The sequence below is a fragment of the Falco biarmicus genome, chromosome 2 (genome assembly GCF_023638135.1).
Source record: "Falco biarmicus isolate bFalBia1 chromosome 2, bFalBia1.pri, whole genome shotgun sequence".
NCBI classification, from domain to species: domain Eukaryota; kingdom Metazoa; phylum Chordata; class Aves; order Falconiformes; family Falconidae; genus Falco; species Falco biarmicus.
Window position 1 is genome coordinate 19,995,643 of NC_079289.1, and position 203,398 is coordinate 20,199,040.

Genomic DNA, 203,398 nt, shown 5'->3' on the forward strand with positions numbered 1-203,398 from the left:
TGCCAAAGCGGGACGTGGAGCCTGGAGTGGAAGCCGTGACGAGGCCACCCCGAACATCGCCTACAAAGGCAAACTTTTATAGCTCTTTTCACTTCTGCTTGTATTTTCAGTCTGCAGAGAGAACACCACACGCACACTAATATACAGTTTTGTGTGTATTTTTTCCTCGAGCTTGCTGGTAGATGCGTTCGGAAGACTAGCAGTGATTTCTTTTCACAACAGCAATTAAAAAAGAAAATGTGCTGCGAAGGCAGGAAAAATCAGGAGTTTGCCAGTGGAAGAGAATAGATAAATGACAGGGCTCGGCTTAGGCCCTCACACAGGGACAGAGCTGACTCTGGGTATTTTCTCTCTCCTGTTGCGGGTGCCTGTACCCTGTTAGGGTTCTGCTGGTCACACATAAGCCAACCAACCAGCCCAAACCCACTTACAGCACGGACACACACAAAGCTGTGCTCACACCTGCTACAAAAAAAGTGTGACACAACAGCAGAAAGAAAACCATGCCGAGTGTAATCTCTCTTCCTAGGGCTACCTGCACTTTGTTATACCCCTTGAAACAGCTCCACGATACAAAATACAATGAGGCTAATCCATCTGGACCAGCGTGAAAAAAGAAAGAGCAAGTTTGATGAGGTCAGCATGTCCGTGACATTTTTATCACGGTGAGAAGTGATCCAAAATAGGAAACACACACAAGACACTGTAACTAAGGCTTTGTACTACACCCGCCTCTGACTTTCAGGATCCCTGGCTTTCAACCCCTCCCCCAGACACACACCCCCGTGCCCTCAAGAGTTACGTGCGTACCTCCATCAGAGTATGGACAACAGAACTAGGGCATAGGTGCTCTGGCTGGGAACGAGGGCTGTGTACGGGCTATGTGCACATTGGACATACAGTCCCTGCTTGAAAACAATTTGTCATAAGCATTTGCCTTGCTTAAGACCTCACTAGCATTCACAGATAGACTCTCACTTCACTGAGAAAGGTTAAAGTATTTGCCTTTTATTCAGAAGACTTGTTCTGTTTCCAGTGGTACTTCTCCATGTCCTTCAAACCAAAGAGCCCCTAGTTTTGTAACAGCACCAGTCTACCACAATAAAAGCAAACAAATCAAAACCAAAAAAGTTCCATGATGTGATATAGCATAAAGAAACAAATACAGCTAGTACATCAGAGAAATAAACATTTACATAAAGTTGTGTAAGTTGCTATAGAAGTGGCAGTATGCAATTAAAAGAGCAATAAGATTACCAGGTCTGCTAGATGTTTATAGCATGTCTACTCAGACTGTACCTATATTGTCATGCTGGCTTTAGGCATGACTTTGCACTTGGGACCTAGCTACCTCAGTCAGCCGTGCTACACATGGTAGGCTTTCACACAACTTCCCTACAGCCCACAGTGTGTATGCAAGTGTCCCAAGCCACCTGTCCAGACTCAAGCAGCGCTTGCAAAGCTGTAGAGATGTAGCCTATCGCCATCTCCTCCCTATGGATACGGTATTACAGGGTTCATCTGCATATGCCTGGTGAAGAAACAATATACAGTCAGTTGTGTACTATAACACCTTAAGTCACATGGAATCTTAGACTTTAGAAAAAATATTTTAATTGTCAGTTCACAAGTAAAAACTATCACTATTACAAAACATCTTGTAATACTAGAATATCTAGCTTGGAAAGAATTTTGTTTTTATCGCTGTTGCATGTAGTTTTCAGGAGCTGTTGTCAGCATGAAGGTATTAGTGGGTTTCCCACTTGTCATAGTCAGTTTGTAAGGGTACTCATAGGAAGATACCATTTCCTATTTAAACCTCATGCCATTTTCACATGTTTAGGCTGCCCTGATTTTTTCAGACATGTGCATACTTGACACCTGACACTACGTATCAGTCTCACCCAACTGAAATTGTTTTATATAACAAATTTCACTTGCAGCCTTTAAACAGAACATTCACTCCAAAAAGAGTGAACACCAGCATTTACACCACCTTAGCTACTTGAAAATCCTATAACTGTGTTCTGACAGCTATCAGATATTAACTCGTTCATTTCATTTTGTTTGGTTTCTTCCTTATTCTCATGGTTGGGATGATGTTTTGAATTTCCAGCTTTTTTAGACCTTCTGAGGAAAAATTTTGTCAGTAAGTAGCATAACTCAGCCACATTTAAAAGAATGCAAATGCTGGACACAGCAATCATGAAAATAGTAAACACCGTCTTTTCAGTAGGTCGAGAAACAAAGCAGTCTACTGTGTTGGGGCAGGGCCAAGCATTACACTTCATTAACCGAGGCATTCTGAACCCATCGTACATGAAATAAAACGCATACATGAAGACTGCTTCAAAGACCAGTCTGAAGAAGATGCTGCTAGTGTATGTCCACCACAAGGAGCCCTCAATACGAAACCTCTGTTTTCTGATTTCTTCAATGTCCTTGTATTCACATTTCTGGTCTCCCTTTCTGAACTGCCTTTTCTTCTCATGCCTCCTGTAAGCTACATGCATGGCCACCAGCAACGCAGGTGTGGAAACAAAGATCAGCTGCAGGGCCCAGAGTCTAATATGAGAGATGGGGAAAAAGTGATCGTAGCAAACATTCTTGCAACCAGGTTGCAGAGTGTTGCAGATGAAGTCATCCTGTTCATCTCCCCAGACTCTCTCTGCAGCCACAACCAGGATCATGATACGGAAGATGAACAGGACTGTGAGCCATATCTTCCCAATACTGGTGGAGTGTTTATTTACGCCTCCTAAAATGGTATGCAGAGCTCCCCAGTCCATTGTCTTGCTTTAATCCTCTGACCTAAGAGAAGACAAAGAAAACTAAGATTAATCACAACAGAAAACAAAGACCATCAGGCACACGGTATAAAATAAAGGCAGTATCACATAACTGCAACACATCCATTGGCTGTGGTTACATTTTGGCAACACAGTGGGCTTACCTACAAGCTGTCATAAATAATAATCTAATCACATATCAGGAGGTAATATTTTGTTACTTACACACATGGTATCACTTTCACTCGGCTCCTAGGTGCATTTGCCAACTGAAAACTATTAGCCACATTAAGTAGGAAAAGCAGATGGGGAAACTGATGAAAACAGCCTTAAATTAAAAGCTACAACTTCTAGTATTTTGATAACAGTAACAAAATTAGATGACATCAGCCAAAAGTAAGGTAGGTGTTATGTTAAAAATAAATAAATGAAGTGTTGGGACAGCTAGAATTCCTATATAAATTAAGCCAAGTTGGCCCATCCTTAGCTTTAGAGTGTAAATAACATTTTCATGAGAACATTCCAGCAACAGACAGACTTTGAAGAACCTTCCATGAGCAGGTCTGGATAACCTGCATTCACAATTTTAAAAAATGTGGCTGTAGGGATCTATATTGTCAGTTGAAGCAAATTCCAGAATAGCTTGAGGCAATGAAGGTGAAGCCTCTGTCATTCTCCATCTCCGAGTTGGATGTTTAAAATCAGTGCTTAAAGATTCATCCCAAAATTGCATTTCTCTCCACCAGCTACAGAGACGCTAGAGTAATTAGACAAAGACTCCCTCGTCAATGCCTGTCAGATGATTTCCCTCCCCCCTTCCCTGTAACACAGACTGCATTACTCCTAGAATAGGGGAGACATTTCAGAGGCTGGGAGTGCTGAAGTCAACACTTAAATAGTTCAGACATACCTGCAGCAGCTGAGACTTCAAGAGAAGCATACAGTTTCCAGTAGGTGAGTTTCAACGTACTACAACTGTAATGGATATACCACATACCTCCCCAGGAACACCACAGTTGCCTGGGTTTGCGCAGCTTCCACAAACAGCCTTTTACAGATGGCATTCAGAGGAATTTCAGCCCACCTCCCCCCACCCCTCTGCTTCAGATGGACTTACACAAAGTTAGTTTGCAAGCTATTCTGAATCCAAGAAGCCAGCATTTCTCATCCCTATCAGCCAGGACCCTCTAAAAGTGCTCACAGATCTTTGTTCTGAAATTCCTCATGAAGGTTTTTATTTCTCAACTTTGTCAAGTTGTTTGCATCTCAGAGATGATCTTTCTTCGGCATTTACAGCACAGGGCAGTAAAACCACATTTTCAAGGTTTCTAGGTAGAAGAGCAACCACCGGCGCAGAGGCCATCATATCCATCATGTGACAGAACTTTTATGATTTTCATAACTCTGAGCTAGGTCACATTGCACAAGGAAGAAAATGAAGACATTTCTTTGCAGTTGTCTTCTGTGTCACGCTCCCATTCTGAGTAATGTCAAAACCTTTCTGGTTTACAGCAGTTTATATATATAATCAGTAAGTCACAATAATACAGATCATTGAAGTACACAACTATTCAGAGAAAATGAGGACATTAATTATCTGAAATTCTTGTTTTAGTTATATGCAAAGTTGGGGGTTTGTTTTTTTGGGGTTTTTTGTCTTCTTTTTTTTTTTTGAGTTACTGGAGTGAAAGTGTAAGGTACCTTCACTGGTTCCATAAACTACATTTCCCTCAGATCATGCTGGTTGACTATGTGGGGTTATACATCAGGAAATAAAGCCAAGGAGAGGAGGGGGCAAGATTTTCTTTTGGATTAGAGAACCATTCCAGAGCCTCCTTCAGGGTGCAGACTTTGTGTGCTATATTACCTCTGTATCTGTCTGAAAACAGATAGACTCTTAATACCAGAGGTACTTACAAAACATACCAGCCAGATTTCCAAATATTTGTTTCCATCCCCTTCCACCCCCTACCCCCCTTCTGATTTTTCATCAATCAGACCAGCCTTTCTTTCAGGATTTGCTTTAGAGATCACTGTACGTTAAACAGAATAGTCACAACCTTATTAGTAACAGAGAACAGTAATAAAAACACCATTACACACACATTGCAATTACAGTACTTAAAGTGACACTACAACTAAGAATGAGTAGAAATACTTCTGCACATCTGAAAAAAATCAATCCTGTAGAAGACTGGCACCATGTAAACTGGTATTACAAAAAACATTCACACATCCTTTAATTCCACCAGACACCTTGCATTTCATTCCCTCAGTCATTGTTCCTTCTTCATGCCTGTCAGCCACCTCCTTACAGTGTGAAAGGCTGAGAAGTGGAACCCGTGTATCCCCTCCTCATAAGCCCTGTTTCTTAGCTTCACCTCCTGCTGTATACCAATACTGCCGCCTTCCTGTTACCACAACTTCACAAGCATTTGTTTCCACATGCAATCACTCCTTATCGCCCTGTGCAGAAGGGGATTCAAAATATGAATGCCTCAGGGTGTAGTTAAAGGGCACCTTGTCTTCAGTGGCATAGCTCAAGATGCTTCCCATCATTGTTTGCTCCTGAGGTCACACTGCAGTTCTCCATCTCCCTGCAACTTTGTGGGAGTGCATTATAAACCAGGTGGCTTGTTCAAGTTATTCCCAGTACTAATATATTTTGTTGTTTGGTTGGGTTTTTTTTCCTTTAAAACCAACCCAATTCAATCTGCTTTACAGCACAGACCCACAAGGCATCTGAGAAGTACAACTTCATTTAAAAAAAACAGGCTGCAAATTGCAAAGCACAGATAAGAACAAGTAGTCGGTGGGGAAGAGGGGCTGGCAAAGCTTTATTGCCAAGGACAATACATCATGAAACTACTCTTAATCTGATTTGCTCCATCTCCTTTGAGAGTATACTGTGCTTGCTAAGCCAAAACACAGTGCTTCAATTCTAGCAAAAGCATGTCTGTATGTGGATCAATGTAGAAGCCACCACACTTTGCAGAAGCAGCCTCTCACCCTGCATCTCCTAGCAACTTTTCCTGTCCTTTCCAGAAGTGCCTTTGTCTTCTGTACCTGCCCAAACCCTGCCCTCTTCCCCATTCCCACCTACCTTTCCAAATACTCCAACTATCTCTTCAGCTCTTCCTGCCACCATCCCATATTCTTCCTGCTGCTTGCCAAGGTAGTCATCAGCCTTTGCCCCTTCTGCCTGTACCCTCGTGGCCTCTCAGGCTCATTTTTATGCTGGTGGAAAGTCATATGACTTCTGGGATACTCCAGAGTGATACAGGCACTGATCAGATACCACTAAAGTCTCACAATCTTCTCACTGAAAGGTGGCACAATTAAGACTGTAGGATCATATTCAGGCAGCCTGAATTCCATCCAAATACTTTGGCACCAATGTTTCCTACTAGCTGGCTTTAAACAGCTCTCATGAATGCAATTTAGGAGCTCTAACGAAGGTAATTCAGGGACTGCTGAAGCGCCCACCTCTCTCCAATAAAACAGATGCAGCGACCCAAGCAGAATTTAAGTTTAGTATGGTCCTTCACACTATTAAGCTGTCAGTGCAGATAACTCCAGCTAAACATCAAGTTTGGGCTATCTGTACTCATGTGATGGCTCATTTACTCCTAACTTACTCAAAAGCTAGGATGTTGACCCATGATCATAGGTTATCTTTCTTCCAAATACTTACTCTTAAGACCTTTTTACTAGCAAGTAGAATATTAACTGTCTTGCTGACCAAAGGAGAAGAAAGCAGGAAAGCTACTTCCTTTTAATGGGTAGTAACTCTTGTTTTCATAGAGCCAGTCCAGATTCTATTTCTATGTGAGCAAATCCAGCTAAATGCCTACAGAAGTAACTTACCTGCTGTGCTCATCTCAGAAGTACTGCACAGTACAAGAATAAGTTAAAGACATCAAAGCTTATGTGAATATTTTGTGAAAAAAAGTAAAGTAGGAATGAGGATAGAGACTGGTTATAAAGGAAGAAGCTGGGAAAGACAGAAGATAACTGAAGTCAACAAGACTGAGAAACAGCATTTAGAACCCATTTTATCATGGCAGTGTATTATCTTAAAGCATTACATTAAAAAAAAAGTTGCAATTGGCATAGGTCTCTTATGCTACCAGCTGAACCTTCTTGTTGAATTTAAACAATCAGAGGATCTCGATAGTATACGGCTGTTACAGTAGGAGTTATAAACTATCATAAAAGATCACCATACTCCACTGAAAGGTGAGCTACAAGGAAAATTGTTCTATATGACCACACACACGTAGAGAGGCACATAAGCAGTTTTTTTGGTTTGGGCTTTTGTTTTGTTTGTTGTTTTGTTTTTTTCACTAGGCTAGGCAGCAGCAAGGGAAGAACAACAGCTTAACCGTTTCTGTAGTTCTCCAGCTTCTAGGCAGTTGTTTGAGCTCTGCGCTGCCATGGCTAGACAGCCTTCTACTTCAAAGCTAGCTCCCATAAGCCTACATTAAACTGCAATCACAGCACAGTGCATACACCCAGTGCAAATCCCTGCAATTCACACCACTGAGGACAATTATCATTAAGCTCCTGTGTTTACGAGTACAGATCATTAACAGACACTTTTTTCACTCAGTGAGAGACTGTTACACTGGGAAATCATTAGTCAATGGTTAAATCCACAGCTTCAGCAAACCACAACTAGAATACAGCGAAGGTAAAAACAACAGAAGTTCCTTTCACGTACACAGCATTGTGCTTGCTGCTATAGGATATTATCAAGCAAATAAAGTAGTCATTAACAAGTATAACAATATTTACTTATGCTATAGGAACATCTATAAGTCCCATTCAAGAAGAGGCACTGCCAATACAGCCCTCCCTTCAGGTCTTGATCTAAAGTTACACTGGGAACACTAGCTCATATAAGGGCTGATAACCAGCATCAAGGTGTCTTAGAGCTGTATATGTGCTTTCATATCCAGATTTGAAAAATACATATCTGGATTTCAGCAGCTTTCTATTGGCACACCTCATGCTGTCAACCTGGGGTCTAGTTTATGGCTAAGCAAAACAGCAAGTGCTTAATTGCTAGCATGTAGATTTTATTATTCCCATTGCCGAGTTAGTTTTAGTGCTGTACCACAAGAACAGCAGCATTGCCAAGACTGCACCAAGGAAGCTTCTAATAAATACAGGTTAATGCCTTCCAAAGACAGCATCCTTTTATTTCACCAAGAAAGGCTGGCATACAGGCTACAGCAATTACGTGCTAACTCTCTCAGACTTCCTAGCTAATTTATCAGTCTGCCCCATGCCTCAGTTTCCCAGACATTAAAGTGGGGATAACAAAATCTCACCATCTCACAGGGCTGTTCTGAAATGCTCCACTACAATTACAGGCTTCACAGACTCATACTTTGTTATCAGTGGACCAAGACAGACAAGTATCAGTTCAAAGTCAGAAGTACAGAGCTTGAATTCAGTTTTCTAGAATATTCCTGCTACCTGAAAAAGAATACAGCTCCCTACACTGGTGTATCTTTAATGCAGAGTTCAAACTGTAAGAAGATGCAGCTTTGAACTTAGACTTTGGCAACCAAAATCCTTTAATTTCACTATTACAGACAGCTTCCAGCTATTTTCATTTTACAGCAGTATATTAAGAACTTCAAGAAGCATGCAGCTGGAACACTCTGAAATATCAACAACTTCTTTCCTAAAAAGTTGAATAAAGATCAAAAGAGCAGTCTAACAATCACAAAAGCATGTGCAGTTCTCTCTAGTAGCTCTTAAACTTTGTTCTGAACACCTATCTCCAGATCAGAGTGGAAACTGGATAACAGAAAAGCTATGACAGAGAGATTACAGTATATCTGATTTGACACAAGAACAGGCAAAGACTAATGAGGAACAGGAAACCTCTGACAGTTGCAGATCTGAACACTGCAAGCATTGTACTTTTCTTCTACTCAAGTTCATGAAAACAGAGGGCATTCTTTACTCTAATTAAACCTGGTGTGAAACCCAGAGACAGCCCTTAACACAACAGATTGAGACCCAATATATATTTAGTTAAACGTTAAAAAAAAAGTGTTCTAGTTCAATTCAACAGCATTAAGGGTTCAGTTCCACCCACTATGACCCCCCTTATGACTGTCCCATATTCATGCCCCTACATGAGTTTTAAGTCATTTTCCAGGCATATTTGGAAATACCCATAGCTACTTCACTAGCCTGCAATTGTAACCAGAGGATTGCCATCCACCAGAACATCTCTGCACAAAATTCACTCCACTTATGGAGAACAGGAAATCAGAAGTGCCAGTCACACTTGAGGGCATAACAAGACCGCACAAGTCCTACTAGAATTTGGCCCCTCTCAGCCATTTTCCCCCCTATAAATCTTTCCTTCAAAGTGTGCTTTAGATTTCTCTCTTTGAAAGAAAGCCAGATTTGTGAGCCCTATGTTTTCACTGATGCAAGTGGCCTTCTTCCCATATTTTAAATAGTTTTATATATACTATGCCCTGCTCCCAGTCATGAAAATAGCAACCTTTGTTATAAAATTTTAATGTATTTCTTTTTTTCTTAACCTGTTAATTCCTACTTCCCCTCGCCTAGACCTAGGAAAACATCTACATCCCCTCTACAAATCTGCCCACTCCCACTTCAATGTAACATTTCCCACAGAACTGGCAAGTCACTATCTCTTTCAAACACACACAGAACTTGCACCTTTTTGGAAATGCTAATTAATTTATAAATGTTGATACATTTATAAACACTAAGATTTTATACTGCAGTGCAGCTTTTCCTTTAGTGTGTATTTTGTTATAATTTTTTTAAGTCAAAAGTAAAGACAAAAAACAATTTTTTCCTTTTTTACAAAAGTATCTATTACAGGAAGAAACATTTGTACGAGATAAGGAATAGAATTAGTTTTCAGCTTTCTTTTATCACCTAACAGGAGATGCGTTTCTATTTTTCCACATTCCTTGTTTTGACAGCACATTATCTCTTCTCATATATCATCACTTCAAGCTTTTCCTTAGACAAACTGGTGTGTAGCCAGGCGAGAGTCACAGTTCTCCTTTCAGATAACTCATCAGTCATCATTAAAAAACAAAAGCAGTGAGGAACAGAACAAGGTAAAACATCAAAAGAAAAAGCAAAGATTTGGCCCATGCTCTTGTTTCATGCAGTTTCTGGGACTACGGATTTCACTGGAGCTGTTCACGAGCAACACAAAGAATCCTCTTTACTCACAGGCACCAAATGAGCTTATGTAATGACTGTTATTAAGAACTCATACACACATCTCAAAGTCCTGCTAACTTTCCAGCTACTGAGATAGTCTGCTAAATCTTTTTCACTGTACAATTACTTTCTGCACAAAATAAATGAGGTTGCCCAAGTAATCTACCTGGGATGCAAACAGCAAAACAGTCAGGCCCAAGCTTCAGAAAGTTGAGAGAACTAGCCCTGTCAGGGCAGAATTAATACCTCCAGAGAAATATTTCAGTTTATGACTTTACTGTTCCGTTTTTAAGCTCTATGATGCATAAACCTTCTACCAACTATGAGACTGACAGTTCTGGGGACTGAAGTCTCCCAGAAACATGCAGTAGAGGTATAACCTCATGGTTCTGCAAACCTGTTAGAAATCCCACCTAGAAAATTACATCGCAACACAGTCAACACATGGAGGTACCACCTTCTTCCAGACTGAGGCTTGGCCCTCCATTGCCTTTTTTCCTCTAAGCTAAACCTAACACAAACACATGCGCATTCTTCTGCCTCCTGCTTTTCCACTGGGGCTCTTCCAGTTTAAGTATGTGGCAAGCAGGGTATCCAGGCTGAACAGTGGAGAACAAGAGATACTAGAAACCACATAAAACTTCTTTAAAAAGTGAAAGATTTTTAACAAAATCAAGGATGAAAATATATTTTATTCTGCTCTCGACTCAGTGCACACACGTACATCACAGTAATCCCAAACAGGATCTGGGCCCAAGCCCTCATACTATTTCACACAGGCCACAGCCACTAATCAAAGTCACAAAAAACTAGGTTAGAAGAGCATTCTTAAGACAAAAGGCCACTTCCTTCTTTCAACCCTTTGCTTGTTCTCTTAAGGGTATTTCCAAGCTACACAGTAAAAAGTAATGGAGCAAAAGAAAAGAAAAAGAAATTCTTCTACTGGGGGGAAAGAGAGATCCTCCCAACAGAAGAGACTGCAAGAGTAACATCCAATCTAGAAAAAACTCAATGATGGGAAAACCAGCCATGCCCAGCATGCCACAGAAAGTGTCAGATACCAGCTACTGCTGCTAGCTCAGCAAGCACTCCTGCCCATACTCCAGCACGTCCCTTGCTTTTATTTAAGGGCTTGAGTACTCATTCCTTGCGCGATCTTATCCAGCCCTGATACTCCGAAATACATTTATTTCTGACTCACACCTCTCATTTTCTATTCCCCCTGTAATTCTGAGGAATGTTTCCAGTGCGTGATCAGACACTCACAGGACCTGTCAGTTTTACTGATGCAAGCTGTTTACCGTCATGCAGCTCTCTTAACATCACTAGGCGTGTCACAAATTACCTGTAGTTTCAGAAGCCCTTATTTTGCTTGGTGTTTTAGCCAGTCAGGTACTTCACATAACGTGCTTACAAAGAGCTGCTAGTAGAAGGTGAATTAGAAAAAAAAAAGAAAAAAAAAAGAAGAAACTGTTAGATGTTAAACGCGTAGTTAAGACACAAGAGTATTCCCAACCAAAACCAGTCGCAGTGTTCAGGCACCCCCTTCACGCTGAAGCTCAGGAAGCAGAGCCGAGAGCTCCCAGATGGCGCGGGGCTGGCGCTGCGCCCCGCCACCGGCCCCGGCCCGCCTTCGCGGGCGGCCCCCGCTCCCTCCCCGCGGCGGGCAGCGCCGCCACGGTTCCCGGCTCCGCCGCGGTGGGCCCCGGCCCCGTAATGGAGTGCAACAAGTGTAGCGGTGGCTGCAGCTACAGCGGGGAACAGCGGGCTCGGCCTGCCCCGCCGCGCAGCGCCCCCCGCCCCTTCCGCCAGCGGGCCCTCTCCTCATGGAGGACGCGCGGGAACGGCCGCTCCCGCCACCTGAGGAGCTGCCGGTTCGCCTCCCCCACCGCGCCCCTCACCTGCCTCAGCAGCACCCGCAGCTGCAGGGGAGATCAGCCCCGCCGGGAGCTCTCGGGACTAGGCACCGCGAGTGGCGGGCTCAGCGCGGGTCCGGCGGTGCCTGAGGCGCGGCCAGCCCCAGCCTCGCCGCCCCGCAGCTTTAAGGTCCCTCCCCGTTCACCTGCAGCCGCTTTTAACCCGCCCCTCGCCCGCCTCTGCCCGCGCCCGGCTCCTCAGGCCGCCCGCGGGGGCGGTGGGAAACCCGGGGCGGGGCCGGACGCCCATTCCCGCTGCCGTGCCCTGGGGAGGGGGCTGTGTGGAGATCGGGGCTTTGAACGTGAGGGGGAAACAGCCAAAATAAAAGCTAAGCCTGGAAGAGTGGCCAGGAGGGCTTGGGTCCCTCCTGGGGGCGGTCGCCGCCCAGGGGCTGGTTTGTGGTTGTAGGGGGAGAGCGTGAGGGGAGGGGAAATCAAGATAACAGCACCTGCGTGGTTTTTTTTCAGAGCAAATGCGTATCTGCTTAAGATAACAAGGTTGTATTTCCGTCTTGTCAAATCCAGGTATTCAAAAGGGCCTTAGGACAGAAAAAACCCAGGCCTTTTCTCCTGGTAATCAATAAGGAATTACTGGCCAAATGAAGGAAGAGCCAGTAGTTTCTGATTGAAATGCTGCAGCAGTGCCCTGCAAACTCGCAGGCTTTCATGGACCTGCAAATATTTGTCAGCTGAAAGACCTATTTTGGAAAGTTTTCTGTTTCCAAGGAATACAGTTGCTGAGGAAACAAGTTACTTTGGGTTCAAAAATCCCTGCCCAAAACAGCATTCTCTGTTTTGCACACATGCACATCAACCTAAATAAATGTTTTCTGATTCTCTTAACCTGATTTCCAAAGAAAACTTACAACACAACTGCAACAACAACAGTACATTTGCTCAGGCTTTGGGTGAAAAATGTGTGTGTTTGCACTTGTTTAGAATATAAGGTCCCAAATGATAAACGATTTCTAGCTAAGGTCTTCTGCCCTTAAAGTCTCTACTTCCTAGAATAAAAATAATCCCATTAAAATATTTTGTAAAAGTCAATGGCTTAACTGATCTTTGTGCTCAGGAAGAAGAGGTAGAAACCTCTAGTATAGGCAACTCAATGTTACGCTTGAAAGATAAGAAGTTGCCATCAGCTGTGGCTTAAACATTAGCTTGTCTCTGTGGTGCTCATCTTTCCTCTGCCACTCCTTCTTACCCTTGCACTCAAATCCATGAAACTTGCCCATTAGGACTGGAAGAAAATTCATGTTGGAAGGGATTTCAGGAGGCCTGTAGTTCAACCTGCCGAACAAAGCAGGGCCAGCTCCTAACTCAGACCATTCGATAGTTATGCCCCATCCACTGGGGACCCAGCACTTGCTGCAGCTGTAGTCAGTTCATTGCAGCAACAGTAGGACCAGGCCCAAGGTATATGATGCTACACAGAGCTAGACAAGCAATAAATGCCTGAGGCCTGAGTCTTCCTGCATTTGCTGACTTCTGCAGGAGTTGTGTGTTCAGATGATGTTTAAGGTTCATGTATGAGAAAGGGAGGTGACTCCAGACCTGGCCACACGTCTACACTTTGCAAAAAGGGAAGCCCATCTCCTAGTGTAAGAAAAGCTTTAGAAGAGGCACCTGGAACACGTGTGTTACCTCTCCAGTCACCTTCCAGCTTGATTCAGTGACCTTGATAAAATAAAATGTGTCCCATCTCTGTCATTTCAATGTCAAAATACTTTAAACATTGGGTATATTTAGCTGCAGCAGAGGATTTTGAGTTTCATGCTGTTTTTTGAGGCTGTGTTTGCTGCCAAAAAGAGGTCATTTTGGCAGTAAGAAAAGTATTATGAAAAGCTAGTGGAGGCAAGACCCTATGGATCTCACTGTGAAATTACCTAAAAGAGATGAATCGTGGGCAGGGATACAGCATGGACCTCTCTGAGCTGCCTTGCATCAAGTCTTCACTGCACTACCTTCAGGAGAGTGTTATGGAGGCCAATACCTGGTGTTTATTCCAAGGCAGAAACACCCAGTTCTGGCAGCAAAGAAAGTAGTGATGTTCTTTGTTTCAGAAGACAATATCAAACTAGCCGTTCTTCAGCTGGAGTCATAGTGGGGAGCACCAGGTGAATGGGTGGTGGGGAGCAAGGGGTCACATCTCCTCTGCTGGGTAATTTTTTCCTCTCTTGTCTGTTGAGTGCTACTTCTCTGACTTGGTAACATCAGCATGCTCTTTGATTATAAGTAATGATGCAAGGGACACTAGATAGAAAGAATGAGACATGTTAGTGCTGGAAATTTAAGGAATAGAAGAAAGGGTTTCCTAGTTTTAATCACAGGGTTTTCTCTTTAATTACAGGGAAAAACCAGAATATGTTTAGTAACTGACTGCTTAATAATCAGAGCTAAATTGTACTTATTCCCTTACAGATGAGGAATGTTTTGTGTATTATTTAGCCAGCATATAAGAAATACTGTTTGATAAACCTGTGAAATAAATGCATGTAAACTGATTATTTTTGAAAGACAGCTCCTCCTCCTGTAATAGCTGCAGCTGTGCACAAGTATATTTTGTTTGTTGACATAATTTTAAAGCAAAAAGGGAGAAAAAGGAGACAGATAAACATAGAAACCATCTATCATTGGCATGTAAACAAAGGGGAAAATTAAAATTACAGGGGTCAGAAATTCTGTTAATAGGTGCTTTGCATGATAATGCAGATAAAAAATAAACATCTTTGTAAATACATCTTTTGGAAAATAAATATAGTTGTCACAACATAATATTGAGGACCAAGCGTAGCTTTAGATATGAAGCCCAGCGCTAGGATAAGGCCAGTCTCTTTAGTGGTGCATATCATCATCTATAAGGTCACAGGCAAGGCTGACTATCCTGGAAAAGCATTTAAATCACAAGCACCCTTTTTAAAATACTGATGTAGGTCAAGTTTTTCATCCTGATTAATCAAACCAGAGTCTGAGATGACTAGAACTTTTGTCTGACATTTTAACCTCATTTTTACACATTTCATTAGACCAAAGATTTTTACAAAACAAATCCAACCTCTCAGTCTTCTTATTAATCAGAAGGGATAAAAGAGGAGAAAAAAATCCACCAGGAAGTTTCTTTTCTGTTTTCCCATGGCAGACTGCTACTCAAACATTGTAGCGAAGACTGGAAGCAGGAGGGTTTTCTTCCTGAAAATTTCTGGTTCCTTTCCAAGCATTCACATCTCTAACTTCACTCTTTCTGCCTTCTGACTATTTAGCAGTTCAGAGGGGGAAAAAGAAAAGGAAGTCCAGTCGCTCCACGTGAAACTGTTGTGCAGGTGCGTCTCAAAGTGCACTCTCTCCTGTGGCACGTTTATTAGGGGAACATACACGGGGCACTGATACTATATATTAAATCTCAGATCAAGCCCCATCCTTGTGCTGCTCAGGAAGCTGCTTGTGTTCAGCTTTTATTTTCACTTTCATTTACTGGCCAGCATTCATTCCTACAGGGATTGTATCGGCCCTGACTTGCACACTCTCGGCAAGTCCTAGAATTTCATGAAGCCAGAAATTACAGCTGAAGAGTCACTTCCTTTTCAATATAATGACTTAAATGACAACGTGTACTATCATAAAGATTGCCCGTGTAATATTGCTATTTATTAACCATTACAGCTCCTCAAGCATTTGTACTGCTGTGACAAGCAGTACTTTTCCCCCCCTGCAAGGGCCTTACAGGTGCTCTTGCAGAACAATTAGGATTGCACTTCCTTTTAATAATAGGGCAAATGGCTTTCTCCCTTATCTTTTTGTCCTCAGGTTGTCATCATCAATTAGACCTTCCCTTTTTTATTTTCATTTAAGAGTATCCATGAAATATCCCAAAAGAAACATACAGGGTGCTTTCCTGTTAAGGTAACTTGGTGATTTCAGTGATGTTCCCTGCCTGTGAAGATAGAAGAAGGAACAGTAGGGAGCAAAAAAACCCCAACATCCCAATCCCAAATGATATGGAGAATCAACCAAAGGGGATGAAAATGGTTCCTAGCACTGCTAGTACATGACCAGCCTGACTCATGCCAATCCATATGATTTGCACTTTTTACCTCAAAATGGACATAGGCAGCTGGTTTAGTACATAGCCGTGCTCTTCCAGGACACCATTGGAATGTGGACCTCTCCTGCATGCTAGGTAGGGTAGACTAAACCATTGTCAGGCACCCATCAAAGCCTCTCAGTTAATTTCTTAATCTGACAGCTCCAGGTCTCTAGAATCTGCTTGATTTGAAAGACAGAGCTTTCTCCATCATTAGGCAGCCCAGTAATTTCTGCAACGCTATTGCTAATTTGGAAGCTGACAGTTTCTACCTCCCCACCCCTTTGGTTTATTACAAATATTTAATCAGGCCAGCTATGGTCTGCCGTGTCCTTTGCTCTGGGCAAAGGGGGACAAGAAAGGCAGTGATGCACAGTTGCTGTTGTGATGTTTCTTCTGGAGCAGGCAGCTGCAAGTCCCCTGCTCTGGTGGCACCTAGCCCAGGCTCCAGATGTACCCGTGGAGGCTTCCAGCTGATTTAATTGGTTTGTTGTTCCCTTGTTTGATGTAATAAATCCATTGTTCCACAGTTCAACTTAATTGAGTCATTGTTACCTGATTTAACCGACTGATAACTGCTTAACTTGATTTAATTAATTGCTGCCTGACTTGCTGAATAAGCGAGCTCCTGCTGCCAGCTGCTAGCATGGCTCATGGCTCCTAACCCCTGCAGTCTACCTCTGCCCCTTCCCCTATACCAGCCGGCTCTTCTCCTTAGACCTGGTCTCTGATCTCCTCTAGCTGTTTCCTCTGTTCCCTTCCTGCTTCTTCATACTGTTCTTGTAGCTATTCCCCAACCTAAGGAGCTTCTCTTGTTCATCCTCCTCTCCCCTCTCTGTTCTCCTCTGCTTTTCCCTGGCTTTAGCCCTGGGCTTGCCTCCAGCTTTCCTCCCGGAGTTCTCACCACTGTGTCCCCCAGTAACCCTCCCTGCTGATTCCTCTAAATCTGCTCCTGAGCTCCCCCAAAGGCTTTGCGTTTCACTTGCTCCATGTGTCCCAGAGTACCCTTCCTATAATGGGATTTTTTTATCCTATTCTGTCTAGCAATCCTACACAGGCAGCAGCACTTGTCTTTGATTTCACTACTTGCCTGTACCCAGTTTTCTGTTCCTTTAAAGTATCATCCAGAAGCCTCTCCCCTTGTTGTGTGTTACCTAGCGTCATCTAGACTCTTGGCTCTGCTTTCTTCTTTCCCTGCCCTGGATCCATTTACTTCCTTTGAGATTTCTGTGTCCCCTGTAAGGATATCTTCTCTGATTGCACCTTATCTCATACTCTAGCCTTTTGTTTGCACCTAAAATGTTCTGATGATGGTTCAGGTTTCTCAGTGACCCTGCACTTTCTGGCTCTCACTTCATTCTCTAATCTCCCCAGATCTCTTTCACTTATCCCTCTGTATTTCCCTGTCTTCATTCGGTAGAAACATGAGATATAGCTATATCTTGTCCTCTTTTCTATGCTGTTCTGCTCCACTGTCCATTTGATGTCAATGCTAGGAGTAGGCATCTTCTGCAAGCAGAGAATTACTGTTTTTCAAAGTAGGTGCGTCAAGTTGTAGGTCTGCATCTGTGCTAATGAACACCATGAGCCCAGGCTTCCCCTCAGCCACTTCAGTTCAGTGCATACAGGTGAAGTCAGCCCTACCTGTGCTGTCAGTCCAGTGTGCACAACGCCTTGTGTGAGCCTACATCCCTCCTGGCTTTGCATTGACCAGGCCTCATTGGCCACATCATCCTTTCTGGCCCACCTTCACTCTCAGTATTCACCCACATTGTCTGTCTTTTTGTTGTGCCTTGGAAGAAAGTGCAGCAAGGATTGCTTGTCTCTCCAGTGTAATCCCCATCACTCAGTGATCAACTGACAGCTGGGTTCTGTATTCCTGGGAACACATTCAGGGTGTGTTGCCCCTCCTTCCTCTGGATCTCTTTGTTTCATTGTATTCATAGGTCATTTTTGTTCAGACCCTTCTGGTTTTCATATGCAAGACTTCGCTGATTTCAAATACCTAAAAACCTTGGAAGACACTTTGGGAGAGCTGAGTATTTGGTGTTTGTTTTGTTGGTTTTTTTTAAATCGGCCACACAAGTTTCCTTTTCATCAAAACCTGTTTTTCCTTCAGCTAGAAATGAATTTCAGTTTGTTTCTTTTTCTTACAGGCTCCTGAACCTGAGCATGGTTCTTGAAGGAAGATCCAGCACGGTAGGCAGAGCAGGAAACACAGCTTCCGTATACTCTAGTTAATGCAACACAGTCATATTCCCATTCCTCTAACATCCTATCTCTTCCCTACATAAGGCACTCGCTTTGAATTCATCTTTGCAGGTCCTCCTATTGCTGGCTTCAGCTCACTTGCTTGATTTACAAAGGCCATCTGACTTTACAGATAATACAGATACTGGCAAAACCTCTTGCATTACTAGTAGATGAAGGTATGACACCCAGCCCTGTTCTCATGAAAACTGGTGCCAAACCTCTCATAAAATGTTACGAGAACAGGACTGGGCCACAGACTCTTAATTCCATTCTCCGTGATTGTAATTAAAATAACATTAAAATTAGCTCTAGAATTAGCGGGTGTCAGACTCTTCTTGACATCTTCCATCTTCTGCATTTGGTAAAGCATCTTTCTGATAATAGTTCCATTCACTGAGCTGATATATACAAAATATGAATGCTTGAGGCTTTTTATAGTGTAGAGTAGATGTTAAGAAAGAGAAATGGGGACTGCCCTTTAATGTACATTCTGCCTTTCCATTTGTGCTTGCAAAGCACCCCTGTGGCAAGAACAATAGCTGCATATATGGTTAACATAAAGAAAGTGTTTATGGCCTTTTACCTTTATTTGGTGTGAAGTATTTTGTTCTTCTCTAAAATGTTAATGACAGTCTAAAGTTGGTTCCTTTTCCAGACCCATACTGCACTTCAAAGACTTCAGAGACTTTCTTTTGGGGAAAACACTGATACCAAGCACCCTGCACTTCCTTCAGAAATTGCTAATGAAGCTAATGTGCAAGTCACCTTGCTGCAGGGTTATCGGAGGTTTTCATTGGTTGCATTGATGTAATTATCATGACGTCAATGTGCTCTATTAAAGTCATGGACAGAGATAAAAACCCCAAAAGTTTCACAAGATTATTTATGGAAATGGTTTTATCTCAAACTGAGAAACAAACAAAAAAATCAGATGTAACCATTTTGATGCACTTGCATGCAGGGAAGAGTTGTTGTCTGCTGCATGGTGACATGGTTCTTCCCTTTCACGTGGGTGGTATGTAGCTCAGAGAGGTCACCCTGTCACCTGGAATGGTTGTGCCACCTTCCACAGTGTGCAGGCACAACCTGGTGCATGGACTGGGTCATGGGGTGTTGCTTCCTTGCACAGTGCATTGTGAGATCTCATCACGATGCAGTTGTGAAAGGCAGTACTGGTTATGCACTGGGAGATAGCCGAGGTTTTTTTTTCCCCTGCATATGGAAATCTGAAGACTTTTCTTGCTTCCTCTCTCTTCATCTTTTTTCAAATCACAGAGCTGTGGTGAAGGACAAGATGTTTCTCTGAATTGCCCTGATGGGAATCAGGAGCACTGGGTGAGTGTGTGGTTTCACCCCATGTCTCCAGAGCTGTGGGATCTCCTCTTATGCTAAGCAGCAGCAGCAACAACAGTTTTCAGCAACATCCTTTTCTACTGCAGCATCCTTCTGGCTTTCCTTAGTAATGTCTATGCCAAATTATATTTCTAAACACAGGACACCTACTAACATGTCAACCCTTATACAGCAACCCAAAAAGGCCCAATCCTACACGCATTACCTTAGGTATTAACAAAAAAAACCCATTCCTCCCGTACATACCAACAATACCATCTGCAAATGTCACCCCAGTATGTTCAAGACCTGAAAATTTTCCAGTTAAATCATGTTGATAATTATCTTCTCTGACTCTGGGCAGGGGTGGTTGAATACCCCTAATCTGGAAAGTATTATTAGACTCTTCTGAAAGAAGGCCAACTTCTGAGGAGCAAGAAAGGCCCTACCGGGGGCACCTTGTAGAGGCAACATTTCAGGGGGTAGGCCAGGGTGTTCTGTGTAGGTCATAGAAAATTAAATTAGCTTGATCTCACATTCCTTACACACATACACACACCCCTCCCTCACCCTAACAGCAAAAGCCAAGAAGCCATATGCTATCTACATCTGGAAGAGCTGAGTGAACGCTGCTGGATATAGATAACAACAGGGTTTGAGCAAAGGAGTTTAACCATTTGCATCTGCTCCTATTTGTCAGACAGTAAGAGACATGAACCTGGGCAAGAATACATAAATACAGAGCTATATAAATACACCAACTGTCCATTTCCTTACTGGCTCAGTCAGGCAGAGTGAACATGTACAACCCTCTAATTCAGCTACTTCACTGTGTCAGCATCCAGGCATACCACAAAAAAACTGGTCTTCCTCTGAAGATTTGCCTTTTTTTTTTTTTCCCTACTCCAACATTATTTGCTGTTAAACGTTTACGGTGTTTTATGCAGCTGTGCAAAGAACAATAAACCATATTCTGCAGGACAGAGGCTCTGTTAAAGTAATGCTTAAATGCGAGCTGATAAAGGTCTGCAGAATTTATCCTTAGAGACACAATGTATGCGGGAGCTTACAAAATGCAAAGGAAGAGCCACAATGAATTAGATGCAAAGCTCCCAAATAACTTAGCTCTTTCAAATGCTTCACTGTCTTCCTTCCATGGCTTTGTATAGAAACTGCATAATTACATAGTGTGACTGCTTTCATTTATGTTTCATTTCTGGATGTTTCAGCCATGAAAGGCCATGCTTTCTATTGACAAAAAAGATTATTATGGTTAGAGTGTGTTTATGGGCCTCTGACTTTGCCCCACGAGTTGGTAACTGCAGCTTCCAGATGTACAGTTAGTCATAAGAAAATAGCTTCAAATATCATCAATTACATTGGCATTTTAACTTTGTAAATGATCATATCTAATGTTATTATACAGCTTCCTATTGGAAGTGTCACAACTAATGTCAATCTTCAGAGCTCCAGGTGGGCATTTTCCCTCATGACCCTGGGGCTATAAGGGTCTGGGTGTCTTTGTATGTCCACAAAATCATTCAAAGGGACAATCTGGACCCACAGGTATTCATCTACTTACATGTCTGCAGAATCAAACCCTACATCAGCAAATGGCATCAGTCTCAAGCCCATGCGATAGAAATGCACAAAGTCACCACTGTCCTCATATGCCAAATATTCCTTAACATCTTTGGCCAGAGTAGAAAAATGGCTTCCTACTGGTGCAGAACGGAAATCTCAGCAGTAATTCACATTTTTGCTCATGACTTAAAGGAAAAATTCCCCATTAAGTTGTTTCTCATTCCCAGACTTCTGCAATGAAAAAGGAGCTTCCCAGCTCCCCCTGGACAGCTGGGCCAAGCCTCCTATGTTGTCGCTATCTTAAGGAGTGTTGAGCTTCCAAAACATGGCAAGGGCTTTTGCCTTAGCAGCTATTAAAAAGAATAAAATTCACGTTCTGTTCCTCCCTTACCTCCCTTACACCTTACCAATGAAATGAGAAAGCAGGTAAGAGCCTTTCAAGAAAGTGTTGGTTTTGACCATGATGAGGTTGGTGTGACTGAGGCTCCAGGAGGTCTCATGGCTCTTACCCTCCCAAGTCCTCTCCCTGTCCTCCCACATGCCTTGCTGCTGCTCACTTGGGACGTGTAACTGCTCTTTACACCTTTTAGGTCAAGAACAAGAGTTTTCCCCTGTTCTCACAAGTATTTTGATTATCGAAGCAGCTCAACAAGCAGTGGCAAACGAGTAACGGGTTGCCATGAGTTACCCAAATAGATAGTGACTTTGAATTAGTGATTTACAACAATCACGTGCAAGATTTTGCTGTGTCAGCCACTGGATTTGAACAGGACCCATTCCCAGCATGTGCTCACAGAAGCATTTCAAAAGTGAAATGCTTTAACAAAACACTCCTTACACAAGCTGAGTAAACTGGACTCCGCAACGTAGATATAGGCTGAGCAGAAAGCTAGCAGTATTTTTCAGCTCAGGCACTGTTGTCCCCAGCCCCAACACTTGCGTAACTTTAGAAAGACTTAAGGTGTGCAGATGGAGTGACTACTGAAGGTCTTCACAGACCTTCCCTCTTCCTCTCAGGAAAGAATGACTAAGTTGGGCTGCCAGGCCCTGCAGGAAGAGAAAGGAGGAAGGGTTCTTCCCAGCTCTCATCCCTCTGTGGTGATCCTCAGTCCCCATCAATCAAAGCCACTGAGATAATCTCTCCTCTGATGCAGGATCCCCAGGTGGATGGACCAGGGTAGTTGACCCAGTCTTGTCAGAATCGTCCTGGTTAAAATCATAGTCTCTCTTTAACTTGGTCAGATACAATTCATACTTCATGGCCTTTATGAAATCCTGCCTGAAGAGGTAAGAAATATACCGCTCACACTGTAGGAGGTCATTACAGAAATTCCATGGGGTGTCCTCCATCCCCTGAAGCATGTGAGCTACTGTTCAGAGAGAGGATGCTGAGATCAGCCAGTGACCATTCGCATCTTTCTGGCCTGTCCACTGAGCCCATTAGTATTATCTAAGGGTTTTCATTCAGCCAACAATATTGAATTTCAGTGGCCCGTGAGTGCGGCTCATCTAACACCTGCTCAGTAGAACAGGATGGTCTCTGCTTAGTCAGTGTCTCCCATCAGACACTGCAGTCAGGATTACACCTGGGGACAGCACACACCATCAGAAACCACCCCAGGCTACAGCTGCTCCTAGCAGCTGGGCTAACATGCCAACATGCTGCCCCATCCCAGTGCCTAGCCAGCCCTCCCCTCTCTTCTCCACCCATGTGGCCAAGCAGATGTCAGCTGAGTGGGCAGAGGTTGGGCAATGCAGGACAGTCACACCCTCTGCTTTTCCTGGTTTGGCATGATGATGTTATTTTCTGGAGCAGCAGGAAGGTCTGTGGAGCACCCATGGCCTCCGAGGGATGCAATCTCAATTTTTTTCTGCTGCTTTGGGTGCACGTCTGTGTGGTAATTTACGGTGTGGGGATTACAGAGCTGACTCAGATTATGGGAAGCCTTGTTGTCTCATGACACTTAAAGATCCCCATTGAGTCTTTGCTAGACACGTTTATGTTACAGGAGAACATCTTTCTTTGTCATCCAGCAAACCGGTTTGCCACCCAAGGAAGGAGTCTTCCCATTTATCCCAACATTCAGCCCAGCGATGAATGGGCTCCTGTTTATATTGTCCTGCAAGTCATCCCCTTTGTAGTATGAACTGGCTAACATCTCTGCAATTCTGGCACTCAGCAGTCCATGCGGTTAGAGATAACAGGGCCTGGCTGCAGTCTCCAAACCTCCAGCCTCCCAGGTGTCCTCCCAGCACAGGGTCTTCCTGCCTTGCTGTGTAGAGTGAAGAAGTAAGGTTGCACTTTGGAAAGTGCCTTGTGCTCTTCTTTGCCTCTCCCCATGCAGCAGAACTGTTTTCTTCCCACCACATTCAGGTTCTCCCATGGCTGCAAGAGAGGAAAGATTTGCCTTTTAGCCATGAAACCAGATTTGTTTTTGTTGTAGATTTTTCTCCACCCAGCAGAGCCAGGACATTTGGTTTGGACTATTGAGTTCAGCTTCTCCATGCAAGATTTTCAGCCACTTGTCTTGTCTGGGATTGGAGGGATGGGTGAGAGGGGAGACCATCAGCTGAATGGGGACACCATAGTATCTCTGACAAAAGATATGAAGACAAAATCCATATGAAAGCCAAGGGAAATGCAAACACAAAGGTATGTTAGACTGTGCTCTGGTCATCTATGCAGTCCTCTGTCAGGAGGATAGAAAGTCTAGAAAACAGGGAAGGGCAGGTATTAGATGGGATTGGCAACCACAGCCAGCTTAACCAAAATGGACACTTAATAACGTGTAGAAGAAGTGACTCAGATTTGGATGCTGTCTTTTAATTTAAGATCGATGCATGTGTGGGTTACACGGCACATTTGCAGGAGCAGTACTTATAGGACATAGATGTTATCAGAGCAGGATAATTATTTATATCTGGTGTCAAACCAAAAGTCACATTACAGAAAGGTCTTAAATGCAAGTTTAACAGAACAATTCAAATTCAGAAATGAGAACGAAAGGGCTGATTGGTATGTAAAGGATGACTCACATCAAACTCAAGACTGCTTCATTTTTGTGTGAATTGCCTTAAATATAACAAAGAAAATGCTGTAATAGTAGTTGTTTTCAACTACGGCAGGCGAAGACTTCAGCTCTTGAGAAACAAGTCTTCTGCACAGAAAGAACAAGTAAATAATCCCCACCAGGAATTTTGGAGAGCAGGACCTGTCCACATTTACCCACCTCCCTGTTCTGGTGTTTCCTCCACCTCCCTGTAGTAGATACAGCTGCAGAAAGCAAGTTCTTTGATGGGCTGTTTCCCTGTGCCACCTAGGATATGAGAGTGAAGCCAGCGTGCCCAGGAAGCCTTTCAGCTCTCACTATAACTCTTAACTATAAACATTTCTGTTTAGCTTCCAGAATACCCTTTCCCTCAGGGGAACCTGCTGCTTGTTTCTCTTTTACCTCTGAATGTGAGTGCAGGCCTGTTATTACTGGCACTCCCTTCCCATGGATGCATATTTCTTGGTTTAAGAGACTCTAGTGGATTCTGAATTTTCAAAAGAGAAACCTGAGACTTTTTTGTTAAAGCCTCCTGTATTTTATGTGAGCAGAGGAGTTCTCTCTTCCAGTATGTTTGCCATCACCAGGGCCTTGAACATCAGGGACTCCTTTACCTGGTACTTCATATACAACTCTGCCCTTTCTTCAACCAAAAATAACTGCACCAATAAGAAAATAAAAGTCACTGCCTACCTGTAAACCAAAATTATTTAGTAACTAACAAAAGCAGAGAACAAGGCAGAGGTAAGTAACTGCTCTTTCCCTGCCTTTATGAGAGATGAGTCCTGTGCATGAAATCTGCATCTCGAATGCCAGCAGAAAGGAGAGATGTGAGGCACAGACATCCAGAGAGTTTTGGTTTGTGCAGGTGCTTCTGTGATGTTTCCCAGCATGGCCCATACCCTCCCAGGACCAGCCTTACTCAGCTGCCCGAGACCCAGCCTGCTGCAACCACTTGAGGGTCCCTCCTGGAGGCGAGACCCCGCATTCTCCTGGGATGCAGAGCCACGGCTTACGTAGGCAATTGCTAGGTCAGTGACAGGACTGCAGTTGCTTGTGTGACCTCTGGACCATGTAACAGGCTGAGAAGGGATAGAAAATATTTTCTCATCTTGCTGGCTTGCTGCCTGGAGTCTTCCTCTGTCAGTGTCCAAGAGCTACCCTTCTACTTCTGCTACTCCCTCAAGAAGCCTGTTCTGTTTTCCTTTTCTTCTGTTTTTTTAATAAATATTTATCCTGAAAACAGCCTTTCTGAAGCGGATACTATCCAAATAAAGCCCAAACTCTGAACTGTCAGAATTTTCCCCATCTCTGAGGGCTCTCAGGCCCTCTCTGCGCTAAGCACTTTGCCTGCAAATCCATCTCAGCAGCATATAGTAAAGCTCATGGAGGAGAGGGAATCAGACCGGCTTGTGTTTTGCATGCCTCCGTGGCTTTGTCGTGACACATATCGCCTCCCACCCATCGACCTCATTGTGAATGTACAGGTCTTCCAAATCCTTTGGGGAAATCTTGGGGATTCCCAAATACATCTGCTGGGCTTCCCTGCGCCATTTCCCAGCCCAACCCCAGAGAACAAGTGTTCCCCGGGCCTTTTCCTTAGGGGACCCTCTGACATGAGTTAAGAAGGAAAATTTTACATGAGCTACTGAAGTCTCACCTTGATTTGACCTCTTCCCCCTTTGCAAAGTCAGGGTAACACTTTCACCTCGGCACTAGCTGGCTGGGGGCTGGTGGTGCCACTGAGCAGGTACCTACATGTTTTCAGACTGCTCTGGAGTGCTCACAGTTCTCATTGACAGCTTTTGTCTTGCAGGTTGCAATCTGCCAAAGCAAAAAACCTAGTACAGAGAACCCTGATCCCTGCAGGCCTGGTAGAAAGTGTGCAGTAATTGAAAGAATAATAATACATGTCAAACATATACGTGCTGAGGAGGTAGCAAAGGAACTTAATGAAAAAACAAATCCCAACAAGCATGGGATACTAATTTTAAGAAGTAATTCACATATTACTTCTTGCTTAAGGGCAAAATTCATGCTGCCTAACATACTTTCCCAAGTTTGCAATGCATGGTCTTTGCAACATAATTAGTAGGTACTTTTTCACAGTTTCTATGTCCACAAAAATGTTTCTATAACCCATGCCACACCAGACATTCACAAGGCAACTGCATGAATTTCAGGAACACATTTTAGTGTTGTAAAGGAGATCCATTCCTGCTTTTCCTCCCTGAAGGGTCCAGGCTGCCATTACAACCACACTGAGCAAGGAGGAGGAGGTGATGTCCATTAACCCCTTCATTAAGTGTTGAGATGGCAGTCACAAGTCAGGGTGTGTCCAGAAGAGCCAGATGAACAACTTTTGCAGAGGGCAGAAATCCCATTTGAATCCCACAGGGCTGTGGACAGTACCAACAGTAACAACACTTGAGTTTTGATGCAGCTTTCCATTTCTGGAGCTCAGAGAAGCTCACGGTGATTAACCAGATGAATCTGCCATCAGGGAAGCAGAAATTTCCATTCCAGACCATGGAGGGGCCAATCTGAGTGTCCTAATGTCAAGCAGCCATCAGCACAGGACAAAGAGACAGGTCTGTGACACACAAACCCGTGTCTTCAGGCACCTTCTCCACAAGACCACTCAGGTTTTATCACTCTTTCTTTTTCTCCGCTCCTCAGTTATGAGAAAAATGCGATTAGAAATTCTGTCGCTGTGTGTCCCACCCTGAGCTGTGTGGCTGCAGGAAACCCCAGCGGGGTTTATCCCACCTAACCCCCCTGCTGACACGCAGAGATGGTGATAGATGGTGATGGTCTAATAAGCTGTTGGTTTTAGCAGCTTCTCCATAGCCTCCCACTAGGACATCAGGTGGACAGATGATGTCATCAGCCATCCCCAAAGAGTTTGGTAGAAGAACACAAGGTCACTGAGGTGCTCTGCCCAAATCTATGGCCACAGGAGTAGCCAAGGTCTTGTTTTCTCATACAAGGACTGAAGGGTCCTCAGGAAGGAGTGTTCCTTGGCCTAATGGGCTGCTTTGGCAGGTGGATGGTATTTGGGTTTGGTCATCTGCACGCAGGGGTATCTCGGTGTGTGGTAACAGCTCCGCTCAGTGACCTGTACCCAGATGTCAGCCATGCCCTGTGGATCATAGCCAAGGCAACATCCCATAAGAGGAAACTCTGGGAAAGAATTACTGGGTATTTACTGAAAAACAGTAAAAATGTAGAAATGTTATTCAGAACTGGACTTCTAACATCCCCAGCTCATCATAATCCAAGTTCTCTTGAGGACTTTGCCAACAACCTCTTTCAGCGTTAGCAGGAGCTAAACATGTGGGACAGGAAAGAAACAAATACATTAAAAATCAAATTACTGTGCAAACCAGAAGGCAAAGAATATATTGCATGAGATAAATCTTCACATATAGAACTGCCAATGCGCAAAAAAAGTGAAAACAATTCATTTTCTAACAAACATCACTGCGTATTTCAAATAACGTTGAGTTTCCATTTTCAGTTCTTTTCTCCTCCTTTCTTTCTTCCCCATTTTCCCCTTTAAATTTCATTTTGGTAAGTATTTCTCTCTGTTTCTCAGATAACTGTATCTGATTGCAAAGTCCTGAAGCATAACCGATGATGAAAGACTACCTGAGGGATACTGGAGCGCGTACGCCACAGGGGTGTGGACATAAACCCCTGAAATATGCCAGCAGTGTGACCAGAGTTGCTCTACCTGTAGGTTAAGTCAAGATAAGAACTTGCTTGCTGGCTGCACAGGGGATTAGATCAAACTGAATCCCTCACGGTTGTTAAAAAACCACCAGGACTGTTGGTTTGAGATGGGGATGAGCCTGCAGGCTGGTGGGCCAGGAGGGGGCTGAGGCCCACCCCCAACCTCCTCTGACACAAAACCTGACAGTGACCCTCTATCCCAGTGGTGCAGCCCCAGCCAGGAGAACGGGAGGAGAGGGCCAGCCCTACCAGCCCGGTGGGCTTTTCAGCTCCGGGCCAGCACCACCGCGGCAGGTCCTCCTGCACCCAACTCACGGGCAGCTCTGCTTTCTCTTGGCAGCCTTCAAAGTCACTCAAAGCACAAGGCCTCTGATGGGCACCGGGGTGGTGGGCAATGATGGGCAGTGGGTGCAGTGGGTGCAGCGGGTGCAGCGGCCGCCCCCCGGCACCAGCCTGCTCTTCGGTGGGGGTTACATAAAGGCAGCTGAACACGTCTGTTCAGGGCGCAGGCAATGAGGCATGGGATGAGCCGATGACTAATGGCCCCAGACTGGCCTAGTTAGCGCCAGGGTGGCTTCACTACGTGCCACCTTGGCAGGTCCCTGCAGCTCCAGTGAACAGGAGAGAAGGACTGCTGCTTGATGGAGCAGAGGGCAGGGAGATGAAAGCCTCCTCTTCCTCAGAGATGCTGCATGGGGGTCTCCCCTCCCCTTCATACATGGGGAGGGCTTAGGTTTTGCATAGAAAAGAAACAACCAGAAAATACCACTGCGGAATGAGAACTGGCATTTCTTGCACAGCACCTTAATACAGAACCGTCTCAAAATTATTTACAAATGCCAAGCGAAGCCCAAGGCACGGCCATGCAATGCTATTCATGGGTTTGCAGGATTTTACAAGTGCTGGCTGATGACAGGTGCCCTTTTTGAAAAGCCAGGGCTGCTTGGGTCGCCTGGAGTATGTGAAAAGCTCTTCAAACAACACAAGCAATCAGAAGATGTCAAATCAAAACCAGCTCCCGTAGTACATCCATAATCCTGTGGATTGTGGATAGAAGAAACAAAAAGTGATCTTAAAGCAGCCAGGTGCTCTAACAAAAAGAACTAACTAAAAATACCCAACTAATAACTAATAAGAAGTGTTCTTGACAATAAAAACTCACATGATTTCTGCACGAGGCTGCTGATTGTTTGATGCCCCTGAGCTGGCAGTACCAGAGTGGTGCTTGGTGTGTCCAGCACAGCCCCAGCAGGGTCCATCCTGCCCCACACACAGCTGGAGCATGGACAGACACCAGTGGAGAGCATCTCTCCGTGGATAGCTTGTGGGTTTGAGAGGCTCAGGCATTAAAGGGAACACCCAGTGAAATGCTATGACCATACTCATGTTGTTTTTAACACTTAAAAGCTATCAAATGCTTAATTCCTCAGTTCACTTCTACCTTTGGCTCTGTATCTCTGGCATTAATGCAGCTGTCAGCAAAATGACATAGTGTGTTTAAGATGTCTTCGCTATTAATCAGGACAGGAACTGTAGCTTTCTGCAGTAAATGCCCACACTGCAGACCTGTATTATCTCAGCTCTCCATCGGGTATTACAGTGTCATGAGACAATCGCTATTTTTCTTCAGACTTTCTGACCCATCTTTAATGATGAAATCCTTCACGGCGAGGCTGTTTGTTAGCCTGTGCAGTGAGGCGTCAGAAGGTGTCCACTGCCAGCGGTGACACAGAGGAGTGCAGGGCTCATCTGCCAGAAAAATGTGAAGGCAGCATTGCTCCAAGTGGGGCCATGTTTGTGGATATGCACAGCAAGGGATGATGTTTTTCCCCACAAGCGTGGGGCCAAGGCCTTGGCTGCAGCTTGCAGCTGGCAGGGAACACGCAGCTCCCACCTCACCTCGGGGAGGGAGCAGGAGCGGAGGGTGACCCACAGCCCAGCCAAGGCTTCCCTCCATGCCAGCCACAAGTGCCAGGCAGCAGATTTCAGGGGAAGAAGGACAAAACCACCTATCATCCACTGCCCACCCATTCCTGCTCTCCTCATCTGGACAGGGGTGAAAATACCAGCATGCAAGAGCAAGGGCAATAGGTGCAGGCAGGTCTACATGTGCTGGAGGTCGGCTGGGGTCACCACCGAGCCCAGTGTGGGTCACCCTGGCATGGCAGCAAATTGGTCTGAGAAGGACTGGGAGAAGACAAGTGTTATCTTCACTCCTCTAACACAGAAGCAAAGCATTGATTTGGTGTGATTTAATGTATGCTCAGATCTTTGAATGAATTATCTGGAGTGCTGGGTCCTGGTCTGGATACAGGGCTTGCAGATCTGGACAAAGTGAGAAGCATTCAAGTAGCACAAGAGTTAGGAGAAATACAGACCAAGGGATTCAAGAGGAAAAACCAGGGAACTTGGCTCGTTTAGCTGAAGAAAAGAGTACGAGGAATAAAGATGGAAACAATTCTCTAACACACAAAACCTCTTTGAGGAGATGATGATTTTTTATTATCTGTGGAGACAACGACATGAAGAAATCAGTTTTCCTTCTGCAACGAAGAGTGTTTTGACTGGCTACTAGGGAACATTTCCAAGATGAACAAGGTGTGGAGCGTGGGGAGAGGCTGGAAAATCCCTTTCCAGAGAGATTTTTCAAAAGTCCTTAGACAAAACTCCCCGTGATGTTTCCCTGTGCCGAGGGTGCCTGTGGGCAGGGGTCCTGCAGGGCTCCCTGGCAGCGAGGAGTGCCTCGGTGCAGAGCGGGGCCCCAGCAATCCTGCCAGCTCCCTCCCTGGTTTACATTTCATTGCCTGAAATGCGGCATTAAGTATTCTTGGCAAGAGTTGTAACTTGGCTTGAACAAGCACTTGATAAAATCCATAAAGCTAAACATGGATTACGGCTCTATAAGAAAGTGTTGAACACCAAGTATGCCCCACTTTCTATGATCTAAACCATGTTAATTCTCTAAATGCAATTAATAACGCATCTGGAGCCAACTATTTCCATCTACTTACAGACAATGTTAAATGAGATACTGTTTTACATTTGCTGAGCCAGACTGAGATAACCACCCCAGGAAACAGTCTAAATCTATAAAAAATAAAAAGGACAACATAGGTTGCTAAGGGATAATGATTCGCAAAACATAAATACATGCACAAGGGAAGTGATTAATTCAAGACATTCTTTACGTATCACCTCTATAACCTTTTCAGCTGTAGCCCACCGTGTACCTTTACCTCCCAGCATGCTCTCTTTATTTGTGTTACAACCAATCCTTTTAACCTGCAGGGCTTCTTCAAATGTACAGTTCTAACTTACCCAGCCTGCTGCCTGCTGCAGCCATCCTCGCTCTGCGGAATGACACCCATGAGCCTGTCACACACCCATTTGCACTTTGGGAGCAAAGAAAGGCTCAAAGAATGGTTCCATGTACCAGTGTCTGTTCAGCAGAGGTGGCTGAGCCACATCTCCATTTGCCATCATCCATGGAGGAGTCAGTGGTGCAGAGGCCAGCTCCTGCGAACGTGGCATCTACCTGTTCTTCAGTAACTCCTGCTGCTGCATGGCAACATTTTGCCCTTTGCCTTAGTTGAAAACATTGGAGGTAAGAGGCTGTAAATCCAAGCTGGCAAAACCAGTGTTTGCAGGGTAATGGAGGGTATTGTCACTAATTTAAATATGACTGCTTTTTATACTGTGTTACCTGCACTGACCAAGGAACAGCATTCAGATCTTCCACGGGAATACCTCTCCCAGACCCAAAATGCTAAATCTTTGCTCATGAAAATGACAAGCACAGGAACTCCAAAACTCCTTGGCTGCCATTAGCACTTGACCTCAAACAGCAGCCTAAAGGTTTGCCAGTTCTTGGGAAACTGCAATCACATTTTTAAAAAAATTTTTTTAAGACAGTGTTGTCATTTGAGTGTCTGCATGATTTATTGCTTTCCCCGTAAGATGCTGCATCCTCAAGCAGAAGCCTTTTGCAAGGAATGAGCATGACCAGCCCATGGCATCGCCAGCTCCCTGCCCAGCTGTTGAAGGTGACCTGCTCTTCCTTGCAGCCTTTAAACCGATGTGAATCCACTGACAGCTGCTTTCACCAAAGGCTTCTTTCAATACTAAGGAAGCATTGAGGTGACCCTCCACAAGACCAGGAAAGTGCAGTGAAACCTGCCAGTCAGTACCTCTGCACTCTGCCTGGTTTTGGAGAGCTCTTCTGATGCTTCAGTGGCCTTCTCCCACTGGTTGCACTGCCATGTCCTGCCCTGGAGCCATTCCCTCTTTCCGTTCCCTCATCTGTCACAGCCTCAGTGTTGACACTGGTCTCTCCTGACAAGCTCCCTGGTTATTTCAACACACCGGTGCTTATGCTGGGATGGACTGTGCAGTTTGGTCCTTCATCCCAGCACTCCTTCCACAGTCCCTGCACCTTCACAGCGTTGGTTCCCTTATGACTACTGTTACTGGCCTACATTCCTGTGTCTTGACTTTATTTCCCATTTCCTTCATGACTTCCCCTTTCTAAAAGGATGAGTATCCGCTCTTGATGATTTCTTCACTACTTTATGCAATGGTGATGTCTCACCAGCCCTGGCTCATTCATACCTTTCTAATGATTTTATGGTATTGCTTGCATAGCTTTACCACGTTTGCTTACACCTTTCTACGATGCCCATCACCACTCTTGTCTTGGATCAATTCCTTGAATATTTGTCTTGTTGTTTACAGTAAGCTTTTTATTTTTCTTACGGTGACCTGAAATGTTCCCCAAATACTCTTTTGGAAACCACCCTCTCAGAGCTAGCCTTTACTTACTGTGATCAAGTGTCACCCCACCTTTTTCTTGGTCTTCCTCTTGGTCTCTTTGTTAGACAAACTAATTGCTGGCTGCATGAGCTTTGGGTGTATGCTTATATTAAGAATTAGGCAATGTTGTATATTTTAATTGTTTGTAATTTGCATGTTTATAGGGATGAAGGGTTTCTGATTTGTACTATTATCTGCATCATCTCCAAGAGATGTGTATCTAACCTTCGCTAAAAGAACTCAAAGACCTTTGCAACCACTCTAAATAGCTTGTTTGGTTGCTTAATTTACACTTAGGAAGTTGGTTTTGAATTCAAGCTGTGGATCAAACTCTCTTTGATGCTTCTATTTTCATCTAGGATGAACTTCGTACAATCTTGTAAAAGCTTGAAAAATAAATTTTTAATCTATTTCATAAGCATTGAACCCAAGAGTGTAGGTAAGTATGTGAAGATGGTCTCCACGTCCACAAAAAGGAACAAAGCTCATGACCAAGCAGACAGTTAAAATAACAGCCAAAATCATGGGCTTTAGAAGGAGAAGATGTGGAAGTATGAGCAGCAGGTGATAAATATACTTAGTTTATTGCTGTCTTAGGGCAACAGGGGTTCAGTTCCCAGTCAGGCTTTTATAACTTGCCATGCTCAGGGCTGAGACCATGACTTAACTAACAGCTTCTGCTGAGGTGTCACCCTCAGATCAGGCCCCCGTGTAGCCCTTGCAGCAGTTCTCTCTGCCGTCTCCAACTTGCATCCTCTGGGAGAGCAGATGACCCAGACAGCTGCCAGCTTCCACTGAGAGCTGCACCAAGGGGAAAAACAGGAATGCAAAGGTACAGTTGAGCAGTGAGTGGGCAGCTGAAAAACTAAGGAGACTGTAAAGGACCCCCCAAACAGGCATCAATTAAAAAAAAAAAAAAGATGGGGTACATCTTTGTATACAGCAGGAACTGTATAAGGCCACTAATGCAAAAAAAAAAAAAGGCTGCTAGGGGAAAGCACACTGTATATGAACAAATGCTGGAAAGAAACAGCAGAAGTGGGCCAGGACCATTGCCCATCTTCCTGGGCCGGGAAGAGAGATGCTGACATGGACCTGAGGATGACCCACTGCAGCCTCCCTCCATCCCAGGCTGTGCTCGGGGTTTTATGCAGCCCCATGCTCTCTGCTGTGCTGCCTATTAGATTATTGCCAAAGGTGAAAACTGTCATAAAAGTCTCCCTAATAAATCTGTCCTAATTAAATCAGCTTGCAATTTAGTTGTGGAGACTGTACTTTCTCCACCCAGCTACTGTGGTTTTCTCAGGTATGCAAGCTGGGGACTTTAACCAAGGATGGAGCTTGTGCGACTGTAGCTGGTTCTATATCCAGACCAAGAAAAAGACTTGCAAAACTAGAAGCATGTTTTAAGTATTTTGTAATTTCCCCACAAAAGGAATACAGAAGCGGAACAGGTGTTGCAGATTTTCTAAAAATACTTTTCTCCAGGGGAAATCGTTAAGATGTACCACAGAAAACATGCCTGTGGTGGGGGTCTCTGCTGCTCAGGAAGGACATAAAGAGCGGAAACGGCAAACAACAGGGGCTGGGGCGTGGAGGAGCTGGCCTGGAAGCCTAAAAAAGGGACATAATGTCTCCCATTACAGGGACCATGCTCACCACCAAGGTCCTACTTCTACCACCCTGTGACTTGTAGGTCCAAATATAAAACCCCTGTGGTATAAAAAGGCCTTCTGCCAATAACTTTGTTCTAAGGCTCACAGAGCAGTTGATCACCAATGATCTCAGCAGGCACCGAGTCAACAGATAAATACTGAGTCAGCCATAAAACGGGGAGCAGCTTGGAGCATACGAGATTAAATCGGAGAAGCCAAACATCACTGTCAACAGGGAGGATTAGGAAAAGGCTGCGTTTGGCTCTCCACTGCCAGCAGCACACGGCGCTCTCCCAGGAGGAAGGTGAGTCAGAGGAGTTACTGCCAATGGGCAGCTGGGCTGTGCCTGGGGAACCGCAGTGTTCCGCTGGGGAATGGCTGCAACAGGCCCTTGAGACATCAGCCATGATCAAGCAGGGTCCAGGTGACCAGAGACTGGTGTTTGGAACCCATCTGCTGAGCAAAGTAACAGTAGTTGCCACAAACTCAATTTGCATCTCGAAGCTGGAGTGCGAGGTTGGTAGCAATTAATCCCCATGTGTAGCTTTGAAATGGAAGATGATCTCCTCAAGCAGCTGAGAAACATCAACAATAAAGAAAAGGCTCATCAAAAGAGACTAATATGGAAACAGAGGTGGATGGCAAATGGCAAATGGACAATTCAAAGGAAGGTGTAAAAATAAGGAAAAAGAATAAAGCTAACAAAGTGCAATATATAACCATATGGCTACATAAGCTTGGAAATCACACAAAGAATCATGTATTTAAACAGGGCTGGAAAATACAAGGTCCTGCCTCCCTCACAGAGACTTCTTGTGAAAAAGTACCCAAAAAGGAAGAGTTACGAGAAGCAACCACAGTAACACAGTTCCAGTACCACCACTGAAAATACTCTCACCGTTACCAAAAGTAGGAGACAGCTATGGACTTCATGCGAAGCAAACCAGCCTTCCTATGGCAGCTGAGCTTTATTCAGTTCTGGTCTTTGTGCTTTCCTACTATAAACAAGGTGATCATGTATAATTCCAGGAGTCTCTCAGCACTGCCTTAATTAGGCAGCTCCCAAATTACCTCTGTTGTTTGTGCCATATTACTCATAATTCATGACCATGGTCATATTCAAGCCCTTCTTGTAGGATCTAACATCCAGTGATGATCACCTCTGCCTTTTAATATAGGTTTCTGAGCCTTTGATATGACCAGCTGAAGAAGGTCCTACAACTACAGATATCTTGGCAAAAGAGCCACACGCTGCTGCTGAGTATTTGTCTCATGGGGCAAGTTCTCAAGCTTTCTTCACACTGAAGTAATGCCATCAGATGGTGGCAGCTGGCAGTAACCTGCATTAGGGAAAATGAGAAAAGCAGCTGCAGGGATCATGGAACAGAGAGCCTGGCCCAGCACAGCGCTAGGGCAGATGGACCTCGCTCAGCTTTTGCAGATAAATTATCTTGGAAGCAAAAAAAATAGTTTTACAGGTGAATAGGCCAAGCTTGTTAGCCTGGAAGACAGGTGAATGAGGAGGAACTGTTAACATCCATTTCTAGCTATGCAACAGGCTGTGGCCGGGCTTCCCATGAGCAGGGCTGACTGGCCTATTTAACCCTTACAACCAAAACTCCTTTGCTACAGAAACAGGGCAGCAAGCCAGGCAGGATACCGATCTGGCCTAAGACATGGAACAAAACCCAGGACTGTGGGCAAGGCTACCCACGCTGCCTATTTACTGACCTGCACTAGGACGGCCAGGAGCTGGGTGTCAGAGGGAAGTTCTCCTGTTGACATTCAAGAAACTCGGCAGGTTACAGGAGAGACGGCAGCTGAAAATCACACTTTCCTTTGCTCTGCATGTGCATGCAGACAGGACCGCCAACAGGGTGGATGTGGCAGTAATTACTTGAGGCTACAGTCAGTGACAACTGTCCGGGCAGTTGTCACAGCAGGTTTTATGGCAGTAAATGCAATGAGACGGTAGAGCAGCACTTTCCCGAGGTAGCACTCTACAGAGGAGTCCGGACTGTAATTTTTTTAAGAGGAGGTTTGAAACCAAAAGCTATATGCAGACACGGTAAGCACTGTCCACACAGTGTACTGGCCACAAACACGTGCCTCACTTTTACTGATGATTAAATATGACTGCATTAATCCCTATCTAATGGTTTTCCTTATAATAAACTATTCAGACACTAAGATTAGATTAAAACATAAGCTCAGTTTATTACTTAATGAAATGTATTTTTATTTGTCACAATGTAATACCTGCACCTTGTTACAAAATTTGTATTTTTCTCTGCTGTCATATCCTTAGCTTCAATAGCTTGTGTTTTGTAAATGACAGACTAGAGAAGTATGATGTTGTCTCTTTCAGCAATTGAAGCCACAGTCAGACTTTAAAAATAGATCAGACTTCTCTAATCACCCTTTACTATGCAATGATACAGACTTTGATAGGGGGCAGATGATGTTTGTAATTAACTTTTCTTCCTAAAAAAGGAAAACCAAAAGCAAATGCAAGAAAAGTTTCAGGTTTACAGAATGGCACAATGCGACTTCATTCTACTCCACAAGCTTTTATACGATACAGATCAGGCACGGGCACAGCCCATTTATTTCAATTGCCTGGTTATGCAATTCGCTATTCCCACTATTCCGTAAGTTTGAAATGGCACAATTACATCTTTCCATTACTGCATGGGTTTGAAATGTTGTTGCTGAGTAATACCAGAAAATCTGTTTTTGTGGTCCTAAGGTGCTCTGGAATGTGGAAAGCTCCGCACTTCTTGGTCTGCCGCCCTTGTGTTATAGCGGGTAATTCCAGTAATTTGTTTTTAACTGCACGGAAATACTTTCTATATTACTACTAAGAACTCAATAGACAGATTAACTATTAACTTTTTTAAGTAGAGCCTAAAAAGAAAATACAGGCTCCACAGCAACACATCTGGGAGTAAAGCTGACCGGTAGATTTGCTATACAAGTGCTGTTGCTGGTGCATGCAGGAGCAATGCGCACGTTGTGAACTTGTCAGTGCTGCATGGAAATTCCCAAGGTGTTACTGAGGCAGCTGCTGGAGTGAAGCACAAGGCAATGGTAAACCATTTCCACTGGTAGTGGCAGTTTTAATTTATACATAAGTTGTTATTGGGCAATAGAAGGGGGGAAAAAAGCTCCCACAAAAATAAAGATTTCTCTTTCAGAAGAACCAGTTGCATCAAGGCAGTTCCTGGGAACTCCTGGCTAAACGACCACCTCATTTCTTTAATAGTTTTAGAGTGACAGCGAGGATTTTTCAGCCTCATCACTTTCTCCCAGGGCTGCAAAAAATGCCTCCATTGTATTCCTTAGGAGTATTATCTGTTTAAGCAGACCAAGAACAAGCAACCATGGCTCCATATGGAAGGTATGTAATGTTATGATATTGGGCAAAATTAGTGCAAGACCTGATGTTAAAGTTTAAACACATCACAAATGCAAAGGAAGGTTTTCACAATGTTTTAAATTACAGAGGCTTTTTAATGGTTTTTTTTGGAAAACATCTCTGTTTGTTGTGCTGACACGGAGGTGTTGGACCCTTATGGAGGCCTTGGGCAGTACGTTAATACTGTAACAGTAGTCATCATCTAGGCTTAAGCTAAACAAATCAAACATCCATTTTAGGGCAAATTTCAGCTCTATTTTACAGAATCTTTTTAAAAAGTAAGTTCAGCTTCTGCACAAAGCTCTCCTATACCCACATGCAAGTATGGGCTCTTGACTCTTCCATGTGAGACTACATTTTACTCATAGATACAGGAAAACAAGTTTCTGGATGATTCCACATCTTATACATCCCTGATTCTCACAAACACAGGTCTGAAAACTAAGCGGCTTGAAGAAGTCTACAAAGCCCCACATTAAAATCTCCGTTTCACACTCAGGTTCCAAGAAGAAATCTCACGCACGCTAAGTGCCATTTGATTCCAACTGTCCCTCCATTTCAGTGTTTGGTGAAGGGCAATCCATCCTCACTGAAGGAACAAAAATTGTCAGAGACAGAAGGGGAAATGCTGAAGGATGTGGAACCCCATGGAGCATTACTCCGAATATACATTAAGAAAGTAAGTCACGGTGTTTTCTAGCAAACTAGAAAACAAAGCGGTTGGATGTATTTCAAAAGTCCAATTTTGTGGAAACAGTGCCTTACCAACAGCTCTCCTCAAAATTAACTCAGCTCCCACAGGAGCAGTGCAGGCTTTTCCTCACAGCCAGGAGGACACTGGACCAATTTTTGATGAGCTGTACACAAAAAAATGCTAGTCCAGCTGCATTTGTCCATGGCTTCGCTGGTAGCTGGCTTGCAGCTGGAGCCAGCTGAAACCATCCTCCAAGCGTTTCACAACCACCTATCAGTATGTGCAAACGGGAGCTTCAGAGCAAATTCAGGGGGGTCAAACGTTCAAGGTTGCCCTGTTTTGCCTCAAAAGGGCACTCAAGCACCTTTTTTCCCCAATTCTTACTAAACTACTGATACAATGGCATTCGCTATTTAAATTGCTAGTTACTTTTCTGACCTTGCGATTATAAAAGAAGCGAGAGGTCTGCGCAGCCATGGCTCTGTGCCCTATGGCATCACACGCAGCAGCGGAGGATGCAGATACCCACTCTTCCCAATGGATAGCTCTGTACGGACATAGTGGTGAGGAATCAACCTTTGCTAGTGGTTATGTTCCTAGCACGTGTTGTAAGTAGCATCTACGTCTTTGTGAATATTAAGATACGCAGCTAAATCTTGTCATTTGAATATTGCTTTTGTATGATTAAATGTACACATTCAAATGAATACACCAGATTTAAGTCCTGTCTCTCTGCTATTCTTTGTTATAAAAATTTGTATTTACCATTATTCATATACAAATATTAGCTTGCTTTGGATGGTCAAATGACTCTTCCAAATTGAAGTTGTACAACAAAAGAAAAAACTCAGACCAGAGAAGAAAGTTCTACCCGAAAAATGAACTGTAAGAAATACCAGTCAATGGATAACTCTCTCTAAGCAGTATGCGCTAAGCTGCAGCACCACTGATCTCTGAATAACGTTCTGAAGCCCCCTTCTCATGGAGGGCTCCCGTCTCTGCAAGGGTACCACAGTTACACGTGGTCAAAGACCTTTTGTAACTCCATACTATGGCAATACAATCCTGACACGGAACTATATAGGCACTGGAAGCATATCTCACCTTTCTTTTGAGAAACTGAGACTAATAATGGCATCACTTTGTCTCAAAATGATTTTTTCAGTTTTTGTAACAAGCACCAGAAGCACTATCCTGCTTCCGAAATGAAGCACAGATAATTTTTTGCCCAGAAGGTGGTATAGATAGGATAACACAACTTTTTAATACCAGTCCAATTAAATAATATGGCAATCATCAAATATATTTTAACTTTCTAACTATTATCACGACTGAACAGAAGAATAACTACAGAATAGGGAAAGCAAATTCACACGGTTGCTTTGCAAGCTGCAAACTACTTCCATTACACTCAGAGATTTAGGAAACAGATGCTGGACTTCCCTCAGTGAAGCAGTGAGTATTTCCCTGCATCTGCCCTTTCTTCCTTATCCTGCACCTAATAGGTGGCTTAATTTCCACTAGCGTTAAATCAAAGGCTTTGGTATGAACACATTGGACTCCGCTTCCAATAAGCAGCAGTAACTAATAGTAAAGTACACATAATAAGGAAAACAATAAATATCAAATTGGTAAAACAAAGAAAACCACAGTGCAACAAAGACAGATTTAGAAAATTCTATAGGTGCAACCTGATTAAAAATAATACAGGATTTTAAAACACACAGTTGTGTTAAAAAGAAAAAAGATCAATTATGCCAAAATATCTCATAGTTTACCATAAAACAGTTGCTTGAATATTCAAGCAACTATTGCTTCGTCTGCTTACAATCAAACAAAACAAATATTTGACCATATCTGCGGTATTTCTGCAACTCCGTATGACTGCTGGTGTTGATTTCAAAAGAGTCCTTGTAAAATACCAGGTACAGTCTATCACAAGAAGTCTATTGCACTTGAGGAAAAAACATAATGGGATAAAAGGATTATCAGAAATTTGAAGAAAATATTTAAACCAATTAATTCAACAGAATTGGGATTTGTATCTTACAAGCAGTTCAGCTCTGACAAGTTGCTGCCTGGAAGGGATTCTTCACTGTCCAATTAGCAAACCTATTAGCAGTTCTGTCTACATTGTCAGCTAGACATCCTGGAAGAAGTTAGTGATGGACTACTATGAGAAGCTGAGAACCAAGAGGGAGAAGTAAAGGAAAACAGTGAAAAGGGAGTGAGAGAGAGAGAGAGGAACCCTCCCCTCCTGGCAAACCCTGCTCCTGCCAGCAGCCCCGAGCAGTGGAGATGCTGCACCAGGTGAATGCAGCGTTTATCCATCACCAAGAGGGGTGGCCCCTGGGGACCAGCAACATGGGATTTTTGATGGCTCAGACTTTTCTGTAAGGAATTCTTAATATGCAAAAAGTTGTGACAATTTAATGATATTACAATAATCTGTCCAGGAAAACGCATGGAAAACCTGAATGCAGATTTATTTGCACCCATTCACACTATCCTAAAATTTCATTTATGATTTAGGTTAAAAAGTCCTCTCAATGGATGTGACAATTTGAACTAATCTATATACATTCTTTGGAGTTAATTAAGCCAGAGCAACATTTCTGATGACACAAAATAGAGCAAAATAAAACAAACTTGGAATCAGGCTAATGCAGGCCGGGAGGGAGCACAGGAGGTCTCTGGTGGAACCTCTTGCTCACAGGTCAGACCAGACCACTCAGGGCTTCATCTGGCCAGGACTCAAAAACCTCCAAGGACGGAGACTGCACCATCTCTGTGGACAACCTGGGCCTCTGCCTGACTAACCTCATGGGGGAAAACAGGTCTCCTTACATCCAGAATGAAACTCTTGTGTTTCAACTTATATCCATTGTCTCCATCTTCACACCCAGCCCCAATTTAGAGGGCACAGCTCTGTCTCCTCCATGACGTGCCCACAGGCACTGGGGGCAGCTGGTAGGTCCCCCTGAAGCTGTCTCTGCTCCAGGCTGGACAAGCCCAGCTTTACCAGCCTCTGCTCACCAGACCAGTGCTCCAGCCCCAAAATCTCGGGGGCCTCCCCTACCATTTGTCCAATGTCTTTTTTGTACTGGGAGCGCCAAGCTGGGCACAGGATTCAGGCACAGTCTAACAACTGATGAGTAAAGGGGGATTAATTGTACAGGGGGGTACAGGTAAAGGGTACACGTCCCTGGGATAAGGACAGCTCATCTCATTCCTTTAGCTACCTTTTCCTAATGCTTTCCAGTTTTTGTTGCATTTACCAACTACTAGTTCTGTGTGCTTCAAATCCTAAGCAAATGTCAGCTAAAATACAATTTTGTCAAACATTTCCCCCAACTTGTAACTGTGAAACTGGGTGGGAACTGATGCTTCAAGGCGAGTTTTGCTGTATGCCAGACCCTGCAGACGAGCTGCCCACTGCACAGAAGTGCTCTGGCACTCCCCAGAGTGCTTCTCCCCCCACAGAAAGCCATTCCCTCACGTCAGGGCCCCACATCTGCAGCAGCTGGTCCCTAACACATGGACTATATGAGAGTATACATCATTTCCTGTCTATTTACTCCCACTGACTTCCAGAAATTATTATACCAAGGCACTGGCTTCTAAAGACACATTATGTAGTGCTACCACTACACAGTATCACACTGCAGCACAGAAGTTAATATTTTCCTCATTAAAATACTTTATTCATAAGCAAACACTAAAGACAGAGGCAAATATATGATGACATGATCAAGGTTTAAAATATTTCATAATAAACAGAAGCAATGCAAGCTAATTAGTTATGACAGTGTCATATGCTCATAGAAAAACAGGTCTCATCTTGAAAGCAACTGGAACCTTCTATGGCCTTGTCTGAAATACAAAAACATACATAAAATGAGGAAATCAGCCCGATAATTAATTTACTATTACTTAAGCCATCAGGAGTGAGGACTGACCTCCCCAGCTTCAGATGTCTAAATGCAGGCTGAGTGAGTCGCTGTGGCAATAAAAAGCAATAGAAGAAACTTGCCAATTTTAAGTCTATATTGGGATAAAATAGATTGATCTTACAATTTCTCCTTTCTCTCCACTGATTATAAAGCAGCACAGGACAACCTCTGCATTATGCCACCCGTCCTATGTTTCACATTCAGAGATGTGTTCTTGGCCCACCACTTGCATCAAGTGATACAATTTACCTCAGGTCTCTTCTACCGTGACTTCAGCAGAAACAAGTGGTATTGGTATGTTCAGGCAGATATTTCTGCTGCTCAGCTCAAAATGGTAACTAATTAAGTTTCAGCAACCTGTTTGTATGCTGCATGCTCTGCAAAACACAAGAACATTAGCAAAGTGACAGCTTAAAATTTCTGCATCTGTGCTGTAACTTCAGTTACATGACCAGTTAGCACAAATTCAGAAATGAAGCTCAAGCAGGCTGCATGCAATGCACTGTTTCAAGTTACGCTTACTGCCTGCATAACAATAATGCCCCAAGGCTCCAGCTAAGATCAAAGTTCAACTATATTACAGGGTATGTACTTTCATAATAACACTTTGTCTGCTGTGGACCAACACATGCCACTGCAGCACTTCCAGGTGTACGCTGCATCCTTATCCATGGAGGAGATGTTGTCTCCTGTAGGAAGGGCGGCAGTAAAGTATAAATGCTACATGTAAGCCACTGTATCTTTCCCGCTCGGAAAGAGGCTTTTTGTATCACTTGCTCCTTAGGGGAGCAAAGCAGCAGATACCTGGAGTCCCTTCAGTTGCAGCTGTTACATTCACTACAGCTGAGCTCTAAAGCAGTCTCTGCTTCAGATAATGTACAAAATAGACACGGCAACAGAGAGATGAACTGGCTTCCCAGGATCACTCGGATGGTCACGGAATAGCTTGGGAGAAAGCCCAGACCGATCCACTACACCATACTGTGTCCCAAACTAGCTATGAAATCAAAATCTCTTATTTCTCATAAGCCAGTCTTAAAATGGGGCACATATTTACACAGCAGTGCCAAAGGCCAGCACCAAACATCTGACAAGCTGGGGCAAAGCCATGGGGTAATCAAGTGCATGGTTCCTAAAGACTAAGTAGCCCTTTGGTAAGTCTTAGAGAACCAGAAGCAGGGGATGAGGAGGGAATTCCGCTCTATTTACTCACACTTAAATCATCATACAGGTACAGAAGTGCCAAAGGGAGGGAAAGGAGTAATTCTTTCCCCTACGTTGTGGAACAAATGTAAGCTGAAGTGACCCTTACTGCCGTGAGGTCTCAGCTCACTAGCCAGCGAATCTACTCTTTGCTCAACACAACCTGCTCCTATCTACCGTCAGTGCTTTCCAAGCTAACCTTGCTGCTGCAGTGATTGGTGGGTGAGGGCTTATTTTCTCCATTGACAAACAGCTGATGTCTGCCCATTTCAGATCCCTGAATAAGCAAATATTGTTCAAGCGCTGAATTCCTAAGCAAGCTGAAAAATGCATTATTTAAAACATGATTGTGTTCCAGCACTGCACAATATTGCTAAAGCTACTTAAGGCTTACACATCTAATGCATATATATATAGTAATTTGATAAATTTTAACTCAACTTTTTAGTAACTGTTTCCAGTTATTCGTGAATTACGTCACGACAAATTTGGACCAAATGTTTCATTGGTCTCTACATCTGTGCATATCATTGTTTGCACATTCAGTCTCATGTTCTGCATGACCAAAAATTTCCATTTTTTATAAAGATTTGCTCTTCATATGGTCTCTCCTGTTAGACAAAGTGCACCTCAGTCAGATATCATTTGTTTTTTCAGTTTGGCAAGACCAGTGAGACAGTCATCTCTCCATTTTCTCCTGGCATCCAAGCCTTTAGGAACAACTGGAATTTTTTCAGACATTGCCTGGAACAGAAAATTTAAGATGATTAACTCTCATGTTCTGAGTAAAAAGGTTCTCACCAGCATTGTTTTCCTGCTTTCCCTGTGTCAGACCAAGAAACCATCCACACAAACAGTAACTTAGTCAATCATAAGCAACAGGCAACTTATTCTTTACATAGGTGACTGGAAGTGAGCTAACCTCATACGAGAAGAGTGCTTCTGCTTGGAGAAGGTTGGCCTGAACGTGGCAATGAAGGCACCCACAGAAACAAGAAAGCATCAGCCTCTTCTCTCAGTTTGCCCCACAGAGTCACTGCCTAGTTTCTTTGATAATGAGCTTTTATTAAGTAGGAAGAGGCAACCTGGCCATTTACATGGCTGAAAATGCGCTCTAAACCAAATTCCTGTACGTGTTTAAAGCTCTGACCTCTCTTCTCACTCCTAATAAATGTAATGAGGGATACCATGTTTATTAAAAACATTTTGTCTTAGCATGCCAGTTATAATCAAAATGACAGGGGAAGACACATAACAAACCAAGAATTACAATTATATATATTGTTTTGTTTATTGGAATACGGGGGAGAGAAAGTACAGTACTATTTGAGGACATGAAGGTAGAAGTTGGAACAAGTCAGCAAGCGAAGATGATATTTAAACAAAATGGGGGGAGGGAGAGTACTTCTGAGTGCATAATCAAAGTTGTCTTAGGAGTGCCACTTAAATGTATCACTGAAAGGAGAAGAGGTAGTAAGCTCTGGCCAGACAGTACATTGAAACAGCTTTTCTTTCAAAGAAAAAAAGGTGTTTTCAGAGTGCAGGCAGAGTTCACAAGGTCATCTTTGCCAAAATATCACCTGAGGTCTTAGGTTTAAAAGGCAAGTGTTGAGAAACTGGGTAAAACCTGGACCTGCTACCAATGACTGGCAAGCTGCAGTCACTCCATAAAAAAAACCAGGGAGAGGGACAGAGGAGTAAGATAAGAAACGTTTAATGTTTTACTCTTAGGAGGAGATTCTTGCAAGCCCATCTTTGGCATTGAAGACTGAAGATGATAAAGAGACACAGAACCAGATGCTGAAGTGGAATCCAGCTTTCTCTGAAGAAACCTGAACCGTTTCATATAAATTAAAAGCTTCTGATTGTGAATAACTCCACAATTATTATTTATTCTTATTATAAGTAGTCTATGTTATTTAAGAGTAAAAGAATCTCTTTCCTTTTTAGGATAGTTGATGTTGAAATTGTATTAACATAAATAGGAACAACAATGCTATCTTCCAGACAGACTGCCTCCGAATTCGGAATTAATCTCTGACAGATGATCAGGAATGATGCAACACATACATGTGTTCTTTAGTGAATCAGTAAAAAAGGCAGAGTAAAAAAAAAAAAAGTAAAAAAGTAAAAAAGTAAAAAAACTATGAAAAGGCAGAGTTAGGAAATTACAATACTTCAGTTAATTCCTACGGTCATACAAAATAGCCTACATAGGGAGTATAAACAAATTGTGGGCTTTGAAGTGTTAATAGACGAACTAGGTCACAATTCAGCATAGCACTTAAACACATCTTATTTTTAAAATATGCAAGTAACCTTACCAGACTGCTCACATGCTTAACTTAAACATGTATTTGCATGCATTACAGACTGGAGTTCTAGTTTGTAAAGTATACAAAGGGAGGAAAAGGGAGGAAAAGGGAGGAAAAGGGAGGAAAAGGGAGGAAAAGGGAGGAAAAGGGAGGAAAAGGGAGGAAAAGGGAGGAAAAGGGAGGAAAAGGGAGGAAAAGGGAGGAAAAGGGAGGAAAAGGGAGGAAAAGGGAGGAAAAGGGAGGAAAAGGGAGGAAAAGGGAGGAAAAGGGAGGAAAAGGGAGGAAAAGGGAGGAAAAGGGAGGAAAAGGGAGGAAAAGGGAGGAAAAGGGAGGAAAAGGGAGGAAAAGGGAGGAAAAGGGAGGAAAAGGGAGGAAAAGGGAGGAAAAGGGAGGAAAAGGGAGGAAAAGGGAGGAAAAGGGAGGAAAAGGGAGGAAAAGGGAGGAAAAGGGAGGAAAAGGGAGGAAAAGGGAGGAAAAGGGAGGAAAAGGGAGGAAAAGGGAGGAAAAGGGAGGAAAAGGGAGGAAAAGGGAGGAAAAGGGAGGAAAAGGGAGGAAAAGGGAGGAAAAGGGAGGAAAAGGGAGGAAAAGGGAGGAAAAGGGAGGAAAAGGGAGGAAAAGGGAGGAAAAGGGAGGAAAAGGGAGGAAAAGGGAGGAAAAGGGAGGAAAAGGGAGGAAAAGGGAGGAAAAGGGAGGAAAAGGGAGGAAAAGGGAGGAAAAGGGAGGAAAAGGGAGGAAAAGGGAGGAAAAAAGCTACAGGGTTTATGCAGGGAGGTGGAGTAGGAAGAAGACACAGGGAGAAAAGTCATGTAGGAAAGGAAGCTTGCAGCTGTGCAGCTGTAGAGGACACAAGACAGAAGTGGTAAGAAACTGTGTGGAGGATTTAATGTCAATAACCCATAGTTGTTAGCAGTTGACTCCTCTGTCTAGTAATAATGTTACTCAGCTGCTAGATCACTTTCCCCTGCTGTATGTCAAAGCGCTTTTAAAAGGGACTTACACGCCTTCTGTACTCATCTTTTAATGTGAAATACACATTCACACAAACCACACAGACTACAGATACCTCTAGCAGTAAACTGAAATGGTAAAAATGTTTAAAATAAAAGCTAATGTTCTTTGTTCTGAATGGCGCTGCATTTATCAACTCTATTTACCTGATTGATTTTCTGCACAATTTCACCTGAAAATTCTGGAACTGGTCCAAAGGTGTTCAGAACAAGTCTCATACCTTCACGGTATCTTTCGCAGTAATTTGATATACCTAAAAATAAGAGGGGAAAATTACATTTCAACAGAAATTCCTACTTAAGTTCAATAAGGCTGCCTGTGCTTAAGCACTGTCTTAAATCAGAATTACAAGAAGAAAGTAAGCGTGCTCTTATGCTTAAGACACCTAATTGTCATCAAGGAAAAATGGATTCTATCCACCACATTTCTGTTAGGGTTCATGGAAAAATTATTTAGGACATGCCTTCATTGCAACTAATGTTATATATCAGGAGGCAATGCTGTGAGGGGTGTAGTACACACAACCATGGATACACTTGTGCTTTGTTACTTGAGACCAGAAAGCATCCCCAGCCAGTGTCCGCAGAGAGAGTGCTCTCACCCCTCCTCTCCTCCTGTTCAGTATGTGTCATATCAGCTGAAGCATTCCTGTTATTGTTTTTTTTATTGACCTGGAGTGTATCAAGAGCAACGTGGTTCAGGGGGAAAGGGTCAAAGTCATGGAGATGCAGGTGGCCTCCAGTGAAGAAGAAAGGCTTAAGGAGGAACAGATGGATCTTGCACATCAACACCTTGTATTGCAACTGGGATTAGCAACAGGGATTTGGCTTCTGTGACCACAGGACCTTCTGTGACAGCTGAGCACTGCTAGGGGGAGATGGGATTCACCTGACGAAGTGGAGGGAAAGCATTTTTGCCAAAAATTCCATGAGAATTCCAAAGTTCCATGAGAAAAGCTTTACATTAAGGAACACTGGAAAAGTGAGACTACAACCTGTAGTTAAGTGAGGAAGGGGTATATAAGGATGGAAAGAAAAGAGTGCAGGGAAACAAGATAAATCTCAAGGAAGTATAAAAAAAGGCAGGAGTCCACCTCTAGTGTATGTGCACAGATGCATGCAGCCTGGGAAACCAGGGGAAATAAGAGCTCCTTGTGCAGTCACATTGCTACACCATCGCTGGAGCAACTTAGGTGTGGTAGAATGGCTCACACAACAGGAGCGCTGCAATGGACAGATACACGCTTCAGGAAAGACAAGGAGGAAATATAAGGAGGGGGTATGCTATCTCTACCAAGGACCAGCTCAGATGTATGGAGCTATTCTATGGGATGAGTGACTGACTGAGTGAGAGCCTGTGGGTCAGCATCAGTGGGCAGGCCAGTAAAGGACAGCATCCTCCAAGGGATCCAACAGTCCATCCTGATACTCAGGAAGACAAGTAAACGTTTCAAGATATTGGGCTGGATGAGCTCCAATGCAAAAAGGCAGCACACAGGAGGCAGAAGCAGGGACAGACTATGAAGGAGAAATTTAAAGACACTGCCTAGGCATGTAGGGATGGTGTCAGGAAAGCCAAAGCTCAGCTCCAGCTGAGACTTGCAAGACCGCCATGGGCAACACAAAGGACTTCTACTGTTACATTAGTAATAGAAGGCTGAACAAATAAAAAAAGCGTGGGCTTGTTGCTGAAATGGGTGGGTGATTTAGCGATAAGAGAATCAGGTAAAGTGGAGTTACTCATTGACTTCTTTGCTTCAGTCTTCATTGACAAGGTCTCCTATGCCTCTGTGCTTAGAGGCAGAGTTCAAGGAGGAGAAGAGCTATCAGCAGATGACAACCTAGTCAGTGACTATCTGCAAGAACTCAGCCCCACCTGAGACCATGGGATAAGAGAGACTGTATCCAAGGATAGAAGAAATGGCTCATGCCCTTGCAAGACTGCTATCAGATTTTAAAAATCATGCCATTCAATGCATCAATGTCATCACTTGAAATCCCCAGATGGATGAAAGCGAATATTGCACCCATCTTCAGAGAAGATCAAAAGAACAATCCGGGGTACTACAGGCCAATCAATCTCGCTTCTGTCCTTGAAAAAATCAAGAAGCAAGTCCTCTTGAAACAAATTCTTGGGCACAGGAATAAGAAGAAAGTGATTGTGACAGTCAGCATGTTGTCACCAATAGGTATACCACAGTGTAAATCATGTCTGACTGACCTTGTTGCCTTCTGTGATAAAATCATTTGATTAGTGCAAATATAAAAGTAGTAGGTACCACTTACCTCAACTTTAGAAGGGCATTTGACACTGTCCCATGAAATTCTTGTATCAAAGTTAGGACATTAGGGTCTACATGCCTGGACAACTAGATGGACAAAAAACTGGATTGGATCCTCAGAGCTCAGAGGTAGTGGTTAATGGGTTGTACTCTACCCGGAGACCAGTAAAAGTGGACTATTGCAGAAATCTATCCTGAGACCTGTACGGCTTAAGGGCATTTGCTCATAAAGTTTGTGAATGACACCAAATTGGGTGGGAATGGGAGGTGGACAGGGATGGATCGTTGATACATTGGAAGGCAGGGCTGCCCTTAGACAGGCTGGAGGAAGGAGTGAACATAAAAGCCTTAAAAAATTTAACAAGGACAAACGCAAGATCCTGCACCTCAGATGGAAGAGCTCCTTGCAACAAAACAGGCTTGTGAAACCCAAGAACTCCTGGTTGTGGTAGGCAGCAAGCCGAAGGTGAATGAACAGTGTACCCTGGCAGCAAAGAGGGACACCACCACCCTTGGCTGCATTAACAGCACAGCCAGTAGACTGAAGGAAGCGATCAACCCCCTTCACTCTGCTCTCATTAGTCTGCATCCAGACCACTGCATTCAGTCTGGGATTCCCCAATACAAGAAAGATATTGGCAAACTGGAGCAACTTCAGCAGAGGTCACCAAAATGTAGGGTCTGCAGCACTTGCCCTGTGAGGAGGAGCTGGGCTTGTTCAGCCTGAAAGCAGAGAGGGCTTTGGGGGGGCCCTAACAGCAGCTCTCCAGTCCCCATGGGGAAGTCAATGAGCAGATGGAGCCAGGCTCTTTACTGTTGTTTCATGGTAGGAGGAAAAGAGACAACAGGCGTGATTTTAAATAAGAGGTTCAGACTGGATACTCAAGCGCTGGCACAGGCTGCCCACAGAAGCTGCACAGCCTCCATCTCTGCAGGTTTTCAAGACCGGATGAAACCCTTGGTCTGACCTTAGAGCTGACCCTGCTGTGAACATCTTAAAACACATGTAGTCAGAGAACCTGAAAACCCGCTAACTGGTAATAATGGGTAAAGTGGCAGTCAAGTAGATCTTGGCTGAATTAGGGAAAAGTCCAACTTCCATCATCTCCAGTAAGAATCTCAAAAAAATTACTCTTGAGGCACTACAAAGGAACTGGAATGATAAATGCACCCAAAAGATAAATTGGTCATTTAGCCAGACATATACATCAAGTAGACTTTTTAGTGCTATTAACTACAACATAATTGAGAAATGGTACTCTTTCCCACTGTACATCAATCAAGAAGCCATAAGCTGCACCACAACAGTAAATGAGCAACGCTTGTCCGGCAGACAGTAACTTGACACATGTAATAATGTTATTATCCCAATGAACACCCTAGACCTGAGAAGGGAAGTTCTGGATATCTGCTAAAAGCTTGGACAACCTTCCTTTTGTGAGAACCATAAAGACTGAAGAATCTCCATCCTTAAGTCTCTTCTTACTAGTTAATTATCACAGCAAAGAGGAGAAAGATACAGAAGACAAAGACAAGCAGTTGTGGTCAACAACTCTTGAGAAGCATGAACCTGAACTGCTCATGGTCTTTCCAACCACGAAATGCAAGAAACGTAAGTGGGGTGGCCTGACTACCACACAAAAGAATGCCTCTCAGATCAAGAGTCATTAAGCAGCCTCTTTCTTGAGCAGCTTGTAGACAGTTCCCTGGAATGCAATACTGTGTGATATCAATACCATAGAAGTCACACCTGCCTAACCCTGAATGGTTGAGGTTGAAAGGTGGATGAATGAATGGAAACCTCTGACTACTGGCAACTATGAATCATGAACTATAACACTTACCCTGCTCAACATGCCTGAAATCGCTGAAGCATAGGTTTTCCAAAAGACCTCTGAGGTCAGGAAGAGTACAGAGAACACTTTTTCTGCACCAAAGACAGAAGGACTTTCAAAGAACAAATGCTCAAGGAAGTATTAAATTTCCTTTAAGAAATCAGGACCCTGATGGCATGATGGCCATCAGGCGAACAACAGAAAGGACAAAATGGGAGAACATGTCCATTGTATGAGAGCAGCACGGAGAGATTTGAGAATATTCAACTCTTAAAAAACAGACTAGAAGCATTCTCCAGTATCAGAAGGAAGGAGGCTCCAAGAAAAACAGAAGCCTTGTTAAGTAGCTTGAACCTAATATTTGGTGTCAAGAGTGTGCCAATCAGCATTTAGTCAGCCTGTTTCCTTGTGCTACCTACTCACGGAGCGTATCTGTTCCTAGAACACACTCTGGCACGTTCTGGCATCCAACACAAAAAGACAGGTCACAGCTGGTCATACAGGTATATTGGTGCTCTAATTATACAGAAATCTAGTATTTTGCTCAATTTTCTTGATTGACACACAGCCGAAACCTTCAAATTGCCTAGTGGGCTCCAAATCATCGCTGGCAGGAAGTGAGAATCAGGAAGAGCAGCATTAGTGTGGGATGTGCAACAGGCTGCGATATGATTCTATCTCTTCACTGAGGGAATAAGCAGAGCCCATCCGCCTCCGTAAACACTCTGGAGGGGACCACTGGTTATCAGGGTTCACTGACCATACCCTGTTATTAGCGTAAGTGCTTGCCTGTTGCATCTTAACAGCTGGGCTCAGACTTTGACACCTGAAGCTAACCAAGATCAACCTATAGGGGATATGCTATCCACATAAGCAATCTCAGTAACCTAAGACAATTCTGGATGGGATTCATCCACAAACCACAAGATGATGATTTTTACTTTACTCACATGAGTTTTTTTCTTCTAACAGTGAGGAGTCCGAGCAAAAAGTCTGCCTCCACATTATGCAACATCACAGAAAGTTCCCAGATGTAAAAGCAGAAATGACTGGGGTTGAAGAGTGCAGAACTACGTGAACTTGGGTACACTTTGCTAACTCACAGCTGCTGACAGCAGCTGTTGCCAGCTGGACGCTCACAAAATCAAAAATGTCAATTCAGTCAAATATGGCAATCCAAGCAAATCCACATGAGTAACTGGCATGAGAAGGAATGGCAAACAGGGCTGTGTCAGCTACCAGTCATTCTGGTGCTTTTCCAGCTGACACACATCTCTGACATCTAGACGAGTGTGGTGACACAAGTCAAGATGGACTCAAAACACTGTATCAGCATGGCTGGGTTCAGACAAAATGGCCAAAACAGCACTTTATTGTTTTTTACATATTGCTTATATACCTTAGATAGTACATGTGTCAGATGCTGATAGGCTTTGTCATCTTCTTGCTTGCTATTTGCTTTTGCTGTAGGTGCCCGTATGCTGCGGTTCAAGTTCTGGGTTTTCACATCCTGTTTACATGCTTGACATTTTTGTGGCTGTCTTAAAGGTACAAGGCTAAGTCTTTAAAGTCAACTAACTCATCTGCAGACCTGCTGCAGACCCCAACAGACGAGTGCCAAATAGTCTGGGTTTAGTACTTTTCCAAAAATCAAGGGGAACCTCTCAACCACCTGGTAAGCTTGTGTAATAGTACCATGAATCTGAGTAGTTTTGGTTCTGGTACAGTCAGGAGAAGGTAGAAGAGAAGACTGTGCACCAGAAATCTTTTTCACGAGCCTCAGTCTAAAGAGATAACATTAGTATCTTGGGAAAGCTAAATGCTTGGATGTGGCTGATCCATTTACCTGGTGAATGTGAACTCTTGAGCTGGAGATGGCCTTCAAAGCTCACTCAGAAGCTAGCCCTGGAAATCGAGCCCCTACTGGTAGCTCCGCTACAGCCTGAATGAATCAGAACAATTTCTAGGTGGGTGTAGCTCACCAATGCAACAGAGATGCACCAAATGTAGGCTGCGTAATACAATTCACTCACTGCACGCAGTGCATGAATGAAAAGAAGCCTTACGCAAAGCCAGCAAAATAGGGAAAGATAAACCAAAGACGAGTTATTGGTCTAGAAAAGAACAGCAGCATTAGTATAGTTGATCTCAGCATTGTGGCTGGAAAGGCAATATGCAGGCATATATGCTGCATACCAAGCTGCGGGTGGACACTGCAAAATCTTTTGAGTCTCAAGGGAATGAAATACACCAAAAGTTAGAATATACACATGGTCTCATTCAAAGATTTAAAAAATAATTTCAAAACCACTAACTCAAGACAGCACACCCAATGTGAAATGTCAGTGGAGACAAGTGCAATCTTTAACTTGGTTTCAGTAATCAAGATCAACCCTATGCTGCCAGCTTCAAGAAGGCACTTGAGCAATGGGAAACACTGCTAGAAAAATCACTTTGCTTTTCAACCGCAAACCCAAAATTGGCAAATATTTGACTGCAGGCCTTTAGATTTAGGAATCCTTTGGTTCAAAGGTCAGGGCTATTGCAAAGATGGATGAGAAGCGCGCCTGACTAGAGCCTAGGGACAAGATGGAAAACAAATACGACAGAATCCCTTTAACTTTAATCCTTGTTGATACTGCCCAGGGAGCAGCATAAGCAGGAAGAATTAGCATCTGTAAACAGTGTGAGACAGACAGGGAGCACCTGGGAGCTGGATAAACAGGAATAAGATGGCAAATGGGGCTGTTAAAAAAAAAAAAAAAAAAAAAAAATCAACATCTCTCCTTGCATCCAGTTGCTGTGCCCCACTATCTCCAGCTGGAGAAAACGAATGATGCAAGATGCATCTGGGGCAGAGAAAGAGGGGAATCAACTCACAGTCCAGGAATGACTATAGCTTCCTCTTGTCTATGTGGTTTGTTGGCCCCCTGTCTAAACCTCCACCTTCCTTGTACACTTACCTCTTTAATGTTGGAGGAAAGGGGCTGTGGGAGAAGGCAGATGTTGCAGCAGGCACTTGAGAACCATGAACACAGAACAGGAACACCTCCAGGGAAGGCAGAAGTTCCCTGAATCTTCCTTTCACCATGTGTTTACAACTATACGCTCTATCTTCCTTAAAACTCCCAAACCCACCAAGCATTTCTGACTTGTACAGTATAGTTACAGAAACATGTTATCACAAGCTAGACAAAGGCATTGATAACGGCTCTTCAGCTGCCCCTATGTATCTAGGAAATACAAGGCTCCTTATACCACCAACAAAGGAAGAATAAGGTGCTGCTTATTTAGCTTCAATGAAAGTCCAGGCAGTTTCCAAAATAGCTAACGAACAAGAATTTGTTCACATAACCACACTTCAGGTTTGCAGGTCCTTACCTGAAGGATTTGCACTGGTGTGGTGCAAACAAAGGTATGTGAAATGCCTGCAGCTGCACCATCAAGATGAACAGGGCACTGACAAGGAAAAGGAACTCTGGACAGGTAGTTAGTTTAGAAGCATACATAAAATGCTTCACTGCTCCGAGAAGACCTCTTCACAAATGAGGTTCATGAACATTAAGGTGATGGGAGTAGTAGGAAAAAAGAAAACATTACACTATAAAATGTAGTATGTTCATGCATTACAGTATGTAAGCATCTTCAAGTATCTTAGTTTTTTCTATGCTAAGCCTCATTTCTCCCTCTTCATTAGAAAGACAACAGGCATGAGGGCTGAAGGATGCAAGCAAGCAAACTTGGTAAACCAGTCTGGCAAGGACACTACACACAGGGCAAAACAAGAAAGGCACCAAGACATTTGTGAGAGAAAACGAGAGGAGCAAGCGTTACTGGCAAGGACACGGAACATGCCAAAGACAAGGTGCCTCAAGGTACTGAGTATTACTGTGATGACTTTGAAATTGATGAGCAGCATAATAAGATACTGTAATGACTAAAAAGAGTAGGCGAAATGGTCAAGCCACTGATGTAATAGCATCAACAATTTGAAAAGATTGGGGTGGGGTTGATTTTAACAGGTAAAAATCTAAGAAAAGGTTGCCCTTAGTAAGACTGAAGATGAGTGTGGATGAGAACAGAAAAGAAGTAGCATATTTCAGGAACATCGTGGAGGAATCTGTCATGGTTAGGTAATGCTCAGAGAACAAAAAGCCCCAACCACTTTGTTTTGCTGATAGAGAGATTACATTTCTAGACATTACAGCTCCAAGAAAAACTTTCTAAATGTAATCCTGTCTTCATCAAGGGTGTTTCTGAACACCGATGCATGTTCTTAGTTAGGGTGTGAGTTCACAGGACTCTTGCTACTCCACATTAATTCCCATATCAATTCACTTAGACTGTAGTTGCATGAATACTTTCAGCTATCCTAAGACACTGGTAGCACCAAAAAAAGCTTTACTCTGGCTGTCCCTGTGTTACCATATCAACAGCAATGCAGAAATATTTGTGCAGGACTGCTGTGAGCTGGATCAAGGAATTAAACTGAGTTAATATGAACCACTTCTTTTGTTAGATCAGTAATTCCCCATAAACATTCTTTCATCAGCGCAAAGAAGGATGCAGCAAGTTGTGTTCTTCAGGACACATCTATAATGACTTGTGCAATAAAGCATTAAGAATTCCTGTGCCAAGCCAGGAGGGTGGAGAGAACTACTTTACACCTCAGAGTCTACAGAAGAAAACTGGTGCACAGCAGCCAGTATGCTGAAAAATTCACACCTTTGCTTAATGTACACAAGCTTTTTCATATAGAAAAGCCCGGCAGCTGCATAGAGGCAAAAAGCAGTTTTGGAAGGACTATAAACTGCTGTCTTCAGCCTACTAGGAAATGAATTGAATGTGTGTAAACACGTATGAAATGACTGGTGGTTTCATAAAAAAGAGTTTTTTTATCATTATGTACCACTATGATATTTCATCTTGGTAGTACTCTCTTACAATACTCCTGAATTGAGATATTTTATTATCATAGAATGCTTTGGGTTGGAAGGGACCTTAAAGATCATCTAGTTCCAATCCCATTGCCATGGGCAGAGACATACCCTAAAACGTAACACATGAGTTGGAGAGAAATGGAGGCAATCTCTGCTTGCTGAGATTTTACTACCTTAACTTAGAGATTCTCACACCTTCTGCATACTAGCTTGTGGTACAAAAGCTCCTGAACTGGGTTAAAGCAGCAGCCATAGCAATGACAATAATCTCTGCTTTTGAACCAGCCAGCATGCCTGCTTACAGTAATTGTTAAAAACCATGCTTGGCTTTGTTTTGCCTAGCCAGACAAGAAAAATTTCCTTCCTTTTGAACTATGGTTTATGATTCTCCCCCTCTTTCCTTTTCATGCTTTGTGCTTTTCATATAGCACAACCAGTTTGCTCCCATCATCCAAAAGCATTTCATCTGGCAGGTGCTTCTAAGACGAGCAAGCATTCCCACTTCCAGTAAGAAAAAGACAATTTTGACTTTGAACAAAGACTCATTCCTAGCTTACCGGACATTTGCACTTGTACTGTAGGGACCATACATCAGCCCCAACTTCCACCCAACTCCTGTAGACACCCGTACAAATACCACAGTGAGTGACAAGTAGAATACGATCCTGGAATCGTGATTTTATAAATCCAGGAGAGAAAAATAAATAAATGAATAAATAAATAAATCCCTCAGCCTCCCCAGTCCAACTCTTCTGCTAATATTAGCAGTTTAGATTAGGATTAAACTTCAATTACAGCTCACTAAATAACCCACTAATAAAAGTAACTAATCTAAGACAGCCAGTTGTGAAATACATATGACGAATTTTTGCTGCAAACATGTAAAACACAGTGTATGATAGTCTAGCCTCTGGTTTTACAGATTATTTTTTGCAAGGGCTTAAAAGGAGCTGACAGTTCAAGAAATGAGATTCGGGAGATACAATCTTACTGAGGCTGGATCATCTTCAGTACATTCATAGATAGCCAGGTACATGTACAAGAGGGACATTGTTTCTGCTAACATAATCCCACGATAAGTAAACAGGTAAAATAACTAGTGAAGTCTATCGATGTTCCTTATAAAAGGCTTAACAGCATTTGTTGTAATGCTGCCATGTGAAATCATAAGATGACTCAAAAACCACAACTTACTGAAACCAAAATCAACATTAATTTTATTTACTGAAACTAACAATCAACATTACAATATTATGAAAATTAGATATGCTTCCCCCCCCCCAAAATGGTCTCCTTCCTGCCTGTTGCAATTCAATTCTCAAACTGCTGTTGCTGCTTCTGCTCCTTTTAGTGACTTGATGCTGTCATTTTATTTCATGCTCAAGGCTGTTGGCTCACTGCCATATATTCAAAATTCCTAATATTCATACATGGATTAACTGGCAATCTAAAGTGGCCTGGATAATAGCTTTTGATAGGACCATTTATGAACATGGAAGAAAGGATGTAAGAACTGCACTAACATGGGGGAAATCTGGCATTAGCACATAGGAAGTTCACAGCAGGATCTGATGCACACATCCCACAGGGAAAGAAATAACACTGATCTTTGATTGGATTGAATTCGAATTTGATCTAATTGGAATAATAATCTTTATTCAAAACCAAACAAAAATAGCATACCACCCTTACAAAAAAAAAAAAAAAAAAGAAAAAGACCGACTTCTCCATCTTTCAGGATCTCCCAGAAGTAACACTTCTCTCACAAGCTTCCTGCATCCCTACCGTCCTTCCACAATGATTAACAGAGAGTTTAAGACTGTGGGTAATTAAGATCTTATGGCTGTAAATAAAGGCAGCTGCTGTAAAGTTGGTGAAGCTGCTAGACAGGCTAACAAACAGGACAGAGGGGGGTTCTTATGTCTACCTCCCTTTCCTTCCACTGATAAAAAACAGTACAATGCATCAGAGAGGGTTGTCATGGAACCATCAAATCATTTAGTTTGGAAAGACCTTTAAGCCCATCAAGTCCAACCGTTAACCTAGCACTGCCAAGTCCACCACTCAACCATGTCCCTAAGCAGGATGTCTACATGTCTGTTAAATGCCTGCAGGGATGGTGATTCCACCACTTCCCTGGGCAGCCTGTTCCAACACTTGACAACCCTTTCAGTCAAGAATTTTTTCCTAATACCCAACCTAAACCTCCCCTGGTGCAACTTAAGGCCAGTTTCCTCTTGTCCTGTTGCTTGTTACTTGGGAGCAGAGACCAGCCCCCACCTTATCACAAACTCCTTTCAGGCAGCTGTAGAGAGTGATAAGGTCTCCCCTCAGCCTCCTTTTCTCCAGGCTCAATAACCGCAGTCCCCTCAGCTGCTCCTCATATGACCCTTCCCTGGACATGCTCCAGCCCCTCGACGTCCCTCCTGCAGCGAGGGGCCCAACACTGAACCCAGGGTTCGAGGTGCGGCCTCACCAGTGCCCAGTACAGGGGGCGGTCACTGCCCTTGCCCTGCTGGCCACACTGTTTCTGACACCAGCCAGGACGCTGCTGGCCCCTTGGCCACCTGGGCACACTGGGGGCTCATGCCCAGCCGGCTGTCAGCCAGCACCCCCAGGCCCTTTCCCACCGGGCAGTTCCCAGCCCCCTGCCCCAGCCTGTAGCGCTGCCTGGGGCTGGTGTGACCCACGGGCAGGGCCCGGCACTGAGCCTGGTTGAACCTCACACCACTGGCCTCGGCCCATCAGCCCAGCCTGCCCAGACCCCTCTGCAGAGCCTCCTGCCCTCCAGCAGACCAACACTCCCACCCAACCTGGTGTCATCTGCAAACTCACTGAGGGTGCACTTGATCCCCTCATCCAGATGGCTGATAAAAGATACTAAACAGGACTGGCCCCAGTACTGAGCCCTGGGGAACACCACTTGTGACCGGCCACCAGCTGGATGTAACTCTATTCAGCACAACTCTTCAGGCTCAGCCATCCAGCCAGCTTTTTACCCAGTGTAAAGTGCACCCGTCCAAGCCATGAGTAGCCAGTTTCTCCAGGAGAATGCTGTGGGAGACAGTGTCAAAGCCTTTACTAAGGTCCAGGCAGACAAATCCACAGCCTTTCCCTCATCCACTAAGTGGGTCACCTTGTCATAGAAGGAGATCAGGTTAGTCAAGGAAATCCTGGGCAATCCAGAGGAGGTTCATACTACTCCATATTATGTGAAGCAATACTGGGCAACCAAATTTTGGAACTGTGGACATAATATGGAACTGTGAACATAAGCCATCATGTGTGCCGACATCAGCAACTTTGATTAAACTGTCTCTGATGAAAGCGACAGCTTGAGTCAGCCTGCCAGCACAAAAACAGGAGCAGCTCTAGACTCAGAGACACGCATCTGCAAAATTAGGAGTGAAGCAATACTTTTCATGATCCAAGTTACTAAACAAGCCAACGAGGTGCTTTTGTGTAAGTGGCCCAATCCACAAGTAATTATGTTATTTTAGGGTTATTTTAAATTGAGAACATTATATAATGTTCAAATAGCTCTACAGGTATATTTTTGGTTTTGTATTTTGCAAGCCTACCACAAGACTACTCTTCCAGTTTATCAGTCGCTTGGATTATATTTCAAAATTTTTCTTCCTCTGATCTGGAATACTACAATTCCTAACAGAAGGTAACATTAAATCTAGAAGCTGGATAATTTCTGCCATGAATAAGCAACCTGCCAGCTGCACATATTACCTAAAACTGGTGTAAGATGGGAAATTTCAGAAATGTTTTTGTAACAATGACTACTTCTTGATGGGAGGAAGGAAGTTAAGCTGGATCATGACAGAACAAATACCAAGGAGTACTCCAGAAAGAGCATCAAACCCATCCCAGATGACTTACATAATTACATTCATCTCAAGCAAACATTGTTTTAGAATTAAGGAGTCTAAAACATGGATTAAAAAAAGAAAAAAAAAAGATTAACAAGTCGATTTGATCTCTAAAATAAATTAAACATCGTTTGGTATTACCAAGCATCTTGTTTCAGTTTTATGTTTTAGTAGAGGCAGTTCAGCAAGTTACTCTGACAGAAGACTCTGCATAGACGGTTCCTGCAGAGGATGCATGGCAGCTTGGCAGAGAGGTAAAGGCAGGACTGGACAATCCTGGGCTGCAAGACTCCATGTAGATTGCTCTGCTTAAGGCTAGTACTACATGCACCTGTTCTGTTCTATGTAAAGAATGCATATAGTTTATATTGACCAAGTCTAAAATTACTAGAGAGGACTGCAAACTGCATATAGTTTATATTGACCAAGTCTAAAATTACTAGAGAGGACTGCAAACTGCCAGATGTTAGTAGATGAGATGAGGGAAACTTTTAGGAAGGTGCCCCTATTTAGAGGATGGATGTTGTTTACCTAACAATGGGCAAAAGCAAACACTTTTTAACATGTCATTTACTGATATTACGACCAAACTCACAAGCTGAAAGACTCTGATGGAAGATCCACAATTCCACATTCATGTCAAAATTGTTTAGTCAGCCTTAAAAGACATAAGTTTCTGCCAAGTAACTAACCAACAAGTAGACATAAAATAACACTTCTAACTTTGCACTGATATTTTATGATCTTTGTTTCTTATTTCTATTTTATTATTGTATTAGTCATTGCAGCAGTGCCTGAAAGATCTAGTAACGGAGCAGGGGCCTACCATGTTAGGGACCATGCAAAACCAGAATAAAGATATTTCAGCCCGTAACATAAAGATCTAAAGAAGTATTCTGTCGATATTCACTTCTTGAAGTTTTCATGTTTTGTTAACGTACATTGCTCAAACCTTTGTAACTCTGATCCATAATTTCTAGTTCATTTTATGCAATTCACTTATTTAGCTGGGATTCATGTATACTATTCCAAAAACATCTAAAAATCTGTCTTAATTATGCAAGACAGATGTTGAACTGTTCCTTGACCGCTTTGTCAAGTCAACTTTATATGCACAGTATTTTGCAGATGGAAGCAATTTTACTACACTCAGGATCTAAGCCAGGTAAAGGCAAGACAGCTTCAGCCATATTTACACTGAGCCGTTGCTATGAATTTGGGGGCAGAGGGAGAAGGAGGAAAAAAAATAAAAGGGAGAAAAGGTGGCACTCATCTATAGAAAGCGAGTTTCTGTTGACACTGGATTATCAGATTAATTTTTTCAAAACTTTCTTTTCCTGACATTCAGAGAGTTCTGAACTATGGGTACAGCAATGTTTGCAAAGCATGGAGAAATCCTGGAAAAAAACAAAGTACACAGCTAGCATTTCAATGATTTGTCATTTTTCATCTTATCACTTACAACAGGATAGTCAATATCCATTTCCTTTCATCTGACCTCAAGTTTTAGATAAGTTTTCCTTTTATCATTACATTAATGAGAAAGACAAATCATAGTCGCAGCAATCTTAACCTGATTTGTTATAGAACATTTCCAGAATCTTGTGCAATGTAAGCCTTCCCTTCATATTCATATAATTTTAAACTACCTACCTTCTGCATTAAGATGCATGGTTTCCAGAGGTCCAATAAATGCGTATCGCATTCCCAATCCATCAGACATCACAAGGTCTAGATCAGTAGGAGATATTACCCCTTCCTAAGTAGGAAAAGTAAAACAGGAAGGAATATTTGCGAATCTTTGGGTTTAATGCAAAATTGCCTGCTTTTTGCCTATAATTACAAAATTACAGAGGCAATAAAAACTAAGGCTAGAAATAGCAGTTCGCTTGCAAACAGAAACACAACTGCTTGCCAAAAATGTCCATTATGCAAGCTTTACACTGAACCATTTGGAGTGAGTATAAGCACTCAGTCACATCTCAAAGATTATCGAACTTCATAATACAAATAAACTTTGATATATTTTGACAGTATCTTATTTTTAAATGTATAAATTAATACACTTTTTCACATAACATGTACTATTTGTACACACTCGTTTGCCTGACACTTATTACTTACAGTAATTTATGGATTAAAACTAAACTGAGATGTTTAGGTCAATGAATATACTTTTCTCTCAGAAACTGAGAAGCAGAGAACACGACACTTAATAGCACGTGACCAAGAAGAGTTTATATCAATTCCAAGTACTATACCAGCCCTTTTAAATACAGGAGTTTTGGCTAAATCTTACACCTCCCTTCATATTCTCTTAGTGCTGGATTTTTGGGCAGAGTCACAACTGGTAGAACAGGGGTGCAGCAGTGGGTACTACACCTGTGGCCACCTGCAAAAAAGGCTGGGACCAAACACGCAGGCAACGCAGCTGCCACTCCCTCCCACAAAACTCACTGAACATTCAACCTGTCCAGCCTCAACCTGCCCAGGTTCTCAAGTTCATTCCCAGCCTCACATCTCAGAGCTGGCAGGATATGGAGCATGCAAAATGAAGCATTTCTCCTGAAGCTGAGCACTGCTGTTCCACCCACATGGTAGCACTCACAAGAAAGCCAACGCCCCCATCAGGTCAGGGCAAGCACGCAAAGGCTTGCAAAAAATGAGTTACAGTTCATTACCTTAACAGATTTACTTGAGAAAAATAATATTCATTTTACAAGGTTGTTTTCCACCTACTAAGACCTGTTCTAACCACTTCCATCAGATAAAGCGTGGTTTCAAGAACTTGTCTTCTTTATTCCCAGAGACGTAAAAAACATTTACTTCTGGTTAGGAAGGTGCAAGAGATGCTGTACTGCTTCTGACTTGCCTTCTCACCCTACCTTGAGGTGCTCTCCCCACTCAGTGCCTCTTTCTCCATAAGCCCCTTTGAGCTGCAGAATGCAAGTATGTGTACTCATCTGCCTGGCCAAAGACATGTCTTTTTCTGTTAAATTTCCCTCTCGCACAGCCCTGTCTGAATGTTCCTTTATATCACACAGCGATGAGATACGAGTTACAGGCATACAGGACAGGTCTCCTGACCTGTTGTAGACATTGACATCTGAGCTAGACATCTAGACTCTCTTTATAAACGCTAGGGAGAAAAAGGAAATCAGCATCCTAAAGCAGGCACCCAGAATAGGAAAGATGAGTTGTGTCCTAAAAGGGCTTAATGCTCCTCACCAACTGAAAGACGAGTAAGGAGCTTGGATGCCAAAGTCCACATTTTAGAAATCCCATCTTAAGTCAGCTGAATCCCACCCCGTGGTGCTTCCTGTGTGCAACTACTACACAATCTACTGTTACTTTAAAAGAAAATTATAAGCCAAGGACCAACATAACTTCTACAGCGGGTCACAGACAACAAGTTTCTTCATCTCAGGTTTAAGTAGTGCCTTCTATAAGACTCAACCTCAAGTCTCAGTCTGTTAGTAGGCATTGCTCCTATCAAAAATAAGCCTGGCTGAGTCCCTGCTGCAGGTGGCTTTCGAACTCCATCTTGAAAATGAAGTAATTGTTAAGATCTACCCGCCATATATGGAACACAGAACTCTGGTAACAATTTAATTTGACAAAAAATGGCAGGGATAAGGAAGCATTATTTTCTTCAACTTAAAGGTAACGCATAGGCAAGGTAAAGTAACTCACCTAGAGGCAGACAAAGGTCTGCATAAAGATAGGACTAAACGAAAACCTCAGACAGCATTCAGATTACAGACCAGTGTCAGTTTAAGTAACACAGGCACCATACATTCTGTGGAAGTTTTTTTCCCTTGACGAGGCAACACAACCTCTCTGAACAACATCAAAGTCAATAAAAGTGCACTTCTGCTGGGCTTCAACCAAACAATGAGTTGTACTGGTAAAGCTGTGCTTGGTGAGTATTTTTTTTTTCTTTCTTCCTGGTTGACATGGATTTGTGAACAAAAGATTAACCACAAGTTCCAGACAAGCATTTGAGCCACAGCAGCAGTTAAAAACTGTAAAATATAACATTAAAAAGTTAACAGGCTCTTGAAACGCTTCAGAATCATTGCAAATTAATTTACAAATTAAAAACTATTTTTTTTTTTTTAATATCATAGTCCTTGGTACTGACATTTGAAGATCAGGTACCCTCAGAATCATGAGACGAATGCTTTGCTCTTGATCTTTTGACCGTAGTCGTAATTTTATGGTTATAGCTGCTAAAAGGCAAAAATTGCTGCTACCAGAAGGAAAACATGACATATCCCTCCAGTTGAGGGATATATTATTCTATACACAAGCTCAGTTTCTCCTTGTCACAAAGACCCTCTTAAAGAAAAGCCTTTAACTATTTCTCTTCAGAAATTAAAAACACATAAATAAGAAACAAGTTAGACCATCCTCCCCTAGGGAATAACCCTACTCCCACTTCTGTTAAGGAGCTATGTTGGTGTAATGATTCAGCAGGGTGGGTGCAAGGTCAGCAAGGTGTCTTCCACAAGGATAGGTGTTTATGCTAAGAAGTAAATGAGTTCCAACCCTGTTTCATTAAGCCTAGGTGTGAAACAGTCCTCCCAAGGAGATTTTCACCCTCTTCATCCTGGGTAACCCTTCACATAAGCCATCCTCTCAAGCACGTATCAGAGGGAAAAGGAAGTGTGTTGAAATTTACCAGAAGCCTTCACAGCTACAGAATTAAGATCTTAATTTAAAATAAATTTCACCAATATCCTCAGTGATACCAACGGCCAGTCAAACTTCAAGGCCTAGACTAGCTCAGAATCCTTCCCACTCCTTATTGACACCATTTATATATCAAAATCTCATCCTCCTGGAGATTTTAATTTCTTGTGATGCCACAGTACTGTCCTAATACTCCTTCAGTATTTTATTAGCACTTCTTACTGCGCAGGGACCCTTTTCTCTTTTCCAAAGACCTGTAGCAGTTCTGCAGTCTCCACCTTTAGGTTCTGACCCAACCTGCCTGGTTTTAATCAACAATCTTTACATCTGTGAGTCACACCCACATCGCAACTTCTGTCACTGACTTGGTTTGTAATCATATTAAATGTGACATGGCCAAAAAAACAATCTTACTTTTTCTCATCCTACCAACTCACCTCATTCTCCTACTCAGTTCCAGCTTGTCTATAGTGTTATTTTGGAGTCCACTCCCTTCCAGACCACCTACTTACTCTCCAAATTTGCCATTTCATCCTCTGTATGTCCCAAATCCAGTATTGGGTTTTTTGATTGCCACTAATACATGCATTCTCTCTCAGCAGCATTTGTTACACCCTTCTCTATCACTTCAATCAAGTCCCTTCCACTCACGCCCTGATGAGATCTTTTTCCAGTCCTGTCATTCTGAGCATATGACTTTTCTCCCAGATCCCTCTCTACCAACTCCATCTCTTTCCATTTCATCATGTTTGAGAAACTTGCTGTCCTACACACTTCACACCTCCTTAGCTTGCTGGCCCTTATCTTCCTTCTTCCATGACACCCTCACTCACCTCACCCTGTAAGAAACACATAGTATCAACACTGTTTTTCTCCTTGGCCCTTTAAACTTCCTTTTATGATAGCCCCCTTTTATGAGACACTGTAACTAGATGTTTAACCCTCTACCTTATCTTTGATCTTTTGGAAAGGTCTTCTGGATAATGCTATAATACAATTATTAATAATAAGGAATTTGGAATTTTAAAAGTCTTGCCAGCATTTAAAGACTGCCAAGCTAGTTAGCTGAGAAGGGAGAGGAAAATTAAGTAGGGATTGAAGCCAATGCACCTGATTACTGTAAGAAAAAAGTAAAATGGACACATACCAAACCATGATTGTTTATTTTCCAAAAGATTAACAAAAATAGCAGGGCTGCCCATTCTTCTTGTCTTTTACGATTACTATAACCTAAATTAAAACCCAGTCTTAAAGAAAAAAATATATTAAGACAGCATCAAAAGCTTATACAGTAAAAAACAGAGACTCATAAGACATTAATCATATGATCCATCAAGCAAAGTAGTTCTAACAGGTTCTTAAAAGCAGCTGAAATTCTGAAATTAGATCAGGGTTGAAAAACTGCCATGCTCTCCTCACTATCTCTACTGCTGTATTTCATGACCTCCTTGTAAATTCCAGGTGATGCTTAGAAAAATATTTCACCAAGGTAAGATTCCACTCAGTAATCCACAGTAAAAACAGAGTCCTAGATATTCAGAGTAAGGTTTGAGACTTCTGATCTAAAGTGTTCGTGAAACTGGCTGTTATTTTCTGGATGACCAGAGTGTTCCCACTATCTGCTTTTTCACAAAATAAATGTGGAGTATGGAGAGACAGAGATAACTAATGCAAAAAGCTCCTGCCACAAACACCTGCGTGCATTTGCATGACAACATCTTGTCAGGCAAGACTAACTCAGACCCAAAATGAAACATCTCATTGTAGCACTCTTGCCTCAAAGGGGAGCACTTGCTTGAATTCTTTCTAGGCACATAAATCAATCTATGGCCTTTTCTTCTAAGTTCTTGTAAAGTGGAACTACTGCATCCTTAAACCTACTTTCCTCATTATCCACACGGTGAAAGTTCTCAGCACCCAACTTCATGTCTCCAAACGAGTTTTCATCCTCCTACTTTCCTACAAATTGGGATCCTAACCTTCAGGCCTCCTAATTTTTCACCACCTTAAATCCCTACTTTCTGCTCTCACATCTGGCCCAGTCCTACATTCGCAGCATATTTTGTGTGTGTGTGCCCAGCTTCAAACTTCCAGCCTCCCTGTGTATGCTCCTGCGGACCCCAGCACCTTTAGCAAAGACAAACTGTATACCCAGTTACTCATTGCTACTTTCATCGCTTTGCCCTGAATTACACTTCTCTCTCTGCTCCAGCATCCATGCCCACATGCAATTTGAGCACCATATAGTCAGGGACTGAACCCAACCTGCTGGCAGTGCCTTACCTCAGATCCCTGGCTGCGTTAGCCTCCCCCCTACACTTGAACCCACATGACAAAAGTTGGTGAGCCCCACACATCATCCAGCAAGCAGCTGTATTTACCACATTGCTTTCTACACAACCCCATGTTCATGCTCTGCATTAAGAACTCTTCTCCCATCGTAGGATCCCTGCTCCATGCCCCACCCATCACACATGCCAACACAGTACTGCTAATGTAAAGAGACTGGCAGGCTGTCAGTTGCTGAGCTACATTTGGGAACTAAAACATATCCCGCAAGCTGCTCAGTCCATCTGCAATGAAAGTTTTCCAGATAAATGTTGTCAGTGTAGCTGTACCTGCATGTCTGCGCTGCCACCAATGACTTTTTTAACAGTACATCAATGCTTCTATGAGAGAAGCTTCCACCAGTTTCTTGAATGGAGTAAGCTCAACAGACCCAAACGAAACCCCAAAAGAGACTGTCCATGCAAAGGTGTCTGAACTTGGGCTTTGATAAAAGTATACATGCACAAATGTACATGTGTAAGATTATTCTTTTGCCATTACTATAAATATTTCTGTGTCAAGGATGCAGATGAGAACTTTCAAGCCTGCATCTCAGCAAAGTCCTCAAAAAAGCAGATAGTTGTTTACATAAAGGGGCTTCAAAACACTTGGGAGATTGCTGTTATGCTTCTCTCCTGGCTCACACATAGCATTTATATCTGAAATGTTTATGTCCTTGTTATGTGGCAAAGAACTGACACAGTGCAGTGCAAATACAAGAGTCCTCCAGCAACAGCACAGATTTTTCTCAGGCACTCTCCATGTTAAAATTAAATAAAACTTATAACAGAAATAGGAGCACCGATCAGTTCATGATGCTAACTGTAGGCATACAAAGATTCTTGTTCAGACCTTTACAACCACTAATAAAACAAGTAAGCTTGAAACTATCTTTTACGGTTCTGTCTCAGTGTTCTTTTACAATAGTCAAAAGCAATATACGATGATTAGCATAAAAATAAAACTATTTATGAATACTGTGGTATAAGAACATCAGTGCTCTGCATCCAAGTTGACTTGGGTTGCCTCATGCAATATAAACAATTTATCTATCTAACCAAAATGACTACACTATTAATCCTTTTGTGGACAAGAATGCTTTACTGATATGTCTCTCCTGCTAATATTCATAGTTTATCTTTCAGATAGATTATCTTACCAGAAGAAATCAATGCAAGTAAAACTTGATTTTTAGGAGCCTCTCAAAGACTGACATTTTCAACAGCAAGAACTGAAAAGTGACTTAATCAGAAGCAAAAATTATTTTTCCTCACTTTGAAAGTGGAAAACACCAAAAGAACATGACTTGCAATAAAAATGACAAAGTTGGCAGCACAACAGTAGAAACACAGAAACTGCCCAAGGCCAGCAGCTTTCACCTAACTGCAGTGATTCTCCTCTCATCAAAGGCAGTGTGTAGCCTGAAGTCACACAGCTGAAACTATACACCTTTGATAGCTGCTATTTGTCCAGGCTTTTGGAATGGAAATACAGCCATCAAAGTTGTTAGGGTTTAAATGTGGTTTTGCCCGAAATGCAATAAAATTATACAAAAACAGAACAACTTGAAAACTTTGATGATGCACAACAAAAGTAACTTTCGTTACCTGTCAGTGCTTCAAGCACTATTTTGTTACTATCCACGCACCAGCACCCAACACAAAAGCATCCATACAGGTTCATACTGAAAGGTCACCTCAGATCAATACCACTTTTTCCAACAGTAGCCCAGGAAGTGTTCTTACACTCTTTCCATAAAGAGTGTAAGAAAACCAAATAGAGAGTGATACTTTCTATGATATATACTGCCTCAGCTCCCAGCAGTCCAGTCTTTGAGACTGACAACTGGAGGTCGCTTGCTTCTGCAGTCTTCCTCTAGCATGAACATGTCTAAATGTTCCCTGAATCCATTCATATTTTTAGCATCATAGATTTCTATGGCAGCCACTTCTGTAGTTCAGTTCATGCTTTTCAGAGACACGAAAGAATCCTACTAGATTTTTGAGGCATTACTTCCCTGGATACCTGTGCTGACCAAGAGCACTGTACCAATATACCTACACGCACAGACTTACTGGTCCAGTTTCCCAATGACTCTTTGAACTAGTTTTAAAAAGAGCTAAGCTGTAAGTGCTGGTTTCCATTTCTGCAGTATTATACTAATTGTTGTGTAAAAAGGTGCCTAAATCAGTATTTCATCAACTTGATATTTGAGTTTTGGGGTTCTTGCATAAGTTCCATTTCTCCTTCATAGTCTGTCATTACTCATTTACTCTTTCCTCCTCCAAAAATCTTGTCCTTAGCATGATCTGTTCTATGACAAACCCCTTCCTTTCAAGGAAAGGTTACTGTGTGGGAACCTCCTGAAGAGTGAACATTGCAGTTCAGCTAGCTTTTTACCCATGGACTTACTCACCTTCCTTGTTCACATTTTTTAGTAGTTGTTTTTACATTTTTATTCTCAAAAATCTTTTTTTTCACCAGTGTTATTATGGTTTCAAAAATAATTTAGATTACTATCCTTTCTATCCTGTGTCTTTCAACATTACTACAGCTTTCTGAAGGGGTTTTTCTTATCATATACTTAAGACTTACTATTAACTTTTTTAATAATATAAACTTTTTTTTTTTAATTTAAAGAAATATCCAAAAGGAGGTCTGTTCCTTCCTAACAAGATTGTTTTACTTATTATTATTCACCACATCCTTCATATTGTTGTAGCTAACTGCAGGTAAGCAAAATCAGTTCAGCAACTATGTTTAGATACTGCTTTGGAAAAAGTTGCTTTGCTTATGTTAACAACACGTTAGTTGAATGATCTTTAACTATATTTGTGTGAATGGTTGTTTCAAACAGCTTGAAAAATCAAAATGTTTTCCATGAAAAAATTAAGTCCTGCTCAAGCCCAGCTGAATCTCTTCTCAACAGAATAGCAATAGACTCATAATTCAGCTCTTCCTGATGAAAGATCAGACCTTGCAGCACAGAAAAGGTAACTGTGGGAAAAGCTGAAGGGGCACAAACAAATGATTCTCAGCTAGAAGTCTGAATGGGCAGGAGGAGGAGAAATCTGTCTTTACCTACAAGTATCAAATAACTGTTGAAATTGTGAGTGCAATTCCTGAAAGGCCAAAGAGAAACCCATTTAAAATATTATTTTCATAACCACTGTACAGCAGGCCAGCAACATTCAGAAAATAACAGGAAATTATGAGACAACCTAGAAAAAAAGAAAAATCACTACTTTGGTTTCTGTGCTTTTAAGATTGTTCCTTAGATTGCCCTGAAAATGACAATATTCTGAAAAGAAAGCAGAATAAAGAATAGTTGTTACAACCATATCACTTTGGTTTTGTCTGTCTTTGCTATTTATAACTGGCATTGCTTCTTACTGTTAATTTACATGTTAGTACATATTTCACGTTCATAAGGGACAGTTTAACAAAGATGACACAAATTTAGGGGAAATTTAAATATACAATCTTGCTTGTCACATCTACAAAACTGGCAGTGTGTGTGTAGAAATCAGAAAAAAAAAAAAATACATACACCCACAAGCCTCCAGGCTTCACTTATCACTGCATACTGGAGCCGATTCAGAACAAATCCCTCAATTTCTCTGTTTAGTTTGACAGGAGACTGACCAATCTTCTTCATCAGGGCATATGTTGTTTCTGTAGTAGAAGGATCTGTTTCTGGATGAGGAACAATTTCAACCAACGGCACAAAGTAAGGTGGGTTTACCTCAAGAAGAAATGCAAAAGAATAATATCAACTATCAACAGGTTAACAAAACAAGTTAATATAAAGCATCCTCATAGCTTGCTACTAGCATGGATATTTTCCAGTGAACACAGTAAGCCTGATGATCTTCAGACCCTGAAAAACTTGAACAATCCAATAAAACCTGGTGCATTAATACAAATTTTAAAAAATATTTAATCTTGCATTAAATTTAACTCCGTTTAACCCCAACAAAGTCCATGGAGCTACACTAAAAACGACAGCACTCAAACAGTACTGGAAGATTTTATGCTCACTTGAGTAACTGATGTTTTCTCAATACTCAGACTGTTTGTTGTAAGATATTTGGTCACCACCTGTCTTTCTAAAAAACCCAAGGCAATTCCTTTTTGATATTCAGGAACTCTGTAATAAAATTATTGCTAAACACCACCTGTAAGATGCAACACTTAATAGATAAGCTGCTACTGGCCCAAGCCTGTAAATATAGGCTAAACACAGAAATCTTTAACAGATATCACATAAAACATACTGTGAAAAAGTTGCAGAACAGGTTACCTTCAAACACTGTACCTACCTAAAAAAAAAAAAAAAAATTTACCTCTCCCTGAGTCTTCCCAAATGTAATTTCACATCAAGTAAAGACCTTTGTGTCATGTATTTTTGAAGTAATAAATAAAAAATTCTAAAGAACACCATAGAAACAGCTAAAAGGTCTTCAGGTCATAGTATTGCAGGCAGTAACTTGGCATGCTCCTTCCAAAAGTAGCAGTCCTCCAGCCATATTCTTAAAGTGTTAAACTCAGCTCTCAGTCTAGTTTTCAGGCAACAGCAATTTATGATGTTAGCTCCTTCTATTAGAAACAACACTGACATTCAAAGAATGGTAATTACATACTGATTCTTTCACCATGCTCCCTTTTAGTCAACTGCCCTTAACTGTGCTCATGTAAATGCAAGCACAGGATTTAATCACATCAACGTGCAAACAGTCTTTCCTCTCTGCATGTTCTTTCTTTTCAGCACTTACACAGTTCCCTTTACCATACAGTCTGACCAACACATAACCTGACGCAGGTTACATCTGTTCTAACTGCTGATGTAACACACTTAATTCCCTTTAAAGTGCCTTGTGTTCTAACATAAGCTCTCTCACGTCAGTTTCTTTGGCAGTGCCACCACCAACGCTAAGAACAGCATGATGGACACTGTTGCAGGTGTGGTGCCAGGCAATTTAGCAAGACCCAAAACACTGCAAGCACCAAGACGTTCACTGAAGGCTTTTCTAACCCTTAAGTATATCACAGGTCCCAATGAGGAAGAGGGCAAGTTAATTGTTGAGAAAGACTGAAGCTATTATAAATTTATTCCAAGATCAGTGTTGACAGACATCTTACTGAAATATTCTATTTCATGAACTTGGCACAGTGAGTATATGGGTGTGTTCATGATGAGACTTAGGAAGACAATATTTTTTAGGAGTGAGAGAACAGATGTTGGTGAAAACTAGAAGTAGTAATAGCTGGATTAAATGGGGCATGGGATGGGGGGGATATTTCTAAAAATGAGAAGCCTTTCTTCAGAGAGCAGAAGAGTTTATCTTACCCTAAAAACATGAAAGCTAGGAAAAATTATGACAAAGTAAACGCAGAGAAATAATTAAGTTAAACAACAGCTGCCAACAAACATCAAATTAATTTTAATGGACTATTAATAAGATTGGAACAAAAATTAGAAGACAACTTCCAACAGGAGTAGTGGAGTTAAAAAAAACACAAACCAAACCACTAACAGATACAGCTTAATACATTTTTAAGGTGATTTGATTACATAGTTTCCTGTACAGCAAGGACTTCGCTCAATAGCACAGACCCTTCAAGCTCCATATTTCTAGCTGTGTGACGTAGCAGGCATATACAGTACATGAGAAATCAACTGCTCTGCAGAAGACCTGTACCAATACATTGCCTGAAACTGCTTGCAGAGAAAAGCTGTACCCACAAGTATTGTGTGCATGCCTATCATACATCTGTGCTATGGGATTTCATTCATTTTTTCTAATTACTGAACCTATTGCTGTTAAGCAAAGGGATGAGCTCCTTTCTGCCCTTTGGGCATTTCATTTCATTTCTCCTCAACACGCTCACCTGTGCCAGAGGCTTTACAACTCTAGCTTTTAATTTTTCTGGTATATCAAATTCCACAATTCTTGTTTTCACAGTATCTTCCAGAGCTGCTTGCTTCCTGCAGCCACCATTCCCAACGTCCTGCTGTCATGTTCAAGACGTTAGTAAGGACATGGTTAAACCAAAAACCACCAAGAGCCAGTAACTACTACAAAGCAAGCATGTTTCCTGATATAACAGATGCACAAAGGCCCCTGGAAAAGTACACTAGTGCACAGCTTCTCCAGTAGACTCCCCTTTGAGTGAATCTGAAATTACTAAGAAAACAGTCTGACTTGCCCTTCAAAGCCATTTCAGAACAATTAGATATTTTAAGGCACTCGAGTATTTACTTTGGAAAATACATATGTCCTTACAACAGCAACCTAGACAATGTTTACAGAGGGACGAGCTACCTTTTCTAGATCTGATAAAACCTGGTTTCAGAAGTGGCTCCTTTAAAGACTGCAGCTCAGACTAAACAAAACAAGTTAACTGGTATGTACCAACTCGGGAAAACAGTAAGAAAGAGTAACGTAAAATCAAAGACTGACAAGCAGTCAGAGAATAGGCAGAAGCCCAGGAATTGGTTAAAAAAAATAGATCATAGCTATAGTTACTTAATACAAAAGTCTAGAAGAGACATTATTTCTTCTCTTGCGCTACAGAAAGTTACAACCCTGGAAATACGAGATAAGAAACTACTGAATTTTAGACTGGAGAAAGACTAAATGTAGGCACAGATATGTAATTTGAAGTGTATCTTTTTTTCCTTTTAATTAAAAAAAAAAAAAGGGGGGGGTTGAAAACAAAGAAACCAATCCTTTTGTTCCTTTTGCTTCCACTCACCCAATGCACAGTGGTGATGGTGGAGGAGCATCAGGAAGGGACTGACCAAATGCTTCAACACTACAGCATTAGGCTACAGGCAGCTACAGAGACATTACAGTAAAGTAGTGCTGTATTTTTGTATTCACACTGCCACTCTTAAGTATGCCCAGGGAATTAACATTTACTTTACACTCCGAGGGATGCCCGGGAGAAAAAATATGTAGTCATCAAATTGCAGACAGCAGAGCAGTACCTTTCTCCAGATACTGCAAACCTTCGTAACAGTCCTCTTAACTCATCTGTCAAACACCAGACTAACATTAGGCTTACAAATTCATTAGCTGTTGAGGAGTAGAAAACGGAAGCAGTAAGAATCCCAGTGATCAAAACAAAATGCTCTGCCATGCTGAGGAGAGATGTGATAAACTGCTGTCTGGCAGCCCCACATAAACCTCTACAGAGGCTCACAAGTGCTTCTCAGCCTTTCGAGGTTCTGCTGCCACCTCTAGTCATGTCATTACTGCATCACTGCCCTGTCCCAGCTGGTCACAAAACATGCAAATTCAGCTCCAAGTACAATTTGTTCTACTTCATCCACCTGCTTTTCCTCTTTAGGCATACCTGCTTCTGCATCAGAGGTCTGATGAAACCAGAGACAAAAGCTCCCATCTTTCATCGACATTACCTGACAAGCACATGCAGCTCACTGTTTGGATCCTTAAGGTTATCCAACAGCAGCTGAAGGGACACTAGAAAAGACTAACAATGCCACAAGCAGAAAGTAGGGAATTTTACAGGTTTGTCTTCAAAACACAGAATTCCTCCATTTTGAGAGCCAGCAGTCTGAGTAACTCACAACAATATGAGCACAACAGCTTACACAGAACATACCTTGAGCCAACAGTATGAAACATGCATATATCCTCTCAATTTAGATGCTGCTGATCACAGAATGACCAGACTACAGCTTTTCAGAGAAGTCAGGCCCCTGCACACTAACAATGACACACAAGCACTCCAAATATCCTTCTGTATCTCTCAGCCTGCAGGGAAGAGTCTGGGATGCAGTTTAGTTAAAGACCTGTAATACTACTACTACTACAAAAACAAAACATGCCATCATACTTACAGGATGTGACACAATACACTGCTTAACATGTTTAAGGCCAGTGAACAATTTGCTGGGTAAGAGACAAGAGGTTGAGCTGCTCAAGATAACATTGTCACCAACAATAAGATCTAACTGACTGAAAATCTTCTTTTTCAGTTCCAGGCTCTCCGGAGTGCACTCCTGGAATATAAACAAAAACCAGTATTAGAAGTCTTCTAGTTCAATAGTATTTACCCATGTATTTCAGATTTCACTGATCCCACCTTGGCATCTAGGAACACAGCACAAGCCACCTATTTTTATCAGCCTACATATAATGCTAAGCCATATCACAAAAATACCTTCCCACATATAAAGGAACGGAAAACCCTAGAGTTTCTCTATATTAGAAGGTGGATCACCTTGTACCACAAGAGATTCCACGCAAAACAAATGGTTCTGCTTTGTCTAAAACACAGACTTCTACTCACGCAGAGATAACATAGTACGGAGGAATAAGACCTGGTCGCATTTTTTTGTTTGTTTTTTAAGAGACTCCCACATGACAGAAGTCCATATTCTCTCAGACAAGATGGAAATAAATAGGTGCATCTCAAAAGACAATAAATTTACAGTACTATGGCAGGAGATTCCAAGGTACAGTTCTGGAACCTGCACTGAAACAACTCTCAGTGACCCTCACACTTAAAAAGCTCAAACATCTCTATTCATTTCAACTCCAAGAAAGATTTCTGAAGTAGAATGCATACCATCAGAACTTCTCACAAAGCTATTGAGCATGTTCAGCTCTGCAGTATTGTGTGAAATTTCACATGTATGAGCCAAGAGCTACACTCTACAGTCATTAGAATTTCAAAGTTATCCCCAGGAGCTACCTGAAGGAAAGCATGGAGTCCACCAGTCTGGGAACAACAAGGACATGGTAGAGTAACTACAGTGGATCTCCCCACAATCAACAGGAAAGACTTCTATCTACGAGAAGAAAACAGGGGAACAAAGCCAGCTTGTTTTCTGGGTTTTTCTTGGAAAGGTTTAAAAAAATCCAAACAGGATATAAACTTGCAAAACTTCAGCTTTACAACACACAGAAAATACCCACTCTTTTCCAGCTCTAACCTATTCCCACCTGTCATGCTGAATTGCACATGAGGGTCGGGGAAAAGACTATATATTTAATATAACCCAAAATGTGCATTTAATACCTGCAGCTTCAGACAGACTCTGGCAGATATGCTCAGGGCCAGTAAATGGGTTAAAAGTAATTTGAAATCTTAAAAAATAAGCAAGTTGTGTGGAACAGTACTAGAAGTTCCACGATGCAGACGTGATAACCAGGGTCATTTAAGAACTCCAGATAGAGCCCAAAGTAATAAGACAGCCTTATCAAAACAAAATGATACTTTGCTTATAATTCCAGGATCCCTCCTTGTTGGTTAAGTTTAAATAGTTTCTTTTAGTAAAGCCAAAGTTGGAGAGAATTCTGCAGATACTGTTCAAGCTAATAAAAGAGTTGCTCTGAATAGGGTTGTGAACTTGAAACTCTAAGCCTCCTCTCACATCAGATGATAACCAAAAAGGCAAACTGAAATCTGCTGGAAACTCAAGCCTGCTACGGTTACATAAGGTTTCTGAATGAGCTATTTGCTTGAAGTTACTTGTATAGTGTCACAATTGTATTCAGGTTGTTGGACCACTGCAATAAAGTTTCTGTCCTCAAGCATGCAATTATTTTCTCAGAGACACCAATTCCCTGAAGAACAGGGGGAAAATTAAGCTCTAAACAATCCATTAAACAAGAACCTCGCTTGCTGTCAGTTATGGAGCCTGGAGAGGTCTGAAGCTATTCTGTTTACCCTGAGAAAGAGAAGATCAAACAGTGAGCAGATAAGGTAAGTTTTAAAGCTACCACAGTCTTTCTCAAAGAATCAGTGTAAAAAGGTTAGCATACACCTCTACGCATTTTAAGTGACACTGTATATTTCTGTGCCCTTTTTGTAGAGAGCATACTTCTTGTTTGCAGTGAACAATACGCCTTTATTCCAAGGCCTGAGCACCTGAACAAGGTTGCTACTAATCTGACTTCCAATTTAAACTTTATAGACATCTTTTTTAATTGCCTGATCAGAACACAACAGTTAATTTTTCAAACCCACCCCCTGGAAGAGTTGCATTGAATTAAAGGCTTAAAGGTAACAGACATTACACTATCCAAATACACGTTCCGAGAACACACAGCAGTATTTGACCAGCCTATGAACTCTTAAAGAACTACACAAAAATAAACACATACTAGACTCTCTTATTAGCAGACAACACCAATACAAGGCAAGGTTTAGCTACCCCAATTAAAAAGTTACACTTAAATGACACAACCCTCAAATGCTAGTACATGGAAAGCTACAGAGTTTTACCTGTTTAAATGCAGCGTCTCTTAGTTTTCGTACAGGCCTCTCCCACCATGCTACCCACCATCTGTGCTCGCACGTGTGTCCACATTCATCTAAGCGCACAACTTCATTTACCTGTATTTAAATGCTGGCATCTACCCAGGTTCTTCCTATCCTTTCTCAGATATGCCAAGCTAGCAACTCACCTGTACACCACCTTCTAGGAAAACACTTCCCAAAACACTATCTTGCAAAATACCTTCTCCTTACACTAGCAATGGGAATCGCTGTGAAAACCATGGGCTGGTTAGCACTGGGAGGCAAAAGAAACAAAGCATGGCCTGAAGAAAAGCACTGCAACACAGTGGTATGGCCCTAAAATACATGGCATTGTCCTATATACGGCAGTATAAGATGAAAGCCAGAGATTTAAACTGGCATGCAGAAGCTCAAAGATCAGCAAGCATTCAGCAACAATCTAGCTGCTTTCTGTAAGGTCATCTAGAGATGGCGTCACAAGGAGCAGCATCAAGCCCTCTCAATAGCAAGTATGGAGCCTGGCAGTAGTCACCAAGCATAAGGAACTGTTGAACAAAGAAGTTTGAAAGCCACAGCTGCACAGTGATGAGTTCCTACCTCCTGACTAGATTCTGGCTGCTGCATATTAAAAACATAATCAAGAAAACATTTCTTGCCTGGAAATCTTCATATGAACGTTTATGATAATGTAAATTCCTGCAATTGAAGACAGATTAATCTTGAGCTCTTCTAGAGCCCCCTTCATTCCAGGGCTGTATCTCACGTCATAGGATTCTTTCAAGGTGATTTTGGTCTGAACAGGCCAAATTTCTCTCCCTTGTAGTCCAGGGCCATGATCCCACTTTTTGTCTGTCACCTCCTGTCAGGATCCTCAACTCCACCATCTCATAGTTCCTGTAGCCAAGGCTTCACCCCCAACCTTCAAATTTCCCATCAGCTCTTCCTTGTTTGTAAATATGAGGTCCAGCACTGCATGTCCCCTCTTCTGCTCCTCAATCACCTGTGTCGGGAAGTTACCATGAATGCATGCCAGAACCCTCCTGAATTGTTTGCACTTTCCTGTGCTGTCCCTCCAGTAGATACTGATGTGGCTGAAGCTCCAACCATGAAGACAAGAGCCTGCGAATGTGAGGCTTCTTCCAGTTGTCTGAAGGCCTTTTCTTCTTGATCAGGTTAGCCTGTAGCAGACATCTACCACAATGCCTCCCACATTGATGGTCCTGTTAATCCTGACTCATAAGCTCTCAACTGGCTCCTCATTCAAACTGGAGCAGAGCTTTGTGCATGCTAGCTCACAGCATGTAATTAAATACTTATTCCTTTCCTACCTTCATCTTGCACCATCTAACCCCCAAAAGCTGTACTTCACTGCTATACTGCAGCTGCCACAGCAGAAGTGCCCTGTTGCCTTGCCCTGACCACAGTAGAAAATTATTTTGAAGACTTCTGTGACTTCCCTCTTCCCAGTAAATTTAAAATGGCTTCAAGCAGCAGGTAAACTGTTCAGAAGCCATAAGCACTTTGATTGCTACAAGGATGCTCTTCATCTTCTGCAGTTAAGTGAAGATTCTCCAAACATGCCACAAACCCTGGCTCTGTTTCTCTATTTATACACATATAATTTACAGCATTTTAAATAGTCTTAGCTTTTCAGTGCTGCAATTTAGCTGACAATTTTGAGGCACTTCTGCATAACAGATCCCAGAGCCAAGTAACAGTAATCCTCTCCTTTCATGGAATGAAGATGTAGCAGCAGCTTTCAGAGCACCAATCTCACAAGCTGGAGCCAGAATGCCAGCACTCTTGCAACAGGAACCACACTATGTCCAGCTTTTTCTGTGAATATAAAGATCTTCACAGGATTAAGAGACATGAGTTCTGAATCTCAGAAAAGCAGCTTTTCTGAAAGTTTTGGTGCCTAGTCCATTTAAACAAATACTTTCATTACCTTCCATAGTTATAATCCACTGGGTAAAGAACTTAACAGAAAAGACTTCAGGCATAACTGCTTTATTTTAATACTACCAAGTCACTTTGGAACATCCTATTTCCAAAACAAAGCCTGCCCAACATAATCCTACATAAAGGAGGGATTTGTGGATTTAAAACAGCATTCAGGTTATCTGTATAATGACAGACATTAAAAATACCTGAAAATGAGACTTGGAAGCTTAATTAAACAAAACAGATTTCAAAGCACTATTACTATAGCTGGTGACTGTACAGTCAAATACAACTATTTTATATAATTTTACTACATATAAATAATTATAATAATGAAAAGATTCTTGTAAAAACTTAGTTGACTTCAGAAAAAAAAAGTACAGATACTAAAATAATCTCTGCAAATTAAACCCTACTGTTTTACAACTGTTCCCCCCAATACTACTGGCAAAGTTGAGTTTACTGAAGTTATCAAAGCAAGATTGCATCTATTTGCTTCACTTGCGGATGCATAAGACTGCTATGTTTCTGTTTTATAGAATCCATATCCGAGTCAAATTATATTTTAAGTAGTGTTTAAAATGCTCACTATTATAATTAGTATTTCAGTGCTAATTATTAATATTATTTCTGTTTAGGCTTTTGTATTGACATGCTAGTTTATTATTCTGCAGGGTTTAGGTCTGTATTGCTGTTCTGGAAGACTGAAGATGCACCTTCTGTTAAGGAAACCAGAGCTTATTTCTTTTGTATTCTATGTCAGACACTAATGTACATTCTACTCGGTAAACAAGTCATGTACATGAACCTGGGGAACTATGCCACCTGCAAATAAAAAGAGTGACATTCTGACTGCAGAGTTTGGGAGGTCAGCTAGTGAAACAAGCACCGAAATAAAATGGTATTTTTAATATTTTTAAATCAGAACAGCTTATTACATCAGAGTATCAATTTTGCTTCTAATATTATTACTAACTATTATGATTTAGCTCAACTATCTACAATTTTTCATGTGTTACATCAGTTTGGTAGTTTCACAAAATTCAAAACTATTATGTTTCAAATGCAAATACTTGATTGCAAGTATTTTGGACTTTTCCATCCTGCTCCCTCCCAAAATGGCAAAGTCGTTTTAGATGCTTATTCTGAGACACTTTAAAGATGGATAGTATGTAAAAATACCAGGATGTTAATTAAGACAAGGGGTCAAATAAAAACACATCATTTCAAACTGTAAAGGTGGTGGGGGAAAACACATTTACTTAAGCCTTCTTTTAGAAAGATTTATTACCCTCATATGAGGGTAAAGGCAGGGACAGCAGCTGGGAGGAGACACACATTCTTGCTCAGTGCTGTATGGGTTTGGGATACAGCACAGAAACATGAGACATGTACATACAGCTGTTATTGAAGGAGTCCCCAGGTTACTGCACACCTTTCAGCATGGCATCAGCGTTTTGATCAGTTAAAATGAGTAAGATCAGAGAAAAAAACCATCACAAAAAGAACAACAGAAACAACTGACAGCATAGATTCTGATCACCAACATGATTATGTCAATTGTTGGACTTTGCAGTGTTAATGGTTGGACTCAACCTTAAAGACTACCTTTTCCAACCTAAACCATTCTATGATTAGTTAGTGCATGACTAGAACTCAAGCCCTCAGCAGCCAGGGTGATGACAGGGGAAGCAGGGGGGTGAGGAGCACCTGGCTGTGCAGCACTGCAGGGAGGTGCAGTTAAGTGGTCCTTTGACCCTGAAACAGGTGATGCAGGAACCCAAACCATACCGGATACACACAAGGCAACAGAACCTCATCAGGTTGTTTGCCCCTTTTCTCCCTGCAGGTATTTATTCCACATACCTGGTATACAAGCCTTCTCCAAGACTGTTTCAAGCACATGTCCAAATACTAGATCATTAACCAATATATGTTTGGCAACAAAAGACTCCTCAGATGTAAAACTCCAGTTAGCCCAGAACAAGCCACACAATCTTGGCAACTAAGATTTTATTTTGAACTTGAACAAGAACTTCTATCCTGTAAGCCAAGGGTAAGAAAGCATGATAAAGAAAGCAGCTCCTTTAAATGAAAAGCAGAGTGGCAATTTGTTAATAACGACAGGGCCACATTAGCACCATTTGACTACACAATTATAAGAAATAGACATCAAATAGAAAGGCATGGGGGCTTCACATCCTGGGACTTCAGTTACAGACTTTCTACAGGGCAGGTAAGCACTAAAATAAAATGCTTAATGCAGGGGAGCAGAAGGAATCACATCCCATGAGGATTTTAAGAACAGGTTAACTTATTTTTGACAGACAGCTGTCCAGGTATGACTGATGCTGTCTTGTAGAAGGGGTTATACTAAGTAACTTCTGAAGCCCCTCGCAGCTTGATTTTGGATCACTCTGCAGTTGGTAGGGCAGAAAAGGTAAAGATTAATCTTATAATAAAGGTGGGGTCTTCTCATACACTGTTCTGCTGAGGAGCAGAAGATGGGGTGGGGCAGGACACACACACACACACCCCCCCAAGTTTAACTCTGATTCATAGGGTTTAAACTTCTTTACATTTCCATTCAAAATACAGTTATAGAAGCATCTTAGAGTAAATCTGAAAGTGCCTGGCTTTTAGAACAGTGTTAAGTTCACATTCAGCAAAGCTTTAATAGAATTCAAAGCCATCAACTAAAGGACAGTAGATGAGTAAGCTTATTACAGTACAGTTGTAAAAGTATCAGTTAAAACACCAGTACTTTCAGGTTAATCTAATAAAAAAAAAATAATTTGGGGGGCTATAACTCACTTCAAATCTAAAGTGATAACTTAGTTTCTTAAACTTATGAGCTCATACCAGCATGCAATCTAATGCTTCTTAAATCACTGCCTCTTGAGTGACATGCAAGATTGTCTACCACACAACCCCATACAAGTAAATAACACTTTGGTGAGGTGAAATCCAGCATTTTGATGGAAAATATGACAATCTCCTGTAATGGGGACCAAACCCATATTCAAATCTGTAATGGTAGACAACACCAGTTGTTATATGCACAGGATAGATGAGGAACGAATGGTAGAAAGTTTGGAAGGCCAGAAGTCTATTCAGCAGCACCACAGCAGTGACACTGGCAAGCTGTCTACCCAAACATTGTCTTCCAGTTCAACTCAAACACTGACTTGATACAGCAAGTCGTTGAGATCAGATTGTTTCAAACTCTAAAATCAGAAAAACAAGTTCTCAAAACCTCTATGTAGACGGCAAGTCAGGTCACATGCTTAAAACAAGCTCCCTCAGAAGCCAAAACATAACTTCTGGTACCTCAGATCGGCATTTAAGATAAGTAGGGTAAAACCAGGCCTAAGGTTATATTTACCTAGCTAAGAGCAAACAGAGCCATGTTTGCCTTCCAGTGCTCAAAGCTGACCAGTGACCAGTCCAGAAGATGCCACGTTACTGCAATGCTTGCACACTCTGCCTTCTAGCAGCTTTGTATTTACAGAAGTACATTATTAATGCACTTCCAAACTGGGCGGATGGTCTTCTGTCTTACGAGGTCAGGACAGCTGCAGACATCTTCACCCATTGCTGTCTGCAGGTATTCCCTCAACCCCAGAAGTAAAAGGGTTCTTGAAAGCCATCAGGAAAGTAAAACAAAAGCTAGAAGTACAAACCAGTACCAGACAATCAAAGACAAATTCTGATGATAAGGAGACATGAGACACCTGTTGTCAAGGCTCCCAAGTCAATGCTGGTTTCCAGTTCTGACATATCACCACACTTTTTGAAAGCTGTTTTTTAGCTGCTTAACACTTTTTCTAAGTATGTCTAACTGGGAGAAATAAAAGAGCCAGTGAGATCTAAAAGAGACCATGAAAGACCTGTTAGTGTTATCACCAGTTCAAAAGAGTCTGCAAGTGTAATGTTGGGGGTAGGGGTGCGCATATGTACACTCTCTGTTTTTAAAGGAGGAAAAAATAAATTGAAGTGATACTATTTTAAGGCTTTTATGCAGAATTCCTTTAGAAGCAAAAAGGATAAATACCTCAAGACCATAAGTTACAAGCTACAAGCTTAATCTCATTCCCTTGCCAGTCTGTTTTGTCCCATGCCACAGCACGACTGACAGGTTCAGAGATCACCCCTCAGCCACCCTCCGTGTCCAACTTCAACCAGCCCAGCCAGGCCTCGCAATTCACCAGCACACACTGCAGTTCAAGTGTCAAGAGTAAGATCCTTGCAACAGTTAGTCATCTTATCCTCCTCTGAGAGCTAGTAAACTTTATTATTCTGTTAGTAAATTGTTTCAAAGCAAAGCATTTAAAAAAGTATGTTTACATTTTACTAGCATTGTGGTAAGAAATCATGTAAGTGCTGCACTGATTTCTATTCAGCTTATATTATTTAGGAACTAGACATACATCCACTCAAATCTGGTTTTAATAGTGAAAGGAGTACTAATAAATACAGTATCCAACAGTCACATAAGGACAGAAGACCAAAGTCATCATATATTTATGCAGGAAAGTTAAGAGCACAATATTAAGAAATGCTTACTTCACCCATGATAGCCCCATGCCAGGGATATTATAGTACAAATGTATCCATTAATTTGTCTCCATGGGGTTTTCAGCTAATGGAAAAGTTATTTCAGAATTAAAGCTTTCAGTGATGCAAGAAGCTTGCAGTACACATCCAACTAAACGCCATAGATTATGCTTACTCTTAAGTGGCATACAAAAGCTCTGAGATGGGAAACTGGGTGAATACTCTGTTTTAGAGCAAAAAACCAGACTGATTTCCTTCTGAATCAATACAGGTTACTTCATAAAAATGTTCAGGAGAGGAAATATATAAAATAATACACATCAAGGCATACCTTGTTTTTAAAGATTCATGACATTACTGCTATGAATTTTCTTCTTACTCAGTCCTAATTATTTCTTGCATCTTTTTCACTTTTACATCTTCATTAATGTCATTTAAGAATTTTCACTTTTTACTATTTCATTCCATTTGTTTTAAGTTATGTTCTATGAAAACAACATAGAAGGCAAATGTCTGCAGAACTCATTTAAGGAGTGCAAACATCAAGGAAATTTTTAAAGCTTTAAGTGGACTTACTCCACAAAGGCCAAATTTGAGAAGTTGTCAAGATTTAACCAACTGAAATTTCTGGTAAAGAAATGCAGTTCTCATGGAAGTTTTCTAACGAGTTAATCAGTAGGTTATATCATTAAGCAAGAAAATAGAATCCTCTGTATTCAACTAACATCAATGCAACCGATGTTTTATTTTCTAAGTAACTAGAAGTCATAACTTAGGAGTGCAAGTGTTCTAATTAGTTCATTTTGTCCTTGAAGGTTCAAAGCTGCACTAGGCAATGTTTCTGAAGTTTAATATGGTTCAGCTAGAAAGCAGTCCGTTCATTGCTGAAATAAGGCTATAAGCCTAGAACTAAGACTCTTTCATATCCATTCCACCACTCTTCCAAGAGCAAATTAAGGACGAGTTTGATTTGCCCACTTACACTGTGTATTTGTTAGCACTTTGTATCAAACCAAAATTTGATGCTATGGTTTGAAAATGATGAGCTGATAAAAATACCACCAACAGTGTTTTACAAGTATGAGTTGATGCCCATGGGCATACTGCAGCTACTTAGTTTATTTTTATTTATTTATACACTAAACTACTACATGTTAAGAGACATCAAAAGGGCTAAGGGAACATAAAATAGTACCAGAAGGTTTGAGTTACCCCAGGTAGATTGTTGCTCTTCAGAGACTATCAACACAACACTGCTGTCTTCAATTACCTGAAGGAAACACACAGTCTTCTCAGAGGTCCATGCTGGTAGGATGAGAGGCAAGAGACTAAAGTTGCAAGAAGGGAAATTCCAATTAGATATTGGGAAAGAAGATGCACAATGAGGATAATCAAACATTGTAACAAGCTAACCAAAGAGACCAGAAGTGCTTATCCTTAGAGATATTCAAAACTCAACCGCACAGATCCTGAGCAAGCTGATGTAAGTTGCTTCTACAGTGGATTGGACCAGATGACTCCCACAGGTTCCTTCCAACTCAAAATTACACTGATTCTGCAACATATGCCCAACACCTATTTCTGATGGGGTGGGGGATGCACACAAGGAGGATGCAGCCCTTGATTTAATTTGAAGTAGCATGCAGGACCTTGCTGAAAAGCCTCTCTAACAGAAACAATAGCATACTGAAATCCAGCATCTCTCTCTGAGCAACAAAAGCCAAGAACTTCACCACAGCTGCGCTCAGCTTCAAGAGAATATAGTAAAATAAAAGTGAGGATGCTAGGGAGATGCAAAGTTGGCAGCAAGAAAGATCAGATCCTTACAGGTAATAACATACAGAGAAAGTAAAAACACTACATGGACATACCAGGTAGTAAGAAATGCTTGAAAAAGCAAAATAAACCAGGCAGAATGAAGAGTCTAGTAGAAACAAGAAAGAAACCTTCACAAAGTTCATGCTTTACCCAAATGAACACAGCCATGTAAGATTGTTAATTTGGCAAAAAAACCCACAAAGCAACAAAGACAACACCACCACTCCCCTCGCAATTTACAGGAGGAATAATAATAAAAAAAATTAATTTTCCCCTTCCTTTCTTCAAAAACGTATGAAGAAGAATGCATAGGACCAAGAGATGATCACAGTACAGAAGGATCATCTGGAAAACACACACATCAGTGATTTCTTTCAACTGTTCCATTTTTCCTTCTAATCCTTGCAAAAAACCAAAGCCTTAGGTCTTGGGGACTCCCAGGGTGTGTCTCACATTGGAAGCAGCTGAAGAAGTCATAGAACAGACAAAAGGGGAACCAGAACCAAGGTACTGGGACATGTTTTGATATGGCTGAATTACCCAACACAGTAACAATGACTTAGAACCACTGACTTGAAACAAAACTGAATGCACACTATTTTGGTACCAAAGAGCAGAAGAGTGGCAACCATAATGCAACTTCTAAGAGAACTTCAGGAAAGATCTCAACAATGAGTCTGTAAGCCTTATGTCTCTGTTAAGCAAGTTAAGAGAGAAGTGTAGCACCAAATGAGTATTACATAAATGGCAAAGAATCAAAGAAACTTTTCAGAGGGAAGTCCTGACACACAGGCCTAGTAGAAGTCTCTAAAGGAAGTAGCAAGCACAGGCATGGAAGTCATGTAGTGGTGCAGCTCCTGTGAATACCCAGAAGTCTTGCAACAAAAAGTAATAAAAGTTTTCAAGGAAGTTAACTGGTCACATGTGAGACAAAAAGGTCTTTTCATGGACAATAACTGGTAAAGAGATAGTAAGCAGAAGGTAGGAAGAACAGTCAGTTCTTACGGAACTTGCTGACTAGTGCTGTTTCACAGGTATCTGTGCCCACTGTTATATCCATTTATAAACAATGTGAAAGTTAGCTCATAAAATTAAGTCAGTCATCATCACTACAACCACAGATATTTGAAAGGACTTCACAGGACTGACTGACTAGACAATAGATTTGCAGATTAAACTCAACAGAGGTAGGTGATATAGGTGAAAACATTAATACAAACTGACAAGCTCTGAGCTCATTACTGATGAAGGAGTAAGATATTAAGGGAACAGTATATAGTTTCATGATCTGGAGAAAAGGAATTGAACACAAAATAGTATACCACTGCAAAAATCTATAATGCATTCACACCTTGACCCCTGTGTGAGGCTTTGCTCTGCCTCCTGTTCTCTCCCCCTCCACTTCACCAACTTGGGAGGAAGAAAAGGTCTAGAAATCTGTCCTCTTTTAGTTTAATTTGTTATTAGGGATGTGTTACAGCTAAGCAGACTGGGATTTACAGCCTGAAACAGTATAAATTGTAAACATGCACACATACATGGAGAGACAGTAAGTGGTACAACACTAGAATAATACTGGGGGATCACATAGACTAGAAGATACCAAGTCTAATGCAAACTCACTCATATTTTGCCCCAGAAACGGTCCCTGATTCACCTGTTCCCTGAACTATGGCCATACCAGTAAGCATGCTACGAGTTAAGCAGCCACAGACTATCCTCGGGCCAGTAACTCAGCTTCTTCCCCACACCAATTCTACTTAGCAGCACAGATTCCAGCCCTACACATCAACCCTGTTTTTAATACTCTTAACACTCTCTGAGGTAGCTGCTTTTAGCTACAGCGCTTCCTCACAGTCAGAACAGAAGTCACCTCTGGGTACAGCCATACTCCCTGCCCTTCCTACATACCTGGAGAGGAAGAAACATTTTATTCCCCAGCACTAAAATATGTGACATTCCCTAAGAGATAATCTTTCCCCAAGAATCTCCTGCCTACCTTTCCCTCACATCTGTCTTTAACAGGTACAGTCTTTGTTATACACGTAGTTCAGCAAATTCTCTCTCAGCTTAACTGCCAGCCTTTTCCAACATAAGCCAGAAGAAATTTCCAAGGATTCTTAAGTAGGAAACCTTGCAAAGAGGCATGATCTCCCATGTCAGGATACTAGGCTAGACAGAACTTTAACAAGCACAACTATCCTTATGGGGTCAGGATGTTGAACTCCACTGCCCACCTCAGCTCTGAATCATCCTTCTAAAGTGTTTGCTAGGAGTTGTCAAATCTTTGCTTACCTGAATGAAAGTAGCACCCTCTACTGCTGCCTTCAGGTCTGTACAGACACTAATGAGAGCCAACTGCTGCTCCACACTCAAAGTTCCTTTCAGGAATCCCGACTTCTCCATCTCTTTCATTTGTTTGCTGACAGAAACAATATAAATGCATTTAAATACTTTACAATTGTTAAGCCACCATTAATTTTTTTTAAAAGCACAGTACTAACAACACTACTTAACAAACAAAACTAATAGTTAAGAAGCTACTTGCCATCCAGAACATATATTTATACTAAAAAATACAAAGGTTCATTTCAGTCATTTCTCTTCGCTCCCTCATAAGATTTTCTTCTTTCTCTTCAAGCATGGACAGCTTTAAGATCTACTCCTAGATGCATGCTTGTCACTACCTCAAACTTGTTTTCACTGATGCAGGATCAGCATGAGTTTTCCCACTCATTTAATGGGAAGGGGGTCCCTTCAGTATACTTCATCTAGTTTTACAAACGGCCCTTTTCTTACGAAGCCTTGCTGTAAGAACACTGTTTAACTGTACAGGGGTTTGAAAGGGCCAGTTGAATCTGGTCAATCAACAAATGGTTACAGGACTGGTGCCACAGCCAGGGGTTCAGCTACTTGGACCATAGAACTTCTTTTGAGAAAGCTGGTCTACTGGGGGTTGATGGGGTCCAACAGACAGAAGTGATGCAATGGCTCCTATGACTGGGGCAGTGGAATGGAAGGATACAGGTTCTTTCAGAATGACAGGCAGGGGAGACCAGGAGGGGGTGTCACCCTTGATGTCAATGACCAGCTGGAGTGAAGGGAGCTCTGGCTGGGGATGGTTGAGGAGCCAAACAAGAGCTCATGGGTAAGGATTAAAGGAAGGGCAGGGACAGGTGACATTATAGTGGGGGCCTGCTACAGGCCATCCAACAAGGAATACCAAGCAGATGAAGCCCTTTATAGACCAATAGGAGCAGCCTCACTTTCACAAGCCCTGATCCTTGTGGGGGGCTTCAACCACCCCAGTATCTGTGGGAGGGACCACACATCACAGCATAAGCAGTCCACGAGGTTCCTGGAGTGCGTGGATAATGACTTCTTTCTCCAAGCAATAGAGGAGCCAACAAGGAGAGATGCTATGCTGGACCTTGTTCTCACCAACAAGGAGGGCCTGGTGGGGAACGTGAAGTTCAAGGGCAGCCTTAGTACAGTGACCACAAAACGGTGCAGTTCAAGATCCTTAGGGCAGTGAGGAGGATGCACAGCAAGCTCACTACCCTGGGCTTCAGGAGAGCACACTTCGGCCTCTTCAGGGATCTGCTTGGTGAAGTACCACGGGATAAAGCCCTGGAGGGAAGAGGGGCCCAAGAAAGCTGACTGATATTCAAGAATCACCTCCTCCAAGCTCAGGAGCGAGGCATCCCCACAAAGAGCAAGTCAGGCAAAAACACCAGGAGGCCTGCATGGATGAACTCAAACACAAAAAGGAACAGGTAGCCTGGGAGGAATACAGAGAAATTGTCTGAGCAGCCAGGGATCAGGTAAGGAAAGCTAAAGCCCTGATAGAATTAAATCTGGCCAGGAACATCAATGGCAAGAAGAAAAGCTTCTGTAGGTATGTTGGTGGTAAAAGGTAGACTAGGGAAAACGCAGCTCCTCTCCAGAAGGAAATGGGAGACCTGGTTATGGAGAAGGCTGAGGTACGCAATGACTTTTTTTGCCTCAGTCTTACAAGCAAGTACTCTAGCCACACTGCCCAAGTCACAGAAGGCAAAGGTAGGGACTGGGAGAATGAAGAACCACTTGCTATAGAAAATAAAGTTCAAGAACATCTAAGGAACCTGGAGGTGCACATGTCCATGGGACATGATGGGATGCATCCATGGATCCTGAGGGAACCAGCAGATGAAGTGGCTAAGCCACTATCCGTCATATTTGATAAGTCATGGCAGCTCAGTGAAGTTCCCACTGTCTGGAAAAGGGGAAACATAACCCCAATTTTTAAAAAACAGAAAAAAAAGGAAGACACAGGAAACTACAGACCACTCAGTCTCATCTCTGTGCCCAGATCCTCCTGGAAACTATGCAAAAGCACATGGAAAATAAGGGTGTGATTGCTGACAGCCAACATGGCTTCACTGACAGCAAACTGTGCCTGACAAATTTGGTGGCTTTCTACAAGAGGGTTATAGCATTGATGGATAAGGGAAGAGTAACTGACATCATCTACCTGGACTTGAGCAAAGCGTTTGACACTGCCCCACATGACAACCTTGTCTCTAATGTAGAAACACATGGATTTGACACATGGACCACTTGGTGGATAAGGAATTGGCTGAATGGTCACACTCAAAGAGTTACAGTTAATGGCTCAATGTCCAAGTGGAGACCAGTGGCAAGTGGCCTTCCTCAGGGGTTGGTACTGGGACCGTTTAATGTCTTTGTTGGCAACATGGCCAGTGGAATTGAGTGCACACTCAGCAGATGACACCAATCTGTGTGGTATAGTTCACATGCTGGAGGGAAGGGATGCCATCCAGAGAGACCTTGACAGGCTTGAGAGGTGGGCCTGTGCAAACCTCATGGAGTTCAACAAGGCCAAGTAGTAGGCCCTGCACATGGGTCAGGGCAATCCCAAGCACAAATACAGGCTGGGCAGAGAATGGATTGAGAGCAGTCCTGAGGAGAAAGACTTGGGGGTGTTGGTGGGTGAGAAACTCAACATGGCCCAGCAACATGTGCTTGCACAGAAAGCCAACCATATCCTGGGCTGCATCAACAGAAGCATGACCAGCAGGTCGAGGGAGGTTATTTTCCCCCTCTACTCTGCTCTTGTGAGACCCCACCTGGAGTACCATATTCAGCTCTGGAGTCCTCAGCACAGGGAGGACATGGACCTGTTGGAACAAGTCCAGAGGAAGGCCACAAAGATGATCAGAGGGCTGGAGCAGCTCTCCTGTGAAGACAAGCTGAGAGCTGGGGTTGCTCAGCCTGGAGAGGAGAAGGCTCTGGGGAGACCTTAGAGCAGCCTTCGAGTACCTAAAGGGGGCCTACAAGAAAGGTGGAGTGGGACTTTCTACAAGGGCATGTAGTGATAGGGCAAAGGGGAACAGCTTTAAACTGAAAGAAGGTACATTTAGATTAGACATTCTGAAGAAATTCTTTAGTGAGGGTGGCGAGGCACTGTTTCAGGTGCAGCTGTCTGATTTTTTTTAGGTATTCAAGAACGAATCTTGTTTTATAATAGAAGTACCTACTTTTCCCCCCCAAGAGAATACAGCTTAGATGAGACATTTAGACCACAGTATTCTGCAGCCAAAGATGAAAGTTTGCAGGGACTTAAAGACAATCCAGTTCCCACTGAAATATACAGAAGCAAGCCATATCTCAGCAGAGGTTCACCAAGCCCTCAAATCTTAAGCTTGAACTGGCTCACTAGATCTATCATTAACTTCCAAAGAATCAGAAATTTACTTCAGCATCCATATAGTTGTGTTGTGTCCAAGAATACAGCGAATATAAGCTCTGATAGTTTTATCCTGGCTTTATTAGTAAGTCATAAACATCTGTAGCTCTGTAAGTTACTCTGATGTCCTTTCTTCCACTCCGAGTAGTAGAAAAAAAAAGAACATTTGTTTCCCAGCAAACAAAACAGCTTCCTAACATACATCTCTCACACCCACCCAGAGCAGCAATACCTCATCCTGGGAGCAATCCCACTAAATATCAAGGTAAAGAGCACCCAGTGGCCACTTAGCAGTAGCCAAAAATGCTTACAGCAGTTCTGCTCCTGATTTCGCACAACAGTCAAAACAAACAAATACCTTCAGATCACCATAGACTTTGTATATTAAATCAAAGGATTTCCAATAACTTGGGAGCAAGTAAGATGTCAACAGAGGCTCTGTTTGAAGCTAGTAAAGGTGACAGTGTACCTTCCAGACCAATATGTACCCATATTCTGGACTTGGGAAGAACAAAATCAACAACAAATATCCACATGCATGTGCACACACAGTGCTAACTCCTACAAGCATTAACTTTCTCCTCTTAATAAGCTGCTTCAGCAACTAACTCCAGATAATAATTTATGTACTGCAAGTTCTAACACTTCCTCTTTATTTTTGTTTCTCCAGAGATGATCATGGACAGTGACTTTTTAACTCTCTTAAACAGAGCACACCTGGGTAAACAACGAGGCATTGCATTCCATTTACATTGGACAAGAGCTTTGAAAAGGTTCAACTAATTCTTGACTGGAAAACTACGCCAAGAGTCATATACACTTTTTAGACATTGCTCAGGTCTGTCCTGTTTGCTTCCTTGGAGTCCCTTACATTTGGTACTAAAATCAGTATTTCTCGCAATTTATGCAGTCCAAAACAGATGGGCAGTTCCATTAATAGCCTTCTACCTCTTTTCTCAAATATGCATTTAGGCTCAAAAACCTAGACCTTTCCTACCCAAACCTAGTCAAATTCCTTTTAGTAAGTTTCTTTTAAGAGTACTTCAAGGAGGAAAAATAATAATTTGTGCTCAGACACACCCCCATCCCCCCAGAAACAGTCACAGAAGTCAGCAGGAAACTCATCAAGTGTCTGGAGAAGTTCTCATTTGGTTTCTTAATGACACAGCAAATGGATGGCCGGAAAGCACAGGCTTCTACCTCTTGAGCAACCTGCATGGCAAGGGATAGAAGACAGGAAGCTTCAGCTCCATTTTCCAAGTTGCCAGGGTACACCACAGCTTGCTAGGCAGAAGTTCCATCCAAGACTTAGGGTGTCTAGCACACTAAAGGTGCCAGTGCTTCATCTGTAAAGAAACAGGTACACCCAAGCTAGAGTATCCAAACTTCTGGCTCCTTCACTCCTTGTGAGGCAAGATAAGGAACCAATAATTGATAAGGAGCCAATAATTCAAAAGGTCTTAACTATACGTTCATCAGAAGTTCATTTCCCAGGTATTCCTGCCCAAATCCACCATACTTTTGCTCATAGGCTGTATATTGCTTTTAAAAAACCAAAATTTAAGTTTGAAGAGACCGCAACTTACTTACTTTCTTCTTTGAAGAAGACAGTAAAGTTCTTGTTCATTTTCTGTGCAAATACTACATTTGTCTCATTCTCCCTGGTCCTCTGAAACACCAGTCTGACAGGTAACTCAGGGATTCAAAAAGGCTAGACTCACAGACTAAGAGATCTAGCTTCTGGTTTTCTTCCACAAGCTCTTACAGAAGTTTGTAGCAGCTATCTCCTGTTCTATACCTTACCTGCTCTGCCAGTGACGACCCTGCCATCATTTCTGCTACTATGTCATAAGCCATCACACACTACACTGTGCAGTGAACACCATCTCTTAATCAACCTGCAAAATCACCATCTTCAACCTTTGGAACTTAAGGCTGAACTGATCTTTTTCCTCCTAAACAAAAATCTTCCTGTTAACACCACCAATCTTCATGTTAGCCATTTATTTAAAATTAGTACGATTATTTAAAGCATGGAATAGGAAATACGTGCATTACTTCAATTTTGGCCTTCCTCTCCAGGAAATTTTCTCCTATGGCATCCTTCAATATATTTATAGACATTTTGGTTACTTTGTTCCACAAATTAATTTTAAGTCTTCCAAATGCTGAACTTTCTTCATATTCCCCTAGGGTATCAGATTACCGCAAAAGGGTGGGGAGAGAAAAGGAGCATCCCCTGATAGGTATAGATTGAGGCACAAACCAGACCAGTTTGTAGATACAGCAGTGCGCCACTGACCTGTGCTGGATGATGAAGGCAGCCTAGACTTCAGGGTGATCATCCCTGAGGACAACCACAGCCTGAGGTCATTGCAGTCGTGTCCACAGCACACACCACAGGACTTCGCTCTGTAGTTTTATTGTACACGTAGCTTGAAGAATTTGACTCAATACCTGTACAGTCCTTGAAGAATCAAGAAGTCACGTCCATGAGAAAAATACTACTTCCTTTTAGACCTCACACTTTGTCTACCTCCAGAGTTTTACTGTTGTACCTGACTGCCCATATCAACACTACTCCGGGAACTGAGACAGTATTTGCTTCAAGATAAGGCACCCAATCTATAGTACATACCTGATCACATAAACTGCCTGGAATGCTCTTGGTTACAACTCCTACTCTAAAATCCTTGACAGAAGGACCTTGCAAGTGATGCTATCACTTAACACATTTTTTTCACCTCAGTGCCTTACCTTTATCTACAGCTACTAATGGGCAGCCACAGTATTCAGCACAGGTTGTTGCAAGATGAAAGACCACTTAATCACAAACTTACTGCCCACACCACCAAGGAGAATGCAGGGAAGAGGACACAAATATTATTCTTCACAATTTCAGCTAACTATCATTGCCTAAAGACTAGGACCATTAACCAGTCATCTACCATCTAGTGCTGTCTAATAAATGAGAGGGTAGTTGGCATGTCAAAAAAAACCCAAACAAAAACCACAGAACAAACAAAACATCACCGGTGGCATATATCTAGCCTGAGACACAACAGATCAAGTAGGCAGCAAAGCATGCCTGACACTGGGACCAGCTCACTGTCCACACATGAAACAGCCAAATAGTAAGCTGCTAATACCAAGTTGCAATCTGTCAGCTGAATGAGTTAGTAACCACTTTCCCTCTTCCTGCTTTTCCCAGACTAAAGGTAAGCATACAACACACTACCATGGAAGAGTTATTACATATTAAGTCTCCTTGAAACAGCAGTACAAGCTGGAGCACAAAAGTTATGTATATTTCTGTCCAGACAAGAGAGATTCGGAGCTGTCAAATGCACTTCATCCATAGCAATGGTAGTATATTGAAGAGGGATAGTTGCACATCCGCCTTTGACACAGTTTTGAAGAGGCACAAAGCAAAGGACTACAGAGGAGCCAGGACATGGCGTAAGAGGACAGTGATGAAAAAAAAGCCAATCGAAGTTCTGAGATCTCCTAAAGTTATCCAACACAAACTGTTTTCCAGCCAGGGCACTCTCAGGACATCTATAGTGGCATTACATAAACTGAATGCTGCAACAAGAGGAAAGACTTAGTAACAGAAATAGGCAGTTACGGTCACAATGTTCTTCCCCCATGGTAAATGCAGAGTCGCCAACATTGCAGAGTCTGAGCAGGGTCTGCAACTCACCACAAGTCACTTCTTACCCTAAAGTATCAATTCCAATGCTGTCTCCAAATCTAGTGAGCTAAATAAGTTTAATTGTTAGGTTTGTCAAAATCCTTTTGGCATCAGAACTGGTAAGTTTATGACAGGAAACCTTCCTGCTAGGAAGAATTTTCTGTGGTTCCTAATGCAGTGGGTTTTTGCGTGCGTGTTTTAAGTTTAGGTTCAAGACGAAAAGGTTACCTAAAATAGAGACCGACCATTCACATCCCTGCTTCCAGCCACGCAGACCCAGGTTTCAGGCTGGTTCTCCCACAGACACACGGGCTGAGAGGGGCCCTGAGAAGTCTCTTGCACCTGCAGCAGAAACATTGCTAATACCAGATTTGGTTAGCCTTGGTTTTGTGCAGCTAAGCCTTGCAAGCCCTCAGGGATGGAGATTTCACCAGCTTTTTGGACAACCTGTTACTTCTGCATACCAGTCAAGTGTCAGCACATGACTGTTCTCAACTACTTTGTAATTAGGAAGATCAGTCTTATTTAAATCATAGATCCTAGCTGCCCAGGGGACTGACTGCCACACAGGAATGAGGTGAAAAGACAACATTTCCCTTTGGAGTTGTTTTCAACTACAGGATGGTGAGGCACAACCTTTGGAAAGAATCTATCCTTTCCAAAGCCTATTAACACATTCTCTAGTTAGTTCTGCAAATGAAGCAATTTTCTCTAGCTAGCTGACTGCACTTTTCGGGGCACAGGGTTGGGGGGTGGGGTGGGGGAGTGGCACACAGGCAGAAATAAAATGGAAAAGTAGAATCAAGCCTATGATTTAGCACAAGCTCGATACGCCAGTGTCAGGCACTCAACAGCAAAATAAACTTTGAAAAGGATCATCTAGTTAGAAGTTGTCCCCTCAAAGGGGATACCGTCTCTGTTCTGTATTGTATCAATACTGTAATGCAGCTTGGCTTAGGTCTTCCTTGATAGTTTTATGTAAGAGGAAGCCAGCTCGGGAAAGCTCCTAACCACATGGCTGTGGAATGTGCCATAAGCTAGGAAAGGAGAGTGAAGCCTGCATCCTCACGCCACAAAACCAACCCAGGAAGCTGGTATCCTTTTTATACATACAAAGCATAAGAGGGCATCACACAGCAAGAATTCATGTGCATCCAAATGTCTTTTCTAAACAATAGTCTTGTCCTGAAATGAGAAAGATGATGAACCTGAGTTATGGGGGATGTCTTCCAAAGCTCTGGCTATAAAAAAAACTCATAGACACAGATACAGTCTACTTCCTTGCCCTTATGACCTGCCGTACCTCAGACAATTCAAGTTTCACAACCCCATTCACAACAGTACAGAATGCTTGAAGTACTTCACTTGGCCAGGGGTTCGGCAGGGTGATTCTCCTTCTTTCTGTCTCCTGCACCTTGTTCATTTCTCATAGCAACTGTGCTCCTACACCACAAAAAAGCTGAGGTTGCTTAGTGCAATACTACACTTTAAGTATTATTTTAGTCATAAATATTATTGGACTTGATATCTAGTAAAGACGACAGGAAGTAGAATATTGTGATCTCAAGACCACTTGGCTCCAGCACTTTAAAGGTCTAACATCCTTGACCCATGCAGAAGAGCAACCTATAGTCAGATAAAGCTGACATACAAGTAATCCTCACTGAACAGCCTTACTTTTGAGTTTAGGTTCAGTACCATGCAACCTTAGCACTATATATTGAGTTCCCAGAAGGCAGACTTCTGTACAAGTCCATTCTGGAAGCGCAGAACTCACTGAGAATTTCATTTTAATTAATTAATTTTAAATTAAGGGGATAGGGTCCCTATTATTCAATAATGAGAGGGTCACAGTTGCTTCCCTCCCAACTAAATATTTCCATGTTTTGATAATAAGTGAGATGTAATGTATCTATGTAATAAAAGTAGCAATAGTAATTTTATGTGCCCATATCCCTAGATACAACTACCACTTCACAAAGTCGACTTCAACCTGTCCCAGAAAATTTTTCTACTAAGGCTAAAAGAAGGAAGGATGAGAAGACAGAAAAGAGTTTCTAGTATAAATCTACTGTTTAGCGCAGTTGAATATAATAAAGTAGTTCTAAAAATAATCTTGTCTTTCTAAAAATAATCTTGTCTTTGTATTTTATCAAACTACATCCTGAGATCTTCCACAATTTTTTTCCTGAAGTTAGCTATAGCCTTTACACATACAACTGTTTGGGTTTTATACATTTAAAACAGTTACCTGCTTCTGTGTCCTGGAGGAGATAGTTTTGTATTCAAGTAAATACTGTATTTAACCAGCATCTACTTCTAGAAAGAAATCACAGAATGCATGCACAAATATCCAAGTTCTAGTGTCCTCTTCAGAGATTCAACTAAACTTCTTCCTTTTGCAGTAGTCTTTCATTTACATACAAAAACTGTTCTATATAAAACATACACCAGTTACATGGGGGGTGGGGAATAAAGATTGTTTAATTACAGTGGAAATGCTGTATCAGCAGCATAATTATGTTTAGAACAGTAACGCAGTAACTATTTGAAAAAGTTCACATATTGCAAGAATCATAAATGTGTTTTTGCGGGGGGGGGCATGCGCTAAAACATTTATGCATCCTATGTTTTAGGATTACTTTCAGGAACTGGGTACTACTTGTTTTTCTAATTCTCATTATTTTAAAGTTTAGCAATCTTGCATTCAAATCAGAATCACATTGACTCAGAACAAAGCATACTGGATACAGAAAGTTACATTTTCCAAGGTGGGTTACTACAGCATGCATTCAGTAAGTCAAGTGTGGCATAAAGCTGTTCATTAGTTTGTTTCTTCACTGGAAGAAATGGTTGTTCCATTAGAACAGACACTGGTTAATAATGCCACTGGTACACCCAGTTCTTCAATCCAATGTGCAGTCATTTTGTGTGTCAGGGCACTGACTACCACGTGTCTGAGAACAGGCAGACAGGTAGTAAATCCATGGCACCATGTTAGGCCCTAGTAAACACACTCTCCTTTTCTTTCTCTATCTGGTCTACTGATACTGTAGCAACCCAATACATACTTCCACCTGTTTCAGTAGATCCAAATTCCACGCTTCAATGTTTTTTACCCATAACAAAATGCTTTGGATAAATTTACAGAGTACACTTCAGATTTTCCATAAAGATACATGAGGCTCTCGTGATTATTGTAGATCCATCCCAGATTCATTGCAGTCCTCTTGCAGGACTACCCACCCCTGCTACCCACCTACTGTTTTGTGAGAGTTGAATTAATGAAGCCTGAGATGTTTCAAATTTATATAAAGGGCTGTAAGTTACAAGTCAATGTACTAAACATCAATCACATTAAAAAATACTTAAGTATTATTTCTGCCAAAGTAGTATCATCTTCTTTTAGAAGGTAAATGTTGTTTACTACTCAAATCCCACTTATTTAGGAAAGGGAAACTACAAATAGTTCTCTGCACACTCCAGTTTCTCCTTAATATGTAAAGTACCTCCATACACTAAAAGTTCATAGATTGCAGCCTAAACTGGAACAAGTACTTTTCAATACTAAAACAAAATAACCCACAAAACCCCTAAGCCTAAAAACTTCCCTAAAAGTACTTGCTATTCAGAGGGGGAAAAAAAAGACAAATCCCAGCAAGTCCAGATAAGTACCCAGCAGTTGGCTTTGTCAGACAGCTCCAATAGGCACTCCCCTCCTGCTCTCTCCAGCAAGTCCTTGTTACCTACTCAGGCTCCAGCTCTTACACAAATATAGTACCAGTAACTCAAAGGATTACAACTCAACTGCAGGTTGTATGTTAAGAAATCAGCATGACAAAGTTCAAGTTTGACCATATTCTGGTAGATACAATCATTAAAATACTGGTTGAAGAAACCGCATACCTTGTATTTTCATAAAAACTATGTTGTCCTGAAACAAGGCTTTTTAACTAGGATGTTACAAGAGCCAAGATACACAAGTTAATTATAAGTTAAGAACACCTGCTTTGTTCTTGTTGATGTGAAAGGCAAAACCTGCTTTGAACTCCTGTGGGACAGCACCTGCAGGCACAGGACAGTACAGACGCATCCAAATAGCACTCTGCCCTACTTGACACAACATTTTATGCTTCAGTTTTCCAAGTTGAAAACTTTGGAAAGCTAAAGTCCTCATTTTGTTATTCAAAAACAAGAAGTTAGGGGTTGGTCCCATCTTCATTAATATAGACTGCAAAACTGTCCCCTCTGCAATAATCCAGAATCTCATCATGGCAATTCCGCAAAAACCAAAAGCGTCTGTCATCCAGGTGTAGCAACAGAGATCTTCAGTCTGACTAACACCCACCTGGAGGGAAAGGTTTGGGGAAGTGGGGGAAAAAAAGAAAAAAAAAAATTTCTCCCTCTTTCATTATCAAGCCTTTTTTAGCAAATCTCACTAGATACCACACACTGTTTAACTTCGGGACTGACCTACAAGGGGCTCCTGCAGTCACTCCTCCTTGCTGTACGCCTTGTTAAAGAAAGCAATCAGGGTGCAATGCACCCCAACCCTGTTCTAGGTGCAGCTTACTCCCCATAGGAGCCAACACGCAGCAGCTAACACATTTCACTCCAAGGTATCATGAAGGGAGGGCTGACACATTTAGGTCAATGCCAATCATGAAGCAACCTGAACTTTAGCATTAAATGCTGATACAGCAACATAATAAGGTTGTGCACAGAACCACTCTAAAAATGCACTCTCACAGGCATAGAAAAACAGTATTTCCAGGTCCAGCAAGAGGGTGAATTGGGCCAACCAGACACTGAACCTTCTATTGTAAGAACTAGGGGCCAAACAAAGCAACTGAGGAGCCAGGTTCAAAACAAACAAAAGGGAATAGCTCTTCACGAAGCTAGTAGTAAACCTGCAGAACACAAAGTCCTTTGGCAAGGACGCAAAAGCATTTACGCAGGTTCAAAGGAAGGTTAGAGAAATACTTGGAAGAAATCTAGAGTTACTGAATACATAAGCAGCTTCTAGGCACTGAAGGTTGGGGGCAGGGAGCAGACGGGTAGGACTTGAACTTGTAGCTCTGTCATGTACCAAAAGCATGGGGCTTTAGCCATAGTGTCACAAGGCAACAGAGAAAAGGGCTGGAGGATTGCTGGTCTGAACCAGTGTGATTGTTCTCATGTTCACACCCTCAAATCTGCTCTTTATAAAGATGCTTCCTAGCCTCTACTACAACTGATCAGTATTTGCATGTTTAGTGAAACTAGCAACCTATTCTTCTAGGACTCAAAAAATACTAAGAATTTAAAAATTCTAGTTATAAAATACTAATAAATGTACCAGGGTTCTTCAGCAACCCATTCTGAAAGAGTCTTTGTTGTCTTTCTATGCTAAAACTCTTATGTTCATGTATTTTAAACTCTGCCTACAGATAACCTAATCACGGTAAACAATGTTTCAAGAATTTGGATTTAAACTCAAGCTCTTAAATCATTGCTTAAGAATTAAAGTGCTCTTCAGAAAAGTCACTGAGCGATATGGGAAGCACAGTTCTTCTGATGTTAACAGGACCTGTACTTCAAAGTTAAAGCCTTCATCAAAGATTAAAATCTATGCTACCTCAAATGGTACAATATGACTGTTCATTCATGATTACAGAAATCCCACAGTTTCATTACAAACCCAGTCATTTCAAGTCAGGTGACCTACCGAATATTTTCCAGTGCACTTGTCAGCTGCTGATGTGAAACATCATAAAGTTTCACTTTGAAGCCTCCAGCAGCAAACACCATGGCCCAGCTGCAACCAATGAGTCCACTGAAAGGAAAAATACGAGCTAATTAATAAAAAAGCATTTATTTCAAGGAAGGAGGTCTGACAAGCATTGCAAGAAGAAAAGCAAAGCCTGGACTCTTCGATATTTGATTATGAGATTGTTTACATATTGATAAGAAACAAATCTCTCTAACAGAGAAATATCCTTTGCTAACTGTGTAACAGCTTCTCTGAGAGCTGGGAGAAAGAATGAGAAAGAAAAAAACCAAAAAACCACAGAGGACAGAAAAATTCAAAATACTACAAAAAAAGTAGCAGGAACAACTACTTTGGGGTGCTGGACTCACGTATAAACAGTTTTGTCAGCTAGTCTTAACCTGGAGCTGGTATATGAATTTATATTAAGGGTTTGGGGGGGGGTGTTTTGTTTCTTGGGGTTTTTTTAATTAAAAACTCATTCATTCAGTTCATAGTCTAAAGACAGACAGCAGTCCTTTGGTGCAGTTCAGGATCCTGCTTCAGGGACGATCAGAAAACCTAAGACTAAGCTACTGAAGTCATGGGTCCTCAGCAATTCAGGAAGTACCATAAGCACGTGAAAAGGAAAAAAAAAAAAAAGTCCCAGCAAATGTAGGTCTGATACTACTTTTCCACCTACCCACCTCTAGCACTACTTTTTATTTTTAGGCAAAGCATTTTACCATGCTGGAAGCATACAGGAACAGTCTTCCTACATCTTTTGGTGAAGTCACATTACTAAGAAATACATAGAGGAAACCTGTAGGAAGTGACAATTTTATCCCATCTCTCACAGCAATGCAGATTTTAATTAGATTTATAGCAGGCATCAGCCTCTTCAAATGGAAGCACTGAGGCACAGTGTCAGAAGCCTAAATAACCTAAGATTACAAAAAATAAATAAATTCCATTTAAGAGATAATAGCAGAACTCCATACCCATGACTGTTACTGTGGGAGTTTTGATAATTACATGTATTTCTTGGCATTTCCAAGATAATTGTATTTGCAGCATGAAACTTAAGCAACCTCTGGCAATCAGAAAATATAAGGCCACTGGGCATGAATAAAGGCTTAAAAGAGAAGTAAAAGTCAAAGATAAACCAATAGGGCAGATGAGAAAAGTAGGAAAACAGGAACATCTTCAGCCTTTGGTTTAAATATATATAAAAAAACCCAAAACCAGGAAGTTTCAGGAAACAGCAGAAATCAGTGGAAATAATTGGGACAAAAAAAACCCACTAAATGCAAAATTTCACCTTTTAAGTGGACAGTAAGCTCTCTCTCAAAACTTACCATTTAAAAGAAAAACCACGCACCACTGTAGTAAGCTCAGACCTCAGCAGTTCTCAGGCAAACTACAGAACCAATACACTTTGGGAAAAGGTAAGGTATGGGTCAAAGTTTGTTACCTACTATAGCCTCCTGGCTAACAAGTATTTCTAAAATAAGAGCATTTCTAAAATAAGAGCATTTGCATCACTTAAACAAGCACGTCTGAGCTACCAGTATCTTTATAAATTAGGATCATCTCTCCCAAACTGCACTTTTAAATGAAATTTCCTTAAATCAGTGTTTGAGCTCCCCCCCCCCCAAAAAAAAAGAGCTTCTTTTATTTTAATACAAGTTTTTAGGATTGTAGGGTTTGTTTTTCTTTTGAACTACAGAGTGCACAAAGTAAGTCAACAGTAGGTATCAGACCCGTGCTGTTAGTCCATCCTACGCAACAGCAACATAGAATCTGATGTTAGCATATTTGACCCCAACACAGTGCTTTTTGATGCTTTAAGTGCTGTCATTTTGGGCCCAACGATGAAGTATTACTGACCAGATCTGCTCACAGAACTTTTGCAGATGCTACCATAAACAGTTTTTCTGCCTTCAGTGCACCTGTGCCACAGCAGCCTCAGAGAGCGAGAGCCTGGCTCTCCTGACCCTTCACACACCTATGGGGAATGAAAGTTCTACCAGCACCACCACTAAGCGCCAGCTTCGTCACCATCACAAGATGGTGCCGAGACACATTCCAAGACCTCAAGCAGTCTTGCTAATAAAGTTTGTTGCAGCCCACACTTCCAGCACCAAGTTATAGTGGTACGTAGGGGGCTGTTACTCGCTGGCACATATTCTCCCCACAGAAGATTATTGTTCAAATAAAGAACTTCAGGAAGTTTAGGCCAAGAAAAGGATGAAACAACGCATTCCCACACAGGTCAGAAATGCCACTGTATCCTGTGATAAAAATGTATCACTGCAGGCATGCCCAAGAGAAACTTGGGACTTTCTTGACATAGCTGACAAACAGATTTTTAAAGCTGTGCTCAGATCTCTCCGGTCTTGCACTTACACAGAACGCTTGCAGTGGAAAACGGCAGCAGTCTTTCAGACCTACAGGGTGACTGACTTCGAGCAGAGTGGATGCTGGTTTGTCGCTTGCTTCATTTTTTGGGATTTTGTTTGTTTGCTTAAAGTAGCACAGAGCTGTCAGAGGCTGAAGCAAGGACACTCCTTCTAACGACCCAAACAGGTGCATCCCCCCGGCTCCTCAGCCCCCCGCAGTTGCCAGCCCTCCTTAGCGCTGCTCCCCTGCCCCTACCCCAACCCTGCTCTCCCTTGCACGGGCTACACAGGCCAGACCCCCGGGGAGCCCCTCGCTGCTATATGCGACGCCCGTAAGGGCAAGGCTGGCTGAGGGAGCGCCTCCCCCGCCGCGCTGAGTCGGCGAACGCGGCTCCCGCAGGCCAGGCCGCGCCCGAGCCCCTTCGCACGTCCCCGGGCACCCGTTCCCAGAGCTGGCCTGGCACCTCCTTCCCTGGGCGCCGCACCTACCCGCGGCAGAGGAGAGACTTTACCTGCCGATGATGGCAACCTGCGAGGATTCCATGCCTGCGGGGGCGAGAGAGGCGGGACAAGGAGCCGGCACGGTGCTGCTAGAGCCAGCGCTGCCTTAATACACCCCCGCCCCTCACCCTACGGCTCCCGCCATGTTACGGCCGCCCCCATTGGCTCCTGCTACGAGCGCTCCGATTGGCTCCGCGCCCCTCAGTGACCGCTACTTGAGCCGCCCGGCGGCCGTAGCTTCCCTGAGGCGGGAAGAGCCCGCCCCGAGGCGGCGCACGGCGGGGCGAGAGCGGCCCCGCTGCCAGCAGGCTGCCGGGCCGGGCCCCGCCCCGCCCCGCCCCGCACGGCCACGGGGGTAGGCAGGTCTCTGCGCCCCCGCTCACCTACCGGCAGCTCTCACCTGAGGCGAGTCCCGGCGCGCCCCTTCGCTTTCCGCAGGCCGGGAGAGCCCGGCCCAGACATCGCTCGCGGTATCAGCACAGCCCTCCCCACGAACTCGCAGCGCTGGCAACGCCGCCTGGGCGCCCTCCCCGCGGGCAAGCAGGCCCGGCATGGCCGCCCTCAGGCTGGGCCGAGCGGTGCCAGGGGAGGGGGTCACCTGCCGGATGAGGGGCCGACAGCGGCCTTTGCCGGGAAGGAGGCCTACCTGTTGTACCCACTTCAGGGTGGGACATGACAAAGGTTTGGGTGACGGCCACGACTTTACCCAGCCGTTAAAGTGGGCAGGCCCCTGCAGCCATGTAATACCAAAGGGCTCCAGGTACCCCCAGCTGAGCTCTGATGAACCTGAAACACACCTGTAGAATCTAGGCCTTGGGATTCACAGCTGCCTTTGGAGATGCAAAGGCTCGGGCACACTTTGGCCAAAAACAACTAGAATACATCAAACCCACTGCCCTCTTTTTTTGACAAGGGCACAAATGATTTCCAAAGTAAAGTTCAAATTTGAAACTTAATTTCATACTTTTTTCACATTAAGCAAGGCCTTATTATTCTTAAAAATACTTTCTTCTTGAATTCTGAGTTAAAAATATTTTTACTGTCCTTTATTTTTGTAGAAAAGTTTTCAAAACTGTGCAAAAATGTATTACAATGTCAACACAATTCTTTAAGCTGCTCTACAACATCTACTGTTCCTGTTGGCATGCTGCCAATTTTTTCTAATTCTGCGTAGTTGCTTTTCATTTGCATATTGCTCTATAATCATGCTGGATATTCCTGAAAGGAAACAAAAGTTAACAAAGTTAGTTATTATCAAAGATTATATTACTGTACTCTTTACAAAGCTGAGAAATACTTGCAAGTTTTTCTGTCTCTCTGGCTTTCTGAAAAAAAAAAAAAAAAAAAAAAGTTGAAGATAATACATTTGCTCCCAGAATCAATGTTTTATAGTTACCGATGAAGTTCAGTGAGCTTTTGTTATCGTTTCAACCTTTGTTTGGCTATCATTTCTTCTAGATTCCAATAAATAAATACAATGAAAGACCATATAATCACTTTGACGTCCATCCCCCTTACCAGCACTTTGCTAATTCCAGCCACATTTATCAAGGAAACAGAAATTTCAAAGTATAAATTCCGTAAGGCTTCATGAAAACTACTCAATGGATAGCAGGTGGAAAGCCAAACTAGTACCTCCCTGACTTCCTGACCTTAACACCACAAAGGTAACCTTAGACCTGCCAGTAGCTGGGAAATGTAGGTGGAGCAAAGTGGTCATAACTGGGCCAACAGGAAGACTTTAAAAAGTGGGAGAGAAGGATGCAGGACACAGTGCCAGTTCTGCTGCTCGTAGCTTCTGTAGGCTGGCATAGAAAGCATTGTTTTATGATTTTAGCAAGTACCAATTTTGCTCCTTTGAAGACTAATTCAAAATGGCACGACTTAGCACACATTACAAACACAAAGACCTTTGTCTAGCCAAAGTATAACTGAAGCAACTGATGTATACTTACTTTGTGTACTCAAGCTTTTACTTAAAAAAAAATATTACAATCCTAGAACATAAAATTAATGTCTCTTGAGCTTTGGAAACAGTTTTCGGAATAACTTCACAATCTCTCCCATTTGGAAGTACTTATCAGTTATTTTAATATCTTTTACCTCCTGAGATGTGTATTTGTACCTTAAGTTGTCTTAAGTAATAAGACTATTAGAGACAAAAGCCTTTACAGATAGACAAACGGATTCAGCAGAATTAAAAGTTCAGTTAAACTCTGCAGGAGGCATACTACAGAGGTTTGAGAGCTAATGATAGTTGTGATAATTAGAGCACCTTTAAGTTCTGCTGGTGAGCAAAGCAAGAGGCCAGTGGCAATGATATCTGAACTATATTATTATAATCCACATATTAGTCACAAAGCCGCATAGCTTTGGATCAGTTATTTGATTAGCGTGTGACAGTGGCAATATTCCACAATGTTTGTGTTGACCAGACACACTTATGAGTCCAAACTGAACAGATCACAAGTGGAGAGTGTAATTTGCAAGAAAAAAGGAAAAGATGCGGTGACGAAAGTTGAGGCGGACTGAAAAGAAACACTATGTCTGCGTGGCTAGGTTCAGACAAAATGGCCTTTATTGTTTATACAAACTATTTGTATATCTTAGACAGTGCAGGTGTTAGACCTTGATAGGGTTTTGTGTCCTTCTTCTTGCTTGCTATTTGCTGTTGCTGTAGGTGCCCGTATGCTGCGGTTCTAAGCTCTGATTCTTCACACCCTGTTTACATACCTGACAGTTTGTGGCTGTCTTAAAGGTACACGGCTAAGTCTTTGAAGTCAACTAACTTGTCTGCAGACCCGCTGCAGACCCCAACAAAAAGATAAAGAATTAAATTCTCAAAATTGTAAGTCAAGGGAAGAAAACATGATTTAAAAAAAAAAAAAAAAAAAAAAAAGCATAGTTTCATTTTTGCGTAATAGCATAAGAGTTTTTAGGCCCAGGACTTACAGCCTCCACAAACAAGGGACAGTGATTGCCCTTCCTCTTCTGCAGTTCACGTGGGATGAGCAGAAGGTACCCTAAGCCCAGAGACATCAAAAACCTGTAACAATGTGGTAAAAGATCCTCAGCTGCATTAGGGAATGAAAAGCAGGGCTTGTATTGGCAGCAGGAGAGGCCCAAGTGGAGCAAATATTCACTCACCAACATATATAATTTTTCTTCTAAGTCCAACAGCAGTGCGAGCAGACTCAACTTGTGTTGGGAGCTGGAAAGTTGATCCCTCCCTGCTTTTAGTCTCTTTCTATTGAGCATGCTCCTCCACTGCCCCAGTGAGGAGCTGTAGTCTGCTACTGGCTGTGGAGAGGGGCTGTGGAGAGGTGGTGAGTTTACTGAAGGGGAGGAGCAGGATGGTATAAAAGGCATGTCATGAACAAGGGGAAATAACTAGCATTAACTGTGAGCTGTTAGGAGGTGCAATATGAAGGTGATGTTAATTCCACCTTGCAGAAAATAAAGGAATTGTATGCTTCTAAAATAACAGTGTCTTAGCCTGAGCTTTTGGCATGGGATGGAAACAGAGGCATAGTTCACATTTGTCAAGTATTAGATTGGTTTAATGCATTACTTGCTTACCAGAGCAAACAATGTACATTTCTTTTGTAATGGGCTGTGGTACATTGCTACTATGATCCTAATGGTTCAGAAAACATAATACCTTAAAGTTATACCTTTAATAACTTTATTCCTATTCTGTAGAGTTCTAACTAATGGTTTGCATACTGTAACTATAACTAGTGATTATATTAAAATTATGCTACAACTAAAACTATCGTTTTAATTATTGCTAGTAGTTTGTGCAGTTAATTTAGGTGGGATTTCACAGTGCAAATGGTCTGATGCAAATACTACCAATACTGCTAAAGTGCTAATTTTTAAAGAAGGTATCTACAGGAATCAGAAATTAAATAGTAGTAAAATAGATATTACAAAAATATGATTTAGCAAAATTAGATGGAATTATATTCTTTAACAGTAAAAATACCTGTTAACAAGATAATTTTCCTGTTGCAAATGTCTTTTAACTCCCAACTACAAGATATATTATTTGTAACATATGTATTTTTCATAGTGATGTTCTATTCTTTTTGTTTGTTTACAAATTTTGTGTAAATTAATTTACTTCTTTACTAAATACAGACTATATAGTAAATTGATGTTCAGAGCGGAACTACACCAAATATTTTCCACCTTTAGAACTGTTTTAAAATAGCTCTTTTAAAAACTTTCAATATAACTCCATAAAATATTTTTACCTAATTACATCCTCATCAAGAACCTAACCCTGAAAAAAATCTGATCCTTGTACTTATCCCATCAAGAGTAGCTCTAGAAACTTTATTTTCTAACTTGAATTATCTTTAATGTAATTTATAGATGCTTATGCGCACCAACTCAGAGATCGCAAACATAAAACTGCCTTTTAAATCTCCTACAAGAGACAAAAGGCTTCTTTAACTTGCTGTTTCTATGTTGGGAAACATTAACTGGAAGAGCTTTATGTTAAAAAGTGCTATAGAGATGTGGTTTTAACAGCACAGAAATATATACAGCTAATATACAAAGATTCTAACACCCATACTGCTCATACACTTAATAGTAGAGGAAAGTAACATGCAGTTACTTTCTTTTTACAACATTTCATCTGTTGATAAGTGAGCCTGGAGTATCAAGGCTGTAACATAGACCAGTCAGCAAAATACTAAACAGCTGAAGTTTGAATTTTCAAGTGTAGGAAGAGCATGATTTGAGGCTTTAATTTTTTAATTGTCTTCAAAATAAATTTAGTTACCATTAAGTTCAATTGCCATTAAATTCTTAAATTTTCAACTAAAAAAAAAGTTTAGAAAGGTTAAGTATTAGGAAGGCTTTAATTTTAAATGCATTCCATATTTTCTTTCCCTTCAGTAATTTTTAGAGGTATGCTGATAAGATCTATTCATTCCCAGAGGAGTAGTTAAATGCAGATTCACTGTTTATGGCAGTTGAGCTAGCTGAAGGGTCTCTGCATGACAGCAGAAAATCTGTGCAGATTTTCTGGTCAGTCCAGAATTCAATGCTAAAAATTACTTTTTAAATATTATAATGGGAGAATTACTTTTTCAATTTAGACTGTTCTCTAAAAACACCAACTAGGGGTTGATCAGGCAAACGGTTAAACGGCCAGAGCAAGGGTAAGGTACACACTAACAGTGATTAAAACAGGCAGACAGTGGCCAGTAACCCCTGAACCCAAGTCAGTAGGTCCTGGAACAGTTTGTCTGAATCCTTGTTTGCAATGTTACCACTGCAAAAAGACAAATTTACCATGTACTGAAAGGCAAAGAAATTAGTACTGTTAAGTATAGCTTCATGGTCTCCTTAATCTGCCATAAATTTTCACTGAATTCAGTGGATCAGGTACTTCATGTCTTGAAAGGTAACTGAAGAAAAACCTGATCATAAACCAGTTTGCTTCAGCTGCACAAGCATCTAACTTGATGCCAGTCAGAGGACTGATTTAGGGCAGCAATCAGATGGGAAAAGACTGGAACAACTTCATTTAGTGACTGTGCTGACTTAATCAAATTTAAATGATCAGGATTTCACAGCATACAACATTTTTGGGGCTGTATGCTAAATTTTCTTCTTTTTCTTTTTCTTTTTTTTTTTTTTTTTCCACCTTCATGTTCCAGGTTGCCCTCTGGATTTAGCCAACACCAGTAAAGACATTTACGTCGTAAGGGTTTCTTCCTGTAGCATGATCTTGTTAGAACATGTCTTATAATCACAACCCATGAGTAGGGTCCCATGTTGCCACAAAGGATCCTGAGATCTGGGGGATTTGTGTTAAATCCTCATGCATTAAGCTCTATTTATACTTCATAGCCCCAGAAAAAAATAATTGTAGCTTGACACAGCTTTTAGAAATATAGAGTCTGTTGAGACTCTCATGTTGTTGTGAGAATATCAGAAGTAGCTGTCAGCTGGACTGACAGGCCTAAGGAGCCAGGCCAAGAAGTATTCCCAGACTCCTGACCAGCGTGCTCCTATGGACCAGACACTGAAGCTGTCTGTCTCTGGGGTTAAAATAGCCCATTACAGTGTTAGCTAGTTATCATGCTCCCAAACAGTTCTCAGTATGGTCAGGGACCATACAATAGCTGGTTTGCATGTATACTCCCAGTTTTGGAGGGTAAGACAGTTTGGTAATATGAACATGGTCAGATTCCAGTGGTGTCTCAGCATCATCACATTTACAAGATGGATGCATTGCCTCCTTATCATGATGCCTTCGACTGCCTTAGATAATTGGGCTGAAACATTAGAATATGTTGGGCACCAGTATACCCAGGTCCCTGATATGGACAAGCTGGGTAGCAGAGCTAGGGATCCTGCCACAGAACATGACTGCTGCTCGGATACATATGTATGTGTCTGGGGACCATCAGAAAAATCTCAAAGCCATAGGCTCAATTATATATGAGGAGTCATATGCAGAAAAAGGGGGCTAAAAATGGCTATATATTTCTTATGCTGAAGTTCATAATTTGTAACTCAAGTAATTCACCTGAAAGTTTTTCCCACCTTAAGTCTGTTATTCTGTGAAATACTTGTATTCCAGAAACATCAGGTATAAAGATTGGCATGTCCAAAGGTCCCAAGTCTAAAGTTTCTGTGTGAAAGTGGTTCGTGCATGGAACGTGAACAGGTTAATGCAAGAAGTGATAATGTCTTAATACTTCTTTGTGTTATCTTTGTTTCTCTTGTTGGGAGCCAGAGTAGAAAGACCTTTCACTCATATCCTCTGTGCCTTATCTCTTCAGAAAGGACTTTGAGGCTGAAAGAAGGTGAGCAGCAGAAAGCGCTGACATTACATAATGCTCACAAACCCGGACCATAAAAAGGGTGTTCTGACTGATTCTGCACTGTATGCAGGGGTAGGTTACAATTGGTCTCGTAAAATATTTTCTCTCTCAAAAATACTGTAGGCATGTTCAGAGATCCCTGCTCTATTCTGTTTCCCATTTAGGCATGGGAAGTTTTCCCGAGTGTAATGATTTGCTGTGGGAAAATCACCTGAGACTTGACCAGGTTTCCAAAATACCAGCTAAGAGAAAGCAGTAAAAAAAGTTACTAGGAATCATCTTTTTCTAAGACATTAGGGCCTTTAATATTTTATTTAGTTTCAGACACTATGGCAGATGGGAAGCTTTACTGACTTCTTTTATTGAGCCTTTCCTTTTTTCTCAGCAAACTGGAAGAAATGGTGTTGCTGAGCACCCCAAGAGTGAGTGGTGACTGTGATGAGGTCTCTGAGCGGAGACAGTGGCTGCTGCCTGATGGCATTGCCTGCTGGTGGAGCCCTGCCACGCTCCAGATGGCACCTGCCAGCAATGATCTGAAGCTGAAGAAACATGTTCAGAGATACTCTCAGGTATAGAACACATGCTTGGGCACAAGGGTTGACAGCTATGCGAGAAGCCATTTACTTTACCATAGTAGATTTGTTTATCTGTCACAATAGCAAATCTCTAGAATAAAGTACCAGCTTTCACCATAAAGTGAGAGCAGGTTGGCTTTACTCTTGGGAAGAGACACAAAGAAATTTAAACTAGGTATAAGGATGGGAGGTGTCCTGAGGTCCCTTCCAGCCTGAATTATTCTATGACCCAGTAATCCTAAATTTCCCATTATGGAGAAGTCTTTTCCCCCCATGCTGAACGCTGTTTAATGTTTCAGAAACACTAACTCATTTATCCTAATAATTTTCCCCTTTAAATTGGCAAATATTATCAGTATATCACAGACTTTTGTTTGCACACAGCAATGTCTGGCAGATAATAGATCTTGTTTCCATTTATGTTTTCCTTACCCCATGGACTAAAGGTAGGCAGCCTGCGGAGCAGTCTGAGTCGTCTGCTATCCTTCACAGTAGCTTTTGTGCCTCTTCCCAAAGGTGAAGAAAGCACAGTGGGAAACAAAATTTGTTTGTATGGCCATCACAAGGCAACTTTTATTTCTTGGCACACAGGCTGCCACCTTAGAAGCATGCGTAACGTAACTCAGGAAATCGAGTGTATGTTTAAATGTTTGCAGGATCAGTTCAGAGTAAGCCCCACAACAAGCAAAAAGTCAAATTCAGCTCGCATTTTAGCTTTAGCTTAGCAATCAACACAAATCCACCTGAAAAAATGTGTCTGGGAGAGTTCAGAGCAGTAGTGTCCCACCTAAAAGATGGTCATGGAAATATTTTGGATTTGTGGGGTGTTCCTCCCAGCAGTTAGGTATCTTAGAGGACAGAATTTTTTGCCGAAACGAGGGTTGGCTGGCTTTTTCCTAACCGAAGGCTAAGCATGCCCAAGCCGATCGTGGCGGCCAGCAGAAGCACAGCGATGGGATCAATTTTGGGAGCGGCACAGAGCCTTTGGCGTCCTCCTCCGCCATTTGCCGCAGGGACGGCCCCTCACAGCGCGGGGGGCACGGGCGTCGGCAGGCGCTTTGCGCATGCGCCAGCGCCGCGCACGCCCTGCCCCCCGCCCCCCCGGCGCCAGCCCCTCCTTCCCCCGGCGGCCAGGCGCGGTGCATTAGGGGGTCGCGTCCGCCGCCTTCCCCCGTAGCAACGCGGCTCGGGCTGGGCCTGGGGCGGCCGGTGCCGTGCTCGGAGCGGAGAGAGCGGGCCGTGTGCCGCCGGCGAACGGGCCGTGTGGCAGCGCGTCAGGGCTTTGGCATCGTCGCCTTGGTTCGCTGAGCCTCTCGCCGGCCTGCCGCGCTTTGCCTTGGAGCGCGGCCTCGCCGCCGCCCTGGAGGCGCGTCGCTGCCGGCGGCCCCGCTTCGGGCGCTGACTGAGGAAACCCGGCAAACCCGCGGTTCGGCTGCGGGGCGCGGTGTGCGGCTCGGGGGAGGCCCCGGCCCAGCGGGAAGCAGCGGCGGACGTTCTCCCGCTGGAGCGGGCCCGGCCCTCGGCAGGGTGCGCAGCGCTTGGTCCTGGCTAGGGCTGACTCGCGAAAGGGCGTGTGCTTTGCGATACAGGTGACATCAAATGTTACCTTAAGGTTTTTATGCAGATAGGTAGCCAGGCAAAGAGGGACCCCCTCTGTGGTCTTTCCCGCACTGAGGACGCTAAGTGAGGGCAGCCCTACTAGACACTGAAGTATTTGTGAAGAAAGACATTGGCACCCTGGCTTCTTTAATTCTAGTTTGCAATAACCATTTGAATCATATGAAGGACGTTGCGTGTCAAAAATAGTTGTGGCTGTGCTGATGCACAGACACAGGTGAAGGAAGGAAGATTTGAGACTGGAAGAACTGTCTTTCATGAGACTGCTATGGTTTGGCCTAATAACAAAGGCAAACTTTAGAATGTGAAAGGGTTATCTTCAATCTGGATTATCTGAGAATGTAAAGATACTGTCCTAAAAGTAATACAGATAAGATAATTTAGTTTTAATGATAAATATCTTTAAAACCATTTTTATAAATACCTAACAAAACAACTCTCTGAGATGGTGCCATTTACCATTTTTTATAGGTGAATCCTAGTTTTTATGACAAATTGTAGTTTATTTTTAATTCTAAAGACAGTGATTTAAAAACTAAAATTAAATTGGAGCTCTTCTGAACTTGGGCAAACCTTGTTATTATTTATATTTTACATTTTTAAAGATATATATAAAACCACTGAGATAACATTTGGCATGTTAAATGTTTCACAGAAAAATGATGCAAAATGTGCATCTGGCTCCTGAGATTGATGAAGACGATCTCTATTCTGGCTACAATGATTATAATCCCACGTTTGACACAGAGGTAAAAATATTTGCTGTTTCCCATCTTTTCCCATCCATAAGATTGTAACTTCTAAGTACAAGATAAGAACATCTGGGTATGGTAATGTACAAATGTACTACTGCTTTGAAGTGAAATTTTCTTTATTTAGCAAGAAATTAATATAAAGATTCACCAGGCTCTTTTTGAGTAGTTATTTCTTTGATAGTTTTCTATTCCAACAAAACACTTGTGTGCTTTTTGTAGCAGTTCTCATATGCTGTAATGGTTAGAATCTACGAAGTATAAAATCCTAGTTATTTGAAGGCCATATTCACATTTAGGCATGTTCAATGTGGTGTTTCCCAGACAGTGTGCAGCAGGAGGTTTTCTGACAAAAGAGGGTACTTACTGGTTGGTAGGTCTCTGATCTCTTGCTGTGCTGCGGCTGAAGGAGGTAACAGTAGAGTGGAGTCCTGCAGGTCTCTGCAATTGGTAGAGACTTAAGGTAAGCCTGCAGACCACTTTCTGGTAACTGCTGGTGTAGTAGCATTGGAACAACAAAAGGGGGTTATTTGATCCAAACCTACCACCCTGCTCAAAGCAGGACCACTGTTGCACGACTTGGCATCTTGTATGAAATCCCAATGCCAAGTTCGTGGTAGTTGCAGTGTGACCTTAGGGATATGAGAACTCTTAATGTATTGGCATGACAGGCATCAGTGTTAGAATTTAGAAATAGTGCTAGTAGTAAGCTTTTGGACAGAAATAAAATTTTCAGGTTACATCTTGTCACTCAACCTCTACTGAGAAGTGTGTTTTTATTTTTCATAGAATAATGAGGTTTTACATTTCTTAATGTAAAATACCAAAAAAGATAGACCAAATAATATAATTGTTATTTATTGTCAGTAAAACCTATCATTCAGCTATCTTCAGGTCAACTATTTTTGGAAGAGGTTAATTTTTTACCCATCTGCTTTTAGTGGTCCTAAGATTCTGAAATTGTGAGTTTGGGTGTTGTGGTTTTAAAAGGGTTGATGTTTTTATTTTATCTTTTCTAGGATTTAGAAAATGATGTAGCTTTTCAACAGGCAGCAAGAACAAGTCATGGTAGAAGACCCCCTGTAAGTACCTTTTAAAATACATTGCAGTAGTGTAGACCTTCTCTAGAACCTGAGCTGTAATTTTGGCACTGATACAAACTTGTCTGCAGAACATTGTATCTTTTTTTTCTTTTTTTCTTGTCTACCATTAACATTAAGATACAGACTTTAGTTATTTGTATGAAAAATAAGTAAAAAATTAGCAGAGCACAAGTTCCATTAAGTTCTGGAGTTAAGCTAGAGCAAACAAGGAACTTTGGTTGAAAATGTGTATTCTTGTTTGATAAAACAAGATAAAACCTTGTTAAAAAGCAAAATGATATGTTCTGAAAGGACTTTGTTTAATATTCTATACATAGAATTACTGGCTCTGACATACAATTACAAGGTTGAGATACATACTAGACAGTTGGATTTAGAAATCTGAGTATTACTATTCTGACAATTTTCCCCTCCATATTCATGTAATTTATATTAATTTTCTTACCTTAATTTAGCTGTGACTTAATCAGTTTTCAAAACTAGGTATAAATTTGGCACCTGCACTTCAGAAGTACATACTATATGTCTAAAGAAGAGCTGGAACTGACCAAATGATATTACTGCTTTGCCTGAATAATCTGGTACTACAATCAGAATCCTTTCTATCACAATTGAAGCATTATTTCTGTGAATTCACTATAGAAACTATATAGAAAGACTAACAGTTAACGCATATAGGTGTTAATTGGTGGGAGTTTTTTGGGGTTTGGGTGTTTTTCCACTCAGGTGACAGCCAAAATTCCTGGTACATCAGCTTCAAGACCTTTAGCTACTGGATTTGGGGTAGGTTTTTGTTCTGTTGTATTCTTAATGAAAAGGAGGTATTTACCAAAAACTAAATTTGCCATTTAATCCCTTGCACAAAGTGAGCTCTTCTTATCTGAGTATGTCTTTCCAGTGAACTACATGTATTTGTTAATTTTAATTAATTCACAATAATGCACCTGGTCAAGGCATGGTTACTGACTTTTTTTCCTCTTTTTTTTTTTTTTTTTTCTCTTTCTCCCAAACCATACTGCAAATCAACTTCTGTACTGCATAAGGTAGTAGATTCCAAGGTATTAACCTGATTTTCTTGCAGTGTGGATTGTTATTTGGGCTTGGGAAGGTTTTCTGGAAGTTGAGGTGAAAGTCTTAAAAATACAGGCTTTGAAATCACCTTTCAAAATAAAGTTGGTTATATTCTTTGGTATACTTAACCTACTGTAACTCTTAAATCACTAATACATTAACCTGGTTTGTTGTGGAAACTGAAGTTACGCACTAGTGATGTATCCACTATCCCCTCATCCCAATACATTTTTAACCTGTTGGCCTGTATCTGTCAAATTTGAAAAGACAGTGCTCTTAGATATAAAGTTCCTGAAAGTTTTATGACAAATAAAGAAGAGATGTCACGTTGCTTTAGATCTCTCGTACAAGTTAGCTGGGTGACAGTTTCATCTAAAGAACACCTACATTCTATTATGTCATCCAAATACAACCTTTTACTCTGAACCTTCTGTCACCTGCTCTGCATATATTCCTTTTGAGTGCTTTTTAGCAGTTGTATTTGCAGATGTTTAGTGTAGGACTACACTCTAACAGGAAAAGCTATCTTGTTAAAGGAGTGCATAAAAAAGCACTTCCTAAGGATAATAAAGGCTGAGATGTTTATCTGCAATAGTAGAGCTGGAAACATCCACAGTATTGTCCACTCCACACCAGCACTACCTGTTTCACTTTGGAGATTTGCTTCTCCTACACTACAGTTCTTGTTAATGTAGATTCAGCCTTAGCAGAAAAAATGAAAATCATGATGGGATGGGTAGTGGGTAAAATAGTAAAACATAGGCCTCTGACTTGGAATTAGGAGAATGCTTTTTCATGGCCTGAAACCCCTTATTTTTGTCTGTATGATATATCTGTAGCAACCTTTAGCACTTACCACTAAATATTTAACGTTTATTTCTTTACATTTTTAACTACTACAGAAGGACGGTATATGACATGTCAGCTAATAGAAAAGACCCATTGGCACTTTGAAGTTAAATTGTATTTATTGTAAAATAAATGTGCATGGAAGTATGACTTAATCTATCGCAGTATTAATCTCTTATCAGCTGTACTCAATCTTCCTGAAGTATTTTGTGTAAATTATTTGTTCAATTTAAATATAGTAGTTTCAATAATTTAATAATGGAAAGTACTGCTGCCTCAAATTTCTGTGTAATTTTTTTTGGAAGGTCTGACAAATATCCAAACACATAAAAAAACCATATTGTGAATTTGTGCTAACTGAAGTGTCCAACATCTTTAAGTCTGCCAGGCCCTGGTAGTATATTGCATATGAATAACATAAAAGGGAACTTTGCTATGAACTTACGTGAGAGTTAGATAGACTTTTAAAACTCAGTGTTGGGAAGACTGCACGTAGCCTTTTACAGGCTTTTAATACTCTGTGAATGCTACTTTCAAACATTTACTTATTTTTGTAGTCAAAGACAACTTTAACTTCATCTATGGGAAGACCAATGACAGGAGCTATACAGGTAAAACTTTGAATATTTATGTGTTGTATTGATTTGGAACAATGAAAATTTCTGATAAGTGTTTATGTTTGATACAAGTATTTAGAAGTTTATTGAAATAATACAAATATTACAGTGTTTTAATTTGTCCTTTTTTGAAAATACTACTGTCAGAAGGCATGAGGGTTGTGATGAGTATTTTATTTGAGCACAAGGTTGGAAGCAATACCAGCGTAGTGCTCTTTAACACTTACTGACATGCAATCAATAGTTTTTCATTAAAATAGGGAAGAGAAGTAGATTCTGGTTTTCATGTTTTTTCTTACGTACTCTTAATAAGAATCTGCAGCAATTTACCAATTACTTTCCTTCCACAACCATTAAGCATATTGACTTAACATTAAATATATCTATAGTGACTATATTCTTTTGTCTCAGCCCAGGTGGGAAACGGGAATTATCAGGGAGCATCAAGACTAGGGCTAGTCCCTAACAGGAGACCCAGGAGCCTAGGGGGAAATTGCATAGCCAGCAGTGCCGGGGCCTCACCAGCCAGGACCCAGTCCCACAATACCTGAGCAAGGCAAATAGGATCCACCCAGAAATACTGGCCATGTCCAACCAGAAGTTCAGAACGTAAGGCAATATCATGGTGATGAGGCAGGTCCAAGGTCAAGCCAAAAAGTCAGTGCATGGGCCAGGGTTAGAACCAGTGATTGCTGGCCAGGCCCATAGTGACAAGGTAAGGCTCAGATCAATCCAGGAGGTCAGCCCTCAGTTTGAAATCTGGATCCAGGGACTCTGTGGCCTGGCATAGCTTTGGCTGATGTAGAAATCAGTAGTCTTCCAACAAAGCTCAGGCAGAAACCGAGGGATCATAGTTGAGCTTAGATAAAGCTCCTGGACGTGTGGGTATGGTGTGTGGCTGGAAGCCCCAGGTGAGTCTGGTCAGGGCTGTTAAGGTTGGTTAGTGCACTCAGTGTCCTGACAAGAAAGTTTAATAAACTGGCATGAGGTGGGGTCAGACATTCTTGTGTTGGGAGGCATTGTCTGATAAGAAGTTACAAATAAATAAAAAAATTGTAGTTTGTGCCTCTCTTGGTTTGGATTAAGTAAAACATTCTGATCCATAATCTCATAGGATTCTTTTTATTGTCAATAAAAATTAAAAAAAGCAACTGAGTTCTAAAACAGTGTGACAGTAAGCTAGAGTACGCTACAGATCTCAAGACCAACAATTCTTAAGAATTTCCTAAAAATAATTTGATTTTGAAATTAAGTATTCTGAATATGTATAAAATTTACACAAAGTAGTAGGTGTTTCTTTGTGTCAGTTACAGTTTCCCAACAGTGTTTGCTCCCCTATTTTGTAGACAGACAGTTACGATCTATAATAGTTGAGAAATACAAATTTTTAAAAAAATACTCAGTTTAATGAAGTGGTAACAACTGATTTTTGTATTTAAAGGTTTTGTAATATGTAACTGATGTCTGTGCTGTCCACAATCAGTTTTTTTAGGAAAATGATTTTAGTATGTCTTTCTTTTTATTTAAGGATGGCATTGCTCGACCAATGACAGCAGTGCATGCCGCAGGTTACACTAAGGCAGCTATGAGAGGTACAGTTTGTAGAAATTGCCAGCTGCTGGAGAGAGGCGTTATTTTACAATTTTCAGTACTCTGTTAATTTTGCAGGTTCTTCATTTGATCCTCTTGGCCAAGCAAGAGGTCCTGCTCCACCTCTGGAAACGAAAAATTTTGACAGGTTTGTTCGGTTTTGCATTAAATTATTTCAAAAAATTAACGTTAAAAATAAAAAAGAACATGGGTAGAGTTTTAACTGCCTAGATGTTTTTAAAATCTCAAAGGGCCAAACTCTTCACTTTGTGGACTAATGCCACAAACATTTATGCATGTGGTTAGCTGACCTGCCAGAGTAGTTGCACTGACTTTCAGGAACTTCTGATTTCAGTGATTTCTGGTTCTGACTGTAGCTCAGCAGCCTGGACGTAGTTGTTGCCACACAAATGCTGTGATACTTATATAGAATTGTGGAGGATTACGGAAGAGTGTGTGACAGGCAAGGAATGCCATGATTCTTGCAGCTGCCTGGGAAGAACTTGGGGGGTATTTGCTTGCTGTTTCGCTCTGTTCACTCTGACCTTAGCATTTGAGGTAAAATTTACAGGTTGGTGTGAATGTGAGTTTGCTCAGAAAAAGTCATTGAGCTTTTCAATACAAAAGCTGTATTCCTCAAATATAGCTATATATGTGTCGCAGCACTCTCCAAACTAGCTGGCTGCAACAAGATCTTCTGCCATCTCATACCAACATACTCTTCATGCCAGTCCCTCTGCTGCCTTCTCCTAGTCTCTCCTCACCCCGGGTGTACGTTCTCTCTCTCTGCTTCTTCCTTGCTGCCCAACCACTTAACAGAACCAGCCACAGCTGCACCTTATCTACATCGGCCAACCCCCTGCCCCTGAAGCCAGCTCACAGCTGTAGATTATCAATGATAATTAACCCAGCTTCATTCCTCTACATATAAGAAAAGGGAATCCTACTGAAATGTTTGGTTATTTAACTGAGGAAAAAAAATCTAGATGAATGGTATTTTATTAAAATCTGCTTTTGTAAGCTGTACTTTATAAAGTATATGTATGCAACTAAAAGCTCCATTAATTGCTTTTAATACAATACTTCATTTCACTAGGTGTTTGATTTGAAAGGTTTACCAGCCCATCTGTTCGTTTGTCGTTACTTCTCCTGAACAAATTGGGCCTGTGAAATTTGGCTTGTCTGTCTTGTTCTTGGAGAAGGATTTATGTTTTGGTAGGTCTCTGTTCTCAGATTAAAAGTGTGAATGTGCTCTCTTTGGAGGATGTTCTCTGGGCATAGTTTCACACTGTTTTCTTTGATGGGAAAACCAGTTAGTGGTGACATGTGATACATCTCTGTTGTTTTACTGAGGAATCCTGTGTAAAAGCTTAGCTTAGCATTTGCAAGTTGCATTATTAGTGTTAATCCTTTTATTGTTATTTTTATTTTAGTTCAGAAGAGAAGATTAGGCAGTTGGAAAAAAAAGTGAATGAACTGGTTGAAGAAAGCTGCATTGCTAACAGCTGTGGAGACTTGAAATTGGTAATTTTTCTGGATTTCACTTCACTTTCTCGGTGAAGAATGATTTGTATAGATAGATATTTCAAACTGACTTGGATACAGACATTTCAGATTATTAAAATCATCTTAATTCTATCTTTTTTTATGACTCTCTTAATCCAGTGGTACCTTGTATTGCAAACAAAAAGTAGGAGCTTGTGTATTTCTTGTGTATGTATTTGTTAAAGATTTCAGTGTTACAAAACCTCCCTTCCCCGTATCTCCATTGACCTCTTCAAATGGGTTTCATCAGTTAGTCATACTGGCACAGATCTGCCCAGTCTAACCTATGGACTCTATGGGAGTCGGTGACCCTTCTTCAATATCAGGCTTATATTTTGTATCTCTACAGCGTTTGATCCTCAGATGTTTAAGGATCTTGGCTGAGTGACATTGTTTCATTGACATTGACATAATGTAATTTTCATCCAGGACTCACAGTCAATATCATTTAAGCCACCTCCACAGTACCCTTCCATGTCAGGGGCTGTTTGATGTTAGACACTATATTGCTTTTGTTCCACTGTAAGGGGTCAGCATCAAGATGAACTATTTCATCTTCTTTCAGTCCTTCAGACAAAGGGACTTTCCAAGCTAAGCTAACCCTAAAGTGCCAACACTAGTATCCTTCGTAAGGCAGTGTCAGTAAAGCACGTTAGTCTTGGGTTGCAGTATGTCAAAATAACCTCGTAATGCTTCCTTCTTAGGGCAAGGTTTGTTTTTATTCCGTGTGCTTTGGACTGGCCAGCTCCAGCTCCTAAACTACTGGAGGCAGAGCAGGCTCAACTGCTAGAATTAAAGATATACATTGGCTTCTTAGTGATGCAGACTTCCTCTCTGCTAATCCATTTCCCTCTCAAGTTGATGGCGTCTGATCCATAAGGGGAAAAAATTAACTAAGCTATGAGAGGTGATGGTTCTTGCACAGTCATTTGAGCTGTGAAATTTTTAGTCTAGGAGTGTATTCTGAGGAGGTATTGGAGTACAAGAATGGGTAAAGCATCTTTCCTAATGTCCGATACGGATCCTAGGCTAGATGGCCTTTGGTTTGATCAAATTCTCATGTTTTGGAGCGTGAGCTCCAAAATTCATTGCAAAGATTAGATATGGTCTGTAATAGAGCTTTGCTATGAATCAGGAAAATTACATCATTTGTCCATTGTACACAATGTCTGTATTTGTGAATATAATTGTGTGTATTTGGCAGATTTCTTAATTAGTAATCCTTTATTTGCATGTTTCAGGCCTACTGTAGGTGAGATATGTTATGGTGAGGTATGTTATGGTGGCAGAATCTGCCCTTTGTAGAGAAATATCCAGTGTTCCATTAAGAAGCATACCTGATTTGAGGTTTTCTCCTTTCTTTAAGATAGCAATTTACCTTTGGAACTAGTACAGCAAGAATGTACTTTTCTTGTCAACGATTTTGTCTGGTGTAGTGTGAGTATTTTTCAAATACAGGATAAGATGTTCACCCTATTAGGCTATGACTGGAAGCTGTCTTGAGGACTGTCTTTCAGGATGGGTAACATCCCGTATCTTTTTGCCTACTACGAAGAAGCATTGTATCTGTTGCTTTTGAGGAAGACACCAAAACCCAGCCTGTTCCAGTGCTCTGCATGCATACTTGTTTCTCTGACCAAAAGATCTGGTATATACCTTTCTTCAGTTTTGCAGCAATTCCAGTGATCCTGATCAAATTAAGACAAGACTGAACATTGATCATCTTGATTATGATAGATCAGCCTAGACAGTTCCAGTATCAGGATGACACTGTACTGTGTGAGGACTGCCTTTATGCTTGTGCCTACTAGAACAACTGTCTGGAATCCTGGTCTATCTCATAGTCCTTTCCAATAATTTTTGGATTATCTGTTGTGAGCTAATAGCCTGTAGCTCCTTTGAAGAGAAGGATTTCACTTAGGATATCTTCACCTTGCAGCCCACAGTGTAAGGAGTTTACTTCCTTCGGGAGTTAACCAGGTTTCTAATAGTGAAACTCTGGGTCCCAAAGTGGAACTTAAATCTGGTGTTTAGACTGGATGGGTCCACCCTTCAAACTGTTAAAGATTTTCTTATGTTGTACTTTCGTAATAAAACTTTTTTCCTGCTGCTGATGGCTTCTGTTCAGAGAGTATGAAAGCAGTCTATCTAGTTATGTTCATTTAGGATAAGTATCCTTACAGACCTATCCTAATTTATTTCTCGTATCATATCTGAATTTCGTCTTCACTAGGAGATGAGCTAACTTGTTTTGTTCATTTTTCTTGAGCCTCTTGCATATATGGTCAAGAATGTTCTTTGCTTCTCAGTGTCAAAGGGTTGTTTCTTATGTAGACTATACCCAACCATTCTGAGGGTCCTCTAGGATGTTTGTATTAGTTTCTGACAGTCCAGCAGAATATCCATTTTCCTGCAGGAGTCATCAAAGTTGCCAACATCTATAAAACAGCCAAGTTGGATTTGCCTTCTATCATAAGGACTAAGAATCAAGCTATATCTTGAAGTACATCATTCACCACTAGCTGAGAAATGGCTATCTTAACTGCTAGCTATTACTTTTTTAAAATCATTGCGCCCTTGCAGAGGCATACAGAACTGCTAGTGGGACTCGTAGACCTGTAGCATTGCTTGTACAAAGGGTCATGACACTGATCTGCAGAAGATTATAATTGGATAAAACAATAATTTTGGAGTTATTAAAATTGTGAATGTATTTGTGAAATACCATTTGTGGACAGATAAAGTGAAGCAATTTACCAGCATCCAGAATTATGCAAGATATATATATACAGTGTACCTTTGTGTGACGTGCATGTTTATTTCCTGCCTTCACTTTCTCAGCATCCAGAATTAGTCAGGGTTTATGTACAGCATACTTTTGTGTCTTCACTTTCTTCTTTCCAACACCTTCCTGCACTGGGATTGTGCAACTAAGGAAACATGCCAAGCCTAAACACTCTCCTTTTGTTTTTTTTTGAGGTTTTTTTTTAGCATTCATGTGCACTTTCTATGATTAGTACAAGTAGAATAATATCCTAGGGTCACCATAATCTAGTGGTTTTGGTGTATATATGAGTGTGACTATACTACCTTAAAATTATACAGCTAAGTAGGCAACTATGTCTGCTTATTGCTAATTAACAGCTTTCTGTGGTTATATTGCTACTTTTCAGGCATTGGGTACAGTCTGTGCATCTAAAGAAAATGGGCATGAGTATATTCTTTTCATGCTTGTTTTATATGCGTTTGTGTTATCGTCTGTTAATAAGATTCGAGGCACTGCTAAATTCTAGTATTTTATTTAAGGCTCTGGAAAAAGCAAAAGAGGCTGGAAGAAAGGAAAGAGTATTGGTGAGACAACGTGAACAAATGGCTACTCCAGAAAACATCAACTTAGACCTCACTTACTCAGTAAGTGCTTAGAAATCTTCAATGAGTAAAAGGTGTTGGTAAAAATCCTCCTAAAGAGACATTTCGGTGTTTACTGACTCAGTGTGTGTGTGTGTGTGTGTGTGTGTGTATATGTGTGTTGTAGTTCTCCTAGCAGTGTACCAGACCAGATACGGGCTACACTTGGGGGCAGGGGAAGTTTATGAAGATAAAGTGCATTACTTGAATTTAAAAACTTAACACTTGCAAAGATCGCTTTATATCATTGAGTTTTCCTTTGCAATTTCAAGTACCAGAGAAACCACATATCAGCATTAAGTGAAGAAGGATGCCCATGAACGTTTATTCCAGCTATCTACTCACATGCAAAACATAAGTAAACCCTCTAGTTCAAAAATAAATAGTCAGAACATGTAACATGCCAAGAGAAGTAAACAGGAGAGATCAGATATTGCTTTTAACTTGAACCATAAAGTGACAGAGAATGTATTACATTAAATAGGACATATTAATATTTCTAAATCCTGAATCTTAAAGCAGGTATCTAGATTTACATTCTGGTTTTCAAAGTAATAGTAGACTACTTTAAAAAATGTCTATACATAAAAATACTTAGGGGGAATTTAAAGTTATACTCCAGGTAGTGCTGTAGAGGAAATTATTTACAATGCATACATTGAATTAGGCAGACCTAGTAATTTATTTTATGGTCAAGATGAGAGTAAAGCGGGGGAAGAAATGCAGAGGTGTTTTACCTGACACCAGCAGAACTTGGGTTTTGAAACTGCAGCTTGGAAAAATTCTCTTTTCATAAACTGAGTGACCACAGGTAGTAAAACCGTTTTCCGCATGTTGGGAGTCATAAATTACATGCAGTTTCTGAGAATTACCTTGTACGAATGTTTCATAATAGCCTCGCATTATAACATTGTGTTTACTTAGGTCTAAGGTCCACTTAACTACCAGTAGAAGTCATGCTACGTAAGTACAAAAATGAAAGAATTACATAGAGTAAGTAGATTTGAAAGTTGTTTTCTTTATGTCAATGTACAAGAACAAAGGAGCATTAAAGATGGGAAGCTTAAAACTGGTAAGAGCAAAAGTTCCAAGGTAAAATTAATTTGAAATTATCTCTTATGAATTCAAGTTTATTGCTGTTGAGAGAGCAGCATTTTATCTTGTACCTGTAATTCCATTTTTCTGTAGGTTCTTTTCAATCTGGCCAGTCAGTATGCTGCTAATGAAATGTATGCTGAAGCACTGAATACTTACCAAGTTATAGTGAAGAATAAGATGTTCAGCAATGGAGGTAGGTAACATCCCAAAGTAGAATAAAATTGGTTGTCAGGCATTCAAAATGAGGACTTCACCTGTGTGGTGTTGACTTGCAGAGATCTCACCCCTTGTGTTTGACAGACAGAGCATTTGACAGAAACGAACGCTGAGTTGGTATAACTTACTGTGGTTTGGCTCTCCAGCTCATTAAGTCTTTTCTTTCCATAGGCTAAGCTAATCAAAAAGCCAAATATATAATTCTCTCATGCCACACACACTGTGTCGTCTGCTTTAATACTATTTTTTTGTTCTCTTTTGACTCAGCTTTCCTCTTTTGAAAACCACTTCTAGCGTTGTGCACTCCTACAGTGCACTTTTCTCAGAGATGCTTATTGCAGCTGTCTTCCTGGAGAGCACTTAGATAATCTCTACCTCATCCCTCAATTCACAATCAAAACCAGAATACATCTTACATGATACTTCTTTCCTAGGGTTTATTACTACTTGACCTCCTTCTGGGTGAAAATTCATAGAAAGCTGTTCTGTGCAGTGCTTCTTTAAAAGGACACTGGCACCCTATAATGAAGGCAAATTTATTAAGTAGCTGTTCTACTCTGTCACTCTGAAACAATTTAAAATGCTTTGTGTTTTAAAAGTCTGTAAGTCATTGACTTCTTTTGATAGGTAGACTGAAAGTGAATATGGGAAATATATATTTAAAACAACGGAACTATTCCAAAGCTATAAAATTCTACCGTATGGCTCTAGACCAAATTCCTAGTGTCCACAAAGAGATGAGGTGAGTTTCTACTAATAGGCATTGTTCTGAAATACAACATTTGGATATATGGTTTGACAGTTAAAAATACCACCTAATACTCATTTCTTTACTTAGGATTAAAATAATGCAAAATATTGGAGTTGCATTTATTAAAACTGGCCAATATTTTGATGCCATTTCTTCATTTGAACATATAATGAGTATGTCCCCAAACCTGAAGGCAGGCTTCAACTTGATCCTGTGTTATTTTGCTGTTGGAAACGGTGAGCAAATGAAAAAAGCTTTCCAAAAACTGATTGCGGTTCCCTTGGAAGTGGACTATGATGATAAATACATTTCACCAAATGTAAGTTTGAACAAAATAAACTGTATCTTCATATGGTAAATCAGGAGAAAGGGGAAGAGACACTGAATGCTTGGACTGTTCTGAATATGTAAATTGATGTGTGTTTGTGTATCTAAAATAACTTTTTTTTTTTACCAGCACTGCTCAGAAGTGTAAAGTAATGTTGAGAACATTCAAAACCTTTCTTCCTGAAAAGATATGATGTACAGAAAATCCATACTACATTATCTTCATAACTATTTTGTTGAAATTTATCTATGTTGACTTACATAGCAGACTTACTGCTTTACCTCCTTTGTTTATAAAAAAATTTAATGTTTATAAGCTAAAAAAGGGAACAGAGCAATGAGTGACTTAATGCACATTATCTCAAATGAGTGCTAATAAAACTTGTAACACTGTCGTTTTCTTTTATAGAAGAAAATTGTAGTAAAGTTTACAGATGCTTATTTTAGTGTTAAACTTTGTTGGAAACTGGCCTGCCTTTGTACCATGAAGGCAGCAGCTCATGATGTTAAAGACAGGAAAAAGTACTCGATAGGTTAAAGGTCCCCTTAGAAAGATCCTCTATAGAAAGATCAAGGCAAGGCCTTTATATTCTCCTAGCGATCTTTTTTTCAGTGATACAAAGCTTCCATTTTAAATTCTAAAGATCAGAGATACAATCTTCAAACTGTTTGAAACTGAAGAGTAGCTGTTGCTTCCTATTGTTCTAGCATAAGCAAATAAAATTTAATATATGAAGTAAATTTATTTATATTGATAAATATGTATATAAATTCTTATATGTATTTTATATATAATTGTATATGATTTCTCATGTTAGAAATTGTGTAACTAAGGGTCATTAAACACTTGAATTAATTGAAGACTATGTAAGATTGACTGGAAGAAAAGCTTTAGACTATAGAAGTTCTTTCTAAGGATAGGCAAGCTATAGTTCTGACAGACATTGCAAGCTCTGTATTTTGTGATGAAGCAGTCAGAAAAGATCATAAAGTTTTCTTCTGGTCTTTATTTTGTCTAAATCTATGACCTGTCTTAAAGAAATGAGGAAGGGGTCCAACATCTCTGTTAGTTCTAAAAGAACTGATGCAGATACGTGTGATAGAAACCACAAGATGATTGTGAGTTACTGTAATGAGTAGGTAGCACCTCATCTGCTGAATACCACTACAGTTCAGCAAATGCTTAAGCATGCTCTTATCTTTAGGCATGTGAGTATTCTCACTGTGATTTGTAGCCTTTCCAGTCTGATACAAATGACATTACACCTATTAACAACCCTAATGTGAGCTATGACCACATACATGAGCAGAACAACAGGATTAAAGTAGTTGTAAATACCAAATTTCGGATTTTGTGATTAGAAAACTACTTTAAACTGAAACGACCTTTTTGAAATGTGAAAAGTAAATAAATGACATTATAGACTATGTAATTTGCATCTATTTATGATTACAGTAATATTGGCTATAAAACAATTAAAATGCACGTATTCTGGTATAATTTGCAGTTGTTTTGTCCCCTTCCAGGATGATCCACATACAAATCTACTGATGGAAGCCATTAAAAATGACAGCTTAAGACAAATAGAACGTGAGAGGTAATGATGGAGCCTGTTCTTTCTTGACTGTGGTGCCATCGATTTTTAGCTCCTGAAAGTATTACCAGTCTTCTCATGTGTCCACAGCTCTTGTTATAAAAGTGTCCCCATAATTCTTGGGGAAGAACATGCTTGGAAGAACTGGTTGGATCACTCAGTTTAGTGTACTGCACTAAAGAAGAATATCTACCCCAAATGCTATAGGCTACACTGCTTAAAACTTGCAGCATGTGGGGTTTTTTTAAAAAATACAACCACAGTGTACAGTGAAAGGAAAACAGAAAAAACCTGAGAGCTTTATCAGGATACAGGGCAGTAGCGGTAGCAGGGGACTGGGTAGATTGACTTCTAAGATTGTCCTGAGGAAGGGCAGGGCTATCCTTGCACGAAGAAGCAAGAACAAGATTTGGGTTTTTTTTCTACGTGTTTTTGAAATGGCGACACATTTTTGTGTTGGGTTTTTTTCCTTAGGAAATCCATGGCGGAGGAATACATCATGACTGCTGCTAAACTGATCGCACCAGCAATTGAGACATCTTTTGCAGTGGGCTATGACTGGTAAGAGTCAAGCAGGGGTTCTTTTTGTCTATAAACTATATGGTAATCTCTGATGCTGGTTACAAAACCAGATTCACAAACAATAAACAGCCTGGGAAACATAGTTTGCTGCACATCTCATACATAGCATCCAGACTGTTTTCAGTTTGCCTCCATAATGCTGTGGAGAAGAATAAAACAAAGCATTGGAGTGTATTCTGTGTTAAAAAAAAATAATTCATTTATCATTGAAACTCAACTGTCAATTACATATTTTGAACTGCTCTGTATTAGCACAAAAAGGGCTTAAAGTTCAAATGAATATGAAAAATCAGTTTGAAAATTGAAGAACTTTTAGAAGACTCAATAGACAAATGCTATACAGAAAGCAATGATCGCTGCTCTTTACTGTAATTTTGAAGATAGCATAATAAAGACTTGGGGTGCCTAAGAAGTTTTATTACTCCATAGAGACATTCTATAAAACACTGGAATCTAAATATTACTAGGAAGGTTTATTTCTATTTCATTTATAAACTTAGTGTTTATAAATGTAAACTTAATCTACTGTTTCTTAGACTTATACAAGTGTATACAATGATAGGCTGCTGATACAGTTTACTGTTTTGACTTTCGTATCCACTTCTATTTTTCCATTTACAGCTTAGCTTTTGCTTTTTGTGGTGCTTTCTAGAGCAGAATGCTCTTTAAAGCAAAATGAAATAGACACACTTCTCATAAGAACAGTATAAAAAAATTATTGGTTAAAAATACATCTTGAATAGTTATACTAGATTCTAGTTTTCCATTGTAAGGACTTACTTTGATACTTTTAGTATTTTTAATAACATTATTGGAAAATAACATGTATACAAATGAATGTTGTATATCTGCAGTCACAACATTACAAACAGATATGTTCAGTGTTTGGGAAGTGAAGGAAGTTTGATGGGAAAAGAGAACTTTCCTTTACCTGTTTTTTTTTTTTGGCTAGTTAGGATTATTTTCAAATTTTGCAGGTCCTATAATTATGATTTACTAATAAAACTGTTTATACTAACATGAAATAATCTCTCACACAGACGTGTTTAGTCTGCTGGAGTCCACAAGGTGGTGTTTGATGGTTTCATAATCATTATAATCTTATAATCTTCCTACTTTGGTCATTCTGACTTACCAGAACTTAAACAGCATGTCTTGTGAAATTTAGCTTGCTGCTTTGCAACTTGTTAGCATGAGTAAGTCAAATTTGTTTGCTCTGTATCTTGTTTTTTGTTCAAGAAAACTGGAAAAGGTTGTCAGATACTCAGATTCCTTAGTGCTATCCACAAAATACTTGTCATGAAGTAAAACTCATATCTGTTCTGGCTAATTAAACAACTTCTGGTGAGATATATGAGATTGTTTTGTATATATCAGGACAATTTATTCTTCTAGGCTGAGGTATTCAAGCCCAGTGAAGAAGTTTAACCAGCAGTCTGAGCTTGGTTTTCCAAATATTACACTTTGTTATGAGTCCTCTGAGTATTAAATGTGCTTTTCATCAGATTAATTTTATTTACAGAAATAAAATGGGGACAAACAGTCTTAGGATTTCATAACATCTTACTTAAAATGTGACATAATCTTGGGACTGCTTTGTCATATTCCAGAAGGAACAGTTGGATAGTTAGAGCTCACTGCGTTTTATGGTTAAGACTTCAACAGTAACAGCTGATAAATGTTTTTTGACTTTCATTACAGATGTCTTTGCAGAAATTGCTATTTTTTTCAATATATTTTTTCCTCCAACATCAAAAGGCATTTGTATGCTTTGTATAGACACTGTCCATGTGCCAACCCAATTGTAGCAGCAGACTGTTTAATTTAACAACAATTGTTGGCAAATTAGCCAACTATTAGAAGAAAAGAAAAAGGCTTTCCACCACTCAAAAAAAAAAAAAATGGAAGGGATTAAAGAAGCATCCCACAAAGTTGCTCAGTTAGGTGTGCTTAATTCCAAATAGTTTGAGAGAACAGTATATGCATACAATAAAGAAGGGTTTTGTTTCAAATGATTAGGAAATTTTAAAGTACAGCACATCAAACCCTGGAAGATGGTGTCTGTGAGTGAACATTGTAACTGTCTGCTGCGTTCTGTTCTGCCCCCATTTTGCAGAAGACCCTAAGCCAAAAGTAACTTGGTGATGACCAGAAAGAGGTTTATTATGACAACTTTATTATTATGTAGCTCAGGGACACAATCTGCAGTCTCTGGCTTTGTTCATTAAGCTATTTTATGGGTTTGGTAGTATATGCAACAGGAGATGAGGTTTGAAAAATCACCTGATAGAACATATCCAAAGAAAACTGTTTGAAAAATCATCTTAGTCAGTATCTGACTTCAAGTATCACCCAGTGATGGGAAATAATGATATGTATGCAGCAGACTAAAAAAAAAAAAAAAAAAAATGAGAGCAGGCATACTATTAAGGTAGGTTACCAGAATAAAATATTTTTTCAATTTTTTTTTAATCAAAGTGCTCTTTGCTTCTGTGAAGAAGGAATAGCTAAGAACAACTTGTTTCAGAAAGCAAATTGGCTGCAAAAATATGTAATTTATTGGCATTTGCACAGATGCATTTTGTTTATCATTATGGCTTGCTTTCTGTTGCAGGTGTGTTGAAGTAGTAAAAGCTTCCCACTATGTAGAGTTAGCCAATGACTTGGAAATAAATAAAGCCACTACCTACTTGAGGCAGCAGGATTTTAACCAGGTATAGTAACATTTCACATTACTACTTTTTAATACTGTATTGGCAGAGAAGTCTGTCTTAGTCACAGCATATTTTTCAGCAAGCGAAAGATTTATGCAAACGTAATAATTACCTTGATGCTGCTTAGTCAAATTTATAAAAATGCTGCAAGAGGTGAGTTTTATCTAAATGAAATTTCTGCCACAGAAGTTACAGTGAATGCAGTTCATGATTAAATTTAGTGTCTTACATTTTGACATCTTCACTGGGTGTCCAAGCTGTCATTAAATTAGTGGAACTGTAGTCAGTACAGTCAATAGAGCCTGGAAAGCATGTTGCTAATCAATGGAGGTGTTTTCATTAGTATGAGCTGAATCTTTCTCTTGGTTAGGTTGACTATAGTACCAAAATGTATGCAGATTCATTTCATATGTGTTACTATTGTTAATGTTATGTTATTCTCACTGTTCCCTATGTACTACAGCATTCCCTAAAGTACTATAATCTGACCTTGGACTTAAATTAAACATCTGCTCAGGAGTTTGGACAGTTCTGCATCTCTTACAAAAGATTGCTCCCTTGGAGGGCACAGAGGGCTAGGATGAATCAGCATTACTGAAAATATATAATAGCAGTTAAAGACACAGTGTGTATTAGAAAAAAAGGTCATAGAACAGATACAGTGTTGGTACTTCCAAGTAAATATAGCTCATTGCTCAAAATTCATTACTTGGTAGGAATTTAGAAGATAGGTCTACCAAAATATTTGTGATTTTACAGATTTTATCATGTGTTTTATTACATGTTCTCTTTTCATTGTTTATAATTTTTAATATACATGTGAAGTCACTTTTGGTTATGCTGAAATTATTTATTCATGTTTATGTGGATAAAGCCTCTTTCTGCAGCTGGCTGTCCAGTCACTAGTTAAACAAATTTCTGCCAATGAATTTTATGCTGAACTGCCGTCATGTTAAAAATCATCATCAGTCTCTTGCTAATAAGTACAGCAGGCTGTTAACTGTAGCTTTCCTTTTCTGCACATATAAATTGCCCATGCAGGTGTATAAATTAATACCACAACTTACCACATTTAAGTTTTTGGTATTATTTAAGTGAATGCGCACCTTTCTTAGGTTTTATTTTAACACAAATGCATTTTTTTTGCTCTTAATCACATTTTTATAGGTTGTTGGACAACTTATAATACCAGGTTTTTGTCAAAATTGTCATGTGATCTTTTATTTGCCTGTGAAGAATGGCTCGGTTTGTAATGTGAGCAGCTGGAAAACAGCTCCACCTGAACAAAAAGAAGCTCATATATCTGTCAGGATTATTTGCTCGATTTCCTTCTGACATGCACTGTTCAGTATATTCAGTGGTAGAAATACTGAATAATAAGAAGGAATCTAGCAGCCCCTGGATTTGCACGAGTGGCAAGAAGTATGAGAGATCATATACAGCAAAATTATAACTGAAGCTGAGTACCTCTGTTATCTTCTAAGGTCCTTTACCTTCATGTAGCTTGGAGGGATGCACATAGGACCATGTGCTTAACTTTAGCCTACTTTTCACAGAATCACAGAACGGTTGGGGTTGGAAGGGACCTCTGGAAATCCTCTAGTCCGACCCCCTTCTAAAGCCAGTTCACTTAGACCAGGTTGCACAGGATTGTGTCCAAGTGAGTTTTGAGTAGCTCCAGAGAAAGAGACTACACAAGCTCTATGAGCAGCCTGTTCCAGTGCTCCCTCACCCTCAAAGTAAAGTTTTTCCTCATATTCAGGTGGAACCTCTTGTGTTGCAGTTTGTGCCATTGCCCCTTAACTTGTCTTTGGGCACCACTGAAAAGAGCTTGGCCCCATCGTCTTGACCTGCCCATAAGATACTTGTTTGCATTAGTAAAATTCCCCTCGCAGTCTTGTCTTCTCCAGGCTAAACAGGCCCAGCTCTCTCGGCCTTTACTTATGAGGGCGATGCTCCGGTCCCTTCACCATTGTCATTATTTTCTTCTCATATTTAAGTTCTTCTGATTTCCTGCTCTTGCTCCTCTTGTCTGTCCTGTCCTCCTTCCCTGTAGACAGAGCAAGAGAGTTATCCTTTATTATACTGCATGTCTGACTGATGGCTTTTTGGACATCAGGAAGCAGTTTGAGAGTTTGGAAAATCTTGTAGCTTTATTGATGATAGCTTTTGAAGGGTGATAGTGTTACAGGTAGGTATGCAGTTATATGATCTCAAGAATTTGCTATTTTGATGGTAATTTTTTGTAGTTTCCAGTTAGTGTCCAGTATAGGTTTAGAAAAAGTCAATTGTCAGAGGTAAAATGAGATGCAGAGATTGTTGGTGAGTTTTCTGTGGAGTACTCCAATGGAGGGAGAGAGAAGGGTGTTGGAAGTTAGGAGTAAGTGGAGAGGATGCTCTTTTTATTTTGATCATGTGATAGAAGACCTTTAACCTGCACTGGCACTACTAAATAGTAGAGTGGGACGCAGAATGGTGATTGCAGTCTTCCCCCCAGCCCCTAATAAAACTGCCGCAACTACTTGTGTTCATACTGTCTATTGTTCATATACTTACTAATTCACCACCTGCTCAACACACCTTTGGCTGAAGAACAAGAATGGAAACTTCTTGAAATAGTTTCAAGGCTGAAAGTTTTACTGTGTTTAAAAAAAAAATAAAATAGATTTCTGTTGTAATGGGCTTCACTATGTGCTTATTATAATGAATAAATCATTTAAAAACAATCCTAGCAAAAAAAAAAACAACCACCAAGCTTCAGGGTGGAAATTACTCTATACCTCTAGGCTGCATTTTATTAGTAAGAGGTTGTGTGTATTAGATATTTTGAATGTTTTCTTAATTTTAAAGAAAAACTTTGAAAATTAATTCAAAACCAAAATTCTTCAGCTTAGTCATACAGCTCCTTAAAATCTCTGGCAGACACTGCTTGAGTCAGGCAAGCTGCTTAGAAGTTTAATTTCTATAAGCAAATAATTAAGTACATTGGAAACATGTCACAAAGAAAAATTTGGACAGTCTGTGTTTTGATTGTTAAATCAAAGTAATTGTTATTGTTGGGATGAAAATGTTAGAAGATCTTTAGAAATATATAAATTTAGCTGATGATACAATGAGAGCGTTTCTACTTTGTAAGGGTGAAAGGAGTATTCCTATGGGTTTTCATCCTAAGGCTCGTAATTGCTGAAATGGTTCAAGAGACTTGCAACATAATTAAAGGTGAACAAGAGTTCAGAGTCATGTGAACTTTTCATTATACATGAAAAAGATATTACTTCTAGTCTAATCATTATCATTAAAGGTTCCATTTAGCAGTAAAAGCAAAGGTAAACAAATCTGCTACAATGGGAATGGCTTTTCAGAAAGTGACTTATGAACTATATAGCTCTAAGCTCACTAAAAATGAATTCTGTGAAGAAGCAAGTCTTAGAGTAGAGTACCTCAAGTATAGTAATGTTGCACCTGTAAGTACTTGGGACCATTCCTTTTTTGGAGAAAGTCACAAATGTATATAAAAGTTTAAAATTATCATAGTCAAAGTCTTACATTTCAGAGACCACAAAAGCTAGAGCCTAACTTTTGAAACACTTATTCTTGAGTGAAATTGGTGTATTTCTTTAGAGAACTTTCTATTATTAGGAGATTATTATGATCTTTAGTAGTATATATTTCTTGGGTGGAATGTAGTTGTCTGAATTAATGAACTACATCTAGCTGTATATATGTTGTCATTTTACACGCCACTAGTACAGTCATGGTCTTTGTGTAAAGGAACTGTAAAAACAGTATGTATGACAGTCAATTAAAACTTGGATCCTTTATGCTTGTTTTGGCATTCCACACAGTATCATTAATTCACTTTGACATGTAAAGGAAGAAGGAAACTTTTGTATTACTATTGTTGATGGCTAAAATGAAGTTGCCACATCTGTTTTGTAATAGATGATCGAACTGGGTTCACTGTGATAGTCCTAACAGTTTGTGTCGTTAGTATAAACATTTAGTGTAAAGAAGCCAGATTTTCCTAATAATTTAGTCTGCAGTTACAAATGTTATCACATAGTCAATGAAAAAAGCACTGCCTTTTATTACAAAGTTTCTTTGATAGTTTATTAGCTATAAATTTGTTTACTACTTGTGCATAAACTTTATTTTGAAGTTTATGGAATTTAGTTTTCATGTAGAAGTTTTAAGTTTGGTTTTGTTGATTTTTTTTTTTTTTTAAGTCTTCTGGCCTCAGTCTTCGAGTTTGAGTACTTACCAAAACTTAGACAGGTGTCACCATCTTATTACACAAAACAACTGCAAGTTGAAATCCTACACTGTGTTGCATATTATTTTTTATATAGCATGTGCTTTTTTAGGTTTTTAAGAAGAGTTTTAATGTTGGTCTTTTTGTGTTCAGTTAAAGAACTGGAAAAACAGGTATGGGAATTTCAGTTAGTCGAGTAATGTAAAGCAAATAATATAAACGTCTGGTTTATATGTATACAATTGTCAGATATCTGTGTACTTCAAGGTAGCCATAGCTAATCTAAATTTTGAAGAAGTAATAAATAGCCAATACTACTGAAATGTTGTGATCAAGACTAATATTATGTATCATACAGATACACTTCTGTGTGTACATGCTTACAAGTGTGTTACAAGCCCTAAATTATCTTGTATGTGAGTATATGAGTTGATAATTTTAGCTGTTTGTTACTGTGAAGTTTATCAATGTTTTCTGAAAGAATTTTTTGGTGTAAGTTTGCTTCGGTGGGAAGTAAATTGTTGCCATATTAACTTCTAGGCACTGGAGACTTTAAAAATGTTTGAAAAAAAGGATAGCAGAGTGAAGAGTGCAGCTGCAACAAACCTCTCATTCCTCTATTATTTGGTAAGTGTTTGCATCCACAAAACTAGATGGAGTGTATGTAGCAACTTCTGTATCTTTGTAGCAATTTTTGTGTCTAAATAACCTCTGTAAACACAAGGAAACTGCATGTTCAAGGAGTTACTCTAGAACACCCATTCTTGGCTATAGTTGAAGTTTGGAGCATGTCCTTTGTATCCTGTTGCTGGGAGGAAGAGCCAGATGGAGCCCTAGGCCACAGAAGTGTGCCTGCAGTGTGATTTGTGCAGAAGTCTAGCAGCTGCATTTAAAACTTGGGTCCTGAAGACCCTGGCTCAACTTCAGCAACATGTGAAGTATGTAGCTTAGGCTGGTGTGTTTGTGTATGAAGTTTGTAGGGTATGGGAATTTATTTTTGTGGGTTTTTTAAAGAAATAAATACTACTTTCTTGCAACAAAGAAAGCTTCTAGACAGAGTGGCAGAACAATTCTCAAGTGTTAAATTCTCTGAAACTTGAAAGAGATGGTCTGCCTTATGAAAATACATAAGGAATATTTTAGGACTGAAGAATGTTGTGGGTTTGTGTTTTTTTTTATTCTCAGTCTTCTGAAATTCCACTATATTAACTGTAAGAAACCACAGCTGCAAGAAAATTGACTGACAAATGACTAATGCAATGTTTGCTTCATTCATGTAGGAGCATGAATTGGCACAAGCAACTAACTACGCAGATTTAGCTGTAAATTCTGATAGGTACAATCCAGCAGCTCTAACTAACAAAGGAAATACTGTTTTTGCAAATGGAGACTATGAAAAAGCAGCTGAGTTTTATAAGGAAGCTCTCAGGAATGATTCCTCATGCACTGAAGCACTTTACAATCTCGGTAAGCCAAAGGTGCTTTTGTGATTTAGCTTTTGTCTAAAGCTAACACTAGTGTTCTGAGAATCTGGCTTTCAGAGTTTTCTTGTCTGTAAGTATATAACACTAATTATTATTACTTTACTCAGTAGTTTATTTTATGGCAAGTATTAAGCTGTATTTCTTATCTGTTCTGCAAAAAACCCCAGTGTTAACAACATCATCTGCAGTCATTGCAGATGATTAAGTCACTTTGAAGCTAAAAATTTCTACTACCTACTAAAAATATACCATTTCTAGCATTATTAAACCATCAGATTAATTCCCCTCCAAAAGCCCTCCTTTTCCTTAATTCATCTCTTTCAAAAAGTGAGATTACATATGTTCTTGGTCTTTGGTTAGGTTCATGTTCCTTGCATTTATCAATTCAGTAAGTCATACTAGCTGGCAAGAATTATAAGCATGGTGTTCTCAAATAGAGTCCATCAGTGTCAAGGCAGTAGCACTGCCTCGGAGTGCTGTGTTCCTATTTCATTTTTCTTGGTTATTCTGTCAGTTAATATGCCGAAGTCATCTTTTTCTCATTGTATTAATACTGTAACCTTTAATTTTTAGGTTTAACATACAAGAAGTTAAACAGAATAGATGAAGCTTTGGATTGTTTTCTGAAACTCCACGCAGTCCTTCGAAATAGTGCCCAAGTCCTTCACCAGATAGCAAACATGTATCTTTTTATGGATTATGATAAGGAATGTTGGTTTTAGTAAACTCATTTAATCTGAAAATACGTGTTTCAATCATGACATGATGACTTAAAAATTTACTGTAGTGTCCATTATTAGGATGATCATGCATAGATTCATGCTCTGATGTTTGAAAGTGAGAACAGAACTTAAAACCTTCTTGGACATTTCCAGTGAAGAAATACATTAAAACTATTCACACTGTAGGGAATACATTTAAACTCAATATTATCATGTAATATTTAAAATGCTGCTGATTTTATTATGAAAATGATGGGGCAGACACAAGCACAAAGGAGTAAAATCTTTTAAGAAAAAAAAAATAATAGTTAATGAAGTTCTTTTCGGAAACCTGTTTTCAGATTAGTTAGTGTATGTGTAAGAAAATAATTGTCTCCCAGCATTCAAAAAGCTCAATAGATTGAAAAGCTGAGGAGGGGAGGTTTTGGCTTTGCATATCCCCAGTGATATTCTACACTGTGAATTTCTTCAACTGAGGATGTGCAAACCATAAAAAGATCCTCTCCAAGGTGTTGCAGATTCCAGTTGCTGTACTACACTTTGAAGATTAATGAAGGTAATAAAAATATATTTTAGTCAGTAAAATAAGTAACCTCCAAAACTACAAAAGGGCTGTGATCTCTGTTCCTTGTATAGCCCCTTTACAACAGCATAAATGGCCCTACAACTCCCAGTTCCTGTCTGGGGGAGAATTTATCTGCTCCAGTGCTGTATAAAACTGCTTTCCGCCAATAGTCACAACCTTTTTCCATGAAGGGTAGGGTGCAGCAGAAACTGAAAAAACACTTTGGGCAGTAGCTGCAGCTTGTGTTGCTGCAGAGGTCTGAGCTGTTGTGCTACTCAGGGGTGACTAGCTGGGGGAGAGCACACTGCAGCCCTTATTACAGCTAAGGCTGCTGCTGTTCGCTGGATCAGAATCATACAGTGGCTGTGCTGTGCTACTTAGACATACAGCAAAAAATCTCACTGCACACAAGTCAGTTCTTGGGATAGCAGTTTTACCTAAACACTCACTTTATGACAAATGATGTATTACAAAAAACTACGCAAGTTGTTAAGGCTACAAATAAATTGCCTGGTTCTTAAATGTTGTTCTTATAAATGAAGAAGTCAAAATTAGTGACACAGAGGGAGGAGAAACAAGCCCAAAGTTCTGTTGAGCTCAAGTGTTTTTAAGGTGAAAGAGCAGCCGTAGCCTCTGAATATTTCTCTTCCTCAGTGTAACAAAAATACTTTCTGATATGGATAAATTATGAAAACAATGTGTGGGGGGGAAAGGCCAATGTTTCTCCACACTACAGTGACTGGTGTATCTGTCCAGCGTATGGATTACATTATGTAAAGTAGTAGGAATTCTAACTAAATCAAAATATCATTGGCATCAGTCCTTGACTGAAGAAAACTCAGATATGAGATCATGGAAGACCCCAATCAAGCCATGGAGTGGCTCCTGCAGTTGATCAGTATAGTACCAACTGATCCACATGTACTTTCAAAGCTAGGGAAATTGTATGATAATGAAGGTGATAAATCCCAAGCTTTTCATTATTACTATGAGGTATTTGTCCTTTATTGCTTTTCCAATGCACTTTGTCATAGTTATAGGAATCTATGGCAAAATTTCTTTATCAAATTAGCAATTGATTCATTTAAACTTTTTTAAATGTCATCTAGAAAAGAAAAAAAAATTGGGAGAGAGTTGACAAAATCTAATTTTTGTAGTCAGATCCTAAGGAAACAAATAACCTGTATTTTCATGTAGTATTCGACCTCAGACTTTCATTTCTTGTATGGTTGTTGTTTACATTGACCCCTAACAATTTTAATTTGAAATATAATGAAGACAAAACATGTATAGAATAAATGTAATTTTAAAGTTGTGTAACATGACTGCCTTGATTGGAAACTAAATCTGTATAATGGATATGGAGGTACATATATAATGTGTTTATATATATGTTTTAAGGGTGTAGCTACACACTGTGTATATACAGTTGCCTAAAGATAGGCATCCTCTCTTATTTCAAACCAGCCATAGCACTATCTGTAGTTTATAGAGATTCCTCTGTTTTAGAAACAGGAATAAGACAGGAAGTTGCTTTGCTGCAATCTGAGAGTTCTTTTTTTTTTTCTGTAAAGCGAGGATGACCAAAGGCTGTGTTACAATCTGAATACTAGTGGAGTTATGCTTGATGATAATTTTGCTGCCTATTTCAGTGGGAATTTCTAAAAAGCTGAAAATGTTATTTTGCATACATACGTATTTGATAGAAAAGAATGCTTTTAGGGTGAGTTTTCCAGCAGACTGATTTGAGTGTAGAATTGTACATGTATTAGTTACCTAAAATGTTAAAAAATGCTAACTTATTTGCATGTAGACATGATCTAAGTAAACATTTTTGCTGTTGCAAGCTATTTAAAATAATATTTCTAATAAGGCTAATAAAATGTGACGGGCTCATCTCAAGTAACTTCTGAAAAGCATTCCGTAATTAGAAAACTTGGCATGCTTTTTCTTTTTTTCAGGATTACTTCGTATAGCACACTGCTTCCATTCATATATTACACAGTTTTGGCATCTGGAGATTTAAACACTTGAGTAAGATATTCCAGAAGCAACATAAATATGTTGTATATCACTAAAATTGTTTCTTTCACCTTTCCTATTTTGTCAGTCATACCGGTATTTCCCTTCAAACATTGAGGTCATTGAATGGCTTGGAGCCTATTACATTGACACCCAGTTTTGTGAAAAAGCCATTGAGTACTTTGAAAGAGCAGCCCTTATCCTGTAAGTGATTATTATTTTATGCCTACTCAAATATTTTTGATTAGATATCCATAAGTGTATCTAGTGATAAATTGGGTAAGTTTAATACTATAAGCAAATACCAGAGTTAAGAATATTTAGGATATTGTTTAATTTTCTCAACTTTCTATTCATTTACAGTGTGGTTTTGCTCATACTGTGCAATTTCAATGTTAAGTAAGATCATCCATTGGGTGCAAGGTATTAGGTATTGTATTAGGTATTAGAATCTCTTTTCTCTATCCTTTCCCATTAAACACAACTGTGAAGTGGGGAATAGTTCTCCTAAGCCACCAAGACCACCTCCTCTGTGGCTTTATGTGAAATATTTCCGTTCTATTATTTTACCATGCAGCAAGGATTTGATAGTTTAGATAAATGCATCTGTTAGCAGTTACTGCTGCATTTTCACTTTTTGCATAACTTCTACTGCCATAAAAAGGATATTACAAATAAGGTATAGAAGCAAGCAAAAACGTGCAGTGTGAATTACCAATGGTCAGTGAAAGTAAGTTGAAGATCAAATTGATCCCAATAGAGATGTTTGAAATATATTGAGGTCAGTTCAGCAACTTAATTGCTGAAATTGTCCTTTAGCAGAGTATGATGCACTTAAAGTATATAGGTCATTTTTTTAGATTAGAAAGGTTCTGGAATTCTGACAAATGGTTAATAAACAAAAATTTGGCCGAATTTAAATCTGTAATCCAGAGTTCAAGCAGAATTCTAGAAAGACATGCATATGGTCTTTTCATGCGGCAACAAATATTTGTCTTTGTTCGTGAAGTATTTTGTGTTAATAGACCAACTAAAATTTGTGCAACTAAAATTCACTCAAAGTGTGAATTTTTCTTTTGTGTTATGGGAAACCTATCAAAAATCAGGCTAAGCAAAACTTAGTTATTGTCTTGTGCTGATCTAAAATTTGACATTCTTTTTGTTCTGTGAATCTGAATGACATGCATGAACAAGACAGCATGTGAACAAAAATGTGTACACTGTTATTCAAAGGAAGATCATACCATGAGTTAGGTGGTTAGAAGTTTGGTAAAAAATACTAATTATGGTTTTGAAAGGGCTTGAGTTAGAGTAGTCATTAATTATATAAGAGAAAATCCAAGGGTTTTAAACCTCAAATAAGGTTTAAAAATTAAGAATACATAGAAAATATAGGCTTCACCCAAATTGTGGTATAATTGTAAAGAAATAGAGATGTAGAGCAGATGAAGATATGCAGGAGACAGTTAACAGAAATCGCAGTTCACAGGTTTGCCAGTATTCTTTTCAGTATGAATACTGGCCACATTAAATAAACCACGTATGTTGGTGTTCATGGCCTTCTTGGGAACTTTGGAAATAAACAGCTGAAACTAAAAAGAACTATTTCATAGTATTGTTTTGGCAAAGATCTAAATATTTTATGCTTCGTGTTGCACTCAGTCCATGCGTGAAACACAGAAGTATGTGGATTGTAAAGTACAAATAATTGGCATATAAAATTCTTCATTACTATTTGCAATTGTAATCTGTCTGTAATACAGAGAAATTATTTAGTGAATGAGGGAAAGGCTGTGGATTTGTCTGCCTGGACCTTAGTAAGGGCTTTGACACTGTCTCCCACAGCATTCTCCTAGAGAACTGGCTGTTCATGGCTTGCATGGGTGTACTGTTTGCCGTGTAAAAAAACTGGCTGGCTTGCTGACTCCAGAGAGTGGTGGTGAATGGAGTTACATCCAGCTGGTGGCCGGTCACAAGTGGTGTTCCCCAGGGCTCAGTACTGGGGCCAGTCCTGTTTAGTATCTTTTATCAGCCATCTGGATGAGGGGATCAAGTGCACCCTCAGTGAGTTTGCAGATGACACCAGGTTGGGTGGGAGTGTTGGTCTGCTGGAGGGCAGGAGGCTCTGCAGAGGGGTCTGGGCAGGCTGGGCCGATGGGCCGAGGCCAGTGGTGTGAGGTTCAACCGGGCTCAGTGCCGGGCCCTGCCCATGGGTCACACCAGCCCCAGGCAGCGCTACAGGCTGGGGCAGGGGGCTGGGAACTGCCCGGTGGGAAAGGGCCTGGGGGTGCTGGCTGACAGCCGGCTGGGCATGAGCCCCCAGTGTGCCCAGGTGGCCAAGGGGCCAGCAGCGTCCTGGCTGGTGTCAGAAACAGTGTGGCCAGCAGGGCCAGGGCAGTGACCGCCCCCTGGACTGGGCACTGGTGAGGCCGCACCTCGAACCCTGGGTTCAGTGTCGGGCCCCTCGCTGCAGGAGGGACGTCGAGGGGCTGGAGCGTGTCCAGGGAAGGGCAGCGGGGCTGGGGAAGGGGCTGGGGCACAAGTCTGATGAGGAGCAGCTGAGGGAGCTGGGGGTGTTCAGCCTGGAGAGGAGGAGGCTGAGGGGAGACCTTATTGCTCTCTGCAGCTGCCTGAAAGGGGGGTGTAGGCAGGTGGGAGTTGGTCTCCTCTCCCAGATAACAAGGGACAGGACAAGATGAAACAGCCTCAAGTTGTGCCAGGGGAGGTTTACATTGGATATTAGGAGAAATCTCTTCACCAAAAGAGTAGTCAAGCATTGGAACAGGCTGCCCAGGGAAGTGGTAGAATCACCATCCCTGCAGACATTTAATAGACATGTAGATGTGGTGCTTAGTGACATGGTTGAGTGGTGAACTTGGCAGTGCTGGGTTAACAGTTGGACTTGATGATCTTAAAGGTCTTTTCCAACCTAAATGAGTCTATGATTCTATTTTTGTCTGGGATGAGATTATTAATAGTGGGTGACAAAGCATAGATGTTTCGGTGTTTTAGTATTAAAAATAGAACCTAGATATGCTAATTGATAAATATGAATGTTGCATTATAAATTGCTAGTAATTGCAAACAAGTTACATTTTAAAATTATAACTGTATTTTAACTGTGACCAGTATTTTTTAGTTTAACTTTGTTCAGTGTATTCAGTGTTTCAATCACAGTAATTACATTTTAAATTGAATTCTAAGATAACGTGTTAAACGATGACTTGAGAAACAATTTTTCACTATTTTACATCTTACCAGCATGGACAGATCTATCATTAATAAAAGGAGTTGTGCAGCTAATGCTGATTGATGGCAATTTATTCTCTCTAGAGTTTTCATACTGAATTGCTTAATAAACTTTATTATGGTGTATGCTTGTCTCTTGCAAACAATAAAGGCAGCCATACTCAGCTGAAACTAAAGAAGGTGAAGCAGCTGTGTTTCATAAGCTTGTTTGGCAACTATCAGGCAAACATATTATTTAGAGTTAAAAATTACCTGTGCCCTGACTGGAGAGAAAAACTGAAGAGAATAACTACAAAACTATTCTGAAAACGTTGACGTGCAGTGCCTTTGGGATATACTACTGTAGCATTTTAAGCCACATGTGAAAAGTGCTTTGGCTTATAGGGCATCCTTATGCTGTTGACATGAAAATTTCCTAGATTTCAAATTATTTTTATAAGAATGAGAAAAAGGTCCAACACTTGTGGTACATGCTCAAACATCTCAAATATTTTCTCTGATGATATCTATCACCATTACGTGCTAAGAAGAAAGGGACAGGTAGCAGCTAGGGCTTTGAGGTGATGACACAGAGAAGCCAGAGTTCAAAGCTGTGAGCAGGGAATGTGCTTCCTGGCAGGGATCCCTTGGGCATTTGTGGGATGCTACTGCTGGGACTTCCTCAAAATACAGCTTAGTGTTTTGTTCTCCCTCATTGCATGGTTCTGTACCTCAGACAAAGATTGGTGGTTCGTGTGTCAGGTCTACTAATTCTGTCTGGTGCACAGAATCAGGAGCAGGAGAGACTATAACAGAACTACAAATGGGTGACGTTGAGGCCTGAAGACAGGAGCAGGATGCAGAGGTAAACTGTGTGTGAACTGAGCAGGCTAAATTCTTCCTGGGAAGGCGATATGCTATGTGAAAAATTTTAAGAGTAGTTTAATAGTAGGTGTTTAGCAATGCTATGCAGATTATTTTGCTTATTTATTGCCTGGCAGTGTGCATAATTTTATTTTATTTCTGTGCAGACCGACACAAGTGAAGTGGCAGCTGATGGTTGCCAGTTGCTACAGGAGAAGCGGTAAGTTCTGTAGCTTTTTTGTAATTGGCTGGAGGTTTGTAACTTTTTGTAACTTGTTGGGGTTGTTCAGCCTGGAGAAGAGAAGCCTGGAGAATGTATGAAGGGGGCTTATAAGAAAGAGGGAGAGAGACTTTTTACCAGGGCTTGTAGTGACAGGACAAGAAAGAGTGGTTTGAAACTGAAAGAGGATATGCTTACATTGGATGTAGGGGAAAAAAAATTTAGGATGAGGGCGGTGAGGCTGGAACAGGTTGCCCACAGAAGCTGTGGCTGCCCCATCCCTGGAAGTGTTCAAGGCCAGGCTGGATGGGGCCTATGGCTGGGGTGTTGGAACTGTAGTCCTCAAAAGTCCTTCCATCCCAAACGATTCTGTGATTGTATGATTTGTTTTGTTTTGATTGATGTTTTGATTTTTTTCTTTTTTAAAAAATTTAGTTACATGTTATTTTGTTATGAATTTTCTGTATCTGTGTAATAAAATGTAACTTTTCTTTTAAGTCCTGGAAATGTCCCTGCACTGGCTTATGCATGAAACACTTCTTGTGCTGTTAAATAAGTAAAATAAAGAAGATGGTAGAGCATAATGATCTGATAGAAGGTTTTTTTAATGAAGTTATACTACCAGCTGATCTAACATGAGTAATTAGATTTTAAAGTTGCTTAATTCCCATTCCTTTCCAACAGCAGGTATCATTTTCTGATCTTAAAATACTATTTTAATTACACAAACGAAAGGCAGTCTTAATGTGCTGTATTTTCTTACTGGGAATATAATACGTTAATAAAAAAAACAACAGAAAGAGACTAATATTTCTGAGTTTTTTCATCACCTAAAATGCATTCAAGACACTTGATGATGTAAATGATACTCTTCTTTCTTGCTGGCCCATTTTGTCTCTCTCCTTTATGCTTCTTTAGAACTTTGCAGAACAGACTTCTATAATAAATTAGTGCATTTTCTCACTCTGCTCAGTAATTTAATACAACAGTGAGAAAAGAAACAGGACCTAGGGAAGTCAGTGAATTAAGAACAGTCAGCACCACTCAAAACTAGACAGATTAACTGTTTTCCCAGCAAAGAAGCACAATGGTTTTGGCTGCTTTTTAGATCACTTATGATTCATTGGCAAAATTCCCAGCTTACTGTATTAACACGTAGCAGGTCAGTTAGATCTATACCTCACACTAGGGAAAATAAAAATAGTGATATTTAACAAACTTTTTTTGTCAGGTGTTTTATGGATATGAGGTTTTAGATCCACAGGTTTTATCAGTCCTTTCCATAATAATCAAGCTGAGCCAAAACTGAAGGCAAAAGTCTTAAAGAGTAATTACTTCACTACCAGATCTAGGCAAAGGAGAGAGACACGGTTAGTATTCTGGTGGTAAGGAAGGACAGGCAGAGCTCAGCTGTTAGATTTCTGTTTGACCAATCTGTACATCTGCAGCCTTAGATAAGCCCTGGTATGCTTGATACAGCTTGTCTAGTAGGTGTGCCATAGAACAATGGGGTCCTAGAGGCAGGTCAATAAAGCACAAAAATCGGGAAACTCCTCTTCGTTAATTTTGTTATTTATGAAGTAATTTGGACTGGGTTTAGAAGCTCTTAATTTTTTCTATCAGTATTTAAAGAATGTTAAGTTTGGTTTTATCAGGTTTGATCTTGTAATACTAAATCAGGTACCCAAACTAAAAAGGTGAAGTGATGTTTAACTGTATCAGTTTCTCATCGGGTATTCCTTTTTATGTTTGGGTATGTGGGTAGGAGATGTTTGTTTTCTTTGCAGGTAACTACCAGAAAGCTCTAGAGAAATACAAAGTAATTCACAGAAAATTCCCAGAGAATGTTGAATGTAAGTTGTTTTATTGAGTGGTACAACTATCAAAGGAAACTTTGTTGCATTGAATATTTGTGTTAGTAATGGCGTGATGGAAGTATTTTTCATATGAAAATCTTTTCATGAACTAACATTTTTATTCATGCTACTGCTGCATGTTTTCTGTGACAACACTAAACCATGATTTAAGAAATATTAGGGTAATGCTGGAGGAGAGCGATTAAAATAAACTTCAGCAGATTGGTTGAGTTTTCTCAATCATACTTCCTACGTTTTCTAACTATGTTACTTATTTAATCTCTCATGATGAAACGTATATATATTTTACTTCTAGTCCCTGCTGGTTAAAACTCCTGCTCAAAGTTTCTAGGTAGGAGAAAATCTTAGCAACTGTTTTGCAAAATCCAGGCTTTCCCAGAGGTTGTAGAGGGTGAGATTTTGTTGTTGGCATTTTTAAGTACAGTTGGTCAGCCAGTCTCTGGAAAATCAATAGAGAATTTCAAACCAAACTAGAGGAAACAGAACTTCAAAGAGTATTTTGCAGAATCAGTCTCACCTGTACTATAAATGAAAAAGCCCTGTAGAAAATAGGGGTTGTCACTGGCTGTGGAAACAATCCTCTTACATCCCACACAGTGCCTCACTAATTCTAAAATACAGGATTGTCACCAGCAAACCTATGCTTTTAAATGCTATGTGAGAAGAACATTCACTGTATTTCAAAATAAAATTGTATTGTTCTGCTTTAACAAATGTGCTACTTTTTTAAAGAGGATTCATACAGCTCTGTTGTACAAGAGAAATGTGATACTGTTATTCCTTGAAGTTAAAAGCAAACTGTCATGTTCGTATTGGTCAGACATGTTTCGTAGGGGTAGATTATTTATTAAACCTTTTTGAATGCTTGTATTTTTCTGAATGTAGTTTCTACAAATTATGAAACGAAGGCAGGAGTTAGACAAGACAATTTAACTGATTTTAAAGTTTTCTGCTTCTGAAACAACGGTTCTTCACTCATCCTTCCCTGGCTGTGTGCTCCCAGCCATCTTATGCACATTCTGGTGCTTATCTGATCCCTCAGTGAACAGGTTCAGCTCCCTAAACCAGCAGAGAAGTAACTTAGCACAAAAAGAAAAATAAGGTATTTGTGAAAGCAGTCAGGACAGTAATGGCCATGTCACGCTTGTTTCCGCTTCAGAGGCAGTTTTCAAAGGTATGTGGACGCATGCATAGGAATAGCAACAATGTTTTCAGAGTTTGGTATAGTGTCTCAGGAGATCGGTTTTAGGGGGTTTTTTTTGGTTCCATCATACAGTTACACTCAATCTTCATGTCTAGTTTGTTGGTTTTTTAATTCTATAAATACTAATCTTTAAAAAAATCAACCACAGCAACAGGGAAAACCAAACCATTCTGATTCACTTGGTATTTGTAAAATTGTTTTTAACAAAATGCCATTGATAGTGGCTCCTCGTGTCAGGAGCTGTGATCCAGATGAGTTAGTATGTCTTGTGCCTTCCACATATATAAATGTATTGTACTATTCATGGATATAGATGTTACATCACAGAAAATGTTGAATTATTTGCAAAATATCACAACACAAGGTAGAGTCACCTTGTATTCACAGTATTTGTGTTATTTGCTATTCTGTATGTCCAGTTGTGTTACGGTGCACTTGTAGTTTGACTTGCTTGTAAGCCTTTTTTTAATGGTTTTGCTTTTCATTTAGGCCTCCGATTTTTAGTTCGCCTCTGCACAGATATGGGGCTGAAGGAAGTCCAGGAATATATGACAAAGCTCAAGAAAGTGGAAAAATTAAAAGAAATAAGAGAGCAGGTAATCTTGTTTCTTTCTGTGATTATACAGTATCACTGCATGTACATAGATGAAGCTAAAATACTGTTTGTGATACTTCAAGATAAAATGTGTATTAACTTTCTAGTTTAGAGAGGCTTGTGGTTTGTGATTTTTCAGGTTTTTAGTTTTGAATTACTGATTGGCCTTGTATCTGTCTGCACAGTTTTTGAGCACTGTTTTTTCTGTAATTTTTAAAATACTGGTGAAAGATGGGTTATGTGGATGTGATGGGAATGTTGGAGCCACCCACATAATTCAATATCTCTGGAATGTCGTCTTTCCTACTTACTTGCCAGACTGCATAAAGTGTATTTATGAGCCAAGTAATAATGCAACTATAGGGAGAGAAGGGGAGCCTAAGAATTTGTCCACGTAGAACTCCTTTTAGCTATATACAAAGCTGTGACATTGACAGATTATGTAGGTAGAAGTAAATTATTCATGTTAGTGACAATTTTTAAACTGAAAAAAAAAAATAATGGAAAAGCTACAGACTGTGAAAGGTATGAGATCGTAACTTGCCTTCTGTTCAGAAAAGTGAGCATGGGTGTGCACGTATGTGCATCGTTTTTGTGGTATTTCTGTGATAAAGTAAGATTCTAAAATTAAAATCAACTTCCTGTTTGGAAAGCATTATCCATGCTGTTGAGCTGCCAACTGTTCAAGCTTGCTCTTCCTATCCAGTGTATTGCCTCAAAGCTACGTAGTCACGTTAGGACACAGTAAGTTTTACCTGATTTACTCTGACCCTAGTAACACTTACTGGCTCCCTTTTGATGTCAGATAACGTGTAAGTGCATCCTTAGTTACTTCAATTCCAGAGAGTTTGAGTATATACGTGTACGCTAGTACATTTTAAAAATTAAATTGACAGACGGAAACACTGATCAAAGGATTCCAAATTTATGCTACAATCTTACTTTGTGGGGTTAGTTGAAGTATATTGGTTTGGCTTTTCAGTAAATGTAAAATTTAAAGCACTTGGAAAAATGGACGAAAGAAGGCAGCCCACAAATGTAGTGGGACTAATATTCCTCCGTGTCTCACCTATAGTGGTATCAGTAAGCAAAACAGATGAGCAGATGTAATGTTCCTGTTCTGCAAAACTCATAATTAAGAGATCTCTCTGAAGTGTGTTAAACAGGCTTTGCTTGGTTTCTAGGGAATATCAGTTCAATGTCAGTGATATAAATAGTTCTTTGCAATAACTTCCAATACCTCAGGGCCTTGCTCTGGAAAGTTCAGAGATGAAACCAGTTAAAATGGGATTATTTTTTAGCTGGTAAGAGAGAGGTCCCTGGAGATGGAGAGGTTATCTATTTTCCTTGCATATAATTCCAGTATTTTTTTTACACTGAATATATTAATTATGTACCATAGATCTGCAAATGTTGAGAATTCTAAGGAAACCACTTTTTTCCTTTTAAGAAAGTTAATGTCTGAATATGTTTAAGAAAAAAAAAAAGTAAAAGTAAAATTGTCACATCCTCCTGTTTATTTCATGTTGGACGTGGGAGCTTTCCTGAGCACATTTCTATACTTCCTGGTGGGGAAAAAAGCTACCAGTAGCATATTAAAAAAAAATAAAAATCAAAGTTATTTAAGATTTTAATAACACAGAAATTAAGTTTAAATTATGGTGTTTTTTTTTTTTTATTCAGACTACATTGTGTTAAGGGACTTCATTGAGTAGTACCTTAATGACAGAGGTATCAATGGAACCCAGTACAGATGCATGGTAGCACACGTTATGGCATAGTTATTTTAGGCCGTTCAGACTTCAGTAGTGATCGTAATTCAGCCATGGCATGGAAAACTCACTGTTTGTATTACATTTCAGTATTCCTGTTAAGAGTCTGGTGACTCTGTCCTGTCACAAAACTAACCTTGTAAAGCAGAATCAGAGAGTGGTTCAGGTTGGAAAGGACCTTTAAAGATCGCCTAGTCCACCCCCCTGCCATGGGCAGGGACACCTCCCACCAGACCAGGCTGCTCACAGCCCCATCGAGCCTGGCCTTGAGCACTGCCAGGGATGGGGCAGCCACAGCTGCTCTGGGCAACCTGTGCCAGTGCCTCACCATCCTCACCATAATTTTTATTTTTTTCCTTGTGCCCAGTGTAAGTCTACACTCTTTCAGTTTAAAACCATTGCCCCTGGTCCTGTCACTACAGGCCTTGGTAAGAGGTTTGTCTGTATCTTTCTTATGAGCCCCCTTTTAAGCACTGAAAGGCTACAATAAGGTGTCCCCAGAGCCTTCTCTTCTCCAGGCTGAACAACCCCAACTCTCTCAGCCTGTCTTCACAGGAGAGCTGCTCCAGCCCTCAGATCAATTTTGTAGCTCTCCTCTGGCCCCGCTCTAACAGGTCCATGTCTTTCCTGTGCGAAGGACTCCAGAGCTGAGTGCAGCACTCCAGGTGGGGTCTCATAAGAGTGGAGTAGAGGGGGAGAATAAGGTATCTGTGATGGCACTTCCAACTAGTCAAAGCCTTAAGGTAGATCTGCCTAAATATTTTCCTATAGTTTGTTGCCCAGAAAACAGGCTTTTAAATTCAAGTAAGCCTGATCCTATTATAATTTAAACTAAACCAACTTTTTTATAAACAGAGAAAACTGAAATGCAGTAGGTTTAAAAAAAACCAAACAAACCCCAAACAAAACAACCCCCTCAGCCCTGCCCTGCCCCCTCAAACCCATCACCAACAATAGAAATCAAGCAGGTTTGTGGTCAGCTTGGTCAGCTTCATTCCTGCCAGGTGGGCACATGCTTCCAGCTTGAGTAAGCTCAGTGAGTTTCTGAATGGCAGCAAAATTCTGCCCCTGCAGTTCCTGGTAGATTCTCTTCAGAACCTTTGAAACTTGATCAGTTGCTTCCTGCTCCTTCTTGCAGTGCCTTGTCAGGGAGAGACGTGGACCCATCTCCCGCTTCTGGCTCTCTTGTCTGTCACACTCTGAAATCTCCCCAAGTTCAGTGTCTCCTCAAGAAAAGGAACAACTTTTTCTACCCCTCCAAGGAATCCACTTATCCAGTTTTCTTAAAAATCGACACCATTGTAGATGTAAAGGAACAAAGACTCTTAAGAAAAGAAAGATATTTTAGAATGTGCTGCGATTTAGTGTACTGCTGTCCTGTAGTAGAGATTGAATATCTTTCTGTGACTGTATGTCTTTTTGCTATTGGTATTACACCTGGGTTCCCATCCTCTGGTTTTGGGTTTGGGGATATTTTTTTTTTTGTTGATTGCTTGGTTGGGGTGTGTGTGTGGTTTTTCAGTCTTATGACTACCATCTGGCTTTGGAAATTACTAGGTATTTTTGTCCTAAGAAATGCCAACTGTCATCCATGAGCATATAGTCATAAACTATACTTTCAAGTTCTAAAATTACCAAATTTTAACATTTCACCATGTAAGTTTCCAATAGGAACAATGGTTTCAGTTAGCAATACCAGATAGAGTTCAATTCCTGCTCCCAGTTTCAGACTAACCTGTGATTTCTTGATTGCACCCAGTAAAGAGAAAATAGATAAATGCTAGTGTAATACACCTACATTTCAAAGCCTGCACACAGACTTAGTCTTCCTGTAGAAATTTATCAGAATTTGCTACTCTGGCATTGTTTTTTGAGAATAAGTATATCCACATGGAGTTTATTCCAAAATAAATATTCTTGAGTACTTATTTCACTCAGTTCTCAAACAGGGACAAGTTGTTAAATACTTCCAGCCAAGAATCTGGGAACATCTGTGGGGTTCGTTCCCTGTAGAAATTTTTCTCCCTGCCTCTTACAGGATTGGATTTTTACTGTAACCTTCGTATGTTGGTGGCTGGGTGGGTTTGTTTGGTTTTTACTGCATTAATCTTCCTTTTTTCATGTTTCAGTTTAAAGACAACAGGTAATGGTGTAAAAGTTCACACAACCTTCTTGGCACTGATGTATACACACATTACTATTTATTTCCGTTAAGTGAGCTTAATGACTGATAATAAGGGACTGATTGGGTGTGGTGTGAAGCAGTGATGATAGGTACGATTGCTGCGAGGGACTTACTGCCTTTACCTTCAGGCATCTGCATATGGACTGATCATCCTAAATGTCTTTTGCAGTCATGGGAGAGAAATAGGCAGTTTTAGGGTGGAAATCATTGGACCTATTTTAAGTGTCTGCTTTCAGTATAGGATGACTTATGAACTACTCACTTGGAACTTTACAGGAATTAGTCATATGCTTAAGCTGTAGTACTTCTGTAACGTTTTGGGAGTAAGGTCCTAGGATGCAAATGCCACAAGGGCACTGTCATGTAGAGACCACTTCCCTCTGAGAGACAGCAGCTGAGCTTCCGCTGGCAGACTTGTCAGTCATTCAGCATCTGGGGAGTCTGAATGTGCTTCCTGAAGGGCTGATATATGCTACTTCACTGGACTGTGAATAGGATATTTAATCTAGCATTCAGAGAACATATTTTAGACTTGAGGGTTTTCCAAAATAAATAAAAATTATGAGAAATTTTGATCCCCAACTGGATCACTCCAAGACCATTCCTGGTTTCATGCTAGGCTCTCTGCTTTCATGTCTGACTCCTGTGAGTTTTGATTTAAGGGTTCTTCCTTTTTCTGGTGGCATGAATCTTGAAGGTTCTTTCACTTCTCTGTCATTCTAACTTTGCCAGACTCCGTGAGGTTTTTCTGGTGAAAAATGAGTGAAGAAGCTACAGTAATTGACCTGAATACATGGTTAGGTGGTGCGCACATGTGTTTTAATCAGATCCTGAATTCATATTTTGGAATGAGACGCAGAGATTAGTTTATTAACAGCTGAGTGCTTTAAATACCAAGGTTTTGTACCTACCCATCAAAAAGTCCCTCACTGAGATGTACCTTCTTGTAATTGACAAGATACATGCATGAGGAACTTGGTGTTTTGCCAGCAGCAGAGTCTGTCATGCGATACAGAGGTATTGCTTTGATAAACTGTTAAAAGTTTTCAAATAACACTAAAAAAAACACAGCTGGAAGATGTTTATGGTGCCTTCCTCAGTGCAAGAGAGCTGACTTTTCAAACACAGCTTTTCAGGTATTTACCTTCACCTTTATCTTGCATTTAACACTCAACAGCAAATTAAATTTTGCTGTGAAGTACAGTGCTGTGCCAAGTATTCAGAATTTAAGATCTATGGGGTGAATAGTTCTTTTTATAGATTTCCCTACTTTCCCCACTTTGAATCTTTACAATAATAAAATGCTTGTGGGATTTACAAGACATTAATAGGCAGGGGCTACTTTGAACTCATGCAAGAAGGGCTGTGTTGCCTGTTTTTTCAGCTGTACTTTACAAAAGTACATCTGAACTATTTTTATGCACGTTCCTTGTATAAATTTTATCTGAAGAAAAATAATTTATTGAGATTTTCTGTTTGAATTTCATAGAACTCGTTTTATGTAAACGTTGGATTTAACGTTGATTTTAAGGACTGTTTTGTGCATTGAAAAACCAAGGTTTATTAGTTACAGCGTAGTAAGCCTAGTTTAATGTTCTTCTACTGTTTTATTAATAAAAGCTAGGTTGAGTTTTCAGTGATTATCTCTAATGTATATTACTAAATGGGGGTTTTGTTCTGTTCTTTTCAAATCTTTTTCACTGTTCTCCAGCGCATTAAATCTGGCAGAGATGGCAGTGCACGTAGCCGCAGAGAAGGAAATGTTGCTGGTGATACCAGTAAGTACTTAATGTTTAAATATCAGATTTGTCATGATCCTAAAGAAAACAGTTTTCCTTACAGTGTTTGTAAAACCGGTTTACATTCTGAAATGCACACAAATATGCATTGAGTAATATGCGAGTACTTCACAAATTTTGTTTCATGCCTTTTGATAATTTTGATAATCTCATTGCTGTATGAAACCTCAACCAGTATAGATGGATTTGGTCTAAGGTTTGTACTTTATATACAGATCTCAGTGTATTCCAAAAGCTAAATTTCTACTTGTTTTCACTACTCTTGACTTGAACTTTTTTGTCCCATTAACTTTGGAATATTTACTATAAGGAATCATTTATTATAACAAAGCAGAACATGTAAGCCATGAAAAACAGGAATTCGTTGTGTCTTTATTTAACATGGAGGAAAGGGAATTTTGTGTCCACCGTCTTGTATATTACGTTAGGTGTTTGTTACAAGTTCAAGAGGCTATTTAGTGCAACCAACTCCATAAATAAGGAAAACACACCCATGCTGTCTTTGAGCTCCCTTTTCCCCTTTCCCAGTATAGCAGAGTGAAGTACTAGCATCTTTGATAGAGGAAAGCTTGCTTTTGACTACTAGTTTCTCTGCTGCTATCGATGTACAATGCTGACTTTCATAAGTTGTAAAACTCTACCTCTGGAAACTGGACTGTTCCATCTTTTCTGCACTAGGTAGTCTGCATATTGCTGAGCTAATGATTTTCCCCTCACATTATTAAATCCATGAAATGTTAGTAATGTTAAACCTAACTGTTCCCCACTGCTGTGCTAAGGAATCTAGCAGACTTTAAGCTACTTCAGCCACCTGGGGAAAAAAATAAAAATCCCTATTTTGACCCAAAAAGGAAATTGTTTCTTTGTATTCTGCTTTTGGTTTATCTTAATATCAGTGGGCCTCGTAAAAAGATAAGCCCTATAAATTCTTGCTTCTTTTCTCTTCCTTTTACAGAGAAATAATGTATGGATTTTTTTTTCTTACCTGTTAATCTTATTTCTCCACCTACATAGCAGATGCTTTACTATACTTATCCAATTCTGTAGGGTCATGAAAAGTCATGTTAGATTTATGAAGAGTGTTCTCCTGGGTTCTCTAAGGGTTAAGAATGAGTGTTGGGTACTTAAGAGAAATTTCATTCCTTTTTCAGCCCAGTAGTTTTACTAGAGAACTTTTAAATCATTTCTTGATATGTAGGAAAAACACCATTCACCTAGGATTGAATTTTACCTGTTCTGGGCCTCAGGCCAAAGTAATTCTTGGGGTGAAATTCCTTATTTTGGTAGCAGAGAGGGATGGAAATGTTTCTGGACTCTCCTTTTTTACATAAGCCCTATGATCAGGCAGCCAGCTGGAGGTGCTAGCAAAACAGCAGTGTAAGAAAGCATCGTTCCCTGATTTCTGTCATAAAGTGGAGATCCACTTTGGCTTATAATAAATGGAAATTAAGAGCAGCATTGGTAGCAGGCAAGGGTATTTACAGTTGTGCAAAACATTGCATCAGACATATAGGCAAAGAGCAGAAAGGTTCTCTTTTCTTACAGCTGTATTTTGTAATTAGCTCTATCCTCATTAGTGAAAAAAGGGTATGTTAGAAGGAGTGAGTCAGTAATTTAGCATTTTTCCATCTTGACTGTTACTTATATGCTCTTTTGCTAAGACAATGTTAATCCCCCCAAACTACCAGTTTGGCAATACTTCTTTTAAAGACAGAATTATAATCTATGAGTTGTCTTTTTCTTAAATTAAAAAAAAAAATTAAAAAATCCCTTCCTCTCCCTTCCAAAGTTGAGCACATGAGGAACTTTGACTGCAAGCTCTAGTAATTCCAAGGTATTACTCTCGGTATGGGGGGGAAAGAGTAATTGGCAAAGAGCGAATGCAGACATTTAGGATGGTAACATAAAGAGGATGAGAGGGTAAGCAGGGTCAGAACTGACCTAGAATTTGTCCTATCAATAATTCTTAGATTGTTGCTCAAGATATTATGTCAAATTCATGAAAGAATGGGAAAAAACAGAATTTGGGACCAAATCTGTATAAAAGCATTTTTGGGAGGTCTCCGTTATACAAATACAGTGTCAAAGATCCAGCCTTTCTGGAAATGACTCGGCAAACAAGCAGAGGTACAAAGAAGGTCCTGTATTGAGCCTGGAGTTAACTTTCTGCTGGGATTCCTAATTAAAAGTTGTGGTGAGATGTACTAACATGTATTTTTAGAAGGAATCAAAGGCATTATGCATTTTTTAACTAGTAATGTTGATTCTGGGGAACCTTATCAGTGAAGAAACTGCACGGTCATGGTAACAGATGTTAAACGCTATGTTGTAGTGTGTCTACGTTTTACTGAGGGTGCCTGAGAGAAACCCGAAGACCCAAACATTATTTTGCCCAATGTTTGGTGGTTATGAGTCTGTATTTTTCAGATTTCTGTATATGGCCAGTTTGAAGATGCATATGAAATATAAACACGGTTATTTTATTTCAGAATCTTAATACACTATTGATAAAATAATAGCTTCAAAATAAAAAAAAAGATCATTTGTATACATTTTAAGATTAGTCTTTTCCACTGGTGTTGCCAAGACCTAAAGGGATCATTTTCCTACGCTGTATGAGGGATTTGCCTTCGTTACTGAATCCAGCGAAGCATGGAATCCTCCTTAGTTTAGTACTTACTAGCTAAATGAAGTGTGTATACATTCCAAATATTTTAGGTGTGATGCATGTTTTATTTCTTTCCTCTTACCAGCTCACTGGTCCCTATCCTTGCTGGCATTCCTAACAGATTCTGCCTCCACCCCCAAAGTATTTTGTCCCTATGCAGCTATTTATATTAGGAGTATTAATAATTCAGGCTTCCTTGTTTTAGGAGTTCCTCCTAGAATTGCTTTTAAAGAGCAAGCTAAGAGGAAAGAGAACTGAGTCAGCAGGGTTTGTACTTCATAGGACACCTACTACTTTGGCAATATAAATTAAAAAAGAAGGTGCATGAGATGCATTAAAGCATAATTTGAAGAATATGATTATCTGTCCATCTGTGCATGGATGGCAGACAGAATGGAAAAAGGGAGACTAAGAAAACTGACCTCTATATCAATGTCAGTTAAAGTCTGCTCTGGTCTTGTGAGAAGGATAAGCGTTAAATCTAAAATGCCTACCCAAAACTGAACACATCTGTTCACTCTTATTGTAAAACAACGAAACTTTGTTATCCCCACAATTATCAGATTTATGATTTTCAGTCTTTTTTTATTCCTGTTGGAAGTAGATGACATTGATACACTCTCTTAAAATTCTTCTTTTTAATTTAAAAAAGGACAAAGGAAAAAAAGAAGAAAAACAAACTAAAAAAATCTGAAGGGAACTAACAGGACATCTGAGTTTAGACAGTTCTCAGATATTTCCTTTGCAATAATCTTTTCTTGTTTTCATACTCAGTTTTTTTGTGTTTTGCAGAGATATGATAGTAATATCCAGAATTTGGAAGTTAGGACACTGTGGTTTTTGCTACCCCAAGAGATTTTTACTGTTCAAAAGCATAAGGCCTTTCATAGGTAAAGTATGACTTTAAGGAATACATTACCACAGCAGTGTTTACTTGGTCTCTGCGTTTGCGCTGCTGTCTGAATGGGAAGTTTTGTACTGGCTGAGAGGAGCCATGCAGTCTCAGAGAGCAGCCCAAAGAAGTGGTGTTGAATTCAGAAGATGAAAGGCTGAGCACTTTGCATTCTCCTTTTCACCTAAGCCTGCCCAGATGAATTTGAAAAGGAAACCGAAGAAGAATCATTTAGGTGTCTTTTCCCTTCTTCATCTCACCTGTGAAATTGTCAGTGGAGAAATGGGTTTGTCTATCCCAAACAAACATCCCATATCCAAACACCCTTTACTGGCCATAGGGATGTCCTCATATAATTTGGAAGCACATTATAGATGTTAGGGCTATAAGCATCTCAAATAATCTTGACTGTGATAGAGCAAGAGATTCTTTTGTTACCCTGCAGCCAGGACTTCACAATCACTTATATTTTCTAGGCTTTGTGTGCCTTTGATTCCTCGTTAATTAGAAATAGTTGTGGGATGGTTCCATTGGTTGTGTGTGGGGAAAAAACTATAATTTAACAGACAGGGAAAATATGAGTGAAGAAAACATCTTAATTTGTTTTCTGCATCTGAACTCACCTAAGGAGTTTGCTGAACTGACATACCACAAACAATTTTAATTCAACAGAATTTCAAACCAAAATTAACTGCAGCAGAGTTAAAAATTGCATCTGCTTCCCATGCTGTTTCTCAGTTTTAATATGTTGCTTTGCCTGCTGTGCTGAACGTACTGTTCTTTTTGGTCAAACCAAACCAAAGCACTCTCTTCTCCAAAAATGGTGTCTTCATCCCAAAGATGAAAGATACGCAGAGCCGCATTTAAACACATTCTGGATTTAGTGAAGCATCCGTAGTCTTTGAAAGCGTTAGCCCACTATGCACTTCATTACATAAACATTTTACAAAGGAGGTGGATTACCAGACAACCTTACCCTTTGATGTCTATTCCTGATGAGTAAAATGGTACTAAGAATTCTGATTTATGTCTTTTGTCATACTGGAGGAATTTCAAATGCAGTAGTCTTATCACTGTTATTGCAACTAATGCAATTCCTTTAAAAAATAAGTATAAATATCGTGGATTTTATTGGTTGAAGTGATACACACACAGGTATCTTGCTTAGTAGGAAGTACCGAAACACTTAAAAAGATAGAATCTATTTTGCTAGATATCACTACTTAAAATAGGATTATTCCAAAATAGGATTACTTTTGCAGTATGTTGCGTTATTCATTATTCTGCCATATAAAATTAACCATTTTTTTAAGCTAAGTTTATACTTTGTTTACAGATATATATATATGTATGTTCATATGAAAAAAGAATAATTTTTCCCCCTTTAAATTGTATGTGGAGGAATTAGTTTAAATTAGTTTTTGTAGAAAGTTGAACAAATCTGAATGAACAGAGCATACAGTACTTCTAATACAATAATTTAAATATCCTAGGTATATGGACATAGTTTTTAAATGAATGAGAGGAAGGAATGTGCTGTAAAAGATGTTAGCATGCAGAGTATATGATTTATGTCTTTATATGCCTAGTTCTCAGTTAAGGCTATTGAACACGGACTATGAGGGAAAGATAATGTCAGCATGATAATCCAAGTCTCAGGTATAATCATATTACAGAGTAACTGTTGAGTCATTTTAAGTAAAAAAAAATAAGGAGCATATATTAATTGCGGTGAAGGTTTCCTTAGATACAGAGAGCAGTTTAATTCAGCAGTAGTCTTCCATTATTCAAAAATCTTTATTTAATTAGGAGCATGTGTTTGTACAGTTACTAGCGTAATGCAGGTAGAATGAATTTGCAGTTTGAGAAATGTCTACCTGTAGTCCTTTGATTGCAAGTGCAATCAAACAGAAGTTAACACTCAAAGCTGTACTATTAGTAGAGAAAAACTACCAAAAAAAAGCGTTTTGTGCAGTTTTTATTATTATCCTTTGTCCTATTGTTCGCTTTGTTTTCTTCTGTATATTACTTTAGCGAAAGTTAGTTTCGTTCCCACAATTCAAAAGCTGGAATGTATATAAAATCTTTTTCCTGTATTTGAGAGAGGGGGGCAGGGGACAGCGAGTAGAAACTGTAAAACTCACCTGCCAAAAGTATGCATGTCTGATAAAATGCTTTAAAAACAGTTCCTACCCTGAAGTTCTCTTCACTGTAGAATATAAAAATCCAGAAGTCTACATTGCAAACTTATATTCCTTAACATTGGCCAAATTATGTATGTACGTACACTGAATAAAAACATATAGGTGATTCATCTACTATGTAGATGATCTACTATGACCTACAAAAAGTAATTTCAAGGTGAGATTTAAACTTCTGGCTATTCATGTTATATGGTCAGCAGAATTTTTAATAGCTGCCGTAATGGCAGCCAAATCCTGTATCCCATGGCAGAGTGTCAAGGAAAAGCTTTGCCCCAAATAGCTCAACAACGAGGACATTGCTCCTGAAAGATGGAACTGTGGGTCTGGACTCCCTCAGGTGAAGGAAGGCATTGAGCCAGACCTGAGCTGCTGGCTGACATTGTGGAAGATAGATGGTGTCAACCACCTCTTACTTTCTTCCAGATGTACTTTAAAGTGTGCTGCTCTTCCACGTTTTTAGGTATGCTCGGAGTGTAGTACAGTCCATGGAGACCTGATGTAGTTTTGCATATTAGCTTAATTTAAACTAATTGTGGGCTGCTACCAGAAGAGGTGTTAACCTTCCCTTCACTCTTGCTGTAGATATAATGGTCATATAGAGGTAAGGTGAGCTGCATTACTTTGCTGATCCCCTTCAGAAAAAGTTTTTATTGAGTTATTTTAAATGTATCGTAACCTACTCCAGCACAGCCTGCTACCACTTGACAGCATGTGGAGGGGGATGTGATGGAGGGCAGAAAGGGCAGGGTGCTCCTCTCTGTGGTGAGGCGGGGCTAGATTGGTAGGTTCAAAGTGAAAGAGGTGGAACTCCTTCTCTCAGGTTGTTCTGGATTTTGCAGGGGCTCAAGGGAAGACTGAACAAGTCCTTAGAGAATAAATCAATCAATCCACTATTAAATATGAAGAGCTGCCCCCTTTCCCAAACACATCCTTGATTTACAAATTGTTGGAAGCTAGGAAATTATTCTTGGAGAGGTACTGTATATGCTTGCTCTACTTACGATGCTCTTCTCTAATCATCTTTTTCTTTTGGATGGACAATAAGCCAGTTTAGATAGGTCTTTAATCTAGTAAGGCATCTATGTTCTTGCTGCTTGAGTGTCAAGACAACGCTGTGCCCATAGACACTTACTCTTCATAGTTTTTCCCAGGGTGTATTCAGTCAAGGTGGGATGTACTGTTCGAATAACTTGCTGCTTCTGGAAAGAACAGTTCAGACCCTCTCAGCGCTTCTTTCCTTTCACATTCCTGGTCATATGTTCTTGCTGCTTCCCTTGCACTATTCTAGCATTAATCTAACCCTTTGATGACTTGGTTCAGTTCATGAAGTGCAGTAAATAATGTGTTTGGGCAACTGAATCAAGCCTAAAAAGCTGCATTTGCGTGAACAGCAACATTTGCTCACTGTCACAGCATTCACAATCCCATTTATTGAATGGCTGACAGTCGGAAATGGGAACTTGCTGCAGGTGTCTTGCTGCTCAGGATGGCCATTTTGGGCAACTCAGTCATAGCGGTAAGTGCTTAAGGAACTTCAGAGCTATGCAGGTGTTGGGGGGGTGGGGATGGGGGCAGCTGGTGAGGTTTAGATGCTTCAAGGGTTGTACAGCTGCTAGATGGGGAAAGAAGAGGGAGGGAAATTTGGCTTTACTGCCTTCATGGATGTAGCCCTAATATAACTTAAAGGTCCCAGAATGTCCCAAGAAAACTTCTGTTTTCAATTGTTTGTTTTAGGGCAGTAAGATGTACAGGTAATTTCTGGGTATTATGTTTGTCTACCATCCTTTTTTCTTCCTCTTGCAGGTAATATAAAATCTTTCACCTTCCTCTAGTGGTGGTCTTCTCCTTCACAGTTGAAATCCTTTGATATGCCATCTTCTTCCTCTTTTCGTTACACCCAGTTCTTCCTTTCTGGAACCAACCAATTAAACCTATGGAGTTTCTTTGATCAGTTTTTCCCTAGTACAGCTCCTGCTGTATTGTTCCTGTCTTTATATCTCCTTCCTGCTTCTTCCAACTTTATCCTTGTTTTGTAAATTCCTTGTTTTCCATTGCACAAGACTGCCGCCTTCTATCCTACTCATTCTCTCCCTGTTAAACATTTTGTATCCTCCTCTAAACTGTCCTCAAAATGTTTTCACCCCACCATCTTTGAAGCTCTCAGCATTCACCTTGTTGATGTGCAGGCCTGTCCAAAGCCCGCTGAAATCAAGAGGCAGCCCTTTTCTAATCTCACAGCACTTTGGTTGAGCCCCCACAGTCAAACCCAGTGATTGCTTTCCATTTCTTCAAATCCCTTGTTAAGCACCCATTTCTTTCATGAAACCTGTTGGTATGAATTGATCCAAGGGAGATCGAAGTACATTAAAATAGATTTTCCTGGCTTTGAAATTTCAACTGTAATTTGTCTCTTGTAAACACATTAACTGTTGACATGTGACTGCATGTATTAGATCTTTCTTGGAGCAGAGACATTGTCTTTCATTTCAGAGCTGAGTAAACTGAAGTCTGCAGTAGTATTTATAGAGAAATAACGGTTTGTCATCTTTGTGGAAGTTGTTTGTTTGGTTTTGAATACTAACAATATTTATAAAAAGAACATTTATAGTAAATAAGACAATGGAAAAGTGTTGCCAAGTCCAGACTTTGTAATTAACGTTTGCTGAATGAAACCCATTTCTCCTCCTTACAGATGGAGGACTTCTAATAACAGCATTGTTTCATGTTGTAAATGAGCATGTTTGTTTTTGGCTGCATGGCATGTCCTGCCTTGTAAATATACCAAGCCAAACATGAAACATTTTCTCCTAGGAGAGAAAAATTGCATAAAAATTTGTTGTAGCAGCCGAAATTGAAAGTTTGCCATGAATCTGAAAAAGAGATTCAGAGGTGAACAGAATATTTAAAGTGTCTGGAATACTGCTGTGGCAAGAGAATGTTAATCTGATGTTGTCTGGGCAGGAGGCAGCCCTTGGAGCCAACACATTCCGTGGGGCCCTGCTGCAAACTGAGCTGCCAGCACAGTGTTTACAGCAAGATGCAGGGCCAGGATGCTCTGTATACATGAACACTGTCTGCCTGCCGTGCAGACAGCATATGCCAAATATACTCTTCTAATTAAAAGCAAAATTAGTGTTGTATTTAACATTGACACTTTTGAACAGGTGATCACACTAATATATTAGTGCACACAGACATATGAAATATCCATATACATTGTGACTCTGTTTATACTTGTCATGCTTATTTTAACTCCAAAATGTGACTGTAATTTATAAGCAACTGAAAAGTTGAAGGAGAAATATTTTAATGCATTTACTCCAAAGTAAATAAGACTGTATATATTCTTTTTAAATTAAAACACGTGTGGACACAGTGTCCATTGTGTTTTAATGACCACTATTACAAATGAGTACTGTATCCATCATGAAAAGATGGTTTCATCCAAATCTTGTTTGACAGATAGTAGCTGAATTTATGTTGTTCTTATATCATGATTTCACAGAACATAACAGCATGTTATATGTCTTCAACTGTTGTTGGTTTTTTCTCCTCCCCAGATAGTGGTGGTACCAAAGGGGAAAGACTGAGTGTCAAACTAAAAGCTTTTCCTGGAACAAGTGAACCCTATGAAAGCAGCACCAGTAAAGAAATAGGCAAGTGGGCATCTTATACCCTCTTACTTTCCTGGCCCTCAAAGAGAAGGGAGATGGAAAAAATAAGTTATTGGAAGAGCATGTAAAATTAGACAATTAAGAGAATATTTTCCTCATGAAATAAATGTGAAGAACGGCTTTAGCTTTGTTGTTCAAATCTCACTATAAAGTAATTGTGAATATTAAGAAATGTGGCCCATGTAAATACTTATTACTTTTAATATTTGTCTGCTGCATCCTTTAGTCAGTTCTTGTGGTTGTGCAGTCATAAGTTCTTCACTAAGACTGAATTTTCAAAGGAGTTTAAAAACCTAATCCATGTGGAATGTGGTACTTCCTAAAATGCCTTTCCTTAACCAACTCATCAGTCTCGCTGTTCCATGCACTTTTCTGAAGTCTTTTTCTCACTTAATGATAGTAATAAAATAAACTCTTGTGTTTGATTGTATACGTTTGAAACAAAGCTAAAATTACTTGCAGGTGACTGTTTCAAATGTATTTATTTAAACCCTAGATGCATCCTACGTAGATCCACTTGGACCACAAGCAGAAAGACCAAAAACTGCAGCAAGAAAAAGAACGGAGGAAGATGACTTTGCTGATGAAGAACTAGGAGAGGATTTGCTTCCAGAATAGCATATGGTCCACACATAATATTTTATCCTTCTACAAGTTCTAGCAGAAAAACTTTGACCCATGATGATTTTATAGTGGATTTTGATAAAATACTTGTGAAATGCTTTGGATATATGGTATCTTACATTAAAAACACGGATATAAAGTTGCAGTGTCTTTTAGAATTAATTTTAAAAAACCCTGAGGTTATTTTACTCATGCATCAAAACTACACAAGTATTCAAACTCATTGCAAACTATATCAAAGATGTAAAGCTTTTGCTTTCAGAGATATGTCCAATGATAATATGAAACAGCATCCCCCACAACTTCACCTTTGAATGTGAAATACCTCAAAGCAGTGTTGTAAAATTGAAAGTCCCATGTCCTTCATCCAAAGCCAGAATGTATTTAAGGCCTGTTAACTGCTTTTCTGAAAATGCTGGGTATGACCTTGGTCATCTTTAGGGCCCTAATTCGGCAAGGCACTTAGTGCTGATACTGAAGAAAGCATCTTAATTTTAGTCTGTGCTTAGCAGAACTAGGACCGTTTTGCAGTCTCTTGACAACCTCCTAGGTATTTTTGCAATTACAAAGATGAGGGGGTTATTTACAATTATTTTTTTTATTATTTTGAATGGTCAGAGTGGGCAGGATTTCAATCCAGTTTATTCAGAATTGCTAATTAGATTTCAGCTTTTGAATCTTGCATTGGGGATTGTGGCACTGACTATGCAGAGGCAGCTTTCTGCAGCCTAGGTGGAGTATACGCAAAGGTGTTAGTTACAGAAACCATCATTTTGCTTATGAACTGAACAAGTCTGATCTGAAGTCATTGAGACATGTTAAATAGGAAGGAACATGGGGTTCCTGATTTATATCACTTTTGGGAGGTAAAAATACATTCAGGTGCTCAGAATTTCCTGACAGATATTTGCAAAACTAGTATACTGGGGTGGCAGGGACTTGTTTGTAAAACATTGGTGTGAGTTTGGTTTAATGGTTAGACTTTGGTTATTACACTTAGAAGACTGAATCCTTGCATTTCAAAAATTTCCAATGCCCATTCTCAGTGTTGGTGCTTAGACTGTTTCCCAAATAGTGACCCTGGAAAGTTCTCTTCATATCTTCAGGGAATGTTTTTTTCAGGTTTTAAAAACATCTGCCCGGTCTCTTTAAGATGTCTCTGCACGTAAGTGGTCAGAAATAGTTCTTCTGTAATGTCACAGTTGTAGGAATGAATGTAGCCCTGTGGGGTTCACGGTACAGTTAACGAACTGCTTTATACGTAATGGGTTTCCCATGATACTGGTGCAGCACTCAGTCTAGGGGTGGCTTCTGCTTGGTGGTATAAGCAGAGCACATTCAGTGCAGTTTATGGACCCCCCTGAGGAGCTCACCGAAGAAGAAAGACACGGTGAGCTCTGGGGCCTGATCCTCCTAGAGGACATAAAACAGCGTGAGAAGGAAGTGGATGCCTCCTGTCCTGTTTCTGCAAATCTTCCCTGTGCTGCAGTTCTTTCTTAACCGCAGGACACAAAGGAAAAAAAGATGACCCCGTCTGCTGCAGGTCGGGGCAGAAAGGGAAAGAATGGATGGCTTATGTAGCTGGAGAACTTGGATACCACACCGTGATGCTAACATGCCAAGCCAGAGCAGTCTTTGGCTTTTTGACTCCGTTCAACTCAGCTGAGGATGCCTTCTGTGTCTTTTAGAGTGAGAAATACAAAATTATGTTGCTTCTTTTGTCTGGTGAATCCCCAGTTTCACTGCAGGCTTCACCATTTCACTTTTTTCCACCCCTTGACAGTAGCCCAGATGGTGCACACCTGTCCACACAGAGTCACGTATTGTTGTCAGATGAGTTTATTCTGGGTCTGTTGTAGAGCCAGCAGGAACTTGCTGTCTCTGGCACTGGGCAGCCGTGACCGCTCTTCACCAAGGCTACCCCTGCCACGCCACCCCTGCCAAAACCTTGGCACTGACACCTAGTACAGCAGTGTATATTGTAATATTTTCAATGAAATGTCAATCAGAAAGACAAAGGAGAGGAGATGGAAAGGCAATCGAGCTGACCAATTCTCAGAGGAGGACTCGGGCAGATGACTGAACCTTACGGTCACAACTGAGACACAGTTTTCTCCTGCCTGTTCTTCAGTGCTGCCGTATCTACTGCTCTGGTCATGGGATGACACATTCCTGAATATTATGGTAGTTCTTTTCTGTCAGGCTTACAGTCCTGGAAGAGCCAAACCTCGAGGATGCAACGTGCCAGGCAGGAAAGAGCATTTTCAGCTACAGACTGCAGGGGAATGAGGTGTCTGAGCAGTCACGGTGGAAGAAGGGAGCATGGATAAACCTGTGAAACTGTGCAAAGAAGACAGGTAAGACAATGTTACGATCTCCTAACACAAAACCATTTCAGTAGAGCATCTGATCAAACATTGCAATTGCACAGACGTGTCGATGATGAAGTGGTATGAATTACTGGTATTAATTTGGGATATGATTCACAACTTAGCCCATAGAAACACTCCTATGGACATCAGAGAGGTTTTAATCTGCAGCAGTTTTTTGGTTTGGTTAGCCCAGATGTATGTTTTGCTAAATTCTGTGTTTTACAAACAGAATTGCGCTTATGTTCTACTTCTGCACAAACTACCAGGAACTAATGGAACATTTTGTTTCCTATAGCATGAGGATCTGATTATGGTTATGATTTGATGTATGATTATGGGTTATGATGTATTTGCACGTTATTTTGCAAGCACAGTTGAATTGTTCTGAACTGACAGCCATGCAATCCAGCTCCAACAGTGGAATAGTAAGTCCTGCTGACAGTCAAATCAATTTAGCTCAGGTTCATCTCCTTCAAAACCACATTAACTATGGCTACATCTCCACTAGAATTGCAACATAGCCAGGGCAGGCCCAGACTAGAAGAGCTGATGTGTAACCATCTGTACCGTAAGACCAGTAGCATGCTCCCCAGTACAGTTTTGGCCCATAACTACTAGCAGTCTCCCAGCCAATTCCCATGCATGACCCAAAGGTTATCCTGGGCCAGGAACCGTTCTTCGTAAGCAATTTTGGTGCAGCCGCCTTCTGCTATGTGAGACATTCTGTGTGAGGGAACACAAGATGTGACATCGGACCTGGCCTCAAGGCTGGAGAGTGATCCCTGATGGGGACTAATATAACTGGAATCTGTTCAAGAGAAAGAAACTGTGTTCCATGTCCAAAGTGCTATGTCAGCGCTTAGTTGGAAGGCCTCAGGCTATCGGTAGGTGAACATACCTTCATGGTTCAGGCAGCTCAGGTCTCAAAGGAAGCGTGGCCATGCCAGTGGGGTTCTGTGTCTAAAGTAATTATTTGGATTACACGTGACTGTTGTGTTATGTTGGTGTGATGACCCTGCCCATGTCCTGAAGGTGGCTTGGTTGGCGTTTAGCTCAGGTGTGACGTGAGTTGTGTTCCCTGCGGTCATGTAAGATGCCCTCAGTCCTGTGATATACCTCAGAAACCACAGGGGTAGAAACACTGCATGGGCTAAATAATTCTACCTTCACCCCAGAAATTGAAGCAGAAACATTTAGTCAAGTTTGGTTGCGCAAAACAGACTCTATCTCCAGAAGCTACACTGCAGGTATGTGCTTCCAAGCACAATTTAAGCCCTGATTTTGTCTTTCACTCTGGAATTAGTAGATCATTTAAAATTCCCAAATAAAGTTTTGGCAAATGCAATAAAACTGCTATTATTTTTTTATTATTATTTTAGGAGAGCAGCAGTATTAAACCTAGGAAAATGCTAATCCTCTTGAGGAACTAACTCCTGAGCTATATTGGCTTGTATCATGGAAAATATATTGGTTACAGTATTAATCAATCCTCAGTTGACCTCTCAGACCTGTGATAGTCTGTAAGTCTTCTTCAGGATGTGCTAGATTCAGTTAGATACCAAGTTACGTACTTTACATATATGAAAAATGTCTCTGTACATTAGGCTCTCTGGTGATAACCCTATAAATCACTGTCATTTTACAAAACATACAGAAATTCAGTTTCCCTGGATAAAAGTGGAAAGTAATCACAGCAATTCTGTCCCTTAAGAGAGACACTTGTCTTCTTGATTCTCTCTAGTCTTCTATGTCTACTACTGCTTCAAAAGTGGATGGGGAAAAAAAAATCCTTTGAGATTAGCCTCTTAGAGCAGAGGTTGTGGATACACCAGTTGGTTACTGTGGTGATGAGCATCTTGGCAGCATAGCCAAATATAAACGATTACCTAGGTAGTAGTTTGTTTATTGCTAAACAAGCATAAATCCACAATACCAAAGCATCCTTATTCACATATTTCATGTTTCATCTTGAACCTTCTTCGCTACAGATTGTGTAACTCATTATTTAAAACAAAGCTATTCTAGAGTATTCTTTAGAATTCAATTCATGGGAATTGAAAGCTGTACAAAGAAAGGATAAATAGTTCTGCAAGTCTTATGATGAAGGGCCGTTTCTCTTCCTGGTTCCTTTGCAAGTGTAGTATAAGACCATAAGAAATTAATCTCATCTGCTTTGCTTTGATTGATCTTGATTTCGAAGGCGCGGATGCTCAACTTTTCAATAGAAAGGCTATTTTCAGCCTCTTGCTGCTCAGTTTCCACCTCTTCAAAATGAAGGCTATTAATGATTCTCCAGTTTGCAAGAATTCAATTTTGCAAGGCTAAATTGCCTAACAACTGTAAAATATGCTAAGATCCTGCTGTAGAAGGTGCTATGACATGGAAGCTTCAAAGTGGTGTTCCAGTGCTTACAAATCCAGGGAACAGGGAATGGGAACAGAATCAGCAGTTTGGGTGACAGGTTATCAGCAAACAGAATGTGTGGGAGAAGGACATCTTTGGGGAGTAATTTAATTCTCTCTCTGAAGATTTATACTTGCTGGTGATGCCAGCTGAATGTTTGTTCCATACAACATGATGAGTTGTTGAACTTGAAGATCTATATAAAGATTTTTAAATGTTTTTCACATCATTATTTCAGATAAAGATGGGAATCCGTTAATGCACACCCTGCTGTAGCAGGATGACAAGCACATTACTGTGGTGTCGTTGATAATGCTTGTCACAATAATGTGTTTTATGTATGTGTGAACCACAGTATCTGGAACCAGCTGTCATGTCAGGGCAGCCATGGAAGAAAGCAATCCCAACCAAGAGAAAGTTCTGACAAGGATGCTCGTTGGTGATTAATGTTTCTGGGAAGGTCTACATTCTTACGCCTGCTGGCTGGTTTTCATGATCATTCTGATGGTTCTGAAACAACTTTCCAAATTATCTTAATGGTCTGATGACAATGTATTTGAATAGGATTTTTTCTCCTGTTTTCTCTAGCTACTAGTAACAATGTAAGACTAAAGATACAAACCTCATGTGGGTTTTGTGCATTTCAGTGTTTAATATTGCATGAAACACTCTCTGATGGAATGTTTCTTCTTACTAATACGAACTGCACAGCTCAGTTTTCTGTTGAACATCCTGACTTTCTCATAGCAGGGATTTGTGGAACTGAACTTCATAGTAACTATCTGGCATTGATCACTATGGTGATAATCTCAGGAGAAAGGCAGCTGAGTATAAATGTTGCATGGCAAACCCCAGAAAAAGCCTTTAGAATATTAGGTCAAAGTGAAAGAAATACTTTTGCTACTACTCAGTAGATTTCCTCTGTCTCTTCTATCAGTGGCAAGTTTCTCTTCCCCTTCCTCTCTAAAGTTTTTCTTTTTGTTTTGGTTAAAAAGGGATAATGTAAGGTGAATAAAGGAGGATAAGAAATGGTAAGGCACACCATAAAGCTCACCAGAGTCCAATAAAATAGAAAATGAAGATTGGATTATAGTAGAATTCATAGAGTAAATGATTGCATAGAAGGAGGTGAACCGTTATCTTCATTTGTAATACATTCTGGGCCAGGAAAGTGGAAAGTTTTCAATAATATATTGTTGAAACACTGAAGGGCAACACCAGAAGCTTGGGAGACTATTGAGAGGAACACTTAATGAAGCAGAAAAAGTAGCTGTCATTTTTTTGGCAGCAAGTCCAAAAGATCCTACAATGTATTAGAAAACAGAAGTCCAGGAATTTTCTAAGGATGTAGAGTGTTGTAATAAAAAAATTTATATTGATATAAATGGTAAGGAAATGTGGAACACACAGGTACAAAATACTAGCAGGAGGAGCACTATAAAAACAGCATATGTTGCTGACATCTACAGTAGCAGGTCATCGAGTTTCTAGCATACATGTCCCTTCAATTTCTCAGGAAAACCAGATCTGAAGCACACACTGACTAACTCCTAAACGCTCACCAGAGGTGGGACAGGATCAAGACATTCATCACTGTCAGCTCCTGATGGGTACAGTGAGATGCATCCAAAAGCAGCACCCTCCTAAGAATAACCCAGTTGGTGCAGGGAATAGGCTTGAAAACTGGTGCCCCTTGTGCTCCGTGTCACTGCAAGCTGTCCTGGGCAGGCTCCCTGGATAACAGGTGTCAGTGTCTGACTGCTCGGTGGACTACCTACGTGCATCTTGGTGTTTGTGTGTATGAGAGTGTGTTAGGGGCGGAAATCAGTTGTGTTTTAACATAAATTAGTTACTTCCTTTCTATGAGATACCATGTCAAGCTATGTTGTTGCTATAGTGCTGTGACATGTATTTCTGCTGTCATTAAGTATTTACTAAAAGACAGGAATTCTACAATAAGCAATTCAACGTCCATTCATATAATTATTATAACCTGTGAGATGAAATGCTGTATCAGACAATACACTGCAACTTAGGTGCAGAATTAGAATATTGTCTAGATAAGCCTCAAGGCCTTAAACTCACTGGCAATTTAATGCCTGTGATGTTGTTTCTTCTCCTTCTGCTCTGATTTTTTGAGGCAAACCTCTCCCAGAAATGTCAATACATACAAAGGAAGTGCATAAGAGTCATGTTTTGCAAAGCCAAGTGTGACATCCTCACACTGCTCAGAAAGCCTTGAGAAAAGATACTCATTTGTTATAGGAAGTGTAATACAGACGGATGTGTCATGATAAATATTGGTCATGTTGCCACACATACCACTCAAAGGTGTTGAAGTAACACAAGGCCAGGTGCAGTGTAGAGCTCAGGGGTTAGACTGGACTGGGCTAAACGGGCAGCTGCCTTGCCCCAGTCTGTCACCTGAGGATACGACTGCAAAGGAGAGTTCTGAATTCAATTTGAGACGAAGTCCTTCCTCGGAGTCAAAACCTGATGCAAATCCCATACAGTTCAAAGTTAAGATACTGCTCATGACTGATACTGACCTGTGATGCATAAAGTCCCAGACCCATTAAAAATGACAGTTAGACTCAACCCAACGACTTTTCATAAGCCATGAAATCAAGTCACTGCATCACATTACGAATGCCGGGTCAGTTTCAATTCCAGCCTGGTCGGTGACGCTAACCTCTTGCATTTCTGTGGTACCAAGCTGGGGCTCCACAGGCCTTGTGTGACTTACGGACCTGTTTTCCCTTGCTCCTGATTAGTACTTTCTCACTTAATTATCCTTCTACTAAATGCCTCAACAGATGTGCAGGGCTTAATCATAGTGCACCAAATACTTGATTCAAGTGATAAATTCTAGAGGCTTCTCTTAGTGCAAACCATTTCAGTGGACTGTATCTTTTATGACCCAGAGTACTGCGGATGCCTATTTTTGTGGCTTGCGCCGGAGACCCTGAATGTATTGCGTTACATACCTGCTAAACATACAGATAAACCGGCACAGAATGGACAGAGAAGTCATTAGAGGTGAGAGCTCGATCTCGTGTAGATATGTATGATGCAAGCTTCTCGCCTCCCGAAGCAGGGACCCCGCAGCCGGTGTGTGCTGCAGGCCGCCTCGCAGGAGCCATGGGCAGGTGAGCCCTTCCGCTGCCGGCTCGGGCGGCGCCGTGTCGCCCAGCCCCGGTCTCTGCGCGGGACTTCAGCCGCCTCGGCGTCTGCTGGAGAGGCAGCACGGCAGGGCTGTTTGTGGGGAGAAACCAGAGGTGCTGCCTGGAGCCCCCAAACCCTGCGAGGGGCAGCGCTGCTTGCCCCGGCGTGACCGGGAGTCCGGGCTGCGGCGACCCCCTCCCCCGCGGCAGCCACGCAGCCGGAGTTGCGCTATTTTCGGCTGTAAATCCCCACACTTCTCATCGGCCTTGACACCTGGGCTCGGACGGGGCCACACCCGCCCCGACCCTGCCTCAGCCTCGTGCCCAGGCCCGGCGGGTCCCGCTCGGGGCTCGGTGGCCCCGGCAGGGCTGCGGGGAGCCCGGCCACGGAGGCCGCGGGAAGGAGCGCTGGGCTGCCGACGGAGCCGAGGGGGACACGGGGCGCGCCCGCAGGGGACCCCGACACCCGGGCGGCCCGCTGCGGGGTGGCTGCGGCCGGACGCCGGACCGAGCACGTCCCCGCCCGTGGGGCCGTCCCGGGCGGCGGGGCCGTGCCGAGCGCGGGACCGGCCCGCTCCCGGCGCTGAGCGCTCGCCTCCTCCGTGAGCGCCTAAAATGTTCCTGGCATGCGAGGCCAAGGGAGAAGCAGTGAGGAGCGGGGCACTTTTCCAACAGCTCCTCCGCCGACAGAGCCAGTGGCACGGCGCGGCTCCGCAGCCCGCCGCTCTCCTCGGCTTGCTCCAGCAGTCCGACCGCCATGCAGCGAGGCAGGGTAAGGGGCTGCGGGCTGGGGGCCGGGCGGGGCGATGCGGGTGGAGCGCCCCGACCCCCGGGCCGGGGGCTCCGGGGCGCGGCGGGTGGGGGGGCGCGCCCGGTCCCAACCCCGCTGACGGCGGCGTCGTTGCAGGTGCGGGCGGCGCTGGCGGCGCTGCTGTGCGCGACGCTGCTCCCGCTCCGCGCGGAGGCCGTCAAGGCGCCCAAGCGGCCGGCGCGGACCCGGACCTGCGGCGAGCGGCCCGAGGAGCTGCTGGAGCAGCTGTACGGGCGGCTGGCGGCGGGCATGCTCAGCGCCTTCCACCACACCCTGCAGCCGGAGCCGCCGGGCCGCCAGCACAACACCAGCTGCCCCGCCGGGGGCCGGCCGGCCGGCGACAAGAGGTTCCGGCTCCCCGTCAACCTGCGCAGCGCCTCGCCGTGGGCCTACAGGTGATTCCGGGGGGAAGGGGGGGCCCGGCCGCCTCAAGGGGCGAAGCGGCGCCGGGGTCCCGTCGGGCCGGAGCTGAGCCGGTTCCCGTGCGTGGGACCCCCAGCGCCGCGCCGGCCCGGGGGCTTCGCCGCCCTGCGCCATGCGGTGCCCCGCGGCTGGGCCGGGGGCGCCGGCCCTGAGGGGGGCTGCCGCATCGGGCAGCGGCCGGAGGGCAAGGTGTTAAAGCAGGCGTCTGTAATGGGCAGGCGGGAGGTAAACGGGTGTAAACGAGGCACATGTCTAATGGGCAGAAAGATAAATGACACGCGAACGAGGCGGGGCGAGCTGCGCGGCTGAGCTCTGGCGCGCACCCCCGGCAGCACAGGCCGCCCCGCGGAAAGCTGCTCGGGCGGGCTGCCGCGGGTGACGCTGCCTCGGCGGGCCGCCGCCAACGGGCCGTCACCGGGAGGGCCCCTCGTGGCTCCGCAGCAGCCCCCCGCGGCGCCGCGCGCCGTCCCCGAGGTGTGCCTCCGGGCGCCGCGCGGCTCTCCCAAACGCGGCCGCGCACCGCGCGCGCTGCTGAGGGCTGCTGCGCGCGGCCCGGGGCTCGCGGGGAGCGCGTGCGGCGCCTGCCTGCGTCGGCGTTTCCCTCCCGCGCTTCGCACCCCTGAGGGGGAACGGGGGGGTGTGGGGGGTGACAGACTGTTTTTAAGGGGGGCGTAAAAATAAGTAAAGCAAATCCGGCGTTAGGCGGGTCAATACACGGAACGAGGGGCCGCGCTTCTGCGGGGAACTCTGGAAAGCTTGTGGGCACTGGTCCAGTACGCGAGACCTGGCGCGCCTCGCCACATCCACCCTTCTGGTAGTTTCTCCCGTGAGCAAGACTGAATTGGCTTCTCTGTTTTCGGCTTCGTGAGACACTGCAGACAACCGGAAGCTAGAACATCCGCAAACTTAAAAGGAACCGACTTTATTGCTGCTTTCTGTGCATTATCCTTTGTGTACGCCTTGATGCAGTTGCTGTGTATTCAGCAAACTTAAATATCTCCTTGTTAGCCATCTCCAGTAAACATTTATTTTGTGGCGTGGGTTTTGCCCACTTTTAGTTTAAGAAGTAATCCTACTGAGAGCAAAATAGTTTATTTGCTCAATGAGCCTTTCATAAACAAAGTATTTTTAGAAATAGAATTTTTAGTAATACATCTTCTGTAAGCAAACTGAGGATTTTTTAAAGCTACCTAAGCATGCAAAAAGCAAGTATGATGACAAAAAATACCTACCGTTAGGCTCAAGGTCTTTTTTAATGTTGGTTTTGCCAAATACTAGTGCTATCAGAAAATTGGCCTCCTGGTCTGAAAACAGTGCCTTCCATGCTCACATCGCCTTAGGCGGGTATTTATTTTCAGTTGGAGCTCTGCATAGGCTCACTTCCTAACAGAGAACCAGCTGCTGTTTGGGGCCTAGCTTACAAAATGTTTGTTAAGAAACTGTAAATCCACTGTACTTTTCAACAGACCACAAACTATTCACATACAAATACCTTGATGACATCTCCAAGCTAGCAATTTTGAAAGATAGTGGGGGGAAAAAAGTATTACACCATTAAAGGCAAAATCTAAAACTACGTTCAGGGGAAAAGTTGTTTCTCTAGGGTGGAAGAGGCCTGAGTACACTGTCCAGTTAGGAGGTCTTGTTTACAGCTTTTTTTCTCAGTTGCATTTTTACTGTATCGTTAGTGTGCAATGACACGGCAACAGACATTGCAAGATGTGAAGTGGAAGTGTAAAATACAAACCTGCTCATTATGAACAGTGATGTGCATTTGCTCTTACAACCTGCTATTTCATAGATTTTGAAGCCAGATAAAAGCATTAGGAAGATCTGGTCTGATCTGTGGTGTTCACCTGCTTACCCTGGAAGCAAGCTGCCAATTAGAGCTACTGCCTATCTTTCAAAAGGACAAGCAACTCTCCATTAAAGATTGCAAGTTATGGCGCATCACGTCTTGTCAGCGGTTAAGCAATTTCACTTACACGATCCCAACAATTTATTCTCCATTGCTGGGGTGTGATTCTGAAAAGCTGCACACAGCTCTCTTCTGTAATACAGAACTTTCTTGGCAGGCCTGCTTACATTTAATTTTTTTAATCTTTCCTCATAAATTGCTCCCCTTCACTGTTCGTGGCTGTCTCTTGAACTGCCTCCTGAATCACCAGAGTTGTTCTAGTAGTGAATGCCCAGAAATTAATTCACTGCAGGCAGACCCCTCTTGTACACTCTGGTAGGACACCCCTCAGAGCATGAATTTGACTATTTGAAACTTGCATCAAAGTGCCTGGCCCATTTCAGTGTGCCTCACAGACATCCTGCTCTCAAACTTCTTTTCTGCCCCTAAAGAGTTACAGTGCGGTTGATTTCTGTTCTGGGCATAAACGGTCTTTTTTTTCTTCTTTACCTGCATTTTAATGTCTGAAATACCGCACGCTCTTTCTCTGTCTTCATTGTGTTGCAGCAGTCCCCATTGTTACCATCTGCAGATTTCATTAACATACTGTTTATACTCCCTATTCCAAGTCATTAATAATAAAGATACTAAGTCTGGCTCTGCTTACCTTCCCCTGCATATCTCCTTAGGCACCTGTTCCCAGCTGTTCAACACTGCTTCTTGTAATTCTTCTGCTCAGATGACCATTTAGTTCAAGTAAACTGATATTTTTTTTGTATCAGCAGTTGTGAGAAAGAACCAGATATGTTACTTAGAGATCTGTATATAACATTCACCCTACTGCATTGCATATATCCAAGTTTGTCGTTCTGTTTAAGTGTGGAAGAATTAGGTTTGATTGACTCAAAGTTCAGAAAATCCTTGTGTGGCTTCTTTCCTTATCTTTGTTCTGTGCATACTATTTATTTTCAATTACTTGGTCTTTAACTTTGTTGTACAAAAATCAGGACTTAGATCGTTTTTGGCTTGCTACAACCGAGATATAGGAGTTGCACATGTATTGTACCATAGATCCATCTGGTCCATGCTCCTGCTGCTGGCAGCAACCAACAGGTGGTATTTGAGGCAAGGGTTAGGGGAAAAATATTAGTTCATCTGTCTGATGGTGAAATTCCATCCTGATGGCCACAGGAGATCAGTATGTAACTCAGGGCACAAAGTTTAATCACATGAATCGCTCTTTACTCTGAAGAGCTATAAAGAGACAGCAGAGTTCCCTGAAGTCAGTTCAGTGAAGTCTTGGTCGTACTGGATTTGCCCAGCACTCCAGGAAATTGTTCTAAGAATTACCCAGGTCTTCTAAAAAATAAAGCCAGCAGCAGCAGGTCTGCCGTGAAATCATCATGCCCTGAAATCATCAGGCCAGCTGTATGCCAGTTTGTGACATCTGTCCGGGAGTTGCTTGTATTTTTTAGCAGTATTACATGGAGAGTCAGTGAAATCCAGACAGCCTGCTTGTAAAGAGAGGTACTGGCAAGGGCTGTGGTCCTTGGCTACTGCTGCGGTTCGCAGTTGCGTCACAAGAATTAAGTGATACAGGTTGTCTTACCACCTATGGATCCCTGCCAACAGCACAGGATGGGTTCTTGTTAAAAGTTACAGAAACCATAATTGTGGTGGATCTTTATGAATGCATACTCAGCCCTAGAGACACACACAACAATTGCTCATGGACAAGTGCTTTTGTAAGAAGGATTAATTTTAAATGCACGCCTAAATGTTTGCAGGATCTGATCATAAAGCTTAGAGTAATGGCAGAAAATTCTGATCCCACTGAAGCCAACAGTGCATTTACAGGTAGTGTTGATTTGTAGTTCCATTCATGGTGCTGCAGAGCACAGGTGCCATTCATTAATCAGCTGTATACATCAGCTCTATTTTTGTTCTGTGTTGTCTTAAGTTTGTAGTAACATTCATAGCTAGTTTGTAGGAATACAATCAGAATCTTCTTGCAGAAGTTTGCAACACACTTCTGCATGAATTTAGCAAAAATTCTTTATGTGTATTCAAGAAGTCATTCCTGTTTCTGAATTTCCAGATCTCATGGCTTCTGTGTCTGTCTCTGGGGCTTAATCCTGCATTTACTGAGGGTTCGTTTACAGAGATTTAACTTTTGTCAGTGTTGATCTGATAATGAAATCCCATGTTAGTTAGTCCCCCTCTCAATCATAGCCCACCTTGGTTTTTCTGCTTTTAAAAAAACAGTTTCAGTTTATAAGCATCCTTGGTTTAGTGCTCATCTACATAAAATCTTAAAAGGTAATACAAGCAAGTCTCTTGTTCTACTGGTAAAAGTCAAAGCTTTTCTGCAGTGCTTTTGGAAAAAGTCATACAAGAGGGCTTTCCTTTAAATAATACTCCAGTGACTTTCATGAACCTTATCCGAGACACTTCCCAGGATTTAACATTATCATGTGGCACAGTGTGCGTATCCCAAAGATGCAGCTGAGGGGAAGAATACAAAGGGATGCAGAACTGCCATCCTTTTTGTTTGAGTACATGTTCATACAGCTCTTCAGAAAATCACAGTTGGCACTAGGCTGTTTTATGCAGGCACTGTAATTACTACCTGTACATAAAACAAACTAAGCATAACGTGAATAAAAGAACACCCGTTATAGAAAAAAAAAGTCTTGCCAAGAGGGGAAAAAAAGTTGTTAGCTTTTAATCCTGTAAGTATTTCAGAGTCCAAAGTAAAGGGATGATGATCTGCTCGTTAGACTCCTGATAACATCCAGCTGTGAGCCTAGTGCTAACAGTGATTTTCTGAAGAGGCAGCTGTGTCTGCCTGCCCCAGCGCAGCACCTGACCCACTGGAGTTAGCAGCTTGGAAACTATGAAGTTATAATATTATTAAAAATACTACATATGAAAGCAACAGTACAGGACAAGACAGATTAAGTCTTTGCAAGAGTTTTACTTCTGACAGAAACTTTTCTCTTGATTTTCCAGGCTTAGTACGTAAACGGCAGGAAGTTTGCTTTTCACTGGGAGCTCTCAAAGCACTCATAGGGTCATAAGGAAAAGTAGCTTAGAACTAGTCACACTTCATTAGCAGTTCCAGTTCAGTACAAACCTGCTTCTTGTTCCAGCAGATCAAAACACAGCAGCCTGGCATAGCTCACTGCTCCTGTCATTTGTAAATCAGGAGTGCTGGCTAAGCAGAGTTAGCCTTACGTACTAGTAACTTGAGTTCACAGGACAAGGGCAACCCTCATCAAGTTAGCTGGGCTGTCTCGTTTGCAGCAGTGGCCACAGCAAATGACACAAGGATGCAAGGGACACTTGGGTGCCAGCGGAAAGTTGCACTTCTTTGCTCCTCCACCCCTCTTCACAGCTGCTTCTGTTGTGCCTACCCCAGTCGAGTGTCTCTTTCATCAAGTATAGGAAAGAGTCAGTGGGAACTTGGACCATGCGATTTATCTGGTTAACCTGCTCAAATGTGTTTGCCCTGTTCTAGGAGAAGACATAAAAACATGACTTGTAGTGCATGGAGTAATGGAGATGCATCGAATTCCAGCAGCTGAGGCATGGTCATTGTATGCACAGAGTGATTATGTTCAGTACATGCAAACAGAGGAAGCAGGTCACACAACTGCATTTGTACAGCTGGCTTACTGGTGTTTGTTAGTGGTTCTGATCCAAATCAGTCTGGGTTGCCTAGAAAGGTAACAGTGAGGCTTTAGTCATATGGCTTTTCTTAACAGGTTTGAGCTGAAGATGCAGAGCCTTGGATATTGCTCCAAAGTTTAGTGATATGTAAGTGTTTAATTTCAGGAGGCATTACTTAGAGCCTTCAGCCTTGGATGCAAAACCATGTCTATATTTTAGTTCCATCTTTGGGTTTGGATCCTCTGATTCCTTCCAGCCCTCACACGATGGAGTAGAGGTATCTGCATCAAATTTAGAAATATATGAGATTTTTCTGTGGAAAGCAGAAAACCACACCACACCATCCTTCCAAAAACCCCCTCATTTATACCTGACTTTTGCCACGTGGGAATTTGGAATGGGAAGTTTGTTGTAGACCATATTTCCACTGACAGTGTTCTCCTGTTATTAGTGAAAACCCTTATGTTTGCGTCCAGAAGCATGTTCATGCTTTCCAGTAACATCATAAACCAGGTGCTGGAGATAATACAGTAGAGGAAATACCGAAGACTTGACATATGGTGTGTTTAACAATCCACCACTGAAATTATTCACACTTGAGTTTGAAATGGGACTGTATCACGGTAGAAAAGCCTGTATTCCACTTTCTTCCCTTCTGCTGGCTACCAGACATCTTATTTCACATTGGTGTGAGATCCTGTAACATGAAGGTATTTCCTGGGGAAAGTAAGCAGGTATAAACGGGACAGAGAAGCTTTGCAAAAAAATACCTGTGACATCACAGATGTCTGGCGAGAGAACTGGTCAGATTTTTCTGTGAGGAAAACAAATTCTGTAAAAAGACAAAGAATCCAGATTATATGGCCATTGCAAAACAAACAAACAAACAAAAGTCTCATTTCTTCGATGACAGGATAATCAAGCTTGTGTTTGGCTAAAGCTGTGATTCCAAATGGGTTTTAACGTGATAAACTGGTGATACTTCTGAAAAGGGCAGCTCCCTTCTGCCTCCATCTACAGCTGCTTGTTCACACTGGCTTGTTTGTGTAGGGTGCTGTGTATGTGGGGCAAGACAGCTGAAGGACCAAAATCCAGCTTTTGATGAAGTTCTCTTCAGTTGGTTGAATTCCCTGATCAATTCTGTGACCAGAAGGACATCAGCATCAACCCAGAGGCACAGGCGAGAGGGAGACCCAGGCTGCCTGTTTTGGCAAGTGCAGATTTTGTTGACTAGAAGTGACTGTGTGGTCAGACTTACACTGCCTCTTCCACAGCTGAAACCTCTTCTCCTCTCAGAGGCCACCTAAAGAGATAAAAGGCTAACACTTTGATACCCAAGGAAGTGGTACAAACCCTGGGAAACACAATTTAGGAATCATTTTAGACCTATTGTGGTTTTCAAAATAGGTTGTTTTGAAACTGTGGAAAGGGGATATTGTATACTCAGTAGTTTGTATCATCCCATAAATAATTATATTGATGACAGGTATTTAATTTATTCATTTTTCTTATGTAGTTGCCTCACTTCATCTACTGCATAGTGGTCCTATCCTGTTCCCAATTAGAGGATGACTTAAAACCCAGCGCAAGAATTTTTACTGGTTTTGCGGCAGTTCACAGTAAACATTAGAGGCTTGAACGTTCTCTCTGGTGTCAAATCTTTGACTGTTACTCAGTTTTTTAGCCTCAGCTGCTGTAATTTCCCATCCAAACATGGGAAATGATTGATTTAGTTGCAAGAAGAAAAATTATCCACTTGACTGAGTAAAGAGCTGGTGAAATACTGCAACAGAGCCTCTGGGTGGGCTCGGGGTCTCCTCTGGAAGTTCTTAAGAACAGGCTGGACAAACATGGGCAAATACATCTGAGCTTGCCTCATGGAGGCATTTGGACTAGGTGACCTCCCAACATGTCTTCATGTCCTCTGCGTGCCAGTAACAGCCTGTAGGACACTTCTGGTGTGCACTCTGTGTAGGTCTAACTGTCTACTAGTGTGAAAGAGGAGCGGGGGAAAGGCCAGAAAAGGGTTTTCTGTTACCTGACAGGTAAGGTAAGTGCTTTTGATAACATCTGTGAGGTCAGCAACCTCCCAAAGTGGTGACAGGCTCTGGGGGAGACGCACCAAGAAGCAGTTGGCAGTGCTGCTGGGCTGAATGCGTCTCCAGCCAAGAGAGCCGTCATCCCTCTGCAGCTGGACAGTGCAACCCGTGCTGGAGCAGGGCTCGTTTTCTGACTGTGAGAACAGAAGGTGATCTGGGGGAAGCGTAGAGTGACATAGAGAACACTTGGCATAGGAGCTAAACATATTAAAATACCCTCTTTCTGGAGGTGCAAACATCTTTTCTAGAATAATGGCGTGCAGTTGTAATAACGTACAATTTACAGCCATGCCTAGCAATTAGTTCCAGTACAAGCAAGAAATGCAGGTAAAGAGCAAAGCAACACATACATCACCACCACAATAAGCAGCGTGGCTAAACACTCCAGTATGTGTACTCTGCTGTGTACTTTGTCTTCTATTTTGAAAAACAAGCAGACTTCATCAGCTTTTACTCTTTGCTAAAAACAACAGCTGTAGGTCTGCCAGCTATGGTCTCTATCGTAGTATGACATCTTTGTTCATGTGTCGAACAACATGCGGAGAGGAATGGTGAAACTTGGACTTCATTGGTCTGAGCTGTACTTAGGTTACAAGCTTTCCAGCTTCTGTTTATCAGGAATTTCCAGAGACAGGGCATTCATAAGCAAAAAGAAATGGTCAAACAACAAACTGTAAGACCATAGAAAATAGAGGCTATACTCTTGAAGCTTTGGGGCAATGCTTTACTTCAAAACGTAGCAGGAGAGGGCAGAAAAAAACATTTAACTTTGCAGTTTATCTCCATGTGGTTGTGCAAATGTTATTCTCTGGTTAGAGGAAAAGACAGTGGAGGATTAATGAGAGAAAAAAATATAGAAAGAAAAACAGAGTTCTTCTTTCAAGAGAAAGGCACCTTTATAACCCCAAGTATACTAGGGAGCAAAAATGATTGCAGTACAATTTAATTCTATTTAAATTATACAATTTTAAAACATCATGTCATAGCTTTAACAGTATTAATGTTAAAAAGGATTTGTACCAATTTTTGAAGAAGTCAAGGCAGATCAAAAGTTTGAAAATGCCCAAGCGTCCTTTTTAATGCTCTATTTACCCGTTCAGCCCAAAATGCAAAACTTATTCTGCTTACCCCCAAATCTCACATTTTAGAAAGCCAGTCACTTCCCAGGTGCATGTGCACTGTAGGACCTGATTGGTTCTATAAGTTGTTCATGGTTTTTCTTTACACTTTACAAATAAGAAGCCAGACAGCAACAGCTACAGCTATTTTTCCTGGCAAAGAAAACAAAAACATTACATAAATGTTTATGGTCAAATTACATTATAATAATGTTTTCCAGATAAATTTATCTATTTTTAGATATACTAATGAATCTTTATTATTTGCTTCCCTATAGAATTTCGTATGATCCCACAAGATACCCTAAATACATTCCTGAAGCATACTGTCTGTGCAAAGGCTGCCTCATGGGGATCTTTGGTGAGGAGAATTTTCACTTCCGCAGCACCCCTGTGTACATGCCAACAGTCATCCTCCGTCGCACGTCGTCATGTGCCGGGGGCCGTTACGTCTACACAGAAGATTACGTCACTATCCCAGTGGGCTGCACTTGTGTACCTGAGCAAGAAAAAGAGGCTGAAAGTGTAAATTCCAGCATAGATAAGCAAGAAATGAAGTTGCTGGTAAGCCAGAACAAGCCATCATCAGAATGAAGAATACATAATCGTGTTACAGTACTGGCTTGACATCATCATTTCACAACCTCAAGAAACTGCACCGCAGCAGCAAACACATGGACTTACCCTCTTTTTCTACTTAATTCCAGTTATAAGATGGAAAGTTTTGTCCAGTCACTCAGATCATAAGAGATGACAATTCATATTAAGAACTTCTTTAGCTCATGTAAGTATTTGTTGCAAATTCCAAAGTAGCTTTTTTTTTTTTTTTTAGAGCAGAACATTTTATACTTGCTTATTCACAGTAAATTTTAGATGATGCAACTGTAAGGCATGCTAGCTATTACTATAGCAGACTACTGGTTGTAGACATTTTTAAGGAACCTCTTACACTCTACTTTTAAATACTCTTATATAGAAATCACATAGCTGCCATACATGTCCCAAACCAGCAGTTAAAAGGATAATTTCTCAGGCTGGGAGAGCCTTCCTTTATATTGCATATCTCATCTCCTAACAGTGTTCTTGGCTGTTACATCTTTGGCTATTTATACACTACAGCAAGGAAACCTTTGCTGGCTTTGAGTCATTCATGAAACAATATTCTACAAGTTTGTTGTTTTTAACCTTGCCAAATGGCTAAGGGTACAAAAGTGCTGAGAAAAAGCATGCTAGAATATTTTAAAACAGCAGTGGACTTTCCTGATCTGGACTAAGTCTAATTACACAGAAGATTATCAACTAGAAAAAACACACTTTGGGTCCCAAGAAATCTGTATTAGATTTCATTCATCATTAACTGCTTAACTGTTTCCTGTGACAAAACTGTATTCTGTACAGTTGAAAGGCCAAACCCTTTTTCATGTTAGGAGAAGAGATTCCCCATTCAAAAAAGAAAAGTACAAAGGACAGGCTTCATTGCAGGTACACTGCAGATGAGTAACAGGCTAGGTCTTAACTTCTAGGTGCTCCAGAAGTCATTGAGGTGAGTCCCGGCCAATGCAAACTTGTTAAGTCCAACTGATTCATACAACTGGTGTGAGTCATTTTTCCCTATGCAACACATAACAGATAATCATCTGCAAAAGATGCTGGTCTGCGGAAGAGCAGTCTTCCATCTTTGCAGCTTACAGGAACCTGATGGCAAGCCCTAACCAGAAACTCCAGATACACAAAAACTTGTATTTCCAGAACAAGAGACTGAAGGTTGACTTAGTCTAGTGGATGAGAATCAGGAATAACCAGGCATACCTTGCACAAACGTAACTCCTCAGAGAGCCACCATCACCAAAGTTGATTAACTCTGAATGCACGGCAGAGAGTATCTTTTACAGTTGAAAGATCGTGACTGCAATATCATTACAAAAAAGAATTAACACCATATGCAGCAATGTATTTGCTACATCAAGAATCTCAAAATTTGGCTTAATTCATAGTGGAGAAAGTCCCCACACTACACAAACACATGCTCCTTTGGAGTGTCATTGGATGAAGAATGGAAAGACTATGAGCTAACCAGAATTAACAAGTTAAATAGAGAATGAAAATCATATGATAACTCCTTGTCTTGGTGCACAATTATTGGCTGTGCTCTTTCTGACTCAGTCTAGTATAACTATTTTTACAGTGCAATCTGTGTGTAGCTTCTTGCAAAGCCTAAAACAACTTTAAGAACTCCAGAAACCAATAAAAGATTCCCATCACAATGTCAGATTGAAGTTGATAACTGCGTTTCTTGTGCAGATGCTGTTCCACAATTCTACTTGTCTTTAGATCTGTGTTTCCTCAAATTGTGATGCCTCTATCTTAAGGGGATTCTCAAAGGAGAGTTCAAAGAAAGTCATAAAGTGTTTATACTACTCGGAGAACAGCTAATGGCCTAGCTGCTGCCAGCAATTATAGGTAGTTACTTGTTCCCCAGAGAATGTAAATACTTGCAGCAATTACATCCACTTTTCCTTCCTCCTAATGTGGAGGAACTTCTCACCCTCTGAGGAGAGGGAAATGGTAATAAAAGACAGAGGGGCTCAAAAGAGAAGCAGACACACAAAACCGGAGAAACACTGTGTTGGATGATGCTTCAGCAGTCTAACCTCTTATGATTTCACTGTTAAATTGTGGGGGTTTTTCCACACGCACACTTCAGACAGGGTGAAGTTGGACCTTCAGACTCCACAGCACAGAAAGCAAAGTCTTCACAGTAAAAGGCAGTAAAAAAACCCAGGCAACAAAAAAATGCCAAACCACACAACCCTTAACATTTAGTAAATACCCAGAAGGGCTACCAGCTAAAGCTTTGGTAAATGGTGCCCTCCAGCAAAACTCATCTGTCTGTCCACACTTTCTTGTTATACAAATTTGTCTGCAACACATTAGTTACTAGAGCACATGGATTTATTGGCATGATGTGGAGAAAAAAAAAATCTCACTTTTTGTTGCAACTCTCTTGTCCTGCAGGCATAAATTACGGAGTCATTTTGGGTTCTCAAGTAACTAGAGCATGTTCTGGGAATTCCTGGGAGTCACAGGCTAAGATCAGGTAAATGGAATATAATCAGTTTCACCAATCCAGAAAAACAAGATGCTTTAGCTTACATCTAGCTTCAGGAATTAGATGACTGAAAGGAGAGTACTAGAGAACTGCAGAACCTCAGTGGATCAATAGATTATGCACGTTGGCAACCTCTTTCTCATCATACTGCAACAAGTGCAGAAAGTTTCCTATGGTTACAAGCAACCTCATGTTATCTTACTCAGAAGCCCATTTTCCTTTTGTAATCCTCACCCTCTTTTGTGACAGACTTTTTAGCTGAGCCGATTTGTCTCATGATCCAGCTCTCCAGTTAGGTGTCTCTTAAAAGCTATGTTTATGTTTTAGCATAAGCAACTGTTTGGTAGTAATTTGTTAGTGAACAACTGTTTGTTAATACTTAACATCAAGAAGTATTAGCTACACAAACGTTTGTTAACCTTCAAAATATCCTTCCATATATAAACTCTCTCCACGTTACTCACGTGGAGAAGGTTGAGTATTAAATGTAGTTTGTGCCTGTTTGGGATTGTTTTTTTTTAAAGATATCAGCATATCATAGATTTATATCAGTTTCACTTCAACTGCAGTGTGACATTTTCCAGCTTCTAGCCCGCTGTTTACAGCTGCTGCAGCCTTGCCTGTAAGTTGCATGGGGGGAGGGAGGGTGCATTGGAGTTGCTTCAAGGCTTCACAAACTGTTGACAGAAGGCAGACATGAAATGCCTCATTGAACCAACTCCAGGCCCAATAAATGCAAACAATTCAAAGCTGAAACTCTCTGGCAGCTGCAGCTGATTTGAGAAAATTTTTGTTGTGCCAGGAAAATCTTTTCCTTCAATGAGGTTGTCCCTGGAATACATTAGGAGCCACAAAATACAGAACAATATCCTTGGTAAAGAGATTATTTTCTTCTCTGTCATATCACTTAAGATAGTTTGGAAAACTCCTATCATTTAGAAAGGTTGAGAAAAGCCTGAGATGCTAGTTTTGGTTTATCAGCCAGTCATTACATGAAGGTGTTTGAATAGGTGAAGGTCTACAGCTGCAAGTAAACATGGAATTGCGTGGGGGGACACAAACAAGAAAGCAGCAGGGGGAAAAGAGAAAAAGGATATGATGTTCTCATTAAGTATAAAGACCCCTTAATCTCGCTGGGATTAGGGAACAGCCATAACTACCTGGACTAGGGCACGAGGGAGATCTTGTCAGTCCTACATATTTTGCTGAGTGGCAGCATAAGCTACCACTTGGTTTTGCTGTATTCCCATCTAAGGAGGCTGCAGAACATGAGCAGACCCAGAGCAGCAGCACAAGCTCTCACACGGGCTGACAAGGAGCTGCTGCAACCCAACCCCAACTGCACCGTTTCCCACCTCTCTGCATGGCACTGGGGCTGCACCGTGCAGGTAATTGAGAAGGAGTGACAAAACCAACTATCAGAGATACTTTCTGCTTGCTGTGGTATGGAGGGGCATGGGCGGAGGGGTGAAAGCAGTTGTGTGGTACAGAGACCGGCTAACTGTACAGCCAAGGGTGTGCGGCCAAGAAGGCCAATGGGACCCTGGGCGGCATCAGGAGATGCGTGACCAGCAGGTGGAGGGAGGTGATCCTCTCCTCTGCTCTGCCCTGGTGAGGCCCCATCTGGAGTGCTGTGCCCAGTGCTGGGCTCCCCAGTTCCAAGAGAGACAGGGAACTACTGGAGAGGGCCCAGCGGCGGGCTACGAAGATGGTGAGGGAGCTGGAGCATCTCCCTGATGAGGAAAGGCTGAGAGAGCTGGTCCTGGTTAGCCCAGAAAAGAGAAGACCGAGAGGGGACTCACCTATGTAGGCAAATATCTTGAGAGGATAGGGCCAGGCTCTTTTTGGTGGTGCCCAGCAACAGGACAAGGGACAATGGGCACAAACTGCAACATGGGAAGTTCCACCTGAATATGAGGAAGAGCTGCTTTACCTTGAGGGTGACAGAGCGCTGGAACAGGCTGCCCAGAGAGGCTGTGGGGTCTCCTCCTCTGAAGATATTCAAAACCTGCCTGGATGTGATCCTGTGCAACCAGCTCTAGGAGAACCTTGGACAAGGTGATCTGCAGAGGTCCTTTCCAACCCCGACCATTCTGTGGTTCTGCGAGAGCAACACCATTTTTAACAGGAAGTGCAGATTAGATCTTAATGGAAGCAGCACCTCGGACGCCATGCAACAGGATTTCTAGAAACGTTTCATTTGTCATCTGGAGTAAGGTGCAGGCAGCTGCAGTATAGTCTCTTCCAACTACAGCCATCAGCCTGTGCACAGATCCCAGGTTTTCTGTCAAGTGTCACACTCGTACCAGCAGCAGGGCATTGCATACAGCAGCCAAGAGTCTGTAGCACATATGACTCTGCAGTCGTAAATGCCACTGGAAAAGCAGCCTGGTGGTAATGCTTCACTACAGTCTGTTCCAATAGAAAGTCCATCCATGAGACATCCACAGTAAAGCAAGCCAATCACTACTTGAAACAAGGTTTCTTCATAATCCTATTACAGAAGAGACTTTGCTATCACCTAGTATTTCTTGAAGTTACTGCAGTGCCACAAAGTACAAATACACTACCAGTTTCTGTCATTTGCAGCCTTCTCAGAAACACAGCTACTTCCTTGGAAACAAGCACAACAAAAATAGTTTACCTCCTACCGTTGATGAAGGCTGTGAATGCATCTAGTGAGGCTCTGCTTGGGCAGCTGCCTGCGCTCACCAGCCTTTTAAGAGGGAAGCTGGTGGACAACGTGCTGCTCTGTTGCATCTGCACAGATTCACATGTACCCTCATTTTCATAATTGTGGACCTTCACAGTGCTGCCTTTCAAAGCCATCTGACCTACATGTGAGAAGTAGCAGTTATTTTCTTGGTGAACTGAATTTCTTGGTACAACTGAACGGTGTACTTTCATTTTTTAAGCAAGGTCTGTGATGAAGTTAGCAAAGTCGTCTTTTAATTCTGATACAGAGAGCCCAACAACACATGTTTACTAAAATGAAGCAAACTGAAGGAAATAGCAAAGCAGCAACATAGGTGATGCTTGTATTAGAACAGCATGTTCTAATTTAGGTGGGTGGCAGGGGAAGAGTATCATACCTTCTGGCATTTGTACCTGTCCCACTTGAAGCTTCTGCATAGTTTGAGGAGTTACTTCATTGTCTCCATCTGCTTGGTGTGCAAGACACTGAGGTAGTAAACATAAACCAGTTTACAACTGTGACATATAGATTTGTGCCAACACCTATGCATTTAACTTTCTGGTCTGCTTTAAGTTGAAACTGGCCACATAAAGGTAATGGTGTAGCCTCCTGGAAAACAGCTAAACCCAGCTGTATGCCGCCTGTGGACAGTCACTTTGGGGGGAGATTCTGGCTTTATGGGGCTCAGCAGCAAGGATGGCTTCTGGCTTGAAAGGCAAAACTGTATCGGCCATGGGCTCACAGAGACTGTCAGAAGAGCCTGGTCGCTGTTGTCCCTGCAAGCTCTTCATCTGCTGCACTTCTCTCATTTTAACAATACCTGTTACCAGTCTGACAGAAACCAAGATGCGTGAAAGAAAGAAAAATGGCATCGTGGAACTCAGGAACACTATATGGGAGGAGAGAGGGGAGGAAGCAGCAGATACAAAATGTGAGGAGGGAAAAGCCTTAGGAAGTTAATTTCTTGAAAAATGGGGAAGAGAGCAACACTGGCTTGGGTGGATATTTATGAACCACTGTTGTGTCCAGCTCAAGAAGCGTGATTCTCTGAGCACTGAAGGAGGATTATATTCCATCTATGTTATTCCTGCTCATTTATTCACTCCACCAGATGGGAAAATATGCATCCAAAGAGCAAAAATGCATAGAAACATGAGTATTATCTCTCACAAGTATTAAAACTCTTGTCTCACAAGCTTAATTAGGTTTATCCCCATTGCAAAACAAATTGCTTAATACTTCATTTTAGGTGCTTCGTTTTGTAGATGCAGCATTTCTGGTAGCTTTTTACACAATCCCAATATATAAATACAGCATACAAAAGACAAGTACTTAGGTTTTGTATAGTATATTTATAGCTGACAAAACTGTGGAGCGCCTTGGAATTTATGAACCAGCTTTTACCCAAAAATACATTAGTAATAGTAGACAAAAGGTTAGTCAAAACTGGCTTTCAAAATTATCATCAGTTACCAAAAATCTCTACTACTCCAAATCAAAGTTTTTCTAATCTATCACCTATTTTGATTGAAATTGATTAAAATACTGCCCAAACCTGGTGTCTAAAATTTAACATTTGTCTATTAAAAACAGTGGGAGTTGATCAATACCTTATGTTATACCTCAGTGGCCTTGTAAAATTCAAGGATTTCTAAGACACTTCTGTTCTAGTGCTCTACTGCTGTCTGTGGGACAGGAGGCAAAGATAAAACTGGGCAATAGAAAAAAAAAAAAAGGACTGTTCTCGTAACTACAAACTTGACATACCTGTAAATCACCTTTAGCTTGATACTGAAATCTGCTAAAAAGCAGGCACTATATTTAACCAGATTCATTATGAGTCAAGATTTAAGTGACTAACGTGTGGGTCACGTTTCTACAGAAGCATCTCATAACTAACAGCAAGAGTAACTCAAAGTGAGAATCGATGAACAGTCTGAAGCACTAATGCAAGGCCCAGCTGATGTGTTGCATTTGCCTGACTAATGTATAGGATTCTTAATGAAAGTAAAGCCCTCTCTAATGGGGAAATCCTTACTGTGCTTTTTTTGAAGGAGACATCAGGTTTATAACAGCCCTGGAGATTCACTTAACTAGTAAACAGAACAGCCTAGTCATGTCTTTTAAAAGCTCATGACTCTCTGTTGTGCTAACACATAAACATCGCAAAATAAATGCACTGTACTTCTGCAGAGACATTTAACGACTTACATTTTCTCTAGTCCAGCACACATACATGCACAAGTGTACTTGGTGGTGATGACAAAATAGAACTTATCTTTTACAAAAAGAAAGTCTGGGTTTGTGACAAGGCTTTAGAGAAAAGGTGAAATAATAACCACAAGTTTTTAAAAAGTCAGTCTGGCAACAACAGTGGATAGTATGTCTTACCTTACTTGGCAACTGGTAGGTACTTCTGATTATTATTAAAAACAAATGGAGAGGCCTCCCTAGAAGGAGAGCTATTTTCTCTTCTAGTTATTCTTTATAAAAACATCAGCCTGCTGGATAATGAATCTGAAAACATGTGACACGTTCAGAATAAACATCTCTCAATCCCTTCACTGAGAGGCATCTCTCAAGATTGAAAGGAGACCACTATTCATGCTCTTTCAACCATCCACTAGCTACCTAGTCATCAGTTCTGATGCAATGACAATTCTGATGTCTGTGAGGCAAGCACCTATGTGTTGTTATAAGTCAGCCAGCTAAAATCACTTCAGAGGTCACTGAAGAGTCCTTGGACAGTAAAAACGGGCAGTTAGAATAAAACTCTTTAACAGAGAAGTTCTCATTATCCAGCACCTGCACTGTTTGGTCCCCATTTACCTAACAGGTAAGATTCAAAACAAAGTAACTGCACATGCTTGCTTACACATTTAAAAGAGAGAGGCTATCACACTGTGTTGATTAAAGCTAGCCCAGAAAACAGTACTTGGAGCTGAATATTTCAGCATTGAGAAATGTGGAGTCACTAATCTGAAAAAGTTGTAGATTTTAGGAGAATCAGTCCAATCCAGATGCATAGTTCACGTAACATCGAAATTCATTGGCTAAATTTCGCGAGTGTTCTGGAATAAACTTGCATATCTTCACACCAAGATATTTGGCTGCCTGTTCCTCCATGATTGCACCTGCAGCAAAAATAATTAGTATTCAATGAGAAAAACAACAGAATGTTTGGGCTTTTTTAATAGCTCCTCCCAAATGCATATAGATAGAGCCTACTTTTTTTAAGGAAGCAAGGCTTAAAGCAGCTACACTATCAGCTAAACATTTAACACCTGAATCTAATGGCAAATTCAAAATACATCTAAAAGAACAGAAGATGCCCCAAGGAAATCAGTGTCTGAGAACTTTCATAGCAAGCAGCAGAGGGTAAGATCAGTGCCCCTTTTATAGAAAACAGAAACTTGAACTCAATCTTCTTGCTACATGCCAAAGAAATTACATGGTAGGGAGCCATGGGAAATGCAAACAGATTACATATACTCTTCCACTCAGATGAACTGCAGTGTGGTATTTACAACTAGACACTTGAGAAATCACTTCCTTGCGCAGTATTTCTCAAACTTCTTAAACTGAAGGACAACCCATCCATTTTAGGGAAGAAAAATCTTAGAACCATCCTTATGCATGACTGCCATGTCCAATTAAACAAAGAAGCAGGCTTTCTATGGCCACGCGTTATTTTTTCTTTTTTTTGCCTGCTTGGTTAACTTCCCTCAAATTGTGTAGAGGGGTTTTGTCCTTGTTTTTTTTGCAAAACTTTCCTGGATGTCTTCAGATGTCTTGTAATAAGATCACAGTTCAAGAAACACCCTGACTATGGCAGAACTCATCACTTCTTAAACCAACAAGTGTATCTCCATAAAGAAGGACCTGCAAGTACAGTTGGCAAGTTATCTAGTTTCACTGCTCTGATCACTGGTTTTTAATTCCTCCAGCTGTATTTCACTGCCTAAGATCTCTTTACTTGAATCATAGTGGCAGAATCCCCTCATATATTCATGCAAATGACAATTTCTGTGTTTACCAGTAAGGACAGGTAATGTGGGGGGAAAAAAAAGGTTGACTTTTTATTTTCATCAAGACTTAGCTGAAATAATCCCACTTTACTCAGCAGAGGCAATTCCAACCTATTTGTCATTATTTCTACTTAGTGCACCTTAGATGCTAAGTTGTATATGGCAGCTGAAGTCCTGCAGCTACTGACGTGTTTAAAAAAATCACAAATTCGTAAGGTTATTCAATAAGACTTTAACAATAAATTGCACCTAGATTTGTCATACCCAGATTTCATTCAATCATTGCAATTACAGAGTGGCCCTTTTACAAGAAAAAGCACTTCTGGAACTTTGCAGGAGGATCTTACAATTCTTAAAAAATTTAGTAAAACTCATAATGCCACATGAAGAAAGTACTGACCTCAACTATTAAAAAACACATGCCTTCAGTTTAAAATAAATGTTGAACTAAAGTATTCCAGTAAAAAGCTTAGGATACATACTCCTCCTTGAATTAATGATAAAGTAGTACTATTGAGTTTGTATTTTTCTCACTTGAGTAAGTTTGTCTTTTGAGAGAGAGAAAAAGATGCTTAATGGTGGCCTAGTATTTTTATCAATTATACCTGTACAAAGCAGAATCTTTCCTTTTGTTAAGTATTTGATGGTCTCTGATGTTTTTTGAAGACATTCCTCAGATAGATAAGGTGGATCTGCTATTACAATGTCAAAACTGTGTGGCAGGAGATTTTCAGGTAAGTTCAAGGGGTGGTTGTAATCATAGAAGATAAATTCTTCTCCATATACAGAAAACCTTCTGTCATACTCCAGTATACACACCGAGAAATCTTTACCGTCCTGTTCTTTCAGTTTCTGGTACACACTTGGTGCACTAATGCATGCTATCCTGAAAAAGAGACAGTAACTTAGAATATTAATTTAAAAGGCAAACAACAACAATAAAAACCCTACAGCAGCCCTCAGGACTGCTTTGGCAAAACATTTTAAACATTAGTCCCAAAAATGTAAACTGTTATTCCTCCATTCTAACAAATAATCATTTAATAACAGAGTTTTAAGTATTAAAGCCATTAACCTATTCAACCTCCATGCTGCACAAAGACCTGAAGCTTAACTACAGAGAAAAATCTTGTTTCAGAACAGCCAGGAAATGTACTTGAAAACTTGAAATTAAAAACGACTCCTTACAGAAATAGGACGAAACCCAAGTTTTTCCATCTGTTCTGCAGAAACTTTGTATGAAAGGAGAGGAAAGAATTGCAAGTCATTAATAAGCTCTGCAGCTCTTTGTATTACTCAAAAATAAAAAGACTCAGCAAACTTTTACAAGACAGAGCCTACAACATTCAGTGAAATGCTAAATGGTAAGATCTACTATTGATGAACTACTATTAACTACACAGCAGCAAAGCATTTCTGCAGTATCCCAGCTGAACAAAGATGAACTACGAGTAATGAATTAAACTGCATGCTCTGTCTACATAGTAGAAATGAAACATTTACAGAAAAGACATGTTAAATCTACAATGTAATTATTAAAACCTACCTGCCACCTTTTCCAGCTGCCACAACCACTTCATTAGCCAGGCAAGATGCAGTTTCATCGCTGTACCAAAACTGGCTCAGTTGCTGAGAAAGATAACATGCAATGACAAACAACATCAACCTTTCTGACTGTGCTATGTACAGTTAGGTGTGGTGAGTCATATTTGAAGAAAACCAAAATTTATAGCAACTTCTCAGTTCACACACTGAAGCTGGAAAGGTGCCTATTTTCCTGACAGTCTTTTTACTTCTGTAATCCAGTGACATGCAGCAGGGATCTTACACTGTGTGTTTCCAAAGCATGTACTGCAGTATCAGGAAAACCAAGTAATGCAAAATCAGACACTTGTTAGTTCAAACCCAGTGTGCAGATACTCAATATCTGTGTGCTCTTAAACTGAGTTACTTTAGTGGAAAAGGAAAAAGGAACTTTGAAAAGTGACAGTATAGAAGGATATATATATATCCTTCTATATATATATAGAGAGAGAGATATATATAGATATATATAGATATATATAAAGGATAAAAATACTGAATGAGAAGACATCAGAAAAAGGAAGAGTAAACCCCCCCCCCCCCGCACATCAGTCCAGAGATAAATCAAAAAATCAGTCAGAATGAAAAAAAAGCAGCAAAGCAGCCATCCACAAAACCAAAGAAATAAAACACAGAAAGAAATATGATGTGAAAAGAAAGATCACTTGGTCTTGTTACACTGTGTTTGTCTAAAACTGGGGGAAGAATCTTTACTACCTTCACATGCCAGGCTGGAGTTAAAATTTCCAGAAGGGATGCATGCTTCTGTTGGCAGCTTTATTCCCTCTCCATGCAGTTTCAGTTTGTACCCCCCACGCATATGCAGAACAGACAACTGTGCCCAGATTTAGGCAAATATCCACCGTAACACTGTCCATTAATTTTGCTACTCTAAGAACATCTTGAGCGTTCCCCTTTTTCATTTCATTTCATTTCATTATCCATCCACAAAAGAAACTTGGTAAAGGCTACTCCTCTAACTGTGCTTCATTCACTGAAGTTTATAGTTTCTTACCCAGTCTTCTTCTATCGAGCCAATGGAATATTGATTAAACCCTTGGGAGGTCTTCATGCCCTCTCTCTGCTGCTGTTCCAAACAGAACTCCTGGAGGGCAGCCAACGTATGGGATGAAAGCTGGGGAATGTCATCATCATCATCATCCATTTTTCTAGACTTCAACCAGAGGAAAAAAAATTAATCAAATTAACCCTTTCCAATGGTGAACACTTTTAATAATGGCATAGTCTCCCAAATCAAACAACTTCCACTGACAATGCAGACTCAGGCTAACAGCTAACTAGGAAAACTGCCTAACATGAGAAAACATATTCCCTCTACTTAGGAGCTCTTAAACCAGTGAGAGGCTGATCAGGAGTAACATGCCTCCAGAGAGAATTCAGGAACAGCAGCAACACTGCTCCCTTTCTATACAACACAGATTTGGCTTGTATTCATAGAGGGAAGTTGTCATTGCAGTTCTTGGATTTCCTGAATCCGTACACCTTTTAGGTATTAGCCTGCAGAAGAAAACCACCCTTTAGTGGATTTGGCAAATCCTATAGAAATTATTCCTTTCCCTCCTAGACATAAGGATAGCTGCTGGTCATTCCTTCCCATGTTCAAAAGTCAGACATTTCTGACTCAAAATGAAGTAAACTAGCATTCCAGGATCAGCGTCACCTGGCTTTAACTTCCATGCCATAAAAAAAAAAAAAAAAAAAAAAGACAAGACTCCTCTGAATGCCAGAAACCTCCTACAAACAAAAGCCAACAAGAAGCTTGAGAAGATGTTTTTCTAAAACAACACTACTCAACCGAAAACTTGTGTATTTTGTGCACAGCAGCACGCACGTAACTTGTACCAGAAAGACATAGTAACGGCAAAGTGCAGCCATTTTCAGAAAGCTGGAAGCGGGTGCCGCCGCACAGCATCCCTTCACCCTGCTGAGCCCAGGCAGCTGAGCTGCACCTGAACCGGTTGTGTCCTTCCCAGAAGGGACAGTGCCACCTCGTATGATGAAGGTGACGAAAATGGGAACCCAGTACGTGAAAAGTACTGGAGAAAACTGGGAAAGATTCTTCTTTCAAGAAACTAATTTTCTCTGCCTCTGATCTAAGAACTGGCACACGAGCAACTACTGTAACGGAACTCGGAAAGGGGCATACAGCTGCCTTTGCACAGAAGTCACTGAGAAAACCGTGGGCCGTCTGAACCATGGGCAACTTCAACAGTAAATATCATTTCTAGTATAGCTGGCTCATGGTTTTTCTTCTCCCCATTGCCTGCATTACAATGACAACTCCAGAATTCGCAGTCTCCTCCTCCACCCTTCCCTCCATGCTACTCACCCTAGAAGAGCTTTCAAGGCATTACTTAAAACAAAGCTGCTCCCTGCTTGCCGGAAAAATGGTACCATTAACCTGCCACTGTGACATAACTCGTCAGTATTGACTAGAATAATTACTCTGCCGTTCCACTGACACGGTACACACCTACATGTGATGAGAATAAAGCACTTGGCTTTCCTAGAGTATTGTTTATTGACTTGCTGGCTTCTCGGGCCAGGCTGGCCAAACAGGGAATCATTCAGAGCCTGCAGACCCACCTGCGCCTTACGCAAGAGGAGAATTCGGAAGTCAAGTTACCTAGTAAAGCCAAAATGGCTAATTTTGTCCCTAGTTTTCTGTTGAATAAAACATAAATGCTTTAAAATTACTTATATTATTATTTAAAATACTTCCTATATGACTGCAAGTTCACACGGATAATATAGTTTCTAGCAACAATGCTCTAACTATGCAACGCTATAATCCATTTAGGCCCTACACAAGAACTTTTTTCCATTAGGACAGATGTTAGAAGTTTAAAACCACTCCTCATCTCACGACTTTCTTTTTTCTTTAGTGCATCATACATATAATAATCCGGTTTGCTATTATCCCCTAGGCAAGGACATATCTATGTTTCGACACTAAGAAACTGAAACAGATGCAAACTTGCAGTTATTAAGTCAGAAATTAAATTTTATGTTCAGCTAGCCTATATAGGCATCTGCAAGGACTAAATCCATACCCATTAAATGAAACCCTCACAGATAAAATTGCTGATGAAGCATTACCCATTGTTTCAGTAGATAAAAAGGCATACAGCCATAGACATCTTTTTTCTATAAATATTTCTTAGTTGATTTTTTTGATAGTCTTCCTTTCAGTTTGTAAATTAAAGCCTTAGGAACCAAGCAGTAATTAACTGTGAGGTTGCAAGGAAAGGTAACTCAGAACATATGGTAGAAATTATATTTTTCTGAACATACATATATTGTCTATATACACTGACAGGTCATTAGCATGAAGGCATTTCCATACTCAAGAACTACATCAGAAAACTATTAAAGTGAGTTTATGTGAATGAGATTGGTAAATTCCTTTGGCTTCAAGGGAGAAAGTTCTACTGTTCGAAAGCCCCTCCATACCCCTCTCAGAAAGTTCACTGCTCTCAAGTCTAGGAACAACCCTAAAAGTTTTGGGGGAGGATGGGAGGAAGCAGAGAAACCCACAGTGCCTCTGGCCCTTAGGGAACCTTTAAACTCTATTTAAAGGCCCAAGGCCCATCTGAGCCCTGAGGCTCCCGCCGGCCCATCTGTGCTTGCCCCAGGCCCTGGGTCCCTCCTAGAGCAGCCTGCGCTCTGGCCTCACGGACTCTCTACAAGAGCCACAATGTGGGGACAGGGTTGCATTTTAGGAATTCCCTGGGGTTCAGAGTGGTTGTAACATGTACAGTGCTGATACAGCCATGTCACCTGCATTAAACCCTTGTATTAATAGGAATACAAGGTTTAAAACCAGCAAGGTGGTAAATCTTCTTTACTATTAATTCTTAGCTTAAGTGTTGCATGTGCACCTAATTAAAAAGCAAAAAGATAAAGAAAGCACATCTCCAAGAGCACCTCAAGAACACTGCATGCAGTTTGGAAAAATAAAGAGTCATGGTAAAGTCAGAGGTCATTTAAAGGAAAGCAGGAAAAAAGCTCCCACAGACAGAGTGGAACATGGACAAGCGCAGTTGTGTTCGTAGGGCAGAATGGCAAATTTGAATGCTACTGGCCTCTGGAAAGCCTCATCTGCCCATAAAATGGGAAAAGCGAGGTGACTAACAACTACACTACATGGCGTATGGCTCCCATGGTGCAGCAGGTGGCATGAAGGGGTGGAGGTGCCTGCAGACTCCTTAGTCCCTTCCCCTCTGCACAGCGTTACCTCTCTCTTATTAGTTGATGAGCTGTTCAGGTAAATGTCATCCATACAGAGTGAAAGCTCTTCAAAGAAGAAGGAAAAAAAAAGAAAAAGTGGTAATACCAAGTGAAAATAGTAGTACAGGAGACTCCAAGGCCCTGTCTTCACAATACTGTACCTATTTAACATTAGTTTCCAGATGTCATGTTTGAAAACTCTAACTTTACATAGACAAATTCTAAAGCAGAGGGAAAAGAATAAAAAAGTTAGAAGGAATTCTATGGAAAAATTAACTCACTCAAAAATTCCTACAGTCTTTAGTCCCCTGTACATTTGGTCCACCCATCATTATGATCACCTGGAAGCCCCTCTTTGAGATAAGAGGGTGGCTTCTATGCCCAAGTGTGTCCCACTATCCAGTGAAGTTTGGAAACCTGCAGTCACCAGGTCAGCTGGGGTCCGGGGAGAGACTACTGAGAGGGCCAAGGAATAGGAACACAACTGGAAAGCCACCCGGTTCATCGCTGGGAGGGGGCAGGAAGAGGATGGAGTTAGCCCCTTAGATCTTTTACGAAGAATATAAAAAGCACACCTGCAACTTCAGTAAAGATTTTATTCTAGAGTAACTTGGATCTAAAGACAGATAGCATAAAACAGAGTTAAATAGTTACATTTTCCCCAAGCCACCCAAGTCAGTATTTGAGCAAATAGCTCATCGTCTATGGTGTTTGTGACACATACCGAGAAAAGCTGGACAATGGTGTGCAACCATAATAAAAATCACCTGAAAGGGGCTGCAACCACCTGCCTGGAGGTAAACGAGTCCCCATCAGAGGGACCAGAAAACTACTACAAGGCTGGTCATGTGTCCTATGCTAGGCCATAGCTACATCTGGTTTGTAGAGACTTCGAATACAAATCAAAACTTGTCAAACGTTTGAGAGGTCTCCCTCAAACACATGCAGCCAGCTTGTTCCTCTGCAGTCAACCGAGAAATGCTCCACGACTCACAGTTTTGGGGCCTAGGTGCCATGAAACAGAACAGCCTCTGAACAGGATGGCCAAGCCAGCGGACATCAGAAAAGCAGAACTGACAAACTTGCACAGAAACCTGGAACAGTTTCCTGAAGTACTAATGCTTTTGTGCAGTAGGGAAAGAGAGTCAAGGCAGGATTTGCAAACCAGGAGCAGCTCACCCACCATAGATCAGAGAACAGCTCCATTTCAGGATTAAGTCTGGAGGACATCTTGTTAATGTCCCTGGCAAATGGTACTAGTTCAGATCAGGGGTTGATACTGGTCATTCTTCTATCCTGAAGGCAGCCAAACGCAGCTGTCTCAGAAGGATCGAGATAAGGCAAGTGCATGTGATACCTCCCCGCTCTGTACTCTCCCAGACTTTAACCGTTGTCCCCTAAGGCAGCTGTTTCTGCACCTGAAGTGATTTATTCTGTGAATGCAGTTCTCTTAGAGACACTTGTCCAGTACCCCTTAAATTGACATAATGTTTTTTAATCTATAATGTCAGCTGGTAATAAGTTTTATTTTATGAATAAGTACCTCTTCTAGCTGTGAACCATGGCTACCTAGCTTCACGTGATGTAAATACTTTGTGCATTGGAAGAGAAAGCAAATGGCTGAGCACTTACACACTCTCCACACCATTCCACATGTCATTTCACAGACACCTGTATGTCACCCCCTTTCCCTCACTCTGCAAGCTGGCTCTTTCCTAGCCTGAAGGGTTTAATCCACTCCATTGACTGGTTGACAAAAGTCTTTCCATACATTTGCTCATCCTTGTTAAACACTTTTAATAGTTGGTTGGGTTTTTTTTTGAGATGAGGGGACCAGAACTCTACACAATATCTAAGATACACATGACCACACATTTATGCTGTTATTTGATGATGTTTTCTGTTACAGTCTATTTATTTTCCTAAAAAATTCTAACATTTGATTCTGGCTGCCACCAAACACTGGTATGATATTTTTGGAGAATCACATCATAATCCTGAAGTCTCCTGCCTGAATGGGAACAGCATCTGATGAGAACATGATTAAGTAGAATTTACAAGAAATTTAAAAGGATCTGCCAAGAGCTCCAAGACAGCAGCACATACAGAACAAAACTAGCCAGCAGTTCTGGTCCCTTCATCTCAACAAAAAGCAGATAAAATACTGAAACCAGAAAAGTTTCAAGAAGGGTGGTGAGACATCCAAAGACCAGAACAGCTTTTGCTGTGGAATGACTATGAGGAGGACGTAACTGAGAAGGGGTATGACAGAGCCTGTGACCATGAGCGGCACAAACACCATGGGCTGAGATCCACTGCTGCTTTCCAAGGCAAGAACTAGAATGCAACACGTGTGGGCTGCAAGAGCCCTGTTAAAAAAAACCAAATAACCAAAAGGAGCTGGTTCTTGACACAGGGCCTCACCGAGCTACAGAATCCCTGTCAGTGATGAAACTTCATCGTGCTTCAAAGTGACACGGAAAAATTAATAGAAGAGAAACACCCGGGGGATGACTAAATACACAGAAACTGCGCTGGATTCAATACGTCTGGAGGGCAGGTGGCTGCCGGGAGGCGGGAGAGCGCGGTGCATTCCAGCGCAATCCTCACCCTTCCCAGTAAGCACAGTCGGGACACCGTGAAACGCTGGGGGGTCTCTGGAGGAAGCCCGTTCCCTCCGGCTCCCGCCCCACCGCTGCAGGCCCCGCACCCCGCTGCCAGGGGCTACCCTGCAGGGGCCCGCCTGCCCTCCCCTCGGCCGCCACCCGCCCCGTGGCAGCGCCCCCCCCCGCCCCAGCTGCCCCCTCCGAGCCGGGACCCGCCGCGGGAGCCGAGCCGCGGCCCCCCTGCGCCTCCCCTGGGCCCGGCCGCTAAAGGCCGCCCCGCTGTGAGGGGCCGCCGGGCCGCAAACGCCACTCGCGCGGCCCCTCCGCTGCGGAAGACCTGGGGGGGGGGGGGGGGGGGGGGGCGGGGGGAGACACACACAGAGCAGGCCCCAGCGGCGGCGCTCACGGACAGCGGAGCGCCGGGCCCCGCCGCGGGCGGCAAGGCGGGCGGACGGACACGCGGCCCCCCCGGCCGCGCCACTCCCCGAGCCCCGCGCCCGCCTCCTCACTCCACTCACCGGCCGCCAGAGCCCTCCGCGCACGCGGGCCTCTCCCGCCCCGCCCCAGCGCCGCGCGCCCCCTGCTGGGCACTGGCGGCGGGCGGGGCGGGGCGGGGCCCTGCACCCCCCTCCCCCCGTCTCTGACAGGGCGCCCGGGCCGGGGCGCTGCCGTGCGCCTGCTGCGGCGGCGGCCCGGGGAGCGCCCCCGCCTGCCCCCGCTGCCGCCCTCACCCCGCGCCCCGCGGGCGCTGACACACCGGCGGGTGGCCGCCTGCCGGCACGTGCCGTCCGAGGCGGGCCCGGAGCGCCGCCGCCTGAGGGGGCTGCCGGAGCGCTGCTCGGCCGGCAGCCGGCGGGAAAGCCGCCTTTTCGCAGTGCCTTTCCGACCGCGGTGGCTCGGGTGGCTTTAAAGCCGTCCGCAGGGGGGTTTCCGACTGAAACAGGGGCTTCCTAAAGCCTCAGGAGCCGTAGCGGAGCCACCGCCGTGAGCTGCCCCCGGCCCGCCCCCCGCAGGCCCCCGGCGCGCAGCGCTCCCGCGCGGGCCGTGCTTCGCCTCAGGCGGCCGGTCAGGTTGGACCGCGAAGTCACGGATGTGTCTCAGGTTCCATCCCAAGTCGTCAAAAAGCCACTTCATTGCCAGTCTAGCGGCACCCCCGCCGCGCCCAGCCTCCCGGTTTTTCTTGCTCTGGCTCTCCCGCTCAGCCTTCCCGCCTGAACCGAGTGGTACCGCGTCGGAACAAGCTGCCCCCCGCACTCAGGCAGAAGTCGGGCTGCTTGTAGGGTAGTTCTGAAAGATCCTAAGTTTTAAAGTATTTTCCCCGTTTCAATTAATTCACTGCATCTTGCCCTTTGGGCATAGAAACTTCTCATCTCCGTGTCTGGCATTCTGCAGGCATAACGCACTTGTCTGGCACTTCTTGTCCCCTCATACTGTCCCACCAGAACACGTAACTTCCTCACCACTGCTCTTTCCATCCCTCTTTATAAAGTCTGATAATTTGTAAAAAGCATTTTCGTAGCATTGTCCTTCTACTGTTCCGTGGCTCTCCTATAAACAGACTCACAGATGGTTTGCCCATCAGATTATTTACAATTAACCCAGCAGCAGGCTCTCCTCACGCCCTTCAGAGCTCATGTTCCTATCAGCGATGCGTTGCGTAAGAAACTGCTATTCCACCCACAACCTGCTGAATCTTCATCTGCTGCAACACTTTGTTGTGGCCAAATGGAACATCCTCAGCTGAGCACTGGGCACCTACCAGCAGAGCAGAACTATTTCCTTGGAAGACAGAAATACTAAATTTGGATAAAATGTTTCCGCAGCACAGCGTATGTAGGCAGCAGAGAATCAAATTTTCTTGCCGCTGCAGGATGTGGGGTTGGGCTGATTTTTCTGTCTGATCCCCGTGCTTTTTGCCTCTCTCTCCTTGAGAAGCAAGGCTTTGCACGACAACAGAGAACTGTGGGCATTTCCACTTGGTTTTAAAAGACTTCCAAGTAGTCTGGATCTGGTGTTGAGTGCATTACCCTCTTTGTCTTGGAAAGGTGTTGCCGTAAAAGGTCTTCATCCCAGCCTAGAAGGCTGTTCTATATGGAGCACACTCATAACTGTTCGCATTACAGCCACCGCTGTAATTTAAAACAAAACCCCCACCCCCTTGTCCTGGTATTGCTGCAAAACAACCATTACCTGACACCTGCATAGTATTACTGAGTGCAGTAAGAAATCTGGTTTAGATTCTACAAACAAGTGACACTTCAGTAATTTCCCTATTTCATGCATGTTTGCGAAGCATTTCTATGTTAAAAAAACATGTTCTGCACAGGGCTGATAATGAGAGGATAAAGGAGACTGGGCAGACACATACTGCAAGTCTAGATTTCCTGGAGCAACAATCCCTGCCCCGTGACAAGTGAGGGTTGCAGAGATCATGCAAGGGCACATGGCTGTGTAGGGGTGGGGGGTGGCTGGACAGGATGACATTATTTAGATTATGATATCAGATACCACTTGGCAGCAAAGAGACAGCTCAAGACCTTGCCTGAATCTGTGTTACAAGATGGTTCTAGAAGGAAGGCTCAGGAGGAGCTCAAGTGACCCTGTAGGAAGGAAAATAGGTTATATCTTGCAATGTAGTTTCTCCGGGATGTGAGGACAAATGGACCACAAATACGGGAACACTTTTAAAGTGCACCCTGCAATAAATTTCTTTTATTAATAATTAGGGTTTATTGTTTCCTAATTTTTTTTGCAGAAATGTACTTTAGTTAAGCAATCTCCCTTATCCTTTCACTGACAGACCTGCATCACACAGCAGTGACACTGCTGTCTCTAAGACAAACCTGATGACACAGACCACTGTTACTTTACTAATATAATTGCTAGGACTCTACGTTGGACTTGATCAGGAACGGAACATGAAACAGGTATTTTAAAAACACAGTTCTACCTAGGAAAGTAATAGCAACTTGTTACTCAAAAAGCTTTGTGTTCTGGTGTTTGAGTTTTCATTTTATAGTCTATTGTATTTTTTCTTTACTAATGAAAGTCTATACATTTCAGTCCTCCGCTGAAATGTACGAGCCATAGCCATATGAAAAAGTATAATCAGTTTTAACTCATGAAAATAATTATTAAATTCCAGTTGTTGAATCTCTGCTGTTGCCATTAAGTCTAAAAAAACTTAATAGATCCCCCCCCCCCCCCCCCAAATCCTGACATTTTTAGGGCTAGCAAACCACAACTGCACGTTCATTCAGAAGGCAGCCAAGCACGTGATGCTTTACGACCATACAATGATTACTTCTCGTTAAGGTCAACATAATCCTGCTTCTAAAGACGGAAAATAACAGAAGTGGAAATGCTCTGCTTGCAGAACAACCTGCAACATC

General features: G+C 41.3%; 5 protein-coding genes and 1 long non-coding RNA gene across 21 annotated transcripts; 2 read left to right on the forward strand and 4 right to left on the reverse strand.

Moving 5' to 3' along the window:
* Nucleotides 1-987: 987 nt before the first annotated feature.
* LOC130145036 (gap junction beta-6 protein) lies at nt 988-12,140 on the reverse strand. 5 transcript variants are annotated; one of them, XM_056329434.1, is made up of 3 exons: nt 11,931-12,140; nt 11,371-11,448; nt 988-2,811 (listed from the first exon to the last, which is right to left on the reverse strand). In XM_056329434.1, the coding sequence occupies exon 3, from the start codon at nt 2,787-2,789 to the stop codon at nt 1,998-2,000; it is 792 nt and encodes a 263-aa protein (XP_056185409.1). In that variant the 5' UTR covers nt 2,790-2,811; nt 11,371-11,448; nt 11,931-12,140; the 3' UTR covers nt 988-1,997. The 5 variants fall into 5 exon arrangements, with proteins under 5 accessions (XP_056185409.1, XP_056185408.1, XP_056185406.1 ...); XM_056329433.1 differs by having other exon boundaries at nt 11,371-11,445; nt 11,931-12,139; XM_056329431.1 differs by having other exon boundaries at nt 11,371-11,445; nt 11,927-12,139.
* A 30,088-nt stretch (nt 12,141-42,228) lies between these two features.
* On the reverse strand, nt 42,229-103,849 carry CRYL1 (crystallin lambda 1). Of its 3 annotated transcripts, XM_056327724.1 has the most exons (8): nt 103,674-103,841; nt 100,739-100,846; nt 87,884-88,010; nt 74,862-75,023; nt 70,542-70,736; nt 61,622-61,727; nt 47,178-47,284; nt 42,229-44,452 (listed from the first exon to the last, which is right to left on the reverse strand). In XM_056327724.1, the coding sequence occupies exons 1-8, from the start codon at nt 103,703-103,705 to the stop codon at nt 44,339-44,341; spliced, it is 951 nt and encodes a 316-aa protein (XP_056183699.1). In that variant the 5' UTR covers nt 103,706-103,841; the 3' UTR covers nt 42,229-44,338. The 3 variants fall into 3 exon arrangements, with proteins under 3 accessions (XP_056183699.1, XP_056183701.1, XP_056183700.1); XM_056327726.1 differs by lacking the exon at nt 74,862-75,023 and having other exon boundaries at nt 103,674-103,849; XM_056327725.1 differs by lacking the exon at nt 100,739-100,846 and having other exon boundaries at nt 103,674-103,845.
* Nucleotides 103,850-104,679: 830 nt separating this feature from the next.
* Nucleotides 104,680-106,895, reverse strand: LOC130144510 (uncharacterized). Its single transcript, XR_008820152.1, has 2 exons — nt 106,810-106,895; nt 104,680-106,708 (listed from the first exon to the last, which is right to left on the reverse strand). It is a non-coding gene; the product is annotated as an uncharacterized LOC130144510 (long non-coding RNA).
* Nucleotides 106,849-163,913, forward strand: IFT88 (intraflagellar transport 88). Of its 7 annotated transcripts, XM_056328310.1 has the most exons (27): nt 106,849-106,988; nt 110,899-111,082; nt 113,361-113,454; nt 114,477-114,539; nt 115,287-115,343; nt 117,038-117,091; nt 118,626-118,689; nt 118,766-118,835; nt 120,121-120,211; nt 123,539-123,643; nt 124,829-124,931; nt 125,582-125,696; nt 125,793-126,024; nt 127,560-127,630; nt 128,102-128,188; nt 130,824-130,923; nt 135,716-135,802; nt 136,456-136,642; nt 137,233-137,341; nt 138,789-138,939; nt 140,057-140,172; nt 144,228-144,280; nt 146,068-146,133; nt 147,851-147,957; nt 153,625-153,691; nt 163,037-163,132; nt 163,647-163,913. In XM_056328310.1, the coding sequence occupies exons 2-27, from the start codon at nt 111,063-111,065 to the stop codon at nt 163,766-163,768; spliced, it is 2,487 nt and encodes an 828-aa protein (XP_056184285.1). In that variant the 5' UTR covers nt 106,849-106,988; nt 110,899-111,062; the 3' UTR covers nt 163,769-163,913. The 7 variants fall into 7 exon arrangements, with proteins under 7 accessions (XP_056184285.1, XP_056184288.1, XP_056184287.1 ...); XM_056328313.1 differs by lacking the exons at nt 106,849-106,988; nt 110,899-111,082 and adding an exon at nt 112,258-112,677; XM_056328312.1 differs by lacking the exons at nt 106,849-106,988; nt 110,899-111,082 and adding an exon at nt 112,258-112,615.
* Nucleotides 163,914-171,984: 8,071 nt separating this feature from the next.
* On the forward strand, nt 171,985-184,928 carry IL17D (interleukin 17D). 2 transcript variants are annotated; one of them, XR_008820197.1, is made up of 4 exons: nt 171,985-172,485; nt 172,621-172,919; nt 182,012-182,517; nt 184,749-184,928. XR_008820197.1 is itself a non-coding variant. In XM_056328610.1 (3 exons), the coding sequence occupies exons 1-3, from the start codon at nt 172,471-172,473 to the stop codon at nt 182,325-182,327; spliced, it is 630 nt and encodes a 209-aa protein (XP_056184585.1). In that variant the 5' UTR covers nt 171,985-172,470; the 3' UTR covers nt 182,328-184,002. The 2 variants fall into 2 exon arrangements, 1 of the variants encoding a protein (XP_056184585.1); XM_056328610.1 differs by lacking the exon at nt 184,749-184,928 and having other exon boundaries at nt 182,012-184,002.
* Nucleotides 184,929-187,769: 2,841 nt separating this feature from the next.
* Nucleotides 187,770-200,621, reverse strand: EEF1AKMT1 (EEF1A lysine methyltransferase 1). Of its 3 annotated transcripts, none has more exons than XM_056328608.1 (5): nt 200,525-200,621; nt 194,165-194,323; nt 193,112-193,194; nt 192,171-192,451; nt 187,770-190,671 (listed from the first exon to the last, which is right to left on the reverse strand). In XM_056328608.1, exons 2-5 carry the CDS (start codon nt 194,312-194,314, stop codon nt 190,544-190,546), a joined length of 642 nt encoding a protein of 213 aa, XP_056184583.1. In that variant the 5' UTR covers nt 194,315-194,323; nt 200,525-200,621; the 3' UTR covers nt 187,770-190,543. The 3 variants fall into 3 exon arrangements, with proteins under 3 accessions (XP_056184583.1, XP_056184582.1, XP_056184584.1); XM_056328607.1 differs by having other exon boundaries at nt 194,165-194,318; nt 200,525-200,612; XM_056328609.1 differs by lacking the exon at nt 200,525-200,621 and adding an exon at nt 199,825-200,029.
* Nucleotides 200,622-203,398: the final 2,777 nt, after the last annotated feature.

Bases quoted from the DNA above. Each gene is read 5' to 3' on its own strand.
- LOC130145036 (XM_056329434.1), bottom strand. From the start codon at position 2,789: ATGGACTGGGGAGCTCTGCATACCATTTTAGGAGGCGTAAATAAACAC.
- CRYL1 (XM_056327724.1), bottom strand. From the start codon at position 103,705: ATGGAATCCTCGCAGGTTGCCATCATCGGCAG. The intron at 100,847-103,673 runs GTAAAGTCTCTC...TTTTCCTTTCAG, and splicing joins CAGGTTGCCATCATCGGCAG to TGGACTCATTGGTTGCAGCT. The intron at 44,453-47,177 runs GTAAATAGAGTT...TTTCTGTTCCAG, and splicing joins TTGTGCAGAAAATCAATCAG to GCAATGTCTGAAAAAATTCC.
- IFT88 (XM_056328309.1), top strand. From the start codon at position 112,707: ATGCAGATAGGTAGCCAGGCAAAGAGGGACCCCCTCTGTGGTCTTTCC. The intron at 124,932-125,581 runs GTAGGTAACATC...TTCTTTTGATAG, and splicing joins TAAGATGTTCAGCAATGGAG to GTAGACTGAAAGTGAATATG. The intron at 153,692-163,036 runs GTAAGTACTTAA...TCTCCTCCCCAG, and splicing joins AAATGTTGCTGGTGATACCA to ATAGTGGTGGTACCAAAGGG.
- IL17D (XM_056328610.1), top strand. The intron at 172,920-182,011 runs GTGATTCCGGGG...GCTTCCCTATAG, and splicing joins GCCTCGCCGTGGGCCTACAG to AATTTCGTATGATCCCACAA.
- EEF1AKMT1 (XM_056328608.1), bottom strand. From the start codon at position 194,314: ATGGATGATGATGATGATGACATTCCCCAGCTTTCATCCCATACGTTG. The intron at 193,195-194,164 runs GTAAGAAACTAT...TATCTTTCTCAG, and splicing joins GCTCGATAGAAGAAGACTGG to CAACTGAGCCAGTTTTGGTA. The intron at 190,672-192,170 runs GTATAATTGATA...TTTTTGCTGCAG, and splicing joins AAAGATTCTGCTTTGTACAG to GTGCAATCATGGAGGAACAG.